This window comes from Ovis aries, chromosome 22 (assembly GCF_016772045.2).
Source record: "Ovis aries strain OAR_USU_Benz2616 breed Rambouillet chromosome 22, ARS-UI_Ramb_v3.0, whole genome shotgun sequence".
Taxonomy (NCBI): domain Eukaryota; kingdom Metazoa; phylum Chordata; class Mammalia; order Artiodactyla; family Bovidae; genus Ovis; species Ovis aries.
Window position 1 is genome coordinate 28,547,358 of NC_056075.1, and position 288,358 is coordinate 28,835,715.

The following is a 288,358-nucleotide window of genomic DNA, read 5'->3' on the forward strand; positions in this document are numbered from 1 at the left end:
ATTCTCAGATTGAAATATAATGTAGACGATTTGAGCAACAACGTGTGGGTGACAGATAATGGGAACCAAGCTTCTCATTATAAAATATAAATTAGAGATAAATGAGGTAGGAGGCTAGAATAATACATATAATTGTGGATGAGAGTTGGAGACATCAATATGAACCATGTTTAGTTTAATATAAATATAGATTATTACATATAGAATATTTATATATATACATGTGTGTATATACGTGTTAGCATGCACAAATACAAATCTCTGTTTTATCTGATGAAATGGCTTAAAGAAACAGCACCCCAATAATAAAGAGCATAACTAACATCCAGATCTTGATTTCTAAACTGCTCTTCAATAAAAAGGAACCAGATTCTTTAAACACAGAGCTGATTTTAGCACTGGAACATGACATAGACTAAAGTCTTGAGTATCTTATAGTGCCAAAAAAATGTTTTGAAAAAAGAAAAAGGACCATTGATGGGAATATGTTATAGGGACATAGGAGTCAACTGAAAGATGAAAAAAGATAAGAAACAAAATAAAGTAGTATCGGTTTATAACCTAAACTATAGATCCAAGAGTCCATACTGATAAAAATCAATAAATAAGTAAGTAGTGGAGAAGAGATGGATCTCTTATTCAGATAAATTCCACATAACTATGGCAGATACTCTGCCCTAAAGGATAAGAGTATGATTTCCCATTTCTCAAGTCACATTGTGACTGACTTCCTCCAAAGAGTACACAGTGTGAAAAGGGGGTGAAGAGAGTAATTTTCCAGTACAAAAAACCAACAGTTACTATCTGAGCCATATGATCAAGGTCAACATCTGTGGTGATAAGTCACATTGATAGTATGAACACTTGATATGATATAATGAAAATGGCACATTACCACTGTGGTCTTATTAAAGAATTCCATTGAAAGTGAAAGTGCCTCAGTCGTGTCTGACTCTTTGCAACCCCATGGACTATACAGTCAATAGTATTCTCCAGGCCAGAATACTGGAGTGGGTAGCCTTTCCCTTCTCCAGGGGATCTTCCCAACCCAGGAATCGAACTCAGGTCTCTGGCATTTCAGCAAGTTCTTTACCAACTGAGCCACAAAGGAAGCCCAAAATTTGGGAAAACAATGGCCAAATCCTAGGGAGAGGTATTCTACATTATACCTTACCAGTTCATTTTAAAACTATCAAGATCATCAGAGAATAGAAAAGTTTGAGAAACTGTCAGACCCAAGAGGGTCCATACATGGCATGAGGACAATAAGTAATGTGGTCTCCTAGAGTGGATTCTGGAATGGAAAAGGATTGTAGATAGAAACTAAAATCTTAATAAATCATAAACCCTACTTGACAACAGGATATCAACCCACATTTATAAATGTGACAGATATGCTATGCTAATTTATTAACATATACTTAGCTATGTCATAACGGAAACATTTGATACTATATTTTCAAGTATTTTTAGAGCTTAAACTATTAAAATTTTATTTTAAAAATGTAGCAACATGGTTAATTTCTATTTAGACATGGGGTACATGTCTGCACCTGAACTTTGAGACAGATTTTTTTTTGCACAGGTCTAACTATACCCTATGGAAAATTCTGAAAAAGACAGGAATGCTACCACCTGACCTGCCTCTTGAGAAACCTATATGCAGGTCAGGAAGCAACAGTTAGAACTGGACATGAGACAACAGACTGGTTCCAAATAGGAAAAGGAGTATGTCAAGGCTGTATATTGTCACCTTGCTTTTTTAACTTAAATGCAGAGTACATCATGAGAAATGCTGGGCTGGAAGAAGCACAAGCTGGAATCAATATTTCTGGGAGAAATATCAATAACCTCAGATATGCAGATGATGCCTTCCCTGGTGGCTCAGCTGGCAAAGAATCCGCCTGCAATGTAGGGGACCTGGGTTTGATCCCTGGGTTGGGAAGATCCCCTGGAGAAGGAAATGGCAACCCACTCCAGTACTCTTGCCTGGAAAATCCCATGGACAGAGCAGTCTGGTAGGCTAGAGTCCATGGGGTTGCACAGAGTCAGACACGACTGAGTGACTTTATTCACTTCACTTCACCTCACCACCATTATGGCAGAAAGTGAAGAATTAAGAGCCCAAGATGAAAGTGAAAGAGGAGAGTGAAAAAGTTGGCTTAAAGCTCAACATTCAGAAAACGAAGATCATGGTATCTGGTCCCATTACTTCATGGCAAATAGATGGGGAAACAGTGGAAACAACGGCTGACTTTATTTTGGGGGCTCCAAAATCACTGCAGATGGTGACTGCAGCCATGAAATTAAAAGATGCTTACTCCTTGGAAGGAAAGTTATGGCCAACCTAGATAGCATATTCAAAAGCAGAGATATTACTTTGCCAACAATTGTCCAAATCACGGCTATGGTTTTTCCAGTAGTCATGTATGGATGTGAGAGTTGGACTATAAAGAAAGCTATGCACAGAAGAATTGATGCTTTTGAACTGTGGTGTTGGAGAAGACTCTTGAGAGTCCCTTGGACTGCAAGGAGATCCAACCAGTCCATCCTAAAGAGATCAGTCCTGGGAGTTCATTGGAAGGACTGATGTTGAAGCTGAAACTCCAATACTTTGGCCACCCAATGTGAAGAGCTAACTCATTTGAAAAGACCCTGATGCTGGGAAAGATTGAGGGCAGGAGGAGAAGGGGACAACAGAGGATGAGATGGTTGGATGGCATCACTGACTCAATGGACACGAGTTTGGGTGAACTCCAGGAGTTTGTGATGGACAGGGAAGCCTGGCGTGCTGTGGTCCATGGGGTTGCAAAGAGTCAGACACGACTGAGCAACTGAACTGAACTGAACTATACCCTGGCTGTTCAGACTGATTGGGATTTAAGCAAACTCTCAAAAGCTCAGTGTGCAATAAACCAACATGTCAGTTAATCATGATCCAAACCATATTTTAAAACCACACTTTTATAACCTCACGTGTATAACTTTGTTTCTCAACATTCTTTCTAAATGTGCACAGTAGGTGATATTATCTGTCCCTAAGTAAAAACTCTTCCAGGTTTGGTATTTTTATCCTGACCTCTTAGTTTTTGGAAAATTGTATAGAAGCTTTAAATAACATCATTTCATTAATCTTATTTCCAATATTTTTGCCAGAATGTTGAAATACAGTCATATGTATTCAAGTATTATTCAATTTTAAGACATTATTTCTATTAGAAATTTGTTATGCATTATTATGCTAGTCTTTCAGTGGTTATTATAGGAATTACTATACATATCCTTGATGTATTATAGTCTACTTAATACTTTAAATAGTTTATAAATGATACAAGAGATTTATCTATGATTAGCTTCATTTCCTCCATAACTATGGTCTCTGCACTACTGTTAACATATTTTTCTTCTATGTGATATAAAGTTTATGGCCCATTGTTGTTATGTTTGTGTTAATATTACAATTTTCTATATAAAACCATATAATCAACATTTCTTCCAGTACTAGGTATTATTCTAGAAATATTTCAGCCTATACCAAGTTCTTTTGCACTAAATTGTACAATATTTCTTGTATGATGGCATCTAACAACATAAGATTTTCCAGAAAATATTATTATTCTGTCTTAGTTTTGAAGGACATGTGCATGGAGTATATAAGTCTGGTTGATAGTTTTTTTTTTTTTATTTGCTTTTCACTTTTTAAAGTCTTGTTCAGTTGTCTTCTGATATCTATAGGTTGTGGTAAAGAGGCAATCATAATCTTATTGCTAGTTAAATTAAATTGTCTTTATTTTATATCTATTATTATGACATTCTATTTCTTTGGATTATGGGAGTTTGTGCTAGAGGTGCTTTCCTTTGTGTTTATCTAACATGTGTTTTACTGAGTTTATTTAATCTGGAATTAATGTCTTAGTTTTATAAACAGTTCACCTATGATTTTATTAAAAACTATTTATCCTTTATCTTTTGACTTTTATACTTTTCCTTTCAGAAGCACAAGTCAGTATATATTTTGATCTTTGACTGTTTCTTCCGCATGTTAAATGCATTGTTTTGTTTGCACCACTTTTTTCTGTTTACATTTTATACTGATCTGTCTTGAAATGCATTAATCTTTCTACTCCATCCTTATACCCATCCAATGAATTAATTCTACATACTTTAAATTTCAGGATGTTCATTTTACTTTTTTTAAATTTTCTATCTCTGAAGTTCTTTACCTTTAAACTAATCTCTTCATGTTCCCTCTATTTTATCATGAAAGTGAAGTGAAATGAAGTGAAAGTGCAAGTCACTCAGTCATGTCCGATTCTTTGTGACTCCATGGACTTCCCCAGGCAGTCGCATGCAATTCTGAAGGCAGAATTCTGGAATCTGTAGCCTTTCCCTTCTCCAGGGGATCTTCCCAACCCAGGGATTGAACTCAGGTCTCCGGCATTGCAGGGGGATTCTTGACCAGCTGAGCCACAAGGGAAGCCCAAGAATACTGGAGTGGGTAGCGTATCCCTTCTCCAGCGAGTCTTCCCAACCCAAGAATAGAACCATGATCTCTCGCATTGCAGGCAGATTCTTACTGAGCTACATTCTTATCAAGGGTATTATGTAATATATAAAGTATATGTGAAAATGTTTATAATATCCACTAAATCTCAGTTCAGTTCAGTTCAGTCACTCAGTTTTATCTGACTCTTTGCGACCCCATGAATGGCAGCACGTCAGACCTCCCTGTCCATCACCAACTCCTGGAGTTCACTCAAACTCATGTCCATCGAGTCGGTGATGCCATCCAGCCATCTCATCCTCTGTCGTCCCCTTCTCCTCCTGCCCCCAATCCCTCCCAGCATCAGAGTCTTTTCCAATGAGTCAACTCTTTGCATGAGGTGGCCAAAGTGTTGGAGTTTCAGCTTTAGCATCAGTCCTTCCAATGAATGCCTAGGACTGATCTCCTTTAGGATGGACTGGCTGGACTATAATCAGTGAGATTATTTTTTCATTGAATAATATCATTTCTCTGCCTCCTTACTCTTCAAGTATTTTTAATTTCATGAAAAATGTGTGTATAAAAAGTAAATATTTAATGATTTGATTTTACTCAGGACAGATTTTTTTTCCTTTAATTTTATTAGAAAATCTAGTGAGAAGCTGATAATTTCCATCTGTTAAGTATTTGGGTAGGTTCAGGATTGGATTGCAGCTTTCAATACATAAAGCTCTGGTTTCTATTGTCTCATATATAAAACCTCTTGTATTTTCGTTACAGTAGCCTCACACATTTTTGTTTTCTAAGCACTACAGGTTTGTAGAAATTATGCTCTGTATAGTAGTAGCCAGCTTTCCAGACTACTATGCCACTTTGTAACTAAGTAATAATCCTGTGGAGAAATCCTCCAGTGCATCAGTAATTATATTTTATTTTTTATTTATCTGTTTGTCACAAACTACTATTTTCCCCTTTATTTTTCTCACTAGTAAAGATTTTTCTCCCATTGAGATACTCAATCCTCAGTCCATGCCCCAAATCTGAAAATGCTCTTGGAGAAGAAAGCAGCCAGAATTCTCAGCTCACCTATGAATGACTTCCTCACTGAAGTTTTAGTTCATCTTGTTTTATTTGTATTAACAGCTCTCTGATAACTTTTATATGAACTTTCATTTTATCTACTTTTATTTTGCTTGCTACAGTGAGATTGATGATCTGCCATTACCTGTTTCTACATGGAAGTGGAAGAAGATAATGCTATTATGCCATATTTTAGTTCTTCATTGATTATAGAAGTTATTTAAACACTTATTTATAAAATGATCATACCAAGTAATATAACTGAATAATATATTGACAAAAAATTATATTGATTTGGCTGGGAGGCTGACTCTATGATGTTGGGTAAATGTCTTTTTTCTGTGAAATATAGATAATGCCTTCTCCCTACTTATCTTTCAGAGAAACTCTGAGAGTTTTTAAGTTAGAAAAAATATCCAGATCTTGTTTATATCTAGGATGAGATAGAAGTTGCATAATGCAGGAAAATATTTTTAGTATTTCCAAGTTGTTCATAAAGTGGACAACTTTTACAACATTCTTATAAGTTCATTAGAGAGTCTTATCCCACCATTTAGAGATCAAAGGACTTAATCCTATTTTTAAGCCACTTTAAGTTGGTGTATGTGCATACCACAGAGATACTGTGGGTTTAATTCCAGAATGCTTCAATAAAGTGAATATTGCAACAGAGTGAGTAACACAGTTTTTGGTTTCCCAGTGCATGGTTTACTATGCTCTGTTAAGTGTAAAATAGCATAATGTCTAAGAAAACAATGTACATAATAAATTTAAAATAAGCATCTGAATACAGAGTTCCAAAGAATAGCAAGAAGATATAAGAAAGCCTTCCTCAGCCATCAATGAAGGAAATAGAGGAAAATAACAGAATGGGAAAGACTAGAGATCTCTTCAGGAAAATTAGAGATACCAAGGGAACATTTCATGCAAAGATGGGCTCGATAAAGAATGGAAATGTTATGGATCTAACAGAAGCAAAAGATATTAAGAAGAGTTGGCAAGAATACACAGAACAACTGTACAAAAAAGATCTTCATGATCAGAAAATCACGATGGTGTGATCACTCACCTAGAGCAAGACATCCTGGAATGTGAAGTCAAGTGGGCCTTAGAAACCATCAGTACAAACAAAGCTAGTGGAGGTGATGGAATTCCAGTGGAGCTATTTCAAATCCTGAAAGATGATGCTGTGAAAGTGCTGCACTCAATATGCCAGCAATTTGGAAAACTCACCAGTGGCCACAGGACTGGAAAAGGTCAGTTTTCATTCCAATCCCAAAGAAAGGCAATGCCAAAGAATGCTCAGACTACCACACAATTGCACTCATCTCACATGCTAGTAAAGTAATGCTCAAAATTCTCCAAGCCAGGCCTCAGCAATACATGAACCGTGAACTTCCAGATGTTCAAACTGGTTTTAGAAAAGGCAGAGGAACCAGAGATCAAGTTGCCAACGTCTTCAGGATCATGGAAAAAGCAAGAGAATTCCAGAAAATCATCTATTTCTGTTTTATTGACTATGCCAAAGCCTTTGTCTGTGTGGATCACACTAAACTGTGGAAAATTCTGAAAGAGATGGGAATACCAGACCACCTGACCTGCCTCCTGAGAAACCTGTATGCAGGACAGGAAGCAGCAGTTAGAACTGGACATGGAACAACAGACTGGTTCCAAATAGGAAAAGGAGTACATCAAGGCTGTATATTGTCACCCTGCTTATTTAACTTATATGCAGAGTACATCATGAGAAATGCTGGGCTGGAAGAAGCACAAGCTGGAATCAAGATTACTGGGAGAAATATCAATAACCTCAGATATGCAGATGACACAACCCTTATGGCAGAAAGCAAAGAAAAACTAAAGATCCTTTTGATGAAAGTGAAAGAGGAGAGTGAAAAAGTTGCCTTAAACCTCAACATTCAGAAAATGAAAATCATGGCATTTGGTCCCATCATTTCATGGGAAATAGATGGGGAAACAGTGGAAATAGTGTCAGGCTTTCTTTTTTGGGCTCCAAAATCACTGCAGATGGTGATTGCAGCCATGAAATTCAAAAATGCTTACTCCTTGGAAGGAAAGTTATGACCAACCTAGATAGCATATTCAAAAGCAGAGACATTACTTTGCTGACTAAGGTCTGTCTAGTCAAGGCTATGGTTTTTTCAGTGGTCTTGTATGGATGTGGGAGTTGGACTGTGAAGAAAGCTGAGTGCTGAAGAATTGATGCTTTTGAACTGTGTTGTTGGAGAAGACTCTTGAGAGTCCCTTGGACTGCAAGGAGATCCAACCAGTCCATCCTAAAGGAGATTAGCCCTAGGTGTTCTTTGGAAGGATCGATGCTAAAGCTGAAACTCCAATACTTTGGCCACCTCATGCAAAGAGTTGACTCATTGGAAAAGACTCTGATGCTGGGAGGGATTGGGGGCAGGAGCAGAAGGGGACAACAGAGAATGAGATGGTTGGATGGCATCACCAACTCAATGGACATGAGTTTGAGTGAACTCCAGGAGTTGGTGATGAACAGCGAGGCCTGGTGTGTTGTGATTCACATGGTCACAAAGAGTCAGACACAACTGAGCGACTGAACTGAACTGACTGCTGAAAAGAATGGTAGCCATCAACTGACAATGCAGGGTTGCCACAAACCTTCAATTTGTGTAAAAATAATACCAGTATTCAATATCTATGAGCCACAATAAAGCCAGTGCAATAAAATGAGATATGTCTGTATAATCAGAGATTGGTTTCAGGTCTATGCCAAAATATGTTGATTCTTGATTACATTTTAAAGGACAGTCCCTGGATAAGAGATAGGAAGAATCAACGTATTTGCTCCACCTAGCTTTTTTGTTTTACTTTATAATAAAAATGATCTAGTATAGTTTGAGAGAGTATTTTGCGACCTAATAAGTCATTGTTCTAGGCTATATTTCAATGCAGTATCTCTTTAAAACAGGAGAATTTAAATTGAAAGCAGATTTAGTCTTTCCCTTCAGCCACTCTAACATAGCTTTCTTCTTTCCAGAACTGGTTGCTCAAATAATGTTATCCAAAGTGCTAATATGAATACCCAAGTCATAGCCAATGTTAAATATATATATATATATATATATATATACACACATACACATACACATATACATATACATATATGTGTATAGTATGGCTTTCCTTGTGGCTCAGCTGGTAAAAAATCTGCCTGCAATGCGGGAGGCCTGGGTTCAATTCCTGGGTTGGGAAAATCCCCTGGAGAAGGGAAAGGCTGCCCACTCCAGTATTCTGGCCTGGAGAATTCCATGGATAGTCCATGGAGTCAATAAGAGTTGGACATGACTGAGCAACTTTCAGTGTCACTTTCATATGTATAGTGTGTATATATATATATATATATATATATATATGTGCCTATATGTATGTGTACACACATGCATGCAAGTATATACACGTGTGCATGTGTGCATATACATATGTATGTGTGTATATATGTGTATATATTTATATATTTATGAGTGAGTGAGTGAGTGAATTCGCTCAGTCGTGTCCGACTCTTTGTGACCCCATGGACTGTAGTAGCCTACCAGGCTCCTCCATCCATGGGGTTTTCCAGGCAAGAATACTGGAGTAGGTTGCATATAGATATACTATTACAAATCAATTGAAAAGAGTTGTATAAAACATTTAATCTTGTAAAAGATAGTCTAATTTCAAAACTCACTTTCCCCACTAACTAGATGTAATCCCATTGATCACATCAGGAAGAATACTAGTGCTTGTGATCAGTCGTGTCTAAGCCATGACCCTTTGCCATCTTATGGACTGTAGCCCGCCAGTAGAATTCTCTGTCTATGGGATTTCCCGGGAAAGAATACTGAAGTGGGTTTCCATTTCCTTCTCCAGGATATCTTCCCAAGCCAGAGATGGAACCTGAGTCTCTTGCATTGGAGGGGGATTCTTTACCACTGAGCCACCAGGGAAGCCCAAGGATATTAGTAATCTCCGCCTTAGAAAATCTTTCAAGCATATTTATTGTGTATGCATGTGTAGGGACACATATTCACCGTTATTTTTTATTGCTACCTTTCCAGGGTATCACCTCATGCCAGAACCCCAGAGCCTGAGTTCTGAGAATCAGGTCAAGGTTTCTGATCATTGAGGCTAAGATGGAGGAGTAGACTCCTCCTCAACTCTGATCTGCAGCAGAGGGTAGACCTCTCTCACCAGAAAGAGCACACCAACTTATGGAAGGGATGGAAGGGACCTGTGGCTGCAGAGTCAGAGCAGGAGACTGCAGGGCCTGTGCTGCCAATGGGGAGGGTTTCCCTACAGCCCTGGGTGCACAGTTCAGCTCAGGATATATATGGTGCTCTGGGCCATGGCAGCACCTGCCTCACTGGTGACTTCAGTGCAGCCCCATCCTGTGTGAATTACTTGGGCTGAGCCTGCATGTGGCAGCAACCCAGTCCAGCCTAGCAGCTTCTACCTGCCTGGCATTCGCCTCTACCCAACATGTTTGGTGTTTCACTTTATTAAGTGTGAAATAGCATTATGTCTAAGAAAAAAATGTGTATGCTTAAAAAAATTCTTAATTGCTAAAAAAAAAAAAGTAAACATTATTTTACCTGATAATGCAGGATTTAAAATTGGGTACCTGAGCACCTGACCCCAGCACTGGCCAGCAGAGAGCCCAACACCACCAGCTTGTCTCATGGATTCCATGACGGGAAAAGTTGGCGCTGGTGGTGGATCTGAAGGTCTATTGGTCCCTACATCCTCAGCTTCTGTGCCAGTGGCTCCTGCTGACTCAAACCTGTACACACAGATTCTGACTGCATGGGGCTCCCCTCACTAGGGCTTATGGGGCAGAAATCCTGCCAAGCCCTTGCCATGTTTGCAGATGCTGCCCTCTACAGCCAGAGGGAGACTAAATAGGAAGAGAACAAAGAGTGGATGGAGCTGTGGGCACCAATCTCTTGGGATACTCTTGGAGGGAGAGCACCAGGATTGTGGCTCCAGAATATGACTTGGGCAAAGCCACCAGTTTCCAGATATAGAATTTGAGGTGACATCTACACAATCAACCATGATCCACTGGTTTATCTTAACACAATAGAAGGAGCTGTTAAGCTCTGGCAGGTCTAGGATAAAGAAATAATTAAAGCAGTTTGACTAAGAGACCCACCTCAAAACAGGGACATATACAGACTGAAAGTGAAGGGCTGGAAAAGATATTCCACGCAAATAGAGACCAAAAGAAATCAGGAGTGGCAATACTCATATCCGATAAAATAGACTTTAAAACAAAGGCTGTGAAAAGAGACAAAGAAGGCCACTACATAAGGATCAAAGGATCAATCCAAGAAGAAGATATAACAATTATAAATATATATGCACCCAACATAGGAGCACCGCAATATGTAAGACAAATGCTAACAAGTGTGAAAGGGGAAATTAACAATAACACAATAATAGTGGGAGACTTTAATACCCCACTCACACCTATGGACAGGTGAACTAAAGAGAAAATTAACAAAGAAACACAAACTTTAAATGATACAACAGACCAGTTAGACTTAATTGATATCTATAGGACATTTCACCCCAAAACAATGAATTTCACCTTTTTCTCAAGTGCTCAAGGAACCTTCTCCAGGATAGATCACATCCTGGGCCATAAATCTAACCTTGATTAATTAAAAAAAATCGAAATCATTTCAAGCATCTTTTCTGACCATAATGCATTAAGATTAGATCTCAATTACAGGAGGAAAACTATTAAAAATTCCAACATATGGAGGCTGAACAACACACTTCTGAATAACCAACAAATCACAGAAGAAATCAAAAAGAAATCAAAATATGCATAGAAACTAATGGAAATGAAAACACAACAACCCAAAACCTGTGGGACACTATAAAAGCAGTGCTAAGAGGAAAGTTCATAGCAATACAGGCATACCTTAAGAAACAAGAAAAAAGTCAAATAAATAACCTAACTCTACACCTAAAGCAACTAGAAAAGGAAGAAATGGAGAACCCCAGAGTTAGTAGAAGGAAAGAAATCTTAAAAATTAGGGCAGAAATAAGTGCAAAAGAAACAAAAGAGACCATAACAAAAATCAACAAAGCCAAAAGCTGGTTCTTTGAAAGGATAAATAAAATTGACAAACCATTAGCCAGACTCATCAAGAAACAAAGAGAGAAAAATCAAATCAATAAAATTAGAAATGAAAATGGAGAGATCACAACAGACAACACAGAAATACAAAGGATCATAAGAGACTACTATCAGCAATTATAAGCCAATAAAATGGACAATGTGGAAGAAATGGAAACATTCTTAGAAAAGTACAACTTTCCAAAACTGAACCAGGAAGAAATAGAAAACCTTAACAGACCCATCACAAGCATGGAAATTGAAACTGTAATCAGAAATCTTCCAGCAAACAAAAGCCCAAGTCCAGACGGCTTCACAGCTGAATTCTACCAAAAATTTCGAGAAGAGCTAACACCTGTCCTACTCAAACTCTTCCAGAAATTGCAGAGGAAGGTAAACTTCCAAACTCATTCTATGAGGCCACCATCACCCTAATACCAAAACCTGACAAAGATACTACAAAAAAAATAAAACTACAGGCCAATATCCCTGATGAACATAGATGCAAAAATCCTTAACAAAATTCTAGCAATCAGAATCCAACAACATATTAAAAAGATCATACACCATGACCAAGTGGGCTTTATCCCAGGGATGCAAGGATTCTTCAATATCCGCAAATCAATCAATGTAATTCACCACATTAACAAACTGAAAAATAAAAGCCATATGATTATCTCAATAGATGCAGAGAAGGCCTTTGACAATATTCAACATCCATTTATGATAAAAACTCTCCAGAAAGCAGGAATAGAAGGAACATACTCAACGTAATAAAAGCTATATATGACAAACCCATGGCAAACATTATCCTCAATGGTGAAAAATGGAAAGCATTTCCCCTAAAGTCAGGAACAAGACAAGGGTGCCCACTTTCACCACTACTATTCAACATAGTTCTGGAAGTTTTGGCCACAGCGATCAGAGCAGAAAAAGAAATAAAAGGAATCTAAATTGGAAAAGAATAAGTAAAACTTTCACTGTTTGCAGATGACATGATCCTCTACATAGAAAACCCTAAAGACTCCACCAGAAAATTACTAGAGCTCATCAATGAATATAGTAAAGTTGCAGGATATAAAATCAACACACAGAAATCCCTTGCATTCCTATACGGTAATAATGAGAAAGTAGAAAAAGAAATTAAGGAAACAATTCCATTCACCTTGTATAGGAATGCAAGGGATTTCTGAATGTTGATTTTATATCCTGCAACTTTACTATATTCATTGATTAGCTCTAGTAATTTCTGGTGGAGTCTTTAGGGTTTTCTATGTAGAGGATCATGTCATCTGCAAACAGTGAAAGTTTTACTTCTTGTTTTCCAATTTGGATTCCTTTTCTTTATTTTTCTGCTCTGATTGCTGTGGCCAAAACTTACTAGATCACTTTATAACACCGCACACAAAAATAAACTCAAAATGGATTAAAGATCTAAATGTAAGGCCAGAAACTATAAAATTCCTAGAGGAGAACATAGGCAAAACACTCTCCGACATAAATCACAGCAGGATCCTCTATGATCCACCTCCCAGAATTCTGGATATAAAAGCAAAAATGAACAAATGGGATCTAATTAAAATTAAAAGCTTCTGCACAACAAAGGAAACTATAAGCAAGGTGAAAACAAAGCCTTCTGAATGGGAGAAAATAATAGCAAATGAACCAACTGACAAACAACTAATCTCAAAAATATACAAGCAACTCATGCAGCTCAATTCCAGAAAAATAAACGACCCAATCAAAAAATGGGCCAAAGAACTAAATAGACATTTCTCCAAAGAAGACATATGGATGGCTAACAAACACATGCAAAGATGCTCAACATCACTCATTATTAGAGAAATGTAAATCAAAACCACAATGAGGTACCACTTCACACCAGTCAGAATGTCTGTGATCCAAAAATCTGCAAGCAATAAATGCTGGAGAGGGTGTGGAGAAAAGGGAACCCTCCTACACTGCTGGTGGGAATGCAAACTAGTACAGCCACTTTGGAGAACAGTGTGGAGATTCCTTAAAAAACTGGAAATAGAACTGCCTTATGACCCAGCAATCCCACTGCTGGGCATACACACCGTGGAAACCAGAATTGAAAGAGACACACGTACCTCAATATTCATCACAGCACTGTTTATAATAGCCAGGACATGGAAACAACCTAGATGTCCATCAGCAGATGAATGGATAAGAAAGCTGTGGTACATATACACAATGGAGTATTACTCAGCCATTAAAAAGAATACATTTGAATCAGTTCTGATGAGATGGATGAAACTGGAGCCGATTATACAGAGTGAAGTAAGCCAGAAAGAAAAACACCAATACAGTATACTAACACATATATATGGAATTTAGAAAGATGGCAATGACGACCCTGTATGCAAGACAACAAAAAAGACACAGATGTGTAGAGTGGACTTTTGGACTCAGAGGGAGAGGCAGAGGGTGGGATGATTTGGGAGAATGGCACTGAAACATGTATACTATCATGTAAGAATGGAATTGCCAGTCTGTGTCCGACGCAGGATACAGCATGCTTGGGGCTGGTGCACGATGATGACCCAGAGAGATGTTATGGGAAGGGAGGTGGGAGGGGGGTTCATGTTTGGGAACGCATGTACACCCGTGGTAGATTCAAGTCAATGTATGGCAAAATCAATACAGCATTGTAAAGTAAAAATAAAAATCTAAAAAAAAATTAAAAAATAAAAATAAATAAAAAAATAAAAATCACAGCAGGATCCTCTATGATCCACCCCCCAGAATTCTGGATATAAAAGCAAAAATGAACAAATGGGATCTAATTAAAATTAAAAGCTTCTGCACAACAAAAGAAACTATAAGCAAGGTGAAAACACAGCCTTCTGAATGGGAGAAAATAATAGCAAATGAAGCAACTGACAAACAACTAATCTCAAAAATATACAAGCAACTCATGCAGCTCAATTCCAGAAAAATAAATGACCCATTCAAAAAACGGGCCAAAGAACTAAATAGACATTTCTCCAAAGAAGACATATGGATGGCTAACAAACACATGAAAAGATGCTCAACATCACTCATTATTAGAGAAATGCAAATCAAAACCACAATGAGGTACCACTTCACACCAGTCAGAATGGCTGCAATCCAAAAATCTGCAAACAATAAATGCTGGAGAGGGTGTGGAGAAATGGGAACCCTCTTACACTGTTGGTGGGAATGCAAACTAGTACAGCCACTATGGAGAACAGTGTGGAGATTCCTTAAAAAACTGGAAATAGAACTGCCTTTGACCCAGCAATCCCACTGCTGGGCATACACACCGAGGAAACCAGAATTGAAAGAGACACATATACCCCAATGTTCATCGCAGGACTGTTTTTAATAGCCAGGACATGAAACAACCTAGATGTCCATCAGCAGATGAATGGATAAGAAAGCTGTGGTACATATACACAATGGAGTATTACTCAGCCATTAAAAAGAATACATTTGAATCAGTTCTGATGAGATGGATGAAACTGGAGCCGATTATACAGAGTGAAGTAAGCCAGAAAGAAAAACACCAATACAGTATACTAACACATATATATGGAATTTAGAAAGATGGCAATGATGACCCTGTATGCGAGATAGCAAAAGAGACACAGATGTGTAGAGTGGACTTTTGGACTCAGATGGAGAGGGAGAGGGTGGGATGATTTGGGAGAATGGCATTGAAACATGTATACTATCATGTAAGAAACGAATCACCAGTCTATGTCTGATGCAGGATACAGCATGCTTGGGGCTGGTGCACAGGGATAACCCAGAGAGATGCTATGGGGAGGGAGGTGGGAGGGGGATTCATGTTTGGGAACACATGTACACCCGTGGTGGATTCATGTCAATGTATGGCAAAACCAAAACAGTATTGTAAAGTAAAATAAAGTAAAAATAAAAATTAAAAAAAAAAGCAGGTTGAATGATCTGTTGGAGAACAGACATTAATGGGGCTCCTGGACCATGGAAGTGCTGCAAATATCTTCCCATCTTCTGAGAAATATAACTTCACAGTTTTGTGCTACAAAACTGCCATGATTTCTTCCAGACAAATCCCTAATTCTTGATTTTTTGGCCAGAAATTGCGGAGGTAAAGACCAGACCAAAAGGAGAAGGGGTAAGTTGATAATGTCTGGGGATTGGTGATGAATGGGTTACATTTTCACATAATCTGTGCCCTTAGAGCATTCTTTTTTTTGAGAAACTGTCAATGCACTTTTTGTGCTAGAACCCTTCCACATTTTCTAAAAGACACCCTGTGTCTGTGTGTGTAGCTAGAACTTTCCATCTTATGTGGTACATAGATTAGATATTTCAGTAACAGCACTCCCTCCATTCTCTCATTACCTATCCTTCTCTAGGGAAGAGTATAAGTAAAGATTTAAAGACCTCCCCTTTATGAAGAGAGGGAAGAAATTTCTAGGTTACAGGAGGCTGATACTGGAGTTTGAGCTTTTGGGTTAATAAAGCAGATTGTTAATGGTGAAAACCAATGATGTTAACTACTTCCAGAAAGGTTTTTGGTTTTCCAGAAACTTTTACACCTGCAATCTGAGAGCCCTGTTGTAGTTTAAGCTAAACTTGGAAAACAACTTGCCCAAAGAGTACGGAAACAACTTTTATGGAAAAAACTCAAGACCATTAACAAAGTATAAAAAAATCTCCAGCCTTTCATTCAGTGGGAAAAAGACCATTAAAAGGAAAGGTGACTAAAAACTAAAAAAAAAAGAAACTCAGTCAAGAAATTGAGAAATTTATTGTGATATGCAATGATTTTCCTGCCTAGTAGCTTTTATAATGTTTGCAAATGTAATTTATTTGCCAAAATCTTTTCCAGAGAGGTACACATTAGTAGGTAGTGCTTGCTACTATATTTTTAATAATAAAAGTCATGAACATTAAAAAATAATCTATGGATTCTCTTGGTATACAGATATAGATTGTAGGAGGGCAGACCAGGGAAGCGTTTATTTTTGATGCTTATATCATCAAAATATCCACAAGATTGGATTTCCCATGATACTCAGTCTTGTTTTCAACAGTGGTCATCAATACAAGAAGCAAAAAAATGTTTCCATCAGACTGAAGAGTTTGCCCTTATTTCCTACCTTATCTATTGTAGTTTTCATGTCATGACCATGGTAATTAATTCTTCAATTTGAACTTGGATCTTACTAAATTAGTTGAATAGACATCCCTTTTCTTTAAATAATAATGCAAAGCTTTTGACATTAAAGGACACTTTCAAAAATGGGCATGTAGTTATCATCAGACAAAGAAGCAACAGACTTAGAAATTGTTTAAACTGTAAATTATCACTCATGTATTATTATCTCTTTCATCTAGTTGATGTCTTATATTGGAAAAGTGAAAAGATTTTATTTTGGACTAACCAATAATACCACTTATGAATTGCTCTAAACAATTTCTACCATTTTTGTCCATCCTCAGTTGCTTGTAAGTAGAGTAGAGTTTAGTGGCATTACAATTTATAGAATGAAAGACAAAGAATTCTAGGATAATGCAGTAATACAGAGGTAGACTACTACATGTTTTTGAGTATCCTAACATATTAAGTACTCTATAGAGTCATCTTTTCCTTAATACTCCTTCACTCAAGACTTCTCTGACCACCCCCACAACATGCACAGCTTATGTTTTCAGTATTTACCCACCGATTGAGGAGGGAGAAAATTCTAATTACCCAAGTTGTCAAAAAACTGATACATTCAGTTTCCTTCAGTCTTCCGGATTTGGTCCACTTTGATAGGAGCCTGTATACAATATTTGCATTATCATATTTATATATAATACTTATACATTTATATATTGAGTTTGTAAATAAACCTTTGAAGGCAACTTGTCAAAATAAAAATCGAAGTGAATCCCAGAGACAGAGGAGCCTAGTGGGCTGCCATCTATGTGGTCGCACAGAGTTGGACATGACTGAAGTGACTTGGCAGCAGCAGCAGTTCAATTTATTTGTCATATGTGTGACCTTGGCAATTTGAGTCCAGATTTTTCCATCTTTAAAGTGGATAATAGCTTTCTGGATTAGTTTACTTCAAATCGTACACCCTCCAATGAAGAAGAATCCAATGATACTACCAAGTTCTGTTCATATATATAGTATATTACTTCTTTCCCATCACAAATCCCAAGCTTGAGGACCCATTTGGGAGCCCTTATGACTTAATTTAGTTTTCTTCTCTTATTAAATAAATTCTTCCCAAATCTTTGGGGCGAAGTTATCACACACCCACTTAACCTATACAGTCCTGAAAATTGAAAGTCTTTTCCAAGAAGGTCTGCTGATCTCAACAACATTAGAGATGTACATGTATGATACTAGTAAGCTGCCTTACAAGAATTTTTCTCAGGAATTTTAAATTGTGGTCTTGACTCCTTCCCTTTTCTATCCTATTCCTTTAAAGGTATACCTGCAATAGATATGTCAATTAAGGTCATGGGTATATTGTGACTCCCTTCTCTGTAGCCTTAGTTGGCCTATTTGGAACCATTGACAGATTTGGGAGAACATGTGCAGAATCCTTTGGTCTGAAAGACCATGTGTATTCAGTATTTTTCATGTACAAGGCTATTTACTTCTGCCCACTCAGGAATGATGTACTATGCCTGACTCAATCTTATAGAGTGATACTTAGTGTGCTAATGCAGGTGTATGCCTGTGTATGTGTATGCATGTATGTCTTTAGTATATCCTTACTTCTAGGAGTTTCAAAGTGCCACACCATCGATAGTTCATTAATCATTTCAAAATTCTTATTAGATAGAGGGCAATCACTGGTGTCTTTTAACATATCTTTCTCAGATTTTCATCCTGGGTTTAATTTAAAAGTTTTTCACTGGCAATGCATTTATAGAAATGATCATCAAAGAAAATCATCGTCAATAGTTTTCATGACTTATTTTAATATTATTATATTCTTAGCACTTTCAGTATGAAAAGACATGACTCTGATTATTTTCCATGTATGTCCATCTTTGAATAGACATGTACCAATCATTCCTATTAAACTAAGGGTCCAATCTGGGGCATTTTAAAATTTGGTCTAATCTCTTAGTTCTATACTTATGACCTCATCTAATTTTTGATTCATCTGTAGCATAGATGTTATAATTCCCATTACCTGAGAAAAAGAACTGATGCTTAAAAGGGATCAGTGATTTAGCCAAGTATATACAGGATATTGGAGAAGGAAATGGCAGCCTACTCCAGTATTCTTGCCTGGAAAATCCCATGGATGGTGGAACCTGGTAGGTTACAGTCCATGGGTGGCAAAGAGTCAGACATGACTGAATGACTTCAATTTCTATACAGGATATAAGGCCCTTCCAGATGGTTCAATAGTAAAGAATCCACCTGCCACTGCAGGAGATGTGGATTTGATCCCTGGCTCAGGAAGATCCTCAGAGTAGGAAATGTCAACCCACTCCAGTACTCTTGCTTTAAAAGTTCCATGGACAAAGGAACCTGGTGGGCTACAGTCCATGAGGCCACAAAAACTTGGACACAACTAAGCACACACACACATACAGGATGTAAACAACAGAATAGGAAATCCAATTGATTTGTTACTAAAGCCTAGAGGGTGTGTTAGGTTTTAATATTGGATGGAAGAAATGCATTTTGAAAAATAATGTGTTTTAAGCAATTCAATTTGGGCATATTTCATTGAACAGTGGGAGCAAGATAAATAGTTGATTTGGATACTTCATCTGCTTGTAGAAAAACATGGTAACTTGTACCTGCCACAATTATATTCCTTATCTGAAATGGTGACTTAGTGATCCTTTCATCCACCCATCTCTTAATTTATAGTTATGTAATATGTACCTGGTAACTTATGAGCTGTACAAAAAAGATCTTCAAGACCAAGATAATCATGGTGGTGTGATCACTCACCTAGAGCCAGACATCCTGGAATGTGAAGTCAAGTGGGCCTTAGAAAGCATCACTACGAACAAAGCTAGTGGAGGTGATGGAATTCCAGTTGAGCTATTTCAAATCCTGAAAGATGATGCTGTGAAAGTGCTGCACTCAATATGCCAGCAAATTTGGAAATTTGCCAGCAGTGGCCACAGGACTGGAAAAGGTCAGTTTTCAATCCAATCCTAAAGAAAGGCAATGCCAAAAATGTTCAAACTACCACACAATTGTACTCAACCAGAAGGTAGTAAGTTCAGTTCAGTTCAGTTCAGTTCAGTCACTCAGTCATGTCCAACTCTTTGCAACCCCATGAATACCAGCACGTGAGAGTTTGGAGATGAAGAGTTGAGAGTTTGAGTCAATGCTTTTTTAAAAATATAGCTTATCAATTATTTATTATTGTTGTGATTGTCAATAGACAACTAACAGTGAATTATTAGTCTATGCCAGATCTTATGTTAAGCACTTCAAATTCATGGTCTCATTGACTCTTTTCTTAATTATTTATTTTTAACTGGAGGATAATTGCTTTACAATGTTGTGTTGTTTTCTGCCATATAACAAACATGAGTCAGCTATACATATATGCATGTCACCTTGCTCTTGAACCTCCCTATCACTTTCCACCCCATCCTACACCTCAGGTTTGTCACAGAACACCAGATTTGAGCTCCCCATGTCATACAGCAAAGTTTCACCAGACAGAAAACAAACAACCAAATTAACAAACAAACAAATTAAAAAGTGGGCAGAAGACCTAAACAGACATTTATCCAAAGAAGACATACAGATGGCTAATAGATGAAAAGTGCTCAACATTGCTCATTATTAGAGAAATGCAATAATAGCTACAATGAGGTATTACTTCACAATGGTCAGAATCAGTTCAGTTCAGTAGCTCAGTCCTGTCTGACTCTTTGTGACACCATGAATCGCAGCACACCAGGCCTCCCTGTCCATCACCAACTCCCAGAGTTTATCCAGGCTCATGTCCATCGAGTCAGTGATGCATAGCCATGATCAAAAAAATCTACAAACAATAAATGCTGGAGAAGGTGTGGAGAAAAGGGAACTCTGAATACTTTTTAGTAAGATTCTTCACTTTTTTCTTTCTTTTTTTTTTAACATAAAACATTAGGGAACAAGATCATTTGATTTTTCACTTCCAGAGTCGCCAACAGGAGGAGTTAGTAGACACTTAAGAATTACTTGGTTGTTTAGAGGAGAGAGAGATTTGAAAATAATTGTACCAATCTAGCTTCATTTTTCTGGACCTTATGTAGACCTCAACCCCAGCTGAAAGCAAATCTTGAGCATTTTCCTTATGTTTATGTATATGCATATGTTTATATGCACACATACATACACATACATGTACTCCTTATAATCTATAAAAGTATAAATGACTTATTTTAAAGTACTACTGATTCATAATAGCAGAGTTTTATTATTTAGGCTGACTTCTTCATAATAATTCAGTATATTTCTATTTTTAAAGAAGGAGGACCATGATAGTTTTTGTCATCTTTCCAGTCAAGTAGAATAAATTGAGGTGTATGATAGAGTGCTTTATGCCAAGTTAGTTGGTAACTGCTTTTATTATTGAATATATTTGTTTCCTGCAAAGTGCTCTCCTTAATATACTAGGCTTATGCATGGAAGTAAAATGGTTATACAAATTAAATCAATTGATATTTCTCAACATTTTAATCTTCATAGAGGTTTATATACAAAAAGAACAGTTATTATTAATTTTAGTACAGTAATTTGAGACATATAAACTGATAGTTTGAAGCGGCTCAGGGAGAAACACTGAATCTCTGAGTTAAGCATCACAGGTAGCTTGATAGGGTGACCTCCTAGCTTGTTGCATCAGGAAATTTGAGGTCACACCTAATCAGAATCAGTGACCCTTTTCCACATGTTGTTGAAGAAACATAAATGATACTGGTTCATTGTTCTACATTTTCTCCTCATAATCACCTCCCTTTGATTAGCAGCTGAAAGGAAAGGGGTGTTCTTATTATCAAACCTTATTAACATTTTCCTCTCTATAGTAGATAGGTTAGAAAAAAAAATCCATTTACATTTGGCTATGTTATCAACAAGTAGAACCTGATGAGTCAGTATAAAAAAGTGCAGGATCAGGAATCAGACAGCCTGGGATGATGTCCTGCCTCTTAGTGAAAATGCGATGATGAACAAAATTCATTAGTATTTCTAAGCTTTAGTTCTCTGGGCCGTAAAGTGATGCAAAATATAGTATCTGCATCTATGGTAGTAGTGAGGACTGAACAAGTCACCCAAATAAGGTATTCATCCTAATGCCTAGCCTATACTAAAGGCATCAGTAAAAGTTAGCTCTTTTGGTTAATAACCTGTTTTAAAATTCTGTTAGTAATACTCAGTGTGCAAGAGCTACTTAGTGACACCCAAAGTTTATTATTCCTGGGGAGTAGTGAATACTTTCATTCAGAAAAAATTGGGGAGCTCAAACTGCAGTGGGTACTTAAAGCATTGTGTTCCCTGTGTCATCGGTAGAGGAAGCCCCCTTGTCAATGGAGCTCCAATGATGAAATGTTCTCCATGAGAGGCAGTGCACAGTGCACTTGTCCTTCTATTGGAAGGCAGTCTTGCTGGCTGGATTAGATGGGTGGCTGGGCAGGAAATCTGAGTTGCAGGGTTCAATTGATGGCAATTTCTTTCAATAATTGGTAAAAATATCTCTTGGTGGGAAGGGAAAGATCCAATTCACTGTGCAGTCATCCACAGTAAAGTACATGGAACATTTTTACTTCCTGACAGAATCCATTAAATCAAATCATTTTATTTATTTATTTGTTTTTTCAGTGGACCTCATATTTTAATACAAATATTACAAACACAAAATACACATTACAAAGATTTAAAATCATCTAATGATGATTTTAAAGTCAAATTTCTTTGAGAACTAAACAAAGACCTAGAATTTTTTAAAGTAATTATCACAATTATAATAATTTTTTTTTTAGTTTTTTATTTTTTAAATTTTAAAATCTTTAATTCTTACATGCATTCCCAAACATGAACCCCCTCCCACCTCCCTCCCCATAACATCTTTCTGGGTCATCCCCATGCACCAGCCCCAAGCATGCTGCATCCTGCGTCAGACATATACTGGCGATTCAATTCACATGATAGTATACATGTTAGAATGTCATTCTCCCAACTCATCCCACCCTCTCCCTCTCCCTCTGAGTCCAAAAGTCCATTATACACATCTGTGTCTCTTTCCCTGTCTTGCATACAGGGTCGTCATTGCCATCTTCCTAAATTCCATATATATGTGTTAGTATACTGTATTGGTGTTTTTCTTTCTGGCTTACTTCACTCTGTATAATCGGCTCCAGTTTCATCCATCTCATCAGAACTGATTCAAATGAATTCTTTTTAACGGCTGAGTAATACTCCATTGTGTATATGTACCACAGCTTTCTTATCCATTCATCTGCTGATGGACATCTAGGTTGTTTCCATGTCCTGGCTATTATAAACAGTGCTGCGATGAACATTGGGGTACATGTGTCTCTTTCAATTCTGGAATTCCTCACGTTTCTATATGATTATTTTCTCAAGAAATCTCCCAGATTTATGAAATCTATGTGCAAAAGCAATGCACCAGGCTATGTGATTTACATAAAAACACCTATACAATTTACACCAAAATACTAAAGGTATTAAGTTAATTCTAGTGTAAACAATTGTTAGCTTAATACATAAAATGAACAAAATTAAGTCATAATAAACTGGTATTAGATGTTTGGTTAAGTTCTCAACTGGATGAATATTATCAACATGCTTCCAACCTCCAAAGGCCATATAGAATTAAAGAGCTACAAATATAGCATAGAGTTCAGTTCAGTTCAGTTCAGTCTCTCAGTTGTGTACAACCCTTTGAGACCCCATGGACTGCAGCACACCAGGCTTCCCTGTCCATCACCAACTCCTAGAGCTTGCTCAAACTCATGCCCATCAAGTCAGTGATGCCATCCAACCATCCCATCCTCTGTCAACCCCTTCTCCTCCAGCCTTCAGTCTTTCCCAGTATCAGGGTCTTTTCAAATGAGTCAGTTCTTTGCATCAGGTGGCCAAAGTATTGGAGTTTCAAGCTCCAGCATCAGTCCTTCCAATGAATATTCAGGACTGATTTCCTTTAGGATAGACTGATTGGATCGCCTTGCAGTCCAAGAGACTCTCAAGAGTCTTCTCCAACACCACAGTTTAAAAGCATCAATTTTTAAGTGCTCAGCTTTCTTTATGGTCCAACTCTAACATCTATACATGACTACTGGAAAAACCATAGCTTTGAATAGACAGACCTTTGTTGGCAAAGTAATGTCTCTGTTTTTTATTTATTTATTTTTTAAAATATAAATTTATTCATTTTATTTTTTAATTCATATTTATTTATTTTAGTTGCAGGCTAATTACTTTACAATATTCTATTGGTCGGGTTCACGGGGAGGGAGGTGGGAGGAGGGGTTCAGGATGGGGAACACGTGTACACCAGTGGCGGATTCATGTTGATGTATGGCAAAACCAAAACAAATCATCATTTTAAAATTCTTTAAATGAGAACAAAGTTTGTCCAAGTTCCTTCACCTGTAAAATGGAGGGAACCTGGCTTCCACTTTAGAGGTCCCTTGTGTCCTAAGGCCAGAGAACCTGATAATAGGAACCTTGATGCATTTATAACAATCCAGATACCCAATGGATATTTCACATTCAGTTTTGGTAGGCTGTCAATTCCATTTTTCACACTTTTGGATGGGGTTGTTCATCTACAAAGTGTTACTCTCAGACTAGTATGGTCATCTACCCAGTGTTACTCTTAGACCTTAGACAAAGTTGGAAGGATCCAAAGGTTGTAGGGAAGGAAACTAACATTTTCCAAATCATCTATTTACTTATTGCTCTCAGCATCTTACTTGGCACATGTCTCATCTACTGCCACAACAAGCTTTGGATAATCAAACACAAGTAGAGGACCAAGACTTGGGAAAGGGAGTGGGGGGGGGGAGAAAATGAGGCATGGCTTTTCCTCTGGATTTTATTTGTCATACAGATAGAAATTTTGTACTAGAGGCTGTGTGTGTGTGTGCATGTATGTGTGTGACAATGCCTGTAATTTTAGCTGGACTACATCTTCTCATATGACTTTATTCTTTCCCAATATATAGATCCTCTGCAAACTTTTCACCAATAGGCTGCAGAGCAGTCCTTTTCAATAGAACTTTCTGGAGTTCTCTGTTATGCACAGTAGCTTTTAGCCACATGTGGCCTTTGAAATGTGCTTATTGCAGCAGTGAAACTGAATTTTTATTTTTTTAATTTAAATTATTAAAAGCTTAATAGCTATATGTAGTCGGTGGCTAGAATATTGAATAGTGAAGTTATATACTCACTATTGATGGACTTAATCTGACAACCCTATACAAAATTCAGGTGGTCTTTCATATCCTTTGAGTGATTCTAAAGCCTAATGCATTGATCTCAAGTGAAAGAGACTAGCTATGCTGTGCAAGAGGCCATCCTCAAATTGGATATATTCTCTATGGTTGTTTATATACTCTTTACTCTTCTATGGTTGCTGGAAGTGTTTCCAGCTTTTTGCATCATCAGATCTTGTATTTGAAACCCTAGAACAGAGTGTTTGGTCAGCCAGATTCCCAGAAATACTTATCAGCCCAGAGGCAACCATGTAACCTGAAGGGGTCCTTGAGGCTGCCTTCTTACTGGGAGGTGAGAGTAAGAATTTAGAGGCAAAGACCTTTAGAAATCACAACGTGCGGTATTTTCTAAGTGTGTTATATGTAACGGTATGGTGTGTGAGATGATTTTAGTTAGGTGGTACAATAGTATACTTTGATGTGATATTTTAATTTCAGCAGTTAAGCTTATTTTAATGTGTAATTTTTAGTTAATTTGCATAGTATCTCTTTTTTCCTGGTTCTTTTGTCTTTTGTAATACTACCCATACCAACTCAGTGACATTATAGGGAAAGAGAATCACTTTGTGTGTGTGTGTGCGTGCATGTGTGTGTGTGTGTGTGTGTGTGTATGTTTCCATTTCCCTTGGCCATGTTTTGTGGCTTGCAGGATCTTAATTCCCCAACTAGGAACTGAACCCGGGTCATGAAAGTGATAGTGCTGAAGTCTAACCACTGTACCACCAGGGAATTCCTGAAAGACAATCACTTTAAAAAATACATTTTAAATTTTGAAAACTGTATTCTAACACAAAAGTATCTGTGACTCACTTGCTTTTCAGCACGTAAATCATTCTACTACTATCTGTCAAAATGGGAAAATAATTCATGTTATTTCTTATCTGGAAAAAAATCGAATACATCTGATGGAGTCATGGCTCAAGGAATAAGCTGGAGGCTTTGGCTTGAACTTGGGACTGCTGGAAATGTGGATTTGTAACTCACAGATTTGTTTCTTTGTTCCCAATCCCCAAGACAAACAAGCTCAGTTTTTTAAAGTAGGTTCTACAGTCCTTTTTTTTTTTTTTTTGAGTCCTTTATTTGATTGAGACTTATTTTGATGGAGATATAAAGAAATATGTTATCACTCTTTCCTTTGAGCTCACTGTCTGGTTGGAGAGATAAGTTGACTGGTTCTTTGAATAGTAGGAGAGTAAGAATAGTTGAATTAATTAAGTTTAATTACATTTCTAGGGCCAGTCTTTGAGGCTCTGTCCCTAGACAAGGTGGAGCTCATTGACTCAATAGAACAAAGTGAAGCTGGCTTGCTATAAGTCCCAGCCATCTTGTTGAAATACCATAGATGCATTTATGTTCCACAAATAACTCTTGGACATAACTGTTTGTTCCTGGTAAGGAATTGGCTCGCATTAAGAAAAACAAGCTTTTCAGAACCATTTTAGAGGATTACAGTGCAGTTTATCCACTCTCAGTCTATTCTTTGCTCCTGTGATTTTCCTGTGCCCTTGTGAAATGAGGGATTCATTTACTCAAAATTGATTAAATAATTGAAAGAACAAAAATGGATAACTACTGCTTAATTTCTTTATTTTCTCTTGCATTTTGTTCTTTCACAGTGACCTATCATAGATTCATGGAGAAGAATCGAAGGTTAGAAATGGGTCTTGATATGAAAGCAAGTGAGATGGAGAGCAAGAACAGGTGTATAACTGGGGAAGGAAAAGAGTATGTGACTAACTTTATGAATGCTTTGACAGGTGGGCCAGAGCCATGACTTTTAATGTGAAATCAGCACTGTGGCTGAGAGAAAACCTACCTAAGAGTTGGGTTTAACCAATTATGTGGAAACTACAGCTTCATCACTGCATGAATGGACTTTTAATAGTAACAGCTTCAGCTCAAGATATTCGGGTCATTTAGGTAATTGTATAAACTTTTGTTCAACATATAGATTATATCAAGATGTCAAAAATCTTTTCTGTGGCCAGGATCATGAATGCAAATGTCACAAGTGATGTCACAGCATGCAGTGTCCTTAAGTCTCTCTGCCTCTTAAGTCCCTCCCTTCCACGAAAACAGGAATTGCAAAGCTCTATCCACTTTGTCCAAAACACAGTTCTGTTTTTCTCTGATCTTGAAGCTATAAGTGCCTGCCATTTGGTTTTAGGTACAGTCTCTTCCAAGTATAGAATTACCCATCAAAGCCAAAGAGTGTGGGTCAGAGGCTGAGTTCATTTCTACCACACTGGGCCACCCAGGGAAGTTAACAGTTAGTTTATTTCTTTCTTCAAAAGACACTTATGTTGGCTTAAAAAGAAATTTTATAATTTTTTGGTAGAACTGGCATATTTGACTGTGTATTTTGGGAACTCTCCCACCTCGGGCTATAGAAGGCAAGGTGGAGACAAAACCTCTGAACTCTCTGCATTTTTAAGCAGAACATTATTATTACAAGACAAGTTTGTAGGAATCAGTAAAATTATATGAAGAGCAGTAAAACAGCTTATTAGTGTAGAGCCAGGCTTATCCATTTTATAAGGTCTGTATAATCAATTATTAAAGGGTAAGACATTTGCAGAAATTGTAAAAGCATTCCATTAAGGTCAAGGTGATTAAGATTCAAGTTTAAACATCTCCAGCTTCTGTCTTGGTACAGAGCTCTCTATTCCATGATGAGGGATGCGGTGAAGGATTCTTCTGTATAGTATCTAGCCTAGACTGAAAAAAAAAAAATCTTTTTTCTTCTTTTAAACACATTTCCTACTTATAGACTCTACTTTCTGAGGTATCTTCATTCATACACTCTTAACGGGCATACCCCATTCAGATTCTGATATGTTCTAAACTGAACAAGAGAAATCTGAAACCACAGACAGGAGATTTGACCCCCAGGTCTTATCTGCGGGCGCACTAAGCGCGGGCGGCTGCGACCCGGCGCACCGAGCGCGGGCGGCTGCGACACTGAGCGCGGCCCGGGAGGAGTTACCCCACGTCCAGGGTCAGGGGCAGCGGCTGAGAGTGCCAGGCTGTGATGGCGCAGGAACAGCTGAGAGGAATTACCCAAGTCCGAAGTCAGTGGCGGCCGGGAGGAGACACCCCGCATCCGAGGCCAGGGGTGGTGGCCCTGAGGAGCCACCCTGCGCAGGAGGCCAGGGGCGGTGGCTTGGAGGAGCAACCTGAGGAGCAGTGGCTGCACCAGTGCTAGAGGGCCTGGAGGAGCCATCCCACGTTGAAGGTCAGGAAGGGTGGCGGTGAGGAGATACCCCTTGTCCAAGGTAAGGAGCAGCGGCTGCACTTTGCTGGAGCAGCCATGAAGAGTTACCCCACGCCCAAGGTAAGAGAAACCCAGGTAAGATGGTAGGTGTTGCAAGGGGGCATAAGAAGGCATACTTACATAAAACTAGTCAATCTAATAACACTAGGACCACAGGCTTGACTAACTCAATGAAACCAAGCCATGACTGCAGGGCAACCCAAGATGGGCGGGTTATAGTAGAGAGCTGACAGAATGTGGTCCACTGGAGAAGGGAATGGCAAACCACTTCAGTATTCTTGCCTTGAGAACCCCATGAACAGTATGAAAAGGCAAAATGATAGGATACTGAAAGAGGAACTCCCCAGGTCAGTAGGTGCCCAATATGCTACTGGAGATAAGTGGAGAAATAACTCCAGAAAGAAAGAAGGGATGAAGCCAAAGCAAAAACAACACCCAGCTGTGGATGTGACTGGTGATAGAAGCAAGGTCCGATGCTGTAAAGAGCAATATTGCATAGGAACCTGGAATGTCAGGTCCATGAATCAAGGCAAATTGGAAGTGGTCAAACAAGAGATGGCAAGAGTGAACGTCGACATTCTAGGAATCAGCGAACTAAAATGAGCTGGAATGGGTGAATTTAACTCAGATGACCATCATATCTACTACTGTGGGCAGGAATCCCTCAGAATAAATGGAGTAGCCATCATGGTCAACAAAAGAGTCCAAAATGCAGTACTTGGATGCAATCTCAAAAATGACAGAATGATCTCTGTTTGTCTCCAAGGCAAACCATTCAATATCACAGTTATCCAAGTCTATGCACCAACCAGTAATGCTGAAGAAACTGAAGTTGAATGGTTTTATGAAGACATACAAGACCTTGTAGAACTAACACCCAAGAAAGATGTCCTTTTCATTATAGGGGACTGGAATGCAAAAGTAGGAAGTCAAGAAACACCTGGAGTTACAGGCAAATTTGGCCTTGGAATGCGGAATGAACCAGGGCAAAGACTAATAGAGTTTTGCCAAGAAAATGCACTGGTCAAACACCCTCTTCCAACAATACAAGGAAAGACTCTACACATCGACATCACCAGATGGTCAACACCAAAATCAGATTGATTATATTCTTTGCAGCCAAAGATGGAGAAGCTCTATACAGTCAGCAAAAACAAGACTAGAAGCTGTGGCACAGATCATGAACTCCTTATTGCCAAATTCAGACTCAAATTGAAGAAAGTAGGGAAAACCGATAGACCATTCAGGTATGACCTCAATCAAATCCCTTATGATTATACACTGGAAATGAGAAATAGATTTAAGGGCCTAGATCTGATAGATAGAGTGCCTGATGAACTATGGAATGAGGTTTGTGACATTGTACAGGAGACAGGGATCAAGACCATCCCCATGGAAAAGAAATGCAAAAGAGCAAAATGGCTGTCTGTGGAGGCCTTACAAATAGCTGTGAAAAGAAAAGAGGTGAAAAGCAAAGGAGAAAAGGAAAGATATAAGCATCGGAATGCAGAGTTCCAGAGAACAGCAAGAAGAGATAAGAAAGCCTTCCTCAGCGATCAATGCAAAGAAATAGAGGAAAACAACAGAATGGGAAAGACTAGAGATCTCTTCAAGAAAATTAGAGATACCAAGGGAACATTTCATGCAAAGATGGGCTCGATAAAGGACAGAAATGGTATGGACCTAACAGAAGCAGAAGATATTAAGAAAAGGTGGCAAGAATACACAGAAGAACTGTACAAAAAAATCTTCACGACCCAAATAATCATGATGGTGTGATCACTCACCTAGAGCCAGACATCCTGGAATGTGAAGTCAAGTGGGCCTTGGAAAGCATCACTATGAACAAAGCTAGTGGAGATGATGGAATTCCAGTTGAGCTGTTTCAAATCCTGAAAGATGATGCTGTGAAAGTGCTGCACTCAATATGCAAGCACGTTTGGAAAACTCAGCAGTGGCCACAGGACTGGAAAAGGTCAGTTTTCATTCCAATTCTAAAGAAAGGCAATCCCAAAGAATGCTCAAACTACCACACAATTGCATTCTTCTCACATGCTAGTAAAGTAGTGCTCAAAATTCCCCAAGCCAGGCTTCAGCAATATGTGAACCGTGAACTCCCTGATGTTCAAGCTTGTTTTAGAAAAGGCATAGGAACCAGAAATCAAATTGCCAACATCCGCTGGATCATCGAAAAAGCAAGAGAGTTCCAGAAAAACATCTATTTCTGCTTTATTGATGATGCCAAAGCCTTTGACTGTGTGGATCACACTAAACTGTGGAAAATTCTGAAAGAGATGGGAATACCAGACCACCTGACCTGCCTCTTGAGAAATCGGTATGCAGGTGGGGAAGCAGTAGTTGAGAGTGGACATGGAACAACAGACTGGTTCCAAATAGAAAGAGGAATACATGAAAGCTGTATATTGTCACCCTGCTTATTTAACTTATATGCAGAGTACATCATGAGAAACGCTGGACTGGAAGAAACACAAGCTGGAATCAAGATTGCCAGGAGTAATATCAATAACCTCAGATATGCAGATGACACCACCCTTATGGCAGAAAGTGAAGAGGAACTAAAGAGCCTCTTGATGAAAGTGAAAGACAAGAGTGAAAAAGTTGGGCTAAAGCTTGACATTCAGAAAATGAAAATCATGTCATCCGGTCCCATCACTTCGTGGGAAATAGATGGGGAAACAGTGGAAACAGTGTCAGACTTTATTTTTGGGGGGCTCCAAGATCACTGCAGATGGTGACTGCAGCCATGAAATTAAAAGACGCTTATCCCTTGGAAGAAAAGTTATGACCAACCTAAATAGTATATTCAAAAGCAGAGACATTACTTTGCTGACTAAGGTCCGCCTAGTCAAGGCTATGGTTTTTCCAGTAGTCATGTATGGATGTGAGAGTTGGACTGTGAAGAAGGCTGAGCGCCGAAGAATTGATGCATCTGAACTGTGGTGTTGGAGAAGACTCTTGAAGGTCCCTTGGACTGCAAGGAGATCCAACCAGTCCATTCTGAAGGAGATCAACCCTGGGATTTCTTTGGAAGGAATGATGCTAAAGCTGAAGCTCCAGTACTTTGACCACCTCATGGAAGAGTTGACTCATTGGAAAAGACTGTGATGCTGGGAGAGATTATGGGCAGGAGGAGAAGGGGACGACCCAGGATGAGATGGCTGGATGGCATCACGGACTCGATGGACGTGAGTCTGAGTGAACTCCGGGAGATGGTGATGGATAAGGAGGCCTGGCGTGCTGCCATTCATGGGGTCGCAAAGAGTTGAACATGACTGAGCGACTGAACTGAACTGAACTGATCTGCTACTTACTAGCTCCAAGAGCTGAAATCAGTCACTAATCTGCTGTGACTTCTTCTCTTCCCGTCTGTGAAAAATTGCTACACTACTGTCCACTTTCTTGGTAGGTTGCAAAAGTGTCATAATGTATGAGAGCAGCTGGCCCTCAGGGATTTCTGCTCACACAGTGTTCAATGGTTGAATCTTTATGTGTGTGTGTGCTAAGTTGTTTCGGTCTTGTCTGACTCTTTGCAATCCTATGACCATAGCCTGCCAGGCTTCTCTGTCCATGGGATTCTTCAGGCAAGAATAGTGGAGTGGGTTGCCATACCCTCCTCTAGGGTTTCTTCTTGACCTGGCAATCAAACCCATGTCTCTCAGGTCTCCTGCATTGGCAGGCAGGTTCTAGTGCCACCTGGGAAGCCTGAATCTCTATGTAATTTCTTCAAAATATTACTTTCAGGCAGTGTCCCCAAGTAAGAAGGGTCTCATATTTGCAAATGGGGCAGACCTATGATTATCAGCTCACCTTTCAGCTGTGAGCTGGTAATGTAGAGAAACTTGGGCTTTATGTCTAGGATACTGTTTTTATGTTAAGGAAGGAGCACTAGACCCGACTTAGGAGAATGGAGTTTTATTCTGACTCTACTCCAGATTAGCAGTGTGATTTTGATTAAATGAGATAACGTTTCCAGCAATGATTCCTTACTTGGCAAATAACCACATAACCATGTGAGTCACACCTCTGGAGTAGAATTCTAGCTCTGTTGCATTCTGTGGAATCTTAGAAAGGGACATGATCCCTGTGCCTCAGTCTCCTTCTCTGCAAAGTGAGCATACCAGTCATACTTACTGTACATTAATTTATCCAGCACAGAACCTTCCATTGCTTTAATCTGCTTTGGGGTCACATAAGGAGACAGCTCTCTCTTTACCAACTCCTTACCTAGAAGATTTGGGGAAACTTGTCTGATAGTGTTTTTTTAAAATTTCCCTGATTATCTGTGTGGTAGAGCAAAATACTGAAATACTTTATGAATATAATATATGCTGAGATGCTGAGGATGGACTGCTAGGAAGAAAAAAAGAGAAAATGGGAAAGGAGAAGGAAGAGGAGCAGAATGAGAAAGGGGAAAGGTGGGAAGGAGGGGGAGATGATGATGAAGGAACAGATCCATCCTCTGATAAGTAGCTGTGTCCTTGTGCGTGTTTTTTTTTTTTTTTTTGAGATGAACAGGAATGTTGCTCGTGTGCCTTCAGAGTGCACACAACTATGAGTGCAGAACACTGCTCCTCACTGGGATTCAAAGGCAGGTGGCTCTTTCTACACCAGGATTGTTTTCTGAGTCATGGAATGGTCTTTTTTATGGTTTTGAGTGGAAGCAGATTCTTTCCCTCCTTGTGTCAGCCCCTAGGCAGCCTCAGACCAGTCAGACCAAGAGGAGGAAGTGCATGGAGTGATTGAACGGAGACGTCTGTCTAGGGACTTAGCAATGGGATGTGGTCTCAGTAGCGCATTCTTAGAAATTATGATGTTAGATGAAACATGAGTTCATGATCGTGGAGAGAGAAAAAAATTGGCCCTGGATTCCAAGCCTGTCTTCTCTGACTTTCTTAAATACTAGCTAAGTGCCACCTCTCTTCATCTTTGCTGGGTTTTATTTTGTGAACTTCTTGGCGTTGGACATGTAAGCTTTGGCTTAAAGACTGTTAGATGGAGCATTGGGCTGAGAGTCAATAAAATGTTGACTGGTCCAGGTTTTGCCACTAATGACAATGATGGGAAGAGTAATAACTATCTTATTGCTTGTGATACTGGATATTGAATCACAACTTTATTACACTGGAGTCAAATTTGAAAGAGTACATATAAAAAGATAGGTCATCTAATACAGCCATGTGTGATCCCTCCACTTGTTAACATCTGGACAGTTGAGACTATAGCTTGTCTAGGGAGCATGCTGGACTCAGGATACAGCTGATCCTGTATTTGGGGAACTCTGATTGTTATAAAGGTGGCACATGGGGTTGATTTTAAAAGGTAAAAGATGCTTCTGGAAACTTAAGCCTAGATGCTATCAGGAACCAACAACAAAGATCACCCAGAGGTCAGGGCGTACCTGTGTCTGACCTGTGTTTTCTGCTTAGCCCAGGTAGATACTCATCTTGTTGGTTCCGGTGCAGCAATCCCCTACAGATTCAATTCATGTTTTCCTGGTAACATAAGAGCAGAATCTGTGGATAATTAGACGTCAGTCACGTACCTCGTGTGCCTCTAGACTTGGCGAAACACCCTGTATTGGTTCCTATTTATACCTATCCTCTGTTTCAGACTGAAGGGAGTTCACATCTGGTAAACTGGAGAATTCAGTAGTAAATTGTGGTATAAAGCCATGTAACCTGCTGCTTCTTAATATATTTTCTTAATATATTCTTAATATGTTTTTAAAATATATTCTTTTAATATATTTTCAAAACTAGAAAATTCTGATGTTTGAATCTTTAACTTTGGTTTTACTATAGAACACAATGATAGTGGTGGATTCTCATATGGGGAAAGGTTAGAAGAAAGCTATGTGGATGCAGGTTAGTGATGGAGGAGAGACATGGTTCTTCACACCATTCTTATTTCATTTAAAATTTTAAGGATCCAGCAAATCAGTTAAAAGTAACAGATCTCATTGTTTCTTAGACCATCATCTAGAGAGAATATTTCTCCCCAACCATTATGGAGCTCTTAAATTTTATAGCAGGGAGTGGTGAGTGAGGAGGTGCAGAAGAGAAGATGCCTGTAGGCAGCTTCATTGAGGCATGTGTATCAAAAATAGCAACATGTAACTTTGTACAAAAAGCCAAATGGACCCTGAGGCCTCCTAACACTGTATATGAAAGAGTCTTAATCATCCTGTTTTCCAAGAAGCACTTAGGAACTGAGAAGTAGAGTTTACATAGGGTGCCAGTTCTGTCCCAGACAAGGAGAGTGGGGTATTCTCTGAAGGCCACAGTGGCCACACAGAGGAAGACCAAGCCAGGGAACCAGCAGCCAAGCCTTAATCTGTTATTCTGGTCAGTGTGCAAGTATTCAGGATGCTAGATGAGGGGATCCAGGGACCTGAAGCAGTGCTTGAAGGGTCACAAAGGTGCTTGATCAAGGTTAGATCAAAGCCATGGGCCACAACTGGGAGAGACATACACAGCACAGAGTAGACTAGTTGAGTCCCAAGTCAGGCAAAAGCAGCCATATGGACACTAATTCCAAATGACAGAGCAAGGCAGGTGGTTAAAATTCTGGGAAAAAGTCAAATGTCTGGTGGGAACTAAAGGAGCAAAACAGAGTAAATAGATACTCCTGGAAAAACGAAAGAAAAACAAGGTCTTTGTTTATATGAGGGAGCACTTCATCCCAAGTGGTACGTGTACACCTCTTAAAGTGGAGTTCTATCCTCAACTGGGGCCTGATTGGATCTTTTGAGTGATAATAAAGATGCCTGTGAGAGATGAGAGGTAAGAGGATACTTCAGTTGTTCTCTCCTGCAGCCGCAATGGATGGATTCTCCCAGCTGGAAACCCTTTGACTTACCCTGCTCACTGATGGTGGCAGAGCAAGTTCAGGATACTGGCTCCTTGATGCTTTTGTCATTTCAGTGCCCAGATGGTGTTTTCAGTGCGTCACCTGCAGTGATACTGGTAAAGATGTGGTGGTGAATACTAGGTCTGCTCTCAGTTCCTCTGCAGTGTCAATGACCAACAATTAGGGTCTCTCTAGGGATGTACTCAGGAAGAAACTGCAGAAACAGTGCCTCCAGGAGGTTACTGGTGCCTCATTAGAGAGGACAAGGCTATTTCCAAATACCACCCATTTTTGATGTGATATTCTGGGGAAATTAAGTCACAAGCAAGTATCTTGGCATTGCATACCCTTCCTCTGCTTCTCTCTGGCACCTGTGTTTGTGTTGTTATTGTTCTGATTTTCAGACTCTCAGAAGAACCCCCAAACCTCTTTAATACTTTCTTTTACAAATTTGATCTTCTTATTTTAATTGTTGGAGAATAATCCAAAAATATCATTGCTGCTCTAAAGCCATACACTGCATGGAGCTGAAAACTGGCAGGGAATTCCCCCCACTAGAAGCCAGGTTTTTCTCACCAATAATGGCAAAGCTATCACTGTATCACATGATCAAATTCCAGCTGCTAGAATAGTATTCAAGACATCTTTATTGTTATGAGAATGCATTTATTATTGGTGAATAAAAATATCAAAGCTGTGTGCCTTCCCAGTCATCTCTGTCTCCCACAGAGCTGCTTCTCTTTGTGTTAGGCGAGCTGTTTCCAGGCCTGGGGGCTGGAAGTGCTGGAGCAGCTGCTATTGATGAGGCTTCCTGAGGAAGCCTCAGTGGCAGGGGGTTTTCTGGGCAGAGGCCTCCAGAATACCAGCACTTCACCTGGATTTATTGTAACATCGTTTTTCTTTGCATTATAAACACAATTTTTGGTGAATACTTTTTGTTGCATTTTTACACTGACAGTTGCACAAATTTAAGTGTCAAAATGCGTATAACCTCCCATTAGAAATAAAAATTTTAAAGAAAAATGTGCATGATATAAACAAATGATAAACATTTCAATGTGAAAATCTTTAATATATAAATTACAGGTCTTCCTGATTTTTTTCTGTCTATGGATTAACATATTGCATGTGAATATGTATGTTTAGATTTATATATACACACAAATATACAAATTAGGTCATAATATACACATGCAGGGCTTCTCTTGTGGCTCATCTGGTAAAGAATCTGCCTGCAATGCAGGAGACCTTGGTTCAATCCCTGGGTTGGGAAAATCCCCTGGAGAAGGGAAAGCCTACCCACTCCAGTATTCTGGCCTAGAGAATTCCATGGACAATATAGTCCAGAGGGTCACAAAGAGACACAACTGAGAGACTTTTGTTTGATATATACATACAATGTAATCTTTCCCTTGGTATTATTTTTTAGTCATCTTTCCATGTTGATAATTTTGAGTCTATCTCCTTCTATTTAATGACTATATACAATTCCACTTGATAAACTCATTTATTTAATTATTTTCATTAAGCCATCAACTCTATCCATATTTTGAATTACTTTTAAACCAAATGAACCAAAGCTTACCTTTCTTCATTCACTAAAGCAAGATTGACCATGTCTGTTGCTTATTCCAACTGGAGGACTAGAAAGTGAAATAAACTAATCTAGTAGAAGTTCAAAAATCAAGAAATATGGAATAACAAACCAATAATTTTAAGCAGCATGTTAACTGCACTTTGAAATGGTATGCTCAATCTGTTTTTCTTCAACCTTTACCTTTCAGGTATTTTTAAATTTTAAAGCCAGATTGTTCATCTGAAAAAAGCCCTGTAAAGAAGGTACAAAAAGTCTGAAAACAAGTTCATGTACTACAGATCAAGTGTGTTTATTATTAGAGCTGTGATGAGTAATGGAAGCAATACTGGTTATGCTAAAAATGTGAGCTTATTAATAGTATATAAATACTTACATATAATCTAGCCAAAGTTTTTTGTTTCCCTTTTTCCAAGAATCATTGATTCCAACTTGCTGGCTAGGTGAAAGAAAGGTTCAGAGCTAGTTAGTTATCAGTTATGTTTGTAACCAGGACAAGGAAGAATGGAGATGATACTTCAAACTTGCAGAATATATTTGATTCACTAGAGATCAGTTGTTGGATGCCTTTGGTTCATAATTGCTTGTATTTCTCATTTGTTGTGTAAGAGTGGGCTTAAAAAAAAAAAAATTTCTCCTTGGATAATTAGACACATAGGGATCATGTCATTCATTCCTGTCTCTTCCTCCATTAAGTCTAAGGACTTCCTCCTTAGAACTCAGTGGTTATCTCCTCCAGGATACCTTGAAGATTTCTCTCTGTTAGGAAATGGAAGCTATGAATTTCAATTGATTTGTAGTTTAAACAGGTGATAACTCAAGTGTGATGGCAACTCCAATGTTTGTTTACCAGACCATTAAGCCTGTCACTTTCCAAAGCAGGTTTCAGAGCAGTGTTTGATTTAATTAGCCAAGGACAAGAAACAAAAATTTCCAAGTGCTTTATACCTGAGGCTTCATGCTTGGGTTTGCCTTGGCTTTTGGCATTTAAGTTCAAGAGATATAAACTAGGCAACATGACCCTATGAAGACTGAGAACCAGAATATAAATGTAATTTCATAAGAACACAAACAGAAGATTGGGTAATAAAAATGTGAGTCAAAATAAATCACCCTTCTCACTTTTATATAAATGATACAAATATTTCCTTTTTTTTAACTTTGAAGAATTTTTTATTTTTTTATTTTTTATTTTATTTTATTTTATTTTTTTAAATTTTAAAATCTTTAATTCTTACATGTGTTCCCAAACATGAACCCCCCTCCCACCTCCCTCCCCACAAAAACTCTGTGGGTCATCCCCATGCACCAGCCCCAAACATGCTGTATCCTGCGTCAGACATAGACTCGCAATTCAATTCTTACATGATAGTATATATGTTAGAATGCCATTCTCCCAAATCATCCCACCCTCTCCCTCTCCCTCTGAGTCCAAAAGTCCGTTATACACAGCTGTGTCTTTTTTCCTGTCTTGCATACAGGGTCGTCATTGCCATCTTCCTAAATTCCATATATATGTGTTAGTATACTGTATTGGTGTTTTTCTTTCTGGCTTACTTCACTCTGTATAATGGGCTCCAGTTTCATCCATCTCATCAGAACTGATTCAAATGAATTCTTTTTAATGGCTGAGTAATACTCCATTGTGTATATGTACCACAGCTTTCTTATCCATTCATCTGCTGATGGACATCTAGGTTGTTTCCATGTCCTGGCTATTATAAACAGTGCTGCGATGAACATTGGGGTACATGTGTCTCTTTCAATTCTAGTTTCCTCGGTGTGTATGCCCTTTCAATGGAGAAAGTAGTTACTAGACTAAAGTTAGAGAGTTATACCATGAGATTAAGATTTATTTGCTTTTTAAAATCTTTTTTGTGAAGTTTGTCTCCTTTACACAGAGGAGATATGAAGGGGCTCAGATATGAAGATACATTCCTTCAACATACAAATTAACTAATTTTGAAGTAGTCTTTTCTGCTTAGGTAGAAAACAAAACCAAACAGAACAAAACTTCTCATCCACGACACGTGACAGTGAGTGGTTATTCCTTCCCAAAGTCTTCTTAATTGCTGCTTACCCAGCTAGAGCAAGAGGGTCATTTATGGGAAATTGGGTAATTTTTAAATGTTGGTAACAACTCAACATTTAAAAACTGAGTAGTGTAAAAGTATAATCTGTGATCTTAATTTGACCCATGGGCTCCAGGTTATATAAAACCTCTTAGATTATAAACTTCTTGAGGAGGTACATAACCATCCCCTCTTCCCCAAGGCCTGTTATATATGATATTGAGTGAATAGTTTCCAAATGAGTAGATTATTATCAAGAAGCAACCATAGTAACAACTGAAGTTGTCATTGGTAAGTAGCCACTATTTAGTCATTCCCATCACAGTACCTTTGAAAGGATATACTGATCATAATCTGTCTCAAAGCAGAGGAATTCCTTTTAAGCCAGGATGTCCTGTGTTCTGACTGCAGTGTTGGTCTCTAAACAACAGTATATTCTGAAGTTGAAAGGGAACCTGTGTATCATTTAGCCAATCTCCTTATGTTACAAATGAGAAAACTGAGGTCAGGACTGCAGATATAGTTAGATGTCATATTGATTCCTGGTCCCCTGGCTCTAAATGTAACAGTCCATGATATCCATTTGGCCCTAAAATAGTCCAAATCTGCTGTGTAAGCAGATGCCCTCTGTGCCTCTCATCCTCCTCCTGAAAGGCTGCCTAATCCTGCTTTTCCAGATCTTTCCTGTGGAGTCTACATCCACTCTCAACTTGTATGTTTGAAATCTCTTCTGAAAATTGAAACTTACTCTTCTAAATCTCTTTAGCATTTACTTTCCTTTTGAATCTTAACTAATAATTCCATATTTTTTTTATAATATGTTTCTTTTTTTTTTAAGTTTTCCCAATGATAATACTAATTCCTTGGGTAACATGTTGAAGATACATAATAAGTAATTATTAATAAAAGTAATGAACAAAATTCCTAACATATTTACAGAATAGAAGGGAAGGTATGCAGAACTGTCAACAATTACTAGCTGTGTGATGCTGGGCTAATAGTTTAAACATCTCTGGACTCAAGGCATTTAATATGAAAAATTATATAAGAATAATATCCATCTTAGTGAGCTATAGTAAGGATTAAGTGAAATGAAATGCTGAGTGTCAGGCCTGACCTTTTTGAGTAGAGTTAGGCTGGTTGAAAGGGCCTTGCTTACCCCATACATCACAAGGGCAAAAGTCTCCATATTTGGGCTTCCTTTCACAGTTTGTAGGTACAGTCAGATAAGATAAAAATAACCTCCATAGGGTCCTGGTGCTGAACTAGGTTAGTGCTGAATTTAGCAGCCCACCAAAACAAACTTCGGTTAGCCAGGAAGAATTTTAATACTGCAATTATAGTCACTTGCTTTTACATTTTATACTCCTTTAGGGTTTGCAAGCTCCCCAGAGTAAAGTTTATATTTTGCTCTCTTAAAGTCCTAAAAAGGGTTGTGGAAATGGGTTTAATCCTGGGCATTGTTTCCTTGGTGTGATTGCTATGTAATTAAAAACAGATTTGGAAGAAGAATAGCATCCTTAAGTTCGATCTCTGATTGGAACACAAATGGTTTTAAAATGTTTAAAAAATAAAGTCTCACTTTCAAAGGGTCCAGCTCTTTCCCATTTGCCTCATTTTCTACTGTTATTTATCTTCTCTTAACTCTTTGGTCCTCTGCTAACTGCTTTCCACCATATTTCCATACTCTACTAAGACTATTTTTTAGAAAGTCACCAATTTTCTCTTAGTGTTGTTTTTCAGTTGCTCAGTCATGTCTGACTCTTTGCAACCCCAGGGACTGCAGCACGCCACACTTCCCTGTCCATCACTATCTCCTGGAGCTTGCTCAAACTCATGTCCATCGAGTCACTGAGGCCATCCAACCATCTTGTCCTCTGTCATCCCCTTCTCCTCCTGCCTTTAATTTTCCCAGCATCAGGCTCTTTTCCAATGAGTCAGCTCCTCACATCAGGTGGCCAAAATATTGGAGCTTCAGCTTCAGTCCTTCTGATGAATATTCAGGATTGATTTCCTTTAAGATTGACTGTTATGATCTCCTTGCAGTCCAAGGAACTCCTTGCGAATTTCTCTTCGTAGGGTGGCTATACATCCCTATTTACATCTGTTTTCTTGGCGTAATTATTAACAGCACCGCTTCTTATCTCCAGATTATCCTGGAATGGATGATAATTTGTAGGCTTGCCTATATATCTTTGTTACCAAAAACAGAGGTCCTTAGGATTCAATCTCACTGATTCTTCAGTTGTATGTACCACAGTGAGGACTATTGTCAAAGACATTATTTCTTTTTACATTTTAAAAAATATTTTTTGACAGCAGAGCCATAAAGATATAAATCCTTATGGCTAATAGGCTCATTCACCTATTACCTGTGTGACCCTGGAAAATTTCCATAACACCTGTATGTGTGTATTTTCTGTAAGGTAAGGAACAATAGTACTTCGCATACAGAATCGATATAAACAGGTTCAAAAGTAAAGTTTCTAATGTAATTGGAATGGCGCCTAACACAGTAAGAGGAAATCATTCCTCTTTGTCTCTTGCTTCGGGAAATCTCTTGGCTCTGATGACTTCCCACAGTCTCCTCTTATCTCTGTGACATGTTCTTTTCTCCCTTTCTGTCACCTGCCACTTTCTCTCTGTTTATCTCTCTGTCCTCTTTGTCCTTTGCTGTGGCAATTATTTGGGGGGGGGGGGGAGAAGGGGTGATGTGTGTGTGTGTGTGTGTGTGTGTGTGTGCATGTGCACACACACACGGCCGTGGTTAAAGAACATGGCCAGAGCAGTCTGTATTGGTGCAAATGAACAGCAGTACCCCAGGTGATGAGAGCTGAGGAGATGCAGAGTAGTGAGTGTCCAGCCATGGTCTGAAAAGGAAGGAGGCTGTAGTGTGGAGGAGAGAGGGCTCCGAGGCAAAGAGATGCAGAGGCTGGCAGAGGGAGGGGGAAGATCTGTACTTCATGTGAGACACCCGAGGCAAGTGGAAGCCATGCCCTTTTTTTTTTTTAAGCTGCTTGAGAGATAAGGCCACATATTAGAGATATTCAGGGTATGAATGAATCAAAATATGAATATCTTTAATGTGTGCCTTTAGAATCTGGAAGAAAATAATCTTTCCTGGGTAAGAGTGGGAACAGAGACTTTGGAACCAGATGGTTCTGGGCTCAGATTTTCCTCGGTTTGGGATTATAGGACAAGATCTGGGCTTTCTAGGCCTCAGGCTTTCATCTATGCTTGAAAATAGAGACTTAGAATACTGTGACTTGAGTTTGTATTCTGGCTTTCCTAATAGACAGTGTTTGGGCCTGTTAAGTGGGATAATAATAGTGCCTCCCAACAAGATGACTGTGAGATTGAATGAGATGGTATGAGTAAATGCTTGTGCATTTTGCAGAGTTGGCAGATCTTAGATTCTATAAATATCTTTCTAACTGATGTTATTATTCTATAGTATTCTGAAACTCAGTTTTCTTGTCTATAAAATGGGAATGAGAATCACTTTTTAGAGATGTTGGGTGGATTTATTGAACAACCATTTGTAAATGCCAGGTACATTAAGAGTCAGTAAATAAATCACGAATTTAAAGAAACCTAAAGCAATGTATAATGGGGTTGATTAAAAGTTACTGTCACTAATTATTTGTATACTTGTCCTCCTCATTTTCCTCCCTTCCTTTCTATTTCAGGGTTTGTCTCTCCTCCATCCTCTAAAATACAAACTCCAAAAGCTAAGGACTGTGAGTGTCTTCCCTGCCCTGCACTTTGCACAGTTCCTGGCATATGATAGATGCCCAACACATGTCAATTGAATTAGCATTAAAAAAAGGAGCGAGAGAGAAAGCTCAATGGAAATTGTGGAATCAAACATGCAGATGTAGTGGCTAGTTAAAAAAAAATTGTCATTGAATGAATGTTGTGAATCATTTGAAGAGTCATTAACATGACGGCTAGTTTGTGCACTCTTCCTTGGGTCATAATCCAGGTACCTGATACCAAGTCACTGATTGATACAGAGATGTCACCTATCATTGAAGTCCAGGGTTGTTGAACTAATTTGTCCTGGTTGGAAGGTGACTATGGTAATTGAGTCATGGTAAAGGATGTGAGGTTACATCTGGCTCTGGAAAAGCCCATCAAAGGTTTAATGCAGGGTTAATGTCATGGATGCTGGGTTTATCTAGTGTTGTATAATTATTTTGCACATTATCCTAGCACATGCGGCTGAAGTCTGTCTGGGAACCGATTGGCTATTTGATGTTAATGATGGCAAAGCCAGGGTTCCCTGTTTGGTAGATAGTATGTTTGGTCTCCTGCTTCATACTGAAGCATCTCACAAAAGACATCTATTTGTGTCTTTGTGCAAAGAAAAGCATGAAGTAATTACTGAAATAAGACCCTTATTTTATCTAGAGGCTACAACTTAGTTGTATAAACTGAGTTAAATGATTCATTCATTCATTTTGATGCATATATGCTTCAGGAAACATCTTTGCATTCAATTGTGCCCTGTTTCCCTCATCACCTGCCCTTCAAAATCTCTGCCTGTGTTTCAAAAACAAACAAAAAATAATAAAATACTAGTCAGAGATAAAATTACACTTGTTTTGGTAGGAGAGGCATAAAAGTCTGATTTTGTTCAAATTTTTGGTGCCTGAGAAACAATTGTCCTTGGAAATTAGGATTTATTGGAAAAGGTATACCCAATGAGCAAAAATATAACTGATTGTGACATTCCCATTTACTTTGTCCCCCACCATGTACAGTGCAAGCTGCCTATAGCCAAGACCCTACATCTTTTATCCCTGTCTTCAAGTCTGATTGTTTTCCAGAAAAAGGAATAATTACAAACAGAATGCTTATAAATGCTGAAAAATGAGTTACTTGGCTAAACTTGCTCTTAACAATCTCTGACAGTGGCTTGTTCTTTTCAACTTTATTATTCATACAATAGACCTCTGTCAGATCATATTCTAGGAACTAAGGGGATGAAATTAATAAAACAGGTGTGGTTCCTGCCCTTATGGAACTGACTGAGGGTAGTGATTCTGGGCACTTCTGTCCCCCCATCATTTATTCCCTGTTTTATTCTCCTTTCTTTCTACCTTGTCCTCTGGCTTTTCTGGATTTTCACTTCTTCATTATAGCATCTGAATTAGGAGTGAACGTTGTTGTTCAGTTGCTCAGTCATGTCTGACTCTTTGAGACCCCATGGACTGCAGCACACCAGGCTTCCCTGTCCTTCACCACCTCCTGGGACTTGCTTGAACTCATGTCCATTGAGTTGGTGATGCCATCCAATCATCTGGTCCTCTGTCATCTTGTTCTCCTCCTGTCTTCAATCTTTAACAGCATCAGGAAGTTTTCCAATGAGTAGGCTCTTCGCTTCAGGTGGCCAAAGTATTGGAGCTTCAGCTTCAGCATCAGTCCTTCAAATGAATATTCAGGATTGATCTCCTTTAGGATTGACTGGTTTGATCTCCTTGAAGTCCAAGGGTCTCTCAAGAGACTTCTCCAACACCACAGTTCAAAAGCATCAGTTTTTCGGCACTCAGCTTTCTTTATAGTCCAACTCTCACATCCATACATGACTACTGGAAAAACCATAGCTTTGACTATACGGACCTTTGCCGGCAAAGTAACAACTCTGCTTCTTAATACTCTATATAGGTTTGCTGAAGCTTATCTTCCAAGGAGCAAGCATCTTTTAATTTCATGGCTGCTGTCACCATCTGCAGTGATTTTGGAGCCCAAGAAAATAAAATCTGTCATTGTTTCCATTGTTTTCCATCTATTTCCCATGAAGTGATGGGCCCGGATGCCATGATCTTTGTTTTCTGAATGTTGAGTTTTAAGCCAGCTTTTTCACTCTCCTCTTCAAGAGGCTCTTTAGTTCCTCTTCACATTCTTCCCTAAGGTTGGTGTCATCTGCATATCTGAAGTAATTGAAATCTCTCCCAGCAATCTTGATTTCAACTTGTGCTTCATCAAGCCCAGCATTTTGCATGATGTACTCTGCATATAAGTTAAATAAGCAGGGTGAAAATGCAGCCTTGATGTAGTCATTTCCCAATTTGGAACCAGTCCGTTGTTCTGTGTCCAGTTCTAACTGTTGCTTCTTGACCTGAATACCTGCTTCTCAAGAGGCAGGTAAGGTGGTCTGGTATTCCCATCTGTTTCAGAATTTTCCACAGTTTATTGTGGTCTGCACCAAGGCTTTAGCACAGTCAATGAAGGCAGATGTTTTTCTGGAATTCTCTTGTTATTTCTATGAATTCACTTGCTTTTTCTATAATTCCCTTGCTTTTTCTAGGAGTGTATGGGGTTCTAGAAATAACAAATCTGAGTCCATGAAAGGATATTATGTTGTATCTACTTATGCAACTGTGTTACAAGTTCTAATATCTGAAAAGGAGGCAAATTGAATTCCTCCAGGAAGACCAGATGTGGTCATGGTGACCAATGAAAGGGAGGCTTGAAGAAGAGAAGTTTAAGAAATACAAACCATCACCTGCATGTAGTAGCTTTTCAGTACATGTGTGCTGAAATGAGGGGCTTCCCAGGTGCCACTAGTGGTAGAGAATCTGCCTGTCAATGTAGGAACTGTAAGTGATGCATGTTCGATCCCTGGGTTGGGAAGTTCCTTGGAGGAGGGCATGGTACACCACTCCAGTATTCTTGCCTGGAGAATCCCATGGAAAGAGGAGCCTGGTGGGCTGCAGTCCATAGGTTCACAGAGAGTGGAACATGACTTAAGTGACTTAGTATGAGCACATGCTGAAATGAAGCTGGTTCAGAAAGCAAGAGAGAGTTCTTGTATGAGGACCTGTAACCTAGTACTTTGCCATAGATTCTCTCTTTTAAAACATAACCCAGCCTTTGCATTTTTCACACTTATAGGAGCCTGTCTCTTCATTGGTATTGTCTAGTCTCTAAATTTGAGGCCCCATGAACTGCAGCATGCTAGGCTTCCCTGTTTTCCAGAGTTTGCTCAAACTTATGTCCATTGAGTTGGTAATGGCATCCAAACATCTCACCCTCTGTCACCTGCTTCTGTCCCTGCCTTCAGTCTTTCCCAGCATCAGGGTCTTTTCCAATGAGTCAGTTCCTCACATCAAGTGGCCAAAGTATTGGAGCTTCAGCATCAGTCCTTTCAGTGAATATTCAGGGTTGATTTCCATTAGGATTGACTGGTTTGATCTCCTTGCAGTCCAAGGGACTCTCAAGAGTCAACTCCAGTTTTAAACATCAATTGTTCAGCAGTCAGCCTTCTTTATGATTCATCTTTCACATGTATACATGACTACTGGTAAAAACATAGCTTTGACTATATGGATCTTTGTTGGGAAAATGATGTCTCTTCTTTTTAATGTGTTATCTAGGTTTGTCATAGCTTTCCTTCCAAAGAGCAAGTGTCTCTTAATTTCATGGCTGAAGTCACTGTTCACAGTGATTTTGGAGCCCAAGAAAGTAAAATCTGCCATTGTTTCTACTTTTTCCATTTATTTGCCATATAGTGGTGGGACTGGATGCCATAATCTTAGTTTTTTGAATGTTGAGTTTTGAGCCAGCTCTTTCATTCTCTTCTTTAACCCTCATCAAGTGTCTTTTTTAGTTCCTCTTCAATTTCTGCCATCAGAGTGATATTATCTCTTCATTAGAGTTTAGATGCTCACACAGTCTAAAGAAAGCATTTGTTAGGGATCACTCATTACCAGCTTATGTGCCATATGTTCTTTGTTGCCTTGCATTATTTTAGTTAACTAAGTCCTCATGGCAACACCAGGAGATTAGGTATTTTTTTGTCCTTATTTTAATAGATGGTAGATTAGAATCAGAGAGAAAGTTACTTCTAAGATTGCACTGATAGTGTATGAAAGAACTGCTGCTGCTGCTGAGTCGCTTCAGTCGTGTCTGACTCTGTGCGACCCCATAGACGGCAGCCCACCGGGCTCCTCCATCCCTGGGATTCTCCAGGCAAGAACACTGGAGTGGGTTGCCATTTCCTTCTCCAATGCATGAAAGTGAAAAGTGAAAGTGAAGTCCCTCAGTCATGTCCAACCCTCAGTGACCCCATTGACTGCAGCCTTCCAGGCTCCTCCATCCATAGAATTTTCCAGGCAAGAGTACTAGAGCGTGGTGCCATTGCCTTCTCTGTTTGGATTTTAGTCTGTTAGACTGAGACTCACCCCTCTTCATGCTTTAATGTTTGATTCTTTTATTTTTGCATTTTGGGAGAGAATGCCTAATAGTGTTTTCCCTTTTCCAAGATAAAATTAGGGTGTTTGCACATGGTGTACATGTGAGTGGCTTTGTGCTTGTTCCTGTGTATGTGTGCATGCATCTAATTTCAGGTGTATTCTAAAATAAGAGGCATGATAGTCTCAACTCAGAGGATGTAGCTTTTGGCCAGGAAAGGAAATTTCCTCAGAGTAATTTGAGCATATCTCAAATAAATAGTTGGAAACTTGTTACCCAGTCTTCTCAGGGGAGTCATGGCATCTCATTTCATTTTTTTTTTTATAGGGACCTAGCCTGCAGTTTATGAGCATCATCTTTTCAGCAGGCAAGAGCAGGCTTATATTAATGAATTTCTTCTCACTCCAGCACCTTCAAAGGTGAGGCATGGGAAGGCGTTACAGGGAGTAAAGTTACAGTCCAAGAAGGGGCCATGCGAAATAGACACCTTGTTACTCATCTCAGCTGCTCCCTGGCGTGTCTCACTCCCAGGCTTCCTGAGCTATGAATTTCATTCCTGACGCCATCTGAGTGAGACTGTCACGGTCATGCTTTTATTTTACAAACTGGTATGAAGAGTCAGGGAGGTAGATGCTTATTTCATTCCAAAAGCCTTACTGGAGAGTATTTTTAAAAATGTTTTAATGGGTTTTCTTATCTGGTAAACATGAATCCAAAAGCAGATAATGGCAGGACAAAAATAAATGAACTATTTCTAGAAGGTAGATTTGAGGACTAGAGAAAGCTAAGTGTGGATCCTGGCTCTGGTGTTTACGGGACCTGGGGAAAGCTTAAATCACCATCTTTTTGAGTCTCCATTTTCTCACCTGAACTATATGGATAGTACTTAACATCATAAAGTTTTAGGGAAGATAAAATGAGTTAGGTGCTTAAGTATCCAGTGTATTACTAGGACCAAGTCAGTACTCATTAGTAATAATTAACATTAACAATAATTTCTAGCTGTGCCTAATATTTTATTGTTTACCACACCCATTAATATCTTGTCACTTCATCTTTACCACAGGGAGACATGTGCAACTTTATTTACTTAATTGAAACACAAGATAGAATAGCTGATTTGCTTTGATCCTCATGATTGTGGGTTTTTCCCCCCAAAATAGACTCTTTTGTCTTCATTAGACATAGAGATTAGCCTGAACACTATATTTGAGGCAGGTTCTGACCTTCCAAGAGAGAACCAGATATCTTAGGGAAAAAAATGATCCTTTCTGAGCTTCCAGATCATCAGTGGTCCTTGATTGAGGACCTTAAACAACAAGATATCAGCATAAACCATTCCACCTATGGCAAATGCTTCATGCACATCATGGGTCTGCATTTGTTATTCTTATTTTAGGGCACTGGTTAGCCTCACTTTTCTGATGCATTTTAAAAGAGCAGTAGTTCTATTTACCTTTAAACATTTCCAGAAATTCTCTAGAATCTGGAGAGTTTAGGTGCCAACCACAGGACTATGATTTTTGTCTCTAGTAGAAGAGGGGTTAGACACCATTATATGATTTCAAGACTTTTGACCTTTGAATTTTTACCTGTGAAAAACATGTGTGGAGGATTTGTTCTCTGTCAGACACTGAGCTTCAGCCTGAAGAGCCACTGTGTCTCTCTGAAGAGAGAAGATGGAACATATATAGAGAAACTAAAGAATGAGCAAGGAGAGAAAATGTATATCAAGGAGAGCAAAGCACTTCAAAGTCAGAGAGAGGTTGAATTTCAAATGAGAGGAAGATTATCGGAGATTACCAAAATTCCCAGAATTTTGCCTGAAAACTTTGTTTTGATGGCAAATGAATTTTAAAATCTGGATTCTGAATTACTGGTACTTTGGGGTAGTGGGATAAGAAAAGGAAAATAGGTTGAGAGCGTTGGTCTCAAAAGATTTTGTTGTTGTTGTTTAGTTCCTAAGACATGTCCAACTCTTTTGTGACCCCTATGGACTGCAGCCCTCTAGGCTTCTCTGACCATGGCACTTCCTAGGCAAGAATACTGGAATAGGTTGCCATTTCCTTTTCCAAAGGATCTTCCCGACCCAGTGATCGATTCCGTGTCTCTTACATTTCAGGTGAATTTGGTATGGATAAGCCACTGGGAAAGCCCTCAAGAAGATTAGGGGACTGGAAACATGGAAGAGAAGTATCAACTTTGACAGTATTTATTGCATTCATGGCATCAGGCATGACTAGGGTTTTATCTGAAGCTCAATCCAAAAAATATTTTCTTCCAAGCTTGCATGACGTCGGCAGCAATTAATTCTTACAAACTGTAAGAATGAAGGCCTCATATTCTTGTAGACTGTTCAGTTCAGTTCAGTTCAGTTGCTCAGTCGTGTCCGACTCTTTGTGACCCCATGAAACTCAGCATAACAGGCCTCCCTGTCTACCACCAACTCCCGGAGTTCACTCAGACTCACGTCCATCGAGTCAGTGATGCCATCCAGCCATCTCATCCTCTGTCATCCGCTTCTCCTCCTGCCCCCAATACCTCCCAGCATCAGAGTCTTTTCCAATGAGTAAACTCTTCGCATAAGGTGGCCAAATTACTGGAATTTCAGCTTTAGCATCATTCCTTACAAAGAAATCCCAGGGCTGATCTCCTTCAGAATGGACTGATTGGATCTCCTTGAAGTCCAAGGGACTCTCAAGAGTTTTCTCCAACACCACAGTTCAAAAGCATCAATTCTTCAGCGCTCAGCTTTCTTCACAGTCCAACTCTCACATCCATACATGACCACTGGAAAAACCATAGCCTTGACTAGATGGACCTTAGTCAGCAAAGTAATGCCTCTGCTTTTGAATATGCTAGGTTGGGCATAACTTTTCCTCCAAGGAGTAAGCGTCTTTTAATTTCATGGCTGCAGTTACCATGTGCAGTGATTTTGGAGCCTGTTTCCGCTGTTTCCCCATCTATTTCCCATATAGTGATGAGACCAGATGCCATGATCTTCGTTTTCTGAATGTTGAGCTTTAAGCCAAGTTTTTCACTCTCCTCTTTCACTTTCATCAAGAGGTTTTTTAGTTCCTCTTCACTTTCTTCCATAAGGTTTGTGTCATCTGCATATCTGAGGTTATTGATATTTCTCCCAGCAATCTTGATTCCAGCTTGTGTTTCTTCCAGTCCAGCATTTCTCATGATGGACTCTGCATAGAAGTTAAATAAGCAGGGTGACAATATACAGCCTTGACGTACTCCTTTTCCTATTTGGAACCAGTCTGTTGTTCCATGTCCAGTTCTAACTGGTGCTTCCTGACCTGCATACAGGTTTCTCAAGAGGCAGGTCAGGTGGTCTGATATTCCCGTCTCTCTCAGAATTTTCCACAGTTTCTTATGATGCACACAGTCTAAGGCTTTGGCATAATCAATAAAGCCAAAATAGATGTTTTTCTGGAACTCTCTTGCTTTTTCCATGATCCAGTAGATGTTGGCAATTTGATCTCTGGTTCCTCTGCCTTTTCTAAAACCAGCTTGAACATCAGGGAGTTCACAGTTCAGGTATTGCTGAAGCCTGGATTGGATAATTTTAAGCATTACTTTACTAGCGTGTGAGATGAGTGCAATTGGGCGGTAGTTTGAGCATTCTTTGGCATTGCTTTTCTTTGGGATTGGAATGAAAACTGACTTTTCCTGTCCTGTGGCCACTGCTGAGTTTTCCAAATTTGCTAAGATATTGAATGCAGCACTTTCACAGCATCATCTTTCAGGATTTGAAACAGCTCCACTGGAATTCCATCTCCTCCACTAGCTTGGTTCATAGTGATGCTTTCTAAGGCCCACTTGACTTCACATTCCAGGCCAGAGGCTACCCTCAGTCCTCTGTTACAAAGCCTTCTCAGCACGAATGCTTCTTTCCATAAAGCCAGCCTGGGAGAGACCCTGCTTTTATGCTGGCTGTTATAATCTTATATATTGTATCCAAGCACACATAATTATGGACCTTCCCAGGTGGTGCTAGTGTAAAGAGTCCACCTGCAAATATGCAGGGGACTCAAGAGACTCAAATTCAATCCCTGAGTTGGGAAGATCCCCCTAGAAAGGAAATGGCAAGCCACTCCAGTATTTTTCCCTGGGAAATCCTGTGGACAGAGGAGCTTGGTGGGCTACAGTCCATGAGTTGCAACACATAATATATGCATCTTGTCACTTTTACCACACTTTGTTAGAATTAAGTAGCAGGTCTTGCCTGTATTCTAGAAAGTAAAATTATACAAAGGTGTGAATACTAGGAGGCCAAGATTATGGAGGACACCCTGCAATCTATCACAGATTTTAAATTGTTGATCTTTGAAATATCTTGTTTTAACAAGAATGCATTGAATTAGTTCTTTGTTTGGGGATCTTTTCCCATCAAAGTGGAGGCTGCAGAGATGAACAAATCTCAGTGTGTTTTTGAGAAGCTTGTAATCTGAGTAAAGAAGATAAAATGTGAGTAGGTAACTCCAGGATGAAGCATGTAGGAGATGAATCAGGACAGGGCAGTGGTCTTTGGAATTAGGAATGGATTTCCTCTGGAGGGTAGAAAACTTTTTAATTAGGCTTATAGGATAGATGGGATTTGGAGCAACAAACAAAGAGCAACACGATTGTGAGAATACACCACAGAGATTTTGACACAGCCTTGAAGTTAGGTTTGATCCCAACTATTGTCATTAAAAAAAGTTGGAGGACCTTTTCCTTTCTGAAAGTTGATTAATAGAAGTATCGATAACTAAGAGAGCTATTAGAAAGAAGAAATGAGGTAGTGCCAGAGTCTTAAAACAGAATTAAAAGCTTTGCAAGGGATTTCTTGCTAGGCCAGTGTCCTGAGAGACAAGTTAATTACATAGCAGTGACAGTTCAAAACGTCTTATGCAATCCTATGAAAGTTTCATAAAACCCTATCCTAGCTGTTTATAATCCTCAGGCACAGAAGTTAGAACCCAAGAGAGTGAACCCAGATGAAATCTGTTTCTACTCTTTAGATTTAAAATGTGGCTTGACTTGAGCAGTCGTGACTTTGCTGCCTTCGTCAAGGAAAGTAAGTGGAATTTCCCTCAGCAAGGCCTCATCTGTTATCTTAGTGCCCTTCAGAAAATAATAACTTGTTATTTGTCAGGAAAAAATATAAAGGATGCTGTTTCCCTGAAGTATTTTGTCCCATGAATATCTTTCTAGGAGAACAAGTCGTCAGTTATCAGCATGGTAGCTCTGTTAAGAACTTTTATTTTGCTCCTTTCTTTTCAATCCTTTCCAAATTATAACAAAATTGAGAAAATCATGCAACAAAACTTCCCATAACCTAGATTCTGAAACTCTTGACATTTCCCATCTTTTCTTTTATAATTCTTTAAATCTACCATAGATATAGGTATGTGTGTGTGTATGTGAAATATTTTTGAACCATTTAAGTTATAGACATGATCCTTCACCACCATAAATACTTTCATGTGCATTCTTTATATCAGAGGATTTGCCTAAGTGTCCACAAAACATATCAAAATCAAGTACTTAACATTAATAACTGCAGCTATCTAATATATACATTCTGTTAATAATCCAGAAGTTTTTTTCATTTTTTTACAGGAAGTATCATAGGTATTTGACATATCCCTCAGTATCTATCATACAGAGTTTTTCATTGGCCCTAAAACTTCCCTGTGCTCTGCCTATTTTACTCTTCCTCCCTATCTTTCCCAGTAAGCACTAATCTTGTTAAAGGCTGCATAGTTTTCTTTTATCAGAATATCATATATTGAGTAGGCCATAAATTTCGTGCAGGTCTCTCTGTATCTTACGAACATTTTGACCACCCCAGTAGCTGGAATCATATAGAATGCGTTCTTTTGAGATTGGCTGCTTCCCTGGTGGCTCAGAGGGTAAAGCATCTGCCTGCACTGCGGGAGACCTGGGTTCAATATCTGGGTTGGGAAGATCCCCTGGAGAAGGAAATGGCAAATCACTCCAGTACCCTTACCTGGAAAATCCTGTGGATGGAGAAGCTGGTAGGCTACAGTCCATGGGGTCACAAAGAGTCAGACACGACTGAGCGACTTTACTCACTTCACTTCCCTGACTCAGTAGTATGCATTTTAAGTTTCCTCTATGTCTTTTCATAACTTGAGACCTCATATCATTTTAGTGCTGAATAAAGCACTCCCTTTTTTAGATATACCACAGTTTATCCACTCATGTACTTAAAGACATCTACTTTGCTTCCATGTTTTGAAAATCATAAATAAGACTACTGTAAACAACTTTATGCAGGTTTTTATATGGACATAATTATCAGTTTCTTTTAGTAAATACCAAAGAGCTCGACTACTAAATGTTGTAGCAAAAGTATGTTGAATTTTGGTGGTGGTGGTTTAGTCGCTAAGTTGTGTTCAACTCTTGTGACCTTGTGGACTGTAGCCTGCCAGGCTCCTCTGTCCATGGGATTCTCCAGGCAAGAGTACTGGAGTGGGTTGCCATTTCCTTCTCCAGGGGATCTTCCCACCCCAGGAATCGGACCAAGGTCTCCTGCATTGCAGGCAGATTCTTTATTGACTGAGCTATGAGGGAAGCCCTGAGTTTTGTTAGGAACTGCCAAAATGTCTTACACATAGCTGTACTATTTTGCATTCCCACCAGCGATGAATGAGAGTTGCTTTTCCTCCATACCCTGGCCAGGATTTTGTGCTGTCAGACTTTTGGTGTTTTCTGAGCTTTCTATATCTGTGGTTTGATATCTGACATTAATAGAGTAATTCAAAGATACTGTTCCAAAGATTTGTCCTGTTCCTTTCTTCTCCTTTTGGTGTTATTTTATGCACATGCTATTTTGTGTCTGTGTAGTTCTCTTACAGTCCGTTGATATTTTCCTTGTTTTTTGTCTTCTTTTGATATATCTTCTAACATAGAAATTTTTTCATGTCCAATCTACTAGTAAGCAAATCAAAAGAGTGCTTTTTTGTTATTGTAATTTTGATCCTTAGCATTGCTTTTTAGTTCTTTCTTAGTATTTACATCTCTCTATGAACATAGTGCTCTGCTGCTCAGTCTTATCTGACTCTTTGAGACCTTCTGGACTGTAGTCCACCAGGCTCCTGTTTATTGCATTCTCCTGGCGAGAATACTGGATTGGGTAGCCATTCTCTTCTCCATGGGATCTTCATGACCCAGGGACTGAACCCAGGTCTCCTACATTGCAGGTGGATTCTTTATTATCTGAGCCACCAGGAAAGCCCCTCTATGAACACAGCCTGTCTGTTATCACATGCTGTTTACTTTATCCAGGTACTCTTGGCATATTAATTACAGTTTTATATTACTGGTCTGATAATTACTACATCCTTTATCTGTGTTTGGATGCTTATCTGTCTTTTCAAACTGTGTTTTGCCTTTTAGTATGCTTTGTAAATTTTTGCTTGCTGGACATAACTTGGTAAAAGTCACTGTTGTGAATAGGCTGTTAGTATTGTTTCGGTGACGTGTTAAGGATGGGGAGGTGTTCTGAGCTGGTCTTAAGTCCATTTAGCAAAACTGGGATACTGTGCCCATTAAACAACAATCCCCCATTCTCAAGACTCCCAGCCTCTGATACCAGATTAAAAGAGCTCTGGAAATGGATGATGGTGATGGTTGCATACTAATTTGAATATACTTAATGATTCTGAACTGTATACTTAAAAATAGGATGGTGAATTTTATTTTTATTTTGTTGTAATGAAGAGTAAATAATAAAGCAACTTATTAGTAATTTAAGTGGCATTTAGATATTTAGAAAAATATATTTTCAGTCCATTTATATATATATATGTCAATCATGAGAGTGAGGATTGATATTACTGATCCCTAGGACATCATGATATCCACTTGGAAGTTTTATACTCCTGTTTACCTAGATGTTTCATGTTCCAGGATAGTACTTGGTGGAAGTTCAGTAAAAGAAAGAAGAGGGAGGGTAAAGAAAGACATAAAGAGCATAAATTGATATACAGTCTTTGGAATATCATGCTTTTCCTTTTCCCCTTTGAACACTTTTGGCTGAGTTGGGTTTTATGCAATAGTCCTGCTTTAAGTCTTTTCATGAAAGCTGCAGTTGAAACAACATAACGTCAATTGCCATCTCCACTTTTTACAATCCCTCCAAATCTCACCAAATGCTATTTGTTTCCTTTTTTTGTAACAATTCAAGATAGCAACAACTTGATTTTCAGTCTTGTCTTTGCTTAAACTCATGTATTTTTGTAAGAGGCCCTTTTATGTGGATAAATGTGAGACTTCTTGCTCATTGCTGCCTGATTTATACATTGTTTAGTCTGGAAAAAGGTAAGTGTAAAGCAAACACAACTTGATAAACAGCACTATTACCAGTGAGTTAAAACATCCTTGATATCATTAGATCCTTTCTTAACAAGTATTAGATATTCAAGCAGTATCTTGTCTACTTTCTTTCAGGAGGGTATGATTTACTAATCTTTCAATAGCGTAACCTAAAATATTGATTTTCAACTTTGAATTAAAACATGTGTGCTATGGTCTGGATCATTGTGTCTTGCATCCCCAAAATTCATGTCAAAACCTATCCTCCAAAGTTAGGAAGTAGGGACTTTCAGAGATGATTAGGTCATGAGGGTGGATCCCTCCTGAGTGGAATTAGCGCTCCAGTAAAACAGGCCCAAGAGAGCTCTCTCACCCTTTCTTTCATTTGAGGTTACAACTAGAAGGTACTGGTTGTGAACCAGAAAGTGGGATCCTACCAGAGACTGAATCTGGTAGCACTTTGATCTTGGACTTCCTAGCTTTCAGGACTGTGAGAAATAAATTTATGTCTGCAAGCTACCCAGTCTATGGTATTCTGTTTGAGCATCCTAAGCAGACTAAGAAAGAAAACGGGTACTGAGAAGTGGAGGTGCTACTATGATAAACACCTGAAATGTGGAAGCGGCTGTAGAAATGTGAAATGGGTAGAGGCTGGAAGAATTTTGAGATGCAGGCTAGAAAAAGTTTTCATTGCTGTGAAAGCACAGTTAAGGGTGATTCTGATGAGAGCCCAGAAAGAAAATAAGCAAGCTGTAGTGAAAGCCTCCATGTTCTTAGAGAAAATCTAAGTGTTCATGAGCAGAAAGTTGATAGATATATAGGCAGCAAAGGTCATTCAAATGAGATCTAAATGGAAATGAGGAACATATTATTATGGACAACTGGAGGAAAGGCAATCCTTGTTATGAAGTGGCGAAGAGTTTGGCTGAATTGTGTTTGTGTCATGGTATTTTGTGGAAAGTGAGTGATGAAAATGGTATTTGCATGAGGAAATTTCTACCAAAACATTGAAGGAGCAGCCTAGTTCCTTCCTTCTGAATGCTTTAGTAAAATATGAGAAGAGAAAAATGATTTAAAGATGCATTGTTAATCAAAAGGGAAGTGGAAGTAAAATTTTGGATTACTCTCAAACTATCTCTATTGGATTAAAAAAAAAGTGAGCCTGTTTCAGATAGTACACTAAAGATGTGACTAAATTTGATAAGGATATTAGTCAGCCCTCTAAAAAGAAGTCAGTATCTTTTTTCTAAGAGAATGAAAGACTGATCCTAAACATAATTTGGTGACCACCCCAACCAAGAGCCAGGGTTGGGTGCAGAATGATTGGGTGCAGGGCCAGTCTATGACAATTTTTTGGCAGCCCAGGCTAACTAAAGCATATTCCCTAATTTCCTAATATAATCTATTTTCTGGGGGCAGGGGGAGCCTTTTTAACTTTATACTTCTCTGAGGAAGAATGACATTTCCATATATTTCTTTACAGTTGAGAATTCCACTGACTTTCTGTTCAGGAAGCAAGAATGTATGATACAGGCATGTAAGAAAGGGGTGGGCTACTGAGCAAATGAAATGTGCAGCATCCCTGGATTTCTTTAAAGTGATGCTGAACAGCTTGTGGCATTGTAAGAGGAAGGGGATTCAAGAGGGGACACTGGAATACACAGCCCCCAGGTCATTTTCAGTTCTGAGAATTCAACAGTTCCGGTTGGAGGAAAGGCTCCTCACACACATGCTGTATCTAAAGAAAGTGTTGAACTTAGAATAGAAGAATCTTCAAGGTGACTTTTCCCCTTTTTATGCCTTGCCTTCCTGCCCTGATTTTCTTTTTCTATTTGACTGCTTCATAGAGGATTTAATCTTGATAACATTTCTCTAATGGTCACTTTCTGATTAGCTCTCTTAAGCTTAGCCAAGATTTAACTGGGCATTTACTTCCCTTCATCTCCAGAGTCTAGAGATCTTGCATTGTTGCTTCACAAAGCTAAATATCTGTAAGTAAGTGCCTTTTTGAAGGCAGGTAGCAATGAGTAGAGATAAGTAAAGGGGGACTTGTGGTGTGTAACAGATAACTCGGAATATTGGTCAGATAGAAGGCTACTGACTCCTCTTGGTAGCAGGGCCACTTTCATAGTTTGCTTTACTAGATACAGTGGTAACACAATTTAAAGGTACAGATATTACAAGAAATAATGTTTCGTTATTTCTAACTGCCTAGCATCCCTAAATATGAAAATGCTCTGTTTGATTTGTTTTGCCTTCACACTCTTAGGAAAAGGTCAGAATGCATCATAGTTCAAGGGCACCTGGCTTATCGCAATTTTCCAACAGGGCCCTCTCACCCAAACAGTGATGACCCCCATCACAGAGCATTCATGCAAAATCCTGTATGTGCATGTGTGTGAGCATTTCCTCCAGTTTATACATGGTAGGGTCTAGAGAAAGGGAAAGTCTTTTTTGGTTCTCACAGAAGTTTTTACTTTTACTGAAAGAAAAAAATGTGGTCAATCAGACTCTCTTGGGAGTGTAATGGCCAAATAATACTGAGGTCAAGAAATATGTCTCACTCTGTCTGCTCAAATCTTCCAAAGGAATAGAAAATAGCATGGCATGGGGAAATAAGCAGTAGATGAAGAACATGTAGGCCTCATTCTAGTTCTGACTCTGAGTTGCTAAGTGACTCGATGCATGATTCCATGTTTCTTGGCACCAGCTTCCTCAACTATCAAATGGAAATCCTAGCCTGACAGTATCTAGGGCTACTTCCCACCCTAAAATTTTGTTAGACATCATCTTTCATGACTTAAAACAGCAAGCAATGCAATCCCACATCTCCGCCATGAAGTTACTACTCAAACTTGTGGGATCAGAAGACTTTTTGTGTTGTTCCTAAGCAGCATAGTCTATAGGATACAAAAGAAATTGTTTGTAAAATTTCCAGGTGACCCTTGTCTATGAGTCTCCACATTTATCAATTGCTCTGGCATCAGTGATAATACCTAACTTTTCTGTGGTTGAACAGCTAAACTCTACCCTGGATAATCATGTGGGTTCTGAAATCATATAACCTAGGTTAGAATCCTGGCTCATTTACTTGCTAGTTCTGTGGGCCTAGGTACTTGTTTTACTTCTTCAATCTTAGTTTTATTCTCAGCTGGGAAATTTGTGGAATTTATAGCTACTTAATTAAGTAGATAAGAAAATAAAATGTGACAATATAAAGCCTAGTAACATGAAAACAATGTGTTGAGTACATATTGATGATTCAAGAAATATTGGTTAGATTTTTTATCTGTCCAAATTGGTTCTATATTTTTGCTTCACAGATCACTTAAAAATTGAGTAACTTTGAGCAATGATCATTCAATTTTTCCCCTCAGTTTTTTGGGGTCAGGAATTTTTCAGGCACCCTGTTTGGTGTTTCAGGTCCAAGGTGTCTCATGAGACTTCGGTTCAAGTCAGTTGCTCAGCTGTGTCCAGTTCTTTGTGACCCCATGGACTGCAGTATGCCAGGCTTCCCTGTCTATCACCAAAGCCCAGAGCTTGCTCAAAGTAATGGCCATTGAGTCGGTGATGCCATCCAACCATCTCATCTGTCATCCCCTTCTCCTCCTGCCTTCAATCTTTCCCAATATCAGGGTCTTTTCCAATGAGTCAGTTCTATGCATCAGGTGGCCAAAATATTGGAGCTTCAGCATCAGTCCTTCTAAGAAATATTCAGGACTGATTTCCATTAGAATGGACTGGTTGGATCTCCTTGCTGTCCAAGGGACTCTCAAGAGTCTTCTCCAATGTCACAGTTCAAAAGTATCAATTTTTTGGCACTCAGCATGGCTTCAGTCCGATGTTAATGGGGCTCACTTACATGGCTGGCAAGTGTGTGCTGATAGATTAGTTTATCTCCATGTGAGCTTCTCCTCGGGGCTGCTGGAGTGTCCGTAGCAGCTAGCTTGTCCTATAGCAGGCAACCCAAAGGGCCAAGGCAGAAGGTGCAGTGGCTTTCTTGACTTAGACTCAAAAATCATATACCTTCATATCCACCTACTTATAATGGGTATACCATCAGTCCAAATTTAGTGCTAGGGAGCATGAATTTCAGGAGATGAGGATAATTAGAAGCTATTTTTAAGGCTGGGCTCACCTGGTGGCTCAGCAATAAAGAATCTGCCTTCCAATGTAGGAGACATGAGTTCAGTCCCTGGATCAGCAAGTTCCCTTGGAGAAAGAAATGGCAACCCATTCCAGTATTCTGGCCTGGGAAGTCCCATGAACAGAGGAGCCTGGCAGGCTGTGGTGTCACAAAAGAGTCAGACAAGACTTAGGGACTAAACATTGACTGAGTGCCAAACAATTGATGCTTGTGAACTATGATGCTGGAGAAGACTCTTCAGTCCCTTGGGTAGCAGAGGAGACCAATCCAGTCAATCCTAAAGGAAATCAACACTGAATATTCATTAGAAGGTTGGTTACTGAAGCTCTAATACTTCAACCACCTGATGCAAAGAGCCTGCTCATTGGAAAAGACCCTGATGCTGGGAAAGATGGAAAACAAAAAAATAAACAGGGTGGTAGAGAATGAGATAGTTAGATGGCATCACTGACTCAATGGACGTGAATCTGAGCAAACTCCAGGAGACAGGGAAAAACAGGGAAGCTGGTATGCTATAGTTCTATGTGCTATAGACCTTGAGTTCACCAAAATTCAGACACGACTTCATTACTGAACAACAACAACCTATAGACTGACTCTCAGTCTACCCTCTGGCCTCAGAGATACACAATCTCTCATCATGAAAAGTGCACTCACTACATCTCAAAGCCTCCAAACTCCTCATCTCAGTCTAGCATCACTGAAAAATCCATGATTTCATCATCTAAGTCAAATCCTGGTGTAGAAATTGCTCATCAGCTACAGTTCAACATGGCTCCTGCACATCTGGAGAATTATGAACCAAAGAAGCTACATTCCCTCACACAGGCAATACACACACTATGAAGCAGATAAAGCTAATCACCACAGGCCTTTTCATACAAAAAAGGAGAATATAGGAGCACAAGGAGTTATTAGATAATAGCAATTTTGAAATCCAACAGAGCATATGTTGGCAGTTCCTTAATAAAGAATAATTTCTACTGGTAAAAGAATCCACCTGCAATGCAGCAGACCCAGGTTTGATCCCTGGGTCAGGAAGATCCCCTGGAAAAGGATATGGCAACCCACCTCAGTATTCTTGCTTGGAGAATTCCACAGACAGACGAGCCTAGCAGGCTGCAGTCCTGGGGTCTCAAGGAGTCAGACACAACTGAGTGACTAACACTTCTACTACAAAGAATTATGTGCCAAAACTCTCAGCTCTGCCTTCTGAGTTCCTGGTTCTCATACTGAGGCATATTACTTCTTCCATAGAAAATGGCTAGTATCTGAAATTAATAGAGATACTCCAGCTTTCTTTTGATTACCATTGGCATGAGATATCTTTTTCCATCCCTTCGATTTTAGGTTAGCTAAGGCTTTATACATAAGGAGTTTTACTTATTTTTTTTTTAAGCTGGAAAATCTCCCTTAAATCTGGTGAGTATAAACCATTTAAATTGATTACTGATATATGTGCATTAAAATGGGCTATCTTGCTCTTTTCTGTTTGTTGTATTTATTCTTTATTTCTTCTTCCTCCTTTTCCTGTCTTCACTTATTTTATCTAAATCATTCATTAATTAAGATTTCCTTCATTTTTAACCTTTTTTTCTATTAAGAATCTCATCCAGGGCACCATATTTCATTTTATCATCATGATGCCTTGTGTTCCTCATGAGTTTGTCTCATGCTTAGACTAGAGTTATGGATTTTGTAGAGGAAGATCTTTCAGACAAAGTGTCATTTTTGTAAGATCAGTTAAAGAAGACATACTAATTAACCTGACTTATCACAGTTAATGTTTGACTTATCACAGTTAATGTTTGTCTTATCACCCAGCTACCATAGTGTTATCAGGTTTCTCTACTGTAATACTCTTTTTTTGCTTCCAATTTTCTTACTGTGCTTTGGAGAAGATAAGGCTGCACAGCTCACATGTAGGGAGAAGAGTGTTATGATCCACCTCCTTGAGGGTAGGGTAAAAGTGAAATGTCTCTTCCTCCCTTCTGGATTGTTCTGCATAGAAGAATCAGTTCAGTTCAGTCACTCAGTCATGCCCAACTCCTTGTGACCCCATGAATCACAGCAAGCCAGGCCTCCTTGTCCACCAACTCCTGAAGTCTACCCAAACCCATGTTCATCGAGTTGGTGATGCCATCCAGCCATCTCATCCTCTGTCATCCCCTTCTCTTCCTGCCCCCAATCCACCCCAGCATCAGAATCTTTTCCAATGAGTCAACTCTTTGCATGAGGTGGCCAAAGTATTGGAGTCTCAGCTTCAGCATCAGTCCTTCCAATGAACACCCAGGACTAATTCCTCATAAATTATTTATTTAATAATGAATTTTATTAATAAAAAGTTAGTCTTTAACCACTAACTAACGTTCCATTATATGGAAGTATCATTGTTTATCCTTTTGATTACTGACAGATATTTGGTTGATGCCTATTTTGGCAATTATGAATAAAGAACTTGTAAACATTTGCATGTGGGCATAGCTTTTTGAAGTCAGTTAAGTAAATATCTATGAGTACAATCACTGGCATGTATAAGATTAGTCTTAGTTTTATAAGAAACTGCTCTCTGTCTTCCAAAGCAGCTATATTTTCTTGAATTTTCACTAGCAATGAAAAGGAGGTATTATTGCTCTGCATCCTCTTGCTCAATTGATATTTTATTGTTAGACATTCTAATGGGTGTGTCATAGTTAAAAAAACTTTAAAAATTAATTTTATCTGCCATATCGGCTGATCATGTATACTTCTTGTTAAACTTTTTAGTACTTGTTCTCGTGTTTACAATAAATTTTAAAATTAATCTAAAACCACTTTCAAATAATACTGTGTTGTCTCATATGTAGTGAAGATACCATATAGCAGAATATTTTCAACTCCTCCATCCTTTGCCTTGTGACATTGTTATTCATTTCAGTTTTATGTATATTTTAAACAATCTATACGCTGTTAATATTATTGCTTTAAATATTTGTCTTTTATGTGAATTAATAATAGGAAGCATTAAAGGGTATATTTGACTTCATTCTTTCTTTTTTGAATGTTCTTCAAGATTCTCACATTGACCAGTTTTCTACTAACCGAAGAACTTGATGTTTCTATATGATAGGACTTTGGGAAAATCTATATTCCTATTCACCTTTGAAGGAACATTTCTTTGGATTTAGAATTTTTGCCTGGCATTTTGTTTTTACTTTTGTTATTGTTTGTTTTTCTGTAAGCCCGTCAGACTTTGATTCTCTTGTTCTTTTTGTTGTATGACCTCTACTTAAAAGGTGGCTGTAATTGTTCTCTTTGTTTCTCTGCAGGTAATGATTCATCCACATGGCTACCTTCAAGATTTTGTCTTTTTTTCTGTAATTTGTATGCTATGTGCTTAGTGTTTTGTGTTCTGTTTTTAGTTTACTTTGTCTTTGTGTTCATCTTATTAGCATTTTCTGAGCTTCTTGGGTTTACTGCCCATCACTAATTCTAGAAAATGTTTAGCCATTATTACTTGGAGACTGCTGATGAACCCTGGCATGATATTCTCCATTTCTGTTACTCTGTCACTGATTTCCCATATTTCCTGTGATTCTTTGCTATATTTGCCATCTCTCTGTTCATGTTACTCATCTAACCTTGCATGTTGTTTACATTTTACATTAGAACCTTTAACGTACTAATCATATTTATTTAAAAAATTCTACTTTGATATCTGATTCTGGTTCTGATTAATGCTTTTCTACTTACGGCTTTCTTTTTCTCCTTGCCTTTCAACTTGCCTTGTAGTTTTATTGTTGTTTTATAGAGAAACAGATGCTGAAGCAAACTGGCATTTAGTGTGAGAATTTTTTACCTGGGCCAAAAGTTGGTCTGTGTATTATATTTGTTGTATTTATGGGTGCCAAAAGCTTGACATTTCTTTAGTGATCTTATTCTGTTTCTCCTCTTGGCTTTGGAGGTTCTTTTTGTGCTTTTCCTTGAGAAGGCTGTGTCTCCCAGCTATAATCCACTCTCCTAGCTGTAATCTCTCCCAGCTGTAATCCACTGTTATTTTTAAAGTAGGCTTATTAACCTGATTAGATAGAGTAAGGAGAAGTGGGGAGAGTTTTCTAACCTTCTGAATAATTCTCAGTTATTTTGAGTGAATATCAAGTCTCTGTATAAAAGATGTGGCATTCACTGTGTTTCTATTTATTCTCCAGGAAAATAACTCTCCCCTCACCCTCACCCCCATGCTTCTTAATCCCTTTTTATCTGCAGTATGTCTCCAGTATCCTGTCTGTGTTCTAAACCTTTCTCCCCTGTAGATTATTACTTTTATATCATTTTTTTCTTATGTAAAACAGGGAAGCTGAACTGGGGCTGGAGCAGTGCATAGCCACATTCCATTCCTTTAGATGGGATGGGATTGCACTATCGCCCTCTGCAGATTTCCTTCCTGAGACAAAGTATGGTGTTCTGTAGAAAGTTCCAGTCAGATTTCACAATGGTTCTTCTTTTCCTCTTTTTACCCAGCTATAGTCCTGGGAAAGGCTGTCTTCAGATTTGCCCATTTCTCACTGTGAGAGGCTGGTGGAGTTTTTGGAATAAAGCTTGTGAAAGTCTGGAGACCTCCCTTGAATGCAGCTCCCAGTACTTTCTTCTTACACTAGCACACACTTGGGCAGTACACATTTACCAGTATTTTTTATTTTTGTGTACCTAAATGTGTCCAGAATCCAGACAGGCAACTCTTGGGTCCTCTGTCTCCCTAGATGTATCTGTCTTTCCAGATTTTAGAATGATAATTTACCCTAAAACCTCAGTTATCTGATGAGATAAATAAGAGTATTTGTTCTTCCATTTTTATAACTTTTCTCATTAAAAGAATAGGAATGCTTACTTCAGGGTCTTTACAACTCTGAGCTTAACACAAAGCTTCTTGATAAGCTTTTAAATAACTTTCTCTGTGGTATACTGACATGGGTATGACATTTCAAATTTCTTTAATATAGGCCATTATAGAGGTGAAATTTCATTCAACTATTGAAGAAAACTATTAGAAACATTCCTCAAAGCATTTGAGCAATATATTAAATCTAAATATTGGTTTTATGAGTGCAAGTTTATCCTTTTCCAGCATAATATTTCTTTATTCCTAATCCAACATCTTTAGAATTTATTTTCACACACATTTCCTGGGCATTTTACATATAAATTTTCTAAGTAATGCAGTTCATTTGATATATGTTGCAGCTTCTCAGAGGTCATACTTTGAACCTCACCCTCCAGTCTGCCACGACAGGTCTTGTTATAGGTCTTAAAGCAGTAGGGGTGATGTGTATAGGGGTGATAATGCACTGAATAATAATTTCCTTGTACTATGCCTACTTCATAGAAGAGTTTTTAAATTTGTTAGGCAATGGTAATAGTATTGTGCTCAGAAGAGGAAGATCTGCTTTGAATTTACAAGTCAAATGCACCTGCTTCATCAGACTCTTTCCAAGTACCCCCATCCTAAATTCCAGGGTCCCCTTCCTCCTCAGTGGACGCCTTAACTTTGACATAAAAAACATCACAAATTTGGAAATTCAACATGTTGTCACGTAGCCATCTGCATGATTAGACTTTGAATTTGGTTTTCAGAACTCTCAATCCTGTAGCTATAGATGATAAGTTTTATTTGGGGGCAATCACAGAAACTTCTGAGTCTCTAAAACTGCTCTTGACCTGGATATTTAAAGCCCTGCGTTCATAATGTTATTCTGAGATTTCCAGTGAATTGAACGTAACAAATCAACCATAATTACTCTTTATTTTCACTAAAATGTTTTATGACAGCATCTGCTTCTATAGATATTTGATTACAATCATTAATAGATGATCATTTAATTAGTTTCTTGGCCACTGCATGTCATAGACCAATGCTATTTCATTTACTACCAAGAGCAGATTAAGTTAAAGTCTCTAAATTTAATCATATCAGGGAATAACTTTCATATCATCCATAATTAATTCTGAGAAGCTGTCCTTAAAGTCCTTTTCCTCTGAAACTGTTTCCAGTATCAACTCCAGAGTTCAGAGAAAGGGAACCATCAGGGATGATATAATACAATGTGTTACTATAACAATTTGGTTACACAGAATTTTGGAAGCTGGTAAAATGGTCTCAATTTGTCTGTTCCTTCTAACTCTAGTTATGTCCTATGAAACATATAGGACAAGTTGTTTGGATTGAGAGATATGTTTGAAATGAAGTAAAGATTCAACTGGATCATGTGAGGAAAGAGTAGGAAACTGAATCTCTCTCTCTCACTGGAACATGTGTTAGCCTCTCCATTTTCAAGCCTCCAAATGTACTGCCACAGTTGATATTCAAAAGAAGCTGAAGTTCTTGCTATATACCTACCCTAGGCCCTAGCCCAGGGTTTAGAAATAGTAAAGCAAGAGATTCCATATATCTGGACCGACTAGTATGACTGTTACCTACAGCAACAAGATGAACCAGAACATCTGCAAAACTGTTTATAACCTGCAACAGGTCCTGACCTATGTTGACCTTCTGAGAGTGTAAATGACCGCTGCTTTATTCCACCTTCCAAAGTTCTTACTTAGATTTTTCTAGTGATAAGATGAACCAGGAATATGCAGGGCTTGAGATTCTGAGAAATAAAGAATGTAATGCAATTATATTAATCACTGAATGGGAATACCCGAAAGAATAATAGTATTAAGTTTGGGTTTATTTTATTTTTATTTTCTTCCCTGGTGGGTTAAATATCAGCAAGTGATGCTAATTATCACAGATCTGTCTTTGCTACCTCTAATCTCTTAGTGATTTTCCAAAACAGTTTTGTTCCAAGGAATGTTCCCTTGCTGACAGATTTAGAAACAAAGCTTTCTCCTTGGCTCTTTGGCTTCTTATCTGTTGTGACAGATCTATTATCCAAGTTGCCTTCTTAGATCCAACTTGTCATTGAACATCAACACATTTATTCAATTATATCAGTACTTGATAGACATGTATCAGGGACATGGAAGGAGCTTAATACCAAGAAGCATTTTTAAAAACCTACTGTTTTTAATACATAATAAATGTGACAGAATCTAAGTCCCCAGACTTCTTAGTGTTCTTTGAAAGTATGAGCCAGATTTGGGGACTGAAGCAGTGTCACATGGCACCCAGACAGCCTGACCTGCTGATCTTGCCAGCTAGCAGCGCAGCAGGAGGCCCACTGCCAGCAACGCTCTTCTTGTTAGGCTGGCAGAAGCCGAAACTCGAAAAAGGCAAAGCAATTCTCTAACGTTCACAAAGCTGTGTTATGGACTGGAGCCTTGAATCCCACACTTTAAGTATCTGAGATTTCCTTCTGTTCTCTTGGATTTTAACTCTGCAAAGTTAGCAGTTTTGTCTTGTTTCCTATCTTCCTCTTTTTGTTTGTCTGCAAAGAATGCTATGAAACACATTTGAATTTTTTTTTAATTTTTATTTTTACTTTATTTTACTTTACAATACTGTATTGGTTTTGCCATACATTGACATGAATCTGCCACGGGTGTACATGAGTTCCCAAACATGAACCCCCCTCCCACCTCCCACCCCTTATCATCTCTCTGGATCATCCCTGTGCACTAGCCCCAGGCATCCTGTATCCTGCATCGAACATAGGCTGGTGATTCGTTTCTTACATGATAGTATACATGTTTCAATGCCATTCTCGCAAATCAACACATTTGAATTTTATGAAGTATTTATTTTATTATACCCATATATACTGTTTGTCAAACGCATACAGTAGATGTAAAGCATTTATATGGACTTTGAAGCAGGGCTATAGTTTCTTAAATTAGACATCCTATAAATGAGAGGGAGACGTGTGTTAGCTGAAATGAAGGAAGGTTGGCTGGGAGGGGACTTTCTCCTCTGTTTCCTTGAGTTAATATGGAGGCTGATGATTTATGGGCTCCTTTTATGGATCATCTTCCTCTTGAGCAGGAAGAGAGTCAAACCTCTTGCTAAACCAGGTAAATTAATTACTGTAAGTTATCCTCTGAAATTAAAGCCCCACAGAAATGAGTCAAGTTTCATGTTTTCCAGGGAAAACAGCAGAGGTCTGGCTTTTTAACTGCCTTGGCAGTGAATTCCAGATGAATGTCAGAATGACCCAGGAAGCTTTTTAAGCAATGATGATGTCCGGGGCCCTAATTCCTAACATTTCCTAGTATTTCAAAATATTTAAGTGTAATATCTTAGATATAGTAATTTTTTAAAGCTCCCAGGTGATTTTTTTTTTTCCAGCCAAGATTAAGAGCCACTGGTTTGCCTTTTCCAGAGAGCTTGATGATAATCTAGAGTAATTTAGAAGTGTCATTGGGCCCAGTTGAAGTTTCTTGATTCTTTCCATTGTCAAATAAGCATCAGGTATAGCCCAGAGATATAACCACACTGAGATACACACACACACGAATGTCTTACAAGAGATTCAGACAATAGAGATACATGTACACCCACAAGGAAACACGTGTTTGGCACACACTGACGTGGACAAACTATCACAGAGAGGTTCATGCTGAAATAGAGATGCTGATATATGACAGAGATATATTTTGCTTTTTTTATTTGAGTGGGGTGAATGATTAACCTCACTCTCATCCCTTTTCCACCCCTGCTCCACACTCAAAGAATACTGGCTACCTGCACACAGTCTCAGCATGTAGGAATTTTTTTGTAACTCTTATGATATGTATCACATTTCTTATATTTTCACTTATTAAGTTATAATTGTTTGAAGCCCTTTCTCCCCTTTATATGAGCTTCTCTGGTGGCTCAGACAGTAAGGAATACATGTGCGATGTGGGAGACCTGGGTTTGATCCATGGGTTGGGAAGCTCCCCTGGAGGAGGTCATGGCAACCCAGTCAAGTATTCTTGCCTGGAGAAGCACTATGGACAGAGGAGCCTGGTGGGCAAGTCCGTGGGGTTGCAGCAAGTCGGACTTGACTGAGTGACTAAGCTCCCCTCTCTGATTTCTTCTTCAACAGAGCAATTCATGATTCCTATGTCAGATCCTGGATTTTTTTTTTTAATAGTGCAGTATTTGGGAGTTAAGAAAAAAAGGCCAGGAGCCTAAGTTGATGTGAATGACAAATAGCTGTGCCAAAGATTGAAGGAGGTAGGGAGAAAACATATGAGCCTGCTCATTTGGTGCTAAATTAAAAAGAGACTTTTTGCCCCAGAATTAAGTGAAATGAAGGAAAAGAGAATACATTGAAAATATTCCACAAAAAGTGTGCAAACTTAAGTATCAGAGCTACTCAGAAAAAAATAAATTTTCTGAGTGGTTTCAATAACTCATGTTTGTATTTACCAGGAGACTACAAATTGGGTTTAAATTAATTTGAAGTCCCTTTTGATTGTCATAATGAAATCTCTTAAAGTGCGACTCAGTGTCAGGACTGTAGCAAAGATCTGCTTAGTTTGAAATGATCAATTTAATTCTTGGAATTTCTTTTTTTTTTTTTTTTCAAAGCATTTTAACATTTATTACTTCGCTTAAGTGTGACACAGCTCCGGGAGATGGTAAGGACTAGTATTGTTGTTTGGTTGCTAAATCATGACAACTTTTTACAACCTCATGGATTGTAGCATGCTGGGCTTCCTTATCGTTTGCGATCTCCTGGAGTTTGCTCAGATTCGTGTCTGTTGAGTCAGTGATGCCATCTCATTCTCTGTTGGACTGGTATTACGAGATTGAGGCTTAGAGAACAGTTAATCCAGGGTCACATAACTAGTCAACTGCAAAGCAAGGCCTAGGAAAAAAAACCTGATGGGAACAACAAGATATATAATGTGAAACAACTGTGTGAAGACGTTGGGTGAAACTGGGAGGGGATGACCCCCTACCGGAGGCTTCTGTCTCTTAAACTGAGTCCTGAAGGGAAAAGGTCAGTGGTTCCTCCTTCTTCTTTTTTTTTTTTTTTTAAATTTTTAGTTTTTTATTTTTTAAATTTTAAAATCTTTAATTCTTACATGCATTCCCAAACATGAACCCCCTCCCACCTCCCTCCCCAGAACATCTTTCTGGGTCATCCCCATGCACCAGCCCCAAGCATGCTGCATCCTGCGTCAGACATAGACTGGCGATTCAATTCACATGATAGTATACATGTTAGAATGTCATTCTCCCAAATCATCCCACCCTCTCCCTCTCCCTCTGAGTCCAAAAGTCCGTTATACACATCTGTGTCTCTTTCCCTGTCTTGCATACAGGGTCGTCATTGCCATCTTCCTAAATTCCATATATATGTGTTAGTATACTGTATTGGTGTTTTTCTTTCTGGCTTACTTCACTCTGTATAATCGGCTCCAGTTTCATCCATCTCATCAGAACTGATTCAAATGAATTCTTTTTAACGGCTGAGTAATACTCCATTGTGTATATGTACCACCGCTTTCTTATCCATTCATCTGCTGATGGACATCTAGGTTGTTTCCATGTCCTGGCTATTATAAACAGTGCTGCGATGAACATTGGGGTACATGTGTCTCTTTCAATTCTGGTTTCCTCGGTGTGTATGCCCAGAAGTGGGATGGCTGGGTCATAAGGTAGTTCTATTTGCAATTTTTAAGGAATCTCCACACTGTTCTCCATAGTGGCTGTACTAGTTTGCATTCCCACCAACAGTGTAGGAGGGTTCCCTTTTCTCCACACCCTCTCCAGCATTTATTGCTTGCAGATTTTTGGATCGCAGCCATTCTGACTGGTGTGAAGTGGTACCTCATTGTGGTTTTGATTTGCATTTCTCTAATAATGAGTGATGTTGAGCATCTTTTCATGTGTTTGTTAGCCATCCGTATGTCTTCTTTGGAGAAATGTCTATTTAGTTCTTTGGCCCATTTTTTGATTGGGTCGTTTATTTTTCTGGAGTTGAGCTGCAGAAGTTGCTTGTATATTTTTGAGATGAGTTGTTTGTCAGTTGCTTCATTTGCTATTATTTTCTCCCATTCAGAAGGCTGTCTTTTCACCTTGCTTATATTTTCCTTTGTTGTGCAGAAGCTTTTAATTTTAATTAGATCCCATTTGTTTATTTTTGCTTTTATTTCCAGCATTCTGGGAGGTGGATCATAGAGGATCCTGCTGTGATTTATGTCTGAGAGTGTTTTGCCTATGTTCTCCTCTAGGAGTTTTATAGTTTCTGATCTTACATTTAGATCTTTAATCCATTTTGAGTTTATTTTTGTGTGCGGTGTTAGAAAGTGATCTAGTTTCATTCTTTTACAAGTGGTTGACCAGTTTTCCCAGCACCACTTGTTAAAGAGATTGTCTTTACTCCATTGTATATTCTTGCCTCCTTTGTCAAAGATAAGGTGTCCATATGTGTGTGGATTTATCTCTGGGCTTTCTATTTTGTTCCATTGATCTATATGTCTGTCTTTGTGCCAGTACCATACTGTCTTGATGACTGTGGCTTTGTAGTAGAGCCTGAAGTCAGGCAAGTTGATTCCTCCAGTTCCATTCTTCTTTCTCAAGATTGCTTTGGCTATTCGAGGTTTTTGTATTTCCATACAAAGCTTGAAATTATTTGTTCTAGTTCTGTGAAAAATGTGGCTGGTAGCTTGATAGGGATTGCATTGAATTTGTAAATTGCTTTGGGTAGTATACTCATTTTCACTATATTGATTCTTCCAATCCATGAACATGGTATATTTCTCCATCTATTAGTGTCCTCTTTGATTTCTTTCATCAGTGCTTTATAGTTTTCTATATATAGGTCTTTAGTTTCTTTAGGTAGATATATTCCTAAGTATTTTATTCTTTTCGTTGCAATGGTGAATGGAATTGTTTCCTTAATTTCTTTTTCTACTTTCTCATTATTCGTGTATAGGAATGCAAGGGATTTCTGTGTGTTGATTTTATATCCTGCAACTTTACTATATTCATTGATGAGCTCTAGTAATTTTCTGGTGGAGTCTTTAGGGTTTTCCATGTAGAGGATCATGTCATCTGCAAACAGTGAGAGTTTTACTTCTTCTTTTCCAATTTGAATTCCTTTTATTTCTTTTTCTGCTCTGATTGCTGTGGCCAAAACTTCCAGAACTATGTTGAATAGTAGCGGTGAAAGTGGGCACCCTTGTCTTGTTCCTGACTTTAGGGGAAATGCTTTCAATTTTTCACCATTGAGGATAATGTTTGCTGTGGGTTTGTCATAGATAGCTTTTATTATGTTGAGATATGTTCCTTCTATTCCTCCTTTCTGGAGAGTTTTTTTTTTTTTTCATTCTTTTTTTTATTTTTTATATCATAAATGGATGTTGAATTTTGTCAAAGGCCTTCTCTGCATCTATTGAGATAATCATATGGTTTTTATTTTTCAATTTGTTAATGTGGTGAATTACATTGATTGATTTGCGGATATTGAAGAATCCTTGCATCCCTGGGATAAAGCCCACTTGGTCATGGTGTATGATCTTTTTAATGTGTTGTTGGATTCTGATTGCTAGAATTTTGTTGAGGATTTTTGCATCTATGTTCATCAGAGATATTGGCCTGTAGTTTTCTTTTTTTGTGACATCTTTGTCAGGTTTTGGTATTAGGGTGATGGTGGCCTCATAGAATGAGTTTGGAAGTTTACCTTCCTCTGCAATTTTCTGGAAGAGTTTGAGTAGGATAGGTGTTAGCTCTTCTCGAAATTTTTGGTAGAATTCAGCTGTGAAGCCATCTGGACCCGGGCTTTTGTTTGCTGGAAGATTTCTGATTACATTATCAATTTCCGTGCTTGTGATGGGTCTGTTAAGATTTTCTATTTCTTCCTGGTTCAGTTTTGGACAATTGTACTTTTCTAAGAATTTGTCCATTTCTTCCACGTTGTCCATTTTATTGGCATACAACTGCTGATAGTAGTCTCTTATGATCCTTTGTATTTCTGTGTTGTCTGTTGTGATCTCTCCATTTTCATTTCTAATTTTATTGATTTGATTTTCTCTCTTTGCTTCTTGATGAGTCTGGCTAATGGTTTGTCAATTTTATTTATCCTTTCAAAGAACCAGCTTTTGGCTTTGTTGATTTTTGCTATGGTCTCTTTTGTTTCTTTTGCATTTATTTCTGCCCTAATTTTTAAGATTTCTTTCCTTCTACTAACTCTGGGGTTCTCCAACTCTTCCTTTTCTAGTTGCTTTAGTTGTAGAGTTAGGTTATTTATTTGACTTTTTCTTGTTTCTTGAGGTATGCCTGTATTGCTATGAACTTTCCTCTTAGCACTGCTTTTATAGTGTCCCACAGGTTTTGGGTTGTTGTGTTTTCATTTTCATTCGTTTCTATGCATATTTTGATTTCTTTTTGATTTCTTCTGTGATTTGTTGGTTATTCAGAAGTGTGTTGTTCAACCTCCATATGTTGGAATTTTTAATAGTTTTTCTCCTGTAATTGAGATCTAATCTTCATGCATTATGGTCAGAAAAGATGCTTGGAATGATTTCGATTTTTTTGAATTTATCAAGTTTAGATTTATGGCCCAGGATGTGATCTATCCTGGAGAAGGTTCCATGAGCACTTGAAAAAAGGTGAAATTCGTTGTTTTGGGGTGAAATGTCCTATAGATATCAATTAGGTCTAACTGATCTAATGTATCATTTAAAGTTTGCATTTCTTTGTTAATTTTCTGTTTAGTTGATCTGTCCATAGGTGTGAGTGGGGTATTAAAGTCTCCCACTATTATTGTGTTATTGTTGATTTCCCCTTTCATACTTGTTAGCATTTGTCTTACATATTGTGGTGCTCCTATATTGGGTGCATATATATTTATAATTGTTATATCTTCTTCTTGGATTGTTCCTTTGATCGTTATGTAGTGGCCTTCTTTGTCTCTTTTCACAGCCTTTGTTTTAAAGTCTATTTTATCGGATATGAGTATTGCCACTCCTGCTTTCTTTTGGTCTCTATTCGCGTGGTATATCTTTTTCCAGCCCTTCACTTTCAGTCTGTATGTGTCCCTTGTTTTGAGGTGGGTCTCTTGTAAGCAGCATATAGAGGGGTCTTGTTTTTGTATCCATTCGGCCAGTCTTTGTCTTTTTGGTTGGGGCGTTCAACCCATTTACGTTTAAGGTAATTATTGATAAGTATGATCCCGTTGCCATTTACTTTATTGTTTTGGGTTCGGGTTTATACACCCTTTCGTGTTTCCTGTCTAGAGGATATCCTTTAGAATTTGTTGGAGAGCTGGTTTGGTGGTGCTGAATTCTCTCAGCTTTTGCTTGTCTGTAAAGCTTTTGATTTCTCCTTCGTATTTGAATGAGATCCTTGCTGGGTACAGTAATCTGGGCTGTAGGTTATTGTCTTTCATCACTTTAAGTATGTCTTGCCATTCCCTCCTGGCCTGAAGAGTTTCTATTGACAGATCAGCTGTTATCCTTATGGGAATCCCCTTGTGTGTTATTTGTTGTTTTTCCCTTGCTGCTTTTAATATTTGTTCTTTGTGTTTGATCTTTGTTAATTTGATTAATATGTGTCTTGGGGTGTTTCGCCTTGGGTTTATCCTATTTGGGACTCTCTGTGTTTCTTGGACTTGGGTGATTATTTCCTTCCCATTTTAGGGAAGTTTTCAACTATTATCTCCTCAAGGATTTTCTCATGATCTTTCTTTCTGTCTTCTTCTTCTGGGACTCCTATAATTCGAATGTTGGAGCGTTTCATATTGTCCTGGAGGTCTCTGAGATTGTCCTCGTTTCTTTTAATTCGTTTTTCTTGTTTCCTCTCTGATTCATTTATTTCTACCATTCTATCTTCTATTTCACTAATCCTATCTTCTGCCTCCGTTATTCTACTATTTGTTGCCTCCAGAGTGTTTCTGATCTCATTTATTGTGTTATTCATTATATTTTGACTCTTTTTTATTTCTTCTAGGTCCTTGTTAAACCTTTCTTGCATCTTCTCAATCCTTGTCTCTAGGCTATTTATCTGTGTTTCCATTTTGATTTCAAGATTTTGGATCATTTTCACTATCAATATTCGGAATTCCTTCTCCGGTAGATTCCCTACTTCTTCCTCTTTTGTTTGGTTTGGTGGGCAACTCTCCTGTTCCTTTACCTGCTGAGTATTCCTCTGTCTCTTCATCTTGGTTATATTGCTGCGTTTGGGGTGGCCTTTTTATATTCTGATAATTTGTGGAGTTCTCTTTATTATGGAGCTTCCTCACTTTGGGTGGGGTTCTATCAGTGGCTTGTCAAGGTTTCCTGGTTAGGGAGGCTTGTGTTGGAGTTTTGGTGGGTGGAGCTGGGTTTCTTCTCTCTGGAGTGCAATGGAGTGACCCGTAATGGGTTATGAGACATCAAAGGTTTTGGGATAATTTTGAGCTGCCTGTATATTGAGGCTCAGGGAGTGTTCCTGTGTTGCTGGAGAATTTGCGTGGTATGTCTTGTTTTGGAACTTGTTGGCCCTTGGGTGGAGCTTGGTTTCAGTGTAGGTATGAAGGCATTTGATGAGCTCCTATTGCTTAATGTTCCCTGAATTCAAGAGTTCTCTAATGTTTTCAGGCTTTGGGTTTAAGCTTCCTGCTTCTGGTTTTCAGTTTTATTTTCACAGTAGCCTCTAGACTTCTCCATCTATACAGCACCGATGATAAAACATCTAGGTTAAAGATGAAAAGTTTCTCCACCTTGAGGGACACTCAGAGAGGTTCACTGAGTTACAAGGAGAAGAGAAGATGGAGGGGGTAGTTAGAGGTAACTGGAATGAGATGCGGTGAGATCAAGAGAGGAGAGAGCAAGCTAGCCAGTAGTCACTTCCTTATGTGCGCTCTATAGTCTGGACCGCTCAGAGGTATTTACAGAGTTATACGGGGAAGAGGAGAGGGAGGAAGTAGACAGAGGTGACCAGGAGGATAAGAGAGAGGAATGAGTAGGAGAGAGACAAATCCTGCCAGTAACCAGTTCCTTAGGTGTTCTCTACCGTCTGGAACACACAGAGATTCACAGAGTTGGATAGAGAAGAGATGGGGAGAAAAGAGACAGAGGCCACCTGGTGGAGAAAAAGGAGAGGCCAGAGGAGGAGAGAGTGGACAAGTCAGTAATCTCGCTCTCAGGTAAACTTGGGTAGTGAAGTTTGGGTTTTAAATGTACAAAATTGACAACAAAGATTAAAAATCTGGAGTAGAGGTTGGATTTTCAAAGATACAATATTAAAGAAAAGCAGAAGGAAAAAGGAAGAAAGAAAAAAAAGAATTATTAAAAACAAACAAACAAAAAAAAACAAAACACCAACAACCATCCAAAGAGTATATATGGTGTTTGCCTTAAAAAAAAAAAAAAAAGTCTTTTTTTTTTAAATAGTAATACTAGGTTATAGAAATAAAAATTAGAGGAGAAATAGAAGACTTAACAATTAAAAAAAAGCTCGGAAAAAAAAAGAAAAAAAAAGCAAAAGGCAAAAAAAAAAGAGTGATTTTAAAAATATTAAAAAATTAAAAATATATCTGGCTCTTCTCTGATGTTATGGGCCGTGTGGGCTCACTTCCAAGGTGGTTCCCTGTTTAACTTCTTCTGTTTGCTGGTTTTTAGGCTCACTAGTTCAGTCGCGCTGTGGGGAGGGGGGATGCTGCAAACAAATAGCACTGTCGTGTGTTCACAGTATCTCTGCCCCGCTTGACCTGTCCTTTCTCGCGGCGTACAAACCGCTCCGGCTCTACGATGCTCAGCCGGGAACCGTCTGGGGCCGGCCCTAGGCTGCGTGCACTTCCCCGGTCCAAGCCGCTCAGGTTCGGCGCTCAGGCAGCCCTCAGAGGCACAGATTTGGCTGGAACTGCGCTTTGTGCCCTTCCCAGGTCCGAGTAGCTCAGGAGTTTGGTGAGCGCGATCGCCGGGGCTTGTCACCTTTTCCGCCGCTACCGCTCAGCTCTCTGGGTGGACCGCTGGCGCACCCCGTGAGGCAGACTGTGACTGTCCAGCACCCCCAGAAGTCTTAGCAAAGGAGCCTGCTTGCAGTTAGGTAAGTAAAGTCTCTCCGGGTCTGCAATTGCCCCTTTCCAGTCCTTACGGCTCTGGCTGCCTGTCCCCGGCGGGGAATGGTCTGCAGCCGGCTTTTTCCGTTCCACCCTTTGTTCTGTGCTCGGTCCTGCTGGTGTCTTATGTTCGAGCTTTTCGCGTGGTAGCTATCCCACAGTCTGGTTTGCTAGCCCAAGTTAGATCGTTCTGGTTGCGCGTGGGGCGTTCCTGCCCGATTCTTGCAAAGCTCTGCAGCCCGCGCCTCCCGCGCGTCCCTGCCCTGCCCCCACTTCCCAATGGCGGATGCAGGCGGCTGTGCTGCTTTTCCGCTGGGGGAGTTACTGGTGGGCTTGTAATCTCTTGGTTTTAATTATTTATCTATTTTTCCTTCCTGTTATGTTGCCCTCTGAGTTTCCAAGGCTCGCCACAGACTCGGCAGGGAGAGTGTTTCCTGGTGTTTGGAAACCTCTCTTCTTAAAATTCCCTTCCCGGGACGGAGCTCCCTCCCCACCTCCTTTGTCTCCTTTTTCGTCTTTTATATTTTTTCCTACCTGTTTTTGAAGACAATGGTCTGCTTTTCTGGTTGCCTGATGTCCTCTGCCAGCCTACAGAAGTTGTTTTGTGGAGTTTGCTCGGCGTTGAAATGTTCTTTTGAGGAATTTGTGAGGGAGAACGTGATCTTCCCGTCCTATTCCTCCGCCATCTTTCCCTCCCCCCCCTAATTCTTGGAATTTCTTTTCTGAAAGAACCCCTAAACCTTTTCCCCAAATATACTGTTTGTGTCTGAATAGCAGAGACTCCCTTCCATTCCTCCTATGTAACTGTTCACTGCCTTAGATGTATTATTCACTCTGTATTCATCTGTTAGTATAAATGAGTGTGTTTTCCATATTATAATATTATCACCTTTTAACTAGCTGATAATGAGCACTGTATGTAAGGCCTATGCTAAGACTGAATGTCTTATTTAATCCCACAAATCAGCCTAGGCTCATGAGGGATTGTTGCAATAATCCATGCTAGAGATGGCCAGTTAATGAGCTAGGCCATAGTCTAGCTCATAAAACTTAGCCTTAATCCCCTGTATAATATTATAAATTGAATATTCATTGAAGGACTGATGATAAAGCTGAAACTGCAGTACTTTGGCCACCTGATGTGAAGAACTAACTCTTTGGAAAAGACCCTGATGCTGGGAAATATTGAAGGCAGAAAGAAACAGGGAAAGTAGAGGGTGAGATGGTTGGATGGCATCACTGACTCAATGGACATGAGTTTGAGCAAGCTCCAGGAGTTGGTGACGGACAGTTGGTGATGGACTATAGTCCATGGGGTCACAAAGAGTGGGACACAACTCAGTAACTGAACGGATAATATTATACTTATTTATCTTTTGGACAAACATTGATTGAGCACTTGTTAGCCCTTATTCTCCTTCTGCTATCCTATAGTTACTAAATGGTGGAATTGAAATTTGAGCCCAAGGAACATGACATTGGCATTTATACTCTTAATCAGTGCACTGTAAATTTTTTAAAAAGAGAAATAGAAGAACCCAAGTTATTTGTGGAGAGAAAAGATGTATATGGCCATGCAGAAAGCCTTGAAACGTTATGGCCAGTCACTAGGAGAGGTTGCTGATTCTTCAGAGACCACCTCAAATACACTGTTGTTATCCAGAGTTAGGGTCAATTAAAAGCTTCCTTAAAGTCTCTCTAGCTCATGAAAATTTAACTTCATGAAATTTCTACTATATGCTCTGCCCTCTGCAACAATGAAATGTCTTATTTACTGTACAAAAAGTAGTACCACAAAAAGTGGTACTTGTTAACGTTTTACGAAAGGCGATGGAGGCTCACAGTTGTTGGTCACAGTAATATTTTCTGCAGTAGTAAATGTTAGAAAAAATACAAATGCCCAGTAATAATAATAAATAGTTATATAAACTATTGTAGAGTCCATTCCGATAGCAGTTTGAAGGCAATTTAATGTCATATGAAAATGTTCAGGGTATAATATTCACTGAAAAAAGTCAAAGTACCAGCTTATTTGCATGGTATGATCTGAGTTTTATGTATAAAAATTACCCACTTGGTACAGGGAAAATGAAATGGACCTAAAGTAAGGTGCCTCTGCTCAAGAATGAGTGTTCATGTTTCATATATCCTGAGCAGTAAAAGCTACAGTACTCGCTGCCCTTTGGACTGTTGCTCATTAGATATGCTGCTCCCATCAGTCTCAATCTCTGGCTGATATCCCTAAATTCAGAATTTTGTTAGCAACAAGGCCACCTGCCAGAATCTTCCTGCCAGTATCCTTGGCTCTGTCTAGCTCTTTTCTTCTAGTTTGCCCTTGCTGCATCCTACACTAGCCTGACATAGTCCATGTATATCCTTTTTTCTTTTTTTCTCATACTCTTGTTTGACAGAGGAAGCAGCTAATGATTCCAGCCCAAAATTGCTGACTCTGTAGCAGAATATACTTTGACAAATGTGCACTGTGTCAACACTCTCCATGAAAAAGTAGGACAAACTTCAACTTAAAAAAAAAAAAAAAGTGACCATATATTCCCAAATTGTGTCCTTCCTTTTGGCCATAGGAAAACACTTTCTCTTTGTTTATAATTTTTATTTCTTCTTATCAAGATATAATTGACATAAAACACTTCAGTTTCATGTGTACACTGTAATGACTTGCTATTTATATATGCTGTGAGTGACATATTGTTTTGCCTATTCATATTGTAAGAAGATATAACACATGCTTTCGAAATGTGGTGCTGAAGGAGACTCTTGAGAGTCTCATGACAACAGAGAGACCAAACCAGTCAGTCCTAAAGGAAATCAACCCTGAATATTCATTGGAAGGACTGTTGCTGAAACTCTAATACTTTGGCCATCTGATGTGAAGAGGGGACTCATTGGAAAAGACCCTGATGCTGTGAAAGGGCAGGAGGGAAAGGAGGCGACCGAGGATGAGATGGTTGGATGGCATCATTGACTCAAAGGACTTGAGTCTGAGCAAACTCCAGGAGATAGTGAAGGACAGGAAAGCCTGGTACACTGCAGTCCATGTGGTCACAAAGAGCTGGACATGACTGAGCAACTGAACAGCAATAACAAGTATACTATGAGATGATCACCATAAGTCTAGTAAATGTCCATCACCATACATGGTTACAAAATTTATTTTTTTGTGATAACTTTAAGACTTATCTCTTAGTAACTTTCAAATATGCAGCACAGTCTTATTATAATAACTATATATGGTCATCATGCTGAACATTATATCTGGTGACTGTTTTATATCTAGAAGCTTGTTCCTTTGATTTTTTTTTAACCCATTTTGCCCATCCCCACCCCAGTCTGTTCTATCTTTGAAGTTGGATTTTTTTTTCTTTTTAGACTCCACACATATAAGAGGTCATACGGTATTTGTTTTTCTCTGACTTTGTTCACCTAACATAAAGACTTGAGGTCCATCTCTGTTGTCTCATATGGCAAGATTTCATTCCTTTTATGGCTGAATAATATGCCATCGTGTGTTTGGGTGTATAAATATATATATATATATATATAATATGCCATATTTTAAAAATAATTTTATTTGTTTAGGGGCATTTTGTATCCATAGCTTGACTATCTTAAATAATGATGAAATGAGCATGGTGTGCATATATCTTTTTGAGAAAGCGGTTTTGTTTTTCTCAGTTAAATACCCAGAGGTAGATTTGCTGAATATTACAGTAGTTCTATTTTTAATAGATGTACCAATTTACATCCTCACCAATAGAGCATAGGATGTCCCTATTTTCCACATCCTTGCTGGTACCTGTGTTTGTCTTTCTGATGATAGCCATTCTTACAGGTGTGGGATTATATCTCACTGTTGTTTTGATTTGCATTATCTTTTCCTCCTTGTATACTACTGATTCCTTTGTGTGAATTAATTGACCATATTTGTGAGGTTATTTTGGGGCTTTCTATTCTGTTCCATTAATCTGTATCTTTTTATTCCACTACCATATTATTTTGTTTCTGTAACTTTATAATATAGTCTGAAATCAGGGGCCATGATCCCTCCATCTTTGTTCTTTCTCAGATTGCCTTAGCTATTCAGACTCTTTGGTGATTTCATATGAATTTTGGAATTGTCTGTGAAAACACCATTAGAATTTTGATAGGATTATGTTGAATGCTTTGGCTGGTATGGATATACAGAAAATATTTCCATTTATTTCTGTGTCATTCTTTTTTTTTTTTTTTTTTGTAGTTTTCAGTATACTGGTTTTGCCTCATTGCTTAAATTTATCCCAAGGTATTGTATTATTTTTGATGCAATTGTAAATTGAATTGTTTTCTTAATTTTTTTCCTGATAGTTTAGTATTAGTGAGTAGAAATGCAAGAGATTTCTGTATGTTGATTTGATATTCTGCAGTCTTGGTGATTGATTTACTCTAAATTCTTGGGTGGCATCTGTAGGGTTTTCTATATATGATATCATGTTGCTCTGTAAATAATGACAGTTTTACTTCTTCCTTTTCAATTTAGCTGCTTTTTCTCCCATTGCCCAATTGCTCTAGTTAGGACTTCCAATAATATGTTGGATAAAAATTGCAAGAATGAGCATCCTTGTCTTCTTCCTGATTTTAGAGAAAAAGTTTTAAGCTTTTCACCATTATTACTGCAGGCTTATTCTATATGGCCTTGGCTTAGAGGTTAAAGTGTCTGCCTGGAATGTGGGAGACCTGGGTTTGATCCCTGGGTTGGGAAGATCCTCTGGAGAAGGAAATGGCAACCCACTCCAGTACTCTTGCCTGGAGAATCCCATGGAGGGAGGAGCGTAGTAGGCTACAGTCCATGATTTCACTTTCCTTCATACCTATTTGTTGAAAGTTTTTGTCATAAGTGAATGCTGAATTTTGTCAAATGTCTTTTCTGCATCTTTTGAGATGATCATGTGATTTTTATCCTCTATTTTGTCAATCACATAAATTGATTTTGCAGATGTTGAACCATGCTTGCATCCCTTGTAGTCACTTTTGATTTTATATCTCATGCAATTATAGAAGGTCCATACTAGGACTATGCAATGGAAGTACACAAATCACACATGTATTATACATGTGTAATTTAAAATTTTCTAGTATATGCATTAAGATATGTGGCTACTTTTGAGGTAAATGAAATAAAAAGAAACCAGCCGTCTTAATAATGCATTATAATTCAATTATCTAAAATATTAGTTCAACAAATAATGAAAATTGAAACACTTCATATCCTAGGTTTTATGCTAAGTTACAGAATTCAGTTAGTATTTATTCTTAAAAAACATTTCAACTTGGACTAGTCATATTTCAAGTACCAGCCTGGCATATTTAGCTACTAGCTACTGTCTTGTTTTTGTTGTTGTTTAGTCCTCAGTGGTGTCTGACTCTTCTGCAATTGCATGGACTGTAGCCTGCCAGGTTCTTATGTTCAAGGGATTTCCCAGGCAAGAATACTGGACTGGGTAGCCATGCAGTTCTCCAGCTACTGTGTAGGATAGCAGAAATCTATACCCAATATTCTTGCTTTTACCGCTCAGTTTACCTAATTTAAATTTGGGTGAAAGGTTAATGAGCACTCAATCCAAAAGAGAATTGTCAGAAATCTCTTTTTCTTAATGGAGAATTTAGCCACAGAGCCTCTGTTAATGACTTAATGGGCAAGAGATAATGTATTCTGTAAGGGGCAAGTTTTCCATTTGTTTAATTAAATAAAGACAGAGGTTAAAGTTACTAATACTTGACTTAACTTCAAGAGGTAGCTACAGGAGCCTTCACTGTTTCTCTGAAACACCAGAGCAAAACCTTGTTAGGAAGAAATAACAGCCACCCAAGTCAGTGGCAGGGCTTCCCTGCTGGCTCACTGTTAAAGAATCTGCCTGCCAATGCAGGAGATATAAGTTCAGTCCCTGGACTGGATCGAGAAGATTCCCCTGGAGGAGGACACGGCAACCTACTCCAGTATTCTTGTCTGGGAAATTCCACGGACAGAGGAACCTGGTGGACTATAGTCCATTGGGGTTGTAAAGATGTCAGACACAACTGAGAAACTAACCAATGACAGCAAAGTCAATAGCAAGGGGCCTGCTGGGCATTTTCAGAGCCTCTTCGGGGGAAAGTTTCCCTTCTACAGTGACTCTTAGAAGTTATTTAGGCAAATGTTTACACAGTTCTGCAGAGTTCTGGAATGACCTGCATGCCAGCTATCAGTGATTGCACAGGGCAGATTTTCCTTTTCTTCCTTTATTCATTTTGTACATAGAATATGCTGATATAGTCACAGTTTTGTAATTATCATATTTCATCCATAGAACTAGGAGGCAGCTGAAAATGGGAAAGGATGGGCTTACTCACTACTGAATATTTTCCTTTGTTTCAGAGCTACTTGCTCATAATCTGTAAGCAAATGGTACAACACAATATCATTACATATACAACATATTGACCCTTGCTCTCAAAAGAACTTTATATCTGTTCATATCTTTTCTTATACATTACATTATTTTCCCTGTTAATTCCTCCTTTGTGAACTATATTAGGCACTTGTCTTTATTTTACAGATAAAGAAAGCAACACTCAAGAGGTTATGAATGGCTTACCCTATGTTTGTTTATCACTTTTCAAATTATCTTCCATACTATTGCGAGGGTGATGCCATGTGGCAGAAAATTTGTGTATGTAATACCCTGACCAAAAGATTCCTGCTGCTATCTGACTATAATATATCCTCCTTGATTTGACCCATGCATGCCTGTTTGATCTGACCCCTTATCCCTCTCTTAAGCTTAATTTCTCACCTCTGCACACTCAGAAGGCTACTCAATACTAGCATATGGAGAATAATCATAGTGGATGTTACTGAGTACTTGCTGTATCCTAGCTGTTAATTTTGAATGGTTTCCATGTATTAGCTTATTCATAGAAAGCATAGGAAGTACTTAGTATTCTTCTCCCCACTCATTTAATTAGTTGTATCAGCTATTTACACCCTGCTACTGCTGCTGCTAAGTCGCTTCAGTCGTGTCCAACTCTGTGTGACCCCATAGATGGAAGCCCACCAGGCTCCCCCATCCCTGGGATTCTCCAGGCAAGAACACTGGAGTGGGTTGCCATTTCCTTCTCCAATGCATGAAAGTGAAAAGTGAAAGTGAAGACGCTCAGTCATGTCTGACTCTTAGTGACCCCATGGACTGCAGCCCACCAGGCTCCTCCGTCCATGGGATTTTCCAGGCAAGAGTACTGGAGTGGGGTGCCATTGCCTTCTCCTGTTTACACCCTAGGTAACCAGTATAAAAAACAAAGTTTTTATGTTTCCATCCCTTAGGAATTCCCCTCTTGCCCCATTTTAGCCAATTCCTCATTGAAATGAGATTTCAGATTTTAAGAGCTCTGTATTTTATTGTATAGTATTTAAATTTTTAAAAGGATAACACAGGCATAAAGCATATTGACTTCATAAGTGCCCCAGCAATTAGATTTCTTATTCAATTTCTTACTCAAGTTTCATTCTCCTTTTTTCCCCCTCTCCTCACTCCCAGGATTACCTGATTCTTAGACAGACACTGAAAAACAATCTGGGGATGATGTATTATGGCCAAATTCAATTACTTACCATCTTGACCAATTTTGGACAAATATTCAAAGATTTGAAACAAATATATTTTCAATACTATGTCTATCTATCCTGAACTTCTTGGATGTTAGGTGCACTTACTGTGTAGCAGTTTATGTAAAGATCAAGGTCAAGGGTAAAAGTTAATGGTAAAGGTCAAGAATGTGGGTCTCGAGGAAATGCAAATCCAAACCACAATGAGCTATTACCTCACACCTGTTATTAATAAAATGAGTTCAGTTCAGTCGCTCAGTCATATCTGACTCTTTGCGACCCCATGGACTGCAGCACGCCAGGCCTCCCTGTCCATCACCAACTCCTGGAGTCTACCCAAACTCATGTCCATTAAGTCGGTGATGCCATCCAACCATCTCATTCTCTGTCGTCCCCTTCTCTTCCTGCCTTCAATCTTGCCCAGCATCATGGTATTTTCAAATGAGTCAGCTCTTCTCATCTGGTGGCCACAGTATTGGAGTTTCAGCCTTAACATCAGTCCAAATAGCTATCACCAAAAAAGACAAGCGAGTTGGCCAGGATGCGGAGAAAAATGGACACTTGCACACTGCTGGTGGGAATGTAAATTGGTGCAGCCACTATGGAAAGCAGTTTGATGTTTCCTCAGAAAATTAAAAATAAAACCATATGATCCTGCAGTCCTACTTCTAGGTATATATCCAAGAGAAACAGAATCACTATCTCAAAGAGATATCTGTACTTTCATGTTCATTTCCACATTCAGAATATTTGAGACATGAAAACAACCTCAATGTCCAGCAAGAGATGAATGGATAAAGAAAATGTGATACCCATGCACACACTCATACATTTATACAATGGAGTAAGATTCAGCCATTAAAAGAAAAATATCCCATATTCTACAACAACATAAATAAATTTGAAGGACATTATGCAAAAGTAAATAAAACAGAAAAAGGACAAATGGTGTCACTTATTTCTGGAATCTATTAAAGCTGAACTTAAAGGAACAAAAAGTACATGGTAGTTGCCAGTGGCTTGCGTGTTGAGGGGAGATGGGGAGATGTTGGTCAAATGGCCTAAACTTCAGTTATAAAGTATGTAAGTTCTGGGGATCTAATGTAGAGCATGATGACTATAGTTAGCAATATTATATACTTGAAAATTGTCCAGATAGTAAACCTTAACATTCACACACACACACACACACACACACACACACACACACAAGAGATAATTATGTTAGCTATAGAGGTGTTAACTCACCTGATTGTGGTAATCATTTGTAATATGAAGTGAATCAAATCATCATTTTGTATACCTGATATTTACATAATGATGTAGGTCAATTATATCTCAGTAAAGCCAGAAAAAAAAAAAAAAAGGAATATAACCCTTTCGGTGACACTTCTCGACTTTGAATCTGGCTCTCCGTTTTATATACTTAATCACATCCTTATAATAGTGGTATAGTGAAAGTGAAAGTTGCTCAGTCGTGTCCGACTCTCTGCAACCCCATGGACTATACAGGTCAGAATACTGGAATGGGTAGCTGGTCCCTTCTCCAGGGATCTTCCCAACCCAGGGATCGAACCCAGGTCTCCCACATTGCAGATGGATTCCTTACCAGCTGAGCCGCAAGAGAAGCCCATAAACATGTATTATTACCTCTATTTAACATATGAGGAAACTAGGGCTTAAAAATATCAGGTAATCAGATTAAATTACACAGCCAACCAGAAAAAAATGGAGGGATCTGGCCCAGATCATCCTGAAGACAAAGTCCAAGCCCTCAGTTAAGGGATGGTGACAGGACTCAAAACTGCTGGCTCAGATCCCTTTGTCTTTGTCACTGGTGTCTCTTGATTACTCTTTCCTGCTAAAAGCAGAATGCTATTTGCTAGAACACTTCAGATCATATATAGCTGAAAATTATAAGAGCTGTCTTAGGGGGAATTTGTTATGCTGCTGAGTGAGGAATTTATTTCATAAAGATGCTAAAGATGCATTTTTAAATTTAGTTCTCATATACCCAGGGTTTCTATTGATTAAAATCAAATATTTATCTCTTGATTTTTTAACAGTGTTGATATTTTAATAGAATTCTTAATAATGCTAAACTTTTCAAATGACATCATTGCTGCTGCTTTAAATATTTGTTTTGTTATGTTCAGAACCACACTGTACTTCTACATTTCACAGGCTTATGGCTTTGCTTAAATGTACTTCCTTCTTGCAGTAACAGTTGAATCTATCCTGATTCTGATATTCTTTATAAAATGAAACTTTTCTTTTTAACAGAACAGATTTTTTGAGAGTTTATATATTAGTGTGACATTAATCTAACCTCAAGGAGAATTTAGGTATGCTTCCACCTTGTATATACATTCACAAAAGTTTCCATTTATTTTACAATTATTAAGCACTGCACTCTGCTATTACTAATTGGATGCTAATTAATGTATTTTGCTTGCTCATTTATTTGTAATCTTCCTTTTCATATCAGGGCTCCCGAAACTGTAAACTTCATTAATGGTTTTATCTGCTCTTTAAACAGATTGTGAAGCAAGGTAGTCATTCTGAAAATTATAGAAGGCCAACATTTATATTTGACAAAAACACAAAATTCTAAGGGATATTATTAACCTGACAGCAATGAATAGTTTCAGTGAAAATGCCCCACAGCAAGCTGCATTATGAATTTCTCAGCTGATGTAAATCAATCCTTGAAATTTTGCCTTGAACATTGAGGCCCTCAGAAACTACAAGGAAAAGTTTAAAGAACAAAACTTAGAATTCAGAACAAAATGTCTTAAAACTAGCATGTATCAGGTATATGCTTATTTAATTTCAACTTTAAGCAGCCCTGATAAATGGCAGATTAGTCCCTTTTTAGAGAGGAGAAGACTGAAACTGTCCAGGTTTATGTGTTGGGTTGGAGGGAGAAGGCCAGTGGATGGGGTGGCACGTGCAAAGATCCAGAACTCAAAGAAACATGGCAAGACAGCGGCCATGAAGGAAGAGCTGAGCAGAGACCATTGTTGCAGGGAGCACTGATGAATTTGAGGCTTCTAGGGAAAGGTTCCAGACTGGTGACCGTTGTCATCCGTTGTCTCCTGGGAGAGATCTCTCACCACCACAGTGTGAGATGATAAAATGATAAAAATGATAAGAGAGGAAAAGGAAGTAAGAATATACAATGGAGAAAAGACAATCTCTTTAACAAGTGGTGCTGGAGAAACTGCTCAACCACTTGTAAAAGAACAAAACTAGAACACTTTCTAACACCACACACAAAAATAAATTCAAAATGGATTAAAGATCTAAATGTTAGACCAGAAACTATAAAAGTCCTAGAGGAGAACATTGGCAAAACACTCTCTGACATACATAACAGCAGGATCCTCTATGACCCACCTCCCAGAATACTGGAAATAAAAGCAAAAATAAACAAATGGGACCTAATTAAAATTAAAAGCTTCTGCACAACAAAGGAAACTATAAGTAAGGTAAAAAGACAGCCTTCAGAATGGGAGAAAATAATAGCAAATGAAGCAACTGACAAAAAATTAATTTCCAAAATATACAAGCAACTCCTGCAGCTCAATTCCAGAAAAATAAAGGACCTAATACAAAACTGGGTCAAAGAACTAAACAGACATTTCTCCAAAGAAGACATAGAGATGGCTAGCAAACACATGAAAAGATGTTCAACATCACTCATTATCAGTTCAGTTCATTTCAGTTCAGTCGCTCAGTCGTGTCCGACTTTTTGCGACCCCATAAATCGCAGCACGCCAGGCCTCCCTGTTCATCACCATCTTCCGGAGTTCACTCAGACTAATGTCCATCGAGTCCGTGATGCCATCCAGCCATCTCATCCTTGGTCGTCCCCTTCTACTCCTGCCCCAATCCCTCCCAGCATCAGGGTCTTTTCCAATGAGTCAACTCTTTGCATGAGGTGGCCAAAGTACTGGAGTTTCAGCTTTAGCATCATTCCTTCCAAAGAAATCCCAGGGTTGATCTCCTTGAGAATGGACTGGTTGGATCTCCTTGCAGTCCAAGGGACTCGCAAGAGTCTTCTCCAACACCACAGTTCAAACGCATCAATTCTTCGGCGCTCAGACTTCTTCACAGTCCAACTCTCACATCCATATATGACCACTGGAAAAACCATAGCCTTGACTAGATGGACCTTGGTCGGCAAAGTAATGTCTCTGCTTTTGAATATACTATCTAGGTTGGTCATAACTTTTCTTCCAAGGAGTAAGAATCTTTTAATTTCATGGCTGCAGTCACCATCTGCAGTGATTTTGGAGCCCCCCAAAATAAACTCTGACACTGTTTCCACTGTTTCCCCTTCTATTTCCAATGAAGTGATGGGAGCAGATGCCATGATCTTCGTTTTCTGAATGTTGAGCCTTAAGCCAACCTTTTCACTCTCCTCTTTCACTTTCATCAAGAGGCTTTTTAGTTCCTCTTCACTTTCTGCCATAAGGGTGGTGTCATCTGCATATCTGAGGTGATGATATTTCTCCCAGCAATCTTGATTCCAGCTTGTGTTTCTTCCAGTCCAGTATTTCTCATGATGTACCCTGCATATAAGTTAAACAAGCAAGGTGACAATATACAGCCTTGACGTACTCCTTTTCCTATTTGGAACCAGTCTGTTGTTCCATGTCCAGTTCTAACTGGTGCTTCCTGATGTGCATACAGATTTCTCAAGAGGCAGGTCAGGTGGTCTGGTATTCCCATCTCTTCGAGAATTTTCCAGTTTATTGTGATCCACACAGTCAAAGGCTTTGGCATAGTCAAGAAAGCAGAAATAGATGTTTTTCTGGAACTCTCTTGCTTTTTCGATGATCCAGCTGATGTTGGCAATTTGATCTGGTTCCTCTGCCTTTTCTAAAACCAGCTTGAACATCAGGAAGTTCACGGTTCATATATTGCTGAAGCCTGGCTTGGAGAATTTTGAGCATTACTTTACTAGCTTGTACTAGCTTGTGAGATGAGTGCAATTGTGCGATAGTTTGAGCATTCTCTGGCATTTCCTTTCTTTGGAATTGGAATGAAAATTGACCTTTTCCAGTCCTGTGGCCACTGCTGAGTTTTCAAATTTGCTGGCATATTGAATGCAGCACTTGCAAAGCATCATCTTCCAGGATTTGAAACAGCTCAACTGGAATTCCATCACCTCCACTAGCTTTGTTCATAGTGATGCTTTCTAAGGCCCACTTGACTTCACATTCCAGGATGTCTGGCTCTAGATTAGTGATGACATCATCATGATTATCTGGGTCATGAAGATCTTTTTTGTACAGTTCTTCCATGTATTCTTGCCACCTCTTCTTAATATCTTCTGCTTCTGTTAGGTCCATACCATTTCTGTCCTTTATTGAGCCCATCTTTGCATGAAATGTTCCCTTGATATCTCTAACTTTCTTGAAGAGATCTCTAGTCTTTCCCATTCTGTTGTTTTCCTCTATTTCTTTGCATTGATCGCTGAAGAAGGCTTTCTTATCTCTTCTTGCTATTCTTTGGAACTCTGCATTCAGATACTTATGTCTTTCCTTTTCTCCTTTGCTTTTCACCTCTCTTCTTTTCACAGCTATTTGTAAGGCCTCCCCAGACAGCCATGTTACTTTATTGCATTTATTTTCCATGGGGATGGTCTTGATCCCTGTCTCCTGTACAATGTCACAAACCTCGCTCCATAGTTCATCAGGCACTCTATCTATCAGATCTAGACCCTTAAATCTATTTCTCACTTCCACTGTATAATCATAAGGAATTTTACTTGGATCATTCCTGAATGGTCTAGGGGTTTTCCCTACTTTCTTCAATTTAAGTCTGAATTTGGTAATAAGGAGTTCATGATCTGAGCCACAGTCAGCTCCTGGTCTTGTTTTTGTTGACTGTATAGAGCTTCTGCATCTTTGGCTGCAAAGAATATAATCAATCTGATTTCGGTGTTGACCATCTAGTGACGTCCATGTGTAGAGTCTTCTCTTGTGTTGTTGGAAGAGGGTGTTTGCTATGACCAGTGCATTTTCTTGGCAAAACTCTATTAGTCTTTGCCCCAGAAATGCAAATCAAAACCACAATGAGATACCATTTCACACCAGTCAGAATGGCTGCTATCCAAAAGTCTACAAGCAATAAATGCTGGAGAGGGTGTGGAGAAAAGGGATCCCTCTTACACTATTGCTGGGAATGCAAACTAGTACAGCCACTATGGAGAACAGTGTGGAGATTCCTTAAAAAACTAGAAATAGACCTTATGACCCAGCAATCCCACTGCTGGGCATACACACCAAGGAAACCAGAATTGAAAGAGACACATGTACCCCAATGTTCACTGCAGCCCTGTTTATAATAGCCAGGACATAGAAGCAATCTAGATGTCCATCAGCAGATGAATGGATAAGAAAGCTGTGGTACATATACACAATGGAGTATTACTCAGCCATTAAAAAGAATACATTTGAATCAGTTCTAATGAGGTGGATGAAATTGGAGCCTATTATACAGAGTGAAGTAAGCCAGAAAGAAAAATACCAATACAATATATTAACGCATATATACGGAATTTAGAAAGATGGTAACGATAACCGTGTATGCGAGACAGCAAAAGAGACACGGATGTATAGAACAGTCTTTGGGACTCTGTGGGAGAGGTTGAGGGTGGAATGATTTGGGAGAATGGCATTGAAACTTGTATAATATCATATGTGAAATGAATTGCCAGACCAGGCTCGATGCATGATACAGGATGCTCAGGGCTGTTGCACTGGGATGACCCAGAGGGATGGGATGGGGAGGGAGGATGGAGGTGGGAGGGGGCTTCAGGATGGGGAACACGTGTACACCCGTGGCAGATTCATGTTGATGTATGGCAAAACCAATACAATATTGTAAAGTAATTAGCCTCAAATTAAAATAAATAAATTTATATTAAAAAATTATAAGAGGGGGAAACTTTCAAATAATAAAGAGAGATATAATGATAGCTTCTACTAGGATACTGGTGAACAGGTTTTTTTTAAATTTATTTTTAATTGACAGATAATTTCTTTACACTATTGTGTTGGTTTCTGCCATGTGTCAACATGAATCAGCCTTAAGCATACCTATATCCCCTCTCTCTTGAACCTCCCCCCAGCTCACACCACATCCCACCCCTCTAGGTTGTTACAGAGCCCCCGTATGAGTTCCCCAAGGCATACAGCAAATTCCCATTGGCTGTCTATTTCACATGTGGTAGTGTATATGTTTCCATGTTACTCTCTCCATTCATCCCACCCTCTCCTTACCCCACCCCCCATATCCATAAGTCCGTTCTCTATGTCTGTGTCTCCATTGTTGCCCTGAAAATAGGTTCATCAGGTAGTTTTGAGAAACATTTTCAAAGTAAACTGATAAAGCTCATGTACAGATTGGGTGAATTTGGCTAAAACTGAGGGACAAGGAGGTGTTGAGTACAGTTATTCAGGTGTTCAATTTCTGAAACTGGGTAGAAAGTGAAATTTTTGTTCAAAGAGCTTTGGAAAGGAAAAACAAAAACAAAGGAACTGGGTTGACAAAGCAAATAGACTCTGAGGCTGTAATTTGCTTGCAGCAGTTTTGTTGGGGAGTCTTTCAAGAAAGTGTACCTGTAAGTGAGTGAGGAAAAGGGCCCTGCAGAGAAATAAGGTGGATGAGATGTAGTTGCAACATGGGCCTCATCCATTCCCTCAGGGAGCCTGACACTGGGATAGCTTTTCAAAGACGTTCCAATTAGAGGCAAACATTGGCCAGTAATTGATAGGAGATTCCTCTGTATGGCAAGAGTCTAACCTCAGGTGAGTCAGTTCCCATCAGTCCCTGAGGAGGACTCACCTGAAGTTTCAGCAAGCAGTCCTCCTCTCAGCTGAAAAGGTAAGTGAATTGATTCTACAGGGGCTGTGGGCAATGTATAATATGTACTAAACTCTTTCTTTGTGCCTCTAAGTTCCATTGGAAACAGCTTCTCTAGGATTCTCATGGGACTTTTGCTGGGGAAATTTTCAACAGGATATTGAGACAGACCATACCCCTGTGACCAGAACTAGCCTGGGGACTGGCATTGTCACTGAACTTTTCTTCTATTCTGCATTAAGACTTCCCTCACTCTGGTGTGAATCAGTGGCTCACCCGGTTGGGTGATCTGATTCTTCCCATTGAGGAGAGAGAACTCCTGATAACCACAGTCTTCTCATGGCCACTGGCACTTGTTAATTTAACATCAAAAACTGAATAGGGGAGAACCAAGAACCACTGCAAGGAAACAAGGAGCTTTCCTACTTCATCATGACAGAAATCTAAGCTCTTCTTCCCATCCCTGTTGTATAACAGCAACACTGTGTCTTTCTAGTGATTGAGGTTAGTTGCCACTCCCAGATGAATGATGTCTTTCTTTGTCTACTGGTCTCTCCAAGGGAGTACCTTACAGTACCCAGGCAAAATCCAAACCTTAAAGTTTGTTGTTTTCTCCTCTGGTGGAAGCTTTCTTCTCTTTAAACCAGAACATCTCTTTTTCTGCCCTAAATCTATAGGAGTTAAGTCTCATTATGTGCTGCCACAAAGACCCTCTTACTTTTAAACCTCATTTTCAATTTTCCTCACAATCAATACCCTGGTTTTATAATATATAGCAATACTGCTTCTAAAACACAAATTAAGACTCATAAGAAGCATTGGAGTCAAGCAGTTTAAATATAACTACCTAGGGATTTTGTGTTGGCCAAGAATAAATATAGGTTAAACTTGAAATTTGTAATTTTTTCTGCTCATTTTGGGTTAAAATGGGATTCATATTTTACAGTTGAGGTGCTAGCTGAAGCACTCTCATTGTTCTGTTTATTGAATACAGTAAGCCAATCACATAAGGTGAAATGCAAATTGATTTTTAGAGACAGACAACAGATATGTCAAGAGAGTGACCAAGGCTTGAGGTTAGAATGACTTGGAGATTTTTTTCACATGATCTGAGAAGCTTGTAATGTACCTGTCTCTTTTCAGAAGAGAGGTATAGACAGCAGGTTGAATTATTGAGGCTGTATGTCAGAGGCCAGGTTTTGATAAGCTTCAATTGAAATTTTTATTTGCTTGAAAATATGCCAAACTTCTTCGCTGTTTCTCTTTCTCTCTCCCTGTAATACTAAGTATAACCTAACAGCAGTAAATAAAAGACCAGACCTTGTATTCTATGTTTTTACACTTTGAATGGCTTTTACTTATGAGTTTGTGAATAAAGCTGTTTTTGTTAATTTTGTATTCAAAACCATGATGTATGTAGCACAGTCAAGTTTTAGATATAACTCTAAAGAACTGATTTGTGAAGAACTGTGGTGCTAGAGAATACTCTCGAGAATCCCTTGGACTCCAAGGAGACCAAACCAGTCAATCCTAAAGGAAATCAACACTGAATATTCATTGGAAGGACTGATGCTGAAGCTGAAGCTACAATACTTTGGCCACCTGAGGCACAGCCGACTCATTGGAAAAGACTCTGATGTTGGGAAAGATTAAAGGCAAAAGAATAAGAGGGCAGCAGAGGATGAGATTGTTAGATAGCATCACCAATGAAATGGGTGTGAATTTGAGCAAACTCTGGGAGATAGTGAAGGACAGGGAATGCCAGTGTCCATGAAGTTGCAGAGTTGAATACAACTTAGCGACTGAATAACCACGACAAAAGAACTGATGATCCATATATTGTTACCTAGAAATGACCCCTCAATTTAAATTTCAAAAGCCTCCAGTTCTTGAAGACATTTACAACCTGACCTCCTGAAACATACAACTTTCTCTACTGTCCCTCTGTCAGTGTTTTTCCTCTAACTCTTAACTGTGGGACCCTGCCACAGTAACTTGAACTTCATATACATTACTTTAACTATAAAAGAAGAAGGTCAAACATTTCTTCACAGACTATTGTAAAAATAATAAGATAATCTTTTTCTTTGTCTGGACCTATTTTTTCTATCACTGTACCTTAACTCTTTGGGAGGATCTCAAACCGGACAGGCCTTTCAGTCTTGCAGAGTACCCTTTCCCTTTGAAGAAAATTTGAAAGTAAAGTGATAGTATTAGTTGCTCAGCCTTGTCTGATTCTTTGACCTATAGACTGTAGCCCAACAGGCTTCTCTGTCCATGGGCTTCTCCAGGCAAGAACCCTGGAGTGGGTTACCATTCCTTTCTCCAGGGGATCGTCTCCACCCAGGGATCAAACATTGGTCTCCTTCAATGCAGGTGAATTCTTTACTGTCTGAGCCTTCAGAAAATGCCAGTATTTCTCAAAACGTGGATCCCAGCTATCAGATTTACTTCAGTTCAGTTCAGTTCAGTTCAGTCGCTCAGTCGTGTCCGACTCTTTGCGACCCCATGAACTGCAGCACTCCAGGCCTCCCTGTCCATTACCAACTCCTGGAGTTTACACAAACTCATGTCCATCGAGTCGGTGATGCCATCCAGCCATCTCATCCTCTGTCGTCCACTTCTCCTCCTGCCCCCAGTCCCTCCCAGCACCAGAGTCTTTTCCAATGAGTCAACTCTTCACATGAGGTGGCCAAAGTATTGAAGTTTCAGCTTTAGCATCAGTCCTTCCAATGAACACCCAGGACTGATCTCCTTTAGGATGGACAGGTTGGATCTCCTTGCAGTCCAAGGGACTGTCAAGAATCTTCTCCAACACCACAGTTTAAAAGCATCAGTTCTTCAGCACTCAGCTTTATTCACAGTCCAACTCACATCCATACATAACCACTGGATAATCCATAGCCTTGACTAGATGGACCTTTTTTAGCAAAGTAATGTTTCTGATTTTTAATAAGCTATCTAGGTTGGTCATAACTTATCTTCCAAGGAGGAAGCATCTTTTAATTTAATGGCTGCAATCACCATCTGCAGTGATTTTGGAGCCCAACAAAATAAAGATTTACCTCAGATTATGGCTAAACACTGATTTTTCAGCTTTACCCAAGATGCATTGAATCAAATCCAGTGAAGTTTTCCTTAGAACCTTTTTTAGAAGCTTTGCTAAACCTTGCTTCTGAGGCTCACAAAATTGTAATGACAACCAACCTACTTTGTACCTATTGATATAGGAGCTTTAAAGGGGATAAAAATAGAAAAAAGTCTTTCTAGGCTTAATGCATTTTTAGTTTTGAAGGAGTAACTGACAATCCTTGTCTTCCCTTACACCACCTAGACCATCCACTCCTGCAACCACAGCTGCACTTGGTTGGGATGCATGGACCCAGCTTAGCTCTCATCCAGGCTGCAAGCATGGTACACAGGCAGTGCTCCTTAATCACTTCAAATAAACTGAGTGTATCTTATAAATAAATGCATCAGAAAAGCAACCACAACCTTATGTGCTCTAAAAGGAGCCTCAGACTCCAACACTTAGATCCACAGGTGTCTGGAAACTAAAAAATATCAGGTCATACTCACAAATAGCCTCCAAAATATCACCAGTTCTGCAAAACAGGTGTAAAATGAAAACTGTCTCCTGATGGATAAGATAATCTTCTCATTAGCTCCAAGCCAATAGCAAAAGTGAAACACCTCATTAAAAATTCTCACTTTTATATGTCTTCTAACACATGTGAGATGTGTTTTTCTTTTGCTCCAGGAGTTCAAACTGACCAGCATTGCATTATCAATTTTTATCTTTTCATGTAATAAGAAACATGCAACAAAAGAGCACATAAACATGTTCTAAATTATTTTAAGCCAGACATAAAATCTTTTGAAAATCAAGAATGAAAACTTCTCATTTTTTTATAAATATAGTCTTGAAAAGAGCAGTTGGGGATTTAGAGGGTTGCTAAATAGCCCCTTTCAGCCACTTTCATATTAATGCTATATGCATCCCCACAGATATCTTTTCAAACACACACACACCTTTTTGGTGGAAGCTGAGAACTCATGGTAGAGAAACAAAATTTGTGACTGAACACTCGGATTCCAGATTCTTGAGATAAATAATTCATTAGCCTATTCTCTTTAATTCTAGTAGAGAGGAAAGAGTTCTAAACATTCTTTATGTGTTGGCTTCTTACTGTGGTTTTGTTCTTTCTTCTTACTTTGTGTCTACTTTTTGCTCTACTTCTATGCATTTCTGTCTACCTTCGAACCTCTGTGTCTATTCCCAGGGAATAGTCACTATTCTCTTTCTGTCCAAGATAGATACTTGTTAGAAAACTTAACAACTTCTTGCCTAAATCATCACCCCCATATTCTTTTCCTCCCCAAAACTGTATAATATGGTTTGTGTGTGGAGGCTGGTTTTATTATTTTCAGATTTAGTTTATATTCTAAGCCAAATTTAGTTGCTCTTATCTATAACCATATTTTAAATCATCATGAATATAGTGTTTATCAATAGTATGCATACCTATAGTAATTAAATGTGTGTGTGTGTAAATGCATTTGCTGTTGTTCAGTTGCTAAGTTGTGTCTGATTCTTTGTGACCCCATGGACTGCAGCATGTCAGGCTTCCCTGTCCTTCACTCTTTCCTAGAGTTTGCTCACGTTCTTGTCCATTGAGTTGGTGATGCTATCTAACCATCTCATCATCTTCCACCCACTTCCCCTTTTGCTTTCAATCTTTCCCAGCATCAGGGTCTTTTCTAGTGAAGTGGCTTTTTGTATCAGGTAGCCAAAGTATTGGAGCTTCAGCTTCAGCAACAGTCCCAGTAGTTCATACTTTAAAGCATTGCTTTTTCATACCATTATTTCCAATCTACAGTCTCACCCATTAATGCAACCATCATTAATCATTTCTGACTCTAGTGCCATGGTAGTTAACACATAATTGTTTATAATATGTCCCTAACATCATATATTTGTTTATCAAATAATGAGCTCTTTATATTTTGCTCAGCTCTCCTCCTTGATATTTCTCATTTGATATTGAATTCAAAGAGAGAAATCCTGTGAAAGGCAATGAGGAAATGGGGGTCCCTATGTCACTCATTTCAGTGGTCTAGTACCCTTGGGATTAATGTCTGACCAAAGAAAACACTGATCCAATACCAGAGGTCATTCAGTCATCTCAAGGATGGGGGCTTATGGAAATGTAGGGTTCCATGTGTCACTGCTTTTATTCATTTATTCCACTGTAGGATAAGATATGGATAATCATTCATAATCCTTTGCATAAACAGCAAACTCAGGCAAAATTAAACAATCTTTGAGATGTTGTGAGAGCTGCCTTGACCATGACCTGTCTTTCCTTTTCTCTGCCATGTGCCTGCATCTTAATGGTATCACATGTGTAAGCAAACATGGAGTTTTCAATTGTTAAGATGAATGAGGTGCAGCATAAATCCCATTGTTTTAGCCTGCTGTACTTGGGGTTGATTTTCTAGATCAATTATTAAGAAATATGGCATTATTGCCTTGTCTCCTTAAGGCAATGGATGAAGGTTTACTATAATTCAGTGCCCAAAGTTCATCTGGAATATGCCTGTGGTTGGTTGAAGATGTTAGAGAGAAAGAGTTCTTGTAAGGAAAAGTGAAAAGAATTGTTTAAGTTGGTAAGAAAAAACTTGGTAGAGAAGGTAGAGAAGAATATGGATTAATGGCTAGTGTGCAGAAAACCAATAAAATAGCCTTGTCAATGAATATCTAATCAGAAGGAAACTTTGTAATTTGGATGTAAACAAAATGATTCACTGAGCATAGAAGATTTAATCTGAGACTTTTACTTAGAGGACTAGATACCAAAGACAGTCTCATGAAATTTTAATAATAAGAGGAAGAAACAAGAGAAGGTGGTGGAGGGAGAACAGGAAGAGGTTGAAGCAGCAGCAATAACAACTTAACAAAAGAGGGCTTGAGAGGTAAATCAGCTGCACTAAAATCTGCCTGCTTATAAATTTGCTGTAATAATATGGTCTTCCTTTCCCTCTGGTTTTTGGAAAAGTATCCATAACCTACAATCACATACTTTCTACATAGATGACGTAAATATTGCAAAATAGTAATACTATCATTTGGGGGATTTTTTTAGCTTTCAAAAAAATCATTGAAGTTTGTTTAGTAAATTTAATCTTGATTAACTGCATAAGATAGGTGGTTAGGAGGTTTAGGTAACCTACAGAATATGCATTGCTTATACTGAATCTGGGCTTGAACTCCCTTCTCTTTTTTAATTTTTTAATTGAATTATTGTTGATTTACAGTGTGTGCCAATCTCTGCTGTACAACAAAATGACTCATTTATACACATATTGTTGTTGTTCAGTCACTAAGTCATGTCTGACTCTTTGTGATCCCATTAACTGCAGCACACCAGTCTTCCCTGTCCTTCACTGTCTCCTAGAATTTGCTCAAACTCATGTCCATTGAGTTGATATACATTGTTTTTTATATTCTTTTCCATTATGGTTTACCAGAGGAATACTCAATATAGCTGCCTGTACTATATATTAGACCCTTGTTGTTTACTTCATTCTAAGTATCACAGCTTGCATCTACCAACCCCAAACTTTCAGTCTATCCCTCTCCCCTTGGTGACCACAAGTCTGTTCTCTTGTGGACTCACCACAATCTGTGAGTCTTGAGCTCCCTGCACTTTAATTCGTTAGTTCTTTTAACTAAATATCAAGACTCAAAATGACTAAAACAAAACCCCTGACTGTCTTTTAAATATATTGATACTGTTTTAGAGATAGTATTTCCCTCTTTCTGGTTAGCAAATTCCAAACCCTTCTTCAAATACACCTGTTTCTTCAAAAATATTTCTTGTCATTATTATATATTGTATATGCCCAAAACTGAAATGAAGAATATGAAATATACACACACACACACACACACACACACACACTCACACTTTCTCTGTCCCTCTCACACTTCATCGATAGTTTTCCCAGTATACCAAGCTCCAAGTCAGAATTTGGAAATACAGTTCAGCCTATTAATTTAGAACATAGCTTTTTTAAGTCAATCAAATATGCCACTAAACTGATACAGGGATGATGTTAGGCAAATAATCTGACTTTTCTAATCTGTATTTCCTCAAATGTAATATAGTGAAGTAATAAAGCCTAGCTGCTATGAACATATGACATTTTGTCTGCCACTTTTAGTATTTTTCCAAATGATTCAGATGTGGTGGCCAACAATAAAGAGATTTTCTCCATGGACCTCCAGGTTTTCCATGGGAACCAGAATAGGCCAACAAGAAGAAGCCTTCCCCTGAAATGATGACACTGCTTTAAAAATGAACATGTGACCCAAGGCAGATCAATTAATGTTCTTCCTTGGCACTTCTCAGCTAGAATAGGTAGGGGTACCTATAACTTGTGATAAGTAACTATATCCCCGCTGTGTAGGAGTCATGTTCTTAACAGAAAAGAAAGATACTAGATCTAAAGGAAGAGAATGAGAGAGAAAAATAAAATACATAAATATTCTCAGTATCAGACTGAGATTGTTGTCTTTCAATATTTTGAACTGCCATTATCTGCTAACTACATATACTTTCTTAACCTACATTGAGTTGAAGTTTGTAATAGAAATTGCAAAAATCCTGATTAATATTATACCGTGAAAGTTTGTAGGGCTACAATGAGCATTAAATGAATTAATGCATGTAAAAAGGTTTAGTGTATTGTCTGGTGCACAATAATTATACAATAAAGGTTTGCTAAGATGATGATGATGGCACTGACAGCAAAGCCTTCTCTTCCTTTGTCATTCCTGGTGTTTCCCAGAGAGCACCATGTGAGGAGTAGGTACCCAGTCTATTCTGTCTGGAATTCAGAAGGAGCTAAAGAGTTAAGACTGGAAAAGAACTTTGAATGACATGAGTGAATAATCAGTTTCTGTTGTCAGATCTAACCACCCCTTGCTTTCCATCACTTTTATTTTCATTCATTCTTATCATCATCAACTCAGATGGAAACCTCAACTCAGGCTTAGCCTTGAAAAAAATAGTTCAATCTCGGCTCCATATGTTTCTATTTAGAGGAGCAAATGCATTTGTTATCTCGTGGACACTGTAACTGTGTGGGGCTGATTACAACTGGCTGTCATTTTGTGAATTTAGAGTCCTAGATCATTCTCTTCATTCTCAAGTGTTCTCTGCAGCTGTCTTGAGAATGGAGACTCCAAAGATAGTACAGAGTGGAAGATTTTTGTGAAATTACAAAAAAAATAGCATTGATAACAGTTAATTCTTATAAGCCTCATTAAGATGATGTACAGATAAGGGAATGTGTTAGAAGGGTTTGAAACAACTTGGGGAAAATGTGATATCCATCATATACTTAGTACTTCTGGACACTAGTTATAATTGTCTTCATCTGTGCCCACATTATCAAGGATAGTATTGTACTTAACCCCTGAACCCTAACTTTGGAACATACAAGTGCATTTGCATTGCATATCCAAGAGTCTAAATAATAACTTTTAGGTAAGGACTTTAAACAAAGCAAAACCTCCATTGAGATCAAAGAATAAGTCATCTCTGAGAATAGAAAGTGAAGGACAAATTCTTAACTTTCATCTCTTTACTGTGGACTTTAGCCATAGTTTGGAATTTAGATTCTGTGATTGCTCTGGGGAATACATAAGCAGTATCTAAATGAAGGGTTGCCATAGGAGTTCGTTTTAGACTTTCCATATCTCTGTGAGGAAAGCCGTCATGGAAAAACTAAAATGGGTTAAGGAAGCAAATAGCTGTTTTAATATATGAGTATTAACCAAACATTCTGAATTAAAATAGCTTTTATAATCAGGACAGATGCTCATTGACATCCACATCCACATAGCTAGTCCATATTCCTAAGATCCTTTCCCCTTGGATGTGGTGATGAGAATAAATTTTGGTCCGTGGCAGGTAGACAGAAATAATATAGTCCACTTCCATCCTTTCCCATCTCCCTTGCTCTTTTTGCTTACCAAAAGAAGGGATTCTGCACAGGAATATAAAGAAGGGAAGAACCCAAAGATGGATGAAATCTGAATCTCTGTTAGGGTTATGGAAAAATAGGCAACAATGAAAAATATGGAGGGCTCACTGGGGATATATTATTCATGCATTTTTAATAAATTATTAATGCATTTATTGTGTTAAACAGTAAATGATTTGGCAGTATATTTATATAGCATATAAGGATACTTTCACTAAATAACATAATAGTAGTATATAGGTAGGCCCTTGAGCCCCTTAAGAATTACTTATTTACATTTTAAATATCATCTGATAAATGTGTTTTACATTGCTAGCTATATCATTAAAATTGCATTGCAAATCAAAAACAAAATACAGTATCTTGTATTTGTGTCATTTAAGACCATGGTTTAGCTCACCATTATTAAACAAATAATGCCCACTTTTTAGTTTAAGTGTATGATAATGGCTAATTTATGTAATTTATATTGCATTTTAATGGTCATTGGTTGAGGCAGTCTAGTGTGAGGTTTGTTATTTAGTCGCTAAGTTGTGTCCAACTCTTGTGACCCCATGGACTGTAGCCCACCAACCTGCTCTGTTCATGGGATTTCCCAGGCAAGAATACTGGAGTGGGTTGCTATTTCCTTTTCATATTATTCAAGGGCCCCTGTACTTACCTCAGTGGGTTGTTGCTAGAATTATTAGCTGACACATATAAAAAGTAGAATCATCAAAATTACCATATTTTCACAACTTGGAATCTGCAACCTATGAGACAAGATGATAATTTTTCACATCAGTAATGCTGCCTATAAGACTTTGTAGAAACTTAAGAGTTCTATGGGGTTTTGGAGATCAACTCTGCCTTCCGCTCCATCCCCAAACCTTAGCATCCAGGATAACATTTGTAAAATGCAAACCAAATCATGTAATTTCCCCCACAACACCTACCTACCTATTGTCATGCAGTATATTTCAGTGACTTATTGTTGCTCTCAAAATTAAATTATCTAATTGGGTTTCAGAGCCTGGTGTGGTCTTATCTCTAACCATGACTCCAAGATCACTTTCTCCACATTCCAGACTCTTCTTATTTTGTGGGGCAGGGCCCCTAAAGAACACAATGTTTCTGAAGCCAGAGGGCCTTTTCATTGATTATTTCTAAGCTGGGAATATTTTTCCCTCATCTCTTCACCTAGCTACATTTTTTAAATCTTAAGCCTTTCCTGAGAAAGATAAAATTATGTTACTTTTCAGGCTAGGTCAGATCCTCTTGTAATACGCACCCATAGTGTTGGATAATATTGTTCTTACTACCTATCACAGTCCATAATTGTGTAACCAGGCTATGAACTGTTGGCTGAACTATTTGGATTCACCCTCAGGACAAAAGTTATCTTGGGGGGGTTCCCTCAAATTTTAGTCTTACTTATACATGCCATGCCTGAAGAAGTCCTCTTGCTAACTGTGACATCTTGCTTCTAATGATTGCCTGGCCCAGAGGTAGAAAGTTCAGCCTGCCTTGCCCAACTCAGGAAATCTCAGAAGGCTATCTCAGGATGAGATGGTGGATGGCATCACCAACTCAATGGACATGAGTTTGAGTAAACTCTGGGAGTTGGTGATGGACAGGGAGGCCTGGAGTGCTGCTGTCCATGGGGTTGCAAAGAGTTAGACATGACTGAGTGACTGAACTGAACTGAATAATGTTAGTACCAGACTTCCTCATGGTGATGACTGAGGCCTTTGTTGATCCTGTATTACAACCCAGAGAGAGTAAGAGAGTTATTTGCTCAGTCATGTCCAACTCTTTGTGACCCCATGGACAGTAGCCCGCCAGGCTCCTCTGTCCACGGAATTCTCCAGGCAAGAATACTGGAGTGGATTGCCATGCCCTTTTCCAAGGAATCTTCCCAACATAGGGATCAAACCCCAGGTTTCCAGCAATGCAGGCAGGTTCTTACCGCTAAGCCACCTACAGCTCCTATTACAACCGAATTTCTACCCAGTTTTGCTTCTGCTTCTTCCTTCCCACAGGTGGTGGTCATAAAACAAAACTTCATTCTAATTTCCATCTCAGAGTCAGCTTCCTGAGGAACACAATTTATAACAATCTCTTTGGGATTTTCTGGACTGGTATTCATCCCCTCTCATTTTCAACTCCATGAGGACAAGAACCATATCTGTTTTTATCAGCTTTGTATCTTCAGTATCAAGCTTAGATCCTAACACATTCAAAGGCCCTCAAAAATATATTTCATGAATTAATAGAATTTAACTGTATACTTTATGAATGTAGGAAACTCTCTATAAGGCCCAGATAATTAACATGTTTTCTCTGCCCCACCTCCACACCTACCCTGTTTTTTCTTCCTTTGTTCTTCTCAGGGAAGAGCTCATACAGCCCTGTCACTAGGAAGGAATATTATTTTTATTCCTTGCAAAAGGCAGCTTTCCTACTCTTAGGTCAAAAAGGTTGCTCTGTCCAAAGTGACCTCTCGTGAGTGGCTGAAAGTCTGGGAGTATTGATGCTAACTGAACATCATCCTCTGATCTATGGAACATTCCCAGAGAACCCAAGTCCAAAAATACATCATTCTGACAGTAGTGAACAGAACTCAGCTAACACCAGTATCCTTCAATACCCTTTGTTCAGACTTCACAGGTGGTGCTAGTGGTAAGAACCTGCCTGCCAATGCAGGAAACTTAAGAGACGTGGGTTCAATCCTTAGGTTGGGAAGACTCCTCTGGAGGAGGGCATAGCAACCCAATCTAGTATTCTTGCCTAGAGAATTCCATGGACAGAGGAGCCTGGTGGGCTACTGTCCATAGTGTTGCAAAGAGTCGAACACAACTGAGTGACTTAGCGCACACACAGACACACACACACACAAACCCTTTGTTCACCATCATTGCTAAGTAAGAGGAAAATATTTTAAAGGACTATAGATACATACCAGGTGGTATTAGTTCTCCATATAATTTAGGGTGCATTTTAAGCTGCAAAAGTTTTTAATAAGAGGTTCATCTTTCAGATTTTGAATTTGAAGAGTGACATAGTTGATTTGTTTTTCGTACTAGTTCTCTCTTTTCCCTTGTTCTACTTCAGAAGCGATATAGTAAGAACAAAATTTGTACCTTTTGAATTGCAAGTTCAGTCTTTGGTGCCAAAACAAATATTTTTGTAGAAAAGTGTTGCAATTTGGTTCAGGCTTAGGGAGTATACTAGGTGTGCTTGTGTTTAATTTTGTGTATGTGTGCCCTGTGGTTCTTCAAAATATGTCCCTTGTTGAAATCCCAATGAAGGTTAATGCCCAGCTGCCATTTCAACCACGTTGAATAAATAGTTACTTTTTTGGATGGCGCAGTTAAAGAGCATAAATGCTGCAATTAGGACTTAATATTCTATATTCAATTACATATCGGCTTTACTACTTGCTAGTAGTGGGTCCTCAGACAACACAGTATTTAATATCTCTGAGTTTAACTTAGTATATGACAATGACACTCAGTGTGATAGTGAATTTTAAATGATCTAGTAAATATATCAAGGTCTCTGTTAATACCAGATGTGTCAAGAATTATGACACATTTGGCCTCAAGTACCCCAAACACTTCACTCACACCTTTCTTGCAGCCTCATCAGTAGACTGGGAGAACAGAAAGAGAAGGAAAGACCATGTCATATAGTCTTTAAATTTTTAGAACTAAGCCCAACTAGCCTGATTGACAAATAGCCTCTTAATAATTGTTTAATCTTTAAATTTATGAATTTAAGTTTATAATGGGTCCTGTCTTCATTAAAGGTGTGATTAGGCTTGTATCCCTATAGCTAATTAATGTTTTAAGAGCCTTAAAGATGATAAATAAATATAGCATTAAAATAAAAATTGAGTTTCACATGTGCAGTCTCCTGATTTGTTATCATTGACAAACACTTGATAATTCATAATTTTGTGTGGGGGAATATAAGTGTTTGGAGCTATTATAAATAGGATTAAGGCAAGAAGAGGTTACTGGTTCTAACTAGAATCAACTGCTTTTTCAAAAATTGACTGATTTTCTGAAACAATATCCCTTCATGGTGTCATTATCTATTGCTATATAATAAACCACTTCAAAATTACAACACCAAGTTATTACTATCTCTAACAGTCAGGTGTACAGACTAGACAATTCTTATTGGGTTATCTCATGAGATTCAGCTGTGATGCACATGGTACCCGCTGTGTCTGTCACTTTCTCTCTCTGTCTCTCTCATCTCTCACTCACCTAGCTGTTTATCTGTCATATCCCTTTCTGTATTGTCTCATCTTCCAGGGTTCTCCACACAGGTAGGGCTTTTATACTATACTGGTCTCATAAAATCTATACTTAAATGCAGCAAATGTTTTCACACAGATAGAAGCAGAATTTAGGCCACTTAAGGGCTAAGCCCAGGACTTGCACAGAATCTTAAAGGAGAAAACTCTTAAGCATATCAGTGAGGTAATTTTTCTCTCATGTGGAAGTAAATTACAAGATGCTTGTTTGTATGAAGAAGACTCAAGATGAAATAGTACAGAACTTGGCTACTTTGAGATTCTGTTTGTCTTCTATGCTAAAATTGCACATGACAAGAGAGCCTCTAGACTACTCTTTGGGAAAGAAGTCCAAAAGACTTGCCCTTGAATTTTCACTTGAAAAAGTTCAGGATACCAGCCCAGTGATAACTGTTGTCTATACCTCTTATTTCTGGAAAATGTACCTATGAAAGCATAGGTCATAGTAATAAGTCTGTAAGCATGTCAGTACCTTGATACTCTACTGACAGAAGCTAGGAAACAGCCCTGGATATTGAGGTAATCACTGGTCCTAGATTTGTCTAGAATCTCCAGAAACAGAACACTCTTTCTTAACTTTTAAGAGTTCAGTTCAGTTCAGTTGCTCAGTCATGTCCGACTCTTTGCAACCCCATGAATTGCAGCACACCAGGCCTCCCTGTCCATCACCAACTCCCAGAGTTCACTCAGACTCACGTCCATTGAATTGGTGATGCCATCCAGCCATCTCATCCTCTGTCATCCCCTTCTCCTCCTGCCCCAAGTATCAGAGCCTTTTTCAATGAGTCAACTCTTCACATGAGGTGTCCAAAGTACTGGAGTTTCAGCTTCAGCATAATTCCTTCCAAAGAACACCCAGGAGGACTGATCTCCTTTAGAATGGACTGGTTGGATCTCCTTGCAGTCCAAAGGACTCTCAAGAGTCTTCTCCAGCACCACAGTTCAAAAACATCAATTCTTCGGTGCTCAGAGTTACTTCCAAGTAATTCTAAGGCACAATGAGGAGTTAAAAATTTTTATCCAAGTAAGTTATCAAACTTTTGTTGGTATCAGAGTACTCTGGAGGGCTAGTTAAAATCCAGATTGCTAGTCTCCATCATCAGAGTTTCTGATTTGTTAGGTAAGTTGTAGGCCTTAAAATTTGCCTAATAGGTTTCCATGTTACTTGTCTGTGGATCACATTTTTTAAATCATTGCTATAGAGCAGGGATCAATATTTTTTTTCCTAAAGGGTCTGTATCTTTGAAATCTAAATAAGCACTGCTGGCTTATCCTTCTCTGGATTTTCAGATTTGTACTTCACCATTGTACAGGATGCAAGAGCGCATTGGCCATCTCCAACACAGCTGGGCAGTGTCCCTGGCCCTGCTCCCGGGCTGATGGGCCTGCATGACAGGGGTCACCCCCTTGTGGACCAAGTGCAGACCAAGCGCTGCACCCCTCCTGGACCAAGCCTGGGCAGTCGGTTGTCCTTGCCGAGGGCAGGCCTGTCTGGCCCAGATGATTGCCTACACTCATCCTCATTTCCTGGGTTTCCACCACACATCGGCCTGCACCAGGCACCTGGCACACCCAGCTCCTGTGCTTGCTTCCCTTCAGTTATCCCAGGTGGTGCTAGTTGTAAAGAACCCACCTGCCAATGCAGGAGACATTAGTGACCTGGATTAGTTCCCTGGGTCAGGAAGATCCCCTGGAGGAGGATATGGCAACCCACCCCAGTATTCTTGCCTGGAGAATCCCGTCGACAGAGGAGCTTGGTGGGCTACAGTCCATAGGGTTACAAAGAGTGGGACATGACTGAAGCGACTAACACACACACACACAATGTATATGAACAAATTTTAATAATCCTCTTCCTCACCCATGCATGAGCTTTCGGACTGTTTAATTTTTGACAATCTTATGTCTTCTACTTCTTTATGGACCACTACCTCTGAAAGTTCAATAGTTTCTGGGCTTTTTCCAGTCTGAATGAAGTAAGCCAGTTCTAAATACCTATGCTGAGAATGAGGGGGATGACAAACTTGATAAATAATCTTCTTGTCAGTCCTGAGATCACCAGTGTCAAGAGTAGGCAAATAAAAATTGATCCTCTGTGAAAAATAGAACATAGAGAAGGGTTTCTCATCCTCAGGATTATTACTTATTGGGGCCTGATAAATCCTATACATTGTAGGATATTCAGGGATATTTCCGGTCCCTAACTACTAGATGTCAGTTGCAATACCAACTAGGTTGTGGCAAACAAGAATGTCCCCAGATAACACCAAGGCCCTCTCAGTTCAGCTCAGTCGCTCAGTCATAGCCAACTTTTTGCAACCCCATGGACTGCAGCACGCCAGGATTCCCTGTCCTTCACCAGTTCCCAGAGCATGCTCAAACTCATGTCCGTTGAGTCAGTATGCCATCCAATCATCTCATCCTCTGTCGTCCCCTTGTCCTCCTGCCTTCCATCTTTCCCAGCTTTAGGATCTTTTCTAATGAGTCAGCTCTTTGCATCAGGTGGCCAAATTATTGGAGCTTCAGCTTCAGCATCAGTACTTCCAATGAATATTCAGGATTTATTTCCTTTAGGACTGACTTGTTTTAATCTTCTTGGAGTCCAAGGGAGTCTCAAGAGTCTTCTCCAACACCACAGCTCAAAAGCATCAATTCTTTGTGTTTTTTTTTTTCATTTTTTAAAATTTTACTTTATATTACTGTATTGGTTTTGCCATACATCAAATGAATCCACCACGGGTGTACACATGTTCCCAACCCTGAACCCCCCTCCCACCTCCTTCCCCATACCATCTCTCTGGGTCATCCCAGTGCACCAGCCCCAAGCATCCTGTATCCTGCATCGAACCTAGGCTGGCAATTCATTTCTTACATGATATTATACATGTTCCAATGCTATTCTCCCAAATCCTCCCACCCTCTCCCTCGCGCAGAGTCCAAAAGTCCGTTCTATACATCTGTGTCTTTTGCTGTCTCGCATACAGGGTTATCATTACCATCTTTCTTAAATTCCATATATATGTATTAGTATACTGTATTGGTGTTTTCTTTCTGGCTTACTTCACTCTGTATAATCGGCTCCAGTTTCATCCACCTCAATCTTTGGCACCCAGCTTTCTTTACGGTCCAACTCGCATGTCCATACATGAGTACTGGAAAAACCATAGCTTTGACTAGATGGACCTTTGTTGGCAAGGTAATGTCTCTGCTTTTTAATATTCTGTCTAGGTGTGTCATAGCTTTTCTTCCAAGGAGAAGTGTCTTTTAATTTTATGGCTGTAGTTACCATCTACAGTGATTTTGGAGCCCAGGAAAATAAAGTCTGTCACTGTTTCCATTGTTTCTTCATTTATTTGCCATGAAGTGATGGGACTAGATGCCATGATCTTAGTTTTCTGAATGTTGAGTTTTAAGCTTGCTTTTTCAGTCTCCTCTTTCACTTTCATCAAGAGGCTCTTTAGTTCCTCTTCACTTTCTGCCATCAGGGTGGTATCTGCATATCTGAGTTTGTTGATTGTTCTCCTGGCAGTCTTGATTCCAGCTTGTGTTTCATCCAGCCCAGCATTTCACATGATGTACTCTGCATATAAGTTAAATAAGCAGGGTGACAATATACAGCCTTGATGTGCTGGTTTCCCAATTTTAAACCAGTCCATTGTTCTATCCTTGGTTCTAACTGTTGCTTCTTGACCTGTATACAGGCTTCTCAGGAGGGAGATCAGGTGGTCTGGTATTCCCATCTCTTTAAGAATTTTCCAGTTTACTGTATCCACATAGTCAAAAGCTTTAGAGTGGTCAGTGAAACATAAGTAGATGCTTTTCTAGAATTCTCTTGCTTTTTCTATGATCCAATGGATGTTGGCAATTTGATCTCTGATTCCTCTGCCTTTTCTATATCCAATTTGAACATCTAGAAGTCCTCAGTTCGTGTACTATTGACACCTGTCTTGGAGAATTTTAAGCATTACTTTGCCAGCATGTCTGATGAGTGCAATTGTGTGATAGTTTTAGCATTCTTTGGCATTGCCTTTCTTTGGGACTGGAATGAAATTTGAGATGGTCTCTAGGAGACAAAATTGCCCCAGCTGAGATCCACAGTTATAGAACACAATAATTGTTTTTCATTTCCATCAGTAACTGTCATGACTGTGCCCTTTCCCAGAGTGAGTGCTGTGAACTCCCAACTTATGAGTCATTCTTTATTAAAGGACTACTGTGTCCACTATTTAGTGGAGGCTGCACTTAAAAGAAAACAATCATACTCTTATTTTTAGGGAGATATACCTCACTGAAATCAGAAATGCTTTTGAATCTAATTTGAAGGAAAACTACTTTATTTGGCTCAAAAACATTTTGAACTATCTGCCAACATGTTAAAAATCGGGGAAATCAGATAATGGGATTTCAAGTTCCCTTTTAACTGGAAAAATCTAGTGACATTGGACAGCAAGAATATAAAATCAGTCATTCCTAAAGGAAATCAACCCTTAATATTTATTGGAAGGACTAATGTTAATGCTCCAATACTTCGGCCAACTGATGTGAAGAGCTGACTCATTGGAAAAGACCCTGATGCTGGGAAAGACTGAGGGCAGGAGGAGAAGGGGGAATAGAGGATGAGATGGATGGATAGCCTCACTGAGTCAATGGATAAGAGTCTCAGCAAACTCTGGGAGATAGTGCAGGACAGGGAAGCCTGGTGTGCTGCTGTCAATGGGGTTGCAGAGCTGGACAGGACTTAACAACTGAACAATAACAAATAATGTTGGATTTGAATTCCTTCAATGATTAAAGATTGTAGTGGCTGACTTCATAGATGGGCTTGTGCTTTTCAGATTATTGGAGTCCCTATTCACCTGTTTATCCTCACTCTCCCATTCTCTTTGTTCATAGATATTTGAGGTGCAACACTTTGTCTTGGATTGTTGCATCTGAATGTTTTCAGATGATTCTAGGGAGGTAGGATTAACCAAAGGAGAGAATTGACATGAACTCCAATTTACAGGTAGAAGTGACAAATCAGCACCTTGTCTTTTAAAAGTTTTGCTTCTTTTGCATTTAGCCATCTAATTCTGAATAATGAAAAAAAAATCCTTAAGCACTACTTAGTTGAGGATGAAGTGTAGAAACAATAAGAAAATGATGTTATAAATGTCAAAATAGGTCTATTATTTGCTTGTTTATCGGTAGGATTTTCTCCTTAATCTGACTCAGTGTATGCTGTTGAAATGATGGAAACATACTTGCAAAAAAAGTTGAAATGATTTCCCCCAAGGCAGAACAGTGGCAATTATAAAGAATTAAAATTAGTTTTACACTTGCAGTTGAAGACTTCCTCTTTGAAATAATGCTTGAGCATTGGCAAAACAAAGTATGCATTGTAAGTCACACTTTCTAAGTACATAAAATTGTTTATGTTGTAGACAAGAGTATAGATGTGTTCAGTTCAGTTCAGTTTCTCAGTCGTGTCCGACTCTTTGCAACCCCATGAACTGCAGCATGCCAGGCCTCCCTGTCCATCATCAACTGCCAGAGTTACTCAAACTCAAGTCCATCGAGTTGGTGATGCCATCCAGCCATCTCATCCTCTGTCGTCCCTTTCTCCGCCTGCCCCCAATCCCTCCCAGCATCAGAGCCTTTTCCAATGAGTCAACTCTTCACATGAGGTGGCCAAAGTACTGAAGTTTCGGCTTCAGCATAATTCCTTCCAAAGAAATCCCAGGGCTGATCTCCTTTAGGATGGACTGGTTGGACATCCTTGCAGTCCAAGGGACTCTCAAGAGTCTTCTCCAGCACCACAGTTCAAAAGCATCAATTCTTCAGTGCTCAGCTTTCTTCACAGTCCAACTCTCACATCCATACATGACTACTGGAAAAGCCATAGCCTTGACTAGACGGACCTTTGTTGGCAAAGTAATGTCTCTGCTTTTTAATATGCTGTCTAGGTTGGTCATAACTTTCCTTCCAAGGAGTAAGCATCTTTTAATTTCATGGCTGCAGTCACCATCTACAGTGATTTTGGAGCCCCCCAATATAAAGTCTGACACTGTTTCTACTGTTTCCCCATCTATTTCCCATGAAGTGATAGGACCAGATGCCATGATCTTAGTTTTCTGAATGTTGAGCTTACCTGATATTATATCTCATTATCAGATCTCTGTTCCTTTTGTTGAAACAAAAACTGCTTATTAACACAGTGTCTATGCATCATAGAATGTGATACTGTTTGGAGATGAATGATAACTGCACTGTATAGAGATCAAGAACAGTGAAGGCTTAGAAAGCATGTAAACCCACTTGGGTCTCTGTTCATTGATCACTGGTAATGTGACTATTGTGAGGGGAAACATGAAATTATAATTGTATTCACTTAGCTTACTTATATCTACATTCAAATAACTACATGTGACTAGTAACTATCCTTCTGGACAATTCAGATCTAGAGCCTTTTGGTCACAGTCCACACTGCAGGTTGGTTGTCAGAGCAGTGTGAAATGAATGACAATGATTTATAAGGAGTTTAGAACAAGGTAACAAAGGGCTAAAAATTAAGTCAGTGTTCTTCAGAGAAAAGGAACCAACATGGTAGGGATATGTATGTGTGTGTGGAGAAAGAGAAAGATTTACGTATTTATCCATTTATTTTAAGAAATTAGTTCATGCAATTATGGAGGCTGGCTAGGTCCAAAATCTGCAGGGAGGCTGTGTGTTGGGAGGATCGAGAACTGAGAAAAATTTGTAGTTCAATTACAAAGGCAGTCTGTTGGCAGAATTCATTCTGTCCAGGAGAGGTTAGTCTTTGGCTTCAACTGGTTGGATGATAATCATAAAAATATTGATAATCTCCATCCACATCATAGAGAATAATGTTTCACTCAAAGTTCACGTAGTTAAATATTAATCTCATTCAAAAATTACCTTGCTAGAAATATCCAAAACAATGTTTGGCTAAATTTCTGAACACTGTAGCCCGATCATGTTGACATAAACTTTAACCATCACAACTACTCTAAAGAGAAGAAAATCTGGTCTTCTATAAAGGAAAGAGAACATATTGAAATCTTAGACCAATGCAAGAGGAGCAAACATGGAATGGATGGCCATCTAAAATCTTTGTGTTGTCCCTTTCATTTTGATCCTTTTCCTCTGGTTACAAGAGCAATTCATATTTTTAATTATATAATAACAGAAATATGACTTAGAAAAGCAAATGTGTATAGGATTGTGCTATATCAGCTTGTTTAAGACTGAATGCAACACTTTTCTGAATATTTTTCTCTGTATAGTTTTGTGTTCAACTTGGGCAAAAAAAAGGAAGTTATGCAAGATTTGAAAGACAGTAGTACAGCAAATAGTACGCCTCTTGGGAGGCATCACAGTTAGATATATGATGAGGTGATGTTGAACTACTTTGTAGATATCAGCTTCTCTTTCTTTTCCTCCTTGCTATGTTCATTATGTCTCCCCATTAGCTGCTTTTGCAAACTAGTAGTGACCCCCAGCCTATCAGTCGATGGATAGCTGAAGATTCACAGAGGCATGAGCCATAGGGTGGTATTTTCTCCCTATGTTCATCTCCATGAATCCCACCACCATCCCATTTACCATCTTAAACATGCTTGGCTCCTAAGATTTCCCTACACATTTCAACATATCCACCCACATTAGTATTTTGGGAGATTGGTTAGTGATTCTTTTCCTGATCCACTGTCCCCTGCTGCCATTTTAGGCTTCCCTTCTCCATCTCCTCCTATATTTAATAATGTCTAATGGCCTTTATCTGTCTCTTATTCACACAATAAAGTGAATCTACTTCCATAATTGGGGCTTCCTTAGTGGTTCTGTGGTAAAGAGTCTGCCTGCAATGCAGGAGATGCAATTCCGATCCCTGGGTTCGGAAGATCCCCTGGAGAAGGAAATGGTAACCTGCTTCAATATTCTTACCTGGAAAATCCCAGGGACAGAGGGCTACAGTCCATGGGGTTGCAAAAGAGTGAGACATGACTGAGCAATTAAACAACTTCCATAATTAAGTCTTGACTGAGACAAAGCCATCTCATGTTTCACTGTTATGTTCATCTGTGCTGCTGTGAAGCTGTGAATCCCTGTGATGAATTTATGTAGTTGCTTATTTTGAACCTCAATGGATAATTTGGCAGTTATTCTGGTTAGATTTTGTTCAAGAGTTTAAGAACATCATTTGATTCTTTTGAAATGATTTGAGTTGCTGGCTCAAGTGATTCTTTCAGTTTAGCAAGGCTGTCACCCATAAGCAGTCAAACAACTTTAGGAAGGAAGCTCATAGAACAGTAAGTGAAGAAATAGACAAATGTCCTGTCCCGTTATGGATAAATCAAACACTGGGGTTGATGGGACATGGGTAGATTACAATGATACAATCTTGAGGATGAAAGACTACATGGAAAGAGTGGCTCTAAGAATGTGGAGAGATTGTTCTGACTCTAATCTGATCACCAGTTAAAATGGGTATGGTACACATACCAATAAGCATCTCTCAGATACCACCTAGGTGTCCTACAATTCAACTCAATTCTTTCCTGAAGACACTATCAGGTTAAGAGTTCAGACCTGTAAGATTTCCTCCTCATACCAGCATACTCACTCCCATTTCCAATGGCAAGTCCATTTGTTATCAGTATCAGTGCTTTTCACCTAATGGCTATAAACCAGAAGTTCCTATGACTCCCTCATCATGTTTAATTTTCTAGAAAGGTTCACAGGACTCAGGAATCTAATTTATTCACTGTGTGCTTAGTCATTTAGTCATGTCCGATTCTTTGGAACCCAGGATTGTAGCCCATCAGCTTCCTTTGTCCATGGAGATTCTCTAGGCAAGAATACTGGAGTGGGTTGTCATGCCTTTCTCCAGGAGATCTTCCCAACCCAGGGATCGAAACCAGGTCTCACGCATTGCAGGCAGATTCTTTACCATCTGAGCCACCAGGAAAGTGTATAGTTTATTCACTAGATTATCAATTTATTGTTTAAGGACATAACTCAGAAACAGCCAAATGGCAGAAATACACAATACAAATTACAGGCAAGGAGCAATGCACTTCTATGTCCTTTCCAGCACACCACTCTCATGTCTCCATGTGTTCATTAACCCAGAAGTGTTCTGAGATCAATCCTTGCTTTTTTATGGAAGCTGTATTATACAGATATGATTGAATAAATTATCAATCACTAGTGGTTAAAATCAATCTCCAACTTTTGTACTTCACTGCCTTCCATGGAGGTGGAATTGAAAGTTCTAACTCTCTAGTTAAAGATAGGTTCCCTTGACAACTAGTGCATCTCCTCCCTTCCCATCCTGAGGTTATATATGGACTTTCTAGGTTATCTAGGTCACCTAATTAACATAACAAAAGACACAGTATCATCCCTCTCATCAGTTACATTCTAAGAGTTGTAAGAGTTTTTAGGAGTTCTGTTTAAAAAGCTGGCTTAAATCAATATTCAAAAAACTAAGATCATGGCATCCAGAAACAATGGAAACAGTGAAAGATTTTATTTTCTTGGGCTCCACAATCACTGTGGACAGTGACTGCAGCCATGGAATTAAAAGATGCTTGCTCCTGGAAGAAGAGCTCTGAGAAACCTAGACAGTGTATTAAAAAGCAGAGCCATTATTTTGCTACAAAATCTGTATAGTCAAAGCTATGGTTTTTCCAGTAGTCATGTATGGATGGTGAGAGTTGGACCATAAAGAAGGCTGAGTTCCAAAGAACTGATGCTTTCAAACTGTGATGTTAGAGAAGATTCTTGAGAGTCCCTTGGACTGCAAAATCAAACCAGTCAATCCTAAAGGAAATCAACACTGAATATTAATTGGAAGGATTGATGCTGAAGCTCCATTGTTTTCACCACCTGATTCGAAGAGCTGACTCACTGGAAAAGACCCTGATGCTGGGAAGGATCAAAGGCAGGAGGAGAAGGGGACGACAGAGGATGAGATGGTTGGATGGTATCATCGACTCAATGGACATGAGTCTGAGAAAACTCTGGGAAATAGTGTAGGATAGAGAGGCCTGGCATGGTGCAGTTCATGGGGTCACAAAGAGTCAGACGTGACTGAGCAACTGAACAACTACAGTAAAGTAGTTCCCTGCCAAAAAGGGAGACAAAGACCAAACATTGTGATTTTTGATAACAAATATCACATAATTCAGTGGAGTGATATTTCCTCTACTTCCCAGTTACTAATATAGTTCCCCTTTTGGAAAATTTTGTTTGAACTTTGTAGTATTAGAATTCCCATTTATCAGATTTTCTAGAAATGTTAAATCATTAATGACAAAGAGAAATTTTCTGGTTTCCCTTTCCTTCCCCACACAGATTTCCTTCCTCACACATGAGCTGATGCTCATGTCTAATTAGTTCTTTGGGTTCAGTGATTCTCCAAGGGTGTCTGATAACAGCAGTCTTTTCAGCACTGCAGATCATGTTGGGAACTGAAACCTCAGATTCCAGCTCACCTGCAAACATCTGTTTTTCACTAATAACACCACTAGGCACATATTTTAGGTGTTTTTTTTTTTTTTTTTTGGCTCTGTGAAGTGCCTCTCAAATGCATCAATTTGCAGAGGAGGCTTAGTGACTTGATGTTATGATGTGAAGCTAGTAATACAGGGTTGTATAATGAAGTAAGAACTGGTTTGCATCACTAGCTAGCTGTGTGACCCTTGTAAGTTATATAACCACATTGTACTTCAATATTCTCCTTAGTGAAAGACAGCACCTGTACACCCACATTACCTTACCTGTGCCACACCCACCTCTTCTTCAGGTTGCTGTCCTATTCAAATATAATGTCATATATAAAAACCCGTTGTAGGCTGAAATGTATCCCTATTATCCAGGACATTTTCATTGTTTTAAATAAAAGAGAACCTGATGAAAAAGAATGGAACTAATTTTGTGACTTTGGAATAGTTTACCTGAAAGTTAGGCTTTTCTGGATGGCAAAACCAGTTTCAGGGGCAAATTGTATTGTTTCAGTCCATGTACTAATACATTCCTGCCATCTGAAAACTCTCACTTCTGACAATAATCATTTTTAGAATTTGGACAATATACTGATTATATGTTTTAGTGCAGTGATACATCACCTTGGTTTCTCGTGATAATAGCTTGTGGCCCTGTGAAAACTTGCCATCTTTATCTGAATCAGAATCCTTGAAGATGTCCTGTTATTTGTATTATTGACATAGACTCAAAAATATTGATGGATAGCCAAGAATCAATTTGTTGGCTTAGAAATGGCACCAGCTTTTGAGTCAGATGCACCGTTGTCCAGTTGTATGACCTTGGGCTAAGAATTCTATAAAGTATGACAATAAGTAGTATATTTCCAGGCTGTTGTGAGATTAGGAAGTTTCTTATGCAGGGCATTTAATTAAGCAAGAACTCAATAGTGCTAAACATTGTGATTATATTCTGCCATATACTCTGTCCTGTTGTTTCCCAGGTCTTTGCCTTGTGGCCTCAACTTCATTTTAAGAGTTCCACAGGTGCTCTTTGAGGGTGAGACTATGACTTACTTTTCTTATATAGTCTCTGCATCACTTAATAGAATGTTGATTATACAGCATGTAGAAAAATTCATTGGCAGAAAAAGTAATCAAAGTTATTCTGTCTAGTGTAATTAAAACACCAAAAATGCATTGTGGTCTATTAATCAGAGTTTTAAATAAAATTCTTGGAACATTTTCTCATCTGCAACTAGACCACACAGAAAAATGCTTTGTAAATCAGTCTATGAAGTCCTTGGTTGAGAGACTGTTCTACAGGAAAGTTTGTGCCAAATCCTTCCATTGGTTTAAGAAGTGTCAGATGGTTTTGCATACATTTTGAGGACAGTGATTGAGCAACATTTCTAAAAGTATTGATAAGAAGCTATAATTAAGAAATAGGGCTAATGGGACAACTTTGATGGGAGAGGGTTCAGGGTATAAGTTTTTAGAGCCTGGGTACAGAAGCAGTTTAAAGGTTTGATGCAGACCAGAGAAAAATATGAGGACCTGAAAGGCATATACTGAAGGGTATGGATGACAAGGATTGTCCCTGGGAAGAATAGGAGTCCTAGGGTCCACCCTGGGTCCTGCATGATTGTCAGTCAGGCCAAATAGAAAGAAGGCTGGAACTTAAGGTGCAGTGAATTTGGGGAGGAGTATAAGAAGGAAAGCTAAAGAAAATAAGGTCTTCTCTACCTCCATCCTAGATGTCTTACATACCATAGAGTTCTGAGCCCACAGATGAAGAAAATGGTTTTAGTCATGGTGCTCTAGAAAAAGCTAAAGGGAAAACTGAAGTAGGGTTAGCATTCCATCTGAACTGAGCATGCTGTATCACTGTGTGACCATTCTTGATACTAACTACACAGAGCAATATAAAGCTTGTGTGTGACTCAAAGACATAATTTCTATGATCTTGTATTTATGAGATTATGTTTTAAAAGGCTACTTCTGTCAGATGCTTATTTTGGTATTCAAGATCTCTGTAATGTCATTATTTTTGTGCTACCTTTCTGGTCTCTGTGGGTATTCAATCCCACAAACTCTGAGTAAAGTTATGTCAAAAGCTACATGTCTTCACTGTAGTCTCTCTATATCATTCACCTTTCATTAAACATACCATGATTCAGTGTTATGCTGGTTTGTGATTTTTTTCCCATATCAAATGAACAACTGGACCAAGACATTAACAGCTTTGATGTCTTATTCTGAATTGCTCTGTCATAGATGTGCATTGGGTTGGGGATCAAGGAAGTGGTACAGAATCCTCTGGTTATGAGAGATCAAAAGAAGAGGCAGTCCTGAAGTCAGGAAAGCAAAACTAGGTTTGAGGGCAGCCCCAAGTCGAATATTAATAATGAAGGTTAAAACTACAAAGTTTCTAAAGAATAAATCAAGCCAGTAACCCAGACTTTTGAGCACATGACATGAACCAGAAATAGAGATGACACCTGCTGTGGTCAAGTTTCCCATCTACAGTTCTCTCTACCAGGTAGAATGGGTCCAAGTTTGAAATGACTTGAGATGCAGCTTTGATAGTATTTTTAGCTGGCTGAACAAGGCTGTCACCACCTCAAATCAAGATGTATTTCTAATATAAGAAAATGTAGCTACTCCTACTTTTTTCTTACAATGCTCAGGGGAAACAACAAAAACAGTTTTGTGAATCAATTAATCAAACAAGAGTATTCTGATAAGAAAGAAAACATGGAAGGTTACTTTGAAGTTGATGATTGCATGAGCAAAATTACTCTCACTAAGTGGAATTTGGAATTTACAACATATTCGGAAACATTCTGAATTTGGGGTCTTTGTTTTTTCTTTGTTTTCCCAAACACAAGGTTTAGTTTATCAATATTTCATTGTCTTTCACAAATAATACTGTGACCTTTGGGGGTCAGCTTGTGGTAAAATTAAATACTTTTCCAATGATTCTAGTATTCTGAAGACATGAGTTATTTTGTCCAAGGTGACTGAATGAGTTATTAACCAGCACAGTCCCACTTAGTCCATTAGATTGAACTGCTTCCCATGATGAATAAACTAAAGGCCCCAGACTGGCGACTCAGTAAAATGAAAGGGATGAAAATTTTCTTGTTTTAGCAGTGGAGTCTCATATGATTCCCACTGTGCCTTGTAAGGGACAATTGTGATTTCCTTTAGGTAAATCTCTTTCCTCCTCCTCTTAATGAGAGTAGTTTTGTTAATATCATTGTGGATCTGACATGCCATCTATTATGGTGCCTGTTGTGTCCCTCTGCTCTTATTCCAGATGGCTTCCATAATTACCTTTGCAGGGGTTGTAAGGGGACTTCAGTAAGTAAGTCAATAGTGAAACTCAGCAGGTAATAAAATAGGCTTTTTCAGGAAATCATAGGAAAACAAACATATCCTTTTTGTCATAATCCAGTCCTATGCACTAAAAGTCCAACATTTCTTAGATATTAGGAAATGCATTTTCTTTAATTTATGATCAGATATTATTACTTGTTGGTAATTGGAGTTATGGAAATAATTTTAATAGGTAACAATCACATTCCTCTGAGCTAATTAAAACAAAACCTTTTACATGATTATAAATGTTGCATTTTATTTGAATTTAGAGATTTGATAGTATTTTGTCAGTAATCTGGAAAGAAAGACAGATGCTTTTATCCTCAGGTTTCTGGTGAGGAAACTGAGGCTCAGATGGGTTATGCATCTGTCTATGGTCATAAAGCAATCTAGTGGAGAAAGCAATCAGCCTCTGTTAATGTAGTCTCTTTTTCTGTTTCCCAGCAACACATTTTGTCTTCTAGATAGCAAACACCAATAGAGATGCATGAACTGGACATTGCATCTCCTTCCTGTAACTCTATCTTTATCAGGAAAGTGGAATTGGGTTTCTGTGAATTTATTTAGGATAAGATAATAGATTCTGGCATCCTTTATCCGCAAAAGAAGTCGGGAAGCAACTTTTCACAACAGTAATGCCAATTATGTAATTTGGGGTGGTTCTTGAAAATCATAAACTCAAACATCCAACCCATTGCATAGAGCTCTCTGGTCCAGATTCAGAGAATTTTTAGTAAACCCAAAGTTAGTAAAAACAACATTTGATTTTCCTATATATTTGCATTTTGGACAGAGCTTAGGCTTTTATTTCACTCAGATTCAATAGGGTATATCAAAGACTGGGAGAGAAGGATACAGAGACAGAGGGAGGGAGGGAAAAAGAGAGAGAGGAGGTTATACAACCTTTCTAACTTTATCTTGGAAGTAGAATACCTTGATATTTCTCATAGTCACAGACTTGCTCATTTGTTCACAGTCAAGGAGAGGGAACAGAGACCTCAACTCTCAATGCAGATGTGATATTATCCTGAGAAGATTAAGATGCATGAATACAATGCTCTCCTATAGTATCTCTGATAGTTGCTCATTTTAATTCAGACTGAATATTTTTACAGTTCAGTTGATTTATTTTATTTTTGTGCAATGCTTAAGTTAAAGAACATTTCTTGTTAGAGTATTTGAAATCAGTCTCCCTCCTCCTATAAGTTAACCTTAGGTCTGTCTTGTGCTGAGCACAAGTACAGTTTTGCTTGTTATATATAAGGAAAGATTTTGGTAATTTTGGCTTCCCCGGCAACTCAGACAGTAAAGAATCTGCCTGCAATGTAGGAAACTGGGGTTCGATCCATGGGTCAGAAGATCCCCTGCAGAAGGAAATGACTACCCACTCCAGTTTTCTTGTCTGGAGAATTCCATAGACAGAGGAGCCTGGCAGGCTAGTCCATGAGGTCGCAAAGAGATGGATGTGACTGAACATCTAACACTTTCACTTGGTAATTTCGATGTTACCTAGAAATGCTTTATATTTGAATAAATATTATGATAAAATATTTTCTCTTTCTAAATATTTTATCTTTCTAAATATTTTACTAAAGACACCTCAAATTTCAAGTGCATCATCATATTGAGATGATTCTTGGATGTGTCCTGTGTTGGTCATGTACATCTGTCAGCATCCTTAAAATTCTCCAATAGATAATAGCATTTAATTTCTCTCAAAATGTCTGCTGTTAGTGTAAAAGTAGTAATAAATGTCATCTAGAGAGGGGATAGGGATTTTTTTTCAGTAGGATGTTATTAAGCAGCAGATTAATGAGATAATCCTGTTTCATCATGATTAATTGGTAATGTTATTTATGTGGTGGTAGGAGATAAAATTGTAGAACTGCACAGTGAATTGACTGATGAGTGGAAAGGATAAAGAGAATTGAACTCTAACTCCTAAAAACACTGTTATATAAATAATCTAAATGGGAATTTATTGTATCAAGGGAAAAATAATTAAGATGTTTGTATGAATAAATGAAATTGAATAATAATACAAAATCTTATTGAATAATGGATGGTATAAGGAGATTGTAAAATTGCTACATTCCTAAAAACACAAGACCAGGGCAAGCCAAGACTTCATTTGAAGTCCAAAAATTACATCTGAAGTCTTTATTCATATTGAATGATATATGTTCCATACTTTGTAATTTTCAGGTGTATCTTACACCTGATAAAATTTTTAAAAGATACAACTTAAAGAGTACCCAGTTACATCTTGAGGGACATTCTGGGGATGTCGTTAGTATGTATTCATGCAACTTAAGGATGAGATAACCAAAAAACAATGATTTTTTAAGAGTTAATGCGTTAAGGAATTTCCTGGTTAGGGCAAGCCTCTTTTATTTTCCATGGATCTTAGTTGGGCTTAGTAAAGTAATGCTTAAAATTCTCCAAGCCAGGCTTCAGCAATATGTGAACCGTGAACTCCCTGATGTTCAAGCTGGTTTTAGAAAAGGCAGAGGAACCAGAGATCAAATTGCCAACATCCGCTGGATCTTCAAAAAAGCAAGAGAGTTCCAGAAAAACATCTATTTATGCTTTATTGACTATGCCAAAGCCTTGGACTGTGTGGATCACAATAAACTGTGGAAAATTCTGAAAGAGATGGGAATACAGACCACCTGACCTGCCTCTTGAGAAATCTGTATGCAGGTCAGGAAGCAACAGTTGGAACTGGACATAAAACAACAGACTGGTTCCAAATAGGAAAAGGAGTATGTCAAGGCTGTATATTGTCACCCTGGTTATTTAACTAATATGCAGAGTACATCATGAGACATGCTGGACTGGAAGAAACACAAGCTGGAATCAAGATTACTGGGGGAAATATCAATAACCTCAGATATGCAGATAATACCACCCTTATGGCAGAAACTGAAGAAGAGCTAAAAAGCCTCTTGATGAAAGTGAAAGAGGAGAGCGAAAAAGTTGGCTTAAAGCTCAGCATTCAGAAAAGTAAGATCATGGCATCCTGTCCCATCACTTCATGGGCAATAGATGGGGAAACAGTAGAAACAGTGTCAGACTTTATTTTGGGGGGGCTCCAAAATCACTGCAGATGGTGACTGCAGCCATGAAATTAAAAGATGCTTACACCTTGGAAGAAAAGTTATGACCAACCTAAATAGTATATTCAAAAGCAGAGACATTACTTTGCGGACTAAGGTCCGTCTAGTCAAGACTATGGTTTTTCCTGTGATCATGTATGGATGTGAGAGTTAGACTGTGAAGAAGGCTGAGCACCAAAGAATTGCTGCTTTTGAACTGTGGTGTTGGAGAAGACTCTTAAGAGTCCCTTGGACTGCAAGGAGATCCAACCAGTGCATTCTGAACGAGATCAACCCTGGGATTTCTTTGGAAGGAATGAAGCCAAAGCTGAAACTCCAGTACTTTGGCCACCTCATGCGAAGAGTTGACTCATTGGAAAAGACGCTGATGCTGAGAGGGATTGGGGGCAGGAGGAGAAGGGGATGACCCAGGATGAGATGGCTGGATGGCATCACAGACTCGATGGACGTGAGTCTGAGTCGACTCCAGGAGACTGTGATGGACAGGGAAGCCTGACGTCCTGCGATTCATGGGGTCACAAAGAGTCGGACACGACTGAGCGACTGAACTGAACTGAACTTAGTTGGGCTTATTGAAGGCAATATTCTAAAGGTCTTTGGCATCTGCTTTACATTAAAAGTGTTATTTTATGTCTTTACTACACTAAAGGAAATCAGAAAGGTGGCGTCGTTTGAAATATCCAATATATCTACAAGACTTGACCAAGATGGGCAACTTTGCTTCTGACTCAGAGTTGAAAACACTTGAGTTAGATTTGTTAACTGGGGTGAAGTGACTCTATTAAGTTTATTGCTGCTGCTGCTGCTGCTGCTGTTAAGTCACTTCAGTCATGTCCGACTCTGTGCAACCCCATAGACGGCAGCCCGCCAGGCTCCCCCGTCCCTGGGATTCTCTAGGCAAGAACACTGGAGTGGGTTGCCATTTCCTTCTCCAGTGCATGAAAGTGAAAAGTGAAAGTGAAGTCGCTCAGTCGTGTCCGACTCTTTGCGACTGCATGGACTGCAGCCTACCTGGCTCCTCCCTCCGTGGGATTTTCCAGGCAAGAGTACTGGAGTGGTGTGCCATCGCCTTCTCTGATTAAGTTTACTACAGAGTGGCTATATTAGAACAGCAGTAATTGTGCTCCCCAAGTCCTACTGACAGTGGGTCTAGAAAAAATATTGGTTATTTTTGAATTTTACTTACATATATAGAAATTGTAGAAATTTGAAAAAATGGAGAAAAGAGTTTAAAAAAAATAATTGTAATGTACATATTTTCTATTTGAAATTACATTTTCTTGATTTAGACATAGTTATATTTTGCAAATTTGGAGCTATACTACCTCTATGATCTTTTAAAATCACTACCCAGTATTAACTAATGTTGCTAAAAATATATAATCTTGATTTTTAATGGGCTATATTGGTCATCCACTTTTTTTTGGTCATTGATCTGTTATAGAAATTTAGACTGTTTTCTTTTTCCATTTTTTTATGGTCATGTATTTATGAATATTTCTTTAAGGTAATTTTCATGGTTGAAAATAACTGAGTTAAAGTCATGGATATGCTTAATCATTTTAAATGTGTTGATGAGTGCATATTTCCTTGTTGAATGACCAAAACACAATATCAGTTCAGTTCAGTTCAGTCGCTCAGTCGTGTCTGACTCTTTGTGACCCCATGAATCACAGCACGCCGGGCCTCCCTGTCCATCACCAACTCCCGGAGTTCACTGAGATTCACGTCCATGGAGTCAGTAATGCCATCCAGCCATCTCATCCTCTGTCATCCCCTGCTTCTCCTGCCCCCAATCCCTTCCAGCATTAAAGTCTTTTCCAATGAGTCAGCTCTTCGTATGAGGTGGCCAAAGTACTGGATTTTCAGCAGTATATATTTTTATAAAAAATAAAATTTTCAAAATTTGGTGGGCCAAAACTTGTCTTTGGCACTGGTTTTCTTTCATTAACGCACACATACCAACACACACATTTGAGTTCTGGAATTGTTTTTTCTTTAGTTTTTGCATGTTTTCCATTCATCATCTTCTAAATTACCTGTCCATGCCTTTTTGAATTATAATACAGTTTGACTTCAATTTAATGCTTTTATTTCGGATTTTCTGGCAGTTAAAACCCTAGATCAGACTTGACGTCTAGGTTCAGCCACAGCTTTGACACTGAGTAGCTACATAATTTAGAGTGAGGTCTTTTCCTTTCTGTGCCTTGATTTCCCCATTTAAAGAATGGCTATAATACTTCAGTATATCTCATCAAAGTGTCATGATGTTAAATGAGATTATGATAGCGCCTCAGATCTCTCTTAGGTGACTGATTGAAAGGTGAATTTACATCTTCATTGCTCTGTCCATTAGTTATTTTCAAGTTATTCCTGTTTTAGCTCTCCTTCAGTTCAGTTCAGTTCATTCCCTCAGTTGTGTCCGACTCTTTGCGACCCCATGAATCACAGCACGCCAGGCCTCCCTGTCCATCACCAACTCTCAGAGTTCACTCAAACTCATGTCCATCAAGTCGGAGATGCCTTAAGCTTATATTGTTAGAAGTTTGAAGGTGGTTAAGGTTTTAGAGATCATTCTTAACTTTCCCGTCTTACCAATATACAAGCTGAGATAGAGATGTGAGAAAGGAATCGAGTTGGATACGACTTGATGACTGAACAACAGCTACACAGACTTAACTAGTTTAGTTTCCCATATTACAAAACTGAAAATGATTACCACATTTCCATAGTGGGAAATTCAGAAATAATTTATCAGTTCAGTTCAGTCAGTTAGTCGTGTCTGATTCTTTGAGACCCCATGGACTGCAGCACGCCAGACCTCCCTGTCCATCACCAACTCCCAGAATTTACCCAAACTCATGTCCATCGAGTTGATGATGCCATCCAACCATCTCGTCCTCTGTTGTCCCCTTCTCCTCCTGCCTCCAATTTTTAGAATATAAATAAAAGGGAATATAATACTGTCATTTAAAATTATTGTATAAAACTCTGTTTGACCTAAATGCATGTTCATGATGACTATTATTACAAAAAAAAAACTGATCACAAAATAGCATATGTGAAATAGTCCTCTGTGTTTAAAATTATATACATGCATTTATGAGGGGACTGAGTATAAGCAATGCCTGTATTTTGTTGAAATTTTAGAGTATGCAATTTTCTGGTGAGATAATGATATTTTATTTTTTTTAAATGTTTTCAACTTTTCAAATATTTATAATTATTATTTATTATTTGTACAAAACCAAAAATAATGCTATTTAAAATAAGAGAAAAATTCTGATTCTATGTGTTTTCTTTCACTGTTCATAGTGGTTTTTGTTAAATTCTCTAGCTGTCCTTTTCAATTCTCATTCCGTATGTAGTTCCTGATGATCCTAGCCAGAAGACATTCTTGTTTTCCCATTCATTTATATCTTTTTAGGAAATGAAACCCTGGAGTTTCTTGTATTTTATTGTAGTTAGTAAACGTAAGTTTTGGGAATCATTTTCTTAAATTAAAAACACACCGTTATACAGCCAGAAACACTGCTCAATAATTGTCCCTCCCAAGAGAGATCTTTTATCTCCATACCCTTGACTGAGGATGTTCTCTGATTTTATGGCAATGTTATCTGTTTAGATGTATGAATGACTTGGGAGTAATCATGCTTCTCAAGAAACAATGGTAATTGTCAGGCTATTCAGCAAGTGAAATGAGGTCTTAGAATGCCAATTTTAAACACATTTCCTTTGTGTATTTTTATAAGTAAAATGTCAATTTTGGGAGAACATGTCATTTCTCAAAGTTAATATGAAGGAGGAAAGCATTCAAATATTTGCTTTATGAAGGACAACTTATTAGAATGACTGAACTTTCATTAAGAGATAAGTTTGATGTGTGGCACAGGGAATCCAATGCCACTGTTCTGTGACACCTCTAGGGGTGGGATGGGAAGGGAGTTGGCAGGGGGGTTTGAGAGAGAAGGGACATATGTATGCCTAATGCTGACTCATGTTGATGTATGGCAAAAACCATCACAATATTATAAAGTAATTATCCTCTAAAAAAAGGAGTTACTACATGGGTAAGTATGTGCATGCTAAGTCCCTTCAGTCGTGTCTGATTTGTGTGGCCCTATGGATTGCAGCCTGCCAGGCTTCTCTGGCCTCAGGATTCTCCAGGCAAAAATCCTTGAGTGGGCTGCCATGCTGTCCTCCATGGTATCGTCTCGATCTAGGGATCGAATCTGCATCTCTTATGTCTAACCTGCTTTGGTGGGCAGTTCCTTTACCCCTAGCACCACCTGGGCATGGACTTAAAAAGAAAGGTGATTTATTTTTATTCCTAGTCTGAGTTTAGTATATTTTGTATATTTATGCTTGTTTTTATGTAATATGTTATATTTATGCTTATAAGTATTTAGCACTGATAGGCAAATGAGGATAACAAGAACTATCAGTAACTGAGCATTTAATGTGTATAGTCCATGCAATATAATATTTTAGTTGCATTTTAAAATTTGATTTATATAGTGATCCTTTAAGATTTAAAACTACAGTGACCCCCCGTTTCCCTATGGATGCATTGATATTTAGTTTAGCAACTTTTCCTAGACTGAAAAAATAGCAAGTATTAGTAGTAGATATTATACTTTAACTCATATTACCTAACAATAACATCCAAACTCTTCATCATTGGGCTAATATTTCCAAATAATGTCTTTTGGACCTTCTAGCTGTTTGTTTTTATTTGTTTATGTATGTTATTTAAAAATTTGGTTTTTAAAAGAGCCTGACCTTGAATGACTTTGATAATGGATTAGAGCATGTGCTGTCTGCTTTATATTTAGCTCATTGACAGTCTCACACTTTGTTCAACTTGCAGATAACAATTTTTCTTCCATTTCATGCAAAATTGATTCTTATGCTTATTTCTGCTTTAGCAATGGAAACTCATGGGCCCATCACTATCGCCAAATGACATTTTTTGTTGACAATATCTGGTAGGGTCCATCACAGTATATCCCAAATATTAGCAACCAGTAAAAACTAAAATGAAGGTTGTTATCATGAACCTGGAAGTGTGAGCTGAAGAGTGCAGGGCCGACAAGATCTCGCAGGCTCACTCTGGGTGCTCATGTTTCATTCAGGGCTGGTCTTGGAAACAGTAGGAGGTAAATGATATTTATTGCCAGGTGTGTTTGGTCCTCGTCTCTACATGTTCCAGTCTCTCCTATTCTTTGTGTTCTTGTTTGTGCAGGGTTCCTTATTTTCCTCCCTTCAGGTCTTTCAAGTCCTGCTGCTCTCTCTGAATAATTACTGTTGAATACCCTAGACTCTTCTAAGTGTTCTAAATTTTGTCCAATCCTGATAGCGACCCTTCAAGGCTGGGAAACATTAAATGATTTTCAGGGTCACAAACTCATGAAAGGATTAATATGAGCTCTTAATTTAAGATTACCTGATTGTAAAGGCAGTATTTTGTTTTTATACAATACTTTTCTTTATTAAGCCTCCCACAAGTGTAACACATCCTCAGGAATTATTCTGGCTCCAGGTATTTTCCTAAGATGTAGATTTCAGTAGTGATATGGTTGCTCTCCTCTCAGAGGGATCTATTTATATTTTGAAGTTTCTATCTTACAGATGAATGTGAATTTGTATTTTCTCTGGGTGCTTTCTGTAGTGGTTGGCATTTGGAAGTACTATGTTTTGGGTTAGCAGAACTCTCCTGTGCTTTTGAGGTGGTCTCAAGTATAAAAGAGGCTATTTTATTTTTGTATAAACATACCATGTTTGTTATCATGATAATAAATGGGGAGGTTTACATTTGGGCTTTTTCCTACATAAAGGATATCTACCTTTTCTTGGGAACAAAAATTTTAGTCTCCCCAAGGATCTTACAAATGGGCAAGTTACATCGTGACTGCTTAGACTTTTCCTTCTTCTGAGCAATTTGCTTGACAGTTCTATGCTGCTGCTGCTGCTGCTAAGTCGCTTCAGTCTTGTCCAACTCTGTGCAACCCCACAGACGGCAGCCCACCAGGCTCCCCCATCCCTGGGGTTCTCCAGGGAAGAACACTGGAGTGAGTTGCCATTGCCTTCTCCAATGAATGCAAGTGAAAAGTGAAAGTGAAGTCGCTCAGTCGTTTCCAACTCTTAGCGACCCCATGGTCTGCAGCCTACAAGGCTCCTCCGTCCATGGGATTTTCCAGGCAAGAGTACTGGAGTGGGGTGCCATTGCCTTCTCCACAATTCTATACCTTGAGGTATATGTATGAAAGGGAAGAAATTTATTTTATGTTTGTCCCCCATGCATGTGCTGTATATATGGATGTGCACATGCATGCAAGCAGTATGTCTTTATTATATCATGCTTTGTAAATTGGTAAACAAAAGTATCACATTATTAGAAACTGAGAAAAAGAGGGAATATCATAAAGAAGGAAGCTTTATGCCAGCTTTGCTTTTTTGTTCTATCATTTGTTAGTAAAGAAGTCAACTGAATCTGCATAATTTTAGATAAATCATCCTGGCACTTCATAACTGGCATTTTCAAGAAAGTGAGGGATGATCTCTCAGCTGTTGCTTTGAGTTGCTTTGTTAAGACTATAAGAGACCAATCTAGGTTTGTCCTTAGGTTTAATAAAAAATCATTTGAAAAGGATATAATTAGTATGATCTAATGATAAAAATGTGCAGCAACAGGACACAGAGTTGCTATTAAGCAGTTCCGTGACTAACCAGTCCCATTTTGTAAATTACTTTGTTTCTTTATGTAGGGATATGGGAGTTCTCTGAGGCCAACAAGAGGGTAATTCAGGTCTGGGGCAATGTTTCACACAATTATGAACTCGTGGTTTTAGGGGATGTCTTTGTGAAGATCTGATTATTCCAATATATTTATATTATGAATGAGAAAAGCATATCTAAGGAAAGTCTCCTTGGATGCTTCTAGTTTTCTAACAGAATAATTTTGGCTGAAAAGAAAAAGAAGCCATCTCAGAATTGCTTAAGCAAGGTCAGAGGTAGGGTGGGGTTCAGACTTCATCCAGTCAAGGTGCCTTTTTTTTTTTTTTTCCCCTGAATCCTCCCCCCGACACACGATACCTACCTGTCTCCGTGTGCTGGTTTAATTCCCAGGATGCTTTCCTTGTCATTGCAGTGTACTTGCACCAGAGACTCATGTATGTTCCTCCTTATTTAAACCTGAGAGTGGTAGAGATTTGTTTCTTAAAAATATCAAAAGGAAGTCCTGAATTTTAACATAATTAAAAAGAAAAAAATATGGTCGGGGTAATACAATGGTCTGATGGCCTTAGCCCTGCATCACAAATCTCTTAAACTAGCATTATAGCAATCTACATGAAATTACAGTAATTTCTTTTAACTACCACCCAGGGAAAAATCTGAGACATATGAAACAAGAGGAAGAATGGAAATACTGGATAGGCAACAAAGCACCATCCATTATAATATTGTTTTTAAGTTATTTCTTTTGTTTCATAGTCTTCTGTATTACTAACTAACTAGCTTCCCTCCTTCCTTTGTTATCGTGGTAAAATAGAAATAACATAAAATTGATCATGTTGATTCTAAGTGTCAAATTCAGTGACAAGAAGTATTTTCACAGTATAGTGCAACCATCACCACTATCAATTTCCAGGATGTTTTCTCATCTCAAACAGAAACTGTGCCCATTAAGCAATAATTTCCCCTTCTCCTCTCCCTCTATTACCTGCCAGCCTCTGTTATAATTTGTCTGTGAATATGCCTATTTTAGGTACCTCGTGTAGGTGAAATCATGCAATATGTGTCCTCTGTGTCTGACCTATTTTACTTGACATAAAGTTCCCGAGATTTTGTCTGCATTGTAACATGCATGACAGTGGCATCATTTGTTAAGGTTGAATAACATTCTATTGCATGTATATATTAATATCATATTTTGTTTATCTTTTCATCCGTCATTGAATCTTTGGGTTGTTTCCACCTTTCAGCTTTTGTGAATAATGCTGCTATATAGGCAACTGGTTGAGTCCCGGCTGTCAATTATTTTGTGTATATAGATCTAGAAGTGGAATTGCTGAATCATATGGTTTAACTTTCTGAGGAGTCACCAAAGTGTTTTCCACAGTGGCTATTCCATTTCACACTTCTACAAACACACAAAATTTGTCTACATTCTCACCAACACTTGATATTTTTCTGTTTTGTTTCTTTGATTTTCTTAAATAATAGCCTCCCTAAAGGATATGAAGTGATATCTCACTACAGATTTAATTTGAATTTCTCTAAAACATCTATTTCTGCTTTATTAACTATGCCAAAGCCTTTGACTGTGTGGATCACAATACACTGTGGAAAATTCTGAAAGAGATGGGAATACCAGACCACCTGACCTGCCTCTTGAGAAACCTGTATTCAGGTCAGGAAGCAACAGTTAGAATTGGACATGGAACAACAGACTGGTTCCACATAGGAAAAGGAGTACATCAAGGCTGTATATTGTCATCCTGCTTATTTAACTTATATGCAGAGTACATCATGAGACACGCTAGGCTGGAGGAAGCACAAACTGGAATCAAGATTGCCGGGAGAAATATCAATAATCTCAGATATGCAGATGACGCCACCCTTATGGCAGAAAGCAAAGAAGAACTAAAGATCCTCTTGATAAAAATGAAAGCGGAGAGAGAAAAAATTGGCTTAAAGCTCAACATTCAGAAAACTAAAATCATGGTATCTTGTCCCATAACTTCATGGGAAATAGATGGCGAATCAGTGGAAACAGTGGCTGACTTTATATTTCTGGGCTCCAAAATCACACAGATGTTGATTGCATCCATGAAATTAAAAGACATTTACTCTTTGGAAGAAAAGTTATGACCAAGCTAGACAGCATATTAAAAAGCAAGAGACATTATTTTGCCAACAAAGGTCCATCTAGTCAAGGTTACGGTTTTTCCACTGGTCATGTATGGATGTGAGAGTTGGACTATGAAGAAAGCTGAGTGCCAAAGAATTCATACATTTGAACTGTGGTGTTGGAGAAGACTCTTGCGAGTCCCTTGGACTTCAAGGAGATACAACCAGTCCATCCTAAAGGAGATCCGTCTTGGGTGCTCATTGGAAGGACTGATGCTGAGGCTGAAAGTCCAATATTGGCCACCTGATGCAAAGAGCTGTCTCATTGGAAAAGACCCTGATGCTGGGAAAGCTTGAGGGCAGGAGAAGGGAACAACGGAGGATGAGATGGTTGGATGGCATCACTGACTCAATGGACATGGGTTTGGGTGAACTCTGGGAGTTGGTGATGGACAACGAGACCAGGCGTGCTGCGGTTCATGGGATCGCAGAGTCGGACACGACTGAATGACTGAACTGAACTGAACGGTTGCTGATTTTGAGCATCTTTGCATTAGCTTATTGGCTTTTCTTTTTTTCTCTCAGCCTCTTCCTTTTTTTCTTGCATTTTTAATTAATTCCCCCTATTTTTCTCTTCTTTATCTTCCTTCCTCTTACCCTCCCACCTTTTCCCTTCCTTCCTTCCTTCCTTGAAGAACACGGTGAAACATGAGTTGACTCTGTATACCCAGGGCTTTGTCCCTTCTTTATTCAGTCAAAACCCTAACTAGCCCAGAGTTGCAAATCTGGTAGATAGAAATCAGCATTCATAATTGTGTGTTTGACTATGACTTCAGAGCTCTTAATAATATATTCTACTAACTTCAACAGAAACCTCTGAGATTTATTTACACACTGTTAATATACGGCTACTGTGTTCCAGGCATTGTTCTAGGTACTAGGGATACATCCTTAAATAAAAAACAGTAGTCTGTCTTTTTGGAGCTCACTATTAAGTAAAAAAAAATAGAGGTTTCAATGCATCTTCTGAGTAATGAATAAATGGACCTCAGTTTTGTCAGCTATAGAATTGTAACATTTTACTATCAGTTGGTAAAGAATCTGCCTGCCATGCAGGAGACCCTGGTTCGATTCCTAGGTCAGGAAGATCCACTGGAGAAGGGATAGGCTACCCACTCCAGTATTCTGGTCTGGTGAATTCCATGGACTGTATATAGTCCATGGGGTCACATAAAGTCCAACACAACTGAGCAACTTTCACTTTCACTATAAGTTATCATATAGCTGTAGCATTCTCTGACTATGAAAAGAACGTGAACATGTTAATTGCTCAGTCATGTCCAACTCTGAGACCCCATGAACTGTAGCCCGCCAGGCTCTTCTGTCCATGGGATTTTCCAAGCAAGTATACTGGAGTGGGTTGCCATTTTTTTAAATGCCTTTCCATTTTTTCAGTTCTAATCCCAATCCAATCAATCTTTAGGGCACCTATAGTTCCTTTAAGAGCTTTCAATGCATTTCATTTTGTACTATTTGTTATAGACTCTTATTGGCCTCGTGGAAAAGCAAAAAATAGGCAGATTTTCTAGGTGATCAAGCTGCTGCACTGTGTTGGCTTGGTAGCAGCAGTATTCTGCCAGCTCTGCTCCACCCACGTTTCCCCTCCTACCTGCACAAGACTGCTGATGGCTGGTGGCCTGCCACCATGCTTGAGGGCTCCCTGCCATTCTCACAGATGGGTCCAGGTGATGGGGTCAAGGCATCATGTGTCAGAATCAAATTAAGTCATTAGAAATTATTGCAAACAGCTGTTCCTAGATTTTCATAAAATGAAATGATCCTCCCTTCAGGGCCTCAGAAGAGCCATGGGTCAATATGGTTGATTCCCTAAGCAACATGCTGAAATTTAGGCATTTAACATAGTTTTTTCCCCACCACTAAAGAACATGGGGCATATTGGAACTGGTGAAAAGAAGATTTGGGGTGTAAGTTTGCCACATGATTTTTTTATTTTTTTTTGGCTGAAAAAGGTTGTTATTTGATACCCATCTCAGTTTTCTGCCATTAATTTTCAACAAATAGTTTACTCATTCACTTTTATACATTGATGTATTTTAAGACTCATATTACAGGTATATATTATCAATAACATTTCCTTAAGGACTTCACAGGACTTTCAGATATATAGGGCTTAAGTGATTTTTCTCCATTTTGGATAAAAATAAATCATATGGTATATAACAACAAGAAATCTAGATTTTCAGAAATGCACATGCAGACAAAAATGGTGATACCCAAATAAAAGCCTTGTTTTTGGTAGTTAATCATGTATGAAATATTTAAAGACACCTAGTTTCAGAGGGAAAAAGCAGAGAGCTCGCCTTCATGGGTGAGCAAATATAGGAATAGAAGGTATTGCTGTCTTTGCAATTTTGTTAACTTTGCAAGGCTGACAGTTCAGACCTTGTTATGTGTGGAGAAAATAATGTTATTGATTGTTCTCACTTATACAGGGTATGAATGGTTCCAGTCATATGCAAAGACGTGCTGTGATTCCTATCAAATAAGACCTGACTAGCCAGCATTCTAGCATTCATTTTTCTTCTTTTCTGAACAAAACAGTCCCCCTCCTCTGTTTTTAGGAATCTGATGCATCATTGGGCTGCAAAGAAGCAACTGATAGTAACAAAATAAGACTTTGGCTTTCCAGGGAAGTTGAAGATTTTACAGTTATGTCTAAAACACGTCATACTTCCTAGCGGATGAAGCAACACCTAACTAAGTAAATTGCCTCAAGAATAGTCCTCAATATACATTAATTGTCCATATATTCTGTCCAGTTCACTCTCATAAACTTCTTGGTTGAATGGTCCATTTTACGATCTACTGTCCATATAACCAACAGATCTTTGCATTATCTCTGTGAGTTCAAATCCTAAGACAAATAAAGTCCAACACTTTCTAGGAACAGATTTGACCAACAAGGAGGAACATGTCATAATAGAAACTCTGTCTGTTCCCTGTAATTAAATTCTCTTGACAACTCAAATACTTTTATATACTCCAAAGCCAACTAGTGTGATATTTGCCTTATTGCTTTAGAGAAAGGGATGGTGGAAGTTAGGCAGAAATAAAATGACGATAAAACTCAATTGCTTGTTTAAATGGATTCCCATTTCTGGTACAGAAGGATGAGATATGTATTTAATAGGCCATGGCTGAGCATTATGTGGTTGTGAACAGCAAATTGTTGAAAATAGCAGAACGGAACATTCTTTTCCAGGTTGGTAAGTATGGCTGCTCCTAGGAGAGCTCGAACAGTAACTCCAACAAGAACTAGAAAGGTATTTTTAAGAAGATGGCATATAAATAAGATAATGAATTTTGAAGTAATGTAGATGTGCTATTAAATAGCTATATAATCTTAGGGATCATGCTGATTAATTAAAATCTCAATATCCTCATCCCTATAAAGTGTGTAATATTCCTGTCTTAAAAGTTTTATGAAGATTGAATGAGATCGTAGGTATAAATATATGCACATACGCATATATATTATGACATAATTATATAGTACATATATTATATGGTATAGATGTAGACATATATATGCTATGAGTGTGTATACATACACTATGTTAAAGAGTATCTCATTTCTAGGAAAAGCTAGTACATTTTATAATCAATGCCACTCCTCTATTTGGAACTAAAGATCTGTGTTACCTCTCTTTCTCTGTTTCTTCCATGTTTTGATCTTATCCAGGTTCTGATTGTGCATTCAGGACTTTATTATTTCTTTGCTATGTATAGTTTTAAAGCCTTTATGTTGCTCTTTGAAACAGTCTGTGTTTACAGTATATCCAGGGTAGCCTTTCTACATTTTTGTCCCTTTGATGTCTCCATTCAGTAAAGTTGGGACAATTTACTTGTACCGTGTTACCAAGTTTTATTCTTGTGTGTGGGTTTGTTTCCCAATAATTACTATTCCGTGTTTTCTTTGGACACGCATGCAAGAGAACACTTCTACATTTCAGAGGCTCTTTTCTTTGTCTATTCCTTTGTTTCCCATCTTAAATACACTTAAGGCCCCTGTTTATCCTCCTTGGTTGGAATCACACCTGTAATTAATTGCTGGTGTTACCACAGCAACTTCACACACTAGTTTTGGAAGGTTTTATTTCTTCATCATACAGCATCCTGTTTGCTGAATCCAGATATCAGAAGCTCTCATGTCTTAGGAAAGAGAGCAAATGAAGACTGGAGAAATAAAGAACTGTATAAGCATCTTAAAAAATAAATGAAAACTAAAGGTTAGAGACAAACTGCTTTATTTAATCGGTTGGGATTCAGGACAGTACAAGTCTTTCTGGAATATGAGGGAAATGGGAAAATGTAGCAACATAATGGTGTATGGGTATACACACATTATGTATACATCATTATACATAATGGTGTATAACTTTATACACCAAGCACAGTATAAAACTTGTGTTACCTCTTCCACTTCTGGACATATAAATACATGAGTTAAAATAACCTTTGTCTGCTTTCTCAGCCTGAGAGTTTTGGCAATTCACTTACCCTCTGTGGTCTCTTTTCTCACATGTAAAATGTGGATGATAATTCTTACCTTACTAGATTCTGTGGAGTAAAAGAGATAATATATGTAATATTTATTAGAGTGTTTGGAATATAAATGCTCAAAAAATTTTAGTTATGATCAATAATATTATGGATTGTGTCTTATTTTGGAAACTATCTTAGTCCATTTTATGCATTTTTCTATATTTGCAATCAAATGGTTGATGTTATCACCTCCAAATCAAGATTAAACAACTAAATATTCCAAGAGCTAAGAAATATACATACTCATGTAAAGAACAGAACTGGATTTACTTGTATTTGTCTGGCTTTCTTTTTTAAACATAGACATCTAATATATAAGAAATACATCATTGTTAGATTTAGAGTAGCTCTGAAACTATTGGGTTGGCCAAAAATTTGTTGGAGTTTTTCATATTATGGAAAACCGGAATGAACTTTTTGATCAACCTGATGACTTAGCATGCATGCACACATTTGTTTATTGAAAGAAACATCAATTTATATAGAGACTTAAAAAGTAAAAATAGCTGTGAGCATTTAATATTTTTAAATCGGAAGCACTCCAAATAATTTCTCTGTGTGTGTGCTCAGTCGTGTCCAACCTTTGCAACCCTGTATACTGTAGCCTGCTAGGCTCCTCTGTCCATGGGATTTTCTAAGCAAGAATATTGGACTGGGCTGCCATTTCCTATATCGGTATGCTAATTGCAGAAGGATAATCTCTTCCAAATTTGGGAGAAGGCAAAGGTCCAAAATGCAGTTCTTATCTAATGTTCCCAGAGCTTGGGGAAACATGAGTGAACAAAAGATTAAAAAACAAAAATTCTGCTGCCTCTTACTTATACATTCCAATGAGGAAAGACAAGTGATAAACATGATAAAGAAATTTAAAATGTGTATTTTAGAAAATTGTAGATTTTTTAACGATGATATTAATAATAATAACAGTGTAACAGAGAAGGCATGATTGGAGAGTCATTACCCTTTCAGCTGGGAACTCCTTAAAGGTGATATTTGAGAAAGAGTTTAAATAGGTAAATAAGTAAACCATGGTGGGTATCTGCTGACAAGAAGTCTAAACAGAGCAAATGGTCTGTAACAATGAAGCGTCTCGTGTGGTGCACTGAGTGACCAAAGGATAAAGTGGACTGAGTTGAGCTCAGAGAGATTGCAATGGGCCAGGTCCTGTAAGCACACTGAGTTTACATAGAGAAATGAGGAGACCTTGGATGCTTAAGTGTGAAGAAGCATGACCCAACTTAAACTTGGTTTAAATGCTCTGGTTTCTATAGAACATGTAGACTCAGTTGCATGGTTTTCTCATTCCACTGTTATTCTTATTTCTCTTCTGCCATGACTGCATCTAGAACCTAGACCACTCTTCCCTTAAAGCTTAGAAAGGGGAGGGTTCATGGTGTGGACTGTTAACCCTTGAAGAGAGAACAGAATACCTCCCATCCTACATAATGTATGAAGTAAATGTAGTATTGCTAAAACAGTACAGCAGAATAAACACTTCAAGTGAAATGATAAAAATTAACCAGGAGAGAAGACAGAAAAGTTAAAATCAAGTCTTAGGTAATAATATTTATTATAAGTCATGTTCATCCTCCCTCTGTGTTGCATCCCTGGAATTCAGATTTGAAAAGGACTGAAAAAAAAAAAAAATGTGTGCTCTTCAGTCTGTTTACCCTCTCCATAGAAAGGGAACACTCATATCTAGTGATCATTTTCTAGAACTAAACTATCTATCCACTGTGTTACCAGTGAGAGATAATTAGTCTTCAAAGGCAGATTATGCAATGCAGTGATTAACGATAGGTTATTTCTTTAATTGATGTTTAATTTAAATGTAATAAAATACGGATTTAGTTTTGATTGCAGCTACCACCACAATATGTAGAACTATTTTTTTATACTACCACAGACAGTTTTTTTTTTGTCCCATTTGTACTATAAATGTAGATTAATTTTATTTTTCAAAAATGAAACTGATTCATCTAAATCAAATCACACAAAATGTACACTTTTGTGCTTGACTTATGCCACTTGCCATACTGATTTTGAGATTAATTGTTATAGATAGCAGTTGTTCATTCCTTTTGTTGTTGCTGTTGTTTAGTGACTAAGTCATGTCTGACTATTTTGTGACTCCATGGACTGTAGCCCACTAGGCTCCTTTGTCCATGGGATTTCCCAGGAAGGAACACTGGAGTAGGTTGTCATTTCCTTCTCCAGGGGATCTTCCTGATCCAGGAATTGAACCCCAGTCTACTATATTGGCAGGCAGTTTCTCTACCACTGTGCCACCAGGGAAGTCTTCATTCCTTTTTCCTTCATTTTATTAGTGAATGGATTCCACTATAGGATATATGACTTTGCATTTGTTTATTCTCCTGATGACAAATATTTGTATTGAGCCCATTTTTACTATTATGGATAAAACAGCAGCAAATATGTATAACAGATGTTACAAACATAAGTTTACATTTCTCTGTTTAAATCCTAGTAGTGGAATCATTGGATCATAGAGTAAGTGTGTATTTAATTTTATAAGAAACTGCCAAAGAATTCTCCAAGGTGGTATGACATTTTCTACTCCAACTTTATGATAATATAAGTCTATTTATAGACTATTTTATAAATATAATAAATGAGTCTATTATAAATGAGTCTATTTGTCTCATTTATTAATAGTTTTTCTACTTTTTCTTTGTTTTGAAGTTTGTATTAAACGTGTCAACATTTAGGATTGTACTCTCGATTTTCTACTTAACTGTTTTTAAATTATAACTCTGTATATGTCATAATACTCCTTAGCGTTTGAATAGAATAAATTCCCCCATCTCTTACTTCAAATTTTATTATGATTTTATGTGAAACGTGAATCACTTACATACAGCACATATTTGGATATTGCATTTAATTAATTTATAAAATCTCTCCCCTTTAATTTTAGTAAATAGTCCATTTATATTTAATATAATTATATATTTGAGTTTTTTCTCTCTTTTAACACATCCTCTTGCTAGTTTTTCTGTCATTTTTTTATTGTTTTGATTCTTCTTTCCTGTATTCTTTCACATTATTTATTTCTAGCTATTAATATTTAATTTTGCCTACTTTATTAACATTTTGACAAATCTCTTTGCGTATTGTTATTGGTGCTTCTTTACTGATTACAACATGTATTCCAAATTTATTGTCTATCTTGATTTAATATTATACAACTTCACATATTATAGAGGAAACTTCAAACAGTATAATTCACTTTACATCCTCTTTCCATCTTCGATGGAATTTTCACACACTTTACTTCTATATACGTTATAAATCTGAAAGTATATTCTCTAAATTTTTTATTTAAAGAGTCAGTTGTCATTTAAAGACTTTAAGGAAAGAGAAAAAATATATTTAACCATGTATTTATCATTTTCACTTGTCTTATCCCTTTGTAGGTTCATATTCCCTTTCAATCTTACTTCTATTCAGCTTAACAAACTTGCTTTAGCATATCAGGTATAGTTCACAGCAGCTGGTGATGGATTATCTAAAGTTTTATTATTTTGAAATATTATTTTTAAAAATATTTTTACTTGATATAGAATTCTAGTTTGACTACTGGATACCTCTGTACATCAATTCTTTTAAATAAGTTATTCTATTGTTATTTAGCTTTTGTTGTTTCATTTGCGAATTCAGGCAGGCATCATTCTAATTGTTTCTCCCTTGTGAGCTATGGGTACTTGTTTTCCTGCTGGCTCATTTTAAAATATTCTCTTTACCTCTATTTTCCAGTTCATTTAATAAGCTACAGGTGTGGCTTAATGACTATTGAATAAAGACATAAATATTTCTGCTGTGTAACAATTCTTTTTGATATAAATGATTTTTCTCTTGCTTTTTTCCTAACTCCAAAAATACCTCAGAAATACTCTGATTGATATAAAGTTTAAACATTTCTCTCATATTTATTAGCTAGCTCAGTGACTTAATGGATTTCCTTGTGAACAATTCAACATGTATTTACCCAAATGTAACAGAGCTTATTTCTAGTCTTCCCTTTCTCCATGTTTTTCTTGACATTTTTTAGCCTGTTTTATTTTCATTATTGTCTATTTTTTGGTAAAATCTATTCCAAAAATTATACTTTTCTCTTCCTCTAACTTTTCAAGCTTAAGTTTTAATTCAACTTCTTCTTCTTCTTCTTCTTCTTTTTTTTTTTTTTTGTGTGTGTGTGTGTGTGTGTGTGTGTGTGTGTGTGTGTTCCTTTTTCAGTTCAGTTCAGTTCAGTCACTCAGTTGTGTCTGACTCTTTGTGACTCCATGGACTGTAGCACGCCAGGCTTCCCTGTCTATCACCAACTCCGGGAGCTTGCTTAAACTCATTCCCATCGAGTTGGTGATGCCATCCAACCATCTCGTCTTCTGTCCCCTTCCCCTCCTGCCTCCTGTCTTTCCCATCATCAGGGTCTTTTCCAAGAACGGAATTCTTCTCATCAGGTGGCCAAAGTATTGGAGTTTCAGTTTCAACATCAGTCCTTCCAACAAATATTCAGGACTGATTTCCTTTAGGATTGAGCGGTTTGATCTCCTGCAGTCCTTGTAGTAAATCGTAATGCCAAACAGGAACTTTGACTTATAATTTTGGAAGAGAAAGTATGGTTTGACAGAAACAGCTTTATGATATTTCGTCATAAGTGTGGGGATTTAAAAAGATCTGTACTAAAATGTTTCACCTATAAAATTATTCTAAAATAAGCTGAATATAGACACCTATTATGTAAATATATTGAAAATTCAGAAAGTTGGAGTAGCCTTCAAGTTAAAGGAAAAAGTCATGTTGATATAATGTTACACTTTTCAATTAGTGATACACATATCGATGTTCGTGTGAAAAATAACTATTTCATTCAAACTTGAGTAGTAGAATGCTCCAAATTCAGGTCACAAATTACAGTGAAAACTCACTGCTAGGAAGACTGGGCTGATAGATCATTGATCTGTTCAATGGTTAGCAGAAAATTAATACTACATCAGCTCTGCTATTGTACATTTATCTAATTTTGGAGTCCAATCCAATAAAAATTTCTTAATTGGTATAACTTTCTTATATATGTGGCATAAATCTTAGTGTGACTAATTCTAACTATTACTTTATCACTTGCTGGGTGGGTATCACTGCCACAATGTGAAGTCTCCCTCTTAATGGTTTCATTTCCTTTGCCTATATTAAGACTGATCAATCCTATCCACTCTATTTGGAAGCTGCTGCTGTTGCTGCTAAGTCACTTCAATCATGGCCAACTCTATGTGACCCCATAGATGGCAGCCCACCAGGCTCCCCAGTCCCTGGGATTCTCCAGGCAAGAGTACTGGAGTGGGGTGCCATTGCCTTCTCCCTATTTGCAAGCACAATGTCTTAATATACAAGTACAAAGGTAGGGTGGTATTTGATTGATTACACCGTCATCTGCTAATCACCTGTTATGCATCACTAAGCTTCCAATTATTTGGTTCTATTCAGTTGTGATGAGATATATAAAATATTGTTTTAGTAGTCTCACCTTCTTCATAGGATTTCTACTATTTGAATAAGTATGAAATGAAATATTTTGATAATATTTAAGCACTGACTCCTGTATATTTTCAATGACAAAATAGTGGGGTTTTAAAAGAGCAGACCCCATACTCCCAATTACGTGTACTGTGTATATGTGTGTGTGTGTGGTGGGGGGATTAGTTTTACAGAATTTTTTGAAATGGAGGTTATGAATGTGCTTCTGACCTATAAAGTAATGTTTAAAAAACCTTCTCCATAAATAGGCTAATTTAGGGTATATAATTTATGTATGTGTAATTGCATATTGCATTAGTACCTCTTGTCTTCTCATTTACCTTTTCTCCAGACTTATTTCTTTCACTTCCTTGAACAACTATTTCACATTTGAGAAGCAGGATAAAATTGAAGTCAATTCGTTGTGGAGTCTGGAGTCAGGCAGCAAGGAATCATGTTCCAGCTCTGCCACTTGATAGTTCTGTAACCTTAGGTAAATCACATAGCCTCCCTTTTCATATAAAATAAGATTGATGTTAGTACCATTCCTCGTAGGGTTGAGTTAATATTTCAATGTAAAATCGCATTGAGCATTAGCCATTATTATATTATTTCATTGTTATTAACCAGTAAAAATCATGTGTAGTGTACTCCAGTTGAGTTACTTTTTGACTATCTCTTTCTCCTTACTTTGATAATAATCTTGAATTTCCTTTGGAGCCACCTCTCCATTGTACATGGCTCTCAGAGCATCATCAGTTGAAATCCCTTTTCTCCTCTAGGCAAAGGTGAATGAGTGAGCATCTTAGGCAAATCAGAACTTTTCTCTCAAGAGATTGAATCTTGGGCAGTAACACCAGGGCAGATTTTGAAAGAATAGGTTGAAGCTAATATATACCATGAATGGTATTCTTAGGAGAATGTACCTTAGTCCTTGCCACTCAGATTTTCATAGTTTTCCTATTATGGCATTTCCCTTTTAAGGGACTATTTGTTCAGATTCTCCATTGGTTTCTCTAAATATCATATCCTTCCAATATATTCCTCTGTATTTTTCTTTAGCCCAAATTATTTTCTCTTCTTGTTATTTTCAGGACCCTAACTGAGCCAATACTGTTCATGGTATTCCATATTTTGTACCTATAATTATTTCTTTATTTATACTCTGCCCTTTATTCAAGCTCTAATTTATCCTCTTTCCTGTTCAAGAAATTCCTGACAACTACAAGACTCCATGATCTCTTCTATTCTGAAGATGATTACTTTAAAAAAAATCTGTATACTTATTCAAGTATTATATATTTCCCTTTATTAGCTTTCTTTGAATATATTTATCAGTTATAAAAATTGCAGCATGACCAAAAACTGAATGTTAGTGTAACTAAATTTTTTAGCTCTAGATTTGGTAGATTGGAAAATTTGTCTGGGCTTCTTTGAGATGTTGGTGATGTCCTGGACTCGGTCATGCCTTTGCATCCAGATGTCAGTTTAGCTGGAGGATGATTTTGATGGTGGTATTGAGGATATAGAGCTGGAGTGGCTCATTCCTTCCAGGTTTTAACATCAGTGTCCAGCAGGGTAGCACAGCCTTGTTTACACAGTAAAGGGTCCCAAAATCAGCAAGAGAGGACTAGCTCAAGTGCTTTCCAAGTCTCTACTTGGAAATCTCATTGACTGAACAAGTCATACGACCAAATCCAGAGTTGGTCTGTAATGGCAACTAGACTCCATGCCTTGATAAAGGAAACTATAACATACTATGGAGATTGTTACAATGTACTACATACATAGACATGTAGAGATGAAATTTATCAGGAGTACCCAAAGATGCATTTCTTTATATAAGGGGTGCTGAAGAGATGACCAACCAGCTTTTGTGAAATACTTCCATTGATTACAAATTCACTTCTTCAAGAAGAAGCTTTTCACATTTAGACCAAATCTTTTTTGAAGTTCTAATTTTCTTAATTAAAAAAAAACGCAATTCTTACATGTGAGTTGTAGTTTCTGGATGGATAGAGTAAGCTTGCTCCTTTTTCTCATGGAAAAAAAGTTCAGATATTTGTAAAGAGCTATCGTGTATGTACTGAATTTTTTCTTCCCTAATCTACTTTTTATTCTATTAATTTTTCCATGTAGGAGAGAGTTTCCTGTCAGCACTGTCACAATCTCTGGATACATTCCAATTAACTTATCTTTCCAATTAACTTATAAAATGATGGGGGAAATAGGTTACAGTAGATCTACTACTTAACATTCAGGGACTATTTTAACTTTGTAGTTTTGAAGAAATCATTGTGTAAGCTTTTGAAGTGAGTTAAGTAGAAGGAAGCATTGTAAAAAATGAGATGTCTAGCAGTGTCTTTCCAGGAACCCACTTTTAATAATCCAAATTTCAATCTTTCTTGCGCTGTGAATGGGGATCTATGAGTATATGACATCTTGTTCTTTTGATCAAATGAACTCAGTGGGTTGGCTTCAATGAAAAAAGAAAGTTTCCTATAAAAATAATTTATGAATTATATAATTTAAGAATAGATAATTTATCTCCCCAAAGGATATACCATAACCTTCTTCAAAGTTCATTAAAAATATTGTGTATTCTAAAAATCAATTTAGGTGAATTTCAAGACTATGTCATGCATTTATTATATGAAATGATGTATTCCAGTAATCATTAACGTGATTCAAGATTGGAATCTCAGTATGATGGATTCATTAATCAACTATTTAAGAAGCCAAATTCTGAATTCAACAATATCATTGAATATACTATATTGTGAAAGGGCTACATAAGGATGACTGTGGGGAGAGGGTATGAGTCAGGAGAACTTAAAGTCTGAGTCTAGGTTGGGGTCATTGTTGAGATTTAGATGTGCTTGAATATGACTAAAGATACGGTGAACTGGTGATGTGACTTGGATTCCTTTATCTAGCAGGTAATAGAAGAGATACATGATACAGACTTTTCAAAGGGTGAAACAAATTTTATTGATCAGAAAGGAAACTTAAAATTTACAGCATTTTAAATTTCTTTTTGCTTGATTAGAAGTATTACTAAGTCTAGTTCTTGTGATTAAATATAATGAATTATTATTTTTATTTAAGTGAGATTATCCCAGTCTCATGAAAAATTGTATTATCTTACACTAGAACTTAAATTAACAGATTTTCAAATTAGGATTTCCTGTCATGGAAGATATGCACAGTTTGGCCTTGAGCAGTTTGGGTTTTATATTAACACAACTAATACAAAGACTCAGATATTCATATATAGGCATCTATGGATTTGAGCTGTTGAAGACCTGAAGAAGGACTTTTCCTAACAAATATAAGATTTTAAATATTGAAGGAAAAATGTATTGTCATAAAGAGGTAAATGATATAGTATACCCCAGGTTCTTAAAATCTTTGACTAAAACACAACCAGAGCCTCCTACTTTTCTATTTGCAATCATATCAATCATATTTCCTTCAAGCCCATGCCACATGATCAACAGTGGGAGGTATCAAAAAATAATTTGACCTCACCATTCACTCCACAGACAGTATTTTCACATGATAGATATGGTGTTTCCCTACAACACACACCTATTCAACAATAGAAACTCTGTTTTGTTTTTTTTAAACAGTTTTATAAACTGAAATTTTGTACATATTTTGCTAGATCACAATTCTGAATAGCAACTTGAAATATATATTTTTACATAGCAAATTAAATGTGACTTGATTTTCTTCTCCCCCCATCCATAGCCTATATTTATTTCTCCTGCTTAATTGGCTTGCCATGCTGTTGTTAGTTTCTGTGCCTTTGTTCGTTATATTGCCATCTTCTAGACATGTTCTTTATGCCCTTCCTCATCCAGCTAACTCTTAACTATACTTTAAGATTTAGATTACGAGACATCTATAGGGAACATTTGCTTATTCCCAAGGAGTATCAGGTGTACTACATCATTATTTTCAAAGCATATTTCTGTGGCAAAACTTCCATAAAATATTTTGTTTCCTTAACAGAAAATTCTCTGAAATGTACTAGAGTCCCAGGGCAAATATGAGTGAGACGTCTTCTAATAAGTGAGCCTGTTGTTTCTTCAGATTCTAGGAAGGGTCCAGAGCCCAGAGAAAGTTCTGTTCTGACTTCTTGACCTGTTTGGCTCACTATCTTAATAATGAGAATAAAATTTTATTCTTATCCATATTTTTCACTCCTAACACAGTTTTGGTATTTGCACAGTACAAGCATAATGCATGAGAAATAAACTTATTGCATGATATAATTCAGAGAGTTTGTGATTATTCACGCTTTTCCTCTTAGCCTAGCTTTGCCAAGGAGTATTTTCTTAGTATGAATCACACTCATTTCTCCAAAGGCAGAATTTCAGTTTGGACCATGGAGATACCAGTAGATGATTAGAACTATATTCTTAACAGTTAAGTCTCTACTGTTGAGAATAAACATTGACCAGTTGCTTCCTAAGTGGAATGGTCTCAGGGACAGATTCTACCCAGGCTCCTGTGAGACTTTGGGTCCCAGAAGAACCCATAAATTCAATGTAATTCCTCCTCCCTAACAATCAAAATATAAGTAGCATTTATTTGGTGAAAAGTGACTACATATTTTAAAATATAAAAAATAAGTATGCTGGTACAAGCAAAATAGAGCTTCCCCGAAAAGAAAGAAAAAAGAAGGAAAATAAAGAGGATTAGCCCTGCCAGATATTAAAGGAGTATTATACTGTTGTAAAACTAATGGATATATCCTTGAGATAAGGCACCAAACCTCTTTGGAAAACGCCAAACATAGATGGGAATAGAGGTCCTGACAAAAAGAATAACATATACTTCTGCTAAAGAATTCCTCCTTACCCAGTACCCATAATTCAACCTGGTCCTTTCGCAATGTATTTTCAGGAACTGATGTGAAAGAACATTCAATTTAACCTAATTTATCACTGGCAGAAGATCAAAGCGATAGCTTATGGAAGGTTTAATCTGCTTTTCTTCTACTCAAGGAAATTACAAAAAAGAAAAAAAAAACTTTTCTCACTCTCTGCTAAGAACAAGGGCTATTATCTTTTTAAGGAAATCAACAATTTTATTCACTTTGAAGTGGTTAATACACTGTTTCACCCATTGTTGGCATTCAAATATCTGTTATAAACACCACAATATCTGCAACCAAAAGATGCAAAGGGTTACTGAAAGGTTGTTGTTGAATTACAACGCCAGGATTCTTGGCCCCCGGAGGAGAAGAATTCAATCCGTGGCCAAAGACGAGGCTTGATTGCTCAGAGCTTTTGTGTAATAAAGTTTTATTAAAGTATAAAGGAGATAGAGAAAGCTTCTGACATAGGCATCAGAAGGGGGCAGAAAGAGTACCGCCCTGCTAGTCTTTAGCTGGATGTTATATAGTTATCAGCAGTCTGTTAATGAAAGAAAGTAATGTCTCAAAACTTAGAATGGCACCAGGCCATTGTTGATTTCCTTAAAAAGTTAATAGCCCTTGTTCTTAACAGAGAGTGAGAAAAGATTTTTTTTTTCTTTTTTGTAATTTCCTTGAGTAGAAGAAAAGCAGATTAAACCTTCCATAAGCTATCGCTTTGATCTTCTGCCAGTGATAAATTAGGTTAAATTGAATGTTCTTTCACATCAGTTCCTGAAAATACATTGCGAAAGGACCAGGTTGAATTATGGGTAATAGGTAAGGAGGAATTCTTTAGCAGAAGTATATGTTATTCTTTTTGTCACGACCTCTATTCCCATCTGTTTGGTGTTTTCCGAAGAGGTTTGGTGCCTTATCTCAAGGATATATCCATTAGTATGGGATAATCTTGGCTCCAAATGGTTCATTTTGGGCCAAAAAAGGATTAACTTGAATCTTGAAGATGGGCAGAGCACCATTCAAATAGTGTTATTTACATAGATTAGAGGAACAATATCGGAGTATAACATACTGGTTTATCAAGTAGGTTCTGAGCCAAAAGGGGGAACAGACTAGAAGACAGAGTTTGGGGTAAATGCATAGTACATTAGCATAGCCTAAGACAAACATTTCCATAAGAAAAAGGCATTTGTTAACTTCAGGTGAAACCAGGTGTCATGGCAACACAGAATTTTAAGAGAAACCACCTTTTAAATTTGTATAGAGATGGAAAAAAAATCGCTACTTTGTTTCCTCCTGCAGCTTAAGAGAGATAACAATATCTGACACTTGCAGGCTATTTCCTCCATTTGGAGACCCCTGGCCTTCCTGCCTGTTACCCTCTCATTACTATTTTTAAAAAGATATTTGAGTTATTTAAATTCTTTCCACCCAAAAGAATGGAAAAAAAGAAAAGAAAAGAAATTCTAGCCAGATGTTCCCTTTTTTTTTTTTTTTTTTTTTGACCACTCAGAGCATGTTATATCTCTCCGAGGAGAGAGTATGGTCTCATCATATGCGTAGCAAATCAGATGATTACACTTGGCAGAGAATGGAAGAGAAATAAAGCAACTGATTTCCCATTGTTCTTCTTTTTCTATCCTGGTTGCTACCCCCAATAGCCCAACTCAGTATCAGGCATGTGAATGGCACATAGACATATGAATGAATGAAAAAATCCACACAGCTAGTACGTGACAAAGGCTATTAAATTTTGAATACTTATCATATGCCTGGTATTATGCTATATTCTTCTAATCTATGTTTTTCCTACACAACCCTCTAAGCACTATTGTTATTGTCATTAAAGTTGAAGAATTTGGAGCTCTGACTTGAAGTCATGCTTTAGCGGGTAGGCTTTGCAATTTCTGAAGCTTTCTAATACTATGACTATGAAGCCCATTCTGGTTGATGTCATATAGTGCATTCAAGTCCATTTCTCTTTACACCCCTCTCTAGTGCCAAATTACTCTGCATAGACTCTGCAGATGCAGAAATCTTTGGGAGGGTCATATGCCCCTGCATTCATAGCTCTTTCAGGCTTTGATATTCTGATACTTTGGCAAATAGCACAAAAATCTTCTCTATAAGGAACTATCTTCTGTGGTTCTGCTTTGTGATGCCCTAATGCTTACTCCTTGGAAGGAAAGTTATGACCAACCTAGATAGTATATTCAAAAGCAGAGACATTACTTTGCCGACTAAGGTCTGTCTAGTCAAGGCTATGGTTTTTCCTGTGGTCATGTATGGATGTGAGAGTTGGACTGTGAAGAAGGCAGAGTGCCGAAGAATTGATGCTTTTGAACTGTGTTGTTGGAGAAGACTTTTGAGAGTCCCTTGGACTGCAAGGAGATCCAATCAGTCCATTCTGAAGATCAGCCCTGGGATTTCTTTGAAAGGAATGATGCTAAAGCTGAAACTCCAGTACTTTGGCCACCTCATACAAAGAGTTGACTCATTGGAAAAGATGCTGATGCTGGGAGGGATTGTGGGCAGGAGGAGAAGGGGACGACAGAGGATGAGATGGCTGAATGGCATCACTGACTCGATGGACGTGAGTCTGAGTGAACTCTGGGAGTTAGTGATGGACAGGGAGGCCTGGCGTGCTTCAGTTCATGGGGTCATAAAAAGTCGGACATGACTGAGTGACTGAATTGAACTGAACTGAACTTGACTCTTTAAAAGTAATGACTATAGATTTACCAAAGATCACCAGCAGCTTGAAAGGTGGTATCTGACTCTTGGTTCTTTGGGTTTTACATATGTGTGCAGGTGAGCTAAATGGCTTCAGTAGTGTCCAACTCTTTGTGACACTATGGACTGTAGCCCACCAGGCTCCTCTGTCCAAGGGATTCTCCAGACAACAATATTGGAGTGGGGTGCCATTCTCTTCACCAGGGGATCTTCCTGACCCAGGATTGAACCTGTGTCTCCTGCATTTCTGGAGGATTCCTTACTACTAAGCCATCAGAGAAGCCTGGGTTTTATGCATATCCTGAAGATAATCCACATCTTATGGCCTCACATGTGCTTGGCTGTGAGAAGAGGTGGTGAGAATAAGGTTAAAAAAGAATTGAAAACAAGAATGCATGATATATTATCAAATAATTAACTTACCTATACATGAAATTTTTCATATAATCTTCCTAATATGATAGAATTTATACCAGTACCTTATATTATTAGACAGGAAACTGAAATAGTATGTGTATCTCACAATTGAGACTAAAGCCAGGATGTGCTGCAGAATTTCTGACTGCAGCATCTGGGCTCTTCCCTCTTATGTTACACTGTTCTTCTGCTGTTATCTCTGGAGGCTATGAACTATATCTAAAAATTAGAACCTAGTTGCTCTTTGATAATAAGGACTGAGACCTCATTGCTCAGTTCGACATTCAAATCATTGTAGCTTACTCTAATTGAGCGTTTATTATTTGTCAGATATTTTTTTGAAAACATTTTGTACTCATAATAAGAGTTAAGGTACTGTTGTTGGGCTTTCCTGGTGGCTTGGTGATAAAGAATCCACGTATAATGCAGGAGACCTGGATTTGATCCCTGGGTTGGGAAGATGCCCTGGCATAGGAAATGGATACCCACTCCAGTATTCTTGCATGGAGAATTCCATGGACAGAGGAGACTGGTAGGTTACAGTCTACAGGGTCACAAAGGGTCAGACAAGACTGAATGACTAACGTTACATTGTTGTTGTATTTCTACTTTTCAGTTTAGTAAACTTAACCAAAAAGATTTAGAAATCTAAATCAGTTAATCAGTTTAACTGATTGGTTTCAATTCAGTTCAGTTCAGTTGCTCAGTCATGTCTGATTCTTTGTGACCCCGTGGACTGCAGCATGCCAGGCCTCCCTGTTCGTCACCAAATCCTGGGGTTTACTCAAACTCATGTCCATTGAGCTGGTGATGCCATCCAACCATATCATCCTCTGTCATCCCCTTCTCCTCCTGCCTTCATCTTTCCCAGCATCAGGGTCTTTTCCGATGAGTCAGTTCTTTGCATCAGGTGGCCAAAGTATTGGAGTTTCAGCTTCAACATCAGTCCTTCCAATGAACACTCAGGACTGATCTCCTTTAGGATGGACTGGTTGGATATCCTTGCAGTCCAAGGGACTCTCAAGAGTCTTCTCCAGCACCACAATTCAAAAGCATCAATTCTTCAGTGTTCATCTTTCTTTATAGTCCAACTCTCACATCCGTACATAACTACTGGAAAAATCATAATTTTGACTAGACAGATTTTTGTTGGCAAAGTAATGTCTCTGCTTTTAAATATGCTGTCTAGGTTGGTCATAAATTTTCTTCCTAGCAGCAAGTGTCTTTTAATTTCATGGCTGCAGTCACCATCTGCAGTGATTTTGAAGCCCCCAAAAATAAAGTCAGCTACTGTTTCCACTGTTTCCCCATCTATTTGCCATGAAGTGATGGGACCACATGCCATGGTTTTAGTTTTCTGAATGCTGAATTTTAAGCCAACTTTTTCATTCTCTTCTTTCCCTTTCATCAAGAGGCTCTTCAGTTCTTCTTCACTTTCTGCCATAAGGGTGGTGTCATCTGCATATCTGAGGTTATTGATATTTCTCCCGGCAATCTTGATTCCAGCTTGTGTTTCATCCAGCCTAGCATTTCTCATGATGTACTCTCTATATAAGTTAAATAAGCACAGTGACAGTATACAGCCTTGATGTACTCCTCTCCTGATTTGGAACCAGTCTGTTGTTTCATGTCTAGTTCTAACTGTTGCTTCTTCACCTGCATACAGATTTCTCAAGAGACAGGTCAGGTGGTCTGGTATTCCCATTTCTTGAGGAATTTTCCATAGTTTGTTGTGATCTACACAAAGGCTTTTGCATCATCAATAAAGCAGAAATAGATGTTTTTCTGGAACTCTCTTGCTTTTTCGATGATCCAGCAGATGTTGGCAATTTGATCTCTGATTCCTCTGCCTTTTCTAAAATCAGCTTCAACATCTGGAAGTTCATAGTTCATGTATTGTTGGAACCTGGCTTGGAGAATTTTGAGCATTACTTTATGAATGTGTGAGATGAGTGCAATTGTGTGGTAGTCTGAGAATTCTTTGGCATTGCCTTTTAACTGATTGGTTTAACCGATCGGTTTAAAGCTCCAGCAGTTAACTGGTTGGAGATCAGATTCAAACCTACACAATTTGACTGCAGTCTGTGTATGCTCTTGACTATGCTGTCACCCTTGCATATTCTGGTATCTAGAACTTAGGGGCTATTGTCTGCCCTGGCTTCCCTGATTTATGTTATCAGTCAAGCTGGTTAGGTTTACTGTTGCTGAGGTAAGCTTTCATGTCAGACTAATAGTGTTTTAGGTCCTGAAAAGACTGAAAAGTTGTATTATCAAAATACTAAATTGTACTAGTAGAGGAAGCAACATAATATTCCAAACAGCCTTGCATAAATTCAGCTCATTAAAGCATCCACGTTTAAAATAAGGTCCATCAGCCATTTGAAGCCAGTGCTGGTTTTGCATTTGGATGCTCCCTGTCTTGACACAGATTGTTTTGGCATGGTTATAGCACAAGTCCACTTGGAAACTGGGAAAATGGCTTATTTTTTACCATGTTACATAAAAGAACCCCACATAAAAACACAGACATGCGCACACGCGTGTGCACGCACACACACACACAGAGAACACTCTTTTTTCCACTTCCCTTCTATCACTGCTCTCATTCCCTTGATTTGTTGTCTGTATTCACTGCCCTTCCATTTTCACCTCCTCCTGTTTTCTCTTGAGCATTCTTCAATTTCCAACAATCCTATGAAATTACTCTTATCACAGTTACCAATGATTTCTACTTTGCTAAATGTAATGATCAGTTGTCAGACCATGTAAGTTGATCTATAAATAGTTTAACTATCCATTCCATTTTTCTTTGGACAACCTTGGTTTGTGTCTATTATCTTGTTTTAATTATTTATAGCTTCCACTTAAACTCTCTGATGCATCTGAGCATTTAGATAATAAATTATATGATCACTATCAGCAATTTATGACCCAATCAATCCTCCACAAAACATTTTTTATATTTGTCTTGCAAGTCACCACAAGCCTCCCGTCTTCTCCTTGTCTCTTTGACTTCTGTTAATCTTTGCTGATTTTCCTTGTTAATCCTTTTAAATACTTTAAGACTCACTAACTGGGACTCTTCTCTTCCCTATGTATCTGTTTACCCTGGAGGTGGTGGTTTAGTCACTAAGTTGTGTCTGACTCTTGTGATCCCATAGACTGTGGCCTGCTAGGTTACTCCGTCCATGGGATTCTCCAGGCAAGAATACTGGAGTGGGTTGTTACCCTATATACTCTCACTTAATTTTGTGACTTTATGTTAAATACCAAATTTCTACCTTTAATCCAAACTCTTCCTTATAATTCTAGAGCCTTATACCTAATGTTCTACTCTATGTTTTCAGTTAAAAGTTAGTAGACAGCTCACATATCAAGCAAATGCTTATCACCAGTTCACATTTCGTCCCTGTAAGCCTTCCTCTGCAAACATGTTCATTTAATGATGACCTCATCTTTTCAAGTTTTAAAGCCATGTAAATCTTGGGTCATCCTTTAGTGATCTCTTTTTTCCATGATACACATTGTTTAAACACCTTCGTCAAGACAATCAGATTATTTTCTCTGTTACCTGTTTAATGCCTGAGAAGCCTTACCTGGCCCATTGTTTCCTTTGTTAAATGAGCGTGTGAATTTTGATCCTAGTGGGCGGCTGCATAGCCAGAATGCCTCAACATGGCTGTCCCGTATTTGAAGTATTGAAATGTACCCTCAATATTTGTTGTAGTCAATCCATAAACTCAGTCCTCCACTCTTCTACTTATAGTACCCAGTGGCCGTCTTTGCCTCTCTTTCATGGTCTTCTGACCTCACTGTAGTCCAGTGTCTGAAAGCCTACAAGACTTCACTCCAGAGATGTGGGCTGGCAACCCTTTTGAACTCCAGCCATTCTGAGTGTAAACTGTTTTGATTCTCTCTTACTGCTGCTTATCCTTCAGTGGGATCAGAAGAATGAAGTGCTCTGAGTGACTGTAAAGAAATCACCAATGCTGATTACTATGAGATAAACTTTAAGTTCTCTTTAACTCACTTTTGACCAAGTACAACTGCCACTTGGTCATCTGAATGATTCATTTCTCTTGGCCATACACAGTGGTGTTTTTAAAAGTAACAATTATTTTGTGACTCAGTAACATCTTCTACATTACAGCTACAGATAGTTTCATTTATATTCACCTTCCTTCCACCTTTGTTGATGAACCCTCCTCAATCTGCCACTCTTCGATACAGAATAGCAATAATCATCTTTGACGCTAATGCAGTTTCTGTTTTTCTTTTGGCTGTTTCTTGGTAACAGAGATAATTAAGAAAAACATTTTTGAATTAAATAAGGTTCTATTTTTTGTGTCTAAAAGCAGGGGAAGAGAGGTCTAGGAACTAGGTCAATTTAGGTCTCCTTGTGAAGAGAAGAAGGGCATGATGAAGTAGAGCTCTGAATGAAAACTTTTGAAACAAATTCTCATTGACTTGTGCATTTGTCATAAATCTGTTAAAATTCATGTCCAGGGCACGTCTATTCATTTAGATATTGTTCATTTAGCAAAAGCTCCTGAATATTATTCACTCTATTGGGAAGATCAGAAGTAAAGAATCCTGCAATGCAGAAGATGCAGGTTTGATCCCTGGGTGAAGAAGATCCACTGGAAAAGGAAATGTCAACCCACTCCAGTATTCTTGACTGGGGAATCCCATGGACTGAATAGCCTAGAGAGCTATAGTCAACAGGGTCGCAAAGAGTTGGGCTCGATTTAGTGACTAAACAACAACTGGGAAGATCAAACATAGATATGGACTCATAATCTGTCAACTGCCTCAAAGTAATATCTGTAAACTAGTTGTTTAAAATTTGTAAAAAAAAAAAGTTCAGAGAACATTCAAATGACATTTTGGGAGAGACCTAGAAATTGGAACCTGAGGCATGCATTAGACACTTCTTTGTTATCCTGAGAAGTTCAACTCTGCTAGAAGTTTGCATCTTCCTCTACACAAAATCAGTGACCCTCAGTGTGTAGAACCAGCTGCCCTAGAAGTCAGTTTGATGAGCCTCTGTTGTCACCTATTAGTGCTTACCTCCTGAAATCTCAAGGCCTGCCCAAGATAGAATTACATTGGCTAGCTCTTCCAACCATACAGAGTCCTCTCCTTGAGGTAAACTTTTCTTACTCCTTTTACATTCCCAAAAATATAAGGTAGTTATCTAGGAGTATTGACTGTGTTTATTTCTAACATTGGAAATTCAGCCTTAGCTTATTTCATTGATCCAGGCTCGTTTTTCCCTGCCTATTTGATATAAACAGGTTTACCTCTTTTATTCATAGACTATTATCACATTTTACCTGAATTCATTTACCCCAGTAAGTATCTACAAAAGAGAATGAAGGCATAGTTTGATTGGTGATATTTACTACATGTATTATTTACAAAAAAAAAAAAAAATCAAGAGATATCAGATAGTTGATATTCTACAGATAGTTGATATTCTACAGTTAATTTAATACATGGGCATTAATTCATCAATAGCTATTTGATGCTTTTGCTATATTAAGTTCTATACTAGGTTTAGGATGCAGTGATGAATGAAACAGTCCTTACCCAAAGAAGGAGTTTGGGGATAAAATGAGATCTTATTAGTAGTTTATTATTGAACTCGCAACATCTGCCAGTGCCAGCAGCTTTTTTGCTATGTTAGCCTTCCCTCCCTTGTATTAAAATATGTCTTGGTCATTTCCAGCAATTTTTCAACATCCATTTAGAAATGCCTTCCAGATATTTCTGAGCATTCTCTTCACTGCATTCTAGTACTAGGTTAAAAAGAGTTTAATTTTACAAAAGAATTTATACATGGAATATCGGGGGGTGGGGTGGGAAACTAAAACAGAAAGGCCTCCATATAATGAATGTCACGCAAAATGATTATTTATGTGGTATTCACAGATTTGTTTTGCCCTTTGGCCCTATCTCCTTTTGTGCTTCTCTGTCTTATGTGTCTGCTATATTGCCATGGTGGTGTCAACCAAAAAGCAATGTGAGAGGCTGCAAATAAGAAAAGAGCTCATTTGGGGTCTGAAATTCAGTCAGGACAGATTCTAGTAAAACTGAAAGAGTGTTCTGAAGAAGATAGAATTCAGGAGCTCATTAAGACAAAAAACCATGAGGTTGTTGAAAGCTGCCTGGCAAGGGAAACAAAAGTATAAGTAAACCAATAGGACAGTTTACTTTTAAAAGAGTCACAGAGACAGATAACAAGTGAGTGATTGACAATGGGGAGAGGGGAAGGCAGAGGAGGAAATAGGTGAGGGAATTAAAGAAGTACAAGCTTCCAGTTGCAAGGTAAATGAGCCCTGGATATGAAATGCAAAGTGTGGGAAATATAGTCAGCATCTCTCTATATTTTGTATGGTGATAGATCATAGCTAGACTTACTCTGGTGAACATTTTGTAATATATAGAAATATTGAATTTCTGTTGTATAACAGGAGCTAATATAGTGTTGTAGGTCAACTACCTTTCTAAAACCAACAAACTCTTAAAAAAAAATAGATCAGATTTGTGGTTACCAAAGGTGGTGGGGAGTGGGGAGAAAGGGAACTAGATAAAGGGGGTCAAAATGTATGAATTTCTGGTTATAAGATATATAATTACTAGGAATGTAATGTACAACATGATGAACATAATTAACACTGCTGTTATGTTTTCTATGAAAACAGAAAACTGAGTAAATCTGTAGTTATCATCACAAGGAAATAATATTTTTTCTGTTTCTTTGATTTTTGTATCTATATGAGATGATGAATACTCACTTAGCTTACTGTAATAATCATTTCATGATATCTATAAGTCAAATCTTTATGCTATATACCTTAATCTTATGCAGTGCTCTATGTCAATTATAATGCAATAAAACTTGAAGGAAAAAAGTTTCTTGGCAAGAATTGTGATTGACTAGCATTAGCCAGAAAATATTTATCCTTAAGGAATCATGACTCATTTTAGAGAAGGGTTTTTAATGTTATTTTAGGGTAAGGGTTTGATAAATATCTTGAATTTCTGGCAGATGTTTTGGATGACTACATTAGGACAATATGTGGTCAAAAGTTCTAATTTGACCAAATCTGAGAGATGCATAGGTAATACTTCTTTAATGGCCTACTGGCTCCAAATTAGGGAGTTCTCTTAGGAATTCTGATTTTCCTTTCACAGTGGAGAGAGATCTCTCATTTGTAAAGTATTGTATAGGAAAAAAAAAAAAAAAAAAAGAAATTGATAGCATAGGGAACAATACCAGCAGAAAACTTATTTTAGCCATGGCCATGTTTTCAGAAATCTTCATGAAAGATGTTGATTCATATTATGATATTATTGTATAGTACTATCTAGAATTTTTGTATTCCCTCCAGCTTAATTACCAGTGAAGTCATCTTGGCAATTAGAATTTGATTTGTGATAAGATCTCTCTACTGAATGGTATGATATCAGGAAGATATGCCCCTATTGCAGGTCTGTGTTTGGCAGAAGGAAAAGTGGTAGTCTTTGTAGATGAGACTCATCCAGTCCATACACTTTGCTTTCTAACTTCCTCATGCTCCAATACCATGCATCATCTGAACTGAGGCACAAATGCATTTGTGTACTCTCAGCTACCCACTTGATGTTGTCTATTTTGTAAGAGTCAAACCAATTCTATGCTGAGTCATTCAATAAATTCTTTTCTTTGCACTTTATAATGGAAGATAACCAAGTAATAAGAAGTGTCATTATTTCTGAAAACTAAAGCTACATAGAAGATTGGGTGGGGAAAAGGAATGCTGAGATCAGTGTGCCTCCTTAAATATTTAATCAGTTTAAAACAGTTTCAGTTTAATCAGTTTAAACCCTTCAGACTTGACTGTAGGGAATAGTTGTGCATTGACTATAGACAGGCTGTGCGGCACTGGAGCAGTGGCTGCGTGGCAGTGGAGTGACTTGGAGGAGATACCCCATGTCCAGGGGAAAAGGAGAAGCCCAAGCAAGATGGTAGCAGGGGCAAAATCACATTTAGAGTGAAACCCCATACCTGCCAAAGATGCTCAGAGAGCTCAAAAAAAAACCTTGTGTGCACCAGAGCCCAGAGTCCCCACAGAGACTGAGACAGAACTGTGTTTGAATGTCTCCTTGAGGAGGTATGGGTTAGCAATGGCCTGCTGCAGGGACAGGAGCTCTGGGTGCAGCAGACTTGGGTATGGCATAAGCCCTCTTGGAGGAGGTTGCCATTAACCTCACCATAAAGCTGCCAGAACTTATACAGGACTGGGAAATCAACTATTGGAGGGCTCAAACAGAACCCTGTGCTCACCAGGACCCAGGAGAAAGGAGCAGTGACCGCAAAAGAGACTGACCCAGACTTGCCCGTGAGTGTCCAGAGGTCTCTGGCAAAGGCGTGGGATGGCAGTGGCCTGCTGCAGGGCCCGGGGCACTGAATGTAGCAGTGCATGGATGGGATCTTTTGAAGAGGGTCTCCATTATCTTCCTTACCTCCACCATAGTTTGCTATTTAGCCTAAAGTCAAATAACAGGGAGGGAATACAGCCCCACCCATCAACAGAAAATTGACTAAAGATTTACTGAGCATGGCCCCATTCATCAAAACAAGAGCCATTTTCCCCTCTGAAAGTCTCTCCCATCAGGAAGCTTCCATAAGCCTCTTATCCTCCATCAGAGGACAGACTGAAAACAACATCACAGAAAACTAACCAATCTGATCACATGGACCACAATGCTGTCTAACTCAATGAAACTATGAGCCATGCCACATAGGACCACCAAGACAGATGGGTCATTGTAGATAGTTCTGACAAAAGGTGGTCCACTGGAAAAAGGAATGGCGAACCACTTCAGTATTCTCGCCTTGAGAACCCCAAGAGCAGTATGAAAAGGCAGAAAGATAGGTCACCGAAAGATGAACTCCCCTGGTCAGTAGGTGCCCAGTATGCTACTGGAGATCAGTGGAGAAATAACTCCAGAAAGAATGAAGAGATGGAGCCAAAGCAGAAACAACACCCAGTTGTGGATGTGACTGGTGATGGAAGTAAAGTCCTATTCTGTAAGGAGCAATATTGTATAGGAACCTGAAATGTTATGTCCATCATCAAGACAAATTGGAAGTGTTCAAACAGGAGATGGTAAGAGTGAACATTGACATTTTAGGAATCAGCAAACTAAAATCAACTAAAATGAGTGAATTTAACTCAGATGACCATCATATCTACTACTGTGGGAAGGAATCCCTTAGAAGACATGGAGTAATCATCATAGTTAACAAAAGAGTCTAAAATGCAGTACTTGGATGCAATCTCAAAAGCGATAGAATGATCTCTGTTCATTTCCAAGGCAAACTATTCAATATCACAGTAATCTAAGTCTATGCCCCAACCGGTAATGCTGAAGAAGCTGAAATTGAGCGGTTCTATGAAGACCTACAAGACTTTCTAGAACTAACACCCCAAAACGATGCGCTTTGGGGGTGTCCATTATAGGGGACTGAAATGCAAAAGTAGAAAATCAAGAAATACCTGGAGTAACAGGCAAATTTGGCCTTGGAGTACAGATAGAAGGAGGGCAAAGGCTAATAGAGTTTGCCAAGAGAATGCACTGGTAATAGCAAGCACCCTTTTCCAGCAACACAAGAGAAGATTCTACACATGGATATCACCAGATGGTCAATACTGAAATCAGACTGATTATATTCTTTGCAACCAAAGATGGATAGGCTTTATGTAGTCGGCAAACACAATACCAAGAGCTGACTGTGGCTCAGATCATGAACTCCTTATTGCCAAATTCAGACTTAAATTGAAGAAAGCAGGGAAAGCCACTAGACCATTCAGGTATGACCTAAATCAACTCCATTATGATTATACAGTGGAAGTGAGAAATGGATTCAAGGGATTATATCTGATAGAGTGTCTGAAGAACTATAGAAGGAGGTTCATGACATTGTACAGGAGGCAGGGATCAAGATCATCCCCAAGAAAAAGAAATGCAAAAAGGCAAAATGGTTGTCTGAGGAAGCCTTACAAATAGCTGTGAAAAGAAAAGAAGTGAAAGCAAAGGAAAAAAGGAAAGATATACCCATTTGAATCCAGAGTTCCAAAGAATAGCAAGGAGAGATAAGAAAGTCTTCCTCAGTGATCAATGCAAAGAAATAGAGGAAAACAATAGAATGGGAAAGAATAGAGATCTCTTCAAGAAAATTAGAGCTATTAAGGGAACATTTCATGTAAAGATGGACACCATGAAGGACAGAAATGGTATGGAACTAACAGAGGCAGAAGATATTAGGAAGAGGTGGCAAGAATATACAGAAGAACTATACAAAAAAGATCTTTATGACACAGATAACCATGAAGGTATGATAACTGACCTAGAGCCAGACATCCTGGAATGTGAAGTCAAGTGGACCTAAGGAAGCATCACTTTGAGCAAAGCTAGTGGATGTGATGGAATTCCAGTTGAGCTATTTCAAATCGTAAAAGATGATGCTGTGAAAGTGCTGCAATCAATATGCCAGCAAATTTGGAAAACTCACCAGTGGCCACAGGACTGGAAAAGGTCAGTTTTCATTCCAATCTCAAAGAAAGACTGTTCAAACTATGACACAATTGTACTCATCTCACACGGTAGTAAAGTAATGCTCAAATTCTCCAAGCCAGGCTTCAACAGTATATGAACCATGAAGTTCCAAATGTTCAGCCTGATTTAGAAAAGGTAGAGGAACTAGAGATCAAATTGCCAACATCCAATGGTTCATCAAAAAAGCAAGAGAGTGCCAGAAAAACATCTACTTCTGCTTATTGACTATGCCAAAGCCTTTGACTGTATGGATCACAATAAACTGTGGAACATTCTCAAAGAGATGGGAATAACAGACCACCTGACATGCCTTTTGACAAATCTGTATGCAGGTCAGGAAGCAATGGTTAGAACTCGACATGGAACAACAGACTGGTTCCAAAAAGGAAAAGAAGTACATCAAGACTGTATATTGTCACCCTGCTTATTTAACTTATATGCAGAGTACATCATGAGAAATGCTGGGCTGGATGAAGCACAAGCTGTAATCAAGATTGCCGGCAGAAATATCAATAACCTCACCACCATTTTGGCAGAAAGCAAGGAAGAAGTAAAGAGCCTCTTGATAAAAGGAAAGATAGTGAAAAAGCTGGTTTTAAAACTCAACATTCAGGAAACTATGATCATGACATCTGGTCCCATTCACAGTCCTGAATATTCATTGGAAGGACTGATGTTGAAGCTGAAACTCCAGCACTTTGGCCATCTAATGCAAAGAATTTTCTCATTTGAAAAGAATCTCATGCTGGGAAAGATTGAAGGTGCGTGGAGAAGGGGATGACAGAGGATGAGATGGTTGGATGTCATCACTGACTCAATGGACATGAGTTTAAGTAAACTCCGGGAGTGAAGTTGGTGATGGACAGAGAGGCCTGGTATTCTGCAGTCCATGGTGTTGCAAAGAGTTGGACATGACTGAACGACTGAACTGAACTGACTATAGACTATTGCAGGAATATGTGACTCTCTGTAACTGGTCTCCTCCACCATTCATGTGCAAAATATGATAATAAGAGAAATGAATTGGTTGCATGAGCTCCAGTTGAATCAAATTTTCAATGTCATTTTATAGCTATTTTGAATCTGGCCATTTAAAAATATATTTCCAGATAGATTTTGTAATCTATCTCCATTAAAGAGCTTGTGATTATTAATATTAAAGGGACAATTATTCCCATTAACTCTTTATCACAAAAAACATCATGAAATTATACCTATCGTGGGTATTTAAGATATATTTTGCATGATTCTATAATTATAAATATACACATGCCCTTTTTTTTTAAATTTTGAAAAAATCTTTCCAGGCAGCACTTATTCATTTTTATAAGCAAATACTCAAATAATATGTATGTATATATCATTACAACTTTAGTAAAATTAATGAAAAAGTGAATGAAGTAGAAAGAATGAAAATCACATGAATGAAGTGTTTCATGTAAATTTTACCTGGAGAACTAATATGAGCAGAGTACAGGTAGCAAAGACACTTGGTAGTACTTTAACTGAGACTTTAGTGATGAGTATCTCCTCCTGATACGTAATTTTTCTTAGTCTTCCTCCTCCTGTTCCTCTTCCTTCTCTCCTTTTCTTCCCTCTCTTCCTCCCTCTTCCTTCATTTATTCAATGTTGACAGTAACCCATGTGTATATATTGAGTATTCTTTTGTGAAATCAGAAAGAGTCTCTCTCTCTCTCTCTCTCTAGGACATGGAATATTGGAAACATTTTGGAGAATGTTGTATCATTTTGCCTTTGGGCATCTTGTCAAATCCCAAAGTCCAAAGATTTGTAAGCAAAGTAATGAAATCTCTGAATCCTTGAGGCAATAGACTTAGCTTATGCTTATTCTCTGCTGATTTGATATCTCAGAGTTGGCAGCAACCAAAATAGTCCCAGTACCAGGTAAAGTGATAGAGTTCTCTATCTGAGGGAGGGATTGCAAGCTAGTATATTACTGCATAGTGAGAACAGAACAAATGGACATCCAGCAACAGCTATTGGGTAAGAGAAATATTGGCAAGAAAAAATGAAGCAAATTCTGAGAAGGACTTCTATTGAAAATGTAGTTAGGATAGCTCTACCACTTTACTCGCTTGGACGATCCTTTACACTGTGGAATGTTGTAGCTAATGAGCATTTAAAATGAAAAATGCTAAATTAGAAAAGTATTCTACCTTCTATTAAAAAAACATCAAAGCCCAGGTTCCTGCTTTGGTAATTAGGTAATTAGATAATCCCTAGTACAGAATATTCATTAAGGAAACAGTCCCTTCATTACCCTTGCCTATGAGTCTGTGAATGTCTGTTAATATCCAGAGGTTGACTTCAAGTTCATTATTATGATCTTCTATTAAAAATAACACCTTTCCAAAGAATCACTAAGCATGGCAAAAACATTAGTCTCATCACTATTCATATATCTCTAGAGCTATGAGTGAGATGTACCCTGAGATGAATTACTCTGAGTTTTAACTTATTAAAATTTTATTTTAATAATCATTTACTGAACAAATAGAATAAAAGAAACAATGAAATAATTAGCATTGAAGTAAGTCATATGTGTCTCTGCAGGTTGTTACCCACTCTGCTTGAATGGAGTTAACATAATGGTAGGGAAAAAACCCTACAAGGATAGCATAAAACCTACAAAGATAGCATAGAAGCATAATTAATTGACCCACTTATGTATTCAATTTATTGTGCATTATTTTGTTTCATTGAGAGTTTTTTTGTAATTATCCTTCTATTGTTTAATGTGAATATGTCTAGTTCCACAAACATGTTGCAAGATCTTTGCAGGAAATCTTCATGCTATCTCAGTGTTTAAAAATCCCCAAGGGTATTCCAAACTTAATACAAGTACAGTAATGGACTTCTTCACTAACTGAAGGCCAACTGCAAAGTCAAAATTATGGTATTAATATAACTAAAAGTGTGTTGTAAAGTATATAAGAATAATAGGTGGTGCTCATGGAGAGTTTAAGTATTAAGAAGGAATAAAAGTAGAAAGGAGGCAATAAGGTGATTCATTGGTACATCATGCTAACAGCACAATTATGGTTTTTCAGTGTATGTTCAGCAGAGTTTATGCTGCTAATATGTAAGCCTGAGTAAGCAATTCATTTCAAAGACCAGCACCCATTTTTTTTCTTTCTTTCTTTTACCATATTTTGCTAAATTCCAGTTATGCCACGACCGGTAGCATTGCTATTAAGTATAAATAGTGATGTAACATAAATAAATTGCCAGCTGTTGCTTGGTAACAAAGGTAGTTATTGTTTTATATTTAAGTCCTTGAGCTGATCACTCTTTATAAAATGAAAGAGGGTATTTTAGTAATTTTTTTAGTCTTATGAGATATATCTAAGAGTAGAAAGCAAAGCTGTTATGGGAAAATCAGAGACTGATTTTTAAAAATTGGTAATTCTTCCTTCCCATGTTCTTAAATGGCTTACAACGCTTGACATACCCAAGGGAAATCATTAAACATCGTGTCTAGATGTCTTGGACTTCCCTGGTGCCTCAGATGGTAAAGCGCCTGCCTATAATGCGAGAGACCTGGGCTCGATCCCTGGATCAGGAAGATCCCCTGGAGAAGGAAATGGCAACCCACTCCAGTACTCTTGCCTGGAAAATCCTATGGATGGAGGAGCCTGGTAGACTACAGTTCATGGGGTCACAAAGAGTCAGACATGACTGAGCGACTTCACTTTCTAGATGTCTTAGACCTGGTAACCTGGGAATGTATTTATATTCATCAAAAAATAAGATGAGACAAATATCTGAGATTTTTGTACCCCAGATCCTCTGAGATTGTTGTATTACCTCAAGTTTCTTCCTAATGATGAAGCTAAATTTCCCTGGTGATTCAAAAGCTGTTGAAGAGTGAGAATATTCTGCATTGCAGTTCTTTCTAATTGTCTGAATTGTCCCTGAAGCAGACCATTAGTACAGGGAAATTGGAGAACATGAAATGCTCATTAGCTGCTAATAAGGTATATAGATCCAGATCTAGGACACACAGGGAGGATAAGTTTCTTTAGCAATTGTTTTCACCTTTTGTCCCCTGAACTTCATAGCTGTATTGTTCTGAAACTCATTAACTGAGTTCTAGTCCTAGGACCTCACCAGAAGCTAGAGAGAATGTTAAAGTCAGAGGGCAGGCAAGTTTTCTGTAAATGAGAAAGAAATAAAAAATCACCAATCTGTGTCCATCACTGCCTCTTAAATAATAGCTACAGAAGCTGAAGCTTGCACTATTGTAATAGCAAATAATTTCTACTAGTGGCATTCCTATTTGAGATTGTTATCATATAGCTCTGCTCTGTGCTCATTTGGTTAATCCACTAGCACTTATTTGCTGAGTATCTACTATAAACCAAGAGTGGTGGAAGGTGTCAGAATTATATGTAAAACAATGTGGTTTAATTGTTGAGAATTCTTAAGTTTAACAGACTCACAATCATCTATGATGGTTACTAGTGGTGTGAATTGGGGTAGATTACTTTATTCTATGCTTCAGTTTCCTCATTTGTGAAATGTTTTATTATTTTTTTCCTATCATAAAAGTGTATGGTATTTTTTAAAATATATGCCAGTAAAGAAGTTAACAGAGCATGTAAATGTTTGAAGATTATTAACTGTTGTAATAATTATTTTAAATGGATGTCAAATGTGTTAGACCCTATGCTAAATGCTGGAATAACATGAATAAATAATTTTGTCTTGAGAATAAGTGAGAATTTGACATTTTAAATAATAGCAAAAGAGAAAAGAAAGAGAGGAGAGATGAGAAAGAATTCCATGTGACACGTGGGGAAGAAACACAGAGGGATAAAGTAAAGAGAACTTATGTTGTTATGAGACTTATGAATGGCTTCACAAAGAAAATGATATTGGAGCTGTCTCTTGAAGGATGGTAGAAATCTGTCCCTTGTTAGAGGTATGTGGAAAGGCAAAAGGAATAAACCAAATAAATGTAACTTAGCTGGCAAGTATCAATGGGGTTGCAGGGTCTGAACTCAGAGCCAGGGATCTTTGTTCAAATAAGAGTGAAATCCCTGGGTACCAGAAGGACACAGGTAAACCCTGAATTTGTCTGGGGCCATTGCAGATGCAAGGTCAGTGATGCACCTTCAGTGAATATGGCCCTTTAACCTAAGCACCTCAGTTTTATCATGCAGATCCTTAGAATTAGAACCTTCTAGAATTTCAAGGTCGTCATTGCTGAGATCATTTGTAGCCATCTCAGAAATCATATAAATTACAAATAAATTGAATTCATTGACTGTTCTTTCTATGCACAGTTATTTCAGCTATTCAATATCATTTCCTTTCCATATAAATTTTAGAAGTTGCTTTTCTATATCTACCAAAATTCTGCTGGAATTTTAATTATGATTGCATTCAATCTGTGGATCAGATTTTGGAGAACTGACACTGTGATAGTACTGAGTTTTACAAGATAGGATCATGGAATATAGATTTATTTATTTGGGTCTTATTTTTTTTGACAAGTGTTTTATGTTTTCAGCACGTAAATCTTGCACATACTTGCTTAGGTATGTTGGTAAAGAATCTCCCTGCAGTGCAGGAGACTTGGATATGATCCTGGGTCAGGAAGATCCACTGGAGAAGGAAATGGCAGCCCACTCCAGTATTCTTGCCTGGAGAATACTATGGAGAGAGGAGCCTGGCAGGCTACAGTCCATGGGGTCACAAGAGTTGGACATGACTTAGGGGCTAAACCACTATATTGTAGTAACATTATAGATTATATTGCAACATAATGTTACTACAATATAGTGGTTTAGTTGCTAAGTCATGTCCGACTCTTGCAACCCCATGCAGAGAAGGCAATGGCAACCCACTCCAGTACTCTTGCCTTGAGAATCCCATGGATGGAGGAGCCTGGTAGGCTATATATAGTCCATGGGGTCGCTAAGAGTTGGACACGACTGAGCGACTTCACTTTCACTTTTCACTTTTCACTTTCATGCATTGTAGAAGGAAATGGCAACCCACTCTAGTATTCTTGCCTGGAGAATCCCAGGAACAGAGGAGCCTGTTGGTCTGCCGTCTATGGGTCGCACAGAGTCGGACACAACTGACGCAACTTAGCAGCAGCAGCAGCAGTACATAGATATACAATCTATTTGTTTCTCTTGCTGTTGTTCCCTTTAAATTGACTTATTAGAATCTAATATTTTGTAGGATACTTGGGGATTTTCTACACAATCATATTATCTTCAAGTTATATTTCTTGCTTACCCATCTACTGTTTTTTTATAAGTCAAAGTGTTCTTTTTATTATTATTATTTTAACTCACTGCAAGTAGCTATATAAAAAACTATGTGTCATATTTGATTTTTTTTAATTTTTAGTTTTACTTTATTTTGCTTTACAATACTATATTGGTTTTTCCATACATTGATGTGAATCCACCACAAGGCCTTTGACAAAATTCAACATCCATTTATGATAAAAACTCTCCAGAAAGCAGGAATAGAAGGAACATACCTCAACATAATAAAAGCTATATATGACAAACCCACAGCAAACATTATCCTCAATGGTGAAAAATTGAAAGCATTTCCCCTAAAGTCGGGAACAAGAAAAGAGTGCCCACTTTCACCACTACTATTCAACATAGTTCTGGACGTTTTGGCCATAGCAATCAGAGCAGAAAAAGAAATAAAAGGAATCCAAATTGGAAAAGAAGAAGTAAAACTCTCACTGTTTGTAGATGACATGATCCTCTACATAGAAAACCCTAAAGAGTCCACCAGAAAATTAATAGAGCTAATCAATGAATATAGTAAAGTTGCAGGATATAAAATCAACACACAGAAATCCCTTGCATTCCTATACACTAATAATAAGAAAGTAGAAAAAGAAATTAAGGAAACAATTCCATTCACCATTGCAACGAAAAAAATAAAAGACTTAGGAATATATCTACCTAAAGAAACTAAAGACCTATATATAGAAAACTATAAAACACTGATGAAAGAAATAAAAGAGGACACTAATAGATGGAGAAATACACCATGTTTGTGGATCAGAAGAATCAATATAGTGAAAATGAGTATACTACCCAAAGCAATCTACAGATTCAATGCAATCTCTATCAAGCTATGCTATGCTAAGTCACTTCAGTCATGTCTGACTCTGTGCAACACCATAGATGGCAGCCCACCAGGCTCCCCCATCCCTGGGATTCTCCAGGCAAGAACACTGGAGTGGGTTGCCATTTCCTTCTCCAATGCATGAAAGTGAAAAGTGAAAGTGAAGTCACTCGGTCGTGCCCAACCCTCAGTGACCCCATGGACTGCAGCCTTCCAGGCTCCTCTGTCCATGGGATTTTCCAAGCAAGAGTACTGGAGTGGGGTGCCATTGCCTTCTCTGCCCTATCAAGCTACCAGCGGTACTTTTCACAGAGCTAGAACAAATAATTTCACAATTTGTATGGTAATACAAAAAACTCGAATAGCCAAAGCAATCTTGAGAAAGAACAATGGAACTGGAGGAATCAACCTGCCCGACTTCAGGCTCTGCTACAAAGCCACAGTCGTTAAGATGGTAAGGTACTGGCACAAAGACAGAAATATAGATCAATGGAACAAAATAGAAAGCCCAGAGATAAATCCACACACCTATGGACACCTTATCTTCGACAAAGGAGGCAAGAATATACAATGGATTAAGGACCATCTACTGATTTTTAAATAATTTTTCTTGCATTATTGAGATTGATAGGTCTTCCTGAATGATGGTGAATGTCAGAGAATGAATATACTTTGTTCTGGATCTTTGGGAAAAGCATAATTTTTCACAGTTAAGTAAGTTGTAGCTTTAGCTGTTTTGTTGATTCTCTTTATCAGTGAGAGGAAGTGTCCTACTCAGTTTGCTGAAACATTTTGTCATATCAATGGATGTTAACTTTTTTCAAATGTTTTGCATCATTGTTTTAAATGATCATCTGTTTTTTTTTCTTTTTCATAATGTGGTATGGTGAATTACGTTTTATATATTAAGCCAAACCTGTACTTCCAGAATATATAGTAAAGTCACGATATATTATTTTTATATGCTGAATTTAATTTGATAACATTCACTGAGAATTTTTGCTTTTATATTTATGGGGGACATTGTTGTGTAGTTTTCTTTCTTGTAATAATGTCTTGTTTGGTATCAAGGGAGGCTGGCCTCACACAATGAATTGGAAATTTTTCTCTCTTCCAATTTAAGGAAGAATTTATATAAGATTAATATTTGTAAGAGAGACCATATGCCGGACTTTTCTTTGTTGGAAGTACTGAGATACACATTCAAATTCAGTTTATTTAATATCTGAATCTGTGTGCTGGATATAGATACAATACTATTCAGATCTTCAGTACTTCTTAAGGAGACTTTAATAGTTTTTAATATTTCCTTATTATCTTATTGGGCTTCTCTGGTAGCTCAGATGGTGAAGAATCCACCTGCAATGTGAGAGACCTGAGTTCGATCCCTGAGTTGGGAAGATCCCCTGGGGGAGGGCATGGCAACCCATTCCAGTATTCTTGCCTAGAGAATCCCCACGGACAGAGGAGCCTGCTCAGCTCCAGTCCATGGGGTGAGAAAAAGTTGGACATGACTGAGTGAGTGAGCACATTATCCTATAAGCACTTGTAGGGTATGTAGTTTTACCTCTGTTTTACTCCTGACACTGGTAATTTTTCTATTTATCTTATTCTAGTCAGCATATAATGGGTATATCTAAATTTTACTTTTTTGTCCCATGTAGTCTTTCCTTTTTCTCCTTTTTACTATTTTCTGTTGTATGAATGTGCTTTTTTAAAAACATTATGAAATCTCATCTCCAAACATACACACATTAGCAGTGATTCTGTGGTTTACATATTAACATACAATTTAACTTATCATAGTCTATGGTCAAAATACTATATATTTTTATTCATAATGTAAGAAATTTATAACAAAAAACATTTGCATTTATCCTTCCATATTTTTTGACATTATCATACATTATATTACATTTGCTCTAAATTCTGTAACATACTTTTTTTCTAATATTCAACTACCTTTTAAAGAGCCTGATAATAAAATGAGAAAAATATTTTATATATACATTGAGCATTTCCAGTATTCTTCATGTGTTTGTGTAGATCTATATTTTCTTTCTGTTCTTGTTCATTTCTCTCTCAAGAACTTCTTTTAACATTTCTTGTAGTGCAGACATGCTGGTAATAAAATCTTGCATTTTTTCTTTCTTTAAAGCCTTTTACTTTTTTTTAATCTTTGAAAGAACTTTCCTCTAGATACGGAATGCTAGCTTGACAGTTTGAAAGATTTTGTTTTGTTTTTCCATCATCAGTATACTAAAAATATTTCTTTTTTTCTTGTACCATTTTTGAAAAACATTCTGCTATCACTCTTACCTTTAGTCTTTGGTACATGTTGCAAATTTTTGTTTTGCTTGTCTGAAGACCATTTCTTTTATAATATATATATATATATATATATATATATATATTTAATAGTTTGATTATAAGTGCACTTGGCATTGTTTCTTTGTATTAAATTGGCCTGTGCTTCACTTTGTTATTTGGTTGAGAGTTTATCTTGGTGATTAACAAACTTTCTGTAAAGGATCAAATAGTAACTGTTTTAGGTTTTATGTCCCTGTATCTCTGTCACATATTCTTTTTCTTCAGCCTTTTAAAAATGTAAAGTTGATTTTAGACAAAGGGGTCATAGAGAGCAGACCACATGCTGAATTTGGTCTTCAAGGAATAGTTTGACAGCTCCCAGTTTATAATAAAGTTATAACTTTAAAAAATATTTTTTTCCTACATAAAAATTTTAAAATGCCTTTTATTTCTATGTATATTTTTACTGTCTTCCCCTAATTTTCTGGTATTCCAATTTCATGTAAATTTTATCACAAACTATTGTCTAACTAGTTTTCGGTGCTTTATTCATTTAATTTTTTCCCTGTGCTTAAGATTTACTTAAGCAATACTTCCCATTGCTGTGTCTTAAAATTTTAAGGTTTTTGTTTTTAAAACTTTCCTATATAGAATCTTTTATTTTTCTAATCTATTTTTAATATACACTTTATCACAAAGAGTTTCCTTTAAACATTTTTGCATTTTTCCTTTCTCACTTTATCATGTTTTAATGGTTCCCCTTGCTCTCTTGAATGTAGAGAGCATATTTATAATTGCTGTTTCTCTTACTGGTGTCACTTAATGCCATCATCTTCATTACTTCTGTATCCATTTCTATTGAATGATTATCTTTCATAATTAAAAATTATGCAAAGAATCTGAAGAATATAACTAGTAATTTTTAATTAGATTATGAGCATCTTAAAATTTTAGAATGAGAATTAGGTTTTGTTGTATTCCATTGAAGTTGACTTTTGTTGTCAAAAACTGAGATCTTGGAATCAAATTGCCCCTTCTAAGACGTAAGGCTTGCTTTTAATATTTTTAAGATTAGTTAAGATTGCTCTCAATTTAGGACTTTCTTCCATAACTAATTCAGTATTTCTCTGAAGATTTTACCTCATGTCCATTTATCATGTCTCACAGTTGGTAATCAACTATTTCCAGTCATACTTGAGTCCTGAGAAGAGTAAACACATTTTGTTCTTGTGGTTATTTCCTCTGACAAATTTGAAGCTCACTACTCATTCAAGGATTCAAGGAGTGCCATCAGATAATCAGAACTTTCTTTCCAAAGGATTTCTCCCTCTACAGTAGTCTGGCTGATGTATTCTAGCTTCACTGGACTCTTTGAACTCCAAACTCTGTTCTTCTAAAATGAGAAAGACTACATGGCTCTGTATAGATTCCCCTTTCTGCAACTTCAATTTGAAAACTGCCTCAAAGCAGTTATCTGGACAATTCCAAGACTGATCTCATGTTTTATTTTTACTTAGGAATCATAATAGTTCACCAAGTGTTATTCAGTTTCTGAAAACCTTTGTTTCATATGTCTTGTTTGATTTTTACTGGTTATTTAAGACAGAGGGCCAGCAATGAAAAACAAACACATAGTAAATAAACACCCAGTTTGGGAGCCTTTCCATCATGTGTGCAGATAGTTCTGTACCCTTTAGTAGTGATGTTCTTCTGCCTGCTGTGGTTACTATTGTGAGATGGGATCTTCTATAACATGCTCATCTGGACTTCCTGGTTGAACTGTTGAGTCTCTTTCAGGCCACTATTGTAATTGTATCTATGAGTTTCCCAGGCAGTGCTAGTGGTAAAAAACCTGCCTGCCAATGCAGGAAACATAAGAGATGTGGGTTTTATCCCCGAGTCATGAAGATTCCCTAGAGGAGGAAATGTTATTCCACCCCAGTATTCTTGCCTGGGAAATCCCATGAACAGAGGAGGCTGGCTGGCTACAGTCCATAGGGTCGCAAAGAGTCGGAGACGACTGAAACAACTTAGCATGCATGCACAGGTACCCAATAGTGGAGTTCATCACGCATGTTATCCACCAAGTTCAGTAAGTTCCATTGCCATCTTAATAAATTAAAATAATAATTACTATTAAAAATTAAAGGAGACTGCTACTGGAAAAGTTATTCATGTTTTGTATTATTATAATTGACTTTGTAAAACAAAACAGTGACAGTATTTAATGGAATTATTAATGGGAAGAGAAACATTCTTGCTAAATTTTATATAAAAACATGTTGGTAAAACTCTGTCTTTACATTTGGTTTCATTATAATTTACCAAACTGTTTCTGCCTGCACAAATGATGAGAGTCAATATAAAGTCCATTGAGAAAGTTCTGTTCTTCATTGGAAGCTCTCTTTTGATGGTTAAAATTATCCTGTGTCACACCTTGTGAAATGACTGCTCAATAATTAGAAGCCAATGGGTAAACCAGGCTAATTATACCGTTGATTTTTGTCTAATAATGATGTGTTCTGGCAATGTATCAGTGAGTTTATTGGATTGCTAAATAAAGAATGTATTAAATTGTTTTTCCTTAGTTTTGCCAAAGCACAGGGGATATAAAGTAAGATACTTCGGATGAAAAATGTTGAATAAGGGATTATAGGCTTCAGTTACTCTACAGTGCAAATCAAGTGTATGTAAATTTTAGAAAACTGCTTTACACTTTAAAATCTTAGTAAATCAACTATTACTTGTTGAGAAATTGTTCTTGACATGAGAAGAAGCACATCTAGAGTTGGAACAAGAAAGCACAAAATGTGGAGAAATCATTAAAGCTCAGATAATATAGAAAAGGATGCTTATTCTATAGCTCCTAGCTCTTAATTTTCAAGCTGTTTGTCCCTTTATTTGACAAGGGTAAGCCTTTCTACCTTGGTCTTCATGGACTCTCCATTTTAACCTACTTTAACTACTGCCTAAGATATATCACCAGAAATAAATTCTCATCAAGGAAATCTGAATCAACAGATATTTTTAGAATATGTGTCATTTTCTTCTCTTAGCTTATGTATCTCTACCTCTTGTTTACCTAAATTTGATGCCTACTTCCCTGGTCAGGGAGCTAAATCCCACATACCATAACCAAGATCCAGCACAGCCACAGAAATTAATTAATTGGACTTCCCTCGTGGCTCAGACGGTAAAGCCCGGGTTCGATCCATGGGTCTGGAAGATCCCCTGGAGAAGGAAATGGCAATCCACTCCAGTACTGTTGCCTGGAAAATCCCATGGACAGAGGATCCTGATAGGGTACAGTCCATGGGGTTGCAAAGAGTCGGACACGACTGAGTGACTTCACTTCACTTTAAAACCCTGCTCCCGTCTGCAGTATGAAAAACTTCCATGACTACTACAAATTTGGCACATTCTCATAGAATGAAAATTAACTGTAAACAAGTACTTGGTTCTCTGCTACTCAAATGTATTCTCAAGGGTGACAATTTGCCCTCCCAACTGAACTGAAACTTGCCACATAGCAGAGATATTGACATAACAAATCAAATGAAATTGTATTTTATTAAAATATTGTACATTTTTGGAACTAAGGAGCTACTGTCTTTTCTGATTTCCATTTTGATCACTTAGTCACTTCTGTAAGATGCCAGCTGATTTTAGCTCCATGCCCTAGGCTTATGGTCTATTTCCAAACTTGGCTGAATGAACCGTTTGATAGTTAATGAAAAGTTTCCTTCTTTGGTAACTCTCTCAAGTTAACTGACTTCAGTTCAGTTCAGTTCAGTCACCCAGTCGTGTCTGACTCTTTGCAACCCCATGAATTACAGCAGGCCAGGCCTCCCTCTCCATCACCAACTCCCAGAGATTACTCAAACTCATGTCCATTGAGTCAGTGATGCCATCCAGCCATCTCATCCTCTGTCGTCCCCTTCTCCTCCTGCCCCCAATCCCTCCCAGCATCAGAGTCTTCCAATGAGTCAACTCGTCACATGAGGTGGCCAAAGTATTGGAGTTTCAGCTTTAGCATCAGACCTTCCAATGAACACCCAGGATTGATCTCCTTTAGAATGAACTGGTTGGATATCCTTGCAGTCCAAGGGACTCTCAAGAGTCTTCTCCAACACCAGAGTTCAAAAGCATCAATTCTTTGGTGCTCAGCTTTCTTCACAGTCCCACTCTCACATCCATACATGACCACTGGAAAAACCATACCCTTGACTAGACGGACCTTTGTTGGCAAAGTAATATCTCTGCTTTTTAATATGCTATCTAGGTTGGTCATAACTTTCCTTCCAAGGAGTAAGCGTCTTTTAATGAACTAGCCCCATATTTAAGAGAGCAATAATAGGATTAATGGGTTAAAATAAAAGCTAGGTAAATATAGTAGCCGTTTTATTTTTGTTTCTGGGGAATGTGAGTATTAGAGGACAGTAGAGACTAGAAAATTGGGAAACAAGCAGTGAAAGTCTTATATTCAGATGTTCCTTCCCAATATGTTATATGGACCTGCAAAAGTTTATTTTTATGGCTCTTCAGGAGCTCCCTGTTCTAAGGGGAAAATAAAAATCTCAGTCATGGCTGACTCTTTGTGATGCTATGGACTGTTGCCCACTAGTTCCTCTGTCCATGGGATTTCCCAGGCAAGAATAGTGGAGTGGGTCACCATTTCCTCCTCCAGGGGACCTTCTCAACCTAGGAATCAAGCCCATGTCTCCTGTAGCTACTGCATTTGGAAGTGGATTCTTTACCTCTGAGCCACCTCGGAAGCCTAATGAAGGAATAATTCAGAACAAATTCTTCATTGTGTTAAGATTTTGAGCACAGCTGGAGATTGCCACTCATTTTATCCAGTTCCCAGTGGACTCTATTCTAACTTAGATACAAAGCAGGTGTTTAAAAGTAGACAGAAAGCAAGCATTATTACACTAAAAAATCTGTAATGTGGTAGAGAACAATTAACAGTCCTTGAATTTACCTCTAACAGTGCAACCATAGAGGATATAGAAATTGTTCTCATCTTAATATGCCTTATAAGTTATGTATCTCAAGGGAATTTGTGTCTTCAGTGTGTTGTTATTATTGTTCAGTCACTCAGTTTTGTCTGACTCTTTGCGACCCCATGGCCTGCAGCATGCCGGGCATCCCTGTCTTTTGTCATCTCCTGGAGCTTGCTCAAACTCTTGTCTGTTGAGTCAGTAATACCATCCAACCATCTCATCCTCTGTCATCCCTTTCTCTTCCTGCCTTCAGTCTTTCCCGGCATCAAGGTCTTCAGTTAGCAGAGGTAAGAAGACACATTGTATGCTCAGTTGCTTCAGTCATGTCTATTGAGGGAGTTTGTAATTTCCTTGGTTCTGTCTCGCTACAGCAAAAATTTGAAGTGATGGACAGATCAATGTTTCAGCTCTATGTTACAGCTCAGTTTTATTTGGCCAGCAAAGGAAAATACATCCTGGAGTCATGAGGGCAGGCTGACCCAAAATATGCAAAAAGAAGAAAAGCCCCCAGCCCATTTTGGCTCCTTTTTAAATGTTTTTATCTCCTCCCCCTGAGCCTCCCCTATGTAAAATGGACTAGCCACGAGGGCTGTTTGTTTTACCTGAGGTTCTCACTCCATCCTCAAACCTTTGTTCTATTTTCACAGGCTTTTCCCTTCTTTGTCTTTTATCCACCACCATTCTGGACTTCTTTTTCCTATTCTAACTACCTAACATGTCCAACTCTTTGTGACCATATGGACTGTAGCCTGCGAGGCTCCTCAGGCCATGGGATTCTCCAGGCAAGGATACTGGAGTGAGTTGCCATTTTCTCTTTCAGGGGATCTTCCCAACCCAGGAATCACTGTGCCTCCTGTGGCTCCTGCTTTATAGGCAGATTCTTTATCATTTGAATCCTAACCAACCTGGGGGAAGGGAAATAGCCAGTCCTAAGCTCAACTTACCTTCTTTTTGCTAGGTTTTTATCAGAAGACTTGGCAACTTCCAATAAAAACCTAGCAAAAGTAAGGTAAGATGAGCCTGGAACTTGGCTATTTCCCTTCCCCTAGATCAGTTAGGGTCCATACAATACTTAGGCCTGGTTAGTTTCCCCTGAGGTCAAGGCTTGTTAGAAACTGAGTGTTCTGGCATATTTGAAAATGGTTAAATTTCCTCTTCCTGTACTGGAACTGTACTACTTGCTGTGAGAAGCTACTTGATCTTCTGGAGGCAGATATCACAAAATTTTGGAGGTCGCCTATGACTGATCGTCCCTGGTGGCTCAGATGATAAAGAGTCTGCCTGCAATGCAGGAGCCCCAAGTTTGATTCCTGGGTTTGGAAGATCTCCTAGAGAAGGGAACAGCTACCCACTCCCGTATTCTTGCCTGGAAAATTCCATGGACAGAGGAGACTGGCAGGCTATAGTCCACAGAGTCTCGAAAAGTTGGACTCAACTTGAGTGACTAATTGTTTCTTTTTTTTTTTTCCCTAAGACTGGCTCTCCCTGGAGTTTTTAACTATCAAGAATTGTCCACACTTGAGTCTTCAGCAATTTGTCAATTAAAATTCATGTTTTCCTGCTCTGTCACTGGTTCCTGGTGTTCTTTCTGCCCTTGGGTCTCTGTTGTGGTGAACTGTGACCATATGTATTAGCCTATCTGTCTCTTAATTCTTGAGGGCAGGTGTTGGCTCTGTGTCCTCCCTTCTCTTACATATCCAAGAAAAGTTGATTTTTCAGCTTCTTTTTAGGATGGAGTAGTGACTTTCAAGCTCCTTAATGTGGAACAATAATGCCATCATTTTTGTTGGGAGGAAAATTATGTCTAGACATTAGTTCATTATATACAAATGTTAATATGTATATTAACATTGCTGGCTTTCTCCCCAATGAGTTCTGAGCTTAATAGCTCATAGATGCTCTTCTAATTCCCACTAATCTATAACCTAAACACTAAACCTAAACAGCCTACTATCTTCAAAGTGCCCAAGAAGGCCTGTCAACAAATCCCTTCATTAACTGTTCTGAGTTGTTGAACTCTGAGTTGTCTTTATTTCCCTTAAAGCAGATACCTTCATCAAGCAGAAAACACACTTCAGACCATTTTATGCCTCATTTCTTTCTTGAAATTCAATATAATTCTGGTTCCATGATCTTACACAAAACAAGTTCTTTTAAATTGTAAACTGATTTATTTAACTGATAACATTTTGGTTTTGGTGTCTTCTACTTGACTTGACTCCATTATGGCATTCTATCATGATAGGCATTCACATATAAATTAAAAAGACCAAGAAAGTGCATCTGCAGTTAAGGAGGTTAATCAACACAATCAATAGGGGCTTTCCTTTGAGAAATTATGCAAGATGAATTTTCCAAAGAAATCTTAAAATCAAAATGAGAGAAACTATCTGTATGTAATGATCTCTATGATTATGCTACATAATTCCTAGTATAGAGAAACTTTTTTTTTTTTATGCTGTGCTCTTGAATACATAAATTCCCTGAACTGTTTCTTTAATGGAAGCAAGATTTTCTGTAATGAAATTTGGCCCCAGAATGAGATTAAAGTTAATGAGAATCCTCCAAATAGGATATCAATGATAAACCCTGAAGTTTAACTTTCTACTTTCATAGGATTTCCAAGGAAATACATTTATTTTTCCCTTAGACAGATGTGTTCATTTTAATAAAAACCGATCCAGAAAAGAGTGTTAGTAGAAAATAAGCATTTTGCATAATGAACTCCTATATTTGAGGGAAAAATCTCCACTAAGTTGAGTAGTATTACCATCTAGTCATAAAAGAAGGACGGGGTAAAGGAAAACTGTGAGGTGAAAATTTCAAGTTGTTGATTTGTAAAACTAATCTGTGTGAAAGAAATAGACCAAATAAAAATTTACCTCAGAATAATTGTTCTTAGAGTTGTGGGCTTGTGCCAGCAACTACTCCCAGCAATTTCCACTTAAACATGGAAGAGTTCACTTACCACAAGATCAGCTATAGCCATAGAACATCTAGAAAACACTCAGTATCTAATTACTTTCTTTAAGGGAATGATTGTTCCAGAAACTGTGCATTATTTGTTTCTGGCTTGTCCAAATGGGGTATGAATCCTGTTTTGGCCCAAGAGATTTTTCTATACCCTGGTCACAGTTTATTTCAGATATGGTCACATCATCCAATCAATTTTGGAACTTATGCTAAAATCATTGGAAAAAGGGCTTTGTATTAATCAGATCTGGCTAACCTATGTCTAAGTAACAAGTAAACCCTGAAATTTCAGTGGCATTGAATGCTGAAGGTTTATTTTTCAATAATGCAAAGGATTGGGTTGCACTCATACATCTTGTAGCTATATTGCTAGAATATATATATATATATATATATATATATCCCCAAGGATATCACAGCATTGGATATAAAGAGCTGATTAATCCAGCAAGCTCTTAAGACTGGGCCTGGTCTCATTACTTCTAACTACATTTCAGTAGCCAGAATTAATTGTAACCCTGAACTTACTGCTAGGGAAGCTTTAAAATTTAACTGTATTTTGTGGCAATGAAAAGGACACAGTAAGGTCTATACATAGCACCATACCTGGCTCTTATACTAGGATTGCTAATCTCATCATAAATCCAGTGTAGCCTGTGATCCATTTTATATTCCATAAAGAGATTACCTTTGAAGTAATAACACAGTAAGTCAATAATAAGATCAGTGGAATGAAATATTCCATTGATCTTAAATATTTGAGTATTTGCTGCTGCACTGTTGTCATTCAGTCACTAAGTCATGCCTGACTCTACAGTCCCATGGACTGCAGCCTGAAAGGCTCCTCAGTCACCTTTTATCTCCTGGAATTTGATCAAAATCATGTCCATTAAATTGGTGATGTTTTATGTAACTGTCTCATCCTCTGTTGCTCATTTCTCCTTTAACTTTCAATCTTTCCCAGCACCAGAGTCTTTTCCAAAGGGTCAGTTCTTCGTATCAGGTGGCCAAAATATTGGAGCTTCAACATCAGTCCTTCCAAAGAATAGCAGGGTTAATTTCCTTTAGGATTGACTGGTATTATTTCCTTGTAGATGACAGCATTCTCAAGAGTCTTCTCCAGCACCACAATTTGGAAGTATCAGTTCTTTAGTGCTCAGCCTTCTTTATGGTCCAACTCTCACATCTGTACCTAACTACTGGAAAATCCATAGTTTTGACTATGTCTGTCAGCAAAGTCATGTCTCTGATTTTTAATAAACTGTCTAGGTTTGTCACAGCTTTCCTTGCAAGGAGTAGGTGTCTTAATTTCATGGCTAGAGTCACAGTCCACAGTGATTAGGGAGCCAAAGAAAATAAAATCTGTCACTGCACCAATTTCCCCCCTTAATTTGCCATGAAGTGATGGGACTAATTATGATATTGGTATTTTGCATGTTGAGTTTTAAGCCAGCTTTTTCACTTTCCTCTTTCACCCTCACCAAGAGGTTCTTTAGTTCCTCTTCAATTTCTGCCATTAGGGTGGTATCATCTGTATATAAGTTCAGTTCAGTTCAGTCGCTCAGTCATGTCCGACTCTTTGCGACCCCATGAATCGCAGCATGCTAGGCCTCCCTGTTCATCACCATCTTCCGGAGTTCACTCAGACTGACGTCTATTGAGTCCATGATGACATCTAGCCATCTCATCCTTGGTTAAACCCTTCTCCTCCTGCCTGCAATCCCTCCCAGCATCAGTCTTTTCCAATGAGTCAACTCTTCTCATGAGGTGGCCCTTAAAGTACTGCAGTTTCAGCTTCAGCATCATTCCTTCCAAAGAAATCCCAGGGTTGATCTCCTGCAGAATGGACTGGTTGTTGTTGATATTTCTCCTGACAATCTTGATTGCAGCTTTTGATTTGTCCAGTCTGGCATTTTGCAAGATGTACACTGCATAGAATTTAAATAAGCAGGATGGAAATATACAGCCTTGATGTACGTCTTTTCCCAATTTTTAATTAGTCAGTTGTTCCATGTAAGGTTATAACTCTTGCTTCTTGACCTGCATGTGGGATTCTCAGGAGACAAGTACGGTGGTCTGATACTCCCATCTCTGTAAAATTTTCCCGTTGATTGTTGTTATCCACATAGTCAAAGACTTTACATGGCCAATGAAGCTGAAGTAGATGTCTTTTCTGGAAATTCCTTGCTTTCCCCATGATCCAAGTAATGTTGGCAGTTTGATCTCTGGTTGCTCTGCCTTTTCTAAACCCAGCTTGTAAATCTAGAAGTTCTCGATTTATGTACTGCTAAAGCCTAGCTGGTTTTAGAAAAGGCAGAGGAACCAGAGATCAAATTGCCAACATCCGCTGGATCATGGAAAAAGCAAGAGAGTTCCAGAAAAACATCTATTTCTGCTTTAATTGACTATGCCAAAGCCTTTGACTGTATGGATCACAATAAACTGTGGAAAATTCTGAAAGAGATGGGAATACCAGACCATCTAACCTACCTCTTGAGAAATCTCTATGCAGATCACGAAGCAACAGTTAGAACTGGACATGGAACAACAGACTGGTTCCAAATAGGAAAAGGAGTACGTCAAGGCTGTATATTGTCACCCTGCTTATTTAACTTAATGCAGATTACCTCATGAGAAATGCTGGACTGGAAGAAACACAAGCTGGAATCAAGATTACTGGGAGAAATATCAATAACCTCAGATATGCAGATGACACCACCCTTATGGCAGAAAGTGAAGAGAAACTAAAAAGCCTGTTGATGAAAGTGTAAGAGGAGAGTGATAAAGTTGGCTTAAAGCTCAACATTCAGAAAACAAAGATCATTTCATCTGGTCCCATCACTTCATGGGAAATAGATGAAGAAACAGTGGAAACAGTGTCAGACTTTATTTTTGGGGGGCTCCAAAATCACTGCAGATGGTGACTGCAGCCATGAAATTAAAAGACGCTTACTCCTTTGAAGAGAAGTTATGACCAACCTAGATAGTATATTCAAAAGCAGAGACATTACTTTGCTGACTAAGGTCCGTCTAGTCAAGGCTATGGTATTTCCTGTGGTCAAGTATGGATGTGAGAGTTGGACTGTGAAGAAGGCTGAGCGCCGAGGAATTGATGCGTTTGAACTGTGTTGTTGGAGAAGACTCTTGAGAGTCCCTTGGACTGCAAGGAAATCCAACCAGTCCATTCTGAAGGAGATCAACCCTGGGATTTCTTTGGAAGGGATGATGCTAAAGCTGAAGCTCCAGTACTTTGGCCACCTTATGCGAAGAGTTGACTCATTGGAAAAGACTCTGATGCTGAGAGGGATTGGGGGCAGGAGGAGAAGGGGATGACAGAGGATGAGATGGCTGGATGGCATCACGGACTCGATGGACGTGAGTTTGAGTGAACTCCGGGAGATGGTGATGGACAAGGAGACCTGGCGTGCTGCAATTCATGGGGTAGCAAAGAGTCAGACACGACTGAGTGACTGAACTGAACTGAAAGCCTAGCTTAAAGGATTTTGAGCATAATTTTTCTAGCATGTGAAATGAGCACAACTGTATGGTAGATTGTGCATTCTTTCGCACTACCCTTCTTTGGGATTGAAATGGAAACTGACCTTTTCCTGTTCTGTGGTCACTGCTGAGTTCTCCAAATTTCTGTATATATTAAATGTAGCACTTTAGCAACTTCATCTTTTAGAATTTTAAATAGCTCAACCGGAATTCCAACACCTTCACTAGTTTTGTTTGTAGTAAGGCTCAATTGACATCACACTCCAGATGTCTGGCTCTAGGTGAGTGACAACACTGTCATGGTTATCTGGGTCAGTAAGACATTTTTCTACAGTTCTGTATATTTTTGCCACCTGTTAATCTCTTCTATTTCTGTTAGGTACTTACCTTTTCTGTCCTTTATTGTGTACATCCTTGCATGAGATGTTCCCTTGATATCTCCAATTTTCTTGAAGAGGTCTCTAATCTTTCCCATTCTATTGTTTTCTTCTGTTTCCTTGCATTGTTCACTTAAGATGGCTTTCATATATTTCCTTGTTATTCTCTAGTACTCTGCATTCAGCTGGGTATATCTTTAACTTTCTCAGTTTCCCTTTGCTTCTCTTTTCATAGCTATTTGTAAAGTCTCCTCAGACAACCATTTTTCCTTCTTGCATTTCTTTTTCTTTGTGATGGTTTTGGTCACTGCTTACTGTGCATGTTACAAACTTCCATTCATAGTTTGTCAAGCATAAATAAATAAATTAAATAAATAAATAAATCTGATAGATAAATCTGTATACCAGATTTATCTTTTGAATCTATTTGTCATCTCCACTGTATAATCATAAAAGATTTGATTTGGGTCATACCTGAGTGGTCTAGTGGTTTTCCCCACTTATTTTCAATTTAAGCATGAATTTTGCAATAAGGAGCTCATCGTCTGAGCCACAGTCAGGTCCATGTCTTGTTTATGTTGACTATATAGAGCTTCCCCATTTTTGGCTGCAACAGGCATAATAAATATCATTTTGGTATTCTATAATACCATCTGGTGATATCCATGTGAAGCCATCTTTTTGGTTGTTGGAAAACAGTGTGACCAGCATGTTCTCTTAGCAAATTCTGTTAGCTTTTGCCCTGCCTCAATTTGTACTCCAAGGCCAAACTTCTTATTCTGGATATCTTCTTATTCTGGATATCTCTTGATTTCCTACTTTTGCATTCCAATCCCCTGTGATTCAAAGGATATCTATTTTGATATTAGTTCTAGAAGATGTAAGTCTTCATACAGCTTGTCAGTTTAACTTCCTTGTCATCAGTGGTTGGGGCACAGGATTGGATTGCTGTGATACTGAATGATTTGCCTTGGAAATAAACCAAGATCATTCTGTTGTTTTTGAGGTTGCATCCATGTACTGTATTTCAGACTCTTTTTATGACTGTTTCTCCTAAGGAATTCATTTCTTCTAAGGGATTCTTGCCTACTGTGGAAAATAAAATGGTCATCTGTGTTAAAATTGCCTATTCCCATTCATTATAGTTCACTGTTAGTTCAAAATGTCAAATGTTCACTCTTTGCATCTCCTGCTTTACCAGGTCCAATTTACTTTGATTCACTGATCTCACATTCCATGTTCATATGCAATATTGTTCTTTACAGCATCAGAATTTACTTTCACTGCCAGAAACAGACACAACTGGATATCCTTTCTGCTTTGGCCCAGCTGATTCATTTTTTATGGAGCTATTTGTTATTGCCCTCTACTTTTTTTCCAATAGCATATTGGGCACCTTCCTACCTGGGGGCTCATCTTCCAATATCATATATTTTTGCCTTTTCATACTGTTCATGGGGTTCTCTTGTAAGAATACTGGAGTAGGTTGCTATTTCCTCCCATAGTGAACCATGTTTTGTCATAATGCTCCACTATGACCCATCTGTCTTGGGTTGCCCTGCATGGTATGTCTCACAGCTTTGTTGAATTACACAAGCCTCTTCTCCAGGACGACTGTGATCCATGAAGGGGTTAGAATTTCACATGCATTCTAAGTCACTTCAGTTGTGTCTGACCCTTTGTGACCCTATGGACTATAACCCATCAGGCTCCTCTGTCTATGGGATTCTCCAGGCAAGCTAATAAATTGGTCTCTGTGTGTGTGTATGTTCAGTCATGTCCAGCTCTTTGTGACCCTTTGGACAGTAGCTTGCCAGGCTCCTCTGTCCATGGGATTTTTCAGGTAAGAATACTGGAGTGAGTTGTCATTTCCTCCTCCCAGGGATCTTCTTCACCTAGGAATTGACCCCTTATCTCCTGTGTCCCCTGCACTGCAGGTGGATTTTTACCTGCTGAGCCATGACAGAAGGCCCTTTAATAAATTGGTATTGTTCCTATAACTTTACTTTCAAGTTAAGCCAGGTTGAGTCAGAGTTATGCCTAATGAAACCATAAGGTAATAAAAGGGACTAACTCTCTTTCCCGAACAAAACTCTTGTTTTATGTCTGAAACAAGACCTTGTTTTGTTGAAGATACTTCAAAAAAGTTTTTGGAGTCTCTGATGTGTCTTATCACATGAACTGATCAGAGCCCATGCCGTGGAACATTGTATAGATGGCTTATTGAAGGTGCCATGAGTGGAAGGGTGTTGAACAATTTGGAGGCATTCACACTTATCTCAAATAGAGTTCCTGTCTGGTGCTGTCAGAAGATGCAGGCAGAGTTAGTTAGCCTGAGTCCCCCTGAGCTCCCAGTCCCCTAACCAGGCTCTTTAGATGTTAAGTAAATTCCTAACCTCCTATAATTCACTCTTTCTCTCCTGATTAGCTTTGGGGTAATATTCTCTATGAATTTTTGATTAATCTTTTCCTTCTCCTTTTAAACAGAGAAGGATCTAAAATGTGAAACTTGATATGAAAGAGACAAATATTCTTTCATTATACAAAATATTTACTAAAAGACAGAGGCAAAAAGACATCAATTCTCTCTTGTAAATACTGGGTTGGCCAAAAAAATTAGTTCAGGCTTTTCCATCAGATGTGATGGAAAAAGTCAAATAATCTTTTTGACCAACTCAGTATATTTTGAATCTTCTGACTAATGTTATAAACTGAAATTAGGTATGTTTTTTATTGGAAAGTTTATGTGCAGTTTTAAGGGACAATGGCTTATTTTCCGTCTTGAATATACAGACTATAATTTATACAGACTATAATTTTCTGTCTCCTATATTGTGTGTGGAGAAGGCAATGGCAACCCACTCCAGTACTCTTGCCTGGAAAATCCCATGGGTGGAGGAGCCTGGTAGCCTGCAGTCCATGGGGTTGTGAAGAGCTGGACATGACTGATCGACTTCACTTTCCCTTTTCACTGTCATGCACTGGAGAAGGAAATGGCAACCCACTCCAGTGTTCTCATCTGGAGAATCCCAGGGATGGGGGAGCCTGGTGGGCTGCCATCTATGGGGTCACACAGAGTCGGACATGACTGAAATGACTTAGCAGCATATTGTATGTGAAAATCATGAGTTGGGTTTATTTTATTAAAGAAATTAATGGAAAAGGAACCATCTATTGTATGGATATATGTTGTCTTATTGATAATAGGCTGATATTGTTTAATTAATCAGTATTCACCTCAACTTCCTATCATACAGGATAATTTAATTTCTAGTAATTATTGACCCAACTCCTCTGTAATGCTTTTAAGGTTATTTAAAAACAAACAAACAAACAAACACACACATTTGTGGTTACAGGCCTCATGGGTCATGAAGCCATGTTTCAGTGTTAATATTTTCTCTTGGATTCTTCATTGTTCTAAGAAAGTTCTTATAGTAAGTATTGGCACATGCTAAGTCATGATTAAAAAGCAATGAATATCAATATTACTTACTGTTAATATCACAATACCATAATCCTCTCTTTTCACAGTAACATCAATGGCATAATCTTTGGTAATTGTAAAGGATACCAGGCCATTTGAAGATTTTGGATTAATAGAAACTGGTTTAAAATAAAAGCAAAATAAGAAAATCTTAAAAGTATTTTCAGAACAACTGGACAGAAGATCAGCTAGGAAACAGAACACCTAGACAACTCTGTCAACTAACTTGACATCTACATATCATCTATATAGCATCTATATAACATGCTACTCAGCAACAGCAGAAAATACATTCATGTTAGTTGTGCATGGAATATTATCCAGAATAGACTATGTTCTGGGCCATAAAAGAAACCTCAGTAAATTTTAAAATAATGAAATTAGAAATTAATAATACAAGAAAATTAAGGGATCTCACAAATTTTTGAAAATTAAACAGTATATTCGTAATGAGTTGATTAAAATTACAAGAGAAATTAAAAATACTTTGAAATAAATGCAAAAGCATATAAAAGCTTAGGATGTTTAGTGAGAACAGTACTTGGAAATTTAAAGTTGTAAATACCTGTATTAAAGAAAAACAAAAAGATTTGGCTTATTTCAGTTCAGTTCATTTGCTCAGTCATGTCCAACTCTTTGCGACCCCATGAATTGCATCACTCCAGGCCTCCCTGTCCATCACCAACTCCTAGATTTCACCCAAACTCATGTCCATCAAGTCGGTGATGCCATCCAGCCATCTCATCCTCTGTCGTCCCCTTCTCCTCCTGCCCCCAATCCCTCCCAGCATCAGGATCTTTTCCAATGAGTCAACTCTTCGCATGAGGTGGCCAAAGTATTGGAGTTTCTGCTTCAACATCAGTCCTTCCAATGAACACCCAGGACTGATTCCCTTTAGGATGGACTGGTTGGATCTCCTTGCAGTCCAAGGGACTCTCAAGAGTCTTCTCCAACCCCACAGTTCAAAAGCATCAGTTGGCTTATTTAGCTAAGTATAATTCATTCCAGTTCCATCCATGTTGTTACAAATGGCAAAATTAGATTCTTCTTTATGTTTAATATTCTGCTGTGCATGTGCATATGCATGTATCTGTGTGTGTATCTCACAATCTTTTCATCCATTCATTCTTTTTTTGGGCACTGAGGTTGCTTAGATATTTTAAATATTGTAAATAATTGTAAATAATGCTGCTGTGAACATTGGAGTTCATGTGTCTTTTTGAAGTAGTGTTATATTCTTTTCAGATAAATATTCAACAGTGAGATTGCTTGATTTTATGTTGCTCTATTTTTAAATTTTTTGAGAACACTCATATTATTTCCCATATTGGCTATACCTATTTACATTCTTACCAACAGTGCATGAGAGTTTTCATTTCTCCACATCCTTACCAACACTTGTTATATCTTGTCTCATTGACTATAAGCATTCTAACAGATGTGATATCTCACTGTGGTTTTGAGTTTTGTTTGCCTGATGTAATATACAGACCAGGGAATATTGTCAATATTTTAATAATTTTTCATGAAGTGTTGCATATAACATATCAAATTATTATGCAGTACATCTGAAACTTATATAATATTTTGAGTGAATTAGACTTATATTAAATCCAGCAACATATAAAAAACATTATATATAGTGGCCCAGTGACATTTATCCCAGAAATGTGAGGTTGATTCAACATACAAAATTACTAGAAAAAAGAACACAAACTGATCATTACAATAGATGTAGTAAAAAAAAAAAAAAATTGAGAAGACTGTAAGAGAATTTAATGCAAAAAGTAGAGACTTTTCAATAAGTAGTATTGGAACAAAGGAAAGAAGGAAATGGCAGCCTGTTCCTGTATTCTTGCCTGGAGAATCCTATTGACAGGGGAGCCTGGTGGGCTACAATCGATGGGGTCACAAAGAATTGGACATGGCTGAGCAACTAAACAACAACAATAATTGAAACAAGTAGACATCCACATAAAGTCTGACCCTTATCTCACCCCAAATGACAAAATTAACTCAAAGTGACTTGACCTAAATGTAATCACTAAAACTATAAAACTCTTAGAAGAAAATATAGGTAGAAGTCTTTGTGACCTTGTATTAGGCAAGATATTCTTAAATATGATCCCCAAAACAAAAGCAAACAGAGTAAAAAATGAACTGAACTTCATCAGAAATAAAATATATTGTTCTACAAAGTACATGCTCAAGAAAGTGAAAGAGACACCACAGAATGAGAGACCTGCATCTATTATCAGAGTAGCATCCAGATTGTATAAAAAATAATAAACACAGAACAAAGACAACCCAATTTTAAAAATGAGCAGAGGATTTGAATAGACATTTCCTCAAAATGATGTAAATATAACCAATATGCACATGAAAAAAAAAAAACCCACTGGTTAGAGACATGCAGCATAAAACAAATAAGACCACTTCTATCAGGATAAATGAAATAATAGAAAACAAGTTGACAATGGTGTGGAGGAATTGGAATCCTCATGCATTTCTGATGGTAATATAAAGTTGCCAACATCTGTTAGATCATATAAAAAGCAAGAGTTCCCCAAAATACATCTACTTCTGGTTATTGACTATGCTAAGGCCTTTGACTGTGTGCATTGCAACAAACTGGAAAATTCTTAAAGAAATGGGAATACCACACCACTTTACCTGCCTCCTGCAAACCCTGTATGCAGGCCAAAAAGCAACAGTTAGAACCAGACATGGAAAAATGGAGTTATTCCAAATTGAGAAAGGAGTATGTCAAGGGTATATATTGTCACCCTGCTTATTTAACTTATTTGCATAGCACATCATGAGAAATGCTGGGCTGGATGAAGCACAAGCTGGAATCAAGATTGCCAGGAGAAATATCAATAACCTCAGATGTGCAGATGACACCACTCTTATGGCAGAGAGCAAGGAAGAACTAAAGAGCCTCTTGATGAAAGGGAAAGAGAGTGAAAAAGCTGGTTTTAAAACTCAACATTCAGAAAACTATGATCATGGTATCTGGTCCCATCACTTCATGGCAAATAGATGGGGAAACAGTGGAAACAGTGACAGACTTAATTTTCTTGGGCTCCAAAATCAATGCAGATTGTGACTGCAGCCACCTGCTCCTTGGAAGAAAAACTATGACAAACCTAGACAGCTTATTAAAAAGCAGATACATTACTTTGCCAACAAAACTCTGTCTAGTCAAAGCTACTGTTTTTCCAGTAGTCAAGTATGAATGTGAGAGATGGGCCATTAAGAAAGCTGAGTGCTGAAGAATCGATGCTTTTGAACTGTGGTGTTGAAGAAGACTCTTGAGAGTCCCTTGAACCATAAGGCAATCCAACCAGTCCATCCTAAAGGAAATCAGTCTTGAATATTCATTGGAAAGACTGATGCTGAAGCTTCAATACTTTGGCCACCTGATGCAAAGAGCTGACTCATTAGAAAAGACCCTGTTGTTGGGAAGGATTGACTGTAGGAAGAGAAGGGGATGACAGAGGATGAGATGGTTGAATGGCATCACCAACTCAATGGACATGAGTTTGAGCATACTCCAGTAGATGGTGAAGGACAGGGAGCCTGGTGTGCTGCAGTCCATGGGGTTGCAAACAGTTGGACATGACTGAGTGAACAACAACAATATATATTTATATATGTATATACCATATATATATATATATATATTATATATACTATACATGTTTTTGTATATATACACACACCCAGGGATATGTATATACACATACCCAGGGATTGAACCCAGGTCTCCTGCATTGCAGGCAGATTCTTTAACAGCTGAGCCACAGGGGAAGCACATATACATACACAAACACACACACTCACACCCATAGTTATATACAACCATGTCTGTGTGTATATACTTTAAAATGACCTCAATACAGGGTGCTTTGAGGATTTTATTTTTCACTTATTTCCCTTACGAGCTCTGCTTTTGTATTTACATGACACTTCCAATTCACTTTTGCAATGTGATGTCTAAAAAGCACATTACTTACAACAAATCAAAACTACTATCTTAGTCTATATTGCTCCAAACCGATTTGTTTCCAGTGTTACAAATACAGTGTTCTGAATCCTTATTATGATGACCAAACTTACAAGCCATCTTTGATAACCTTTGTACCTCTTTCTCCCTGAATCTAGTATTATCATCAATTCCTGGCAATTCTATCTAAATATCTCTTGGTTGTGTTGCTCAGGTAAATAACTGCAAACTTTTGAGATATAGTAGTTCCTGTGATTCCAAACCTCATATGAGAATCTTTTTTAACACTAGTTAATGCTACAGTGGTGGTGCTCTGTAAGCTGACTGTGGCCTTTTAAAATTTATCAAGAAGAAAGTGCTTTGTATTACAGTTTAATAAGCTCAATAGTTCTGATGATATATCTTCTTCCTTTAGCAATCAAAGCTAATTTCCATGGTTGTAGAGTCAAGTAAATTTTATGCTTCTTTATTGCTTTAGCTTTAATCTCTGTTGTTTGAGATGTACTGTCAGTTGAACACAAACCCAATTGTCCCCTACTTTCCTCATAGGAATGAATTATATTTTCTTATACTCAACTTTCAGTCTGCCACTGAAGGACCAAATGCAAAACAAGCTGATACCATGCTGGTTTAGGGCCATTTCACATTACATTGATAAATCATGCGGGCACAAGTCATTTGTCAAAAATACATTTACTTGAATCAAATTTACTTTGCATGCAGGAGGTGCTGGATTCATATCTAGCTGTCACTAAATAATTTATCAAACTTTGATTTGAAATATAATACAAAGTCCTTAATAAAATTAAACAAACTTTTCTTTACCTAGGAATTGTATATTGGGTGAAACATACAGCTCATCACTATATTACAATATCATTATGTTGATGTCAATAGTTGAGAGGTTGGTGATGTATTGCAAAGTAGACAAAATAAATTCAATTTAATATATGTTACAAATTACTGTTGATTTCAAAATGCTTGATATTCTTCATTTCCTCATGGGTTTCTACCTACTCATGCCTCTTTTCTTCTATGAAATGAGGAAAAATTACTAATCTCATGTGCTAAAGACAAGGGATTTGCTTTTTTCTTTGGTCTTTGAACTTCAGTACTTGAGGCAGTATTAGGTGTAGTTCATAAATGAAACACTCTCTTGTACAAAGGGAAAAGATAGTACTTACTATTTATAAAACTTGAAGGCCTTTTGGGGTTTTGAGAGAAAAAAAAATATACTTACCTGTTTTAAAATAATGGGAAGAGGGATGTCTGTGCCCTTTGAGCTGGTGAGCATGGGATGTTTTCCTGTCCCTAGCCAAAGGTGTCCTAGGAAGTAGAGAGGTCACAAAAATATAGTGGCTAACTATATAGGCTCTAGAATATAGCAGCACATCTCTGAGTCATGATTTTGCCATTATCTTAGTTATCTGATCTTAAATAGCTTACTTAATTTCTCTGTTTTTCACTCCTCTCATACAGATTATGGTATCTATGGATTGGACTAAGTGGGAGAATTAAATCAAAGAATCACTGAGAGTAACTCCACCAATATAATATTTTTGTCAAAAAGAATATCAACTCAGCTCCTACTTCATTTGGCCCCTTTCAAATGACAGTGAGCCTTTCTAGTTTCTGCCTGGCCTTAACTAATTTCTGATATTTTCCTGAGTAGCTGGAATTTAATGATCACTTCTGGTATGCCAGTTCATAGGGTATGTGTGTTGTCATTTGTGTGGTCGGGATATAGATGTATTCATAAATGACTGCTTTCTCAGCCTCATCTTTTTGCACCCTTGGTTCGGCCCATAAAACTGTTGGCATCTTTACACTGTACTCAATTTTCCTGACTGGATTTCTGAATCCTGGCCTACTTGGCAAAGCTGGTAGATGAAAGCTTATGGTGTTCAGTGAACAATGAAAGCCAGATATGTGGTCTCTGAAGAAGAAGATTTAACTTAGGGACCAAAGACAGTCACTCAGAGCTTTGTGTAATAGAAATTTTATTAAAGGGATAGTGATAGAACAAAAGCTTCTGGTGTAGACCTCAGAAGGGGGTAAAAGATTACCCGCCTTGCTAGTTTTAAGCAGGGCATTATATACTTTTTCTGTCGGCTGCAGAGAATAGAAAAAAATACCTCAAGGTTGTGAAAATTTTGCCCAGACCCTTTCCCGTCGCATACATCCTGGGATGACATCAGCATGAGATTAGTCAGAAGGGACAGGTTAACCCAGAGTTCAAGGCTGTGGAAGTTTTACCCACACCTTCTCCCATAACATAGCTCAAAAAGTCAAAAAGTCATGTCCTAGAGCAAGGGATACTGCTGCCTACGAGGCCTCCGTGGCCAAGGCGAAAGAATGTGAAAAAGAAAGAATGTTCACCTCCTCCTTAAAGAGGCCTTGGGCTTGGACTCCTTATCAGTCTGCCTAAGTTAACTCTCTCAAGGCCCTTGACATTCTGTCTACCCTGATCTTGCTATTGACTTCTCCTGCAAAGATGAATTTCCTCCCCTGTATCATCAGCCATAATCAAGCTTATCGTAGTAAATGGACTAATGACCCAGAGCCACAATAATTCCATGCATCTCCTTTAGAGAAAGACCTTCCTCTTGAAATTTCTGAAATAGATCTACGTGAATATTGGAACATATCTGAAACTCTTCTTGTTGCCATACCATAGTGGACTTACATTGCTGAATGCTAGCTATCAGCAAGTCAGCCCTTCAGTCTTCTCATTTTTTTTAGGTTCAGGCAAGACTTCTTCCTTCTTCCTGTGGGCTGGAATAGTAACATTCTAGCTCTTGCCTGGAAAATCCTATGGACGGAGGAGCTTGGTAGGCTGCAGTCCATGGGGTCGCTAAGAGTCGGGCACGACTGAGCGACTTCACTTTCATGCACTGGAGAAGGAAATGGCAACCCACTCCAGTGTTCTTGCCTGGAGAATCCCAGGGACAGGGGAGCCTGGTGGGCTGCCATCTGTGGGGTTGCACAGAGTCGGACACGACTGAAGTGACTTAGCAGCAGCAGCTTGCTTTTAAGTTAAGCTGTTTGTGAAAGTGAAAGTGAAGTTGCTCAGTTATGTCCAACTCTTTGCAACCCCATGGACTGTAGCCTACTGGCTCCTCCGTCCATGGGATTTTCCAGGCAAAGGTACTGGAGTGGGTTGCCATTTCCTTCTCCAAAGGATCTTCCTAATCCTTGTAGTCAAAACAAAATTAAAGGATGCTGAATTTTCCTTTGATTATCATGAATGGTTTTTAAATTTTTTAGACTATATTGAAATAAGTTGGATTATGGCATCTATAAAGCTTTTGGAGAACATTTTTCTTTTATTCTCTTTCTGTGTGCCACAAAATCTATCAATGAGAATTCTGAAGGTCAAAGAATACTTTTTTTTACATAGACAGGTTCATTGTACTATACGTATGTAATTGCACTGATAGTTCTTTCAGCATCTATATTTCTCTATAACCTCTCCAGCATTTATTATTTATAGATTTTTGATATTAGCCATTCTGACCAGTGTGATTTCTCATTGTGGTTTTGAATTGCATTTCTTTAATGATTAGGAATATTGAGAATCTTTTCATGTGTCTATTGTCTATCTGCATGTCTCTTTTGGGAAAGTGTCTGCCTAATTTTGATTAGGTTGTTTTTTCTGATACTGAGTTGTATGGCATGTTTATATAATTTAATATTAACTCATTTTCAGGTGCATTGTTTGCAAATATTTTATTTTATTCTGTGGGTTGTTTTTCTGTTTTTGTGTTTTTTTTTTTTTTTAATGGTTTCCTTTCCTGTGCAAAAAGTTTTCACTATGATTAGGTCCCATGTGTTTATCTTTGGTTTTCTGTTGCTTTGGGAAGCTGATCTAAGAAAATACTGCTATGATTTATGTTCAGTAATGTTTTGCCTATGTTTTCTTCTAGGAGTTTTATGGTATCACATCATATTTAAGCCTTTAAACCATTCTGAGTTTATTTTTATATATAGTGTGATGGGAGTGTTCCAATTTCATTGAGAAATATATAGATGTCCAGCTTTCCCAGAACCATTTGTTGAAGAGACATTTTTTAAATTGTATGTTCTTTTGCATCCTTTCTCATAGATCAATCGGCCAGAGTTGTGTGGGTTTATTTTTAGGCACTCCATTCTCTTCCACTGAAGTGTATGTCTGATTCCATGCTGGTATCATGCTTTTTTGATTACGGTAGTTTTGTAATGTTGTCGAGTCTAGAAGGGTTCTGCTTCCAGCTTTGTTCTTTTTCATCAGGATTGCTTTGATAATTTGGGGTCTTTTGTAATTCCATATGAATTTTAGGATTATTTATTTTGTTGTTTGGTTGCTGCATCATGTCTGACTCTTTGAAACTCATGGACAGTAGCCCACTAGATTCCTCTGTCTGTGGGATTTTTTTTAGGCAAGAATACTGGAGTGGGTTGTCTTTTCTTCTGTCAAAAAATTTTCTCTGGCCCATATAGGCATTGAACTAATGACCTTGGTGTCATTAGCAATGTACTCTAACCAACTGAGCTAACCAGTCATATTATTTTAGTTCTGTGAAAAATAAGATGGATGTTTTGATAGGAGATTGCCTTAAATCCATAGACTGCTTTGGGTAGTATGACCATTTTAATAATATGCTTCCAATCTAAGAGCATGGTATATCTTTCCATTTCTCAGAATCGTCTCTGATTTCTTTTATCAATATTTTACAGTTCTTGGCATATAGATCTTTTACCCCTGGGATAAATTTATTCCTAGATATTTTTGATGTGTTGTTAAATAAAATTTTTTTAATGATAAAGTTATGTCATTATTAGTGTAAAGAAATGCAACAGTTTTCTGTATATTAATCTTGTATCTTGCTTCCTTGCTGAATTCATTTATTGGTTCTAATAGTTTTTGTTTGGAGTTTTTAGGGATCTCTATATAGAGTATTATGACAACTGCAGATAGTGACAGTTTAACCACTTCCCTTCCAATCTGGATACTTTTTATTTCTTTTTCTTGTCTGATTGCTGTGGCTAGCACTTGCAACATTATGTTGAATAGAATTGATGAGAGTGGGCATCCTTGTCTTGTTCCTCAATTTGGGAGTAAGCTTTGTCTCTATTTATGTCCTTTGTTTTAAAGTTTGTTTTTCTGATATAGTATTGCTGTCTTGCTTTCTTATCATTTCCGTTTACATAAAAGATATTTTTCCATACCCTCACTGTCAGTCTGAGTGTATCATTTGCCCTGAAGTGAATTTTTTGTAGGCAGCACATTGCAGGTTCTTGTTTCTTTTATCCAATCTTTCACTCTGTCTTATGATCAGAGCATTTACTGCATATTGATACTTAAGGTAATTATTTCTAGGTAAGTACTTACAGACATTTTAATCCATCTTTTTCTTTTTTGTGTGTGTGTGATTTTTTGTTCATTTCTTTTTCGTTTTCCTTTTGTGGTTTGATCTTTTTGTTGTTGTATGCCTTATTACCTTTCTTTTTGTTGTTCATGAATATACTGTGTGTTTTTAAGTTGTCATTACTATTGAGTTCAATTAGGCTAATCCATACCTGTATCTAGTTTCTTTAAACTGATAGTCATACAAGTTTAAAGACATTCTTAAATACCTACATTCTATACTATATTCCTCACATTTTGTGATTTTGATGTCTTATTTTATGTTTTCATGTTTGTTTTTCTATTATTAATTGTAGGTACAATACTTTTATAATTTTTTTCTTTGTTAATCTTTGTACTGACTTATTTACATGATCTTCAATTCTTTTATATATTTTCCTTTCCAATTATGATTTTTCTTTTCTAGAGATTCTTCCTTTTCTATTTAGATAACATTCTTCAATATTTCTTTTACTATAGTTTTAGTATTGCTTAATTATTTTAGTTTTTGCTTGTGTGAGAAATTCTTAGTTGCTTCTTCTATTCTAAATGCTTCCCTTCCAGGACTTTGAATATGTTATGTCACTTTCTTATGGTTTCAAAGTTTCTACAGAAAAGCCAGCTAATACCCTTATGGGGGTTCTTTTGTGACCAGTTACTTGTTTTTTTCCTGCTATGTTTAGGATCCTCTCTTTATCTTTAAATTTGCCATTTTAATTATGATATGCCTTTGTGTGAGTCTGTTTGGGTTCATCTTGTTTGAGACCCTTTCTGTGTGTCTTGTAAATGGATTGCTTACTCCTTCTCTAGGCTTGGAAAGTTTTCAGCCATAGTTTCTTCAGTTGAATTTTAAATCTTCTCTCTCTCTCTTCTCCTCTGGCACCCCTAATAATGTGTAGGTTGGCACACTTTATATTATTCCATAGATCTCATGTTGTTTTTATTTGTTTTACTCTTTTCGGTTCTGATTGAGTGATTTCCATTATTCTGCCTTCCAGGTCAGTTATTTATTTTTCTGCATTATTTTGTCTGCTATTGATTGTTTCTAGATGGGTTTTTATCTTGGCAATGAAGTTGTCTGTTTTTGATCATTTCATCTTCATAGTTTCTAGTTCCTTGTTACAGTGATCTTTATTTTTATTGATAGTCTTTCTTAATTCCTCTGGCATTTTTCTTATCTCCTTTTTGAATTTGAGGTCTAGTATACTTGATGAGATCTGTTTCATTATATTTTTATTTTAGCATATTTCTCTTATTTTATTAATTGAGAGTACATCCTTTGCTCTTTGTTTGTTTCTTTGTTTGTTTTACTTGAATTTCTCTGTCTCCATGCATTTAGAAGAAAGAATTATCTGCTTTGGTCTTGAAGGAGTGTTTTAATGTGGGAGCCTCCCTGAGTAAACTGTGTGTCCAGTGTCTCTGGTGCTAATGTTGGTTATGGTTGGACCCCTGCCACATCTTTTCTCCAATCATGCTGACTATTATCCTTTTCTTAGAGGGAGTGATTGGCATTTGTAATGTCTAGAGCCTGTGCTGACTGTGAGGCAGGGGTTCCTCTTTGCTCTGTGGCTGTCTCTGCCTTTACTTCACATTTTTGAAGCTAATGTACATAGTATTTTATTTGCTGATTGTTACTTAGATATAGAATACAACTTATTTTTATATATTGGTCTTGTATGCTAAAATCTTACTAAAATCATCTCATAGCTGTATTAGTTAGCTAGAACTACAACAAACAAAGTACTAGAGACTGAGTGGATTAACAAATGTAAATTTATTTTCTCATAGTTCTGAAAGCTAGAACTCTAAGACATGGGTTAGGTAGGTTTCAAGTCTTAATGATACCTCTCTCAATAGCTTGTAGACGCCACTTTTTCTCTGTGGACCTAAATCTTTAGTGTCTTTTTGTGCATCCAAATTCCCTCTTTTTATTTGAACACTAGTCAGATTGATTATAGTATATCCTAAGGACCCATATTTTTTACCTAAATCACCTCTTTAAAGACCCTATTTATAAATACAGTCATACTTGATGTACTGAGGGTTAAGGCTTTAAATCTGAATTTGGGAGAAAAAGCATAATTCATCCTGTAACAAAAACTTTGTTAGTTTTTATATAGATTCCATTAAGTATATGTAGATAATCATGCCCTAAGCAAGTGAGAAGTATTTTTTCTTTTATAATTTATATTCTTCTTTTTTCCTGTGGTTATAGAGAAAGGGTTATCTTTTATTCCCTGCTACTCTACAGTGACCCAGGTAAGGAATTATATAAAATTATTCCACCCAGGACTCCTGGAGTTAATCAGAATTGATGGAAAAAGCTGTTTTAGACTGCATCTGGGCTTTCCTAGTGGCTCAGATGGTAAATAATCTACCTGCAATGTGAGAGACCTGAGTTCAATCCCTGATTTGGGAATATCCCCTGGAGAAGGGAACAGCTACCCACTCCAGTATTTCTGCCTGGAGAATTCCATGGACAGGGGAGCCTGGCAGGCCCCAGTCCATGGGGTCGCAAAGAGTTGGACACAACTGAGTGACTCTCACACATAGTGCTAGAGAGTAGAGGGATATCAAATAACATCAAACATTAACAGAAATGAAAGTATATTAAGTATAAAGCAAACTTGGGACTTTGTGAAATGGGACTATGAAAAGAACTGATCCCAGAAATATATACAGTCTGTATGTACAAGGCAATGGCAACCCACTCCAGTACTCTTGCCTGGAAAATCCCATGGACGGAGGAGCTTGGTAGGCTGCAGTCCATGGGGTCGCTGGGAGTCGGACATGACTGAGCAACTTCACTTTCACTTTTCACTTTCATGCATTGGAGAAGGAAACGGCAACCCACTCCAGTGTTCTTGCCTGGAGAATCCCAGGGACTGGGGAGCCTGGTGGGCTGCCGTCTATGGGGTTGCACAGAGTCGGACATGACTGAAGCGACTTAGCAGCAGCAGCAGCAGTATGTACATTATACTGAAAAAGAACAAGGCATTATCTTGTAATAGATCTTATTATGGGAAAAAAAAATTAGGTTAGATTTTTTTTCTATGCTTTTTGTTTGGTTGCCATGAAATGCCAAAGAACTTTGCTTTTGCACAGGATGACAAAAGACATACACAAAGAGTAGGATATGAACAAAAATGTCCATATTGGCATTTATAATACTGAGAACTTGATTATAGGTTCAGTTCAGTTCAATTCAGTTCAGTCACTCAGTCGTGTCCGACTCTTTGTGACCCCATGAATCGCAGCACGCCAGGCCTCCCTGTCCATCACCAACTCCCGGAGTTCACTCAGACTCACGTCCATCGAGTCAGTGATGCCATCCAGCCATCTCATCCTCAGTCATCCCCTTCTTCTCCTGTCCCCAATCCCTCCCAGCATATTACTTTTTCGTCAGTTATACATATGAGGAGGCTGAATCTTGTCCAGAGTTTTATCTTCATAAAATGGCAGCTGTGAGATTTGAATCTAGGTCTATAAGATTAATTATTAAATATTAATTATTTTATTGAACATTTAAGCTATTATGTCAGGCAATTTAATTTTTAATATATAGCTATTATTTTTAATTTTTAATATATAGCTATTATTTTTAGAGGAGAAGCAGAATTTTCAGAGTTGTATTTGGTGCATTCAATAAATTATCATGTGATTTTTAACAGTGTTTGGTATCCATACAGGTAACTGGGCAGTATCAAGATGAACCTTGATTATGAATATGAGTTGTATGTGAGAAAAATGAGTATCACAAGTATAATGGTAATAATTTTAAGATAGGAAGCTTAAGTGAAATTATGTTCTTGTTATCACCTTTCCCTTACTTCAGGTAAATTTTAAAAACACCATACTGGAGTAATATAATATTAAAAAATGAGGTTCAACAGTCATCTATTTTCTTTTATTCTGTTTATGCCTAAGTACCTTTTATTTGATTATTGTTTTATACCAGTGAACAAGAATATTAATGGTCTTATATCAGTGAACAAACTGGTGTGAGGACTGCAGCATTTGCAAATTTGAAAAGACAGAGTTAGATAGATATAGACAGATATAGGGTGAAAGAGAGACTGATTTTTAAGTGTTATACTTCATAAAAGTCAATTTGGCAAGGATGACATTGACGAATGGTTGAGGGTAAGGGAGTCTTTGGGGAAAGTAAATACAATAAAATCAATCATTCATGGAAGTATAAAAGAACAAGGAAAGAAAGGTCAGTAGAGGTATACACCCCCCACAATGTAAGTTTTGCTATCATGTCACTATGCTCTATTACGATAAATACACATAGCAAACTAGATTCCTGTTATTTAAATCAAGCATCATTGACTGTGTACTTTAAAAAGTTTCATAATTAGTCCATGCAGTAAATTAGTGGTAGTTTACCATATTTTCGTAATATCAAAAGATGAATGTTATTAGATGAAAAAGTGAAAGTTAAAGTCACTCATTCTTATCCAACTCCTTGCGATGTCATGGACTATCCAGTCCTTGGAATTCTCCAGGCCAGAGTACTGGAGTGGGTAGCCATTCCCTTCTTCAGGGGATCTTCCCAACCCAGGGATAAAACCCAGGTCTCCTGAATTGCAGATGGATCCTTTATCAGCTGAGCTATCAGGGAAGACTTATTGAATGAAAGGGTGACTAATTCAAGGCAGGGATGTAGAAAGATATAATTAAATTTTAGAACTTTTGAAATTGGCACATAGAGAAGAACTGTCCAGTAACCTTGAATGCGCACTAAGTGTGGCCAAGAGCTATCCCATGTCCGAAGTCAGAGACAGCGGCCCAGAGTGCCAGGCTGTGACGGCGCAGGAATGGCCGGGAGGAGCCACCCTGCTTCCGAGGTCAGGGGAGGCGGCCAAGAGGAGCTACCCCGCGCCCGAGGTCAGTGGCGGCCAGGAGGAGATACCCCACTTCCGAGGCCAGGGGCAGTGACCCTGAGGAGCCACCCCAAGCCCGAGGCCAGGGGCGGACAGCTGGGAGGAGCAACCCACACCCAAGGCCAGGGCTGGCAGCTCGGAGGAGCAACCCGAGGAGCTGTGGCTGAGCAGACGCAGGAGGGCCTAGAGGAGCTATCCCAAGTTGAAGGTCAGGAACAGCAGCAGTAAAGAGATATCCCTCATCCAAGGTAAGGAGAAGCAGCTGTGCTTTGCTGGAGCAGCTGTGAAGAGATACCCCACACCCAAGGTAAGAGAAACCCAAGTAAGATGGTAGGTGTTGCAAGAGGGCATCAGAGGGCAGACACACTGAAACCATACTCACAGAAAACTAGTCAATCTAATCACACTAGGACCACAGCCTTGTCTAACTCTATGAAACCAAGCCATACCTATGGGGCAACCCAAGATGGGTGGGTCATGGTGGAGAGATCTGATAGAATGTGGTCCACTGGAGTAGGGAATGGCAAACCACTTCAGTATTCTTGCCTTGAGAACCCAATGAACAGTATGAAAAGGCAAAATGATAGGATATGAAAAGAGGAACTCCCCAGGTCATTAGGTGCCCAATATGATACTGGAGATCAGTGGAGAAATAACTCCAGAAAGAATGAAGGGATGGAGCCAAAGCAAAAACAATACCCAGTTGTGGATTTGACTGGTGATAGAAGCAAATTCCGATGCTGTAAAGAGCAATATTGCATAGGAACCTGGAATGTCAGGTCCATGAATCAAGGCAAATTGGAAGTGGTCAAACAAGAGATGGCAAGGATGAACGTCGACATTCTAGGAATCAGCAAACTAAAATGGACTGGAATGGGTGAATTTAACTCAGATGACCATTATATCTACTACTGCAGGCAGGAATCCCTCAGAAGAAATGGAGTAGCCATCATGGTAAACAAAAGAGTCCAAAATGCAGTACTTGGATGCAATCTCAAAAACGACAGAATGATCTCTGTTTGTCTCCAAGGCAAACCATTCAATATCAGTTATCCAAGTCTATACCCAGCAGTAATGCTGAAGAAGCTGAAGTTGAACGGTTTTATGAAGACCTACAAGACCTTGTAGAACTAACACCCAAGAAAGATGTCCTTTTCATTATAGGGGACTGGAATGCAAAAAAGGAAAGTCAAGAAACACCTGGAGTAACAGGCAAATTTGGCCTTGGAATGCGGAATGAAGCAGGGCAAAGAATAACAGAGTTTTACCAAGAAAATGCACTGGTCATAGCAAACACCGTCTTCCAACAACACAAGAGAAGACTCTACACATGGACATCACCAGATGGTCAACAGTGATATCAGATTGATTATATTCTTTGCAGCCAAAGATGGAGAACCTCTATACAGTCAACAAAAACAAGACCAGGAGCTGACTGTGGCTCAGATCATGAACTCCTTATTACCAAATTCAGACTCAAATTGAAGAAACTAGGGAAAACCGCTAGACCATTCAGGTATGACCTAAATCAAATCCCTTATGATTATACAGTGGAAGTGAGAAATAGATTTAAGGGCCTAGATCTGATAGATAGAGTGCCTGATGAACTATGGAATGAGGTTTGTGACATTGTACAGGAGACAGGGATCAAGATCATCCCCATGGAAAAGAAATGCAAAAAAGCAAAATAGCTGTCTAGAGAGGCCTTACAAATAGCTGTGAAAAGCAAAGGAGAAAAGGAAAGACATAAGCATCTGAATGCAGAGTTAGGAAGAATAGCAAGAAGAGATAAGAAAGCGTTCTTCAACGATCTATGCAAAGATATAGAGGAAAACAACAGAATGGGAAAGACTAGAGATCTCTTCAAGAAAATTAGAGATACCAAGGGAACATTTCATGCAAAGATGGGCTCTATAAAGGACAGAAATGGTACAGGCCTAACAGAAGCAGAAGATATTAAGAAGAGGTGGCAAGAATACACGGAAGAACTGTACAAAAAGATCTTCACGACTCAGATAATCATGATGATATGATCACTAATCTAGAGCCAGACATCTTGGAATGTGAAGTCAAGTGGGCCTTAGAAAGCATCACTATGAACAAAGCTATTGGAGGTGATGGGATTCCAGTTGAGCTGTTTCAAATCCTGAAAGATGATGCTGTGCAAGTGCTGCACTCAATATGCCAGCAAATTTGGAAAACTCAGCAGTGGCCACAGGACTGGAAAAGGTCAGTTTTCATTCCAATCCCAAAGAAAGGAAATGCCAAAGAATGCTCAAACTACCACACAATTGCACTCATCTCACATGCTAGTAAAGTAATGCTCAAAATTCCCTAAGCCAAGCTTCAGCAATACGTGAACCTTGAATGCCCTGATGTTCAAGCTGGTTTTCAAAAAGGCAGAGGAACCAGAGATCAAACTGCCAACATCCGCTGGATCATGGAAAAAGCAAGAGAGTTCCAGAAAAACATCTACTTCTGCTTTACTGACTATGCCAAAGCCTTTGACTGTGTGGATCACAATAAACTGTGGAGAATTGTTCAAGAGATGGGAATACCAGACCACCTGACCTGCCTCTTGAGAAATCTGTATGCAGGTCAGGAAGCAACAGTTAGAACTGGATATGGAACAACAGACTGGCTCCAAATAGGAAAAGGAGTGCGTCAAGGCTGTATATTGTCACCCTGCTTATTTAACTTATATGCAGAGTACATCATGAGAAACGCTGGACTGGAAGAAACACAAGCTGGAATCAAGATTGCTGGGAGAAGTATCAATAATCTCAGATATGCAGATGACACCACCCTTATGGCAGAAAGTGAAGAGGAGCTAAAAAGCCATTTGATGAAAGTGAAAAAGGAGAGTGAAAAAGTTGGCTTAAAGCTCAACATTCAGAAAATGAAGATCATGGCATCTGATCCCACCACTTTATGGGAAATAAATGGGGAAACAGTGGAAACAGTGTCAGACTTTACTTTTTTGGGCTCCAAAATCACTTCAGATTGTGACTGCAGCCATGAAATTAAAAGACGCTTACTCCCTAGAAGAAAAGTTATGACCAACCTAGATAGCATATTCAAAAGCAGAGACATTACTTTGCCGACTAAGGTCTGTCTAGTCAAGGCTATGGTTTTTCCAGTGGTCATGTATGGATGTGAGAGTTGGACTGTGAAGAAGGCTGAGCGCCAAAGAATTGATACTTTTGAACTGTGGTGTTGAAGAAGACTCTTGAGAGTCCCTTGGACTGCAAGGAGATCCAACCAGTCCATTCTGAAGGAGAGCAGCCCTGGGAATCTTTGGAAGGAATGATGCTAAAGCTGAAGCTCCAGTACTTTGGCCACCTTATGCGAAGAGTTGACTCATTGGAAAAGACTCTGATGCTGGGAGGGACTGGGGGCAGGAGAAGGGGACGACCGAGGATGAGATGGCTGGATGGCATCACGGACTCGATAGACGTGAGTCTGAGTGAACTCCAGAGATGGTGATGGACAGGGAGGCCTGGCATGCTGCGATTCATGGGGTCGCAAAGAGTCGGACACGACTGAGCGACTGAACTGAACTGAACTGAACTGAACCTTGAATACATGAATAAAAGGAAGGAAATTAAATGGTGAAAGGTTGAAATGGATAGTTTGAAAATTCAGACCTCATATGCATGTTCCTCAACTTTAGAGCAATCATTTTATATTTAAATTTTGGTGAGATTATATTGCATTAAGCCAGATACTTTGGTAGACCATATATCTAAATCACCAGTTTTCATTTGAATAGCATCTTATGTATCATTCATCATAGTCCATATTTTCCAAAAGAGAAAATTGGGCTTCAGCAAAGTTAATTATTTGAGATACTACCATTCAGTAACAGGAGAGCTAGAATCACAATTTAGATTTTCTAACAAAATATCACAGGCCTGAATGTAGACTAGCACAAAGTCTAGATTTGTACAGATGATCCATGAAAATAATTAGAGTCATTAGTAAATGACCTGAATTTCAAATTATGGCTAGTGGAAATGCCTCAAAGATATATGACCAGGTATTACTGAATCAAACTCAGGTCTGCTCACCCAACACACAGCAAAGCCAATCTACTTTTATCACCTACTCAGTACATGGTATGCTTTGTTATTTATTAAACCCCAGAGAATTAAGATCAATAAAATTCTGATACTTCTCCAAAGAAAACACACAGATGGCCAATGACCACATGAAAAGATGCTTAATATGGCTTATTATTAGAGAAATGTAAATCAAAACTACAGTGAGGTACCACCTCAACAGTAAGAATGACCATCACCAAAAATATCTACAAACGATAAATGCTAGAGAGGCTGTGGAGAAAAGGGAATGTTCTTGCTCTGCTGGTGGTAATGTAACTTGATACAGTCACTAGGGAGAACTATATGGAGATGCCTCAAAAAAGCTAGGAATAATACTATTAATACCATTGTTGTTTTTCAGTTCTGCAGTCCTGTCTGATTCTTTGTGACCCCATGGACTGCAGCATACCCGGCCTTTCTGTCCCTTACCATGTCCCGAAGTTTGCCAAAGTTCATGTTCATTGCAATGGTGATGCCATCTAGCCATCTCATCCTGATGCCCTCTTCTTCTATCCTCAATCTTTCCCAGCATCAGGGAATTTTCCAATAAGTCAGCTATTTGCATCAGATGACCAAAATACTGGAGTTTTAACTTCAGTGTCAGTCCTTCCTAAGAGTGTTCAGCATTGATTTCCCTTAAGTTTGATTGGTTCAATCTCCTTGCATCCAAAGGACTCTCAGGAGTCTTCTCCAGCACCATAGTTCAAAGGCGTCAATACTTTAGTGCTCCACCTTCTTTACCATCCAGCTCTCACAACCATAGAAGACCACTGAGAAGACCATAGGCTTGACTAAACAGACCTTTATTGGCAGAGTGATGTCTCTGCTTTTCAACACTCTGGCTAGTTTTCAACATTGTTGTCATAGCTTTCCTGCCAAGAAGCAAACGTCTTCTGACATCATGGCTGTAGTCATTATCTGTAGTGATTTTAGAGCCCACAAAGAGAAAATCTGTCACTTCCTTACCTTGTGCCCCTCTCTTTGCCATGAAGTAATGGGGACAGATTTCATGATCTTAGTTTTCTTAATATTTAGCTTTAATCCAGCTCTTCCACTCTCCCCTTTCACCCTCATCAAGAGGCTCTTTAGTTGCTCTTCATTTTCTGCCATTAGAGTGGTATCATCCACATATCTGAGGTTGTTGATGTTTCTCCTGCCTATCTTAATTCCAGCTTGTAACTCATCCAAGCTGGCTTTTTCCATGATGTGCTCAGTGTATAGATTAAACAAACAGGGTGACAGCAGACAGCCCTGTCATACTCCTTTCTCAATTTTGAACCAGTGAGTTGTTCCAGATAGGGTTCTAACTAATGCTTCTTGACCCACATACAAGTTTCTCAGGAGACAAGTAAGATGGTATGGTATTCCCATCTCTTTAAGAGCTTTCCACAGTTTATTATGATCCATAGAGTCAAAGCCTTTGGTGTAATCAGTGAAACAGAGGTAGATGTTTTCTGGAATTCCCTAGCTTTCTCTGTGATCCCGTAAATTGTGGCAATTTGATCTCTGGTTCCTTTTCCTTTTCTAAATACAGCTTGGACATCTGAAAGTTGTTGGTTCACATAATGCTGAAGCCGAGCATGCAAGATTTTAATCATAACCTTACTAGCTTGGGAGATGAGTGCAATTGTCTGATAGCTAGCACATTCTTTCTTAATTAATACCATATGATCAAGCAATCTCACTACTGGGTATACACCCTGAGAAAACCACAATTTAAAAAGCCACATATACCCCAGTATCCACTGTAGCACTATTTACAATAGCTAAGACATGGAATCAAGCTAGATATCCATTGACAGATGAATGGATAAAAGTTGTGGTACATATATATGACGGAATATTACTCACCGATTAAAAAAAGAACCAATTTCAGTCAGCTGTAGTGAGGTGGATGAACCTAGAGCCTGTTATACAGAGTGAAGAAGTCAGAAAAAGAAAAATAAATATAGTACTTAAAGCATATATATGAAATCTAGAAAAATAATATGGATGAACCTGTTGGCAGGGGAGGAATAGAGAATGGACTTGTGGACACAGTCAGAGAAGAGGATGGGACTAATTAAGAAAGCAGAGTTGACATATATACACTGCCATGTATATCCAAAAGTCTACAAGCAATAAATGCTGGAGAGGGTGTAGAGAAAAGGGAACCCTCTTACACTGTTGGTGGGAATGCAAACTATTACAGCCACTATGGAGAACAGTGTGGAGATTCCTTACAAAACTGGAAATTGAACTGCCTTATGACCCAGCAATCCCACTGCTGGGCAGACACACCGAGGAATCCAGAATAGAAAGAGGCACATGTACCCCAATGTTCATCGCAGCACTGTTTATAATAGCAAGGACATGGAAGCAACCTAGATGTCCACAGCAGATGAATGGATAAGAAAGCTGTGGTACATATACACAATGGAGTATTACTCAGCCATTAAAAAGAATACATTTGAATCAGTTCTAATGAGGTGGATGAAACTGGAGCCAATTATACAGAGTGAAGTAAGCCAGAAAGAAAAACACCAATACAATATACTAACACATATATATGGAATTTAGAAAGATGGTAATGATAACCCTGTATGCAAGACAGCAAAAGAGACACAGATGTATAGAACAGAATTTTGGACTCTGTGGGAGAGGGAGAGGGTGGCATGATTTTGGAGAATGGCGTTGAAACATGTATACTATCATGTAAGAAAAGAATCGCCAGTCTAGATTCAATACAGGATGGGGCTGGTGCACTGGGATGACCCAGAGAGATGATATGGGGGGAGAGGTGGGAGCAGGGTTCAGGATTGGGAACTCATGTACACCCGTGGCGGATTCATGTCAATGTATGGCAAAACCAATACTGTATTGTAAAGTAAAATAAAAATAATTTTTTTTAAAAAAGAAGTAAGGGTGAGAGAGAGAAAAAATAAATAAATAAACAAAATAGATAGCTAGTTGGAGAAGGCAATGGCACCCCACTCCAGTACTCTTGCCTGGAAAATCCCATGGACGGAGGAGCCTGGTAGGCTGCAGTCCATGGGGTCATGAAGAGTCAGACATGACTGAGCGACTTCACCTTCACTTTTCACTTTCATGCATTGGAGAAGGAAATGGCAACCCACTCTGGTGTTCTTGCCTAGAGAATCCCAGAGATGGGGGAGCCTGGTGGACTGACGTCTATGGTCGCAGAGTCAGACACAACTGAAGTGACTTAGCAGCAGCAGCAGCAGCAGTGGGAAGCTTAAACAAAACATAGGAGCCCCACCTGGTGCTCTGTGATTATCTACGGGGGTCAGATGGGGAACTGGGAGGAAGGCTTAAGAGGGAAGAGATGTGTGTGTGTGTGTGTGTGTGTGTGTGTGTGTTTGCAGTTATAACTTACTCATGATGCCGCATGGCAGAAAGCAACACAACATCATAAAGCAATTGTCCTCCAATTAAAACAATAAGTAAAAAAATAAATTTAAATTTTATTTTATTTATGTTTATATTCATATAATGTATCGTCTATTATAATGAATTTTAAAAATATTTATTAAGAACTTACTGAATGTCACCAGGAAATGACCAAATAGAGTAAGAATGGCATGATCTCTACTCTTGTAGAGCTAGTGTGAGGCTGGTATTGAATTAAAAAGAATAAAAAAACTACAAAAGATCTTTAAAAATAGAAATGTAGTAGACTTCTTGGCCTACCTGAAGTATTAATATCCCAATTTTAATATATGTAGACATTGAAACCCTTCAATGAATTGTTATGGACAAGAACCTGAGAAATTTTATTTCAACTCCAGTGTTCCTGTTATTCCATCTATCTTAAGAGTTTTTACTGGACCACTGGCTTATATAGGTTCTTACCCATTTTAAAGAAAATTAGATTATAATAAAAATCTGATGAAAGCTATAGCCATAGACTTGCTTCCCAGAAAAATACATTTATGAATTGTAGTGATTTCTGGTCTTAGACTGTGTGATATCCCTCTCCACTTCTGGTAAAATTAGCTTGATTTTCTTTTCGAGAAATTCTCTCTACTTATGTGTCACTATGACTTGGTTCAGGAATATTCTCAGCTTTCTGGCCATAGTGATTGTTTGAAAATGATTTTTCATCCAAGTTGGCAAATTCTGGAGATACTGTGAAAGAGAAGCCTGCTTTTTCTGCTGAATTCACAAAGAAGATACTATAAGGTTACAAGAAGGAAAGAAGCCAGAGAAACACTGAATCAAGAATTTTATAATATTCTTTGAGTCTATGGATCATGCCTAAAGCTATTACAGAATTTTACTTCTGAAAGTACTTTTTGTAGAAGTAGCTGCATTCCCATTTTGCTAAAGTTAATGTGACTTCAGTTTTCCAACACTTGTGACACAAAGTGTTCTCTTATCTGTTATCTAAACTTTATTGCAGAATACCCACTAAAAGAATCTCACTAGGCTCTCCTGTGAGATGCTTTCTAGAAGGATAAATTATCACAGAACTGTCTTGCTTTGGGGGAGACTGAATTTTTTGGAAGGCTATAGAAAGCATGAACAAGTTAGCACCAACAGACACAGTCACAGAAAATTACTGTGAAAAGAGCTACTATCACAGTTTCTTGGAGCAAAGAGCAGGGGAATCACAGTTTTATGAACCTAACAAGAGTCACCAAAAACATTTATTAGCACTAATTACATGAAATCTAGTTTTTACTAGTTTGATGGAAAGAGTCAAAATAATAAGACATGGCTTCTATTCCAACAAACCTTGTGGTCTGAAGGGAAAGATAACATATAGATGTAAAAGCATGCAAAACAGAAGTAAGGACCACATGAGTGGAACTGATAAATTTCTATGTAGGTAATGAGAGTAAAGAGTAAAGCAAGTTCAATGACACTTCATAGAGGGCGTGAGATTTGAGTAGGACCTTAAAGGAAAAGCAGTTTTCCAAATTTTGAAATTTTTGAAATAGAGGTAAATATGAGAAGATGACCAGAGACAGATGATCACAATCCTAAGTGTAGAGGAGCCCAAAGTATGAAGTTGTACAGAGAAGCCATGGAAATAGCCATTATAGTTGTTAGTAAATGACTTGAATTTCAAACAGTGACTGGTAGAGATGGTTCAGAGATATGTAAACAGGTATTATCAAACCAAACTCAGCTCTGTTCACCTGACTTGCAGCCAAGTCAATCTACTGACCTGACAACAAGTTGTGATGAAGAAGAATATAGTATTTATTTGGAGAGAGCCAAGAAAGGAGAAAGTGTTAGTCACTCAGTCATGTCCAACTCTTTGCAACTCCATGGACTATAGCCTGCCAGTCTCCTCTGTCCATGGAATTCTCCAGGCAAGAATACTGAAGTGGGTAGCCATTCCCTTCTCCAGGGGGTCTTCCTGATCCAGGGATCGAACCTAGGTCTCCCACAGTGCAGGCAGATTCTTCACCATCTGAGCCTCCAGGGAAGCCCAAGCAAAGAGAATCATCAACTAGTGCTCAGAAGACCCAAACTTCCCGCTTGTTACCCTGCTAATAAACACTCTACTGTCCCTCATCACAAAACCCTGTCAGTTGACTGGCTTTGCTATGAGTCCAGCAAGTGGACTCGAGTTTAGTTCAGTGACACATGGAAGTGTGATGTTCTGCGTAGTTTAACTGGTAACAGGAGACCCTAACTGGCAAGAAAAATAATATATATATGGCTCCATACCTAGGTTTGGGGAAAGATATTAGAAAGACAAAGTTATTTTATTTCCCTTGAAATTGAGTTAGCACATGTTACCTAGTGAACTCAGCCCAGATCAACCTCTGATATATACTTCTAAAAAGTACTTTATTTCAGATTTTCATTACTGTTTTTTTTTTTTCAAAATTAGGCATGCATCTGACTATGTATTAACAATCCCATTCTTGGGAATTCATCTTCTAGATTATATGCACTGTGTGAAATGATATGCATACAGAGAATTTCATGGCAGCATTATGCATAATGGCTATAAAGTTAAAATAAACCTAGTGTTCATTAATAGAGGACTAGTTATATAGAAAATAAATAATAAAATAAATGAAATTTCCATGAACATAATATAAAGTTCTGTAAAAATTTGTATCTAAAAATACATGCAGAATAATGTGCATCATCAGTTCAGTTCAGTTCAGTCACTCAGTTGTGTCCGACTCTGCAACCCCATGGACTGCAGCATGCCAGGCCTCCCTTTCCTTCACCAATTCCTGGAGTTTGCTCAAACTCATGTCCATTGAGTCTGTGATGCCATCCAACAGTCTCATCCTCTGTTATCCCCTTCTCCTTCCACTGTCAATCTTTCCCAGCATCAGGGTCTTTTTAAATGAGTCAGCTCTTCACATCAGGTGGCCAAATATTAGAGTTTCAGCTTCAGCATCAGTCCTTCCAATGAATATTCAGGACTGATTTCCTTTAGGATTGACTGGTTGAATCTTCTTGCAGTCCAAGGGACTCTCAAGAGTCTTCTCCAACACCATAGTTCAAAGGCCTCAATTCTTCTGTGCTCAGCTTTCTTTATAGTCCAACTTTCATATCCATACATGACTACTGGAAAAACCAAAGCTTTGACTAGATGGACCTTTGTTGGCAAAGTGATGTCTCTGCTTTTTAACATGCTGTCTAGGTTGGTCATAACTTTTCTTCAAATATGTAATCTTTATTTAAAAGATGTAGTAATCATTTATATTTACTTCCATTTGATAAAACTAGAATGAAACATCTAAGGAACTAACAAAAGTAGGCATACATAAAGAGGAAGTTAGAAAGTTAGTGAGAAAAGAAGGGAGATAATGAATCATTTCTGTGTATAGTTTCAAAGATTTTTGTACATATTTGTCTAATTTTTAAGCTATGTATGTATATTATATGGTCAAACATAAACTATAGGAAATGCTAGCAAGAAAACTGTATTAAGCTGAACTTGAATTGTATGTGTGGTTGGACTCTGATTCACAGTTCTTGTAAAAGCTCTGAAGAAAAACTGAGGAGCATCTACATCTATGCATACCTAGAGTCATTAACATCAGTAATCCTTTGAATTTTCTTTTGGACAATTTGTCTAATTCTTTCCCTTTATTATCAAACAAAGCTCAGTGCTCTCCTGAAGTTTAACGTGTGCCCCAAGGAGGCTTTGACCATAAAGTGCTGGGTCAAGTTTAGTGGCGATCATCAGGAACCACTTCTGAGCCCAGTGTATCCTTGCCTGCAGTGTCAGAGGTTTTCCCTCCATTGTGCTTTCACAAGGGTACCACGTTAGGAGAGGAAAACATAGTAAGCATCATCATCAAAGATTATGAAGTTGCCTCATGTATGTGTGTTGGTATGAAAAATCACAAGGTTTCAGCCATGATAAGGATTGTCGAGTCATAGGCACCACTTGAATGTAAGACAGACAGGGTAGATAATTTATCACACCATTCCCGGCTTCCAGCACACTGCTGCTGCTGCTGCTAAGTCGCTTCAGGACCCCATAGACAGTAGCCCACCAGGCTCCCCCACCCTGGGATTCTCAAGGCAATAACACTGGAATGGGTTGCCATTTCCTTCTCCAACGCATGCAAGTGAAAAGTGAAAGTGAAGTCACTCAGTTGTGTCTGACTCTTAGCGACCGCATGGACTGCAGCCTACCAGGCTCCTCCATCCATGGGATTTTCCAGGCAAGAGTAATGGAATGGGTTGCCATTGCCTTCTCCATCTAGTACACTACCTAATATAAAATACATGTTTGGTAAATACTGATTGAAGGAATAAGTAAGTGATTTTGGAATTTAATTATTTCCTATCTTCTAGGCCCATCATCTCATGTATATTAGCATTCCTCCTCATCTGTCCATTCATCTGTAATAAGAATTCCATGAGGGCAGGAAATTATTAATAGATGTAGTGATAAGAACAGTTAGCATTAATAAGTTCTTATACCTGGTAACAGTCATTGTGGGAAACATTATAAATACTGTCTTTCTCTCCTACTGACAAAAGAAACAGGTTCAGAAGGTTAAGGTTAAGTGACTTTCTGTGGTCACAGAATGTTCATGGCAGATCATCCAACATCCATATTATCAATCATGTGCTACTCTGATATTTCTTGTAAATCTCACACAATGCTTAGCGGGACATTAAACTCTTGTGTAATTTAAAAAAATGTCTGACATTAGGGCAACTCCCCTTTACCCAAGTCCCTTTAGGTCTGCCATGTTCAGGAAATAACCCAACCCTGCACTACCTCAGACCTCTTCTCCTCTTGAAAACTTGTTGTCTTTAATTTTCCTGATCTTTATTGACTGATTTTGGTAAGCTGAAAGGGATGGTCAATTCTATAGGTTGTCTCATATTTCTAACAGTAACACTAAAGGTAAGTTCTATTATTGTCTCTACTTTAAAGATACAGAAATTAAGTCTTAGGGAGATTAAGTAACTTGGCCAATGTCAAAGAAATATGACCAATTTACTTCTGTGTGTTAATGCTTATTTGGGCCAAGGTCCAAAATATACTGTTATAACTTTGGGCACTCTTCTAACCATGTCTTGTATTTACTGATCCAAGTGTTTTTGTTTGTTTGTTTTCCCCATGCATTACTTCTCATTTATCTTATACCAGATTTCTAAGGAGAGCAAAGCATGAAGTCTCAAAAAGCTTATGATATATTGTAATGTCATTGCAGATCTTGGGTTGGTGCCTAGGTCTTCTGACTCCTTGCCAAGTTCTCTTTCACTGCAGGAAACCAGTCTTTACAAGGAACACTTGTGAATTTTGGCACTGACCATTCTGCAAATCAGCAGCTGAAATTAGAAATTGCAGACCCCATAGTAGCATCATAAGGGTAATATTTGGGGGCATAGGAACTACGTTTGTCGTTTCTTTAGTCTAACCACCTTACTATCTACCTCGTTACCATTAAAGACCTACAGTCTCTTTTATCTAAGTTATCTTGATGTAAGACTGGTGTCATATTGTAGAGAACTGGTGATTTTGGAAATTGGAGTTCATCACTCTTGGGATGAAAGAACATTTTGCTTTACTTTAATTTCCTTTCTCTATCATGTGAATTTAATACTTTTATGCATTGAGATTGCAGGAAAGACTTTTGTCAGATACCCCTGGCTTTGGTGGTAATATATTGAGAAATGCACTTTCATTCTCTCTTTAAGTATTTTATTTGTTAATTTTGGCTGCACTGCGTCTTCATTGCTATGTGCGTGCAGACTTTCTCTAGTTGTGGTGAGCAAGGAAGGGCTACCCTTTGTTGTGGTACATGGACTTCTCAGTGTGGTGCCTTCTCTTGTTGTGGAACATGGCTCTAGGCACACAAACTCAGTAATTGTCATGTGTGGGCTTAGTTGCTGCTAAGCATGTGGGACCTTAGTTCCCCAACCAGGGACTGAACCCTCATCCCCTGCATTGGAAGGCAGATTCCTAATCTCTGGACCAGCAGGGAAGTCCCTATATTCTCTTTTTAGATGGCACAACATGTTCAACCAATGGAAAAGACATGCTTTCTTCCTTTTATATGGATGTATGTCAAGTGAAATGCTAACCAAATTCACTGCCTGCTTCTGCTGAATAGCTTATCCTTAAGATGGCCTGAAGACCCTTTCTGCAGAGAGCAGTCCAAAGCACTGGAACTTCTCTTCTGGAGAAATTATTTACAGTATCATGTTTTCTTTTCAAAAATATCCTAATAAACACAATAAATTTTACAAATGCCTTATGTATTCTGAAGCAGGTAGCTGCTGTGTTCTACTAAATTTAAGCAAGAACATTATCAGCTACTTTAAATTAATGGGTGACAAAGTGTCATTCCATATATTACTTCTTAGATCCCAAACAGTGAGAAGAGTTGTCTTTAAAACTAGTGACTTTTCCATTATGCTGCAATGTAAGCACACAATAGTGAGAGAAATTACCTATAAAAGTGCCAATAGCCAATGAGAAGTGATAATAACAGACAAAGGCTGGGGGCTGAAGTGTTGCCCCTTACAGATCTAAGGAAATGCACAGTTGCATACAGGCTTATGATAGTCACTTAACTTTCATAATTCTATGTTGTATTTCGCTTCAAACTCTCCAAAGTCCTCTGTGTTTCTTACTGTCTCAGAAAATCCATTTTCTTTAAAAATACATACACTAACACATATGCATACATACACAATTTCAAAACAAGGACTGTCTCTCCAATTGACGGTCTCTGGTATACAGTTTCCTGGAAGAAGGTTGTTGGAGTTTTCTTCATATTTACATTTTTCTTGATGTTTTCAATTTAGAGAATAACAAATAGCTCCTTTAGTAAATATTATCAACCATAGGAAGAATTTATTCTAACTTGTCTTGTTTTATGACTTCTAAGTAAAGAAATGGTTTCAGAGTCTTTCATATCTTTTATTTTGCTTTTCTTTCTGTGCTTCTGCTTTCCTTTGAAGGTAATATTTATTATTAATAATAACTTCTCTTACAAATAACTGTGTGAGTAGGTAGTGCCATTATATTCAATTTACTAAATAGGAAACTTAGGAAGATATTGAAATTTATCAACTATGAGTTGGCTTGGATCAGCAGTGCAGTTCATATTAGGGTGTCAATTCCAGCAGCAGCTGGTACATTTATCTAAAGACTCTTATGATATAAAGATCAAGACAGCTTGTTCACTCACATATCTGGTGCCTCATTTGGAGTGGGTAGAACAGTTGCCTTCTGTTTACCCATTTCACTTTATACACAGCATCTCTGTGTGATTAGCTTGGGTTTCCTCCAAGTATGATGATCTCAAGGTATCCGTATTTCTTTCCTAGAGGATAGAGATTAAGCATTTCAGAAAACCAGGACATCAGCTGAAAATACTTGCATTGTAAGTCACAAGGTACCTCTGTTGCCATGTAGTATTGTACAAAAGGAAGTTACAGGGCAGGCCAACTTTCAAGCAAAGGGAATTATACTATGACGTAGGTATTGGAAGGTATAGTTCCTGAATAGGTCATGTTTGGAGATTACCTACTTGAAAATATAGAGAAAAATAACCCCTCTTACCTTTAATTCTGATTCATTAACTTTTTTTCTAATTTGGATCTAGGAATTCTCCACTACTGTGCAAACTGAGTTAATTATATTGTCAGAAGAAAACATGAAATAGTAAAGAAAGAGCTTCTGCAAGATGACAGTTGTAAGGGTTAGAAGCATTTAGCATTTTTAGGGTGTTTTTCATACTTTGGGAGTTCTGCAAATTTATTTGAACCTAAATTCTAATCCCAGGTAACACTGTATGTACTTCGTTTGTCCTAGATATGTTTTTGCCTGTATGAGCAAAATGAGAGCTCGTGAAAGCCTACAGTTGCCTGTCTGTGGGGTCTGGTGTTTTCTATATTCATGAAGCACTTGCCTCTCCTGCTGGGGAGACAGGTGCCAATGGTCTGAAGTCTCTTTGTGTTTAGGAATGCTGGACTCCCTGTCTTCTCTTACTGGGGAGTTAAATTCTCCCCTAATTATTCTTTGGCTGAGCGAGGGACTTCTACTTTGGCAGTTTCTCCCCTGAGAAGCCTTTGTTTCTGGCTGTATTCCTTTTCCCTTGGCTCTATTTTCATAGCCTTTCAGCACTTCTGAAAAAGCTTAATTTTTTTTTTTTAAGTATCTGAGCAATTTTGCTCAAATCTTAGCTGCAGTTTAACTAATTTGGAATAATAATGGTAAAAGAGATCTGGTTGCTCTGAATGCTGGTTTTTTGACCACTCTCCACTGTGAAGCTGTGTCCAACATACCTTTTGAGGGAATAAATTATATTACTGTCTATTTATTGTGTTACCATTTATTGATTGATTACATATACATAAAATTTTGGATAACTGCATTTTATCATATACTTGTCATATAAATCTATGCAGTTCTTACTATAATTTTTATTCACATATCATAGATGAGGAAATTGAGGTTTAAAGAGTAAAAGATGATTTACACCATAGGCAGTGCTCAGTCTGATACCCAAAACCAAGCAATGTATTCATAGCGTGTACTTCTAGCAATATGCTCTTTCCCATTCAAATAAAGTACTTGGAAACTCCAGTATGGGAAAATGTTATAATTAGTGGATTATTTTATTTGTTCTTACTTTTTTTTTTTAATGGGCTATTTGGGAAACCTCAGCACACTCAAATTGTCTTGATAAACAAAGCTAAAAGACAATTGTCTGGTTTGTCCATTTACTTTTCTTTTTCTACCTTTTTCTTTCCAGAAGGAAATGACTAGTGTACCAGTTTTTGAGATTTCTTATTTTTGTTCAGTTTATAATGTTGAGTTTCCTTTCCTACTAGTACTATAAGCTTGAGATATATTTTTATTGAAGCATATTTGATTTGCAATATTGTGAAAGTGATGTTTTTATTTTAACATAAATTTATAATAATAAAATAGCAGTCATCACATGGACTTTTTTCACCTTAAGGAACAGGAAAATTTTGAGACTTGGGAAATTCTGCAACATTTAGCAATTTATCATAGGACACTCCAGAGTGTTGTTTGGATTTATAAATTTGTTTATTGTAAAATAGAGTAACTGTTCTTACCAGTCATCTCCCTGTCCTTGAACATTCATCTACCAATCTACTAAAATGATTTATAATGAACAATTGATAATTTACTATAGCACATCTTCAGGGATATTTGAATTTAAAAGTAAGACTGTGAAGTGAGAGGAAATTTTTACCTTAAAGAAATGCATTTCAAGTGATATTTGTATTAGAGTTTCCCAGATAAACAAAACCAGTAGAATATATACATATGCACGCATATATATGTACATGTATATTTATATATAATAGATTTATTATATGAAATTGTTTCACATGATTATACAGGCTGAAAAGTTCAGACCCAGGAGAATCTATGGGTTTCATTTGATTTCAAGGGCAGGAGAAGACTGATGTTTCACCTTAAGTGTACCTACGTAAAGACAGAAAAAAAAAAAAATCTTATTCAAACCTTATTTTCTATTCAGTCCATGAGCAGATTGAAGGAGGCCCACCCAGGTTAGGAAGAACAATCTGCTTTACTCAGTGTGTGAACTCAGATGCTAATCTCATCCCAGAAAACCCTCACAGACACACCCAGAAATAATATTTAACCAGATATCTGAGTGCCCTGTTGCCCAGTAAACTTGACACATGAAATTACTCCCTCACAATATTTTAAGTCAAAGTATGACCATTGATCATTTGTATGCATTTAGTATGCCACCTTTTAATCCTTACCTCAACCTTATAAAACCAATATGTTTATCCTCATTTCACTTAAAAAATAAAAGGAATACACAAAATCACTGTAGCTCAGAGAGGCGAACTAGGTTGTCCTGTATGATAGAGCTGGTAAACAGGGCAACATGATCTACTCCACCTATTTTTTAACCTAAAAACTAAAATAGCCAGCAGAATGGGTTTCTTCAGGAGCAGCAAAAGAGTGCAGTTCAGGACATGCAACTGTGGTGAACCACATGTAAGTCTAGTAAAGCAAAGAAGGGGAGGCTGTTTTGTAGAGCAAAAAGGGAAAGTTATTGGAGTAAACTGGAATTCGAAGGATACTGACTTTTTGTTGGCAGAATGTGAAAATCTCTCCTTGTCTGAGCAATTTCCAGCGCCCTCCTCCCCACCCCCCCCCCAAAAAAAAAAAAAACAAACCTTTCTTCCTCCTACTGGTGATAGTGAAGTCATGTAACTTCCTGTCAGAAATACAGGTGCATCTCTTCCTATGGGGTTCTGTGTTGATGTCCAGTGGTCTGCACATGAAAACACCCACTTCAAGCCTCCTGACTGCATTTTAGTGAGATTTTTCTTTATTTATTTCCACACAGGCAGATTGAACACCCTTATGGAGGAGAATCTAAAGAGACCAAAGATAATCAGCTACAAGTGCCACTTATTCTACATACACACAGGTTTGTAGAAAGTTAGCTAGGATTCCCCCAGCTTTGCTAAGACTATAATATTTCCTCCCTTTTTGGGGTGGGCATTTAACTGATTTATTAAAGTGTTTCCCGAGCATTGATTCCTGCTGAAAATGAAGTTTCTATCAGTGATTCAGATTATCCTCAGGTCCAGTTCTTGAACGTAATTAGAACCGACTTTTCTATTACTCTCAGTAGGGACATCTCAGGCACAAGGGAAATAAGGTGGCCAATATTTTGATAGGGGGTGGTTTCTTTTATAGAACATCCACTTAGTAAGTGCTAGGAACTCTTAATCAAATGTATTTCACAAAAAGCAAAACCTTTCTCTCTTTGATCAGGGTTTGCTATTTGGCCACTGTTTTGGGCAAAAGATAGATAAAAACAAAACATTGATAATTTAAAATATTATTGTTCAAGGAGTTTTTATGACCTTAACCAGACAACAGAGGGTATTAGAGGAAAACTGTCTGCAACTTGAGAAGTTTGTTGGTGCTCTTCAGTCCCCTAGATAGAAGCTTCAAACAATGAGAACAAACATATCTTTGCCTTGTTTATTGGATGATAATTTTTAGACCAATTTCCATTAATTTCTCAAGAGACTCTTTGTAGCTATCATAATGAGCATCCCCTTGTCCTGGAGATGTACAATCACATGATAAGTTCCTTTATTTCACTCTCACAGAAAGGCGAGGTGAGAGAAGAATACAGTGCGCACATGTCTCTGTCCATGTGCCCTGCATTTTGTGTCACGTGATTGTTTTAGAGGACGAGTTTTTAAATGGGCGCAGAAATCACAAATGTCATCTCAGCCACTTTTTAACTGGGGGTCATGGGGATTATACAACCATGAGGACTTCCAGCATAAAACGCCACCTTCAGTGCAACTGGGAGTCAGAACCTCAGACTGCTAGTTTGAACATTGTGTCAAATTTAGTACGTTTCTCCCTGACAGATTTAATGTCCATTAGGAGCTGGGGAAAGCATCTGACAAGCCTCAAGATTAACTGTGTTCGAAGGGAAATGAGTGAAAAAAATCTCAACAGAGGAGTGTTTAACAGGTTGAATCACATAAATTTGTCAGCGAACTTTACTCTCCATGTACATGAAATTAGGCAAGGCTTTTTAACACCATTTTGAATTATGTACTCTGCAATATAGATATTTACATCACCTGATCCTTGTTTGTTAGTCGATCATGGAAGACAAGGATGGATTATATTTCCATGTCGGTCTGCTTCCAGTTCAGTGTTTAGGGTGACGTATTCTCAGGCATCCTGAGAAGGCAATGGCAACCCACTCCAGTACTCTTGCCTGGAAAATCCCATGGGTGGAGGACCCTGGTAGGCTGCAGTCCATGGGGTTGCGAAGTCGGACACGACTGAGCGACTTCACTTTCACTTTTCACTTTCATGCATTGGAGAAGGAAATGGCAACCCACTCCAGTGTTCTTGCCTAGAGAATCCTAGGGACCGGGGAGCCTGGTGGGCTGCCATCTGTGGGGTTGCACAGAGTCAGACACTACTGAACCGACTTAGCAGCAGCAGCAGCAGCATTCTCAGGCATCACATTAAAAAGGGCTCTGGACTCCATTGAGATATAATTGGTGCTATTGACAACACCACAGAAGGCAATGACACCTCCAGTACTCTTGCCTGGAAAATCGCATGGATGGAGGAGCCTGGAAGGCTGCAGTCCATGGGGTTGCAAAGAGTCAGACACGACTGAGCGACTTTACTTTCACTTTTCACTTTCATGCACTGGAGAAATGGCAAGCCACTCCAGTGTTCTTGCCTGGAGAATCCCAGGGACGGGGGAGCCTGGTGGGCTGCCTTCTATGGGGTCGCACAGAGTCAGACATGATGGAAACAGCTTAGCAGCAGCAGCAGCAGCAACATTGACAACACTCTGGATTGCATTGATTTTTTGCTTCATAACCAGAAAACTTTTAACATATTTTCTTTTTCATTTTCCTAACAGCAATTCTATGTGGAGTTTTGAAATAATTTCTAACGAAAATCTATATTATTTAAATTTAGTCATGTATTAAGTTGTAATGTTGAATTAAACTTGGACATCAGTCATCCAAAATGATAACCTAAAATTTCCTGCTTTAGCTAAAAGTCATCCTCATAAAAGTTCTAAGTATCATCTAATCATCCTTATTTTACACATGATGAAATGAACCTTCAGGGTTAAGTAACTTATACACAGAAGCGCAGTTAATAAATAGCCTGCATGAATGCAAACCTACTTCTGACTGGATCCCACACATTATGCACCATAATATAGTTGTTAGTGGCAAAGAATAGACTCTTATCAGCTAACACTGATTGTATTTCCTGACACACCACCCTGTGTGTTTCTTCAGTTATTACAAACATCTGAGACCTATCCTCTTCCTGAATATGTTTCTTATGTGCAAGCACCATAGCACATGAATCTTGATAAACTCCTTAAACATGAGTTAAGCTCTCAAATACTTGAAGCCTAGCCAGGCCAATGATTGATTTCAGCCTTCAACCCCCATCAGAGACAAACTGCAGCTATATTGTTTCTTCTCATTTTAAGATTGGCCTTCCAAATATAAAAGATTTACAGTTTTGTGTTTCTGATCAACTGGAAATGATGGGAATCTCCATAAAAGTATATTCTGAAGGCACTGCCACTGTTAGAAGCAGAAAATGTAATTATATGGCCACTGATTTGTTCTGGTAATTTGCATCACTTCTGGTGATTTGATTATCAGAAAAGGAGATTCCTCCCCACTGACATCTCTGTATTTTGCCCACCCTCAGTCCACCTGCAGAGATCACTGGGTAGTTTAAAACCCAGATCTTCCATATCCACATACAAAGCCTAGTTTATTGTCTCTGTTAAAGGAAGACTCTTAAAATAGCACTTTATCATTAATGGTCAAATGAAACAAGAGCATCCTTTATTCTCTCTGGTCACCCCATGCTCTCTCCCAACAAAGTGAGTTGAAAAAGAATGTTCAGATCATGCTGATTCATCTGTACAAGGAAAATAAGAATAATTTAGAGCCAGATGTGAATGTCAAACTCCAGGTCTGTCCCAGTAGTAGAGACCTGTGTCCAGGAGGAGGCCATTAGGATTAACTACACACTCACCTTTTGCACATGCATGCACGCACACATCCAGGGAGTTCCTTTTTTCCAAGTCATGAGATTTGCCTATATTCTGGAAGCAATCCAGAGAGGGAGCCAGTCCTCAGCTTTCTCTAGCTTGTTACCCTTAGGGCCCTCCTTTTTAAATTTTCCCCTGAGCCCCAAGGGAAATAACATCTTGAGCCAGTTCCTTCTTGAGCTACAAAAGGGATTGATAAGGCTCACTCTGTATGTTCCCATTCAGTGCTAAATTGATCATACTATTTACATAATTGTTTATTCCATACCTGATCAGTGAGAACAACAGTCTTATGGAAAGCATATTTTTTTAGTCCAAGACAGGTATTTTTCTCACAGAACTCCCTATGCTTTTGCCCTCCACCACCACATGGAAACCAAACAAACCTATTTTTCTTTGGCACTTTATGAAATACCATGCATGAAATCTGGACCTACTTTTTCTATACGCTGGTTTGCCTTTTTTTTCAGAGTCTTACACAATACCTGAAAATACAGCTTTAAATCTGGTGGTTGTTCAATCATTTCTCACATTGCTCTATGTTCCTGTGACACACAACAATTTGAATTTCAACAAAAGCCTTCAAAGAGATCATAGACCCCAAATCTTACCACTAAACAGCTGCTGGTTTTATCTGTGTCTTTCTAAAAGGAACTCAGGTTATCTGATACAGGTTCCCCTGTACTCCCATTAACCTGGGGCATTAGAATGAGCACTGGTGAGACAGATCATGGTAGGTTAAGCAATGAGCTTTTGAAACTGACAGATTGGCTTTAAATTCTAGCACCAACAATAAATGGGCATTTTGCCTTCGAAAATCACTTTACCATTCTAAACTTGGGTTCTTTACCACCACAGAGCAAGAAACATAGACATGATACAACTTTATAAAGTTGTATCAAATAACTCATCCAAGGTCTTGGGACAGTAAGACTTTTCAAATTGTAGCTATTGCCATGCCATCACTGAATTATTGTGATGCTAATATTAACCTGGGCTCAGCCATAAAGAATCTGCCTGCCAATGCAGGAGACATGAGTTTGATCTGTGGGTAGGGAAGACCCCCTGGAGAAGGAAACTGCAACCCACTCTTGTATTCTTTCTTGCCAGGGAAATCCCATGGATAGAGGAACATGATGGGCTACAGTCCATAGCATTGCAAATTGTCAGATATGACTTAATGACTAAACAACAGCAGCTATGTTGACCTAAAATAATTAAAATATGTGTTCATCCAGGATACCCAGTTAGGCCCTGTGTTTAGCCATCCTCTCTGTGACCATGTTGTACTTCGATTTCTCCCACGATGCTGAGATCAAATGGACCTGAAGGCCAGTCTCTTCCCTGTAAAGAGTTGCCTTCTTCAGTCAATCAGGCTGAGCACAATGAGTCGCTAATTGAATTAGAAGAGAACATAGATCAAGAAAGCCAGATCTGATTGCTAACTCAGAATCCCTGCAGCTTCAAATGCAGTTGCCTGACTCACAAGTCTCTGGATAAGGAGGGTCTATCTTGTTTTCTTTAAAAAGTCATTCATAATTGATGAGAACTGAGTATAGCTCTGTCATCCATCCATGTTTAACGTAGTTAAATATCTGGTGCCTGAAATAGCTATAGATTTCACCTTTCATTTGGGGGCAAACTAATTTCCTAAGGACAGGAGGTGGTTTGGGGCTGGGGGATTGCACTGACACAATGAGATATACTCCCAAGCACTAAGTATTGTGGTCCATCCTGGATTCCATTAGTCAAAGCAGCTGGATATTGATATCATAAGTACTCAAACCAAGAAAACACAGCTTATGGAATGTCTGCAGAGGGACACTGGGCAAACCCCAAAGCCTGTGGTTCCTTTCTAGAACCCACTTCCTTTCATCCTCTGAAAAAATTAATGTGTAAGGTTAGAGTCGGACACGACTGAGTGACTGAACTGAACTGAACTGAATGCATTAATGAAGTGGCAGATATTCCTTTAAGGATGACCTTGTATTGTTCCCCTCCTCTGGCTTCTGGTGATAGGTGGCAATCCTTGGTGTTCTTTGGCTTTAAATGGATTATTCTAACTTCTGCTTCCATCTTCTTATGGCGTTTTCCATGTCTCTGCATCCTATTCCCTCTATGTTTATCTATCCAAGCGTCTCCTTCTTATAAGAGCAAAGTTATATTAAAGTAGGACTTAGTCTCATGGCTTCACCTTAATATGATGAAATCTGTAAAAATCCATTTCCAAATTAGGTCACATTGAGGTATGTGATTGGAACTTCAATGTATCTTGTCTGGGAGACACAACTCAACCTGTAAAAAGGAGTGGTTGTGGACTTGGTACACTGAACACAGTCATTAGGATTTCTTAAGACCAAATAAGAGTAATAAAATTTCCCCATAAGTCATATTAGAAAGTAAACAGAATCATAATGTAGGGACTGATGGTTGGCAGCAGGATGTGGTGTCAATGCTTAAAGAATGAACTCTAACAGATAATCTGACTGTAATAGATCCTCAAGATGAGGTTGATTGGAAATATTTCAAATGTACATTTATCATAGCTATATGATGTAGATTTAATATATATATATATCATATGTGATATACAAATATATATTATATTTATGATATACATATATATATATATCATATATATGTCCTTTATATCAATAAAGGACAGAAATGCTATGGACCTAACAGAAGAAGAAGATATTAAGAAGAGGTGGCAAGAATACACAGAAGAACTATACAAACAAGATCTTCACAACTCAGATAATCACGAAGGTATGATCACTCACCTAGAGCTAGACATCCTGGAATGCTAAGTCAAGTGGGCCTTAGAAAGCATCACTATGAACAAAGCTAGTGAAGGTGATGGAATTCCAGTTAAGCTGTTTCAAAGCCTAAAATATGATGTTGTGAAAGTGTTGCACTCAATATGCCAGCAAATTTGGAAAATTCAGCAGTGGACACAGGACTGGGAAAGGTCAGTTTTATTCCAATCCCAAAGAAAGGCAATGCCAAAGAATGCTCAAACTACCGCACAATTGCACTTATCTCAAACGCTAGTAAATTAATGCTCAAGTTTATCCAAGCCAGACTTCAACAGTACATTAATTGTGATATTCAAGCTGGATTTAGAAAAAGCAGAGGAATCAGAGATCAAATTACCAACATCCATTGGATGATTGAAAAAGCAAGACAGTTCCAGAAAAACATCTGCTTCTGCTTTACTGGCTATGCCAAAGCCTTTGACTGCATGGATCACAACAAACTATGGAAAATTATTAAAGAGATGGTAATACCAGACCACCTGATCTGCCTCTTGAGAAATTGGTATGCAGTTCAGGAAGCAACAGTTAGAGCTGAACATGGAACGACACACTGGTTCCAAATAGGGAAAGGAGTATGTCAAGGCTGTATATTGTCACCCTGCTTACTTAACTTATATGCAGAGTATATCATGAGAAACGCTGGGCTGGATGAAGCATAAACTGGAATCAAGATTGCCGGAAAAATATCAGTAACCTCAGATATGCAGATGACACCACTTTTATGGCAGAAAACAAGTAAGAACTAAAGAGCCTCTTGATGAAAGTGAAAGAAGAGAGTGTCTCTTTCAATTCTGGTTTCTCGGTGTGTATGCCCAGAAGTGGGATTGCTGGGTCATAAGGTAGTTCTATTTGCAATTTTTAAGGAATCTCCACACTGTTCTCCATAGTGGCTGTACTAGTTTGCATTCCCACCAACAGTGTAGGAGGGTTCCCTTTTCTCCACACCCTCTCCAGCATTTATTGCTTGCAGATTTTTGGATCACAGCCATTCTGACTGGTGTGAAGTGGTACCTCATTGTGGTTTTGATTTGCATTTCTCTAATAATGAGTGATGTTGAGCATCTTTTCATGTGTTTGTTAGCCATCCGTATGTCTTCTTTGGAGAAATGTCTATTTAGTTCTTTGGCCCATTTTTGATTGGGTCGTTTATTTTTCTGGAGTTGAGCTGCAGAAGTTGCTTGTATATTTTTGAGATGAGTTGTTTGTCAGTTGCTTCATTTGCTATTATTTTCTCCCATTCAGAAGGCTGTCTTTTCACCTTGCTTATATTTTCCTTTGTTGTGCAGAAGCTTTTAATTTTAATTAGATCCCATTTGTTTATTTTGCTTTTATTTCCAGCATTCTGGGAGGTGGATCATAGAGGATCCTGCTGTGACAGCAGATGAATGGATAAGAAAGCTGTGGTACATATACTCAATGGAGTATTACTCAGCCGTTAAAAGAATTCATTTGAATCAGTTCTGATGAGATGGATGAAACTGGAGCCGATTATACAGAGTGAAGTAAGCCAGAAAGAAAACACCAATACAGTATACTAACACATATACATGGAATTTAGGAAGATGGCAATGACGACCCTGTATGCAAGACAGGGAAAGAGACACAGATGTGTATAACGGACTTTTGGACTCAGAGGGAGAGGGAGAGGTGGGATGATTTGGGAGAATGACATTCTAACATGTATACTATCATGTGAATTGAATCGCCAGTCTATGTCTGACGCAGGATGCAGCATGCTTGGGGGCTGGTGCATGGGGATGACCAGAAAGATGTTATGGGGAGGGAGTGGGAGGGGGTTCATGTTTGGGAATGCATGTAAGAATTAAAGATTTTAAAATTTAAAAATAAAAACTTAAAAAAAAAAGAAAGAAGAGAGTGAAAAAATTGGCTTAAAACAACATTCAGACAAGGAAGATCATGGCATCTGGTCCCATCACTTCATGGCAAATAGATGGGGAAATAATGGAAGCAGTGACAATTTATTTTGGGGAGGCACTCCCAAAATCACTGCAGATCTTCACTTCAGCCATGAAATTAAAAGACACTTGCTCCTAGAAAGGAAAGTCCAACCTAGAGAGCATATTAAAAAGCAGAGACGTGACTTTGCCAACAAAGTTCCGCCCAGTCAAAGCTATTGTTTTTCCAGTAGTCATGTGTGGATGTGAGAGTTGGACTATAAAGAAAGCTGAACGCTGAAGAAATGATGCTTTTGAACTGTGGTGTTGGAGAAGACTCTTGAGAGTCCCTTGAACTGCAAGGAGATCCAACTAGCCTATCCTAAAGCAAATCCGTCCTGAATATTCATTGGAAGGACTGATGCTGAAGGTGAAACTCCAATATTTGGCCAACTGATGTGAAGAACTGACTCATTGAAAAGACCCTGATGCTGGGAAAGATTGAAGGTGGGAGGAGAAGGGGACGACAGAGGATGAGATGGTTGGATGGCATCACCAACTCAATGGACATGAGTTTCAACAAGCTGCGGGTATTGGTGAAGGACAGGGAGGCCTGGTGTGCTGCAGTCCATGGGTCACTGAGAGTCATAGATGACTGAGCGACTGAACTGAACTGAACTGAACCCTTCATTTCCTGAGAGCATAACAGTTAACAGACAGCTCTGTGTTTCCCCCAGTCTGTCGCTCTCTCTAACCTATTCCATATGATTGGAGTGACAACTGTTGAGTTTTCTAATCACTTTTTTGTTGTTCTTGTTGTTGTTGGTTTACAGTGACATAGAGTAAACTGGAATAATGCTCTTATTTTTCAAAAAGTTGATAACTACTCTTTTTCTGTGTGAATTCTCCCTTCATCAAGTCTCCTGAATTTTTCTTTATCTCTTTACAATTGTCAGGATTCACTCATGTTTTTACCTATTTTGCAGCATGCACAAGCTCCCTGTTCTTTGAGCAGGGACATATTCTCTGTCTTGATTGGCTCTTTTTTAAGACTTTTTAATAATTTATTTTTAATTGGAGGATAATGGTGTTACAATATTGTGTTGGCTTCTGTCATACAGCGATGTGAATCATTGGCTGTTAATTTATTCATGTCAAAGGACAGGACTGAGGGCCTTACCCATCAGCCACTCAGGAAAACTCCTGGGCTATCTGCACATAGAGATGTGTTGTGGAAAGGAGGAGGGCCTTCTAAGGCCCAGAAGAAGTACCACTCCTATGGAGCTTTCCTCTTCCATGTTGCCAGCCAAACAATTGTTTCCTCTAGTCATGCATCATATTTTGTTACTTGGATCTTTTTATTTATTTTTTAAATAGTTTCCTTTCACCTGAAGTGCATAATTGTTTCTAATTCTTTTCACAAAAGTGAGATCTTTCAAAGCATGAATCATATATTATACTTTGCTGTCTATAATCTACTTTCTAGCACAATGCCAGACATTGTTTTGTTTGTTTTTGGTAAGTGCATATGCTGAGGTGAATGGCATTGGGATATTTTCTTTTCAGTAATAGAAATCATTCATGCCATTGTAGAAAATTCTGGACATATGGAAGTCTAAGGATTAAAAAAAATACTAGTGCCACCATAAATCAGCCTACTTTAATTTCTGTTACTTTTAAAATTCACTTGGAATAAACATGGTTGACTATCATGAATCTGTTTGTGATTTACTACCTTTATAATGCTAGTATTATGTAAACACCTCTCCCCTGAACTTGCAAACACAAAATGTAACTAATTTAACAGCTGCTGTATTATTCCCTATACAAATACAAAGAATAATTACATATGGTTTACAGCATTTTATTATAAATACATACCTAAATATAATAAGAATTTAGTTAGTTCAGTCGCTCAGTGTGCCCGACTCTTTGCGACCCCCTTGAATCGCAGCATGCCAGGCCTCCCTGTCCATCACCAACTCCCAGAGTTCACTCAGATTCACGTCCATCGAGTCAGTGATGCCATCCAGCCATCTCATCCTCTGTCGTCCCCTCCTCCTCCTGCCCCCAATCCCTCCCAGCATCAGAGTCTTTTCCAATGAGTCAACTCTTTGCATGAGGTGGCCAAAAGTACTGGAGTTTCAGCTTTAGCATCATTCCTTCCAAAGAAATCCCAGGGCTGATCTCCTTCAAAATGGATTGTTTACATCTCTTTGCATATAATAAATATGAAAGTATATATTAAATACTTAAATATAAACAATTTAATATAAATATATTAATATAATATTTTAATATTTACTTAGAATAAATATCTAAGTAAATTACATCTATGTAATATAACCAAATACAATATTATGGTGAACATCTTTGTGTATAACATTCTCAAGTTGATTTTAAAATTCCTGAGAATATATTTTCATAAACAGAATTACTGAGTTAAGGATTATTGTATAGTAATACTTGTTTTACTAAATATTAATAGCTATTTTCCCAAACACAGAGTAAGAGTTTTTATCATCAGCTTTGAGTATGTGTATAGTATAGTATATATAAACACACCATCTTTGTAACTAAATAAATATTTGAAAATCAGAGGACACAAAAGAGAATAAAAAGTTAGCACTGTGATCAAGTCTGCTATATACAGTTTGCGGTATACTGAGCACAGGAAGGTGTGGTGAACAGATGAGTGCCTGAAGTCCAGCCTTTGTTCCATCAGCCAAGCTGAATATCTGAGGCTGTAACTGCCCAAGAACTTTCGTTAGTGATAGATATCATCTGTTCAACGAGCTGTGCACTCATCTGCAAAGAGTGCCTTTCTCTGCTTAACACAAGGTTGCCTGTGAGCCAGCTGTGGGGTTATCGGATTCTTCAGAGGAAGAGGGTACAACCTCAGTCCTTTGTCTCTCTGCACATGTTTCTTTCTTGAAGTAGCAGTATCATCCTGTTGAGCTAAGGTAAAGCCAGTTGTGGGGAACAGCACCATCTCTCTGGGATTTGTCAAAGATAAATGCAGCCAGTCATTAGTAAAAGCAGTGAAAAGAGATTTGATTCAGTAACTGCTGACAGTTGGGGAAGGGTTGAACTGCAAACTGTTGTGTGCACAGGTTGATTGGACATTTTAGAGGAGAACTTGGGAGTGGGGAGGGGAAGTTGTAGGGCTTGAGCAGAGATAGGAAAGTGAAAAAGTACGAAAAGTGGGAGGGGGTTCGGGCCATGTGAAGCCCATGTAGGTTTGCTTAATAGCACTTATCACAGTTAGACTCTATCTTCCCACAGACATTAAGAGACAGGGCCTGGTGGAAGAAACAGTCAATTCCTTTGGCAGTCTTGAGTTTTCTCAGGCATCGACTTTACAGGGGCTAGGGTCATCCTCAGAACACACCAGGCCATGAGTTGTTAGAAACTCTGCTAGTGTTTGTAGAAATCTTTGTAGTCCAAGGTTGAGGTCTGGATGAGAAGAAGGCTCAGAGTAGCCTGACTCAAGTTTGGTCAGGGAGAGAATCTTTATCAGATGCTTGTGTGGCAAGACCTCTGAATATTTTTCACTTGGCAGTCAAAGCTGTACAAGCTTATCTTTTTAGCCTCACTGCACTTTACATGAAGCTCCTCCTCCAGCTCACACATTGGTAACTTTTCTCACTCTGCTCTCCTTAGTGGCTCCTCTTTGCCCACGTAAGTCTTGCCACCTTTAAAGGCTTAGCTCGCCAGCTCTCTCTCCTGTCAGGCTTTCTCTGGTCTAATTCTTGATTATCAATGACATCAGCTTATTTGAATCCATAGCATTTATTTGTTAACAGTCACAAAATGTGATTGTTCTAAGTACAGACTCTGGAGCCATTTGGTTTAGTATTAAATGTGGTCTTTAACTTGCTTACAAAGAGATGGTAATAAGATTTCCTAATTTGGGCCACAGTGTCCTCATCAGGAAGGTGAGATAATAGTGCATTATACCTTAGAGCTCTGATAAGGAGTAATATGGGCTTCTCAGGTGGCACTAGTGGTAAGGAACCTGCCTGCCAATGTAGGAGACATAAGAGATATGGATTTGATCCCTGGTTTTGGGAAGATCCCTGGAGGAGGAAATGGCAACTCACTCCACTATTGTTGCCTGGAGGATACCACAGACAGAGAAGCCTGGTGGGCTATAGTCCACAGGGTCTCATAGAGTTGGACACAACTGAACTGACTTAACACAGCATAGCATAAGGAATAATATCTTAATATTTAATTTGATATAGCATCTGGAACATAGTATTTCTGTTTGTTGGTTGATTTTAATATTATATTCCTTTTAAACCAAATCATTCTTCATGTTTTGAAAGGAGAAAATGTATCCTAAATATCTGAGTTTTAGTCTTGGAGATTACTGTACAAGAAAGACACTAAATATTTGTTGGTTAAGTGAATAAATACACATTAGCTTTTAGTGGTTGACATAAGCCCCAAATTTGACATAGTCCTTTCTTCCCCTCCCTCTTTTTTTTGGCTACCTATTATTTCTAGAGCACATGCTATCTTTCAGATATTAGGAATGCAAAGAGGATCATGGTCCTGGTCTCAGGAACCCACATAAACAGGCACATGAATAAATGTGGTGAGAAAAACACTAGGAGGAAGCTGCATACACAGAGAAGGCTGGGAGCCCAAAGGAAGGACACATTCCTTCTACATAAACCTGGAGAAAGTTTACAAAACCAAAGTCAAGATCACATTCTGACCAGGAAAACATCTAATAATAACAAAGAAGAGCTGAAAGTTGAAACTGGAGGATATAAAAGTTTTCATAAAGCCTTAGCAATAACCACCATCTTAGATGGTGCCAAGTGAGAACTGATCATGTCTCACAGTGCAAAAGAGGCTCAGGTTTACCCAGCTCATTATAGTTCTACTCTTCTCTTATATATGTGCAAACACACAAAAATGAAACAAATAAAAATGACAAAAAATACTTTGTATATAGTTAAGTATGCTTGGCATACTACCCTAATGAAAGAAAAGTGTGAAGCTACATTCATGACATTGTTAGATAAGTTAGCTGTGGTTGATACCAGTTTAGGGGAGAGTCAGGCCCTGAATAAGTACTGTATCATTACAGGATCATATTAAGGAAAGGCAATTTAATTGCAATTAGTGTTGTAATAATTTATTTATGAAATGCTTGAGTGTGCATTTATATAGCCTATCATTCACTTCCAGTCTGGTACTATGTGTGCCCCATTAAATTACAAAATACAAGTTTATTAACCTGCAATTCTGCTGCAATCATGATACTAGAGTGCATTCTGCTCCTCTGTGGTACAGCATCGTTAACTCTTTTGGGTCATTTATCTGTAGCTATTTAATTCCTTTGTGGTCATTTAAAGATTCTTATCACTGCCAATTAAGCAGGTGTGACCTGTGCTGAAGGCATTTGGCTTTCCCTGATGATCTGGTGGGAATCCAAAATTGAGTCAGACTACTTCCGTTCTCACTAGTTTTCATACTCGCCTTCTGTAAATAGTGATTTAGGACACATGAAGCATGTTGTCATGCTCTAGATCAGCAACAGTTTGAGGGTCTTTACAGAGGGCACTTGAGAAAGTATACTGTGAGTAGGCTTTGAAAACAAAATTGTGAAGCTGAGATTCCAGTTAGCCATCTGTTTATCTTTCTGATGCACTGGTTTTAGAGGGGAGAATTTGACATAAATCCATTTTCACAAGACTGAATGACTAAGAATAGGAGTGGAATAGAAATACTGCTTATTAAGTGATTTTCATGTTGCTGTGAGGAATATTGAGCTGGGATTTTTCACATTCATGGTCCCAGGCAAAGTCCCCAAGGATACTCTACTGAATTTTGCAAATTAGCTGAAGTACAGAGTTTGCTCAAGATAGTTGAGCTGGGATTTAAATCCTGATGTACTGGGCTCCAAAGCTCTTTGGGATATCCCACACTCTAGGTGTCCCTGTAGTATCACTATATAGAGAGCTGACTCTTGGTTTTACAGAAGCTGATTACACTGTTTGAGGATGAAGTTTCTTGCCTTTATCTTCCTCCTTTCTTAATGATCTATTATTAATCACTCATTGATTGCTAAAGTCATCCACATAGAGGATAATCAGGAGGTAGATGAAGAAATGAAAGTAATTATGAATAAATTCAACCATTGATAACTCTTGGGAAGTGCATGTGTTCTAAAGAATTAAAGTGACATCAGGACTAAACAGTGTGCTGACATTTAAGTATTTAAATTCTGTGTAGGTTTCATAGCCCGGTTTGTCTGAACCTTGCCTCTTTGATTTATCCATCTTGATTAGAACAACACATCGTGTACAAGTTTCCAACAGATAGTGAGCCTGGCTATGATGCTTTTACAGACTTTGATTTTATGTTTTATTAAATGGGAAAAGGTATGCTAGGTCAGTGCTATGTCAAATAGACCCATCATTTGATCTATTAATGATTGGTTAGGATTCAATAAGACAGCACCACATCTGTCAGTAATGAGAGTTTATTGTCTGCTGTAGATATTAGAAAGAAATGATTCATTATTTAAGTCCATGAGTGTGCTGTTGGATTGTTTTTGTTTGTTTATTTTTTTAAAATTTTGGTTCAGAATACAGGAAAGCATTTTTGTCATTCTTTAATATGACAGACTTCAGCAGTGTTATATTATGATTGCAGTGCAGTTGAATATAGAAAGCATTAAAGGAAATAACAAAATACCTCTTCATGTTCTACATCTTTTGCCTACAGCACCACAGCTTGAAGATGGAGAGTGTACAGGAGCACTGGGTTTATGCAGTTAACATTTATTTAGAGTTAAGATATACTGTAAAATAAAAGATACTGTAAAGACACATGCTGTCTGTGCATTCTGAATTCTAGGGATGAATTCAGCTAGTTTACAGAAAATCATCACTCTTGGAGGCTGAGTGATGGCCAGAAGACAGAGTTCCTGAGCCCTTTGTATATTGTGTTGGCCAAAAAGTTCATTGGGTTTTACTAGAATATTGTACAGAAAATTCAAACAAACATTTTGGCCAGCCCAAGTAAAACTATCAGTTAAGTTCAGTTGCTCAGTGGTGTCTGACACTTTGCAACCCCATGGACTGCAGCATGCCAGCCCTCCCTGTCCATCACCAACTCCTGGAGTTTACTCAAACATATGTCCACTGGGTCAGTGATGACATCCAACCATCTCATTCACTATTGTCCCCTTCTCCTTCTGCCTTTAACCTTTCCCAGCATCATGGTCTTTTCCAATGAGTCAGTTCTTTGCATTAGGTGGTCAAATATTGGCGTATCACCTTCAGCATCAGCCCTTCCAATGAATATTCAGGACTGATTTATGTTAGAATGGACTGGTTGGATCTCCTTGCAGTCCAGGGACTCTCAAGAGTCTTCTCCAACACCACAGTTCAAAGGCATCAGTTCTTCACCACTCAGCTTTTTATAGTCCAACTCTCACATCCAAACATGACTACTGGAAGAAAAATAGCTTTGACTAGACAGATCTTTGTTGGTAAAGTCATGTCTCTGGTTTTTAATATGCTGTCTAGGTTGATCATAACTTTTCTTCCAAGGAGCAGGCATTCTTTAATTCTCATGGCTGCAGTCACCTTCTACAGTGATTTTGGAGCACCCACAAATAAAGTCTCTCACTGTCTCCATTGTTTCCATCTATTTGCCATAAACCGAAAAGTAAAGGAGAAAAGGAAAGATATAAGCATCTGAATGCAGAGTTCCAAAAATAGCAAGAAGAGATAAGAAAGCCTTCTTCAGCAATCAATGCAAAGAAATAGAGGAAAACAACAGAATAGGAAAGACTAGAGATCTCTTCAAGAAAATTAGAGATACCAAGGGAATATTTCATGCAAAGATGGGCCCGATAAAGGATAGAAATGGTATGGACCTAACAAAAGCAGAAGATATTAAGAAGAGGTGGCAAGAATACACAGAAGAACTGTACAAAAAGATCTTCATGACCCAGATAATCATGATGGTGTGATCACTCATCTAGAGCCAGACATCCTGGAATGTGAAGTCAAGTGGGCCTTAGAAAGCATGACTATGAATAAAGCTAGTGGAAGTGATGGAATTCCAGTAGATCTATTTCAAATCCTGAAGATGATGCTGTGAAAGTGCTGTACTCAATATGTCAGCAAGTTTGGAAAACTCAGCAGTGGCCACAGGACTGGAAAGGTCAGTTTCATTCCAATCCCAAAGAAAGGCAATGCCAAAGAATGCTCAGACCACTGCACAATTGCACTCATCTCACATGCTAGTAATGTAATGCTCAAAATTCTCAAGCTAGGCTTCAGCAGTACATGAACCGTGAACTTCCAGATGTTCAAGCTGGTTTTGAAAAGGCAGAGAAACCAGAGATCAAATTGCCAACATCCGCTGGATCATGGAAAGTAAGAGAGTTCCAGAAAAAAAACATCTTCTGCTTTATTGACTATGCCAAAGCTGACTGTGTGGATCACAATAAACTGTGGAAGATTCTGAGAGAGATGGAAATACCAGACCACCTGACCTGCCTCTTGAGAAATCTGTGCTGGGCAGGCAACAGTTAGAACTGGACATAGAACAACAGACTGGTTCCAAATAGTAAAAGGAGTACGTCAAGGCTGTAAATTGTCACCCTGCTTATTTAACTTCTAAGCAGAGTACATCATGAGAAATGCTGGGCTTGAGAAGCACAGGCTGGAATCAAAATTTCGGGAGAAATATCAATAACCTCAGATAGGCAGATGACACCACCCTTATGGCAGAAAGTGAAGAGGAACTAAAAAGCCTCTTGATGAAAGTGAAAGAGGAAGTGAAAAGTTGGCTTAAAGGTCAACATTCAGAAAACGAAGATCATGGCATCTGGCCGAATCACTTCACGGGAAATAGATGGGAAACAGTGTCAGACTTTATTTTTGGGCTCCAAAATCACTGCAAATGGTGAGCCATGAAATTAAAAGATGCTTACTCCTTGGAAGAAAAGTATGATCAACCTAGATAGCATATTCGAAAGCAGAGACATTACTTGGTCCGTCTAGTCAAGGGTATGGTTTTCCTGTGGTCATGTATGGATGTGAGAGCTGGACTGTGAAGAAAGCTGAGCACCGAAGAATGGTGCTTTTGAACTGTGGTGTTGGAGAAGACTCTTGAGAGTCCCTTGGACTGCAAGGAGATCCAACAAGTCCATTCTGAAGGAGATCAACCCTGGGATTTCTTTGGAAGGAATGATGCTAAAGCTGAAACTCCAATACTTTGGCTACCTCATGCGAACAGTTGACTGATTGGGAAAGACTTTGATGTTGGGAGGGATTAGGGGCAGGAGGAGAAGGGGATGACAGAGGATGAGATGGCTGGATGGCATCACTGACTCGATGGACGTGAATCTGAGTGAACTCCGGGAGATGGTGATGGACAGGAGGCCTGGTGTGCTACAATTCATGGGGTTGTAAGAGCCAGACACGACTGAGCAACTGAACTGAACTTATGGGACCAGATGCTATGATCTTAGTTTTCTGAATGTTGAGCTTTAAGCCAACTTTTTCACTTTCCTCTTTCATTTTCATCAAGAGGCTCTTTAGTTCTTCATCACTTTCTCCATAAGGGTGGTGTCATCTGCATATCTGAGGTTATTGATATTTCTCCCAGCAATTTTGATTCCAGCTTGTACTTCATCCTAGTATTTCTCATGATATACTCTGCATATAAGTTAAATAAGCAGGGTGACAACATACAGTCTTGACGTACTCCTTTCCTGATTTGGAACCAGTCTGTTTTTCCATGTCCAGTTCTAAACGTTGCTCCTTGATCTGCATACAGATTTCTCAAGAGGCAGATCAGGTAGTCTGGTATCCCCATCTGTTTAAGGATTTTCCAGTTTGTTATGATCCATGCAGTCAAAGGCTCTGTCATAGTCAGTAAAGCAGATGTTTTTCTGGAACTCTTGCTTTTTGCTGATCCATCAGATATTGGCAATTTGATCTCTGGTTCCTCTGCCTTTTCTAAATCCAGCTTGAGCATCTGAAATTCACAGTTCACATTCTGCTGAAGCCTGACTTGAGAATTTTGAGCATTACTTTACTAATGATAGACAATTTCTTATTCAGAACTTTATAGAACCTCTACCTTCTCACTCTCATTCTAGCACCCTATTCCTTCAAAGCAAGCTTTCAAAATGAGAAAATTATATTGTTTGTTTGTATGTCTTCTTCTTGTCCTCTTCCACCATTTGTGAGGAGGAGGACACTGGAGGCTGGAACTATGCTGTGTCCTGAGCAACTGAACTGAACATATATTTCCTGGTGTCCAGCACAGTCAGGTGCATAGCAGCAGTGCACACATGCTATAGTTTAGAAAAGAAACTGTTAGGAGCTTAGAGTCAGAGAACAAGATGACTCACAAGTCAGAACAGACTGAGCTTCAGCTCCCTTATTTGTAAGTGGATATAATCATCACCTTCTTCAAAGAGATAGGATGAGGATTAGGCATGAATAAATACATCTTGATTACTTAAAAGTGTTGTGTAAACATGGGCTAGTTATGTGGTTGTGCAATTATTATATCACTGAGGGACATCTGGGTTCAAATATGTTTATCTATTTTCTAGTGCTGCTACTTGCACTTCCCTGATGGCTTAGTGGATAAAGTGTCTGTCTGCCATGCAAGAGACATGGGTTTGATACCTGGGTCTGGAAGATTCCCTGGAGAAGGAAATGGCAACCCACTCCAGTATCTTGCTGGAAAATTCTATGGACAGAAGAGCCTACTCACAACACATACACATGTACACTTCAGTTCAGTTCAGTCACTCAGTCGTGCCTGACTCTTTGTGACCCCATGAATCACAGCACGCCTGGCTTTCCTGTCCATCACCAACTCCCAGAGTTCACTCAAACTCACATCCATCGAGTTGGTGATGCCATCCAGCCATCTCACCCTCTGTTGTCCCCTTCTCCTCCTGCCCCCAATCCTCCCAGCATCAGAGTCTTTCCAATGAGTCAACTCTTCGCATGAGGTGGTCAAAGTAGTGGATTTTCAGCTTTAGCATCACTCCTTCAAAGAACACCCAGCACTGATCTCCTTCAGAATGGACTGGTTGGATCTCCTTGCAGTCCAAGGGACTCTCAAGAGTCTTCTCCAACACCACAGTTCAAAAGAATCAATTCTTCAGTGCTCAGCTTTATTCACAGTCCAACTCTACATCCATACATGACCACAGGAAAACCATAGCCTTGACTAGATGGACAATTGTTGGCAAAGTAATGTCTCTGCTTTTGAATATGCTATCTATGTTGGTCATAACTTTCCTTGAAGGAGTAAGTGTCTTTTAATTTCATGGCTGAAATCATCATCTGCAGTGATTTTGGAGCCCAGAAAAATAGTCTGACACTGTTTCACTGTTTCCCATCTATTTGCCGTAAGTGATGGGACCAGATGCCATGATCTTAGTTTTCTGAATGTTGAGTTTTAAGCCAACTTTTTCACTCTCCTTTTCACTTTTATCAAGAGGCTTTTAGTTCCTCTTCACTTTCTGCCATAAGGGTGGTGTCATCTGCATATCTGAGGTTATTGATATTTCTCCGAGCAATCTTGATTCCAGCTTTTGCTTCTTCCAGCCCAGCGTTTCTCATGATGTACTCTGCATATAAGTTAAAATAAGCAGGGTGACAATATACACGTACTAAATTTTAAGAGACAGTGTGGAACTTTAATAATGGGAGGTTGAACAATACTACCTTCATTCCCTATTAGTTTGTGTCTGTTTTTGGTTTGTTTTATTTGTAAGAAAACAGTTCCATGCAAAAGTGCCACAATGCTCACTCCCTTCTTTTTTTACATTTACCTCTGTTGAAGTTTCTGAGGTTGTCCTAGTGGCACAAGTGATGGTGCAGAGCCCAGAGTCACCTAGAGCTGAATGATTTTCATGTTCTGGCTCTATCCTCTCTGGCTATTTGGCTTAGTTAAATTGCTTGATATCTCTTTGCTGTAATTTTTCAGCTATGTCATGGATGTTGGAATAATATCACCTACCTCATACGGTATGGCTTAACATATTTTAAGCATTTACAACAATGAATGACATGTAGTAAGTGTTCTATGTATATGAACTGTTATCTCCATTATTAGAAGTAGTACCTGAGTTATCCTTCTGCTTCTTCATGGTATGTTCATACCACTGTGTGGCAAGTGTGAAGATAAGCTGATATGTCAGTCTGAACATATGTAAAACATGTTTATTGGGGATAATGCCATGGCACTTTTCTCATAGCAAATAAAATAATTTCATTCACAGTAATAGTAAAAACAATAATTCCATTTGCAAATTACTAGATATGTAGCAGGCACTGTGTTAGTTTTCACATACTAACATGAGAAAGTGTAGTTTATAATCCATATGCAAACTTTCAACTGCCATGTTTTTTATCCTTATTGTACAGTTAAGCAAACTCAGGTTCTAATAGGTTAAGTCAATTATTCCTGGTCCCCAGGACACCATGTAGCTGGTATTCAAACTCAGATGTTTCTGGTTCCAGAACTTGTGCTTTTCTTTCATATCAAGGTTCTCATCCGAGGAAAGTTTCTCAAAGCAAGTATATATAAAATATCTCTCTTTTCAAAATGTTAAAGGAGAGAGCTTAAAACTTAGTCTTGGGAGACAGGGCTTTGTTGAATTTTTTCTCTGTTGTTTCCTTATAGTTCAGGAGTGGACCAATTGTAAACTTTGAAAAGTTCTGTTTCCTGGGAAATCTGTAAGCTGCCTCAGACTTCTTGCCTCATTCTGTCCTCATAAGCATAAAATAACTGACATTTTAATTTCATTTTCATGTTTAGCTTTCACAAAATTGTCAACACTTAGTGATTTTTTAAGATAACATTATTATTTTGAGATCTCAACAAAAGTGAAGTCTGAGTCTGAGGCAATGTTTGTCCCTCTGGCTGAAGTATATATGGGGATTGGTGCAAGTGGAAATGGCACGTTTGTGTATGTCATATACACAGTAAGAATTCTTAGAAGTTCATTAACTCTTTTTGTTTCATGTAATCTGAAAGCTTCAACAATACTCTTCCCATATCTCCATTTTATTCCACAATCTTGCCCTTATAAAAGCCAAATCTATTCTGGAAAAAAATCAGTGGATGACCACAAATTCAGCCAAATAGTAACCTCAGTTCCATTTGTACTGGTAATGTATTCAATAATATTTTTGCTGCAGATTACCATGAACTCAGTACATGTATGTTAAGGCTGTTCATCTGGAAAACACATCATTTTCATACCTGTCAGTAGAGAAACTCAGAAACTGTTCTCATTTGTATGAAATGAACAGCAGGGTTAATTTACAATCTTCCCCAAGAGTTATGCTAACTGTATTGCCTTCTGTTGTAACATAGTCCGAGGAGACCTAGGCCAACTGATAGTGCCCAGAACATTGCATTGGTGCGCTTTATTGATGATATGCTGTTATCATATTATGTTCAAGAAATAACAATACATTGAGGAATTTATCAATGTACATATACTTCAGAAGGAGAAGAATAAACTTCAAAAGATTGAAGGACATTCCACATCTGTGATATTTTCAGTAGCTCAATAATCTGTAATTTACAGGATATTGCTCCAAAACAAAAGACACATTATTACTTCTCCGTCTCCTCCACAAGTGAAAGTGAAAGTTGTTCAGTTGTGTCTGACTCTTTGAGACCCCATGGGCTGTAAAGTTCTCCAGGCCAGGATACTTGAGTGGCTAGCCTTTCTGCTCTCCAAAGGGTCTTCACAACCCAGGATTGAGCCCAGGTCTTATGCATTGCAGGCAGATTCTTTACCAGCTGAGCCACAAGGGAAGCCCAAGAATACTGGAGTGGGTAGCCTATCCCTTTTCCAGCTGATCTTCCTGACCCAGGAATTGAACCAGTGTCTCTTGCATTGCAGACAGATTCTTTACCAACTGAGCTATGAAGGAAACCCCTTCCACAATGAAAGCTTCGAAATACCTCAGGTTTTAGAGACAGCACATTTTGCTCCACAGGAAACTGTAGCATCCCATACACTAGATGACCCTAAAACTGCAAGCATGGAGGGAAAGCTGCAAAACAGAGTTAGACTGTAGTTCTAGTAGCCCCGCTGATTGTACCATATGCCCCAATGGGTCTGTGTTATTAGTTATCTTAGTTAGTTAGTTCAGTCACTCAGTCCTGTCCGACTCTTTGACCCCATGAATCGCAGTGTGCCAGGCCTCCCTATCCATCACCAACACCTGGAGCTCACTCAAACTCATGTCCATCGAGTCAGTGATGTCATCCAGCCCTCTCTCCTCCTTCTTCATCTGCCCCCAATCTCTCCCAGGATCAGGGTCTTTTCCAATGAGTCAACTCTTGGCATTAGGTGGCCAAAGTATTGGAGTTTCCTTTAGCATCACTCCTTCCAAAGAACACCCAGGACTGATCTCCTTCAGAATGGACTAGTTAGACCTCCTTGCAGTCCAAGGGACTCTCAAGAGTCTTCTCCAACAACACAGTTCAAAAGCACCACCTTTGGTGCTCAGCTTTCTTCACAGTCCAACTCTCATCCATACATGACCACAGGAAAACCATAGCCTTGACTAGATGGACCATTGTTGGCAAAGTAATGTCTCTGCTTTTAATATGCTATCTAGGTTGGTCATAACTTTCCTTCGAAGGAGTAAGTGTCTTTTAATTTCATGGCTGCAATTACCATCTGCAGTGATTTTGAGCCCCCAAAATAAAGTTTGACACTGTTTCACTGTTTCCCATCTATTTGCCATGAAGTGATGGGACCAGATGCCATGATCTTCATTTTCTGAATGTTGAGCTTTAAGCCAACTTTTCAACTGTCCTCTTTACTTTCATCAAGAGGCTTTTAGTTCTTCTTCACTTTCGGCCATAAGGGTGGTGTCATCTGCATATCTGAGGTTATTGATATTTCTCCCAGCAATCGTGATTCCAGCTTGTGCTTCTTCTAGCCCCGTGTTTCTCATGATGTACTCTGCATATAAGTTAAATAAGCAGGGTGACAATATTCAGGCTTGATGTAGTCCTTTTCCTATTTGGAACCAGTCTGTTGTTCTATGTCCAGTTCTAACTGTTGCTTCCTGACCTGCATATAGGTCTCTCAAGAGGTAGGTCAGGTGGTCTGGTATTCCCATCTCTTTCAGAATTTTCCACAGTTTATTGTGATCCACACAGTCAAAGGCTTTGGCATAGTCAATAAAGAAGAAATAGATGTTTTTCTGGAACTCCTTTCTGATGATCCAGCAGATGTTGGAAATTTAATCTCTGGTTTCTCTGCCTTTTCTAAAACCAGCTTGAGCATCTGGAATACTTTAGAGTTCTAGACCAACGCCATAACAAATGCAATGTAGAATTTGTACACTTTTCTGAAAAGAGTTTTACCAGATCTTAGTAAAAATGCTGTATTATGAGATGAGCTCTGCCCTACCCTCTGAACCACATAGAAAGGAAGACCCAGCAGCAATTTATCATTGACAGACCAAAGTGGTATATCCAGGGGATCTGGCCCCAGGAACTGCAGAAGCAAATGCCCCTGATCCCACATCACCCACCACGATTGCACCAGCATCTCTCCATCAGCTAACACCTGTGTGACCAGCTGAGGAGGAAAACTCTACTCTTAAAATTGAAATTACCTAATGCATATAAAGTGCTTACCACAGAAGCATTCAAATAATAATAGTTCCATAAATGCTTCCCATTCAATGTTGTTGTTTGTTTCAGCCTGTGAGAGTGGATCTCTCCTCCCAAGTTAAAATAACTTACTTCTTTTCACATTTTCCCTTAGTTAATTGTGCTTCATTTCTTCTCTTTGCAGTGTCAGAAAACATTGATCAAAGCAGAAAGTCTGCTGCACATTGCTTTTGTGTCTGATGAGAGGCTAGGAATAAACCAAGACATTGTCCTGGGCCATAGTCTATATTATTCTGAAGACTCGTATATTCCTCCATCCTTCTAATACTTGACTGACATGGCTTAAAGTTAGTCCAATTGTAGGTTCATGAATGAAGGTTCCTTTTTCCTTTAGGCTATTTCTATTTAAAAAAAAGAAACCATCTGTTAGCATTATAATTGGTGTTATATTTCCTTTTCAAAGCCAGAAAATCGATTTTTCATGAAAATGTTACCTTTATAGTCCAATTTGATTTTCTTATTTTTATCTTATAAAACTGGCTTTTCATTAGATTTTACTTCCCACTGAGAGTCCACAACCTGTCATGGGGTTTCTATTGTGTTTGTTCAGCATTAATTGGTCCACCAAGGCTTTGAGAAAACTCTCAAATGGTGTGATTGTTGATCCCAGTGGAGGATAGTTTCGGAGAGATTCAGAGCTTTACCATTCATTGAGTTAGCTTTACCATTCATTGGTGTGATTGTTGATCCCCGTGGAGGATAGTTTCCAGAGAGATTCACAGCTTTACCATTCATTGAGTTACCATTCAAGCATACTGACACTGAAGAGCACTTTGCACTTTCTACAGGAAAACTTTGTAAGATAAGTTCTGGGGCTGAAAATGCTACATTTCAGGGGCTTCATGATCCATACTAACCCAGTCCGTCAACAGCTTTTCCAGTTTGTGTACATGTGGAGCTGTGAGGTCAAGTACAATTTGTTTGTGCATCTCCAAATAAGCTCGATGGGTATGTTTGCTTCGTTGACTAACATCAGACATTCCCACAGGAATCAGAAAGGGGACTCTGTCCATAGCAGGAGAAACAGTTGAATACACAGCAGTTGTACTTGTCACAGATTATCTTTTAGGACAGAATGGTGGCACATATACGTCAGCCATTGAAATCCAAACTTCATGGGCTTCTAGAGTGTGATCATCCCTTCTAAAGTGTTAGAGATGCAATGTCTTCACTCTTTTTCTTTCTTTTTTTTTTTTATTGTAAAGCATATCCTGAGACCTTAAATAAGACTAATTTCTTTTCATTGCCTTCGATGTTTTAGGAATTGAACAGTTTTGACATGTTCATTGCTTGTTTTCCCAGGTCATAACCGCCTGGTACTTCAAGGGGGAAAAAAAAAAAAAAAAAAAAACAAGAAAAACAATTTATTTGACTTTATTATTTAACCCTTACCCTACATATTAGTGTTAACATGGTTCAGTTCAGTTGCTCAGTCTTGTCCAACTCTTTGCCACCTGATGATTGCAGCACACTAGGACTCCTGTCCATCACCAACTCCGGAGTTCACTCAAACTCACGTCCATCGAGTCGGTGATGCCATCCAGCCATCTCATCCTCTGTCGTCCCCTTCTCCTCCTGCCCCCAATCCCTCCAGCATCAGAGTCTTTCCAATGAGTCAAGTCTTTGCATGAGGTGGCCAAAGTACTGGAGTTTCAGCTTTAGCATCATTCCTTCCAAAGAACACCCAGGACTGATCTCGTTTAGAATGGACTGGTTGCATCTCCTTGCAGTCCAAGGGACTCTCAAGAGTCTTCTCCAACACCACAGTTGTTAACATGGTAGCGATCTTCAACTCTCACTTATGTCTGGAAGTCTCTTTTAAAGAAGATGATGGCTGTGTGCATCTTTGTGATGCTATGCATTTCTACAGTTTCATGGGAGTGGGGACATTGTTGCTCTCTAAATGATAAGCAGAGAGCGTCTCTAAATGTGAGTGTCAACTGGCTCTCCAGTCAGACCGTCACCTTCAAGATCTTGCCATAAGAACTGTGTCATTCTCCTCTATCTCAAAAGGTTTCTCACCTCTGGGTTTCTTGCCTTAGAACACTCTGCCCCTTCCTCCTTTGTTGGTTCATTGTTAATAAGTCTTCTTGTCTTTGCTTCAAAGTTATTTGTTTCAGAAGGCTTCCCAGATAACCCAGATGTGCTATCTGTACTTTCTCCTCAAGACCTCTATGTCTACTATAAACGTCTGCTTAATTGTTTTCATTTCTGGATGATGAAATTTTGGAAGACAGAATTCAGTGTTATATATCTTTGTATCTGCTATGCTCAACACAGTGCTCAAGATGTAATAAAACCACACAATGCACCTGTGTTGAATGAATAAATTAACCACTTACTCCAGTTTATGGTAATTTCTGATGGCATAATTTTTGTGGATAAAAAGAACAGATTTCAGGACTCCAGTGAGGGCACTGAGGAAACCCTTCAAACATAAATGAATGAAACAAGGTGAATTGTGAATACAGTTAACCCTTGATTAATTGGGCTAATTACACAGGAGCGATGATAGTAGGAAGAGCAGTATTTGTGATCCAAAGATGTACAGTCAACATTTGGATGTACCACTCACTGAAAATTCAAATAGGAAATGCAGCCTTTATAGCTGTAGCTTATTTATGAACTGGTGGTGTTAATCATAGCTGTCATCTAGGATTATGAGGAGTGAAGTCGCTCAGTCGTGTCCGACTCTTTGTGACCCCATGGACTGTAGCCTAACCAGGTTCCTCCGTCCATGGGATTTTCCAGGCAAGAATACTGGAGTGGGTTGCCATTTCCTTCTCAGGAGATCTTCCCGACCCAGGGATTGAACCCAGGTCTCCTGCATTGTAGGTAGACGCTTTACTGTCTGAGTCACCAGGAAGATCTAGGATTATAGTTGAGATCAAATGAGAAAATTGAAAGTACTTTGTAAATGGTCGTTATCTTTCTTGTTGACACAATAGGGTTTGGTATTTGAAATCAGGTACAGTTACTTTAAAGACAAATCACCAACTCAATGGGTATGAGTTTGAGCAAATTTTGAGAGACGGTGAAGGACAGGGAACCTTAGGTGCTGCACTTCATGAGGTCACAAAGATTCGGACATGACTGAGTGCCTGAACAACAACAAAAGACCCTATATCATCATGTGCCTTCTTTGAATAAGTTAATTTAACTTTAACCATGGGGAAAAAATGACTATTTGCCATGAAGTGACGGGACTGGAGGCCATGATCTTAACTTTCTGAATGCTGAGTTGTAAGCCAAATTTTCCTCTCTCTTTAACTTTCATCAAGAGGCTCTTTAGTTCTTCTTCACTTTCTGCCATAATGGTGGTGTCATCTACGTATTTGAGGTTATTGATATTTCTCCCTAAATCCTTTGATTCTAGCTTGTGCTTCATCCAGCCTGGCATGATATACTTACATATAAGTTTAATAAGCAGGGTGACAATATACAGCCTTGGCATACTCCTTTCCCAACTGGGAACCAGTCCTTTGTTTCATGTATGTTTCTAACTGCTGCTTCTAGACCTGTATACAGATTTCTCAGAGGAGGTCTGGTATTCCCATATCTTGAAGACTTTTCCAGTTTGTTGTGATTTACAGTCAAAGGCTTTAACATCAATGAAGCAGAAGTAGATCCACAATCTGAGAACAATTATACCAAAGAATTCCCAGGAAATTTGACTTTGGAGGCCAGTGGATTTGATTACAGAACTTCCACAGGACTGGAGAAACAGACTCTTGGAGGGCACAGATAAAACTTTGTGCATCAAAATCTAGGAGAATGGAGCAGTAATTCCATAAGAGACTGAGCCAGACTTGTCTGTGAGTGTCCAGGAGTCTCCCACAGAGGCATGGGTCAACAGTCAGAGGCACTGAATACAACAGTCCTGGGGCTGTGACTTGCTGGCAGAAGTCCTTTGAAGGAGGTCACCACTACTGTCATTATCCTACCATAGTTTGACCTCAGACCAAACTGCAGTGAAGAACATCAGCAGAAAATTGGATTAAAGATTTACTGAGCAGCAGCCTCCACCAGAGCAAGACCAGTTTACCCCACAGCCAGTCTCTCCTATCAGGAAGCTTCTACAAGTTTCTTATCTTCATCTATCAGAGGACAGACAGAATGAAAACCAAAATCACAGAAAACTAATCAAACTGATCACATAATCACAGCCTTGTCTAATTCAATGGAACTCTGAGCACTGTAGTTTAACAGTAACCTTTTCATCTGCATGAGCTTCAGTAACCAAAAATTACAGGGATCACCATTATTGTTCTCATTTTGTAATTTTGAAAATTTTGGATTCATTAAAGGAATTATGATGTTCATATCAGTTCACACAATGATTAATTTTCAGTGGAATCTCAACCTAGAACACTGCTTTCAAACTTAATGGTATTAATCAACTTACTTCTTTCTAAGTATTTACTTTAGAGGAACTGAGGCAGCTTGCTTGCCACAGTAATAATATTGATGTTAATAAATGGAAACAGTTTATTTGAACAAGAATAAGCCAACATTTTGGATAATTCCCAGACTTTCAGAATATCATAGAATCTTATGGATAGGTGACATTTCAGGTTATTCATCCCATCCATCTTTTTGTTTCTACTTGATTCTGGGAAAATTTAAGGTCTAATCTTTGTCTTGATAAATTTTTTATTCAAATCTCTTTCTTTTGTCTGCAGCTTTTCTGATGCCCTACTTTCCATTTTGTGAGCAATTAATTACCCCCAATTTTTTTCTCATAAATTTGTTTCAGTTGAAGTTCTTGCACTTGAAACACTCAATTTTAACATCTCATCCACTTTCTAGCTCTAAGTATGTGAATTTCCAAAGGACATTCAGTTAATTGATCTTATAGCTGGAAATAGAACTTTCTTTCTTAAGATCCAAACATGAATTTGATGCCTAACAAGTCCCTGAATTTACCTTCTTTAATACTGCCATTTTGATTTTAATCCTGGAAATTTTTACCTTTGTTATTCCTATTCAGATCAAGGATTACAACAAAGTTTCACTGATTGAAATATATCTTAAGTAACTCAAATATATACGCACACCTATAGCCAGCACCTCTATGGAACATTGGACATCTGTGAGTTTTCATAACCAACACTCCAACATGCCAGAAAGGGACCTAGAACTTAACACTGTATTATGAGTTGCTCAGACAAGTTCTGTACTGTTGCACATGCCTGAGATCTCAGCATCTTCTACTCTTTTGTTGAACAAGAGAAGATAAACACACCCATGGTTATTTTCAATGGCTTTCTGACATGATGATATATGTGCCCTGCAAAGACTTCCTGCTGTACTTGGTCTAAGTCTGTCAGCTCTGGTGAAGCATATTATATGTCCTTATTGTGGCTTTTAAAAGATATTTTGAAACAGGAGGCTATTAAGCCACCTGAAAATACATTTTAAGCTTCATTTAAACTTCACTTTATGGATTTGGGATTTTGCTGAGATCAAGTTTTCCTTGATCTCTCTTCAGCAGGTTTGTTATATTTTCCTGATTAATTGTAATAGCTTTATTTCTTGATTCAGTACATTTATAATAACATTTCACATTCATGATCATTCATCATTCAAGAGAGAAGGCAACTTTCTTTTTCTAGATTGTGCATTTTCAATTTAACATAGTAAATAATCTGATATCCCTTCACTTTCAGACATATCTAGATGAGAAGTTAGATTGGCAAATTTCTTTCTCCTCATTTCTACTGAGACATAGGTAGGAAGACTACATTAATACATCAAATATTTGGATTCTTTGTGGGTAAAACATTTTCTGATTGGTAAATATACTTTTTACCAGACCAACTCTGAAGATTTTGCTTGGCCATGACAATTTTTGAAGGAAAAGGAGAAACAATCTCAATTACTGAGTGCCCCAGCAAGGTCAGAGAAGTCCCAGGAAGATGGTAGGTGCTGGAGCGGTGGCTGCACAGCACTGGAACTTCTTTGAGGAGATATCCCATGTCAAAGGGAAAAGGAGAAACACCAGCAAGACAGTGAATTCATGTTTAGAATCAAACCCCAAACCCGCCAAAGAGGCTCAAGTTCTCAAACAAGCCTTGCACACAGGGCCCAGAGACCTCACAGAGGCTGAGACAGAACTGTGTTTGAGCATCTCCTGGGGAGGAATGGATCAGCAGTGGACTGCCATGAGGCAGGGCTCTGGATGCAGCAGATTTGGGTATGGCATAAGCCCTCTTGAGGAGATTGCCATTAACCCCACCATGAGCTGCCAGAACATACACAGAACTGGAAATAGACTATTAGAGGGCACAAAGAGAACTTTGTGCTCACCAGAACCAGGGTAAAAGAGCAGTGACCACAGAAGAGACTGACAGACTTCTGGGAGTTTCCAGGAGTCTCCAGTAGGGGCATGGGTCCCAGATGGCCAGCTACAGGGTTGAGGGCATTGAGTGTAGCAGTACATGTATGGGACCTGTAGAAGGAGGTTGTCATTATCTTCCTTACCTCCACCATAGCCTCAGTTCAGTTCAGTTTAGTCACTCAGTCGTGTCCGGCTCTTTGAGACCCGTGAATTGCAGCAAGCCAGGCGTCCCTGTCCATCACCATCTCCCAGAGTTCACTCAGACTCATGTCCATCGAGTCGGTGATGCCATCCAGCCATCTCATCCTCTGTCGTCCCTTCTCCTCCTGCCCCAATCTCTCCCAGCATCAGAGACTTTTCCAAATGAGTCAACACTTCGCATGAGGTGTCGAGAGTACTGGAGCTTCAGCTTTAGCATCATTCCTTCCAAAGAAATCCAGGGCTGATCTCCTTCAGAATGGACTGGTTGGATCTCCTTAGTCCAGAGGACCCTCAAGAGTCTTCTCAACACCACAGTTCAAAAGCATCACTTCTTCGGCACTCAGCCTTCTTCACAGTCCAACTCTCCATCCATACATGACCACTGGAAAACCATAGCCTTGACTAGATGAACCTTAGTCGAAATAAATCTCTCTGCTTTTGAATATACTATCTAGGTTGGTCATAACTTTCCAAGGATAAACGTCTTTCAATTTCATGGCTGCAATCATAATCTTCAGTGATTTGGGGGCCCCCAAAAATAAAAGTCTGACACTGTTTCTACTGTTTCCCATCTATTTCCCATGAAGTGATGGGACTGGATGCCATGGCCTTCGTTTTCTGAATGTTGAGCTTTAAGCCAACTTTTGCTCTCCTCTTTCACTTTCATCAAGAGGCTTTTAGCTCCTCTTCACTTTCTGCCATAAGGGTGGTGTCATCTGCATATTTGACGTTATTGATACTTTTCCTGGCAATCTTGATTCCAGCTTAAGTTTCTTCCAGTCCAGCGTTTCTCATGATGTACTCTGCATATAAGTTAAATAAGCAGGGTGACAATATACAGCCTTGACGTAGTCCTTTTCCTATTTGGAACCAGTCTGTTGTTCCTTGTCCACTTCTAACTGTTGCTTCCTGACCTGCACAGATTTCTCAAGAGGCAGGTCAGGTGGTCTGGTATTCCCATATCTTTCAGAATTTTCCACAGTTTATTGTGATCCACACAGTCAAAGGCTTGGCATAGTCAATAAAGCAAAAATGGATGTTTTTCTGGAACTCTCTTGCTTTTCCATGATCCAGCGGATGTTGGCAATTTGATCTCTGGTTCCTCTGCCTTTTAAAACCAGCTTGAAAATCAGGAGTTCATGGTTCACGTATTGCTGAGGTCTGGCTTGGGAATTTTGAGCATTATTTTACTAGTATGTGAGATGAGTGCAATTGTGCGGTAGTTTGAGCATTCTTTGGCATTGCCTTTCTTTGGAATTGGAATGAAAAGTGACCTTTTCCAGTCCTGTGGCCACTGCTGAATTTTCCAAACTTGCTGGCATATTGAGTGCAGCACTTTCACAGCATCATCTTTCAGGATTTGAAACAGCTCAACTGGAGTTCCATCACCTCCACTAGCTTTGTTCATAGTGATGCTTTGTAAGGCCCACTTGACTTCACATTCCAAGATGTCTGGCTCTAGATTAGTGATCACATCCTCATGATTATCTGGGTCATGAAGATCTTTTGTACAGTTCTTCCATGTATTCTTGCCACCTCTTCTTAATATCTTCTGCTTCTGTTAGGCCTGTACCATTTCTGTCCTTTACTGAGCCCATCTTTGCATGAAATGCTCCTGGTGTCTCTAATTTTCTTGAAGAGATCTCTAGTCTTTCCCATTCTGTTGTTTTCCTCTATTTCTTTGCATTGATTGTTGAAGAAGGCTTTCTTATCTCTTCTGATATTCTTTCGAGCTCTGCATTCAGACGCTTATATCTTTCCCTTTTCTCCTTTGCTTTTCGCCTCTCTTCTTTTCACAGCTCTCTGTAAGGCCTCCCAGACAGCCATTTTGCTTTTTTGAATTTGTTTTCCATGGGGATAATCTTGATCCTGTCTCCTGTACAATGTCATGAACCTCATTCTATAGTTCTTCAGGCACTCTATCTATCAGATCTAGACCCTTAAATCTATTTCTACTTCCACTGTATAATCATAAGGATTTGATTTAGGTCATACCTGAATGGTCTAGCGGTTTTCCCTACTTTCTTCAATTTACGTCTGAATTTGGCAATAAGGAGTTCATGATCTGAGCCACAGTCAGCTCCCAGTCTTGTTTTTGTTGACTATATAGAGCTTCTCCATCTTTGGCTGCAAAGAATATAATCAATATGATTTTGATGTTGGCCATCTGGTGATGTCCATGTGTAGAGTCTTCACTTGTGTTGTTGGAAGAGGGTGTTTGCTATGACCAGTGCATTTTCTGGCCCTAGGTAAATAACAGAGAGAGAAAATAGCTCCACCTATCAACAGAAATTGATTAAAGATCTCTGAGAATGGCCGCCATCAAGAAGACCCAGTTTACCCCTCAGTCAGTCTCCCATCAGGAAGCTTCCATAAGCCTCTTATCCTTCTCCATCAGAGAGCAGATAGCCTGAAAACCACAATCCAAGAAAACTAACCAATCTGATCACATGGGCCACACCCTTGTCTAACTCAATTAAACTATGAGCCATGCTGTGAAGGCCACCCAAGACAGATGGGCATTGTGGTGAGTCCTAACAAAATGTTGTCCCTGGAGAAAGGAATGGCAAATCACTTCAATATTTTGCCTAGAGAACACTACGGATAGTATGAAAGTGCAAAGATAAGACACTGAAAGATGAAATCCCCAGGTCAGTAGGTGCCCAATATGCTACTGGAGATCAGTAGAGAAATAACTCCAGAAAGAATGGAGAGATAGAGCCAAAGCTAAAACAACACCCAGTTGTGGATGTGACTGGTGATGGAAGCAAGGTCCGATGCTGTGAAAAGCAATATTGCATCAGTTCAGATCAGCTCAGTTGCTCAGTCGTTTCTGACTCTTTGAGACTCCATGAGTCTCAGCACACCAGGCCTCCTGTCCATCACCAACTCCCAAAGTTCACTCAGAATAACGTCCATCGAGTCTGTGATGCCATCCAGCCATCTCATCCTCTGTCTCCCCTTCTCCTCCTGCCTGCAATCCTTCCCATTATCAGAGTCTTTTCCAATGAGTCAATTCTTCGCATGAGGTGACAAAGTATTGGAGTTTCAGCTTTAGCATCATTCCTTCCAAAGGAATCCAGGACTGATCTTCAGAATGGACTGGTTGGATCTCCTTGCAGTCCAAGGGACTCTCAAGAGTCTTCTCCAACACCACAGTTCAAAAGCATCACTTCTTCGGTGCTCAGCTTTATCTACAGTCCAACTCTCACATCCATACATGACCACTGGAAAAACCATAGCCTTGACTAGATGGACCTTTGCTGGCAAAGTAATGTCTCTGCTTTTCAATATGCTATCTAGGTTGGTCATAGCTTTGCTTTCAAGGAGTAAGTGTCTTTTAATTTCATGGCTGCAATCACCATCTGCAGTGATTTGGGAGCCCCCAAAAACAAAGTCTGACACCATTTCACTGTTTCCCATCTATTTTCCGCATGAAGTGATGGGACCAGATGCCATGATCTACGTTTTCTGATTGTTGAGCTTTAAACCAACATTTTTACTCTTCCTTCTCACTTTCATCAAGAGGCTTTTAGTTCCTTTCACTTTCTGCCATAAAGGTGCTGTTATCTGCATATCTGAGGTTATTGGTATTTCTCCGGCAATCCTGATTCTAGCTGTGCATCATCCAGGCCAGCTTCTCATGATGTACTCTGCATATAAGTTAAATAAGCAGGGTGACAATTTACAGCCTTGATGTACTCCTTTTCCTATTTGGAACAAGTCTGTTGTTCCATGTCCACTTTAACTGTTGCTTTCTGACCTGCATACAGATTTCTCAAGAGGCAGATCAGGTGGTCTGGTATTCCTATCTCGTTCAGAATTTTCCACAGTTTATTGTGATCCACACAGTCAAAGGCTTTGCATAGTCAATAAAGCAGAAATAGATGTTTTTCTGGAACTCTCTTGCTTTTTGATGATCCAGCAGATGTTGGCAATTTGATCTCTGATTCCTCTGCCTTTCTAAAACCAGTTTGAAATCTGGATATTGCATAGGTACCTGAAATATTAGGTCCATGAATCAAGGCAAATTGGAAGTGGTCAAACAGCAGATGGCAAGAGAGATGGTCAACATTTTAGGAACCAGCAAACTAAAATAGACTGGAATGGGTGAATTTTACTCAGATGACCATTATATCTACTACTGTGAGCAAGAGTCCCTTAGAAGAATAGAGTAGGATCATAGTCAACAAAAGAGTCCAAAATGTAGTACTTGGATACAATCTCAAAATGACAGAATGATCTCTGTTCGTTTCCAAGGCAAACCATTCAATATCACAGTAATCCAAGTCTATGCCCTGATCAGTAATACTGAAGAAGCTAAAGTTGAATGCTGTATGAAGACCTATAAGACCTTCGAGAAGAAACACCCAAAAAGATGTCCTTTACTTTATAGGGAACTGGGGTGCAAAAGTAGGAACTCAAAAAATCCTCGAGTAACAGGCAAATTTGGCCTTTACAGAATGAAGCAGGCAAAGGCTAATAGACTTTTCCCAAGAGAACATACTGGTCAGCAAACACCCTCTTCAAACAACACAAGAGAAGACTCTACACATAGACATCTCCAGATGGTCAATATTGAAATCATATTGATTATATTCTTTGCAGCCAGATATAGGAAGGTCCGGTGAAGGCAGTAGCACCCCACTCCAGTACTCTTGCCTGGAGAATCCCATCGACGGGGAGTCTGGTGGGTTGCAGTCCATGGTGCTAATGAGTCAGACACAACTGATTGACTTCACTTTCACTTTCACTTTCATGCCTTGGAGAAGGAAATGACAACCCACTCCAGTATTCTTGCCTGGAGAATCCCAGGAATGGGGGAGCCCTGGGCTGCCGTCTATGGGGTCGTACAGAGTCAGACAAGACTGGCGACTTAACAGCGGCATGGAGAAACTCTATACTGTCAGCAAAAACAAGACAAGGAGCTGACTATGGCTCAGATCATGAACTCTTCATTGCCAAATTCAGGCTTAAATTGAAACAGCTAGGGAAGACCACTAGACCATTCAGGTATGACCTAAATCAAACTTTATGATTATACAGTGGAAGTGACAAATAGATTCAAGGGATTAGGTCTGATAAACAGTGCCTGAAGAACTATGGATGGAGGTTTGTGACACTGTACAGGAGACAGGAATCAAAACCATCCCCAAGAAAAGGAAATGCAAAAAAAGCAAAATGGTTGTCTGAGAAGTCCTTACAAATAGCTGTGAAAAGAAGAGAAGCAAAAGCAAAGGAAAGAAATACCCATTTGAGATGCACAGAATAGCAAAGAATAGCAGGAGAGATAAAGCCTTCCTCAGTGATCAGTGCAAAGAAATAGAGAACAATAGAACGGTAAAGATTAGAGATCTCTTCGAGAAAATTAGAGATACCAATGGAATATTTCATTCAAAGATGGGGCAATAAAGGAATGAAATGGTATGGACCTAACAGAAGAAGAAGATATTAAGAGGAGGTGGCAAGAATACACAGAAGAACTGTACAAAAGAGATCTTCATGACCTAGATAATCACGGGTGTGATCACTCACCTAGAGTCAGACATCCTGGATTGTGAAGGTAAGCGGACCTTAAGAAGTATCACTATGAACAAAGCTAGTGGAGGTGATGGGATTCCAGTTGAGCTGTTTCAAATCCTGAAAGATGATGCTGAAAGTGCTGCACTCAATATGCCAGCAAATTTGGAAAACAGCAGTGGCCACAGAACTGGAAAAGTCCATTTTCATTCCAATCCCAAAGAAAGGCAATGCCAAAGAATTTTCAAACTACCACACAGCTTCACTTATCTCACACACTAGTAAAGTAATGCAAAAATTGTCAAGCCAGGCTTCATTTCTCCAAGCCAAAACATGACTTCATGTTCCAAGCCAGACAGTACGTGAACCGTGAACTTCCAGATGTTCAAGTTGGATTCAGAAAAGGCAGAGGAACCAGAGATCAATTTTCCAACATCCACTAGATCATCAAAAAGCAAGAGAGTTCCAGAAAACATCTATTTCTGTTTTATTGACTAGCCAATAATTTGACTGTGGATCGCAACAGACTGTGGAATATCCTTAAAGAGATGGAAATACTGACCACCTGACCTCCTCCTGAGAAATCTGTGTTCAGGTCAGGAAGCAATGGTTAGACCTAGACATGGAACAAGAGACTGAATCCAAGTAGAGGCGAGTATGCTCAAGGCTGTATATTGTCACCCTGTTTAACTTATATACAGAGTACATCATGAAGTACACTGGGTAGATGAAGCACAAGCTAGAATCAAGATTGCCAGAGATATATCAATAACTCAGTATGCAGATGACACCACCCTTATGGCAGAAAGTGAAGAAGAACTAAAGAGCCTCTTGATAAAAGTGAAAGAGGAGTAAAAATGTTGGGTTAAAACACAACATTCAGAAAACGAAGATCATGGCATCCAGTCCCTCACTTCATGGCAAATAGATGAGAAAACAGTGACTGTATTTTGGGGCTCAAAATCACTGCAGATGGTGACTGCAGCCATGAAATTAAAAGACGCTTACTCCTTGGAAGAAAAGTTATGACCAACCTAGACAGCATGTTAAAAGCAGAGACATTACTTTGCCAGCAAAGGTCCGTCTAGTCAAAGCTATGGTTTTCCCAGTGATCATTTATGTATGTGAGAGTTGGACTATAAAGAAAGATGAGCACAGAAGAATTGATGCTTTTGAACTGTGGTGTTGGAGGACAGTCTTGAGAGTCCCTGGACTATAAAGATATCCAACCAGTCCATCTAAAGAAATCAGTCCTGAATATTCATTGAAGGACTAATGCTGAAGCTGAAACTCCAGTATTTTAGCCACCTGATGTAAGAACTGATTCATTTGAAAGACCCTGATGTTGGGGAAGATTGAAGGCCAGAGGAGATGGGGACGACAGGGGATGAGATGGTTGGATGGCATCACCGACTCAATAGACATGAGTTTAAAACTCTGGGAGTTGGTTTTCAGACAGAGGCCTGGTGTGCTGCAGTCCATGAGGTCATAAAGAATTAGGCACAACTGAGTGTTTGAAATTAAATATATTTATGTAAAATCTTTATGTATTTTTTTGTGGCAAATCAAAGAAATGTGTTTGTTGAATATGACTTATTTCCTGATATATTTCTTCACTGTTTGTTTCTGTTTATTTTTTTAAACTCTAATGAAATGTTGGCTGTAAAAGACTAAAGAAATCTATAAGATGAATATAAGATAATTAAGTTAGGTTATACCAAATGAGTGGTCTAAGCACCATTTGTCCTGAGTCTTAGGATACATTGGCCTGTGCAAGTTCCATCATCTGATAATGTGTGCTTCAGTAAATGTCTAAAATTCCTAAAATTTCATATGTACATAAATTTTCTCTATTAAGTTTATAGATTAATTAGATTCTCAATGGTTTATGTAATCACTAACATAATAGTTTATTCATCTTAAAATGGAATAAATTTAATTTTATTTCCTCTAAATTATATTCCAACTTTAGGTTTTTGATCTTTCCCGTATACTTCTTTTTTGCTGCTTTAAAAAAATGTAAACCATAGATGGATAAATGATCCTCAGAAAGTCATGCAGCTAGATCAACCCCAGAGTGGGGAAAAGAAATTGCCCAAACACCCCAAACTGCAGTTTGAGGTACTGGATCTTAAAAGTGTGCCAAGATCATTTCTTTCTAGGGAGATCTATCATCTTAAACTATGCAGATAGTGAGGTAAGATTGGCATGGAACATTGAAAGTAGAAGGCTACATTTCAAAGTCTTGATTCTACCATTCGTGACTACACAGAAGTAAGACTTTCTTTGTATAAGTCACCCCAAATAGCAACTTTTAGGTGTGTCCATGATTTAATGAGGTGCTGAGTACAGAAGAACTTCATAAACATTTACAAATATTTGATTTCATTTATTAAAAGTAAGCAATCTGCCTCTGGATTTGCAAGGTACAGAGATTATTCAGAGGGAGAGTTTGCCTTAAGTATTCAGGCTGATGCTCAGACGGGACACAGTGGCACTGTCTTCCCTTGGCCATCCCCACTAAGGGAATAACTGGAGGCAAGCCAGGTCGCCAGCTCCTGGTACGAGGCCCATTGAAAAACTGCCAGGGCCTGCCTCTTGCCCAATGCGAGATTCTTCACTAGTGTTTCCATTATAGCTTCTCTGGGTCAAGGGGCTGAGAGCAGGAGGCAAGAAATCATGGTCTTTGACATGCTCTGGGAGTTCCCAGAGTCTGGCTATGGAGAAACCATCTGTCCTTGTAATTTACTGTCTTGTGTGAAGAAGGTAATTTAACTTATTTAGGGGAAAAACAAACAAACCTAATATCAAAATAATGAAGCTCTCTATTCCCATTTCTGAGCAGCCAGATGTGATAAAATGTACTCTGGCCCGGAGGCAGAATGTTTGGTTTCCAGGCTGATTCCACCACTGACTCCTCTCTAAAGTTTATCAAATCAATGTGCTTCCTGTTTTTAAAACTACAAAATATTCTGCTGGTATTTTCCTGATATTTGGTAATATTTGGGGGGGCATACATCTTTCTATTTTTCTGTTTATGAGACCTGATTAAATACCTGATTGGATACCATATTCATTGAGAAACATAAGGGTTAGGTTCCCAGGTAGCTCAAATTGTAAAGAATCTGCCTGTAATGCAGGAGACCTAGGTACGATCCCTGAGTTGGGAAGATACCCTGGAGAAGGGCATGGCAACCCACTCCAGTATTCTCGCTTGGAGAATTTCATGGACAGATGAGCCTTGCAGGCGGCCCATAGCGTTGCAAAGAGACAGACACAACTGAGTGACTAACACCTTCAAAACACTAACTTTACAGAAAGAAAGAATTTTTGCCTTGCGATAATGCAATGGAAATGAAAGAACATGAACTTCAGAAACAGAGACTTCAGTTCAGTTCAGTTCAGACGAGGAGGGTTTCAACCCAGTTCCTTGACTTACAAGCTAGTTTATCTTGAAATTAATTAAGAATTAAGAATTAAGGTCTCTGCTTCTCTGTTCCTGAGAAAATAAGGGTATCCGTTTCATTGTCTGTATGATGGGATCTCTTTTTATAATGGTATAGTCACCTGCAAAGAGGGTTCAGTTTAGCATTAACTACTTAAAACCATCAATCTCTTTGATTCAGTTCCATAGTATATTCTCATAGGATATTTTGAAATGAAGATAACATAGGAAAAGTGAGGTACATATGGATTTTGGGAAAACTTTCCAACATTTATATATTTATGTGAAAATGGGAGCTTTTTCATGGTGAAGTGTAAATTCTCTTTGAATTTAAACAAATGTCAAATGAGGTAAAAGTTAAAATGTGAGCAAGTTTTTCAGTGGGAGATAAAAGCAGATTAGCAATGAGACCTGCTTTATTTATTTATTTTTCTTCTGAGCAATGAATTTGAGCCAAACATACAATAGCCTTGGACCGCAATTCTCTTCCTCATAAATTGATTCCAGGATGTCATTTCAAATCTTTGTATTGGATAATCAATGTACCCTACCAAGAGGGTACAGATTGGATACTAAAACCCAGTTAGCTATGAATTATTGAGCATTGGTTCAGCCCCATGTCTTTTTCACTGAAATAGACACCTACCAATGGTCACCTCATCAGGCCTCTACAAATGGATGAAGGTGTGCGCCACCTCAGCAACCTGCTAACACTCTTCCTTCAAGGTACTTATTTGTGGTTTTATCTTAGTTGGAAATAATCATTAGGAAATCTGTGTAATCTACTGACTAGGAGCAGTGAACAAGAAAAGCAACAATGAACTTCTCTGTCACTGAGAACATAAGACTAAACTGACCTGTAGCATGAACCATTGGCTCAATTCTATTAAAGAGGATTTCTTAATGTACAAAGAGTTTTCTTATTTTTGGCAGTACTCATTGGGGTAGAAAATGGCACACTTTCCTCTAAAGCAGTAGTCTGGCCTTAGGAACTCCTAAGAAACCAGGCTATACAGCAAGAGATGAGTGGTGGGCAGAGCTAAGCTTCATCTGTGCTTACAGCCACTCGTCATTGCTGTTACACACCTGAGCTTTGCCTCCTGTCAGATCAGTGGCAGCATTAGATTTTCATAGAGCGAGACCATGAAACCTGGCCCCTGCACAGGGTGGGGTGATTGAATTTGTCTCATTAAACAAACAAAAAGAGTCCTAAAACAGTCACACATTATAGCCCATTCCTTAGAGGAGTAGCCAACATGTAAATATATTCATCCTTTTACTCACCAAGATAGTCTTAAAGTCCCCATTAGCTTGTCAATTCTAGACAGTTTTCTCTTAGACTATAAAACTTGTATTTGTAAAGGTTTTTCTGGCCCTTTGAGAAATAAATATTTTATAACCCAGAAATGTGTTTTTCAAGGAACTGAGCTATCTCTTTGAAATATAATTATCCAGGTAAATAGCAGCTCTATCTCCCAGTGTCTGTAAGTAGGAACCCACTTGGATCTGCTTCAATTAGCAAACACAGCTGACCTGAACACGTTGGCCAGACTCCCTGTGAATGCCTCCAGGACTTTCCACTAGCTTAACTGGTGCTGACAAACCCTCCTACTTTTTGTTTCAGTGATGATAACTTGTTTTCCTTCCCTCTTGTATTACTCCCCTCTTCTACTTCTCCAAAAAGCGCTTCTTGCCTGTTTGACTAGTGGGATACATGTGTTTTCTTTTGCAATACTTTATGGCCATTGTAGTCCAGAGAGACAATAGTTTAGAGTCCAAATACTTGATTTCTGCTCAACCTTAGGATCGATAGATCCTAAAACAAATCGGTTAAATTCAGCATACCTTTCATTTCCTCATCCACAAATTGAGAACCTAAGAAGGATGTAAAGAGAAATGTGATTCTTAAGTATATCTTTTAAAAAGCCAAAAACAGGAAATTGTAAAGTTATAACTTTAGACTAAAATTATTCTGTATCTCAAAGACACCCTGAACAAATATAAATAAACAAATGACAGGGGCATTATCCAGAATATATAACAGACTACTATAAGTCAATACATATTAAAAAAAGTAGTCATAGGATGACCCTGGTGGTCCAGTGGTTAAAACTGTGCTTCCACTGCAGGGGCACAAGTTTGATCCTGGGTTAAATTAAGACATGGGATCAAAAAAAAAAAATTCAGTAAGAACCCGGTTTGAAAAAAAAGAAAATTTTTAAAAGTAGTGATGAAATTGATGAGCAATGAATATGTGAAAATTCTAGCTTCATGAAGAAGGAGGGTAATTGTCAATAAAAAGACTGTCATTGGCCTAGTGTACAGTGACTGGGCATCCTAAGTATATTTAACAATGGCACCCACCCAGTACTCTTGCCTGCAAAATTCCATGGATGGAGGAGCCTGGTAGGCTGCAGTCCATGGGGTCGCTAAGAGTTGGACACGACTGAGCAACTTCACTTTCACTTTTCACTTTCATGCATTGAGAAGGAAATGGCAACCCACCCAGTGTTCTTGCCTGGAGGATCCCAGGGACAGGGAGCCTGGTGGGCTGCTGTCTATGGGGTCACACATAGAGTCAGACACAACTCAGCGACTTAGCAGCAGGCATGGTGACTTTAGAACTTCCATAAAGAACTTCACTTCTAACCACGCACCCCACTTCAAACCATGCACCCTCCTCCTGTCACTTCAGGGATCTTGAGATCAATGTCAAAATACATCGATAGCAACCCATTATTGTCATGACAAAAGAAGTTACCAACCTTGAAAACAAGAGTGAGCGTACTTTCCAAAAAAAAAAAATATTGGACATGGAGATCTCATAGAACAAAATTTAGTTTAAAATTTGATAAAAATATCGAGCACTTCTAAGTGTCAGAACCAGATTAGGTACTTGATGTATTATTAATTATCACAGAAATAGATCTATTGGTAGTTTTCACATAAAGTAGAGTAGTGTGATTCCTAATAGCCAAACATGAACATTTCATTAAAATTCCACCCATCCACTTCTCATACTACGTATTTGAGTCAAAAACAGAATAACTTGTGTCTTTAGACACAGGTGTCTTAATCTTTGCATCTATTATAACCAAACACTATGATTGTAAAAGGTGGTTTATAAGCACAGGAGAGGAAATAATGCTGACGTTGTAGAAACTGGCAGCGCTACTGCTGAGGTATAGAAACTGACAGTGGTACACACACTCTGTGGTTGTCAACAAGCTCCCTTGAACTCTTCCATGAGAGTGTTTGAGCTTTCTCTGTGGGCTGTGGAAGGTCAGAAGAAATACAGATGACTGAGACTATTTTATGCCTGGGAGGACCTATGTTTAAATATTTCGTAGATCTGGAGATAGGCTTTAGGGATTTGGAATTATAAATAGCATATGTAAGTTGGGGCCTGAGAAAATATAATTTACTGAATACTTTTTATGTAATCACTAACATAATAGTTTATTCATCTTTAAAATGGAATAAATTTAATTTTATTTCCTCTAAATTATATTCCAACTTTAGGTTTTGATCTTTCTCCCATTATACTTCTTTTTGCTTTAAAAATGTAAACCATAGATGGATAAATATGATCCTCAGAAAGTCATGCAGCTAGATCAACCCAGAGTGGGGAAAAGAAATTGCCCAAACACCCCAAACTGCAGTTTGAGGTACTGGATCTTAAAGTGTGCCAAGATCATTTCTTTCTAGGAGATCTATCATCTTAAACTATGCAGATAGTGAGGTAAGATTGGCATGGAACATTGAAAGTAGAAGGCTACATTTCAAAGTCTTGATTCTACCATTCATGACTACACAGAAGTAAGACTTTCTTTGTATAGCAAGTCACCCCAAATAGCAACTTTTAGGGTGTGTCCATGATTTAATGAGGTGCTGAGTACAGAAGAACTTCATAAACATTTTGCAAATATTTGATTTCATTTATTAAAAGTAAGCAATCTGCCTGGGATTTGCAGGGTGCAGAGATTATTCAGAGGGAGAGTTTGTTAAGTATTCAGGCTGATGCTCAGGCAGGACACAGTGGCACTGTCTTCCTTGGCCATCCCACTAAGGAATAACTGGAGGCAGCCAGGTCGCCAGCTCCTGGTACGAGGCCCATTGAAAAACTGCAGGGCCTGCCTCTTGCCCAATGCGAGGATTCTTTCACTAGTGTTTCCATTACTTCTCTGGGTCAAAGGGGCTGAGAGCAGGAGGCAAGAAATCATGGTCTTTGACATGCTCTGGGAGTTCCCAGAGTCTGGCTATGGAGAAACCATCTGTCCTTTATAATTTACTGTCTTGTGTGAAGAAGGTAATTTAACTTATTTAGGGGAAAAAAACAAACAAACCTAATATCAAAATAATGAAGCTTTCTCTATTCCCATTTCTGAGCAGCCAGATGTGATAAAATGTACTCTGGCCCTGGAGGCAGAATGTTTGGTTTCAGGCTGATTCCACCACTGACTCTCTCTAAAGTTTATCAAATCAATGTGCTTCCCTGTTTAAAACTACAAAATATTCTGTAGTATTTTCCTGATATTTGGTAATATTTGGGGGAGCGTAATACATCTTTCTCTATTTTTCTGTTTATGAGACCTGATTAAATACCTGATTGATACCATATTCATTGAGAAACATAAGGGTTAGGTTTCCCAGGTAGCTCAAATTAAAGAAGAATCTGCCTGTAATGCAGGAGACCTAGGTGATCCCTGAGTTGGGAAGATACCCTGGAGAAGGGCATGGCAGCCCACCAGTATTCTCGCTTGAGAATTTCATGGACAGATGAGCCTTGCAGGCTACAGCCCATAGCGTTGCAAAGAGACAGACACAACTGAGTGACTAACACCTTCAAAACACTAACTTTACAGAAAGAAAGAATTTTTGCCTTGCGATAATGCAATGGAAATGAAAGAACATGAACTTCAGAAACAGAGACTTCAGTTCAGTTCAGTTCAGACGAGGAGGGTTTCAACCCAGTTCCTTGACTTACAAGCTAGTTTATCTTGAAATTAATTAAGAATTAAGAATTAAGGTCTCTGCTTCTCTGTTCCTGAGAAAATAAGGGTATCAGTTTCATTGTCTGTATGATGGGATCTCTTTTATAATGGTATAGTCACCTGCAAAGAGGTTCAGTTTAGCATTAACTACTTAAAACCATCAATCTCTTGATTCAGTTCCATAGTATATTCTCATAGGATATTTTGAAATGAAGATAACATAGGAAAAGTGAGGTACATATGGATTTTTAAGGAAAACTTTCAACATTTATATATTTATGTGAAAATGGGAGCTTTTTCATGGTGAAGTGTAAATTCTCTTTGAATTTAAACAAATGTCAAATGAGGTAAAGTTAAATGTGAGCAAGTTTTCAGTGGGAAAGATAAAAAGCAGATTAGCAATGGAGACCTGCTTTATTTATTTATTTTCTTCTGAGCAATGTGAATTTGAGCCAAACATACAATAGCCTTGGACCGCAATTCTCTTCCTCATAAATTGATTCCAGGATGTCATTTCCAAATCTTTGTATTGGATAATCAATGTACCTACCAAGAGGGTACAGATTGGATACTAAAACCCAGTTGGCAACATGAATTATTGAGCATTGGTTCAGCCCCATGTCTTTTTTCACTGAAATAGACACCTACCAATGGTCACCTCATCAGGCCTCTACCAAATGGATCACTGAAGGTGCATCATACCTCAGCAACCTGCTAACACTCTTCCTTCAAGGGGTACTTATTTGTGGTTTTATCTTAGTTGGAAATAATCATTAGGAAATCTGTGTAATCTACTGACTAGGAGCAGTGAACAAGAAAAGCAACAATGAACTTCTCTGTCACTGAGAACATAAGACTAAAACTGACCTGTAGCATGAACCATTGGCTCAATTCTATTAAAGAGGATTTCTTAATGTACAAAGAGTTTTCTTATTTTTGGCAGTACTCATTGGGGTAGAAAATGGCACACTTTCCTCTAAGGCAGTAGTCTGGCCTTAGGAACTCCTAAGGAACCAGGCCATACAGCAAGAGATGAGTGGTGGGCAAAGGAGCTAAGCTTCATCTGTGCTTACAGCCACTCGTCATTGCTGTTATTACCACCTGAGCTTTGCCTCCTGTCAGATCAGTGGCAGCATTAGATTTTCATAGGAGCGAGACCATGAAACCCGTCCCTGGTACAGGGTGGGGTGATTGAATTTGTCTCATTAAACAAACAAAAAGAGTCCTAAAACAGTCACACATTATAGCGACCCATTCCTTAGAGGAGTAGTCAACATGTAAATATATTCATCCTTTTTACTCACCAAGATAGTCTTAAAGTCCCCATTAGCTTGGGTCAATTCTAGACAGTTTTCTTCGAGACTATAAAACTTGTATTTGTAAAGGTTTTCTCTGGCCCTTTGAGAAATAAATATTTTATAACCCAGAAATGTGTTTTTCAAGGAACTGGAGCTATCTCTTTGAAATATAATTATCCAGGTAAATAGCAGCTCTATCTCCCAGTGTCTGTGGGTAAGTAGGAACCTCACTTGGATCTGCTTCAATTAGCAAACACAGCTGACCTGAACACGTTGGCCAGACTCCCTGTGAATGCCCTCCAGGACTTTTCCACTAGCTTAACCTGGTGCTGACAAACCCTCCTACTTTTTGTTTCAGTGATGATAACTTGTTTTCCTTCCCTCTTGTATTACTCCCCTCTTCTATTACTCTCAAATAAAGCGCTTCTTGCCTGTTTGACTAGTGGGATACATGTTTTCTTTTGCAATACTTTATGGCCATTGTAGTCCAGAGAGACAATAGTTTAAAGAGTCCAAATACTTGGATTTCTGCCCAACCGCTTAGGATCGATAGATCCTAAAACAAATCGGTTAAATTCAGCATACCTTTCATTTCCTCATCCACAAATTGAGAACCTCAAGAAGGATGTAAAGAAATGTGATTCTTAAGTATATCTTTTAAAAAGCCAAAAACAGGGAATTGTAGTTATAACTTTAGACTAAAATTATTCTGTATCTCAAAGACACCCTGAACAAAATATAAATAAACAAATGACAGGGCATTATCCAGAATATATAACAGACTACCATAAGTCAATACATATTAAAAAAAGTAGTCATAGGATGACCCTGGTGGTCCAGTGGTTAAAACTGTGCTTCCACTGCAGGGGCACAAGTTTGATCCTGGTTGGGGAATTAAGACATGTGGGATTTAAAAAAAAATTCAGTAAGAACCCCGGTTTGAAAAAAAAGAAAATTTTTAAAAAGTAGTGATGGAAATTGATGAGCAATGAATATGTGAAAATTCTTAGCTTCATGAAGAAGGAGGGTAATTGTCAGTAATAAAAGACTGTCATTGGCCTAGTGTGTACAGTGACTGGGCATCCTAAGTATATTTAACAATGGCACCCACTCCAGTACTCTTGCCTGCAAAATTCCATGGATGGAGGAGCCTGGTAGGCTGCAGTCCATGGGGTCGCTAAGAGTTGGACACGACTGAGCAACTTCACTTTCACTTTTCACTTTCATGCATTGGAGAAGGAAATGGCAACCCACTCCAGTGTTCTTGCCTGGAGGATCCCAGGGACAGGGGGAGCCTGGTGGGCTGCTGTCTATGGGGTCACACAGAGTCAGACACAACTGAAGCGACTTAGCAGCAGCAGCAATGGTGACTTTAGAACTTCCATAAAGAACTTCCACTTCTAACCACGCACCCCACTTCAAACCATGCACCCTCCTCCTGTCACTTCAGGGATCTTGAGATCAATGTCAAAATACATCGATAATAACCATTATTGTCATGACAAAAGAAGTTACCAACCTTGAAAACAAGAGTGAGCGTACTTTCCAAAAATATTGGACATGGAGATCTCATAGAACAAAATTTAGTTTTAAAATTTGATAAAAATATCGAGCACTTCTAAGTGTCAGAACCGTATTAGGTACTTCGATGTATTATTAATTATCACAGAAATAGATCTATTGGTAGGCTTTTCACATAAAGTAGAGTAGTGTGATTCCCATAGCCAAACATGAACATTTCATTAAAATTCCCACCCATCCACTTCTCATACTACGTATTTGAGTGTTAAAAACAGAATAACTTGTGTTCTTAGACACAGGTGTCTTAATCTTTTGCATCTATTATAACCAAACACTACAGATTGGGTGGTTTATAAGCAACAGAGAGGAAATAATGCAGACGTTGTAGAAACTGGCAGCGCTGGCTGCTGAGGTATAGAAACTGACAGTGGTACATAATAACTCTGTGGCTGTCAACAAGCTCCTTGAACTCTTCCATGAGAGTAAGCTGAGCTTTCTCTTCTGTGGGCTGTAGGAAGGTCAAGAAGAAATACAGACGACTGAGACTATTTATATGCCTGGAGTGACCTATGTTTAAATATTTCTGGTAGATCTGGAGATAGGCTTTAGGGATTTTGAATTATAAATAGCATATGTAAGTTGGGGCCTGAGAAAATATAATTTACTGAATACTTCTGATCAAATATTCAAAAAATTGTCTTAAATAAGGAGAAAATATAATAAAATTTGTTTTTCTTTAAAATCATTTAATTATTAGCCCATGATTCATTTTTCTAGTAATTGGGGTGAATGTGCTCTGATTCATTCAAATTTTCTGGCAGAGTCCTCTCTGTGGTGCTGTCTGGAATTGGATGGAATTGGACACTGTTTCAGCATAAGAGCAAAGAGAAGTTGTTCATACAGGGATTGCATTCAGAATGCTGGCTTTATAAGTATCTTTATTTTTCCCAGTAGGGAATTAATAACTCATGGACTAATAAATGTCACAAGTGAAAGAGCTTCCAGGCAAAATATTTCTAGTGTTATAGAATTTCCTAAAATTGTCACTAACTAGACTCACTTGACTCTCTTTATCCTTGCTGCTGGCCCTAGGCACAGGCATTTTCCAAGCTGTTTGGATAAAGGATCTTCTTGTGTTTGATGGTAAATTGAGAAATATCTAATTAGTTTTATCTGTGGGAGAGGCAAGCTAGGACTTTTTTGATCTGGTGACCTGGTGAGTGGATTTACAGCTAATGATGGTGCCGAGACTGTGATTATGCTTTATCCTCTCTAACCTCCAAACTTCCCCCACATACCAACCAGCTGTTTAGGCAGATTTCATCCTGAGCTGCTCAGTGACCACCTTCTACAGCTCAGCCATCTCCCACTGCCAGGTGGGAAATAGAGAAAGCCCAACTGCCACTTGGTCTTACACCATCTGTTTTATATATGATGGCTTGCAGAAGTTGACTATTCTCTTCATAAGCAAGCAAATGGCAGGGTACTAAGTAAGAAAACATCATTTCTAAGCATAGGCAAGTTACAAAGGAAAAGCTTATCTCTGTTTTGTAAAAATAACTGATTCTTAGTTCAGCCTTGGGAGTAGGGGAAAAATAAGCCTGCACCCCCAGGTAGAGTCTGGCTCAAATTCTATCTCTTCAACCTACTAGCTGTATGATCTTAGACAGCTTATTTAATCTCCTTGGACTTCAGCTTTCTTCTCTTAGAAATGAGGATTATAATAATCCAGAAGTGTTGTTAGGAGGATTTTCTATTTCTATTATCAGATAAGGACTGAACCGCAATTTCAGCTAATATGGGTGAGTGATGGAAAGCCAAGAGCTGAAGCATTTAGTTTTCCTCTGGTTAGTGTCACTCACTTAGCCTTTGGCATGACCTTTGGTTTTCTTAAAAACCCTCTGTGTTTCTGTCAATCTAGCTAAGCACTGTGATTGTTTTTCACAAGATCTGGGATTTTTACCCATTTATGTTTACAAAATGTAGCAGCAGCAGGAGAGGCTTAATTGTGCATCTTCACATTTAAAGTGAGGTTTGGTAAACAAAAATTCTATCTGAAATTTCATTCTTGGCAACAACAGTATTGTGGAGACAGGCTTTTGTTTATACTTTAAAATAATTTCAGAAGAATTCCTTATTACTCTAATGTCATTATTTATGCTTTGCAATTTATGATCTTCAAAGTGCGCAGTGTCTATTACCTACTCAATCTTTATCCAACAGGATAATTACTTCTCAGATGAGGAAAAGGAAGTTCAGTGAGATTGTGACTTAACCAACCATGGAGTTCATATTTGGATGTGTCTACTGATTTCCACCTTTGTATTAAACTGTCCTTACTGAGCTCCATCAAGATGATACCACATCTTAAAATCTGGTGGTAAAAGGTCGATAATACCAATTGGATGTCTTCAAAGTTCATCCCAGACATTTTCCTGGTGTTTTCAAAATAACAACAAGAATAAAGAGACATTTCTCTTTATATAAATAAGTGATCATATATTAACACTTCCTCATCTAAAACAAATCAATTTCATCTTGAGTTCTCCTTGTCATTCCATACAGTAGTTTTAGATACATTTTCTTTGAATATGCTTACAAGTACTATTTCACTAAATCAATTCTCTAGTAACATAATCCAATAACCTCATTTCACTTGTATTGTTAGAGGAATTAATTGGACCTGCACAACCACCTACTAAATGCATTGGTTTATGCAAAGAGTAAATCCAATTTCCTCTATAAACGTGTCTACAGGAGAAGGACAGACAGATGCTGCATGCAAATGCAAAGTGTAGTTAAGTTCAATGATCTGCTCTCATGAGGTAAATAATTAATAAAATGCCATTAATTTATTTAAATATAAATTATTTTGTATGTGTGATGCAAATATTATATATTTATATAATCATACATTATATAATATATATGGATTATATATACATATTTGTATACATATATAAATTTATTTATGTTCTATAAATATACATATGCGTATATCATATCAAGAAAAGAGTTTAGCACAATTGAGTTCTGCCCAAATCAACAGAATGGACTTCACTTGCTCCTGGCCCATAATGCCTCCTATACATTATCCCTAAGAACTTAATTAGTATAAGAATAAAGGAAGATTTTGGCATGTTTGATTTCATTCTGTAGTTTTTCCTATGAGCACTTCAACATAAATCTCTAAAGTATGAGATAATATATTCAGAGAGCAATGCCTTAAAATTGGTGCAGCTCAGATCAGTAGGTACTTGGTATAGTAGAATGAACTTGAGTCTACTGATTTTTTGTCACATCCCGTGATTCATTGGTTTTAAATCTTGGGAAAGTCATGAAATAATTGTAAACACACATTTTTGTTTGTGGAAAGCTGACAATTGTGCCTACTTATCTGATAGTAAGTAAGGGGCTTCTCTGGTGGCTCAGATAGTAAAGAATCCTCCTGCATTGCAGGAGACCTGGGTTCCATCCCTGGGCTGGGAAGATACCCTGGGGAGGGCATGGAAACCCAGTCCAGGATTTTGCCTGGAGAATCCCCATGGACAGGGGAGTCTGGCAGACTCTAGTCCTTGGGGTCCCAAAGAGATGGAGATGACTGAATGACACCACACCACACACATCTGATAGGTCAGGCAAGGTTTAAATGAGAACTTGCTTTTGAACTGCAAAGCATTACACATAAAGGAACCAGTTTGAGGTTAAATTAAATAAAAATAATGTTACAAATATAAAAGAATATGTTGATTAACTTCAGTGAAAAAGCTGTTTTCCATCATTCTGGAACGCTGTACCCTAACAATAAATATGCTAATAACAAATCTTCAAGAAGAGTTCATTAAACAAGGTACTTTCTGTGGAACATTTTCTTATAACATTTTGTTAATTAGATTCTAGTTATTGTAACTTTTAAGTATGTCTCAAAAATTGGCCTTTCCAGCAATTCAATTGATTGTCATTTTAATTAATCTAAATTAGTGAGTTAGTGTTCTAATCACTTCAGTGCCTCATTTGACAAGCTTCAGATCTAGAAACCTATGTTGAAATACAAACTCTTCTACCTTCTAGAAACAATAAAAGGTACTCCTGGAAGTTTAGTGAATTTCTTCTTCTTCTAAGAAATTACTTCAAGTAAAAAGTTGAAGCAATGGTCTTTTTGGGTTTCCCTGGCAACTGAGCATTAATGAATCCACCTGCTAATGCAGGAGATGTAGGTTCAATCCCTGAGTTGGGAAGATCACCTGGAGAAGGAAATAGCAACTAACTCCAGTATTCTTGCTTGGGAAATCCCATGGACAGAGGAATCTGGCTGGCTACAATCCACAGGGTCACGAAGAGTCAGACACAACTTAGCTACTGACCAGCAACAATGGTCTTTTCACTTCATGCTCACTTATAGCAATTTATGGGAGACAAATTCCTGTCATTTATACTACATGCACTGAGTCGGCACTTGCATCATGGTGTATATATGTGCGTGTGTGTCTTATATTTATTTGTTATTGTTCAGTTGCTAAGTTGTGTCTGATTCTTTGTGACCCCATGAACTATAGTGTGCCAGGCTTCCTGTCCTTTACCATCTCCCAGAGCTTGGTTAAACTCATGTCCATTGAGTCAGTGATGCCATCCAACCACCTCATCCTCTGTTGACCACTTCTCCTCCTGCCTTCAGTCTTTCCCAGCATCAGAGTCTTTTTCAAAAGTCGGCTCTTCACATCAGGTAGCCAAAATATCAGAGCTTCAGCTTCAGCATCCATCTTTCCAATGAATATTCAGGGTTGATTTCCTTTATCAACACATATATCAGTGAGTCTAAGTAAAGTATATAACCTTGGCACTCATCTTTGGAGTTGGTTATTCAATGTTTTTCACATAAGTGATGGTAAATACCACCTTTGTAAGATCTATTCCCAGATGTGTTTACAGAGAGTGCATCAAGCACTGTGGCTCAGGTTGCAGGTACTAGAAGTAAGGTTATTGTTAATTCATAATACTGAGTATCATAATCATTATGAATGTTTTACAAACCAATGCATGATCAAAGGAGTTAATGTGTGGCAAGAAGCAGACAAAGGATATAATAGTGGACAGAAGAGAATCGGTGGTGAAGAATATTGTACTAGTGCGGGCATATTATAGGAAGAGATATAAATTTAGACTTGGTAGTTCATAGGATTTAAACAAGATAAAATGTAAGAGAACCATTCAGATTGGAATTTAGGGGTAGACATGTTGATGGGTTTGGTTAAGTATGTTTATTTTGCTTCTCTCTTTTTTAATTTAATTTATTTATTATTTTGGTAGAAAGTTAAATCCAAATCTGTGACTACGCATATGGAAATCCTTCACTTTCCTTCAGTTCAGTTCAGTTCAGTCGCTCAGTCGTGTCCAGCTCTTTGTGACCCCCATGAATCAGAGCACTCCAAGTCTCCTGTTCATCACCAACTCCTGGAGTTTACTCAAACTCATGTCCATCGAGTTGGTGATGCCATCCAGCCATCTCATCCTTCGTTGTCCCCTTTTCCTCCTGCCCCAATTCCTCCCAGCATTAGGGTCTTTTCCAATGAGTCAGCTCTTCATATGAGGTGGCCAAAGTATTGGAGTTTAAGCTTTAGCAAGTGTCCTTCAATAAACACCCAGGACTGATCTCCTTTAGAATGGACTGGTTGGATCTCCTTGCAGTCCAAGGGACTCTCAAGAGTCTTCTCCAATACCACAGTTCAAAGTCATCAATTCTTCTGCGTTCAGCCTTCTTCACAGTCCAACAATCATATCCATACATGACCACTGGAAAAACCATAGCGTTGACTAGACAGACCTTTGTTGGCAAAGATCTCTGCTTTTGAATATGCTGTCTAGGTTGGTCATAACTTTCCTTCCAAGGAGTAAGCATCTTTTAATTTCATGGCTTCAGTCACCATCTGCAGTGATTTTGGAGCCCCAAAGAATAAAGTCTGACACTGTTTCCACTGTTTCCCCATCTATTTCCCATGAAGTGATGGGACCAGATGCCATGATCTTCGTTTTCTGAATGTTGAACTTTAAGCCAACTTTTTCATTCTCCCCTTTCACTTTCATCAAGAGGCTTTTAGTTCCTCTTCACTTTCTGCCATAAGGGTGGTGTCATCTCCATATCTGAAATTATTGATACTTCTCCTGGCAATCGTGATTCCAGCTTGTGTTTCTTCCAGTCCAGCGTTTCTTATGATGTACTCTGAATTAATTTAAATAAGCAGGGTGACAATATACAGCCTTGACGTACTCCTTTTCCTATTTGGAACCAGTCTGTTGTTCCATGTCCAGTTCTACCTGTTGCTTCCTGACCTTCATACAGGTTTCTCAAGAGGCAGGTTAGGTGGTCTGGTATTCCCATCTCTTTCAGAATTTTCCACAGTTTATTGTGATCCACACAGTCAAAGGCTTTGGCATAGTCAATAAAGCAGAAATAGATGTTTTCTGGAACTCTCTTGCTTTTTCATGATCCAGCAGATGTTGGCAATTTGATCTCTGGTTCCTCTGCCTTTTGAAAACCAGCTTGAACATCAGGAAGTTCACAGTTCACGTATTGTTGAAGCCTGGCTTGGAGAATTTTGAGCATTACTTTACTAGTGTGAGATGAGGGCAATTGTGAGGTAGTGTGAGCATTCTTTGGCATTGCCTTTCTTTGGGATTGGAATGAAAACTGACCTTTTCCAGTCCTGTGGCCACTGCTGAGTTTTCCAAATTTGCTGGCATATTGAGTGCAGCACTTTCACAGCATCATCTTTCAGGATTTGAAATAGCTCAACTAGAATCCCATCACCTCCTCTAGCTTTGTTCATAGTGATGCTTCCTAAGGCCCCCTTGACTTCACATTCCAGGATGTCTGGCTCTAGATGAGTGATCACACCATCATGATTATCCAGGTCATGAAGATCTTTTTGTAGTTCTTCTGTGTATTCTTGCCACCTCTTCCAGCTTGTGTTTCTTCCAGTCCAGCATTTCTCATGATGTATTCTGCATATAGGTTACATAAGCAGGGTGACAATATACAGCCTTGATATACTCCTTTCCCAGTTTGGAACCAATCTGTTGCTCCATTTCTGCTTCTAACTGTTGCTTCTTAACCTCCATACAGATTTTTCAGGAGGAAGGTCAGGTGATCTGGTACACTTATCTCTTCAAGAATTTTCCATAGTCTTTTGTGATCCACACACTCAAAAGCTTTGGCATAGTCAATAAAGCAGAAGTAGATGTTTTTCTGGAACTCTCCTGCTTTTTCTATGATTATGCCCAATAGTTTGTTACTTTGATACCTTAACCCATCTGTTCCCTCCCTCCTTTTTCCTACTGACAACCACGTGTTTGTTTTCTATAAGTCTACTTATGTTTTGTTACACTCACTATGTGTTACTTTTAGATCCCACTATAAGCTGTATTGTAGAGTATTAGTCTGTCTTTTTTCACTTAGCAAAATACCTTCCAAGTACATCCTTATTATTTCAGGTGATAGATTTTCATTGTTTTTGTGACTGAGTAGTATTTCATTGTGTATAAGTACATATATGTGTGAATGCTGAGTTGCTGCTATCATGTCTGACTCTTTGCAGCCCCATGTAGCCTGCCCTGCCCCTCTGTCGATGGGATTCTCCAGGCAAGAATACTGGAGTGGGTGCCATACCCTTCTCTAGGATATATGTGTGTGTGGGTACATAGCACATATTATTTATCCATTCATCAATTGATGGTCACTTAGGTTGTTTTCATATCTTGGCACTTGCAAATAATGCTGCTATGAACATTAGTGTTCATGTATCTCTTCAAAGTAAGTGTTTTTATTTTTTTCTGGATAGATCCCAGGAGCTGAATTTCTGGATTAGTCATATGTTAGTTCTATTTTTAGTTTTTGAGTAAACCCTTTGAGCTTGATTCAGAGATTAACAACAATACTGTTTTCAACAGTGACGGTACCAACATACATTCCCACCAACAAAGTATGAGGATTCCTTTTTTTTAATTTTTATTTTATTTTATTTTTTTTTTTTAGTTTTTATTTTTAAATTTTAAAATCTTTAATTCTTACATGCGTTCCCAAACATGAACCTCCCTCCCCTCCTCCCACAACATCTCTCTGGGTCATCCCCATGCACCAGCCCCAAGCATGCTGCACCCTGCGTCAGACATAGACTAGCGATTCAGTTCTTACATGATAGTGTACATGTTAGAATGCCATTCTCCCAAATCATCCCACCCTCTCCCTCTCCCTCTGAGTCCAAAAGTCCATTATACACATCTGTGTCTTTTCTTCACATCCATACCAATAGCATTTGCTATTTGTTTTCTTTTGATGATAGCCATTCTGACAGATGTGAGGTAATGTTGCACTGTGATTTTAATTTGGGCCTCTTTGATAAGTAAGTGTTGGGTATCTTTTCATATTTCTATTGACCATCTGCATGTATTCTTCAGAAAACTTTCCTTTAGGTCTACTATCCATTTTTAAATATTTTTATGTTGAATTGTATGGGCTTTTATACATTTTGAACATTAACCCTTTATCAGTCATATTTGGAAAAATTTTCTCTCATTCAGTAGGTGTTTTTTTAACCTTTTATGATGCTTTACTTTAATGTGCAAAAGCTTTTAGGTTTAACTATGTCTGATAGTTTTGAGACCTCATAGTTTTTGTTTGTTTTTATTTTATTTACTTTGTTTAGGAAATAGACCAAAAATATTGTTATGATTTATGTCAAAAGTGTTCCAAATGTTTTCTTCTAGGAGTTTTATGATCTTAAGTCTTATATTTATGTATTTATTCCTCTTTTAGTTTTATTTTGGTGTGAGTTCATCATGGGGGATTTTGTTAATCATATTTAAAACTAGAGCACATGATTTCTGCTCTCTTCATTGCAGAGAGGCACATGGTCACACTTACAACAAGAGGGTCTGGGAAATAGAGTAACTTTACATCCAGGGAAAAGGAAAAAAAAAAGTGGTTTTGCTGAGCACCTAGAACCTGTGCTTCTCATAGTATCTTATTTTCAAGAGTAAATCCTTTTATCTGATTCTTATTTTTTAATTTCTCTGCTCCAAATGAGAATAAAAGTTGTCATCATTATTCAAGATCAAGAACTCCACCCTTTATACATCACAATCAAAACATTAATGACCCAGAAAGATGTTATGGAGGGAGGGGGAGGTGCAGTTCATGTTTGGGAATGCATGTAAGAATTAGATTTTAAAATTTAAAAATAAAAACTAAAAATTTAAAAATAAATAAATAAAAATAAAAAAATAAAAGCCTGAGGGAAAAAAAAAAAAACATTAACTGTGATATTTTCATGGACATATTTTATCCCAAGAGTAAAACTGATTGCACAAGCTACTATAGCTGTTTGCTGATCTGAGACTTAATTTTGTCATATTTCAAAGAAGAGTTGTCATCTGATCTAGGAACAGTTTAACTAATTTGCAATACATTTGTATTTTTCTTAAAATGCAGTACCTATTATTAGTAGTAGTCTTGCTTAACCACTCTTAACAAACCCCTGAATAACAGTAATCTGACTATAATCCCTTTATTTATCAATTGCATACTTGTGCTTAATTGGAGCTTCATTTTACACATAAATCTTAAAACAAATTGATGAGCATGTTCTGTGTTTTTTTTTTTTGCTATTTTAATGGTTCAGCGGAATTTGAATCTTTCCTTTTTAGCTTTTTAGATCATGCTATTTATGCAGACAATAATTAATTCCTTTTATACCTTAGTGAACAGGTTTCTTTTTTAATGTCATCATTATAAAATTTATTTGGTCACCCTAGACAAACAATTTACATATTTTTTGTTACCTGAACAGTCATTGATATGACAGTCAGGATTCATATATATATCAGCCTTCCCAGGTGGCTCAGTGTTAAAGAATCTGCCTGTCAAAGCCGGAGATTCAGGTTTGATCACGGGTCAGGAAGATCCCTGGAGAAGAAAATGGCAACCCATTCCAGTACTCTTTTTTTTTTTCTTTTCTGTTTGTTAAATTTTATTTATTTATTTTACTTTACACTACTGTATTGGTTTTGCCATACATTGACTTGAATCTGCCATGGGTGTACATGTGCTCCCCATCCTGAACCCTCACCCACCTCCCTCCCATACCATCCCTCTGGGTCATCCAAGTGCACCAGCCCGGGCACCCTGTATCATGCATTGAACCTGGACTGGCGATTCGTTTCACATATGATAATTTGCATGACTCAGTGCCATTCTCCCTCTCCCTCTCCCACAGAGTCCAAAAGACTGTTCAATACATCTGTGTCCCTTTTGCTGTTTCACATACAGGGTTATCATTACCATCTTTCTAAATTCCATGTACATGCTTTAGTACACTGTTTTGGTGTTTTTCTTTCTGGCTTACTTCACTCTGTATAATAGGCTCCAGTTTCATCCATCTCATTAGAACTGATTCAAATGTATTCTTTTTAATGGCTGAGTAATATTCCATTGTGTATATGTACCACAGCTTTCTTATCCATTCTTCTGCTGATGGACATCTAGGTTGTTTCCATGTCCTGGCTATTATAAACAGTGCTGCAATGAATATTGGGGTACACGTGTCTCTTTCAATTCTGGTTTCCTCAGTGTGTATGCCCTGCAGTGGGATCACTGGGTCATAAGGCAGTTCTATTTCCAGTTATTTAAGGAATCTCCACACTGTTCTCTATAGTGGCTGTACTAGTTTGCATTCCCACCAACAGTTTAAGAGGGTTCCCTTTTCTCCACACCCTCTCTATCATTTATTTCTTGTAGACTTTTGGATCACATTCTGACTGGTGTGAAATGGTACCTCATTGTGGTTTTGATTTGCATTTCTCTGAGAATGAGTGATGATGAGCATCTTTTCATACGTTTGTTAGCCATTTGTATGTCTTCTTTGGAGAAATGTCTATTTAGTTCTTTGGCCCATTTTTGATTGGGTCATTTAGTTTTCTGGAATTGAGCTGTAGGAGTTGTTTGTATATTTTGAGATTAATTCTTTGTCAGTTGCTTCATTTGCTCTTATTTTCTCCCATTCAGAAGGCTGTCTTTTCACCTTGCTTATAGTTTCCTTTGTTGTGCAGAAGCTTTTAATTTTAATTAGGTCCCATTTGTTTATTTTTGCTTTTATTTCCAATATTCTGGGAGGTGGGTCATAGGATCCTGCTGTGGTTTATGTAGGAGAGTGTTTTGCCTATGTTTTCCTCTAGGAGTTTTATAGTTTCTGGTCTTACGTTTAGATCTTTAATCCATTTTGAGTTTATTTTTGTGTATGGTGTTAGGAAGCGTTCTAGTTTCATTCTTTTACAAGTGGTTGACCAGTTTTCCCAGCACTTGTTAAAGAGATTGTCTTTTCTCCATTGTATATTCTTGCCTTCTTTGTCAAAGATAAGGTGTCCATAGGTGTGTGGATTTATCTCTGAGCTTTCTATTTTGTTCCATTGATCTATATTTCTGTCTTTGTGCCAGTACCATACTGTCTTGATGAATGGCTTTGTAGTAGAGCCTGAAGTCAGGCAGGTTGATTCCTCCAGTTCCATTCTTCTTTCTCAAGATTGCTTTAGCTACTCAAGAATTTTTGTATTTCCATATAAATTGTGACGTTATTTGTTCTAGTTATCTGAAAATACCTTTGGTAGCTTGATAGGGATTGCATTGAATCTATAGATTGCTCTGGTAGTAAAAAACTACAATGAACTGAGGAGGCTGGCAGGCTACAGTCCATGGGGTTGCAAAGATTTGGACATGACTGACCACAAACACACACAAATTCATATATATCCAAAATGTGTGGCACAGTGAGATCTTATGGTTATGTGCTCTGTAAGTGAAAAGTACATATTTTGTATGATTATTTGGCCTACTCTTATTAATGAGCTTTAATAGTTTGTGATTTATAATTGACAAGACAGGAAAGATAAAATTAATAATTTCCCTGGGCAAAAAGGAGTTAAGGTTTGTTGTAATCCCAGAAATGAGTTGGAATTATTGGTCTTCAAAATGCTAATTAAAGTTATGTTAAGAAGTCAGAAAGTAGTATGTCCATTTTCTTTCAGAAAGTATTTTCATGAGTCCTTTGTTAATACCTATGACTTATCACAGAGGTAAGGTGGCATCTGACGATTCTCAAATTATTTGTGGATTATTCTAAATCCAAACAAGGTTATACATTAATTAGTAGAGATATCTTAATTGAATTGATAGAAAATGTTCATTCATCAACTTTAATCTTGAATGCCAGTACTGAAAAACACTGCTGCACGATAAAATAAATTTTATTAGTCCTGGATTTCTTCTGAATAAGATAGTTGCAGTACTATATTTGGGGTGTGTGTTAGTGTCTGTAAAAAGTATTATTAGTAAAATGTGAGTGTATAAAGCATGTCACAATTTTGTCAGCCTGTCCGGACAATTAAGTTCCACATTCTGGCTTTCACAGGAAGTGGAGGTTGGGTAAGCTTACTCTGACCACTGAGAAGTCCTGGTTTTGTTTCTAGACACTTGGAGGTACTGAAAGGGTGTTTTGTCTATTACTTTTTGTCAAGTGTAGATGTGCTCTTGGTTTACTGGAAGCAGCACAGCTACAAGACTGTCTCGGGGCTGTGGTTGACCTGTGAGCTGGGCTACTTGGTACATTACTGTGTCCTCAGGACATCTGGGCTGAGAGAGGGTCTCTGGTCTCACACTCTCTGGATCACTGCAACATTGTACAGGGGAAAATGGGACCCTGAAGATGAAGAGAAAAAGCTCTAGCACATCATTGAATTTGCTATGGATCTACTCTAATAACCAATCTGCTTCTAAAAATATTCTTATATGTTCTCCAAAAATAAACTCTTTAAAAGAACTACTGTAAACATTCATCTATTTTTATTAACTTTATTGCATTTCCTGGGATTTCAATCTCAGAGGAGTTTGGGGCCACAGTAAATAGTTGAATTTTAAACGACTAAATATGTTTTGAAGCTATCATTTTCAGCCCCACATGAAGGTGACACAATTACCCATTGTGAATTCACAGTGAATTACTCTTACTCAGCAGTTAAAAAGATTCATTTGAATCAGTTCTGATGAGATGGATGAAACTGGAGCCGATTATACAGAGTGAAGTAAGCCAGAAGAAAACACAATACAGTATACTAACACATATATATGGAATTTAGGAAGATGGCAATGACGACCCTGTATGCAAGACAGGGAAAGAGACACAGCTGTGTATAACGGACTTTGGACTCAGAGGGAGAGGGAGAGGGTGGGATGATTTGGGAGAATGACATTCTAACATGTATACTATCATTTGAATCGAGCCAGTCTATGTCTGGCCGCAGGATGCAGCATGCTTGGGGCTGGTGCATGGGGATGACAGAAAGATGTTATGGGAGGAGGTGGGAGGGGTTCATGTTTGGGAATGCATGTAAGAATTAAAGATTTTAAAATTTAAAATAAAAACTAAAATTTAAAAAATAATAAAAATAAAATTGTGATTAATACATCTAATTATCTTTCGGGAGAAGTAAATTCCTACTATCGCAGAAGGAAATGGCACTCCAGTACTCTTGCCTGGAAAATTCCATGGATGGAGCAGCCTGGTAGGCTACAGTCCATGGGGTTGCAAAGAGTTGGACATGACTGAGCAACTTCACTTTCTTTCTACAGTTCACTTTGGAGAAGGACATGGCAACCCACTCCAGCGTTCTTGCCTGAGAAACCCAGGGACCGAGGGCCTGGTGGACTGCAGTCTATGGGGTTGCGAAGAATCAGACATGACTAAGCAACTAACACACACACACACAAAATTCCTACTATGCACTTAATATCAATAGCTTCCTAATTATACATGAAGCCTCTAAGATCCCACCAATAAAAGATCTCCTACAAGTCTCACTTGAGGGAGGGCAGGTTATCTGTATTTTGGAATGAATGAATCTGGGACCTTAACCTCTATTCACTATTCTTCTGAAAATATCTTGAGACTTTTAAGAGATCTCAGGTGCTGCCAAGCTATAAATTATAAATTAACATATCCTTGTGGCGTATTGTTGGTCAGGTCCTTAGCAGCTATTAATGTTCATTTGTTGTTGTTCAGTCACTTAGTCTCATCTGACTGTTGGTGACCCCATGGACTATAATGCACCAGGCTTCCATGTCCTTCACCATCTCGTGGAATTTGCTCAAACTCATGTCCATTTGAGTCAGTGATGCCATCCAACCATCTCATGTTCATTAATGACTATTAACATACAAAACATATTTTCTCTAGTAAATCAGTCCTCAAAAATCAAAATTTCACAGCAAATCAGTGTCAAGTTGGGAAGGAAAGTCTAGACTCTAGTGACTGATATCTGTGCTATAATGATTAGAAATTGTTGCTACTTTCAATGCTTCTTTCTTTTCTTTTCATTAACCAGTTTTCATTACAGGAGAAAAATGTTTGGTTCATGTCCGTGTTCCAGTTTGTTCTCTGTATATCATTTGTTTTATATCCTTTCCATTTGCTTTCATAGAAATCATGGCATCTAGGTAATACTATTCTCATTTTGGGAAAATATGTATCTGAGGCTCAGAGATATCAAATCACATCCCAAAGGTCATCATTATCATCATAGCAGAGTCCAAATTCAAAGCAAACCAAGACTTCAGAGCCCCCTATTGCCTGCTGGCCCAGCTATAACTGGTGATTGCCCACTTCATGTGAAAATCTGAATCCATGTTGGATAAAGAAGAATGGCTGAGTGAGAGGAAAAAGTGGAGCTGAGAAGAAATGAAATGACATGCCCAAATGATGATAGAGAGCAGGGTAGTGGGGTAGAATGCAAGAGGAATGAAAGTAAGAGCCGATGGCTATATAAAGTCGACATGTCTTATTTACCTAACACTGCCTTGATGAGGACATGGAGAAAGAAAACTTACTTGATGCCGTGCTGCTTGTTTCAAACCTTTCTGTGCTCTCCTGTATTCTCTTCTTCTCTGTATTTTAGGTTACTACAACAAAATAGGGATGAATGTCATTAAAGAAAATTTGCACCTAACAGAGTTAAACAGGCAAGGAAGATGTTATTCGTGACTATTGCAGTAGGCAAAAAAAACTGAACTCAGTTTCACTGAAACAAAATGTAGTAGGGTTTTTAAGTGCCAGGGTAAGCTAGTGGAAAAGTACTGGGGACAGGGGGCATTAAGATAGGAAGTTGGTCAATGTGATCAAGAGCATCTGTGTTTGCTCATTGGTATTTATCAGTTATTAGGCTCCTGTCTTTCCCTGGACACTGAGAGAGAGTCTGTATCTTTCTCAAGGATTATACTTCAAAAGCTAACTACCAAGTCCTTGAGCCAGACCTTCCTGGGTTGTAAAACTGGGCAGAGCCTCTAAACCTCAAAGTGGTACAGAAAAAATTTACAGTTGCAAATTTTCTAAAGTAAATGTTCTAAGAAAGGAGAGGCCAGTGGTCTTCTGTCAGGAAGAAATCAGTTTAAACTTTCATCAAGCTGAAGAGAATGTTAGGCCAGAGTGATCAGCATCTTTCAGCACAATGCTATTTCTGTCTTGAAGACTGGGAGGACAGATGATAATCATACAGAAATTTTATGTTTGGGAATGCATGTAAGAATTAAAGATTTTAAAATTTAAAAAATAAAAAACTAAAAATAAATAAATAAATAAATAAAAATAAATAAAAAAAAACAAAAACAAAAACAAAAAAAAAAACCCATCTTATTGAATTGAAAGGCATTATCTCCAGGGAAACAAAGTGTGAGGAGGAGAGAGATGGAAAAGGAAATAGCTAAGATTGTTACTGTTTTGATTAATAAAATTGGCAAGATTTACCATTTAAAAACAAACACTTGAAATAATTTGATAAAAAATTATAACAATACTAAAAACAATAACAATTGTTAGACAGTTAAAATGAATACCGAACACTGTCAAGGGGAAGTAATGGATCCTAGTGGCCTTGAGAGATGAGACCTGTCTCATGTCCAGAGTCCTGGTACATTGTGACCATTCTGAGATGCACCCACAGGAAGGTTCAGCTCCTGTCACACAGTGAATTCTCAAGATGTGACTACAGGACTTACCTTATTCCCCTATAGCAGTAGGTCATTGCCAGGCTAGTTCTCCCCAAATCTAATATATTTGTGGTCAAACTTCAACCATTTCAGTTACATGACAATGTCTAGGAGTAAGAATTGATTTTAGACTAAATAGAATGAAATCTAATTAGGAAAACAAATCATCTATAACTAAAATAAATCAAATAAAAGGATTCCCTGAATCTAACAATTCCCAACAAGTAGATGTAAGCCTGTGGCACCATGGTTGTCAGATTTGGAGTCAATGAATCAGGAGGCCCCTTCTGGCTCCTTAAAGGAAAGTGGTTCAATAGAGTATAAGCATGAATGTTGATGAATTACACAACAAAGCACACCAATTTAGAGCTGGTTATCTGAGTTTATCATGTATAATATGTCTTAGTTGGGTTACTCAGAAGCATGCCTAGACAAGAATTTCAGGGCAAAGTGTTTATTTGGAATATTAAAGAAACTGGAGGAAGCTGAACTGAATACATGCAGCATTGTAATCTCCTGCTGTGCAGTAATCAAATAACCCCTCTGGGTAAATGCTGTTACCTTGAAAATATTATATTGGAAGATAGATATTTGAAAAATGATCTATAAGGATATAAGCAGTGAAAATGAACTTTAAGTATTATAGGAAAATTAGAGCAGAAAGCAAACATCCCAGGGACTGGGGAGCCAATGTTGGTATCTATCAAGAGGCAATAATATCCATCTTAGTATATTAAGCAGAAGTATAAATACTGAAACATTCATGAAGGGGAAGGAAAGCAGAGAAGCCCAGTTATAACTGAGAGCTCTAGTTGGTATGTATACTGTGCTGACAGGAGAAAAGGGCAGGTAGAAAAATAAACACAAGGACAGTTTTTATGTTTAAGTTTGTTTTCCTATGTTTATAAGTTTCACTTACAACATTACAATACCAGGAAATAAAAAATAGAACCATACTGTATTTCACATATTTGAACAAGCAAATAATAAATAGAAACAGCAAGAACTTGGAAATGGAATATAAACAGAAACACATGAATCTGTTTCAAATGAGCAATATAAACAGATTAGAGATGGGGAATAATTCTTGAATACAATACTTGGTTTGCCCTCAGGCTAAAGACAAAAAAAAAAGTGTGTGTGTGTGTATGTTTAATGACTGGCTGCTAGGTTTCTTTTCCTTAATAGCATGCATTAGTTGTTCTGAAATGACATGGTGTCTTAGAATTGAGCATTTAAGTGAATCTATTGTGAGAAAGGAGAATTAGTCTCATTTTGTCAGAAAAGAAAATTTTGGAAAGCCAGAAGGTAGAATAAGTGCTATGATGTTGGAATGAAATTGAAGGTATTAGTGTGAATATGTGTTTTTTAATATCTAGATATAGATATGTGTGTATATATATTTATGTAAATTTATGAATAAAGAGACATATACAGAAATATACATATATGTGTGTGTGTGCGTGTGTACACACACACACACACATAGAGTTTAATACTTACTGTTTTAATCTTTTTCAGTCTTGCTAACAACATTATTGGGCTTCCCTGGTGGCTCAGTGGTAAAGACCCACCTGCCAATGCAGGAGACATGAGTTTAATCCCTTGGTCAGGAAGATTCCCTGGAGAAAGGAATGGCAACCCACTCTAGTATTCTTGCCTGGAAATCCCATGGACAGAGGAGCCTGGTGGGCTACCATCCATGCAGTTGCAAAGAGTTGGACACAACTTAGCAACTGAATAACAGCTACAATAACATTATTGCACAAACCCCAAATATTTTCATGGGGTCGCAAAGAGTCAGACATGACTAAGCAACTGAACTGAACCAAATATTTAAAGTATATTTTCTAAAATCTCTGTTTTCCTCTATTCACTTCCTTCTCACAAACACTTTATTTCATTTCTTCCTTGAGTCTTCTTTCATTTCTTCCAGCTGAAGATTTAAGAATTTTTGGGCAGCCTTAGTGTTCTGAAAGTGAAAGTGAAGTCGCTCAGCCGTGTCCACTCTGCGACCGCATGGGCTGTAGCCCACCAGGCTCCTCCTCCATGGGATTCTCTAGGCAAGAATACTGGAGTGGGTTGCCATTTCCTTCTCCAGAGAATCTTCATGACCCAGGGATCAAACCCAGGTCTCCCGCATTGCAGACAGATGCTTTAACCTCTGAGCCACCAGGGAAGCCCAGTGTTCTGAAGGCACCAGTAAAAATTGATAACCACTTTGTAAACCAATAGGTAAGACAGACTGAAACAAGGAAATTTTCAGTTTTTTCCACATGACCCTAATCAATAGATCTCTCAATGTTACATAGGGATGGGGTAGATGGGGAGGACAGAAGGAGAGAGAGATGGTTTATAGTATTTGAAATATTTGATGCACTGCGTGACACACCATGAAAGAGGAAGGCTTATGAGCTGAGTGTGTGTGTGTGTGTGTGTGTGTGTGTGTGTGTGTGTGGACTGTGGAGGAACACAGCACACTCTTTTGATGAAGCCTTACTATATTTTTATTCTAAAGGTCACATGCAAGATTAGAATCATCCAAGAATAGTTTTCTCATTTTTTTCTATAAATGCTTGACAAGTCTGCATGTGCAAAATGCCAACATAGGCGTCATAGTTTGTAATTTTAAAAGCAATAACAAAGATCCACTGCAACTTGTAAAATATTCAATACAGGTTTTTGAATAAGATTGAAACATTGAAGGAAAATTGATATTTCCCAGCAGGCAAAATATTACTGACACTTTTTAATAATAATGAAATATAAGAACTAGGAGAGCAAGACAAAAATCCATTTTGCATGTCAAAGACTTGTTTGCAACAAATTTGTTTAGGCTACTTTGTTAGATTCTGTGACTCTAATGGAATAAGTTCAAGGTTAAGAAAAGTGAAATAAGTGTCTAAATGATTTTGTGGAGGGTAACTCTTCCAACAAGCTATGAAAGATGAGAAATCTTTATGCAAGTAATGACTACATCTTTGCTTCATGAATGTGCGTTTGTTTCACTTTCAAGATGAAAGGAAATCAAAATATCTGCCAACTTGGTTTTATATAATCTATGTTCTCCTGGCTCTGCATACATTTAAGTATTTAGGCCCAGTTTCTGTTGTACCTGATAAAATTTTCCTACTCGTTTCATTTTCAACTTTGTTAATGAAAATACTAATTCAAGTGCCCACTTCATTTTGGGGGGCTCCAAAATCACTGCAGATGGTGACTGCAGCCATGAAATTAAAAGATGCTTACTCCTTGGAAGAAAAGTTATGACCAACCTAGATAGTATATTCAAGAGCAGAGGCATTACTTTGCCGACTAAGGTCTGTCTATTTAAGGCTATGGTTTTCCCAGTGGTCATGTATGGATGTGAGAGTTGGACTGTGAAGAAAGCTAAGCACCGAAGAATTGATGCTTTTGAACTCTGGTGTTGGAGAAGACTCTTGAGAGTCCCTTGGACTGCAAGGAGATCCAACCAGTCCATTCTGAAGGAGATCAGCCCTGGGATTTCTTTGGAGGGAATGATGCTGAAGCTGAAACTCCAGTACTTTGGCCATGTCATGTGAAAAGTTGACTCATTGGAAAAGACTCTGATGCTGGGAGGGATTGGGGGTAGGAGGAGAAGGGGATGACCGAGGATGAGATGGCTGGATGGCATCACTGATCCGATGGACGTGAGTCTGAGTGAACTCCGGGAGTTGATGATTGACAGGGAGGCCTGGTGTGCTGCGATTCATGGGGTCACAAAGAGTTGGACACGACTGAGTGACTGAACTGAACTGACTGAAAATTAAAATATTTGGTAGTTTTTAAACACATTATTATATCCTCCCACTGTGGAAAGTGGTATGAAGTTCAGCATGAAACAGGCTTCAAAGTCAGGGATTATGGTTGAAGAAACACGTTAATGAACTTAGGTTGGCTTGAAATAATGGAGTTTAAAGTTATTTTTAAACCTTTAATGTATGAATAAAAGATTAATCATCTTCTACTTATGGCTAGTTTGTATCAGTTACCAGTCAAAGGCCTTCTAGTAATGATGGATATGGGGCGGGGGTGGCGGAGGAAGCTACCATTAACACTCATTTCCAGTTAATTCCAGAGTCTTTTTGATTTAAAGAAGGTCTTTGAAAGTGATTGATGCTTAAAATATTATTTTTACTTAATGTTTAATTAATGTAGCATGTCAGCATGCTTAATATAAGCATGAGTTCCTTTGGGAAAATGATTCAATTGGTTGTGATAGGCTTGCCAAGGAGGAACTGAGTTTCACAAGAGCCTATACCTGTGGACAGATAGTCTCCAAAAATTGTTCTTGGTTCCACAGAAACAACCAACTATCCGAATTTTGATCAAGATTATAGTGAATCTATAATATTTACCTACAATATTATCTATGATATTTATCTATAATATTTACCATCAATAAGGTAAATAGACATATAGGTCATATTTATTTTTCCAGTTAGTGAACATAATGTATCTCTTAGTTCTTCATATTTTCTTAACAATATTCTGTAATTTTCAAAAGTTTTACATTTCTTTGGCTGTATTTTTTATAAGTGCTTTTGCAAATTGGTATTTTAATTTTCCATTTGTTCCTTGATGGCATATACAATTGCCTTTTGCATATTAAGATTGTGTATTGTGCTTATGCAAAATGCTGGGCTGGATGAAGCACATACTGGAATCAAAAATGCTGGGAGAAATATCAGTTACCTCAGATATGCAAATGATACCACCCTTATGGCAGGAAGCAAAGAAGAACTAAAGAACTTCTTGATGAAAGTGAAAGAGGAGAGTTAAAAGGTGGCTTAAACTCGATATTCAGAAAACAAAGATCATGGCATCCAGTCCCATCACCTCATGGGAAATAGATGCGGAAACAATGGAAACAGTGACAGACTTTATTTTGGGGGTTCCAAAATCACTGCAAATGGTAACTTCAGCCGTGAAATTAAAAGACGCTTGCTCCTTGGAAGAAAAGCTATGACCAAACTAGATAGCATATTTAAAAGCAGAGACATTACTTTGCCAGCAAAGGTCCATCTAGTCAAAGCTATGGTTTTTAAATAGTCATGTATGGTTGTAGAGTTGGACTATAAAGAAAGGTGAGCGCTGAAGGATTGATGCTCTTGAACTGTGGTGTTAGATAAGACTCTTGAGAGTCCTTTGGACTGCAAGGTGTTCCAACCAGACAATCCTAAAGGAAATCAGTCCTGAATATTCATTGGAAGGACTGATGCTGAAGCTGAAACTTTGACCAATAATTTAACCATCTGATGTGAAGAACTGACTTATTGGAAAAGACCCTGATGATGGGAAAGATTGAAGGCAGGAGGAGAAGGGGATGACAGAAGATGAGACGTTTGGATGGCATCACCGACTTGATGGACATGAATTTGAGCAAGCTCTGGGAGTTGGTAATGGACAGGGAGGCCTGGCGTGCTGCAGTATATGTGGTTGCAAAGAGTCAGACATGACTGAGTGACTGAACTGAACTGTGCCATATACTGTATAATAGAAATAGGGAAATGAAGCACTCTTTATGGCCCCAATCTTAGCAGGAAAATATTCACTCTTTCTCCTGTATGTATGACTATAGTTATAGGTTTTTGTAAGCAACACTTTGGAAGTTTGAGAAAGTTTACATCTGCTTTAAGCATGAACATCTATTGAATTTGATCAATTTTTCCTTGACTTTGTAGAAAGCACTTTCCCATTCTTTTTTTCTTATATTTTTATTGTGATGTAGTATATTGATTAACTGTTAAATATTAAAACAAACTTGCATTAATGCAGTGAACCCTTGAAACCTACATAGTCAAGATGCTTTCTCCTTTAATAAAGATACCTTTTGGATCAATTTGTTAATATTTTGTTCCGGATTTTTAGGTCTGTGTTCATAGATGGTAATTATTTTTAATACTATTTTCTGATAATTATCTAGTTTTGGTGCCGATTTTGATACCATGAGTATTATTCTAAATTCATAAAATGCATTAGGAATGGTTTATTCCTCTATTTTCTGAGATACTTTATCTAAAATTACTAGTGGCCACAGGACTGGAAAAGGTCAGTTTTCATTCCAATCCCAAAGAAAGGCAATGCCAAAGAATGCTCAAACTAACACAGAATTGCACTCATCTCACTCTCTAGTAAAGTAATGCTTAAAATTCTCCAAGCGAGTCTTCAGCAATTTGCGAACTGTGAACTTCCAGATGTTCAATTTAGTTTTAGAAAAAGGCAGAAGAGGGCAATCCTAAAATGGCGGAGGAATAGGATGGGCAGACCACTTTCTCCCCACAAATTCATGAAAAGAACATTTGAACGCTAAGTAGATTCCACAAAACAACTTCTGAATGCCAGCAGAGGACATCAGACACCCAGAAAAGTAGCCCATTGTCTTCGAAAGGAGGTAGGAAAAATATAAAAGATAAAGAGAGACAAAAGAGGTAAGGATGGAGCTCCTTCCTGGGAAGGAGTCTTAAAAAGAGAGAAGTTTCCAAACACCAGGAAACACTCTCACTGCTGAGTCTGTGGTGAGCCTTGAAACCACAGAGGGCAATATAATCAGGAGGAAAATAAATAAATAAGTAAAACCCACAGATTACGTGCCCAACGGTAACTCCCTAGCCGAGAAACAGCACAGATGCCTGCATCTGCCACTAGCAAGCGGGGGTGGAGCAGGGAGTCGTGGGCTGCATTGCTTAGAGTAAGGACTGGGCTTGAATGCCCTGAGGGCAATCTGAGGGAACTAACTTGGGATAGCCAAGACTGTGGGATAGCTACCAGGCAAAAACCCTAACCTAAGACACCACTAGGCCAGCTCACAGAACAAAGAACTGAGCAGAGCTAGCCGGCTGCAGAGCTTACCCAACCCCCTCCAGTGACAGGCAGCAAGGGCAGCCAGAGCTGGAAGGGGGCAATTGCGACCCCAGAGAGGCATTATCTACCAAACTGCAAGCAGACTTCGTTGCTAACCAAGACTTCTTGGGATTCTGGATGGTCAACAACCGTCTGAGAAGGTGCACCAGTTGTACACCCAGAAAACTGAGTGGCAGGGATGGGGAGGTGATAAGTCGCAGTGACCACGCTTGCCAAACACCTGGTCACCTGAGCTGCTCAGACCTGGGAAGGGCACAAAACACAGGCCCAGCTGAATCTGCACCTCTGAGGAGTACCCAAGTACCTGAACCTGAGCAGCTTAGACCTAGGAAGTGCATACAAACCAGGGCCAGCCTCAGACAGTTCCCGGCAGAGCAACCTAGAGCCTAAAGAGTATAGACAGGAAAGCACACACACCGTGAGCGGGGCAAACCCAGTGTGGCCGAGACACTGCGAGCACATGCCAGTGTTATTTGTTTGCAGTGTCTCTCCCTCCCCATAGCACGACTGAACAAGTGAGCCTAAAAAGTGTCCACCACCGCCCCCCTTGCATCAGGGCAGAAATCGGATACTGAAGAGACCAGCAAAAGAAGAAGCTAAAACAGAGGAAACGCCTTGGAATTGACAGGTGCAATAGATTAAAATCCTGTAGTTAGCACCAACTACATAGGAAGGGGCCTATAGATCTTGAGAAATATAAGCCTGGATCAAGGAACTATCCGAAAATGAACTGACCCAACACTGCCCACAACAACACCAAAGAAAGCCCTAGATATATATTTACTATTTTTACTATCATTCTTTAATTTTTTAATTTTTTAAAATTCTTAGTTCCTCTATTACTCCTTTAATTTTCGTTTTTATAACCTGTTACTTTGCAAAGAGAGAGAGAGAGAGAGAGAGAGACCCTAATTTTAAAGCAAACTTCACATATATATATTTTATAATTTTTGTGACTTTGTTTTTTTCCCTTTAATAGTGTATTTTTAGAAATCCAACCTCTACTCTAGATTTTTAATCTTTGCTTTTGGTATTTGTTATCAATTTTGTACCTTTAAGAACCCAATCTTCAGTACCCATTTTTACTTGGGAGCGAGATTACTGGTTTGACTGCTCTCTCCCCTTTGGACTCTCCTTTTCTCCACCAGGTCGCCTATATCTCCTCCCTCCCCCTTCTCTTCTGTGAATCTTTTTGTGCATTCTGGACTGTGGAGAACACTTAGGGAACTGATTACTGGCAAGATCTGTTTCA